This window comes from Pagrus pagrus, assembly GCF_965226575.1.
Source record: "Pagrus pagrus genome assembly, chromosome: 3".
NCBI classification, from domain to species: Eukaryota; Metazoa; Chordata; class Actinopteri; order Spariformes; family Sparidae; genus Pagrus; species Pagrus pagrus.
The window spans coordinates 31,431,516-31,719,873 of NC_140187.1; the positions used below are offsets into that span (position 1 = coordinate 31,431,516).

General features: G+C 41.6%; 1 protein-coding gene and 4 long non-coding RNA genes across 20 annotated transcripts; 1 reads left to right on the forward strand and 4 right to left on the reverse strand.

The window, feature by feature from the left end:
- Positions 1 to 2,819: 2,819 nt before the first annotated feature.
- On the reverse strand, positions 2,820 to 217,605 carry iqsec1b (IQ motif and Sec7 domain ArfGEF 1b; the record flags this gene model as incomplete). 9 transcript variants are annotated; one of them, XM_084348721.1, is made up of 16 exons in its annotated part: positions 2,820 to 5,450; positions 8,785 to 8,834; positions 10,664 to 10,840; positions 10,967 to 11,128; positions 11,590 to 11,689; positions 11,776 to 11,901; positions 12,067 to 12,096; positions 12,764 to 12,903; positions 13,405 to 13,571; positions 15,055 to 15,177; positions 17,587 to 17,748; positions 18,328 to 19,589; positions 23,110 to 23,389; positions 144,578 to 144,685; positions 164,719 to 164,748; positions 216,895 to 217,603. In XM_084348721.1, 16 exons carry the CDS (start codon positions 217,173 to 217,175, stop codon positions 4,917 to 4,919), a joined length of 3,732 nt encoding a protein of 1,243 aa, XP_084204847.1. In that variant the 3' UTR covers positions 2,820 to 4,916. The 9 variants fall into 9 exon arrangements, with proteins under 9 accessions (XP_084204847.1, XP_084204848.1, XP_084204849.1 ...); XM_084348722.1 differs by lacking the exon at positions 164,719 to 164,748; XM_084348729.1 differs by lacking the exon at positions 8,785 to 8,834 and having other exon boundaries at positions 5,304 to 5,450; positions 216,895 to 217,605.
- Positions 217,606 to 253,533: 35,928 nt separating this feature from the next.
- LOC311255116 lies at positions 253,534 to 259,554 on the reverse strand. Of its 3 annotated transcripts, none has more exons than XR_014622323.1 (3): positions 259,175 to 259,554; positions 254,468 to 258,808; positions 253,534 to 253,577 (listed from the first exon to the last, which is right to left on the reverse strand). It is a non-coding gene; the product is annotated as an uncharacterized lncRNA (long non-coding RNA). The 3 variants fall into 3 exon arrangements; XR_014622324.1 differs by having other exon boundaries at positions 254,468 to 258,369; positions 258,725 to 259,554; XR_014622325.1 differs by having other exon boundaries at positions 254,468 to 254,613; positions 256,956 to 259,554.
- Positions 259,555 to 278,930: 19,376 nt separating this feature from the next.
- Positions 278,931 to 280,850, forward strand: LOC311255021. The gene is made up of 3 exons (XR_014622311.1): positions 278,931 to 279,534; positions 280,106 to 280,301; positions 280,703 to 280,850. It is a non-coding gene; the product is annotated as an uncharacterized lncRNA (long non-coding RNA).
- Positions 279,641 to 282,729, reverse strand: LOC311255019. 6 transcript variants are annotated; one of them, XR_014622304.1, is made up of 6 exons: positions 282,673 to 282,729; positions 281,233 to 282,580; positions 281,016 to 281,139; positions 280,803 to 280,851; positions 280,180 to 280,244; positions 279,641 to 279,819 (listed from the first exon to the last, which is right to left on the reverse strand). It is a non-coding gene; the product is annotated as an uncharacterized lncRNA (long non-coding RNA). The 6 variants fall into 6 exon arrangements; XR_014622305.1 differs by having other exon boundaries at positions 281,233 to 282,381; positions 282,485 to 282,722; XR_014622306.1 differs by having other exon boundaries at positions 281,233 to 282,174; positions 282,269 to 282,722.
- An 18-nt stretch (positions 282,730 to 282,747) lies between these two features.
- On the reverse strand, positions 282,748 to 284,860 carry LOC311255020. Its single transcript, XR_014622310.1, has 3 exons — positions 284,714 to 284,860; positions 284,030 to 284,163; positions 282,748 to 282,785 (listed from the first exon to the last, which is right to left on the reverse strand). It is a non-coding gene; the product is annotated as an uncharacterized lncRNA (long non-coding RNA).
- Positions 284,861 to 288,358: the final 3,498 nt, after the last annotated feature.

Here is a 288,358-nt window from a genome sequence, read left to right on the forward strand (position 1 = left end):
TCAAGGACCATGTTTTGGTAAAAACCCCTATGTATGTATGGTCCAAAGATTCTTGGGCCACTTATGTTTTGAAGGTAGACAAGCCTATTAAAGTGTAGCCTTCAAAGGCACACATTGATCAGCCACAACATTAAAACCACCTACTTCATATCGTGCAGGTTCTCCTTGTGTAGCCAAAAGAGCTCTGACCTGTCAAGGCATGGTCATAAGACCTCCGGGGGGTGTCCTGTGGTGTCTGGCACTGGGACGTTTGTAGTGGATCCTTTGGGTCCTGTATGTTGTGGGGTGGGGCCTCCATGAATCAGACGCAGTCATGCAACTCAGAGGCCAAATTTAGTGTAGAAAAGACTAGATACATAAGTGTGGTCCTAAGATTGTATTAAATGTCTGTTTTAGGCAGGAAAGCCAATGTAGAACTAGTCTAGAACTCCAAGGCCCTTTAGCAAAAAGAAAGTAGAAAAGCCCAGATGCATAACTGTGGTCCTCAGATTCTAACACATACTTGTTTTAAGTAGAAAGGCCTCCAGCACGTGCAGTTCGAGGGTTTTAGAAGCCCTTATGTTAACCTTAGTGTGGTCCTAGGACTCTAACAGCACATTTAGACAGAAACGCTTACAGAGATTGTGGTTGCTTGATGTACCCAGTCATCCAGCTGAGACCAACAAATTGCATTGTTTGACAAAGCAGAGTAGAAGCAGTTCTGGTTTAACAGTTTATCGCTTTATTTTGTGTTCTCAACATCGTCACAGTACTAGTTTTACATCAATGGGGTTTTGTCTACTTAGAAACAGAATGCATAATAAAATAAGAGCACTCCTCCCTTCCCTTTGACTTCAAAAGTGGGCTGTGAGTGTGAGAGAACAGGAGCGTCTTAGGAAATAAGTCAGAAGCGGTGTTAACTGTGTAACAGTTGGCTGTTCACCTCTAGATCCTATGATAATTCAGCCTGTCGGAGGCAGACAGAAGCAACTGATGATTATGTAAATATCAGAGGGGAGCAGGAATGCAGCTTCAGTGTAACTGCACACATTGAGTAGTAATAATAATAATAATAATAATAGGAATTATAATAATAATAATAATAATTTACAGACTATTTACATATGTTTTCTCAGTTTTACTATCCACCCTTAAAATGTTTCTTCCCTTTTAAACCCTCTTCATCAAATGACATTAGATTTACCCAGATGGATTTGCTATTTACACTCAGCAGTACACTGCCATGTCTTTAAACTGTACACTTAACGTAGAGGTGAAATGCATGCCGGAGGAGAATGACACAACTTTAAATGAAAAGACACACTAGTAGGCCAGAGACCATCTACATGTAAACAAGCATCAGTCAGACAAATCAAAGCTACATTGAAAGTTTGGGGTCTAGTCAAGCCCACTGCTCAACAGAACACTTAGAAAAAAGAAAAGAGAAAGAAAAGACTAGAAAAAAGAAACGGTAGGCATCAATGGCATGCAACAAAGCACCTCACACGGAATCTGGACAGGTTTTACAACAGATCGGTCATCTGAAGGAACTGGAGGGTTGTGACTGAAAACACTCATGTTTAATATTCAATATTCAATAAGCCTCCGTTTCCTCTTGGCGGGTGTCTGCACCATCGTTTCATCACAACAAATTAGTTATCAGACTCAGATCTGAAGACAAGTTACTGTTGGTCAACTGTGGGGTTGTGGTGGCCCCCAATTTATTTGATTTAAAATGTAACGACCATGCTATATTGGCACTTTTCTGACTCCGTAGAACCTAAACTACACTTGATTAAATGCTGTAAATATTTGACAGATCAGAGACCAATATTTGATTTTAGAGTAGCCTACAGAATACATTTTGAATCATGAGTGATATTTTAAACATGCTACCACTGTCTAAGAAGCACCTTTTATAGCAGGGTAATTAAACTGGTAACTAAAGGGTCATTAATGGTTAATAAATACTTAACGAATGATTTAAAGATCTGTAATAAGCTATTGATAAGAAGAACATTAAGGTTGTCGGGATGTGAAAAATCTCTTTGGCAGGTGTTTATCCTCCTCATGAGAGGTTTCCCCAGAATCTTTCAGCAGAGATAGTAAGCTGCCCGCCTCCTGACGGTGCTCATTTTGATTGCTATATTTTGCTTTACTGCCTTGCTACTCTTCTTTGAGCGTTACCACCACCAACCAGCTGGTCTGCTGATGACTTGCTAATATTTTTTAGAGCAGGGCTGCCCAAAGTGGGACTCGCACGCCATACGGTTCAATTTGGCCCGCCAGATAGTTCTAGCTAAAAAACATTAAAAAATAAATGCATAAATATTATGATAATGTTGATGCTGTTTTCTTTCTGAATTATGTAGTCAGTCAATTAAGAGAACTCGGGATCCTTGTGTCATTTTTGCATCTTAATAACACAATACAATAAGTGTGAGGGTTAGACCATCTCTCACTATTAAGTTTCAGTTTTGCCCCCCCACAAGAGCACCCATGTTCTAGAGAATAAACACCAGCTGAAGGGATTCATCAGAACATGGCAACACAAAAGTTGTTGGTATCAGTGGCTTATTACTAATGTATAAAGCAATAGTAAATAACTTATTAACCATAATGAAGTCAATAGTAAATTAACCATATTCATCAATGTAATTAGTTACAACTTGTAAACCCTTTATAAAAGGTGTCATATTGGAAAGTGGTACCTTAAAAACTTGAACCTTGAGGAAAGAAGTATTTAAAAGTCTGATCTACTTGAGGTCACTTGACAACAGTAATGTGTGAGCCATTGACAGAGACAGATGATAAAGATGAAGAGAAAAGAGCTCCATTAATTTTACTCCTAGCTGTCGGTCCATTATCACTCCGATTTATTGATGACAGAGTACATCTTTCATCTCACTTGCTCTACCTGTCCTCTCACAGCTTTGACTACTGTTGTACACTACAGATCCAGTAAACTATTGTGTGTGGATCAGGAAAAGATACAGGTTTGCTTATCCTCTGGAGTGACACAAATACATAGTCGACTTCACCTAGCTGTAATTGGAGAAGTTAAAACTATTCTACCATTCATTTTAACAACTGTCAACTGTAACACTGATATAGTTTGGGAATACACAATAGTTAGAAAATAGCCTTGAAATACATTGTTACATGCAATTATTTTCTTTGACATTCTTTCTTTCAGTGTGGAAGGTCCAGTCCCTCCAAATCCATGTGGATACCTGCATTCACTAAAACACTCAGGGAGAAATGACACAGGACGTTGGGGGAAAAAGACAAAACTAACAGAACTAACAAAATGGAACAACCACCAGATTGCAATTGCTCTTAGACAAAAAAGTAAATACATATTGCACATACAAGTAAAAAAAAATCCATCTCCTGGTCTTTAAGCAGATACAGACTAACCTCTGCCATTGATATTAACTAGTAGAACAAGTGCGGTGTCTATCACTTTCAACCGAAAAGATGCTCCAGCACACCAGCCCCCTGCCTCCCCTCTGCACACACCACAGATACTGTGCACAGGATGGCTGCGAGGTACAACCAGCCATCCCACAATATGTCAGAAAGATGATTGATATAAAACTTCCATTTGAGCATATAAGAGTACTATCACCATCGAAGAATGATAATTATTGATTTTTGTACTGTGTATTGTGTGTACGTGTGGCTCTGAGGAAAAGTCCGATGGAGGGAGTAAACAGCACTGCACGACATGCTCTCTGCTCAAGAGACGCACAATGAAACCAAAGAGGGACAGGGCACACTCAGCCAGCTGAGAGCTTCCACGTCAGGAGAGACACTTAAACAGTCATGTTGCTGTTTCCCTGCTACACAGTTTGCACAGACTCCTTTTCAATGAAAAAACACCGAAACAAACCTCCTCCTCCTCCTCCTGCAGAATGGACTTAGACGAATCCTACCACACTGCAGTACAACATATAGAGCATTTCATATTGTTTATTGGACTCTAAAAAAATAGTTAAAAAAATAAAATGATGGTGGACAAGCAGCCAGTAAGGGCGGACATGAAGATGAATCTGTTTGCTCAGCGGCTCGCTGTGACTTCCTTTCTCCAGAGCAGAAGAGACGACCCCGAACAAGTGCAGTGGATGAGACTGTCGTCAGGCTGACGTGCAGGTCTGCACCGGCCTTCAACAGCCTCCACACAGTTCTAACTCAAAGGCAACCATATACAGTAGTGTTCCAGCTTACCGAATTGCCTAACTATTAAGAGCATTGATTGTTTTCATAACAGTGAAACTACGCCACCTATGTGCGAATATAATACTGAGTTTAAATTGATGCCATTTGTTCTCTAATATTAATTTTAATAATAACAGTTGATATCGTTATTTTACAAAATACTATGCACAATATACATTAACCATTTTTGTGGCTAAATTAGTAAATGCTTTAATAATTGGCACATTTATCACTGCTAACAGAGATATCACAGTGCACTGTGAGCTACCGCTACATTAAATACTTGTACAGCTACTGCTGAGGATGACCGTCTGTTTGTCTGTCTGTCCAGCCAAACCACCCTCACACTAGATAAACTCACTTTGCAGACATTAAGTCAAGATTACTATTTACTTTGTCTGTAAAATACTAGTAAGCAAGATATTTGATCATGTTAACTGAGGAGAAACAGTAGTCGTGGTCTTTGTGCATGCTCTTGTATTGTTGTCTGTTGCTCTTAAAGCAGGCAGACATGACTTGTGAACTGAAATGAAAGGAGCAACCAGAAATGAAATGTGTTTATATTGAATAAACTGCCCAAGTGACGAGCGTAACAAAAAATGCTGAAGGAGGCACAGGATCTCGTCTGGCTTCACGTCCCCAGACCAACGATGCACAGTACGACCGTCTCGTAAGCCGAGAGCCTCAAAGTTCAGTCAGAGAGCCCCCTGTGCGCCTCACACCACCGTACTGATGCCACTGTGCTTGGGCTTGGTGCTTCCGGTCGCCTGGGAGGGTGCCGGCGGCGGGCCGTGGTGGTGGGAGCCGTGAGCGGGGTGGGAGGAGTGTGCTGAGTGACTCCCGTGGCTGTGCTGTGGGTGAGGCGGGTAGGGAGCCTGCTGGCCGTGAGTTGGGGGCGGGTGGTACTGGTGCGGAGGGTGCTGCAAGTGGGCCGGCGGGTGGTAGTGGTGGTGGTGGTGGTAAGGCGGGGGGTTCTGGGTCACGTGGCAGAACTGGGCGTGGTGCACGGAGCCCGGTGCGTCTGTCTCCACCCGGGCCGTGTGGTGCAGGTTGGTGGGGTGAGGAGAGTGGGAAATGAGGGTGGGGTGAATGGGCTGTGAGGTGGGGCTGGGGGACTTCACCCGTCTGGTACCAAACAAAGATCCAAGTAGTGAAGAGGAGCTGGGCAGGGACTGGCCACTGTGGCGGGATGGGCAGTCTCGGCTCGAGGGGGGTCTCCGCCGCATGTGAGGACTGCTAATGATGGACCCCTGCAAGAGAGAAAACAGTCAGCTCACGGCAGGGAGACAGGACAAAGTGGCGGTATACCTGCTGCGGATTCAAATTTTAAAGGGGTTCTATGGAACATTTTGAACCATTTTTGTAAATTATATTAAGGGTTAAAGATAGACATAATCAAGGGCGTGGCCGCTTTGAGTGACAGGTAGCCATAGGCTGTCTGCTCAGCTTGACCTCAGCTAGTTGCAGTGGATGAACTTGATGCCTCGGCTGTGTTTGTGCTGTTGATGCCTGTGCAGTTAATTGGACTAAAAGACTGGAATGGAGGAACATCGGCTGGTGTTTCGGATTAACGTGTGACTCTGTTAGCGTTAACCAGCAGACAGCAGTTGGAGCTGCGAGCTCTCGAGGAGACAGCCAGAATGTGGAGCTTCTGGAGGAAAACACAGAGACTCGAGGAGAATACGGTTTGTTTTTTAAACTCTTGGGATTAAAAACTGGATCTATCTCCACTCTCGCCTGCCATAATAAGCCATGGAGTTGCCAAAATCCACTGTCATGTACTATAACTCTCTTATTTGACTGCTGAATGGAAGGGAAATGTAATGTTAAGGTTACTTTACTTGAACGTACAGAGAGGTGGTGGGAAAAGAAAAGACACTGCAGAATTAGAAAAGAGAACAAAGTATTTGGTAAGTGTTCACTATGCTCAGATTGAACACAAACACAGCCTCAGTACCAGATGTTGCGCGCTATCTTCAGTTTTGATTAGCCAGGAGTTAGGTGGAATCAGCCACTGCCAAGATGGCGACAGTCAGTCCCACCCACTTTGAGCTTGATTCTGGCTCTTCAGAAACCTATGGGTGACGTCCCGGTGGCGCTGTCCACTATTTTATACAGTCAACCCCAACTCCCTGTTCTTTATACCATTTTTAAAGCCAAAATCTTCACTGTAGCTGTTAAGCTAAAAACGTTTCATGCACCAGGTCTGAAGTACGTGAACGAGCTTGATCAAGCATCAAGGGTGTAAATAACTTCTTCTCAATTTGGGATCTCGGTGCTTCCAGAGATTTGGATTATACCGGAGCCATTTTATGCTTTTTTTGTTGTTGTTTTTTTACATTTATAAACGAGTCTCCATCTACTTCAGTTCTTAGGAGAATGCTGCAACACTGTTTTGCAGCTCCAGAAATGTTTTGTGGACTACAAAACTCCACCGACTTTCCATTGGCCTGTGCATGAGTAGATAAAGACTACATTTTCCCTTAAGGGCCAAAAGACATATTTGTGGAAAGAAAAACTATCACCCCAGTGGTTTCGGCTTCTGCAGGCTGCTTGTCGAATTCCTCACAAAGCAGCACCAACTGCATGAGCAACTACAGCTGATCTCAAATCTCACACGATTGCTTGTGTTGCCCTGTGGAAAAGCTTCTCCATTTCCTTTTACAGTTCACTGCCTTTGTTTGTCTATCCATGCTAACATCTCACGGTCGACTCTCTCTAAATGGTTTGGAGGTTCAGTTTGCTGAGCTTGTCAGAGCCTAAGGTATCTGCACTGACAAACTGCTTCCAAGCCTTCAGACTCTCTCTCTGACTGCTGATGCCGTTGTGAGTTCGTGTCACTATTATATCTGGTTTCAAAGGTTACAGTACCCTCTTCACTGGCCCCCACTCTGGAGCCTTTCCAGAACAATATGAAGCCACAGCTTGTATACAGTACACACAGCCATTTTCACCCATCAAGCTCAGGCTCACTGTAAGTGCACTACTGAGTTAACAGATGTGTTTTGATGTTTCTAAGTTCCAACTCAGCAGATCAAACAAAACAAACTTCATAGGAATATTACATATTATGGAATAACAAGATAAATACAGAACAATCAAAAACAAAGTCCACGTTACAGAAATGAAGCAGATCTTTTAGAGCCATGCAGAACATGCAAACTAAACTACTGGCCAATGACTTGGTAGATCCAGTACGATGTGCTCATGTGTGAAGTCACCACAGTGATCAGAGCAGCCTGGGCCTTGCAAGGAGTTGTTCAGAAACTTCTCAAGGATTTATGATATTGTTGACTGTCAGACTGATTTGCCATCAGGGAGAAACCATGATTAGGGTTTTAATTGTATACTCTGACAGCCATACATTATACCTGGAATATTTTTTATGATAGGTTACTTCTTTAAATGACCGATGAGAAGAAGATGAGAATAAATCCATTACTGTATATTAAAATGATAACCTTCATTTTTAACCATGACATTTCTAGTAGTGCCAGCATCACAAGGATGGAACAGTGGGTGCTAAAAGTTAAATAGGACCACCAGGGGCCCCTATTTAAGAAAAAATATGTCATGTTAGGGTCAATGGCTAGAGACAAACAATTTTGATCCCATTTGAATTGTGCTATGAATTACACATGTGGTGTCTGTCAATGTAAAGGATCATTTTTCAACTCAAGTAAGTCGAAGTCTGTCATAAAAATGACTACACATCCAACAGTTGCATAAGTGATGCTGTCTCGTTAAAACTCACTGAAAAAACAGAATTACATTACATTTGTGACCTGTTTTTCTTTTTTCATGTTTATGGCTGGAACGAATGGATGTGGGGCCAAACTTTTGAGAGATGAAGTTGTTGGTTGGTCTTTTCATGGGATTTGTTGATGAAAAATAAAGCATAAAGAAGCCTTATCCTAAAAGGATCTTATCTCGCAACAGCTCCAGACTCAAACCGGCACCGAGAAAACCCTTCATAAACAATTAAATGAGGCGAACTCAGCTAGCCAAATACAAATGGCCTGGGTCACACAGTATATTTTAATAGTTTTACACAGCCTCCATACTCGGATTCTTTCACTCCAGTACAATGCTGACTGAGTGTGACAATAAAAAAGGAAGGGGGAGGAACTTCTTGTCAAGGTCAGGGGTCAAAGAAAGGAAGCAGTGTGAGTCGGTCACTTTGAACTGTGTGGCATGCAGTAGCTGGAACTGACAAAGCTCAGTCAGGTTCACTTGGAGTAAACAAAAAAGGACAAAATTCAGGAGATGGCTAAAAATCTACCCCACTACAAAAAGGAGGATTACTTAAAGGTGGGAGACTAACATCAACACAGAGCAGCCCTAATGTGAGTCAGGAGAATTATTAGTCGTGTCATGCTGTGTACATCGAGGGTTAAACATGTGTCAGCCACAGCGGATCATTCCTGTTCAGCCCATGCATGCAGTGACCAAGGTGCTCAGAACAAAAACAGCAAAACAGAAAAAAACCTCAGACTACACAGAAACAAAACACAGAGACTAGTGTGTTCAGAGTGAACAACATAAAGTCAGAGGACAGCTCAGCATCAGATGCGTCCTACTTACTTCCATATTGCTGTCTAGTGATCCTGCACTGCTGCGTCTCCCACGCTTGCCTGCCCAGAACATGTAACATGACAGATTAGACATGCCCGGCAAACACGTGAAGGTGCACATATCCCTTCTGTCTAGTACGGTGGGGAGGGGGGGCGCTAGCACCCTAAGGTGAAAACGGCGGCACATGACTAGCTAGCAGCAGACTATCAGTATGGCAGAGGGAGGCGAACAGGACGAAAGGACAGGGACGGAGCAAGTCACTGCTACGACTCCACAGCAAGGTTAGCCTCTGGGACAATATGAGCTTGGAGATTCTGCACAGTAACTTGAGGCACAGCTGGCAGGAACTAAAAGACTTCTGGCTGCAGTAAATTACTCTAGCAGTTTAGCATTTTGCATGTATTCAGGTGCAAGACTCACAAGAGAAGGAGATTAGAAAAAGAGTGAACCAGCAGAGGATATCCAGAATTTATGTTCAGAGTATGAGTCACAATCTGAAGACATTAGATCGTACATTTCCCATAATGTAACGAAAAATATGTTTTTATTATACCTCCCCATTTGGTGAATGTCCATCTCTTTCAAACTCCATGCCTTCAGTTTCTAACGGAGGCTTTCTTTCAAAGTGTGCCAATACTCCGAGCCAATACTGAGATTACTTTTCCAGTCTTGACAAAGCAGTGCTATTTATCCATCTAGACTGCATGCTGTGAGCTGCCAAGTTTTGGAGATATTGTCTGAAGAAATGTCTGCTTTCTCTCAACTATAATGGAACTAGATGGCACTCGGCTTATGGTGCTCAAAGCACCAGACAAATATATTTGAAATATTCAACAGCAACGTTTCATCCCGAGAACATCATGCCCTGGTTATTCAAGATAACCACAAGCCTGGTTGTGAGCCTCTCACCCATCAGTAGATGCACACTTCCTTCTGCGCAGTAATACAGAAAGAATATAGTGCCTACATGAAACTGCTCACAATGAAGTCTGTGGATTATCTTGAGTAACCGGGTCATGCTTTCTGGACAGAGACATTGTTGTTGAGTTTTTTAAGTGCAATATTGTTCCATCCGTCGAGAGCCATCTAGTTCCATTATATTCACCAGTAGGCAAACATCTCTATGGTCGATATCTCCAAAACTCTGCTACTCACACAAAACAATCTAAGTGGATAAATAGCACTACAGGTAAGAGAGAAAATATGTATTATTGATTTTTGGGATGAACTGTCCCTTTATCTGAGTGATGCACAAACAGCTCCTAAAGGAAATACAGGTCTCCAAACTCCATTATTGGTTGCGCTCTATGAAGACTGCCATTAAAATGTGTCGTGCCTCATTCAAAAAGCATCAACAGCTCAGCTCCTTCTCTGATGTTGCTTTACAAGTGTGAACCCTGTGCTGAGGTCACTGTGTGCCTGCCTGTACAGAGCTGCTGTGCACTGTGGAGGCAGCTCTCCACACCCTGCCTGAATCAACTGCACCACATTAATTCCTCTTACCGCTAAGACGCTCAAATTGATCACAGTGACCTACATAGTGCTGCCTCCTCCCCCGCCAGTCACGCAGGATTATTAGTTGATAGCCTCTAGTAAATTACACCTGGGCCCATTAGCAAACACGCCCATCTCTATCTCGTTGCTTCCTTGGCTTCACGGCTCAGGGGGTGTGTTCACTGAGAGAATCATTGCAGGTCATAAGCAGGTCAGTCGCAGCTGCAAGCCGAATCAAATTGTACAGGAGCAGGAACTCAGCTTCTTCAAATCAATTAACACCGAAAAGGAGTGAATAGTAGCATGCCAGTATCCATCTTGGGAATACACTCTTTGTCTAGCAGAGAAATAAGACATGAGATTTTGTGTTACCATGGCAACCCCCTGATTTTACCTGCATCTGAGAGGTCTCGTAGGGAGCTGCTGAGGGCACTCCTCTTCAAACCTTCACCAATGGCATAGCTGTCGTCGAGGCTTGCTCGGCTCAGGTTACCGTTGCCTGTTTCCTTCTTTAACCCTGAGCTCTGGGACATGCTGGGCCTCACCACCCCCTTCTGTTTCTCTAGCTCGGCTGTGCAGGAGACACATATGCAACATTAACAGTAATCCGGACTCCTCCTCTGTGTCATTTTCTTTTATTTGGACGTGACATGACAGTACAGTCTGTTGAAAAAACAGAGCTTAAACCTTTACTCACATTCTATCCGGTACTTCTCCATCTCTTGGACTTCAGCAATAGATTCTCGCAAATCGTCTGTAAACTTTTTGCGGTCCTGAGGATTGGGTGCATTGAAGTTGATGAGGACTTTGATATCAGCTCCAGGAATGGCCGAGGTCAGACGGACTCCATTGGGATAATCTACAGAGTGACGACATCAACACTTTAACTTGTGCTCACACAAAACAGACAGCTCTACAGAAATTGGTTGTGCTACCGTGAAGGTGTCAGTATGCTTCAAGGTTAATGCTTGTTGAACCAAACACTGTGTGAAACCCCCTCATTCCATATCTTTCTGACATCAGAATTGGGTGTCTGCTAGTTCTTGTAACTTTCCGAAAACAATAATCCAACAAACACGCTACCTTCATGCAGGGACTTGCCAGGTGTGCGGATGACAAGACAGGATTAGCTCTTTTTTCATTCCTCACAGAACAACTTCCAACCTTTGAGTAGATACTGTTCAAACAATTCATCTTGTATCTGCCCTCCCCTTGTTGGAGTGGAACCATTCCAGCAGCCATACACACACTTGCCTACAGATGTGTTATCATATGAAATTGTTTGAAGCATACTGACGCCTAAGTCGCCACTTCACTTACACTGATTCTCAAAGAGCAGCACTTGCATGCCATAAAGTGAGAAGGACTGTCGAAAGCTGTACGTCACAGAGTTCTTCTTCTTTTGGAAAATTTTTGTAACCTGTAAAAAAGCAAAGTGTATACTGTGACTTCACTGGATTACCTAGGTGTGTTCTCAATGTGCTGGAAAAATGATGTATTTCATACCACCAGCAGGTCATTAAAGAGGAAGATCTCCCTTTGGTGCAGGCCCAACTTTTGTGGTTTGTTGGGGTCGGGCACTTCAAAAAGTCTGCAGTAACAGACCAGTCTCCTGTGGGGTAGGGACAGTACCTGCACACACAATACAGCACCTTTAATGAGCCGGCCTCTTGTTGTCTCACAAGAGACTTTCAAGGTAAAACTATAACTTCACATTCCACAACATTCACATTTGTTCCATAAAGCCGTTATTTCCGCCCGACCCTAAGATGAAATGACAGAAAAAGTAATACTTACACAGCCCAGACCGTGGTGTAAGGAGCCAATCTGTGAGCAAGAGACACACACAAGAGTTACTTTACAGGGATCAGTGAGCACATACGGGAACGTTTAAATTCTCAATACATCAAAAAGACATTCAACATAATGTTCAAAAAGAAATATGGGCCAAATTCACAATCTGGAAAACTAGTTTATGGATCACAGAACAAACATCTATGTGCTCCTCACTATCCCCTTAAGTTGTTGTGTTTCCATGGGACATCTGCTGATTTGTGTCACTGAAGTAGAGATAGTTTGATGAAAAGTCAGTGAATTGAGGAAAAGGGTAGGGTTTCAAGAAAACACCTTTAAGATCACTGGGTGTGAGGCTGTTTATCTCATTTGTTATTATAAAGCTTGTCAGAAGGTACTTGTCTTTGCCGAGACTCAAGGCAAAATATATATTACAGTCATTCAGCATGAAGGTCTCAGGCCTGAAGAATTGATGTGTCACACGGCAAAGAAAGTAGGTTCATGTAAAGAAGACTCTTTCATTTCTGTTCATTTTTAGAGGACGTTGGTCATGAATAACCTAGAGCTCTCCGTGGCAGCGCAGAGGTACATTGGGTAATTTGGTTCTGCATGCGCCTGCTAGATTCAGCTTGTGAATGGAGGGGAAGATAAAAGTGGTCACACTCTACGTGCAGCAGCTCAAGGGCAAACTCAGACTTACCGGCTTTTTTCCAACAATGAGTTTTTCCACTTTCTGAACCTGGGACACATGGTCTTCATTAGTCTTGAGCTCTCGCTTGCGAATCCGCTCATATATCCCTACTAGCATCTCTCGGGGGATGTCCTCCCCATCATCCACTCCTGTAAGAGGATGAGAGGAAAAGAGAGAGCAAAAGAGAAGGATTAATGATTAATTTACAGATTTACAAGAGCTGATGAACCCCTGATTTTACTTACATACTGCTGTGCTGCACATATTTCTCACATTACAGACAGAAATGTCCTTCAGAACTCTCAGAGGAGTATTTCTCCTCCAGTCAATACTGTATTTTAATTACTTACACTCCAATAGGCAGATAAATGAGTTAGCCATGCCATAAAGCCCCTGTTAATACCCTCAAAATCTGTTGAGGGCAACTAAAAAGTGCTTTGCCTCAAAGCAGAGCTTTCTTGGCCACGACCCACACACACACACACACACACACACACACACACACTTATTTACACAGCTCTTAATCAAGGCAAAATGCATGCATAAAACTCAATTTGTGGTGAATATTTATCCCGGAGCTGTACAGTAGCGTCTTAAGATAATGTGGTTTTGTGACAGTAAGCACGGTGCTGAGAGGGAGAACAAAGTACCTCGAAGGTTCTTAACAAAGTCTTCCAGCTTCATTTTCCTCTCAGGCTTAACGTTGGGGCTGTACATGTCTGTGTTGAGGAGGATGATGGCAAACGCCAGGATGAAGATGGTGTCAGGGTTCCTGAACTGTCGCACCACACCAGGGTTGCAGATGCAGTAGCGTTGGCTGCGAAGAGGATTTTGGACATAATCAATAACAAAGAATTTTTTGCTGAGAAACTGATATACATTTCCTTGGTGTTTGTTTTCACTTATTTTGTAAAAAATAAAAACATTTATTTGCAACGTTTCTGTACTAGACCATCAAGAAAATAACGTCTTGCTAAAGGGCATTGTTTCTGCCCTATTCAACCAGCCACATTGTGTTATTCATTAGCCATTAGCAACTGAAGCCTTTACAACATTCGTGAAGACTAATTGATGTTTGTTTTCAATTAAGCAACTCAGCCTAGCTAGATAACATTAGCACTGGCTTCAGTAGATGTGTCTTTTGTTAATGTTACTTGATGTGTACGTCCCACGATGATGAGTGATTACAAATGTATGTATGTAAGTGAGACAGTGTGGGTAATTTGCTTGCAACTTTTAGTCTATTTGTCCCTCTCTTATGCACCTGGCACATGACATAGATGTGTGAAGTATTTTTCTTTTCTGGGTCAATGTTGTTGCCTGTTACTTAGCATGCTGTGCTAAATGTGCTACCTGTACTAGCAGTGCTAACATTAGGTCAGACTGAACATGTATCATAATGAAGTATCAGTATGAAGACTTTCCTTCAAGGCAAAATAAATGAGTAACATTCGCTGTTAGTGTTCCCGGTTTCACTTATGGGTAGGATTATCAATATCAATATTGATATTAATAATGAGCTCTGTGGTCACACAATCAAATAATGAGGCATAGCCTCAAGTCAAAAGCACATGAATCAGTATCACAGAAGACTGTCAATACCGCCTGCAGCCATCAGACAGGCCGTTTAACAGCTTTCTGAGTCACTATAAAGTGAATTCATGATCATATCTGGACTGGACTCCAGGCAAGTGCCAGATGATTAGTTATCATTATCTCCCAAATATTACAGTGGCACTGGTGGGCACTGAGGCTGAAATGTCCTTGCTAAGTGCTGATCGAAGCTAATTCTCTGCGAGTATGGGAGCACCTTTCTTCCAGAGGTTTGGAGTAAATAAATGAGGGACAAATAACATCCATCAGCAGCCCTGAGGGAGGTTTTCTTCAACTTTTTGAACCAGTTTTCTCTAAATTATTTTCTACAATGACCTGGTCGAACAACGTCTGGATTTAAAATGGCTTTATACTGCTGCACTGATGCTCTTATGCCTGCGAGTGTAAAAGGAAGACAGGGACTTTTTGGGTCTGTTTCAGAGGGTAATGGTGCTTTTGAAATGCTACAAAGCTAGCTTGTGCTATCCATTATTCATACATGCTGTGTTGGTGGTAAATACAAGGCATGGAAATTAACCTGATCATCTTGTCATGTAACCCTCAGTAGGTCCAAGCTGATTTAAGACCCTATTATCAAAAACATTAATTTATTCCTACTTGCTGTGAAAAAACGACATGACTTGGGGTGATTATTTTTAATGATCTAGAATACAGCCTGTCATGTCTCTCTGTCAGGACCTCCTCACCTGTAGGCCTCTATCAGCCGCTCAACCTTCTGAGCTTCTCCCTGCACTCTGATGTGCGCCTGAAATTTCCTGAGCGCTTCGTCCAGCTCCATCGCTGAGAAGTCCATTTCATCCACCACACAGCTGGAGAAAAACACACAATTAACAGTGATTAGTTTGGAAATACACTACAGTAAAATACAAAACAAGATACAATATAGGATAATACAAACAATTCTTTCAAACAGGAATGTATTGATTGTCGAAGAAAGTTGCATGAGATTTATGCGCTAGTTTCATCAGCAACAGCTGCTGTTACAGACAGCTACAGTTCACTTGTTAATTTTCACATTCAGTATGAGAGAGCTACGGCTACTGCTGCCGTTAAAATCTCAATAATCTATATTATTCCAGAAATAGCTTAATGACACAATTCTTTGTAGACAGTATCTAAATTGTTTCAGAAAATGTTCTCAATCTGTAATAAAAAATGTCTTCTTCTACTCCTTCCTTCCTCCTTCCCTCTTTAAAAACTTCAAATTCAGAGAGGTGGAAATTCAAGATTTTTATCCCTTTCGTCACTTTTGAACACAAGTATTTAAAAAACGAAACTATGTTTAAGTCTGTGGGCTCTGTGCAGACATCTCACTTCACTGATATCAGATACTCTGTAGATGGTACCAGTGAAGTTCTGGTTGGTTTTAATCACCCACTGTAGAGCCTTCCTGATCTGGGCCATGATGAACCATGCCAGTTTGTGATGTTTCCAGTCAGGATGCTTTCTATTGCTCCTCTGTAAATGTTGACCAGCATCTACCAAGTTTCCATAGGAAGTAGAGCCTTTTCTGTGCTTTTTTAACCAGGGTGGTGATGTGTGATGACCAAGATTCTCAGTGATTCCAAGGAACTTTAAACCGTTCACCTGTTTCGCCTCAGCTCCACTGATGCAAACAGGTGTGTGTGTCTTTGCTTCCTTTTTTCCAAAATCAACAATCAGCTCCTTGGATTTACTGTCATTGAGCAGTAAATTGCTTAAGGCAACAAACAGCATTCTGATGTAGCTATTCTTATTCTCCAGGTGCGTGAAGACTGAGTGAAGAGCAGTAGATATGGCGTCCTCTGTGGATCTGTTGGTTCTGAAAGCATACTGGTGCCTCTCTTTCCTCTTTTATCACTGTGTTATGGCTAATAAGTTATCCAAGAGTTGTCTGTTTGTAGTTTGATGTTGTAAAAATAATGTTAGTGGCTTTGCTTCTGGTTCATGAGAGCACTGAGACTGAACCAAAAAAGCAACAGTAAGCTTTAGGCTTTAAAACCCAAAAACAATCACCTAGAAGTTGCCAAAAAGGTCAGTAGAGCTGAGAATAGGGTGATATAAACTTTATGGTTTCATCACTATGATCCTTTCAAATTACACACTGTCATTTCTCTGCTGCTCACTGAGAAATATTGATTGGTGCAAGTTTAATCCAGGACTTTTATGTATAATGGAGGATTTTTCCACTGTGATATTGACCCAACATACTGTTTGAGAAACACAGATCAGTGGAGCCCCTGGACATTTTTCATAGGGGTGGCCAGATGGGACCACTGGAAATCTTTGGGTGGCAACCAACAGGAAGGGGGTTGTTTACACAGTCAAACAGGTCAATAGCAGCTGGCTGTCTACGCATTCATTATTTTAATTTATATGAACTATTATGGAAAAAATAAATTATTAATTCATTGTAAATAAACAGTACTTAATGGAAAGTATCAGATAAAAGCACATCATGCAGATGTGATTGGCAAGGAGAAGCCAGTGGAAGGGTCAGAAAGTGTATCAGAGTAGCTGTGACCCCTGTCCACCCTTTGGGGGCACCACTGCCACCGACTTAAATAAAGGGAGAACTTTTTTCTCAGCTGAAGTGAGGACTGTGACTTGACTCTCCGGAGCCCTGATACCTTGATACCTTGCGTGTCAAGATTTATAGACGTTTTCTCATTGAGCCCTTTAGATATGCCTGTCAAACTGACACCTACGGACCTTTCCTGGCCTTATCCTCCACTGAATCTCAATGGGCTCTGACAGAGCTGGTGTGCTTCAAGTGAGTTTCAGATAAGTCAATCCAGTCTAAAGTATAGAGTAGAGGCACGATTTGAATGATGCAAAGAATCACGACTGGAAAATACAAGATCTTTACAATCTTCCCTTCCCTATTAAAATGACTAAGGAATATAAATGGGGTCTGTATGTTTATCTGAGCATCACAGCAATTTCCTGAGTGGATTCTATTTCTGTTTATTTCCTGGATGTAACTTGAGTCATTATGTGGTACTCAGAAACTCCAAAGACTGTTTGAATGAGTGAAGATTGCAAACTGGCAACCCTATTGGCAACTAAATGATGATTTATGTTCCTGGAAGGAAGATAAAATAAAATGGCAAGTTTGAAAGTGAAATCAAAAGCCTGTTTTGGAGAATCTGCATGATTTTAGGGGTTGTGACAAAATGATCCATCTGCACATTAAAATGAAGCAATGATTACACAGACATTACTCGCTGCAAACTCACTCAAGGACATCACGGTTGAACTGCTTCTGTCTGTTACCCAGGAACTCGCCAATCATCTGTCTACTCAAGCCTTTCCTCTGCAGCAGGAAGTGGGCCACACCCACTGGAGTGTCTGGAACAAAGTTCCGCTCAATCAGATACTGGATGCCTTTTTCTGGTTTCCTGGAGACACAGGAGAAGGTAGAGAGAGAGTGAGACAGAGAGAGACAAACGAGGAAGGAGTGAGGACACAATCCAAATCTGTGATTATCCCACTGCACTTCTGTCCCTGGCCAAATGTGTGTCAGATGAGGGACAGGATTTAGAGAGGCAAGGAGGGAGGTGGGAAGGGATGAGGGCCGAGAGTTGGGAGGAGGGAGCTATGTTTCTCTGTGGTGCCAATCACAAATGATTAAAAAGAACTTAATGGCCGGGTCTGAAAGAAACCAAATCCACAATCATCTATGATTAAATGGAATCACACAGAATCAGATGAATCACTGTGCAGCAGGTTGATTCCCAGACTTGTTTGCACCTGAAGTAGAACAGACAGTGGTTTTGTTTTATTCAACATTCCTGCATAGCTATTGCGAGTTTCATGTTGGTTCCTTTACAAAAATATTCTCTAAATCATAAATCAAGTCATGGACTGGATCTAATTTACATGACCTCTCCCTCACTGGGTGTGTAATGTGTATCAGTTTGTGTCTGGTTCTGTGCGAGCAGTTTGTTAATGGATGTCAAGTAGATGTGTTTACATACTTGTTGAAGAGGTTTAGGCCAATGCGGTAGTGCCTCTTGCGGATGATGTCATTGCTGAATGCAGGTGAGTCCCAGCTGTTGCGTGTCTCTTTGTGGTACGTCTGCTTGCTGAGCGTCTGCTCCCTCAGGCTGTCCCTGGATGAGGACTCTGAGCTGCAGTTGATGGTGTCATTGGAGTTGGATGTGCTGTTGATGCTGTCATTGTCACCGTCAGAGAAATCAGACTCTGACTTGCTCTGCCGGTTTGCAGTGCCATTGATGGCCAGATGGGCCTCCAGTTGTCTTGGCCGATGGCGGGTGGCATCCTCTTCTCTGGAAGGCCCTCTGGGTGGAAGGCTGTGGCCAATGTGTTTGGGGCTGCTCTGCTGGTTGCTGAGGGTCCGATCATAGGCGTTCTGTCTCTTCAAAGAGCTGCGGTCAGAACGATCACTCAGCTCCACCGAGCTGTCGCTTGGAGGCTCAATGGTAAGTAAAGGTAGATGGTCTACCCGCAAGCGCTGCTCTTGGCACTCCAGAGATGGTGTACTGCGGCAACTGGTGTCTGTGTCCCCTTTCTCATCCTTATGAGCCAGTGACCAGTAGTCCTGGGAAGAGTTGAGGGAACGCTGACGCAAGTCCGATTCTGTGCTGGAGGGCCGGTCGACAGATTGAGACAGGGGCAGTGGCGGTGACAGTTCTTCTTCATCGATGTAAAGGGTGACGTCACTGTAAGACGCCGTCATCTCGTCCAGTTTGCGGTGTTCTGAAGCACTGTGGGAGGGTTTAACCTGGCAGCTGAGCTCCCTGTCCATATCCTGGTGGCCTCTCCCTGGCTCCGACTGGTTGTCGTCACCATGTAGACTGCGACAGTTTAGAGCGTCATCTATGGACTCAGCTAGAGATTTGACCTGCCTAGAGAAGGCATCTTCAAGTTCTGTTATAGCGTCTGTGAAGTCACTCTGTGTCGTGGGAGTCTTGGCCTGCATGCCCATTTCCCCACTATGCTCTGACTGCACCAGTGCGCCAATCTTGGTGCCATCATCTGTTAGCGAGACCTGCTTTCCCTCGAAATAGGAGCTGTGGACTTTTTCAGGCCCTTCAAAGGAAAACTGCATTCTCATATTGGATAGGACGATCCGTCTGGACATACGGTTCTCAGACATAGAACTTCTAAGACGCTCAAAGTTCTTGTTCATCTGGTATTGGCGGAAGGCTGTCTGGATGGTGCGGGCTGCATGCCGGGTTATGAAACGCCCACCATATTTGCGCTCTAGCATCTCCACCTGCAGGGAGAGAAGGAAAGTTGGTGTCAAAAATGCATTTTTTCCTTAGCCACAGTCTCTTGACAATCTAACCTTGCAAATTTTATCTGTAATTGGACAACTGGTGATAGTGATTCTAAGGTGAGAGCGGGTATGATGAATGCAGTACCCTGAAAGGGACTGTAATTTGTATTTTTTATCAGACCAAAGCTGCGTGAAATGTCATTGCTGACCCTGGAAAAGGCTGTTTGACAAAATATTCAAAATTTTAAGGTCCAAGTCCCAGATTTTCCAGAACTTTTAACCACATCGCTGTCTTTATTAGGGGTGGGACCAAATATCGGTAAAGCAATATATCGCTATTCTTCCTCTTGAGATACTATTATCCATACACTGAAGCAGTCAGGGTTAAGGGTTTTGCTCAAGGGCACCTCAGTGGTGGTAATGAGGATGGAGCAAATGCTGCCTTTCACTTTCCCCACCCAGATTTATTCTGCAGGGTTTGGGGGTTTGAACCAGCAACCCTCCAGTCACAAGCTTGTGTCTCTAACCCTTAAGCCACCACTGAATTGCTGTATCATTATACTGTAGTATCATTATCGTGGGCAGCGTATTGTGAATCGTATCATATTGTGAGGTACTCTGTGATTTCCACTCATCAGTCTTCATCAGCACATGGTGTTTGCTAAGTTGTCATGGAGATGGCTCAGCTAGTTCATCGCGTAACCGTCTTATGGATAATGACTGAGCCAAATAGAAAAAACATTGAGTAAATGGACCTTGATTTGAGATTATTTTGTCAATTGGCTGTTAAAAGTTTGTTGTTTACTTCAAATATCTAGAAAGGCAACATAATGGCAGAAAACATAAATTGAAACTTGAAGTGCAATTAACTTCTCCAACCATTTCTCATTATATTCCAAGCAATCATAGTAGATTTAATTTGGTGTATCACTTGAAAGAACTCCATCTAGAAAATCTACTGTTGAACAAAAATGTTAGTTTATCTGTTACATTGGAAACATGGATTAGACAGACTGAAGAATGATGCTGCTTTCTTATCTGCTTTTGTCATGGCTTGAGAACCTGAAGAATAGTGGTGATGGCATTCAAAAATGGCTGGAATTCAGGCTTTATTAGACTCCAATAAACCCCCGGGAAGATGGATCATGTTGAATTGTGATGGAAGTACAGCTTGACTGATAAACTGGTAATGGCCCAAATAATGATGAAGAATTGCTCTTGGAGGAACTTCCACAAACAAGACTTGGTGGAGAAACATGATTATAGCTGGGGACTGCAGTGATGTTGGATGACGATAAAGAGACCACAAACTAAAATGTAGTAAAAGATGTGCTGAAATTGTGATTGATTACTAGTGGATGCTTCAGCGTTTCAATCTCTTTCATTAAAAGAGGGGTGAAAATGATTGAAAGGAATCAGTCAGGTGTTTAACATAAAGTACACTTACATGAAATGACTGAGAAATAGATCTTTATACTAAAGACATGTACCTCTAGGACGGTGTCCAGAGCAGTTTTAGTTTTACCCCCCTCTCTTAGCCCTGTGCGTTTTGCGCATTGACCCAGTTTTCCTCCTATGGAGGAAGTAGATTGACACTAATCATATTTCCCTGTGTCCTGTGAGGGAAAAGGAGGCCAGTGGTCTTGCCACAAGGAACAAGGACCATGACAGTGAGTGAAACTCCAACAAGCTACAGTGTTTAACAAGAGGACCAGTGTCCTTCCCACCTAGACACAAGACCACACCAGACAACTATGATATCACTTCTATTTGACCGCTATATGAAGCTTCAGAGAGACTTCAGCGTATAGTAACAGGTAATGTAATAACCTTCAGATGATCTAAGATGTTGACTTTTTACTTGAAATTTAGTACATTGGGGGTACATCATCATACATTTCTAATAAATAATTCAGAAGGGCAATTTGTTAAATTTTGACCTGTTATGATATTATCCAGCAGGTACTATGTGCTTTGCAGTAGAGGTCTTCATGCATCCACTTGGTTTGTATAGGGTCCCATTTTTATTGCCGTGGGTCTCAGGTCTGTGTTTCAATATGTGTAATATCCGGATAAATCATAAGAAGACTCATTATTAGCTCTAACTGGCGTGTAATGATTTCAACTTTCATTGATAGGTTTAGCCTCTCTCTCCTCTTTGAGTCTGTTTGGGTTGACCACATTTTAGAATAACTCTAATTACTCTCAGATATATTTGGATTAGGTCCAAATGTCTATGAGTCCTTTTTGGATCTGGTCCAAAATATTGGACCGTGGGGACTTCTACTTTGCAGCTTCTATGTGAAACATTGTAAATGACATGCTTACTGGGATGACAATACATGGTTCCCTCCTACTTCCTCTTCTTCTGCTGCTACTCACGATGTGGTGGTTTTGTACATACAGTACATTAGGTTTGAATCTCTTTGATGGATTTACAGCAATAGCAGAGAAATATTGTTAAAATGTATTGCAAAGTTCATTTCAAAGAAGCACACAACGGGATGTAGCTCAAACTATTTCTATTTGTATTGTGATATCTTGGTTTCAAGTTGCTCCTTTTGCATTTATTTATTACTAGATTTTGTGGATCCATGTTGGTCTGTCAATGCAGGCCGAGTACGCAGTATGGTAGGAACTAATTAATTTTGTGCGGTTTTGAATGTGACTCCTTGCCATTAGATAGAACCAGTTACCAAACCATATAAAGTATGAAACCTAAGTGAGCGGGAGAAAGTCACTGACTGTTGCCTTACAGCTGATGATCTCAGATATGCTCAATGGAGGTTGTATTAGATTAGGGCAGGTTGATACTTTAATATGATCCTTAATCAACTTTCAGTGATGTGCATTGTGTTTCAGCATTGTGTTGTAGGGAAATTATCGTAGTTTGTCGTTCAAATCAAAGCCAAATAAATTAATTATTTTGCCATTTGGGGGCAGCTATAGACAAAACAATTATAACCTTATAAAGCTGTTACGGCCAACATGCTAAATAGTTGCAAATTTACACATCCAGCAGACACACAGCAACATAAGGATTTAGTCAGAGTTGTTTTTCAGGTGACCTAAAAAATGTCCAATTAATCCTTTTGTAAATGAGATGAGGCCATGAACCAAAACAGTAAAGCTTAAAAACCAAAGCAATAAGCTAAACGAAGCTAAAGCACTCTTGTGTTGAGAAACTGCAAAGTTGGGTGATAATTCTTTGGTGGGTTTGTCACCAAGGGCAATACATGATAAAATGTATCCATCACAATTCAACTAAATGATTTCAAGCAAATAAAAATCAATTCCAAAGGTATTAGGTTTTTTTTCTTCTGTCTGAAATAATGCATAAGATCATTTTCATTATTTTGCATGTGATATTTTCATACATTTTCCATATCATGATAAAATACAATATCTATTGTTCTTGGTTAATTATAGTGTCATATTGTTTCAGAAATATAGCCCATCCCTGTGTTAGATGTTTCCAGATGAAAGTTGTCGATGTCTTTGGCCCCCCCCCCCTCACCTGCTTGTCCTGTAGGTCTGATGAGAGCTCATAGCTCTCAGACAGAGAGCGGGAGCGCTTGATAGCCTCCTCCTCTGCCTGCTTGCGGAGAATAGACTGGGAATGCTGAAGCTTGGGTCGGCGGGGCCGCGGGTGGCTGGGCAGGAAGATGTGTCCGTAGAGCTGACTGTCCAGGTGATCGGGGCCGAGCCCCCCGCTGTGGGTCACTGGGATGCAACTGTAGACGCTGCTGGGGTCCACAGAGGCGCCCACCTCGCTGCCTGGAGCATCACCTTCCACACTGCAACACAACACACAGGGCAGGCTAGGTTAGTTTGCTGAGTCATTTTCATGAGGGCATGCACTGCTTTGTGTTTCAGCTAGAGGCACGTGGTACATAGAAAAAGTGAACTTTGATACTGCTGGCAGGGTACAAATACGAGTGAGAGAATTTATAGCCGCAGTCTGAGTGCTGCCTCTCTCTTTACACTTTACAATGCCGAAACTACCTTAAGTCATTCTCAGAAGCTATAAGTCTATTCCACTGGATCTTGATTAGAAGAAATTCAATGCCTTTGAATAAATCATGCATACCAAAGAACAATCACTGAAATCCATATGACATTATCAGCAGCTCACTCTTTCAATCTTCAAACAAAGCGACACAATGTTAAGAGTGATAGAGGCATGTGAAGCAGTGGCTTTAATATTAAGATCAATAAGGACCAACATCAGCCTGTACAGACTGGATAAACCCCGGTGGTACCGCACCAGGCTCTGGCTAAATGTCAACCTCAGATCTGTTCACTTCCTCCACACCTCTCAGACTGTTGTGATTACCTGAGAGGGCTAAATGCACTGAGCTCTGAAGCTTGAACACAGCTCAATAACTCTTACTTTGAGGAATCAAGGCGGGTTTTACCAGAAGAAAAAGCAGACACATTATATGAATTCCTCTTGATTGAGTGAAATAACATGCTGTGCCACTCCAGAGAAGTTTTGCCTTTTTCTTTATACAGAGGCAGAACTCGTTGCCAATACAAGACTAAAAAGAATGTTACATATTTTAACTGAATGCATTAGAAGCCAGCTCAGCAGAGAGGGGCTGTTGATGTGAGGACAGGGAAGGCAACTGAATACGGCCAAAGTGAATACATGTCCACTTAAGACGCACATTTTGAGAACACAATAAAAGTGATAACATCCTAGTGACAGCTGTGAACACTATAACAAACTGATAAGGTTAATTCTACAAAAAGCACTCACAGCCAAAAGACCCGAGGGGTGTTCAACATGCAACTTCACAGACTTGTATTCATTCAACGTCTAGCTCTAGAAGTGGACAGCAAAGTTTCACTGGCAGGTGGCTTGTAAGGTGAGTGTGAATAAAACATACTACACTTCCTTCTTTGATTACTTGCACAGAATATTATCTTACAATGCCACTATCAGAAAGCAGAAAACAATAAATTCATGTTACAGGGTACAGGCCTGCTGCGTGTGTACCATCTGACCTTGTATGAACGGCACAGTTGTTCAGTCTGAGAGAGAAAAATGTCTCTAATTCATCAACCAAAGCCAGGTGACGCTATTATGTAGTTATTGGACCAGACTTTGAAAAAACGACACCTGATTTCCTGAACTTCACCTTGCCAGTTACAATCTATGGTGGAAATATGAGCTTTTTAATACCTTAAAGCAACCTTTTTCAAAAGACGATCAATAAAGTTTCACTCTGTTCGTCATAAGCTGATGGATGAAGTGGAGAGGCTCAGAACAAGGAAGCCCATCTAGAGGCATCTATCACTTCATAACCTTGTCAAATTCCTCGCTCTCTGTGGGAGAATGTGTCAAGGTTAGATAATAAAGGCTAGAATGAAAGCTTTAACAGGAAAGAGATTTGATGTCCGGAGGGGGCTCAGAGCAGTAAAGATGCGGTACATGCAAGGTGAAATGAGTAGTGAAAAATCACGTCTTTCATTAGCCTGTGCAAACAGAATGCTTGAGGGTGACATTTAAACATGCTCATATACAATCTATATCATTCATGCACAGTTGATTCCAGTGAGCAATAGAAAATACAGATGCCACATGGTATTTTACTTTTTTTGGTGAATGTGAAGGACCTTGCTGGCATAATCTACACCAGTGTTTGGGGTCTTCAATTTAGCATCCTTTTCCCCTAATTTATCTGCAGGTAGTTACATATAAGGACAGAGTATTTTCTATGTTGTAGAGATTAGTTTTCTAAGTCAATTTTGTTATTTTGGGCTATATAAATAAAAGCAGCTCGACTGAATTGAGAAGTAGCTACTGGATAGTTTTACCTTCTCAGGCCTCTATCAGTTATTCAAATGAAACAATCTGAAAACCATGTTGAAGTGATAACTTAGGCTATACACATACAGCTCAGTACAGTATTGCCCGTGACAAGTGATGTATTTTAGATATCACTGGACATTTAAGTGGGAACTGCATTACTCTAGTGGCTGCCGGTACCACAGCCTGCCCTTTCAGCAGACTGTCCTTACAAGAAAATAACAGCTTTTTGATGGTTAAAATGCCTTAAACAATCTAAGTACCTCTTGTAGACATGTGAATGTCTGAGGAGGACAGCTGGAACTAGCACGACATTAAAAAGCTTTTTATGGAATAGCTCAACATTTTGAGAAATCTGCTTATCTGCATTCTTTCCAAGGATACAATGAGAAGGTCAACACTGCGCAAGTGTTAAGTATGGAGCTACAAACAGGAGGCTATTAGCTCAGCTGCTTAGCTGTTTGCTGCTGTTAGCAACAACACAGAACAAGCACATGAAGCCCCCACCAAAACAAGTTTTTACAGCGTAGTTTAAACACTGTGTTTGTGTACAAATTAAACAGAGGAGATATAATGTTTGAATTAGTGAACGTTCAAGGTTTTGGTAGGCAGATGTTTTAACTTTGGAGAGAGCTAGGTTAACTGTTTGCAGTCTTTATATGAACATCCTGATTCCAGCTCAGTGCTCAACATAAAAAAGCAAACATTCTCGTTTTACTCGCCTGTGATCTTTACCAAAAGTATCTTAACTGTAACAGTGGCAGATCAGAAAATGGTCTATAGAGGGAACAAAGGTTCACTCAACATAACATTGTACATTGTACAATATATATACACACTATATATATACATACAGTATATATATATATATATACTGTATGTATATATATACTGTATATACAGTATATAAACATACATACATATATATACATACATTTATATACATTATACACAACTTCAGTTGTATAGGAGAATGCTGCAATGCTGCTTTCCTGTGAAGTCCCTGAAATGTTTTGTGGACTACGAAAAGATAATGACTGAATTTTCATTTTTGGGTGAACTGTTTCTTTAAGCCACGTCACTGTGAGGTAGGCTGAGGGTCTTCAGTCATGGGATAAGATCTCTCATTAGAAAAAAATGTCTTCTCCCTCCGAGCCGGACACTCGATGCTCATTATAAAAACCCTCTCTGCATCTTCATTCTCCTCCCCATGCATCCTCAACACATTTTTAATTCTAAAAAGAACAAATCTAATCAGAGAGAGTCCTTTAATTAGACTGAAGGGTAGGCTGTAATACGTCTGCTCCAGCAGAGGATGTCTAATTGGAAATATCCATTTGTTTAGATGGAAGAGAGGCTTTGCATGCTTGTGCAAAGTGTGGCACTCAGCTCGAAGCAAGAGTAGACAGATCCCTTTCAGAATTTACTGTGGACTGAAAGCGTGACAGCACCCAATGCATGTTTATGTCCTCACATAGCTGGTTTTGTTGCATTAGAGTTACTGAGCAAGATGTTCTTCTGTTACACAATAAACCACCATGCAATGTGTTTAAAAACAACAACAACAGAGACAACCAGTTTCACCAAAACAGGGACAGTTGGTCGAGTTGGTCGTTCTTCAGTTTCAATATGTACAAAGCTACTCTTCTTCCTGCAGCAGTCGGGAGTCACCCCAGCAGTCAAAGCATTACTGATCCAATTCCCTTAGACAGGGGGAGAGGAATGGTCAGACCCATCGGCTAACTGAGAGACTTCTACAGTCTGTGCCAGGCATTTATCCAGCCTCATTAAAATTTATGCTAAATTACTTTAATTCAACCCACGCCAACCCCTGTAATTGACCCACGGTCCACTGTGTCACCGTCACATTTGGCCTTGCCTTTCCATGAAAACAACACAATATCGTGGTCAAGTTAGCAATAACAAACATGTAACATCAGCTTACACTTTCAAAATAAAGGCACAAAAACTACTTGGTAAGGTTAGGGAAAAGATCAAGCTTTCACTTAAAATAACTACTTCCTGGAAACAACCACCACTGAGTACTGACCTCACACAGGACTCAAACCCTAGCTGCTTGGGTGATAACCTCATGAATAAACTGCTTATGAATAATCCTCCTCCAAATATGGACATTTGGGTGTTAATTGTAGGTTTGTCCGTTGCTCCTGACATCATAGCCTTCGCTGGGCTGAATCTCCTTACACATGTGAACTTTTCACGCTCAGGCATGGCAAACCGTCATCCTCTCAAACTGACGTCTAGTCTGATGTCTACAATAAATCATATACTATACTATTATGATTAAAGCAGGACATGGTGGGACAAAATCATAGGATGCATCCATGTGGTGTTGCAGTGAAAACAATGTAGAGGACATGACACAGCTGTCTCCATAAGCTGTGGAGAATTCCATGTGACGGGATAATTAACTTCCAAACAGTCACCTCTCTGTGCCATTTTTAAGGTTACCATTAGACAAAGATGCCAGGTATGGTTTTAAAAAGTCAGCATTTTTTTAATACGGATTACACCCACATCAACATGCACCTCAACTTCCCTCTTGAATCAGGTAGGTGTTAAATTCAAAACCCGTCACAATACAGCAGCAACCCATGACAGTGAATACATTGCCAGCTGATGAATTTTAATGCCGTGTGTATAGAATGGATGGATGGATCCAGCAGGGTGGCAGGTGATGTGAGGACAGCTCTGGTGTAAACACCTCCCCTAGAGATGCCCTCATTGTGCCGCTTAGTGGCTTCTTCAAGTGCAGCCTCTTCTCACTGTGTCACTCCACGGTGATGAGTTAATTACTCAGACCTGTCACTCACACACACTACCTGCCCCATCTGGTTTTCCTCGACTTTCCTGTGTGTTCGCACTGACGTTGCTGCTAGTGAGTAACTCTTAGAATCAGTTTAAGTTGATTTAATATTAGTTAGAGGACATTTGATGAAGAACAGTGAAATATGATTCAGCTGCATTCACTTGCTTGGCACACAGCAGGAAAATCAACAATTGGCTCATTAATGAAGCAGAGACCTTTGCTGCATCACAAATGAAGCACACCTTACTTGCACAAAGTGTGCACCTTGTGAATGTCATCAGATGCTCTAGTCTGGCACAAAATCCACTACGTTAAAGGCAATTCGTCCAATAAGGAGTAACAGCAATTTTGTCGGACTTTAATAAATGCTTTCTAAATTGATCTCAGTGGAGTCTGGCAGCAGTCCCTGAATAAAAGAGAGGCCATTAGTGAAATGTACAACCTGCATCACAAGACAAATTCAGAGCCAAATCAGAGAGTAGGTACATGTCAAGCAACTATTAAACGTATCGACTTCTACACACTGCACGCTCAAGGTTAGGCTTACCAGCTGTCTGATTCCAGCTCCAGCAAGGACTGACTCCTGTCAGAGGCACACTGCAGACACCACATTATGTAGTCTCTAGTCCCTACACCAGACCCATAACCACCCTGCTCTCGATTAGTCCATCTCTGGGTTAAATGTAGCTTTGGAAGCCTAACCGCACAGCTTCAGTCTCGGACACCTCTCTAACTCTGGCCTTCCTCCAGAGCCTTTACGAGGAGGGGCGCTTGCAGGAAGAGGGAGGGAATTCCTCCAGAGGAAACTGGGTCGTGTGGCAGCGGGAGCACTGGTGCCCCACAGATGAGGAGGGTCTTAAACAGGAAGGGGCAACAAGTAAGATGTAAAAATGGAAGGGAGATTGGGCAAGCTCTGATGGTGATAGCATCAGACGGCCTTTATTAATAGCTAGAGAATCCTGATGAAAGCTGAAGAGTGGGGAAACCCCTGGATTTACTGTGCCATTGTAGCTGTTGTCACTGTGGAGGTATGTCTGTAGTAATGTGAGCTTTACATCAGTACAACTTTCAGCTTCATATGGAAGACATATACATTGTCGGATAATCCCTACTTCACAGCTGCTGATTAAAGGCCTAAAAAGAGTGCTTAGAATGACTGTATCACTACCACAGTCGTCTAACAGACAATGCAGAACAAGCAGCAGCTGCTTGGCCAGGCGACCCTGCCGAGCTATCCTTTAAACAAACAAGTTAACAGGGAATGTTTGACTCACAGTCCCTCCCATCTCTGTGCTGATGGTTACAGTGATTTCCCCCAGTCCTATAACCCCGCCTAGGCTCAAGACGTGAGCAGTGAGGGGCCTATCCATTTCCGCATAATGACATCATTACCCAAACAACGGGCATGTATCAAGTGGACCAAAGATGTTATCGAACCAAGGCAACCCTGCAGTGGAAAGTACTGAGATAACAAAGATTTTATGAAATTTGTGTTGTAATTCTTGTAATTCATTCATAGACACCAGCAACCGAAATTCATCTGGATCAAGATCAAGATTCATGCATTATTTCACAAAAATGTCCAAAAAAAACACCCTTTCTCACAATGTTAAGTCCTTTATCTGGATCCACACCAAAAGATAACAGGGTCTATTCCGGGCTGTGAGAGCCATCCTCCGTTCAGTTTTCATGGAAATCCATTCAGAAGTTTTTGTGTTATCCTGCTGACAATCCGACCAACCAACTAACTAACCAACAAAGATATAGATAAGGGTGAAAACATTGCCTTCTCGGCAGAGGTAACCCTTCATGGTGGAGTGTTGAGTATGAGTTCAGGAGTCTCACAGCCTGAGGAACGAAGCTGCTCTGCTGTGTTGTCTTTTAGTAGCTACCCTTTGGACACTGTGCAGACATCTCACTTCACTGATATCACTGACTAAATCAGACACTCCGTTGCTGTGTTGTCACATTAAACTGCGGTTCACTGTGTAACATTTTGTGTTCCTCTGAACAGAAACTCCTGGTTATGCCGTGTGTTTAGCTCCGTTAGCTTTGAGCTCCATTAGCCAAACACACTGCAGGACTCTACTGCCAACCTGCTGCAGCTAACTAGCGCTCCTCCTGCTGACTTCAGGTTTGTGTTCACAATGTAGTGTTATTGAGGAAAAAATACTATGCGTCCACCGTAAACAGAGTTTACTGCGTCCCTTCAGATATTAACACATCATGTTTTTCTTCGGCCTCACGCTGAGCAGCAGGACAGTGATTGTAACAAGCGCTGACACATCGCTGTGGAGAGAGAGCATTAGAAGACTTCGTTGTAGTCAGCCCCTGGTTTAGTTGTCATGACATACTGAACACATTTGAATATTCCTGTCATCCTGGAGGTGTCAGGGAAGATCATCTGATCATACAAAACACATTCTCTGTTGCCTCCGAGTAAACAGGACTCCTGTTAGCCTACATGCTATAATAATAAGTAAGAGTGAAGAGGGAGACAGAGCAGAATGCATCTCCTTTGGGCCATTATAGAATGTAAAAAAAGCTAAATGTTTCCTATATGGTGAAGAGTCATGTAAAGTTCAGCAAAGAGAGATACTGATAATGTCGTGTTCATTACAGTTAATTAAAACAGGAGTTAAGATGATCTCCCAGAGGACAAATATGGGAAAAAAATTCCCTGACCCTCCTTTCTGGATATTCAACTCTGGACAATGCTCAGGACATCTGATCCTTTATGGCCAAAAGCTGAATAAAAAAATAAATAAAGTAGAGATGAGCTGAAGTGATGCACAAACCTGAATAAGACCTGAAACTGATACTAAGTCTTGATTCGTGGCCCAGTCACATGCAAGTTTAGGTTACAGTAGAGGCTAATTTAAACATCGAGTCCAGCCCTGCACTATATAATCCAGTTGGTTCCCTTTAGCATTAATCATGGCCATGAAGCTTAAGATAAAGCTGCAGCAGTTAACACCTACATCTGTTTGATTGCAGACAGGGAGTTTTAAGACAGCTGCCTTTGATCAGACCTTGGGTTATTTTTGTCCCTCTCATCTCTATCCTGACAGTGAGGGGCGAGACTGTAAAGTCGTTAGGAGTGAAGTGGTGTATTTTTACCTCACAGCCTAGTCTGAATCTGTACCATATACTAAAGGGGGAGGAACTTGTCAACATACCTTGGCACTGTGACACATTTTAAATGATTCATGGACTCACCTTTGACTGTCCCTTTACAGTGATCAAATCAAAGTTAATATGGGCAGCTTTAGTAGCTCCAAAAGGGCAAGGAGAGGTTAGCCAGTGGAAAACTGTTTGAACTGCAATGACTGAGATTTTGTGAGAGGATGATAATGAGGTCCAGTATTCATACTAAAAAAGGGAAAAGCTACCTTCTTCTCTCCAGCTCTCCCAGGACCCTTTGTTGGTGTACCACCTCACTTATATTTCACAACTGCTAATGGGTTGGGCACTTGACACATTAAGTGTCAGTCTGCTCAGGGGTCACCTCCATACCTCACCAAGTACATACATGTTGTGAAGGCATCTTTCCAATAATTCTGATGGTATATGCGCCTATTTGTCTAAAATTAAAAGAGTCCTGAAGAGAACTGGTCATTGCATTCCACCACTGAAGAAGCCACAGTCAAGCCAAAGTAAGATGTCAACATGGCTCAAAACAACATCTTACCCAGTAACCTTAAGTTTTTCTATGAGCTTTTGGTAAGCTCATGTAATATCTTAGAAGCAGTATGAAATTCTTTATATTTAGGGACTAGGTCAATATTTTGATCAATATTATGTGCTTATTTTCTGTCTTGCAGAGTGTTACATGAAAAGATTGATATCACTGTGGAGCTGGAGCCTGGAGGCGATGAGTGTGGCTTAGCATTAAGACTGGAAACATAGCTCTCTGGTTGTGTCCAAAAAAACAAAACAAAAACCACACACCTCTGAAGCTCACTAATGAGCAAGTTCTCATGTAACCGGTAACGTCAATAACTGTGATATTTAAAAATGAAATATTGATATCATGTATTGTGCACATAAATAATTCAGCACCTCTTAAATCAGTTCCGTTTCTTTCCGTTTTTCGCTTTGCAACAGTAGGTGGTTGTAATGCACCTTTACATTGGTTGCCACCAGCCAGAAAACAGCAACAAATTACGAAACATTACGAAGCGATGCTGCACAAAATCACATCAGAAGAGATGACAGAGGAGAGCGAGACACTCTACCCTCACCTGTAAAAAGATGAACATTAGCATTCATTCTTTTGGCCTTGATAATCATGTAGTGAGAATTGTAATTTGTTAATGCTTTTAAAATTATTCAAACTGGTTGAGCCACTACATAATCTTTCCACTTCCAACCCCCAATAAACTGCAGAAGTGCCCCCTGGGTACAGGTACACCCAGCTGGGAATCACTTGTATAGATCAAAATGGAGGTTGGTGGGTCCTTGCTGGTATTTATGGTTTTTCAGGGTAAAAGACTTACATACAGACTGTAACATTAACATAATTACTGAGTGTGTTATATGTAACAACTGTGTACCATCATTAGAAAAAAACACAAGTTTTATTATTCCACCACTGCTAACTATCAGGTTGCATCAGTTTCCCTCCTGACCTTTAAGGTGCGTGTGCAGAATGTCACTGAGGAAAGCAGACTGGTCTGTACATGACAGGAATAACTAAACACCGCACTCTCAATATGACCTCAATTTAAGCGAGATTGATAAGATCTTGACGTGTCAGTTTTAGTTGAGTATGGCCTTTCTTTCAATATAGTCAGATTACTTGTATCCATGTCACTGCCATGGCTGTTATGGGCTTCCTCATGTGTTAATATCTATCTATCACACTTAGGAAGCCATTGAGGAATTCATAAAACAGCTGGTCCTTCTAGAGTAGCTGAATAACTCTGACCAAGTGCTTTCACACTGAGTTTACAGACAGACAACTCAACACCGGATGGCTCTTTTAAGGGCTTGCGTTACAGACACACCTGTCACGCTCCGTCTAGACTCCAAAGTGGAAACAGCAGGACCTGTCGTCCTTGTATTAATCCCTACATCAGTTGCAGCTCCTCAGGAGGCTGGGCAGTGTCACAGCTCCGGTCCAACCATAAGAGCCCCCTCTCCTCCTACACAGCCCTGTATCTCCATCTACAATGTCCACATCTCTCCACCTCCTTCTACATTTGGGGTGACAACATGCCACTCCCACAGTGCTGATACATTTCACATATTGCATGAGGCTGGTTCTCATCCAGCAGGGACAAAAATAGAGTCATTGACAGACACTGCATTTTCTGCTCCGCTTGGTAAGTAAATTGACCAGTCAGTGTGAGGGGGGGTAGCTGGAGACAAATGTGTCTGCATGTCCACCTCCCCAGATGCTACCGCTGCGGCTGAAAACAACAGCAGTGATGATTAGAAACCCAAGGATCTGAGATTCAGCACACAAAGGCATTGGGGACAGACATTTTCAACAGGGAGCCCTGACAAATAAGGCACCAGATTGCACAAATCACACTTTGTATCTGCACTGACGATGGGACATGATGAGATGAAATCAATCTTTAGTCTGTGCTGTAGCATTAAAACATCATTCATCATTCAAAACTACTTCAACTTATCAAAAGTGAGGACATGCTGCTTGTGTCTGTCTCATATAGTTGTAAATTAAATATCTTTGGGTTTTAGACTGTTGGTTCTGTCACCTGGGACTGAGTGTACTTCTGAGTGGTATGGATTGCTGAAGGGATAATGCATCTTTGTAGGTTAACCCATAAGTTAGCATTGCCCTGGTTTCCTTAACAAAAAGCTTATGGGAATTTTTAACTAGATTTCGTATTATTGTAGAAAATAAGCGCTGTGGCGAATACAAGTTTAAGATACTTACACATTTTGCTCAGCAAGATAATCTTCACAGATGAAGCATAAATGAAACTGCCAGAAGTATAAAGCTAGTGTATGGCTACAAACTAACTACATCACGGTTGCATGACGTCAACGTTTACATGCTTCACTATGAATTGATCAAGCTACAAGTTGTCAAGATAGAGTTATTGTAATAGTTATAGTAAAAGGGTTAGGGGTTAGGGTTAGTCCACCTTTAAAGACGGACTAATGAGTAGATGAGTCTCTGTGTTTGGTGTAATGACGTTTCATGTCCTCGACAAACTCTGAGGTCTCATTCAGCCACTTGATAGCAACCACCTATTTTAAGACAAAAAGTCCTAAACACTTAAGTCTTCATAATTCAAACATGGGGTATTAACTGATATATTTATGTCATAGAACAAGACATGAAAATCTCTTAAGCTTGTGTTAAGCACAGACCTTATTTCAGGCATTTAACCAAAACCACATTCAAAAAGCTATAGACCTTGAGACAAGGGAACCAGAAGAGCTAAAATGCTAACCGTTTTCTCGGTTATGGACTCATTCCTCCTGCATTTTTCACTATTTTATGACCATCTGTGATGCAAAGACTGCTGCTGCTCTCAAAAGCCCTTCATCCACAATCAACGCTCCCTTAGGAGGAGGGTTAGTATCGTCACTCTCCATTCCCTGCTGTGCTGAGCCTGGTGCTTCGTTGGGGGGTGGGGAGTGACGAGGTCCGAACTCAGACACCAAACATCATATACCCCGCATATTCACGTAATGATCTATTCCACATTATATCAAAAAGTAGGTTGGTTATCATGAAAATCATACAAAGCCTAAACCTTGCTTTGTTTGAGCAACCCTGTCTCTAAGGAAAAGTCATCATATGTACTCGTGGTGACTAAAGCATGACAAAGAGTTTAGAGGTTTGCATTTAGGTTAGGTAAAGATAGCGGTTGTGGTTGAATATTGAAAAAATCTAATTTGTTCTAGACAGTTTGTATCCTTTTATTGTGTAACCGAGATCTAAGTCATCCCCCAATGTTTTAGTAGCCTAAATTTAACCATACATGAGATGCAGGACCGCCAGTGAACAGGATTCAGGCAGCAATTACATTTTCAGGGTTGGTTTTAAAGTGTGTTTGTTGTAGCCTGAAAAATGAGATTATATTTGACCTGATTCTCTTTACAATCCACTTCACCTTAATTATGAGCCAGAACTGAATGAACATAAACAGGCATGCTATTAAAACAACATCAGCACTCATAAATGCTGTTTTCCATTAGCCTACATCAACTTGGAGCAAAGACTGCAGCATGTTCTCACCAACAACATGTCAGCACGTATATAATTATCTTCTGCGTAAGCACCATGTCCTGTTTACAGACACTGGGGAATATGTTCATTTTGACACAAAAACAAAGATCTAGGCAGCGACTGCCCTTATGCTCTGTCCCGCCTCTAGCTGCATCACCCACACCCAAAACTGAGCGTGGCCCAAGTCCGGCCCTGCAGGCGGACTGTGTCTCTGGCTGTCCGCTCTAAAGCTATTTGGCTCCACTTCAACCCCGTAATCCCTGAGCTCAGAACCCACCCACGTGTGGCCTTCAGAGGGAGGTGGTGGCCCTGCCCTCCCAGCCTCAAGCCTCTGCACCAGAGAGAGAGAGGGTAGGAAGAGGGAGGATTAACTTAACTAACCACTGGCTCCCATCATGCACATGCATGTTGCTCCTGGCAAGTGAGGAATACATATATGACAAACAACACATTGCTTACTGAAAGACAAATACCAACCGCATGCAAGCGTCTATACATTTGTGCACCCATTAAGGACAATCTCACACACACACACACACAAACAATATATACTGTAAAGCCAGCAAGCTGCAGAGTCAGGAGCTGGCAGATGAAAACACAGTTGATGTTATGTTGATGACCATATGGCAATGAATCTGTTCAGTGTTTATGCTGTGCTGTGGTAGCCCCTCGGACCACAGCGCAGTTATTCAGCTTATCTCTGTTAATCCTCCTGCTGTAACTCTTCCTCCATCCTGTTCCTGATCTGCCTGGTGCCAAACCAACACCATTAAGCCACAGCAATGTAGTTAGACCTAAACACTGAGCAAGCTGGGGAAGGTTTGACTGATAGTTTCAGACTTTGGTCTTTTATTTATAGTTTTGTCCATCAATGCTATCGGGTATAATATAATTGTAATCACTTAAGTAATAGCTGAAATCTGGGAACTTGGCTCCAATAAAGTCTGACAGAGCACGAAACATGAGCAGTCTGAGAACCAGACAGTAAACAAGTCGACAGCTTAACCAGATAATCTAAACCACGAGGTGAAAGTGAAAGTGAACACACCTGTAGTGTCAGTGATCGGCCAAAATGTGTGAGAAAATATAAGCAAAAATCCAATATTGTCACAACTTCCCAGCTGTATATAAGCATAATTCTCTATAATATAACTAATCAAACTCATATAAAAAGATTATTAAGTTCTACATACGGAATATGAATTTTACCTTAGACCAGAAACAATGTCAGAAAAATGCTCCAACATAAATAAAAGTAAATAATTTGTCTATAATGTTCGGTGGAGGTGTTCTAGGTGATCTGTACCTGCCTTTACCCAACAGTGGGGCTACTAGTAGTTGATTCCCAGCCAGTTTTCACGAAAATCGACACTTTCCCATTATGAAACAACAGATTCTGCTTGGCTAGTAGTCACAAACAGTGCCAGCTACACAGCTGACGGCGCTGACAATCCACCGTTGCACCAATCACACTTGGAGGTTAATAGGTGTATAATGTCACAGCCAGCAGTAACGTATAAAAACTAGACTTTAATATCTTGTATGCCTTTTTGATGAAGCCAAATTCAAGACTTTTTAATGAGTAAGTCAACCCTTCAGAGAATGGAAGAGTGTGGGGTGAAGACAGTGACTGAACAGTGGAGCAGGGATAGTGACGAACATGGCCGTGGCCTGGTAGTCCGAGTTATCCAGCCATGAGAAGTTACTGTCACACTCTCTGTGTCTCTGCTGGAAAGACAGGGAGTGTGGTGGAGCTTGAACATAACAGAAGCACATTTATGGCCCTCTGAAAGAGTCACTACGTGGGCACCTGCCAGGGTACCTCCTACAAGAGCCTCTCCCAGTGTGTTTGGGGGAGTGTCACTACACAATCCTCTTAACAATGGATTAATTACCACTTCATTTGTACTTGTACTAGTTAAACTAGCAAACTTTTACTAGAGCCACTCAACCCATCTGACTTGTTTTAAGTGATGTTGCCGTATTGCCCGATCTCAGCAATTTGCTAGTGTGTTTTTTATAACTGACAGGAATGATTGCCAAACAGACTACAAAAGGCTGTAACAAACCAGATTTATCCTTGAAGTAATCCAGTCAGATTTAATCTCAGCTAGACAAAATAAGGTATAGCTCTGACTCAGACTAAAAAAATCAATCACTGTCATTCCCAGGCATAAATCCTCAAATGGTGAATGGTTTCACTTTCTGTATTTGTGCCACAGCTCAGGGTTGAGCTTTTATCATCAAATCCCATCTTCAGTGTTTGTTATTTTTTTAGGGCTGAACGCTGTGCACACAGTCTGAGCTACCCTGATGCTATCTGATGATTCAAGTCAGGAAGCATTTTTCAGATGTCCTCCACAGATAGAGAGCATGGCACTGAATCATTGGCCAGCTCAGAAGTCAAACTAACTGAGATTTGTTGATAAAACCCCCCCCAGATTTTAGCCCACCAAGTAATACACGATAACATTCAATAAAGTAGAGGCTTACATTCACAAACAACTCATCACCCACATCACGTGCAGTCGAGATGTGCCTTCGCTTCACACAGGACGCACAGCAGATCCTGACATGTTTAGTTTGCACTGAAAACAGATGAGGCTCACAGTGACGTAGACCTGGGGCACTGGTGGACAAGCTGCTGCTTCATTAGTATTCATAAACATTTTGCTATTCCAGGAAGAGCAGCCCGGCTGAGCGTGCTCAGACTGTGTCTGAGAATGGCTGGACACTGACTATGTGTGATGGAGGAGAAGACAAAGCACCAAAACACAGAGGGGAGTGGAAAAGATGAGGCATGTTAAACTCTACAGGGACAGGTTACTGCTCCAGTGAGGAGCACATGGTCTGTGTCATGAAGACCAAAAACACCACTTCGTCACTCTGGGATAGTTTTGACTCCCTCTCTGGTTCTTTGCATGAAGCCAGCTTTTTGACAAATTCAGGATTTTACTAATATTGAACATACAACATGGAACTTTAAACTGGTTATGAAACTCAATTTAATATTGATGATGTATGAGCAAATCAGACCATCTTCAAGAAGATTTGCTGTTTCTTTATAGTTTATATAGAATACTAAAAAACTTATAAACATAGTTATTCTTAATGCCTGTCACAGGGTCAGATTCTGACATATGCAAGTTATAAAATGTAAGCTATTCTTTATGGCAGAGTGCTGAGGATGAATTGAGGAGTCTCATTGCCTGAGGAAAGAAGCTGGTGTTACGGCACCAATACAGAGTTATCCTTGTCCACAGGGCACCAGAATCAACAACACATTAACATATCTTGTAGCAGCTTTATGCAATAACACATATCATTTATCATTTAATCAAACCAAAGTGGACATATTTTGTGGACTGAGTTTTGGTCACTGTCATCCAGGCTACAGATTTTGGGTGCATTGGTCAGTCTAAAACAAATCCACTAAATCCTTTGAGTCCAGTACCTTCATTGTTAGCTGATCTATGATGTGCTTATCATCAGTATACATCTTGTTTCGTTTGGAATTCTTACTCTGAAATGTAGTGTTGTGTGTTAAAACTAGCTATTATTAAATGGTAAAATATCTGACTGTGAGAGTCCACACTGTTAATCCATTCCTGTCCTGTTATTGCACTGAACTTTCCAGGCATAAGAAGCTGCTGTATATCAACTTTCAACATCTGCCTCCGTATACTAATACAATCTTGGAAACCTCTGTGGTCATTTTCAATGTTGCATAGATTTTGTTCTCAATCCTAAAAACAATGAAGCAGTTTTGTAAATTACGTTTTATGGTTGGAATTGTGATTGGATTGTGAATTATTTGATGTCACAAACAGGCTTAGTGTGATTACCCCCTTTCAACTAAAACTTCTGCTTCACTGAACCAACATGGCACACAATTTAAACTACTTCGTAACAAAGTAGTAACTGACAGGCTGAGGTGATGGTTACCTGCTATTTGGACAGCACTGTTGCAACTTGTCATATTTCCAAGAAAAACATTTTGACCTTTTTTTCAATATTTAGGTTTTCAGGGAATATTTTTTCATTGAGAGTCCAAAGTTTCTTATTGGAGCATCTGGAGCAGCAATTAACAGCTACACAAATTCCCCGAACCTGACTCAATACATGGGACGAGTGTCTGTCTTTGGTCTACATATTAAATAGTTTTTTCCTGGCACCAGGTGCATCAAACTATTTGGATGAAATGGGATTTCATTCAAGGTAGAATGGAGGAACTTTCACCTGCCAAGTTTTCTTTTCCCTGAATATTCCACACATTTCTGCAGAAACTGTGTTTCTCTGTTCCACCTTTTTCCTCCTTCTTGTAGCTGTTACCGTCTGTACATTTACACCCTCTAGAGGGGAAATTACATTTCTGTTTGCAAAACTAATTTGGGGAAGCCACAGAATGTTGAAACAAGTCAATACTGAATTAAACATTTTACACAGGTACTGAAGTAGTTGTTTCACTTTTCACTTTCACTTTTTGTGATTACAAAAAGCCTGACATCACCACCAACATATGCCCAATCTGATGGACTGACCAGAGCAAGTAAGGAGCAATGCAGAAAGGCTTGATTTGCTGCATAACCCCACAAGTCCTCTCCACCTCCTCTGTCTACCCTTCTCTTCTCTTCATGTTGCTTCCCTGCTATCTATTTCTCATCACTGGCACCGAGTGGGCAGTGCTGCTGCCAAAGTGACTGATGGGCAGTACCCTCCACTGTCCTGTCTCTGAGCAGGACCATCAGGGCTAAATTATGCAGCCTGAGATCCTAGCTGAGTGGCCATGACAGGCTATGGATCCGTCTGACACCCCTGCTGCTTTCAAGGGCATTTTTTTCTGGCAAGGGAAAGGAGAGGGGAGCTCAGGAGGAGCAGCTGTACATCATCTGCTGTGAGGCACAGGTCTGAAACGCGAAGAAGGGTCATCTATTATCTACCACGAGGGGATGAGATGAACTCATCTAGTTCAGGCCTAACGGGATAGTCCCCAGAATGTCAGAGAATATATGAAAAGAAATGGAAATAAGACAAACAGAAAATTAAATGTCATCCTGTGTTACAGCTTAGAGAAAACAATTGCTCTGTAGAGCACAGCCTTGCAATAACGTGCTGAGATGAAGGACTCCAGAAATGCTGGAGGTTAAAAAACAAATCAACCTACAGGAAGATTACAGTCAGGATGACAGACATGAACATACCTTCAGTGTACAGAGGCTCAAGCTGACTCTGGGCCTGTCTTAACCATGCATTACTTGATTGGAGCTTGAAAGTTTTAATTCCAGAAAGATGTCCGAACAGGCATTGAAAGCAGGACTCCTCTCTTTCACACTGACAGGTTTCCAGAGGAGCATGGATCTAGTTCTTGTTAGTGTGGCTAGTAGGCACCACCCAGCCTTCCTGGCTCTCCTCTGCCAGCTCCTGACCCGTCCCTTTTTCTGTGGTGGAGAACACACACTGAGGCTATTGAAGGACAGGCAGCACCTCTGTCTACTCTCTGGCTCTGGGCGCTGTTGATGTTGGCATCTGCAATAAAGGCTGTCTTTCTCTTTCCTGCATGTCCCCCTGCCCTCCTGCTGTAGTTTTCACCTCTGCCAAGGAGAGCTGTGAGGCTGAAATGGAAGAAAGGTTGTGTGACGGCGTTGTGCCGGCTTGTGTGTGCCTGCCTGTCAGGGGAAGGGAGTGGCAGCCTGGTGTGACACACTTGATTACACTGGCTGATTGGGGATTATTTTTGGCCTCCAATGGCACCCTCCTAAAACTGAAATTCTATGCTGTGTTTCTCCCCTGTAATTATCTCTCACATTCGTCACATCATTCATCCGACATCAAATACCTCTCTATTTTATGTTCCACAAAACATGATATCACATAACAAGTCTAAAAGTGCAGCACACAACACATAGAGCCCCTCTCTCGTCCTGTCAACTGAAACCTTGGGTGAGGTTCAAGAAATAGGGAAGCAGTTCAGTGTGGGACACTCCCACTGAGATAAATAGTGAAGGAGTAAATATAAGTTCATGTGACAATGAGCAATGGCCAAATGAGAGAGTTGAACTGTCTCAGAGGCTGAATGGAGTTTTCCATTTTTAAATATAATTACAAATACTTAAGCATCAATAACCAACACAGTGAGCCACAAAAGTACTTCATGGTCTTCCATCTTGAATGCTCTACAAGTCATGGCGTTCATGCATATTTCGTTAAGAGGCCGGTGTTCAGTTGGTTCCAGCTCTACTGAAGCCAGTAGAATATCGGAGAACCCATCGCTGACACAGAGCTGTAAGTGTGTCTTGTGGTAAGCTTGATAATACACTGCTCAAAAAATTAAGGGAACACTTAATTGTCACAGCATCTGAACTATCGTAACTTCAGGGATATGGGTCAATTTAGGAAGCACAAGTGATTGTGAATCAGTTTCACCTGCTTTTGTGCAAATGAAAGTGACAACAGGTGCAATGGAGAGGTAAAAGCAAGTCAACCCCCAAATAGGGGATGGTTTGCATGTGGTGTCCACAGACAATTGCTCTCCTGATCCTTCCTGACTGATTCTTCTCTAGTGTTGCGTTCTGCTAGTGTCCTTGTCACTACTGGTAACATAAGGCGGTACCTGCAGCCCAATCAGGTTGCACAGGTCGTCCATCTCCTCCAGGATGGCACATCCATATGCGCGGCCGCAAAAGGTTTGCCATGTCTCCCAGCACAGTCTCAAGAGCATGGAGGAGATACCAGGGGACCGGCTGTTACACGAGGAGAGCTGGACAGGGCCATAGAAGGGCTCCATAGTCTGGAGACACTGTGGTGACTGTATGCTGCCTGTAATCCAGCATGACTGGTTTGGCTGTGGGTCAGTGATGGTCTGGGGAGGCATATCCTTGGAGGGTTGCACAGACCTCCATGTCATAGCCAACAGTACCCTGACTGCTGTTAGGTACCTGGATGAAATCCTCAGAGCGATTGACAGACTTTATGCTGGTGCAGTGGGCCCTGGGTTCCTCCTGGTGTAGGACAATGCCCGGCCTCATGTTGCTTTGTTTGTGTTCTAGTTTTTGCAGATATTCTATAACCATCTTTTTGTAGCTACTGGTAGGATCTTGTTTCAGTGTCTCATAGGTGTTAGTATCACTGAGCAGATCAGTGACTTTGGTGTGGTATTCTGCTGTGTTTAGCACTACAGTGCTTCTCCCTTTGTCTGCCAGCAAGATGGTGATGTTCTGGTCACTTTTGAGTGATGCCAGGGCCGTCCTTTCCTCGGTATTGACGTTGGAGTGGGGTGCTTTTGCATTAACGTGAGTGGCTGATACCTTCAACCGTAGCTGTTCTGCCTCTGTGTCTGCCAACTTGTTATTTCTGATGGCTGACTGTGTTACTGTGATGAGGTTTGCTACCGTTATCTGTTCTGGCGCTACTGCAAAGTTTAGTCATCCTTCTCCGGTTGGGCTCTCTGTTGGACAAGTTTTTCACCCACTTCTCTTGCATGTCCAGATGTGCTGTGTTGTTGATGTGCTTATGTCTCCAGGTGAGAGCTTCTGTTCTGTTTCTGTTCCTTAGAGGACCTAATATTTTCTGAGGTCATACAGCGTAAAAAGTTTGAGAAACACTTATAACACTTACTTTAGAGTGGAAGTAATTCTCACTCTTACTGTACAGTATTCTCTCTCTAGCTTCCATCCTGATGGATGATCAGCGAACACTTCAGAAACCATTATAAAGTATATAGACAAATAGAACTAATGCTATAGCCTGCTCATACAACTCCCATCCATTGCCTCTATTGACAATAATCCCTAATGCTCCAATAAGAGTACTCCATCATATGTTAAAGTCGATCTGCATAATTTACTTCATATGAATTTGCAGATGCAGCCTGGAAATGGCTGCATTAAATTGTGCGAGGCAACATTAAACCATTGCTAGGCCAGTAAACACTGCACTTGTATTTCTGATCCATGTTGTAAAGTATATTCTGTCCTGTAGGTCTATGCAGCATTTGTAATTAGACTAATTGTCTAAGGTGAGCTGTCAATATTATGAGCAACACAAGCAGATCAAGGTATGACTAATGCATTCCAACATATACATTGCCAGTTCAGCTAACAGATGAAGACACAACGTTTGTTCTTTTAAAGACATTCAAGATAGCACATGCTGAATAGGCAGATGTAAGAGGAGTCTGTCTTATCTGTTTTAAACCTTGGCCAGGCAGGGGCCGCTAAAAATACCTACTGTGTATCTTTATATATCCTTAGCACTCAGACCTTGTGATGAAGAGGCCTCTGGTTGAGTCTTCTTGACCCTCTAGATCCATTTTGCTCCCCTTGAACACTTCCTCTTCAGATTTGTCCTCTTCTAAGCTTTTTAACCAGTACTTCCTCCACATATCTCCATAGAAAGAGGGACCCTACTGCTCCACAGGGCCCAGTGTGGACTACTTGTGTTAGCTTGTTGCACTCCTTTCTAGGATGTTCTAACATCTAAAAAATGCCTCTGTTAAACCACCAAAACATGGGGCGGTGTTCAAACACGCAAGTCATGCCGGTGTGATACAAACAACAACAAAGGTGTGTCTTTTCCAAGAAAGGGAAGCTAAATACATCTGCCTCACTTGCCTGACAATGACTCCCATGATTATTTAATGGATGACAGAGTATGTACAATTTGTGCCTCATCCTTAAACTCAGCAGGGTTAACTTGATTCATCTGTTTGTCAGTGTGGTAAAAAACCCAGAAGGACCTCTAATACACAGCCTAAGCATGGTTGGAAGGATCAGTTTCATTTATTTCTTGGAAGAACACTAAAATCTCAACAACTTTCCATTCCAGCGAAATGTGATTTGGACCCTCAGCAGAAGTTATTTCCCCCAGCTAAAAAATTGTGAAGAGGAAAGATTGGTAATTGTTTTTTAGGGGGAGAATAAATTGATAAATCAAAAAGAGCAGAAAGGAGGATTTCTGTACTCCATTCAAGGCATTATTTCCCAAGAAACTACTGTTGACGGCTATCATTTAAACCATTTATCAACGTGTTTGAGAGAGGTGAGCTGACATGTTCCTACCAACTACCTGTCAACCTGAGGTGAGCAGTGGGAGGTGGAAAGATTGGACTGGAAAGTACTAGTGACTCCCAAAACTGTCTGTTCTTTAAGACTCCAGTTGGTGTCTCAGGCACGCCCCGACAGCAAGGATGTTTCTAGGACAATAATGTTTTTCCACACAAGAGTTACAGGAGTTCCCGTGTCCTGAGGGGATGAATGTGCCATCTGAATATCTGCCAACTGAACAAGGCTTGCTGTGTTAAAGTAATCCAAAGGTAGGGCCACTCCTTTCTACCGTCTCTCCCTTCCCTTCCCTGAGGTTACCTGTACACCTAATAACACCACGGTGTTTCCATGGAAAGAGATTATTACAGAATGAGCTGTTACAGGACTGGGGGCATTTAAATTTTCCATGCCTATTTTAATGGAATAAAAAAAACTGAGGTACGCAAAAAAGTATTTCTTGAAATCGTAGCACAATTTGGAGTTGAGTTCAATGTTGCCCGTCATCGTGGTGCAGTCCTTGGATGTCGGGTGAATGAAAAGAGACACACTTACTCCATGCCACAAGTTTAACAAAGATCATTTCCTGATGGCCTTGCACCTACGTAAGATGTTGCAGCACAGCAGCTTAATTTCATTGATTATTTAAATCTCCCGACAGGCCGACAGGATAGGTCAGGATCTAATTTTATTAATGTGCTGTGTTCCTCTACACATCCAAATGGTCACACACACAACTAGTTGCAAGTTTTCTTCATAAGGAAACATGTCTGTTTGTCTCTACAGACCCAAATAACACATTCAAAATGTGTAATAGTGTAAAAGGTTGTGTGATAGGTACGTTTTAAGTAATTTCTCTGCTTAGTTGCCCCATAATTACAGCAAAAGCCTGATTTCATCACAAGGGAAACTACTAGTTCAATCTTCTAATGTTCACTACAGAATATTCAATGTCCCTACAAAGCTTGTAGCGATGTGGAATATTCTAGTGCTGCAGACAGACTTGTAGGAGCTATAGTCCTGCATCCATGTTGTAACAGTGAAACTAAAACAATATGACACACCAACGTTCACAATGTACAGCATCTCCAGAACGCTTGTTATGTCTGCTGACAGTAATTGTGTTGATAATCGGAAGAGACAGAGCGAGCACCAGCTGAATAATCCCCTGCAGCTTTTCCCTGCCACATGTTACCAGGCCTTATGGCAACCTGTTGACACCAATCCCAGAGACCCAATGGGCCGATGCTAGGCATGCATAAACAGCCTGTAATCCGCATCGCACACTGGCTGAAAAATGCAACCTATCACTGGGCAGAAAGAGGCAGAGGACTGTGTGTAGAGGACTGGACTGTCCTGCACTTGCTAAATAGTCATGTTCACATCCGCTTTGTTTAGTGAACTTTATTTGGTCAAATACAAAAAAAAAAGGCTACAGTACAGACGATGTCTGAATACATTTCAGGATACCAATGTCTGGTCTGACTCGGCACTAATAACCTCATATCACTGAAGTTCCCATGAAGTCATAATCGATATTTTAATGTTTTTAATACACATCTCTCGCTGAATCTGACTGATACATTAGTATCAGGCCCAACAATAGCAAAAATTTTATTTTTTGGGTAATGTTATTTTCTGGATTTTCTGATGTCCTTTGGCTGCTCTGCCTCAACTCTAGGCAGATAGCTAACTTGTTGCTAAGGTAACTGCTAAGTACTGCTAAACAGCAGCCTCCCAATGAACACCGTGTGAACGCCGTAGACAAGTTACTGCACCCAGGTGGTTTATGGAGTGTCCTGATGCACAGATATTGGTAGCTTTAGCCCCCGTCTTCTCGGAGGCTGTATTGTTCGGTCCTGGTCCGGCCATGTTCATTAGTAGTTTTTCAGTCCAACCAGAGTTGGGGGACCTCCAGCACAGGATAACGCACATGCAGTGCTATTGGTTACTGTAAAAAGCCAATCAATGTCCGTTACAAGTCCCTTCCTTGCTGCCTTTTTTCACAGGAAACATGTCACTATGCCAAAGCTAAATGTAAGGTCTTACAGGTAGACAGCAGTAGATGTTTACACCTGATAGCAGACATTCCTCATGCTTACAAAGTTTAGCATGACAAAATAAAGCCTGTACCGATGCTCATATTCAGTGAGTTCTTTCAAACAAATCACAGAGCTGGATTATCCACCTACGCTGAGCATATGTGGAATAAGACATCATTCTAGCAGCCTGATCGTTCACTTCACTTCTCCAGACACAATGCCGATGACTCAAATCTCAAGATGAAAACAAAAGTCATGCCGCAGCACCTATGACTCAGTGCCTTAGATTTGGATCGCGTTCAACCTCAGCAAACTCCAATCAGAATCATGATTGTGGAGCGGAGTCTCCTTGTTGTGATAATGAATGACAGGCCAGCAGAGCGAGCCTCCGTCCAGCCAGCTGAGCTGTACCTGCTGCCTTTGAAACGGAACGCGAGATGACTCATCAGACGCTTGTCACAGCTTCCTGGCTCCCTCTCGCCTGCTCCGATTGCTGCTCCTGAAAACTCCTCTGATGGGCCCATGATTTATTTAACACATGCTGATGTATTTTGCATTAAAACAGCCTAAATGCTTCGGTGCACTTCACTGGTGGAAAAAAGCTCCTCCAGCAGAGATTTGGATGTGTTATCCTCTCTGAACACTTTTTGCATCATCAGTTTTATTTTGCTGAGGAAAACCGAGTTGTAGATTTCAAAGCGGGCAGGAAATAATTCAGTAAATGTTGGACAAGAAAACACATTTCCTCTTTCCTGACAGCCACGATATACAAAATGCTACATTCATGGATTTTTGGGAGTGTAAAACAACAACAGCAGAACTCAGCCCTTTTTAATTCGTAACCACAGAGGATTTCATCATTGTAGAATTATCTGATACCAAGCAGCTTAATGCTGCATAATCTATCCAACCTGAAAATCCTGCCCCTGAGGAGACAAACCAAGAACTGAAAAAACAGATCCGGCCTCAGAGATGAAATTATATCCACCAAGATCACACTAGTAACACATAATCCTGCGCTGTGGGCCGGAGCCCCAAACTCATTATTGATGAATTAATGTACTGTATGCTTTGCGAAAACCTATTAAACTGTATTAAGATATGCGCGATGAAGAGAAATGTTGTAGGGTGGAGGAGTGACTGCTACTGACCCTCCATCTCATTTGCAGTAATGGGGAGTATGGCAGGGGAGCCCATCCACTTTGTAAGTGGAGTGTTGTCCAGGTCAGCAGAGAGGAGCCTGATGTAATGAACTATTCCTGGGTCTGTTTAAGGGATCAATAGCGATTCATCACATGGCCGTCCTGGGCTCAGCAAAAGAGCAAGGATGCAGCAAAAAAGACACACAAAAAACCAACAACAATCAATCCCCCCCCCCCCCCCCCCGAACAGTCTGCAAAGCCACTTGGAGGATACAATGGGAGAGAGGGAGGGATGGAGAGGGAGGGCGGGGGTAGGCAGAAAGGACAATAACAACAGTCCAGGCACTGTCTGAGAAGTTGAAATGTCCCTTCCAGCCTAGTTTGCAGCGAGCTGTGGGTGTCCTCCAGAGCACAAACATCAGCTGCCATGACATCAGACTACAGGAGAGAGATGCGAATGGATGGGGTGGGGGGGGACATGACATGCCAGTGCAGCTGCTGCAGTCATCTCTGCCAGACACCTGCCTGGGCAGCGGGTGTAAACAGAGTATGTTCAGCCCGTAGCAACTCTCCTCTACTATTCTCACCTTACACACACACACACACACACACACACACACACACACACACACACACACACACAGACAGACAGACAGACAGACAGACAGACAGACAGACAGACACACACACACACACACACACACACACGTGTCAATAGCAGAATGTGTAGGTACATTAAAAAAATAAAAGCTCAGAAACATGAGAAGTGGAAGCAGCAGCCCTACCAGCAGAGCCCAGGACACAGTCGACAGTGGCAGGATGAAAGCGAGGGACCATCCTTACACATTCACCTCCAGCTTCAGAGAGAGACGACTCGGGCCCTCTCCACCCTCTCCCTATCTGCCTCCTGTGCCTCTCTTCCCCCTTCTGTCACTCTCCTCCACACGACTCTCTGCCCCTCCCCTCTTCACTCTCTCTCTCTCTCTCCACCTCCCCTCCCTCTCGGCGGAGTTGAGTGTCCAGCCTCATGCAGCCCGGCGAGTCCTTGCCTCTGCTGCCAGTGCTGCAAGGTCAAGGTCTGCCTCTGCTTTAAAGAGTCCTTTCACAGCACAACACAGCCACTGGAACCCAGGAGTGTGCTGGTTTTTAATTCACTCATTTCACCGACTGGCTGTTTCCTGTCTGGGTGAAGGTGTGGTAATTAATGAGGTGAGCTGCTTTGATTTTGATTGCAGGGAAAATACACAGACTTCTTTGGCAGTGAAGTGGAAAATAAAAAGGAGGGTAAATTATGACTATGACAAACAACCAGCAGTGCAGACAAAAATCAATCGGGCTTCTGAGAAAAGATTACTTTGTGCTTTTCTTCTCCCTTAAAAGGCCCAGTTATCAGATAACAGAAGTGTGACTCTACTGAGTTTCAGAGCGTTAAGGTTCAGGCACAAATAGTGGTGATAGTAATTTTTTGATATGATTGGCAATACGGGAGATGACATCAAAAAACAACATATTTAAAGGTAAAAGAACATTAAACCCAAAAATGGATGGAAATTCGGTTGAAGTTTTTACAGTCCACAAAACATTTCTGGGTTAATCCATTCCTCTCAAATCCATTTGGATTCTCCAGGAGACTTTGAATGTCTTCTAAATACAAGTTAGGCTGTCTAACTTTGTCTAAATCAAATTCTACTCTGATTGAATTTAGGAGTCTCTTCCTGGGCAACTCTATAGTTTGTTCAATACTCTCTCATTAAGGACAAGATACATCTTCTGTTAGTTTTGTCCAAAATTAACCATATTCATATCTACCCCTGTATGATTACGGTGGCAACTAAAACTCTTTGGTATGAGGTCCAGGATTGATCATCATCATCATCATTTCAGAAATGTTGTCTGTTAAGAGGGAAAAGAACTTGTCTCCCATGTTGTGAACCACCCACCCTAACCTCTGCCTCGATAAGATGTTTAATGGTAGAATAAGAGCTCAGTCACACAAAATCAATTCAGTCGCTTTTATCAGTGGACTTCTCTCAGAGTTCAATTTTAGTGAACTTTGATTTGCAATGCAACCATGTGAGGCAGCTGGATTCACAAGATCATGTAATTGTGTGATCTCACAAATCCATCCTGCCAGGCTTCAAGCTATGCAGTTGTAGCCACACACACGGTGGTTTGATCAATTAGTGTCCTTTCAGGAACTTCTGGCAGCCAGAAACTGCAACTAAAGGGTTGTTTCGGTGTGTCGACCAGTGAGAGAAGCGACTGAAAGAACAGCAAAGAACAGCTGTGAAGGCTTCAATGGAAAAATGTTTTGGCCCCTCTTTCAAATGGCTTCAGTGCAAGTTTGATTTACCCACTGGTGGTAGTCTTCTCCCTCTGTTTGATCTGATTGGTTGAAGTTAAGTTGAGCTGGATTCACACTACAGGACTCCTCACACAATGTCTTCTCTCTAATATCAAACCTGCACACACTGCAGGACTTGTAAATAACAGCGCATCACACACTACAGGATGCCTTTAAGATTTCCATGCCAGAGGGAGTGATGCAGCACCTCACATGATCCCTCTCATGTGATCTGAAATGTTAACAAATGGAGACAACTTGCTGTATTAATGTTAATACTTGCATTGTGAAATAAAAAAGTAGGAGAAATGAGTCTGGATAATAAAATATTTGGGGAGACGTGTTCATCATGGGCTGTCTATTCTCCACTGAGAACAGGAGGTGAGGTTTGAACTGTCGGTTTTATTAAGAGTCAGCAGTAGTATGCTAGCTAACGTTAGCCTGAAGGGCTAGGGTTGTTTACATGATATTGTGAAAGTACTGACGTAATGACAATCGCAGTGGTCCACATTTTGAATCCTAGATATCAAACATGTTTGATATTTATCGGGGTGGCCCCGATGAGTCTGGAGCAGACCGGATCTGTACACCCCTAACATTACCAGATAACAGTTCATCCAATCATCTGCCAAGTATGTTTTGAAAGGTCTAGGGGTTTTCCAGATGGTTACATCTGACACATCCGGTTGACTCAAATTTGAGCTGTTGACCAAATGCAAACTTTCATTACAGTGCTAACCTTTGAAGGAACAGAGAGGCCCAGAGAGTCCGTGATGGAAGAAGTTATCATAGCAGCTGTGGATCTAAACAATGGAACAAACATCAATATTACTTTGGACAAAAGGTTTACTTTCTGCTCTTCTTTCCTCCAAAGGCCCCTTTGTTGAAATATCTTCATCAAGATTTATTCTACTATATCTTAATATAATGTTCACCACTTTGCTCCAGACTTAAATATCAATTAGTTGGAATGATACAAACTCTTTCTGCACATTCATGATCCCCAAAGGACAAAGCCCTTTGCCTTTGGTGATTCCCTGACTTTTTCTCTAGTGTAATATCTTAAAAACTATTTGATGGATAGCCATGAAATTTGGTTCACATATTCATGTTTCCCTTAGGACCAGTTAAAGCAACTTCAATGCTTTTAATGGAACACCATCATCATATAAATGTTCATTTGTCCAAAACTTTGGATTATGACCAAATTCCTGAAAAAACAAATGTCATTCCCATCAGCTTCAACTGTACTTCAGTGTTAAATAGCATGCTAACACAGAAAACGAAGATGGTGAACATGGTAAACATTATACTGCACCTGTTAAACATTAGCATAATAGCATCGTCATTGTAAACATGTTACCATGCCGCTGTAAGCAGGGTTCCATGTTGATTTCAAATCACAGCTATGCTTAAATGACTGCCTCACAGAGCCACAAGCATGGCTGCAGACTCTTACTCATGTTCCAACACTTACAGCTAAAGTTTACAAATATTAGATGTTGTGAAACCAAGTGGCCGATAAGAACTTATAAGGTATAAGCAAACAAAATACAAATCAGACACTCATTGGCAACTTCTGGTAGACCTACTTGACAGTTTTTGACACTCACAGGCTAAAGACACACGTTGGTGACTTCGGCTGGCACCAAACACTCATTAGGTCTACATGGCTCTTACAGCCAACTGAGACCCACTGTGGAAACACAGCTGCGCAGCATTGCCATGAAGATCTAAGCTTCTATTTTATGCTAAAAATGGTCACGTTGTGATCTTACACATTGTTGAAACTGTCAAAACTGCCTGAAAAACATCAGACGATTACCCGCACACTCCAGAATGTGACAATACAGGGAAGTCAAACCAACAGAGCGGGAAGAGAATAGCATTCCTTTGTGAAGTACCTCAGAGGATAAGACTTACTGTTCCGACTGTAAACTGCAGCTGGCATGGAGCGGCATTAATATCCTGAGCGAGCCTCTCTATCCACCTGGGAGGAAGTTTGCCAGGGGTCGTGCCCCCTTCTAACCCTGGCACTCACGGGCCTGTCGCCACAGCGACTGATATGGTAGCACGACTGGCGGCGGTGCCAGGAGGAACAAACAGGCAGCAGGAGAGAGTGGAGACTTGTTGCTGTGCTCTCAACACTGGGCCTATAGGATTACTGGTAATGGGATTTCCCACTAATGGCTCCCTCTGACAGGTGGCATCCCCGTTTAGCTCAAGTTTAGCTTCACTGAGGTTTAAAGCTTTTCTCGCCGCCCCCTCTTCTGTGAAAAAATCCATCTTAGGAAGCTGTTTATATCAGTGTCGAAAGTCTTTTTGTCTCTACAGCACAAAAATAACTACCTGCACTGAGTAGGCTCAGGTGACTTTACCCTCTGCACACAAGTCATACTACTGTACTACTGTACTATATATATGTATATACAGTAGGTTTGAGTTCCACTGACTTAAACTCGTGGCACCTCATCAGTGGATGACAGTCGCTCTGAGCAAACTTCAACCACTGACAAATTCATTTTTAACAGCATTTACATAAAAAGCTTTGGTTTATTTGTTTATTTGAGTCCCTGTTCTGAAAGACTCGTCAATCAAGTTGAGAGTGATGACAGGTTTCAATATTGTGTTCTAAAGGTAATTTCACTGATTTAATATTGCTCGTCCAACTGTTTTCCTGGCACTTGCAAGAGACAGTTTTTTACAAAGAACGGCCAAATTTGAAGCAGCAGAAGTTGCTGAACTTTGAAAATGAACTTGAATAGCATGTTTTTAGATTTTCCTGCCTGGTTAACAGTACAGCCAGGAGGAGGGAGAGATAAGGTTTAGGTTTATGAAAAGGTTTATGAAAAACAGTTGGTACAGGTGTTTGCCACATCATACATTTTGTATTCTACAGGCCAATGACTTTAGTAATGTCACTTGAATATTTTTTCGACGCTCTTCCTTAGTCACACTACTAATATGACTTTAACATGTAAAATCGGTAGACTTCTCCTTTAAATTGAAATGCGGTGGCAACCCTATTGTTTGCATTTGATCATAATTGTGCCTTTGACACTAAACAAGAACGAATGAATCCTATTACCTTCCAAAAAACTTCCCCCAACCAGTTTACTATCTCAAACAGCTGTCTATATTTTAAAGAGGGACTAATAATCAGATGCAAAGTGACACATCACTGGTGGTGACTAATATAAAGGCTGCAGTATGACTGAGCAGAACAGCTTCCTGATGATAAGTCTTTATTTTATCTGTTTAAGCATGTATTTATCTGGGGAAGGCTTTCAGTAACAGTCGGTTTGAACCTTGCAGTTTGAACCTCAATGATTGAGGTTAAGGACCTTGCTCAATTGTGCTTTTTGTGGTTTTGCAGCACTTCCAGCTGGACATTTATACAGTGAGGGAAACTCAAGAATGGCTCTGACATTTTTCGACCACTTCTGAATCACCTTGTCTCTCCTCAACTGCATCTTCCTCTCGCAAATGTAATAAAATACAGCTTTCCTTCCACTGGTGAGCGAAGGAGGAGGGCCAAGACAGAGAAAGACAACAATAGGTGGAGGCACGTCATAATGTAATGATACTAATGAGGATAAAGCAGCTTGCTACCTTTTCTCCATAAGCCTCTGAAAGTAGGACAGCTTATGACATCGCAGGGATCAGCAGCACTGTTTCACACATGAAACAGTGTGTGAGGTGTTAATGGCGTGCAGACGCACACAAACAATACGGGTCAAGTGCCAGAGAAAGTTGATTCATAATTAATCAAAGCTTTAAAGGGTGGATAGGAGTAAAGGCAGGAACAAAAAATGCCATTAAGTTCCTTCTGGTTTTAAACTGGTGGTAATAACTTTTCACCAGTCATTTCCAAAATGTTTGCACTTCTCTGTTTTATTGAAGTTACTGTACAAAGGACTCCTTTCAGTAAAACCTTTCACTAAGACCTTTCCTCATTACAGGACATTCACTTTATGAGAGGCTGCATTCCTCATTGAACGGCCATCAATAATGCTACAGTTTGGCAAAGCATTACGGCTGAAATGTCCTCCCAGAGGTGGACTCATGTCATCCTCAGATAAAGTACACACTCACATGACACTCCACAACATCTAATCAATATAAAAGTTGTAAAAAGCAACTTTGATTTTAGAGGGACAGAGATGAGAGCTGTGTGCACTCTTGGGGAAAGATTTTGCTTACAGAGATTATTGGTGTTGGTCTGAGACAAATGATGACTGACTTAGACGTGGAGCTTATTTTAGAGGGAAGTGAGAAGAAGACGAAGTTAGGTTCAAGAAAGAAGCAATTTAACGAAGCTCGGTGTGTCAAGAGTACTACATTACTGCGCGTTCATGATTTACACTGTGGGTGGGCGTCTTATTTCCCCCCAACCATCTAGTTCCAGTTTAATTTGGGGACTTTTTCGCCCTGGGTTTTGCCTCGCAGGCTACAAACAGGCTGCCCTGGTGGAGTTTGTTGGAGATGTACGCAGCCACAGAGGCACCCCTGCAAATATTACTCACAATCTACCCACTCTCAAAGCAAAGGCAGCAAAAGGTAGCGAGTCTTACAATCTTTATTCCGCTTCATTTAGATTTTAATTTTCCGATTAGTAGTTAGAGCTGTAAATGCAGCGATATCTCTCGGTTCTTATCTAAAAATAATTTTCAGGATTTTCAGGAGGATTCATGGTTTAATAATGCAGAGATTAAGGGTTCATAAGTATATTTGTTACTTTTGTTAGACGTGTGGGAACAAAATCCTTTTCATTATAATGTTATTTGCTAAATGTATCTACATAACAAAGCACCAACACGGTTTTAGAGATTTTCGTTGGCTGTTTTAAGACACCTACAGCATTGACTGACACGGTCAAATTGTGTGGAACAACATTACACATAAAATGAAATACGACATGCTTACAGAAATTATGAATATGAGGTGATGTAATAACTGGTTTGGATGTAAGGAACACAACTACATACACAAGCAGTTATAATTAGACTTGGACAGATGTAAGAATTACATAACAGAGGCACAACCCTGACAAGTGGTTGATGTAATAAGGTCCTTAAGGTGGAAGATGCTTTCATCTGATGTTGAGGCCCTGTGTCTGTGTCTTATTTCAGAATGCAGAGCTTTCTTGGTGCATATTCCTCAATTCGTTTGTGTTTAATCACATTACCACACATGCAAAACACATGTCTATCAAACAACTACGTAGAGACACAAAAGAGTTACAAAGAGACAAAGAGATGCAAAACAACCACCAACAGACAAAAAAAACAAATAGACAAATGACACAAAACAACATGATGCAAAACAACTAATAAAAGACACAAAGACAGCAAATAACATTATAATGAATGATTAAAAAAAAAGACACAATAAGGACTACCAAAACTCAAATGAAAACTAGGAGATACAAACAACTACAAAGACTCAAAACAATATTTTATTGATATGTTACAAAGGTGATAAGGACCATTCCTCATTTCCAAAACTTGATAACTGACTCATCCATGACATCACAAACAGCTGTGTGAAGTGTGTAGTGGAAAGTTAAAACTTCAAGGTCCCACACACTGAGAATGGTCATTTAATTGTAGGAAGCATCTTGTGTCAAGCAGTTAAACTTTTAAAATAAAATAAAATATAAAATATATTTTTCAATGGGGAGAAGAAGAGGAAGATGTTATTTTAAGAATTTTTAAACTAATTCACACTTTTGTAAATCATATCAGACAGATTGTTATTCAAAGCTGAGTATTTTTATACGTCTTAAAACACGCCTGTCACATGTTTAGTATGTAAATAGCCAACTCAGTGTTTGTGTCATCCATGTAAATAAACACACATCTAACAATCAAATTCACAGAGTGGGAAGGAAATGGTCTCTTTTTCTTTTCTTTTCTTCTAAACACATGCAAATATATACTGTATAATATATGTATAATATTGAAAGAATGGGAAACTATAGAAAGTAACATTCTTGAAAAAAAGTATACTTTTTTTTTTTTTTAAAAAGCAGCTAAAGTCATGACAGTTGTTAACTTAATGCCTCTAGTTGTTCACTTTTAAGTGTTTTTCTGGCTACGATGATATGTGACCAGCAGAGGGGGTCATTATTCCAGTCTTCAGGCTCTTTGTCCCTGACCAGCATGAAGAGCACTGTGATATTCAGAGCCAACAATGTGATCAAAATTAGGTGAAACACCGGCAGATATTTGGCACATCTGACTCTTACAAAAAGAACACCTGACACCTCTCACTCCACACATGTCCTCCTCCTCGGGCACAGGACATATTGGCTGATGTAATCCTCAGCTCTTTGCTAGAAATTATAATTGGGGTGAAGAGGCTTGCATTCAGATGAGGCGGAAATAGATATTTTTTTCTATCTAAAGCATTGTCTCCTGTAATTCTAAAGTCTCTCTTTCTTCTCCCACCAATTAGAGCCGGGCACGCTGAGCGAGGGGGAGGAGAGAGGACGGGCCATCTCCATCAGCCTGCTAACCACTCAGGGGAGCTCATTAGAGCAGCCTGCAGCCCAGAGGCTTGGTGTTGTGTTGGCACTACTTCTGACACCACGTCAGTACCATCGCCTTCAACGCCACTAAGAGAAAGAGCCGGAGTGAGAGAGCAAGAGCAGCTTTCAACTGCATCTCCTGACAGCCTGTCACAACACAAAGGTGTCCAGATGTAAGGTGGAACTACTGTCCTATAAAACGGTGTTGATGCAAAACTTCTCATGAAATCGCTTCCTTTGAGCGGCCTCCTGGATCTGCTAATTGAATCCAGGTTTTTCATACAAACAATAAAGCAACTCAGGCTGATAATGGCTAGCCACATCTCAGAAGATGTGTGTGTCAGCATCAGGAGAGATTCACACAAAGCAGGTTGATATAGTCACTCAGAAATAAAACAATATATGCTTCCTCAGAAGAACACTTCTGCATGCCCTGTTCAGATTGAGGCAGCCACTGCACAGCAGCCAGAATCTGAGGTGGATCGCTCACAGGGAAATCCTGCCTTCCTGAAGCCTGTGATGTCAGCCTCCGCAGGTAGAAGACGAGAGCCCCGTCCCTGCTACACCAGGGCTTTTGTCAAGACATTTAAGCATATGCTCTCTCATATGTGTGCTAGCAGCAGGCTCTGTGCTGGATCCAGAGCTCAGCCACTATCTCTTTTACTTCAACAAGAGGTGTGCGCGAGTTCTGGCACCCGCCGCACCAGGAATGGCTGGCATGGGGACCAGTGAAGCATGTTGCACATCGAGCTGGCATGCCACGGTGCCTCCTCTGAGCAATGACAGCAGTGGATGACTACAGTAGGTGCTAGATCGGGTCTCACTGACTCACCGTGGAAACAGACGGCAGATGTTTGTGTGCACAGGCAGAGCAGCATTTAATGAGTGTTTACCGTCTTGTGCAGAGTGATGTTGGCCACATCCTGCTGTCGGGTTGCTGTGTGCCACCTCACGGGCCAGGCATGATGCCTTACTTGAAGGATTAATCTGGTTTATTACAACCTGGGTCTTGTTGCAGAGGTCTGCCTTCTTTTCTATTGGTAATAATAACAATGTACTCACAAGTTAAATGCTGAGATCTGGATATACAACCACATCTGCATTTACTCTGGAGCTGATGATAGAAGTATCGATCAGGAAACCATCATAAAAGAAAAAAACAATTCAAATTATATTTGATAACCTATTCATAGCTTCAATTTTTAAAGCAAAATGGCCAAACATGTTTTCTTTGTTATTTTGGTCAGACAAAATATGTAACTTGAAGATGTCACCTTGGTGATTTGGCAAATTAATCTGCAAATCTGCGGGTGTTTTCCAAAGTCCTCAAATTCCTCAAAGCAAGCTGGAAAAACCCCCTAGAAAAAACAGAAAAACGGCTGTTTCGGTTGTCTGTGTCTGTGTTGTATTGTTTGGCAGCGACCTCTAGCTGCCATGGTAATTATGACGCCTGCAAAGGAGGAAGTCCTGTTAAGTATTATAAAGCTTGACAGAGTCTGCATAAAGACAACCTTATGTACTTGACTTACTTTCCGTTGTGGAAACAGTAATTTACAGTCATGATCATACGTTTTTATACACTCATAAAGAACATGTATATCATGGCAGTCTTGAGTTCCAGTGATTTCTATAACACTGATTGTTCTGTGATGGAATGAGTGGAACACAAACTACTTAATTCTTGACAGAATCAATGAGTTGTAGAAATAATTGGAACTTAAGACTGTCACGATACACTTGTTCTTTACGACAGTATGTAAACTCTTGACCATGACTGAATGCCATGTTATAAATAACACTTATTAAAACCCCAACCATAAGCTTTCCCAAGTATTTTGGTGCCTAAACCTAACCAAACTGCATGATGATGAAGGTCTGGTAGATCTGTTGCTGGTACACTCGGAGTCATTGGCAACCGACCTATTCAGTCTTTTAATCGTGTACAACAGAAAAGTAAAAGATTAACAGGTTATGTTGTGTGAAAATATATATAAAAATAAGTAAAACCAAGTTACACCCGATGATTGACCATTTTCATTTTGGTTCATGTCAAAACAAATTGAGGAAGGAGTGTGTCACTTTCAGCTACCATCTTTGTTTGAATTACAAAATAGATGTTTCACTTAGAAATTTGGTTTTATCTTTTTCTAATCATGTACAGTAGTAGAGTAACTCAAGTCCATAATTTTAACCAAACTACAAAAATAAAACCCAAATTGAATTTCCCTTTTAGCTTTGGCACTCACCTGCCAGATCTCTGTTCAGCCTATCTGCCCTCTCTGAAGATACTGCCACTGCAGCTCCTCAAACATACAGAACCATAAAAGCACGTTTCACATAGCACATGTCAGAAAGTACTGATCAAGCTGAGCATCACTAAACAGACTAACAGATACTCAAAAATGGCTAGCCACATCTCAAAAATTCAACATGGCTTCTTATAGGTCTTGACAAAATGACAAGCCTGTCCAGTCAGATATTAGACAATCTTATCGCATACCAAGCCACACAAAAACACAATAAGAGATCTTTTGACCACTTCACAAAGAATACTTCAAAACATTAGTTGTTGTGAAACATCTTTCATATGTGTTGTCTGGGGTGAAAACTCCCCTGAAAGGCTCGCTGACATTTACAATAGCTTTCTTGTCAAACTGTGTAAAACTGTGAGAAACTGCAAAGAAATCACTGAAGAATTGTGTTGATGGAGAAAGTCTTTCTTAAAAGGGAACTCATATTGATACAGTATGAGAGCTCATTTCTACCAAGCAACCCTTATCGCTGTGACTTGATAGAGGGGAACAGATGAAAGCTGCTGTTCTAAAGGAGAAACACAGCAATATGATTGTTAGCAGCTCTTTGAGGAATTTTGTTTTCAAGACTGAAGAGATAGGGAGAACGAGCAGGGTACAGTCGTGTTAAAATAAAGCAAAAGATATCACAGTAACCGGTGGAGGATGCCAGTGACAGGCATTATGTCCCTGATGTCCATTATCATTTCTGTTGTGTGGATAATCTGCTATGAATTTCTAATAGGCTTTGCCTTTCCTGTGTCATCAAATACTTTATCTGCACAATCCATCAAACAGACACGTCTGGGGGGTGAAATGGAGAGCGAAACGCACCCATAAAATGGCCCATATTAACATGCAAACACACACTTATGAAAACATTACAGACCTCAAGCGCAATTATCTACACCTAGATCACATGGCTCTTCAATCAAAAAGAAATATATATGTGCATACAGGCCTGCCTCTTATATCCAAACCACACCCATGCCAACAGAGCGACATTAAAAGCTAATCAGAAGTTAAAAGGCTTTTCATTAGGGCCAGAAGAAGACAGATTGGTGTGTGGGGACCACTAACTGTGCAGCGGCACTGTCCAGTAATTACCAGAGGCCTACCATCTGCCCCCCAATCACACTGCCATCTCATCCTACTGCTCATAAAACATGCTTCCACACAGCTGTGTACTCACATCTACTGTGTCAATTCACTGTTATTTGGTCTGGGGCAATCATTAGTAACCTCTTTTTTACATAGACTGTGGCTGCTACCTGTGTTTTAAAATAGGGATACAAAGTAACAGTTGGCGTACTCAGTGAAAGGAGTTACTCGTTTCCACAAGTCAAATGAACAATACGCTGAACCAGTCGCTCTAAGAAAGAGGATTACCACCCTACCATGGAAAATGCCAGTTCCAGATAAGTGACAGGACACGCCGGAAGTCGTGCCCATAATTTGCGCAAGGTATCATGGATAAGGTGGATAGAGTGCATGCAAAGCATTAGTGGTTCATACTGTATGTATCTTAACAAAATATTTCACAAAACTGGCTAAACACCTGGCACGCCAACTTATTTATTTGTCACCATGCATTATTAGGCCAGTTTTCATCTTGATTATGCTCCATTCACATTTAAAAACAGAGAAAATTAGCTCCTGTCGCGCCACACCATTAGCGGTGGTGTTTCTATCCATCTGTAGAGAAATGCAATTCCTTGTGGTAACACTTGGGGCGTATGTCCGTGGCCTAAACAAGGTGTTATCTGACTCTGGAGCTCTGCTCAGCTCTAATAGCATCTTTTAGTTCATTCTTCTGGTTTCACTGCCAGCAGCTTTACTTTTCTGGTTCACACTCACAACACAGCGAGTGCCATATCTGACATAGCTGACTCTATGACTGCACTGTAGAGGTTAATGTACTATGTATGTAAGTGTCGCTCACTGAATATGTGATTAGTGGTGATGTTGTTGAGCTACTGGTTGAGCAAAAGACAATACAGGCAGGGAGCAAATACTTGATTGACACAAAGGCCTACATCTACACACACACAGAAACACACACACACACACAGAAACACACACACACAGAAACACACACAGAAACACACACACACACACACACACACACACACACACACACACACACACACACACACACACACACACACACACACAGAAATGCCTCCCCTGCCATCTCCAGCCTCCCTCTTCTGATTCCTCCTCCTCCCTCCTCCCGTGTTCTCAATCTCCTCTGCATTAATTATGACATTGGTAATAAAGGAAAGTGTTTAACGGGGAGGAATTGCAAATGAGTGGGAATTGATTGGGCCTTCTCTCGTACTAATTGATTGCAGACTTCAGCTGCGAATAATGAAAGAGGAAGAAGAGGAGGAGGCGAGGGAGAGAGAAAGAGAATTGAAGCTGGGTAGAGGGGTGAAAGGCTGCTCCACCTGAGGAAGGTGGGACTGTAGGACGAGGAGAGGACAATAAGAGGTCAAAGATGTAATAACTTGTTGGCACATAAAGAACTATAATGACTGTGCTGATAACTTACTGAAGTGCTTTTTCACAAACCTACACAATGTTTAACATACACCAGCAACCTTGTCGCTACAGTATGTTTGAAAGTCTACAATCACCACCAACAACATGGCTTTCATCCAGCGGCAACACCATTAATGTTTATGTATGTACTGAGGCTCCAGGCTGCTACAATTAAACAGTGAAAACACAAACCCAGAGTAAATTCTGCCAATAATGGATATTTTCCCAGAATGCTTGGCCAAAGGGCGTAAGCGAGTAGCAGGAGGCGTTCCAGAAACCATTACCCCCCATTGATAAGCTATGGGGCTGCACATTCTGAACAACACTGCTGTGATATTAACTGAGCTGGTCTCTAAATAAGTGGCAAACCTTCCTCATGTTACTCATTCTTAAGTGTTTTCAGTTTATTTCCGTTATATAAACAAAACTACGGTAATGAAAAACAATATTTACCAGCAATTAATTTAATTTGGTTGTGTTTAGTAAACTTGTAATGACCTTTATGTGTTTACTTTGGAAGAAATTACTGAAAGCTGTTGAAAACAGAATAAATATCATTATAAAAAAGTAACATACACGGTTTGGATTAAAGACCGAGCCCTTCTACATGTAAATCATTTTGGAAAAGACCATTTTGTGATTCCTTCACCAAACCCCCCCACTTGACTTGCTTATGGTTCGGAGCAATGATTAGTGTCAAACAGTGATGTTTTAAGGAAATGACGAGCCAGATGTCTGCAGTGGTGCCTCCTCTGTTCTGTGCTGACATAATGATGAAACCTTCATTCACGCTGCATTTCAGTGGAAATCCACACATGTTGTGTTTTGGGGTAGTTATGCATGCGAGCCACAATCTGGTGAGTGCTACTTCCAGCTGTGGAATTTAGCAATCCTTTCTGAATTTACAAAGGTGGAGGCGAACACTTCCTGAGGAGAAAATAATGGACTTTCTGATGTCATACTGGGAATAGGCACTTTGGAAGACAAAGGTCGTAGTGAATATGGCCGATAGCTTAAGTGGCAGCAGGATCCTGTGAGAGCACTGCTGTGTCTCTAATCTGTCAGAGCGCCATAAGCAGGTGGCATATTGCTGTTATCAGACTCAGGGTGAAGTCAGGGTGAAGTCAGGCTTCAGTGCGGCTCAGAAGGCAGCCAGGGCCGGGCTGGAGGTACCCCCTGGACCACTGACAGCCTGGGGTCAGAGCCTAGCCAGATGAGATAGAGTGATCAGCAGCTCAAGGCTGCTGCGGCCATTAATGTTTGATGAGCATGGCCTCATTGAAATGCATAAAAGATGGCGGAGGACCCCAGGTGGCAGCTGTGTCCCTGACTAGCCCATCTACTGTTTAGTCATTATTGACCAGCCACGGGTCACCACTGATGCTCGGACTGGGCCGATTATAGAACCTGACGGTGATTATAAAGGACTGAGAGTGAAGGAGTCGCCTGAGCTACAGTGTCATGTAAGTTATTACGGTGACATTTATTCATCGTTATGGCCATTCAAATCCATTTCAATTCCATCCAAGCATGTACTGAGAGCAATAAATAGAGACGATATTACTGTCTAACTGAAACATTATTGCCAAGGCTTCTCATACTGCTGGAATAAAAGCTGACTCCAGATTCCATATTGGTGATAAGTGTTGTACATGTGTACAAAAAAGGGAAATTACAGCATGTGAGACTGAGATCCGTATTTATTCCAATTTACTGTAAACTAAACACAAATAAACACACTACAAAGCTACTGGGAGCCCGGGAACAAGAAAACAAATCAAATTACAGGTGGAAATAAGACACTGCAGCGCTGAAATATTTATAACAGCTAATTACAATCCTGGCAGACATTCAAACAAGTAACATGAAAGCACTAGCTTCTGCAGAGCCTACGCTATCCCTCTTGGTGCTCAAATTCTCCAAAAGTACGAGAAATTCCTACAAGCAAGAAGAGATAGTGACGGATAGAAGAACTAGTTTGTATTGTCGTATTGACAGACCTGCTGTGTCTGTCACTGCAGAGAGACAAAGTCATGTGAAATTACTTTTACATAGCAAGAGCAGATCTGACAAGTCTGATCAGGATGAAAAGAATTTCTCACATACTTAAGACCACAAGTGTGAAATTGCTGAGGAATGGCAGCTGAAATAAAGTGACCTTGTAATCGATTGAACACAGATGCCAGGCTCCCTGATAGATGTCCCAATATAAAGCATGAGAGAACACAGCATGCAGTTTTCTCAGCCAGTATAAAAAGTCAGTCACGTAATGTCAGAGCATGAGCCAGTTAATGTCTAATACCCATCTTTCCTTGCCTGTCAAGCTGACCGCCAGTGAATCAGACTCACCACACGTCTTCGACTCGCTTCTGTTTGCCTCCATGTTAAAAAAACCCTCCCCGCCTCCTGTCTGTGTGCCTCAGTTGTGCAACAGCAGAGCAGGAGAGCTCCTAAGATACTGCTTGGCTCTTTACCAGCTACAGTACAGAAGGAGGTGGTGTCACAGAGCGGCTGGCCAACAGCTGACTGACCACTCTATTCTGTTGCACAAGGCACGCAGGCCCTCTTATTCCACTCCCTGATGGAGCGTTGAGCAGAAATGACTTTACCTTTCTAGTGTAGTCCTGTTGGAAGGCCAGGTCTGCCCTACTTCATCTGCTCGTAGACAAACCACCAGCTCTGATCTGCTGCGTTCGCTCACTTGCCAAGAACCTGAAACAGTCGTCCGGACACCAGCCGATTTGTTGTCGAGTTCAGCAGAGATACTGTACTTCCTCTCCTCGGGGAGGCCGGGAGCACAGGATGTAGGCAAACAGTCACTTAGGTCACCTCGAAACTGGCAGCTCCCACTCCAGTCTGAGTCCTCGAGTTAAATAAATAATACCTTGTGCTCCTTTGGCTTGCAGCAGAAATAGCCAGATCAGGTTTCCTGGCCTCTACTCTTTCACTGGAAAACCTTTTTAAAGGGCCTGCATGCACAGAGCCTTTGAAAAAGTACAGTTTACGAACAGTTCAAACAGAGAAAGCTCTGCTGTAAAGCCAGGCTCTTAAAAGAGAATTTATATGAGGTTAAAAATTCCCTACAGATAGTGAATAGTAGGGGGGAACTGCTTGCACACACACACACACACACACACACACACACACACACACACACACACACACACTATGAAGGTATATCAATGTCAAAACAACCAGAGAGATGCGCAGCAACGGGTGTGTGCACGCATGAGAATTTTGTTATGCGTGCGTGCGTGCGTGCGTTGTTACGTGCAGACTGTATTTCACGCGTAACAAGAAGCTGCGTGCGTACGAAGCAGCGTGCGCACGTCTGTCTGTCACTGTTTGACAAATGTTGTCACGCGTTCACACACGCGTGCGGTCGCAGTTTCTGATGTGCGACCGGAAGTTGATCTGCACCGTGCGCAACACACCGCGTACTTGGACGCCTCGCGTAGTTGTTCTGTGTTCCATGTTCATCCAGTAGATGGAGCCATCGATCCAATACGAGATACAGACATACAGACTTTTACATGACATGATTCATTTGTTCAGTGAAGACAGAGAAAGAGTTCTGTTGCTGTTTCTTTTACTTTGTTTCTCACATAAGACACAAAATCAATGACAAACATTTGTAAGTTAACCACGCCCCCCGCAGGTAATCACTTCATTGAGAACTGCTGGGACCGCTGGAGAGGTGCGTTAGGTTTGTGCACCTGAACAGCTGCAACACACTCCCAGGACTTTTGTTGGGAGGGGCGGGGGAAGCACGCACTTTTATCAATGATCCACCGTCCTGGTCCCACTGAGGACTCGAGCAGCAGCGTTTTTTATACATACATATATATATATATATATATATATATATATATATATATATATATATATATGACAAAAAAAACACTTCTCCTCCTTCTCATTCTTCTTTTATAATTCTGGCAGCAGTGTCTGGCTCACTGCTGCCTCCCCTGGTTGACGACACTTCAATAAAATGAAAAGGCCAACTACGCGAGGCGTTCACGTACGCGGTGTGTTGCGCACGGTGCAGATCAACTTCCGGTCGCACATCAGAAACTGCGACCGCACGCGTGTGTGAACGCGTGACAACATTTGTCAAACAGTGACAGACAGACGTGCGCACGCTGCTTCATACGCACGCAGCATCTTGTTACGCGTGACATAGTTTGCGCACGTCATTTCCGCCTACATGTGAGCGTGTGACAAAAATGTTCAATTATCTTCATGCGTGCGTGCGTGCGTGCGTTCGCATAAAAACGCATGAATGTTACGCGTAGTCACTACGCGTAGTGTGATTACCGGCGTGCAGCAGTCATACGCGTGAACGTGCGTGTGAACGGGGGACCATTATAAGTCAATGAGGAAACTACATTACACGTCAGGCGCTGCTTGCTGCGCAGGCGTCAAAGCACGCGCGTGTGACACGTTCAGTTGATAGGTGCGCACGCATTATGACACGATTCTACCGCCATACACACACACACACACACACACACACACACACACACACACACACACACACACACACGCATATGGGGTTGGTATGTTGTCAGGCATTAGCTGGGAGAAAAAATAGAGTAGCAGGGTCAGAGGAGAGCCTGCATGTGAGAAGTGTAGAGTTATTGAGGTATGACTCCTGTCTTCAGGAATGTGCTGGCAGACGACACTGCCGTCTCCTCTCAGTGGAACTCTATCAAAGGGTCAATCTATCCGTCTCAACAATAACAGTGTGAAGGGCCTTAGGTGTGTAAATCAGACAGAGAACAGTAGCCCTGCTTCCCGGAGCTGCCTATGTGTGATGGAGTTCAGCAAGAGCAAGGCATTTTCAACCAAAGTTAAAAAATGTTTTTATCAATACAAAAGATTTTTTTTGGGGGGGGGGTTTTGTCCGTGCTTATCTCCCTGGTTTGAAGAATCAGAACCTAGTAGCAGTTGTGGGGTTGTTGCCAAAAAGTTGTCACTATTAGTCACATCTGATGAAACCACACCAACACAACCCTCTGAATCACTGCCCTCATCTCCAATTAGTTCAGCTTTTCACATAAATCTGGAATTATGCCCATTGTTGGAGAAAGTTTACCAATCAGAGCTTTGTACGTGGGACAAAGGATGGGTATGTCATCTTCCTACATGGCTAGCAAGCTGTTTAGCTTGATTCATGAAAAACAGTCACTTCCTTTTTTCTTCATTTTTCGTCAATTGCAGAGAAAAGCATTAATCCCTACATGAGTCCCTACAGTTACCGGCTATAGCCACCTCAGTGTTGACTAAACATTTCACTGGTGGGACTCATACATCCATCACTATTGTTTGGTTGGGACAATATAAATACATGGATGAATTCTAAAAATAATTCCTGCTACCAAACAGAAATCAGCTCACATAAACATAATGTCAGGCAAAATCAAAGCAAAATACTGTGTGATTGAAGCCATTTTTAGGGGGTTTAAATGAGAAAGTACACTTTACAGCTGCAATAATCAATGGCTTGAAAGACTGTGAAATATGAAAGCTGTTGCTTGCAGTGACACACATACGGAATTATCTGACTCTGCAGTTCCCCCAAGCATGTTTTAGCCTCTTTGAGCACACTGTTTTGGTTTTTCAGCTAGTGAACACAGTGGAGAATTTAACATCTATATAGTCAGATTTTTTTCTTTTTTAGGATTTGGTGTCGCCCAAAACAGAACTGAAAGAAGAGTAAATACTGACATCTGTCAGGAGGATAAAAATGTGTTGCTAACTGCTTGCTAACACGTAAGCCAAAGAAACTCTATGAGGTGCTAATATCTCGCTGTTGTTTTTACAGCTAGTTTGGCAATCAATGAAAATCAGTTAAGGCAGCTTTAGCTACTTCTGTTGCCATCGTTGCTGCTATACTGTGGCAAAAAGTGTGGATAGTGACATTAACATGACACTAATATCAGGATAATTTCAGCTCTCTATTTAAAAATACTACACATTTGACTCCAGCCTCCAGGTCCTGAGCACATGTGTGAGTGACTGTGTGGTAATTTTTAGCAGAGCAGACAGAAGGGACTCCAAGCCAAGAGGAAAAACCATGTAACTGTGGCATTCATGAGAAATCAGCAGAGACGGAAAATGTCTGATGGCCAAGTTACACAAGTGGGTGTGCGTGCGCTTAACCAGACAGGGATCAGTAACTCAGTAAAATGACTGAACTCACTGAGAGGAGGGAACATTTCTGTATTAAAGCATGAACTCCAAGCTGTGGCTGGCCGTCCCACGGAGACTGGAATTAGAGACCATAGGAGTTTATGAATGGTGATTGGCTACTGCTGACTCAGGATGCTCTCGCCACAATGGCCACTAATTTTAGCCTTACTTTTGTGAAATCACTGTGTGGAACCATTAATGCTTTAACCGTCCCAACAGCATCTCTCATGGCCCGTTTCAAATGGTACTGTATACTGTTCTCAATAACACAAAACAGTTTGACACTGAACACCACATGGAAACAAGAAGAGCACAAGTACGAGAAATCTTCCTGTCATCTACTGCAGCATGGATTTATTACATGGACAAGAATTCACATTTACATCTAAACTAGTTCTTTAAAGGTTAGTCCAATAATCAAATAGGTGATCGACAGCAAATTAACTGGAACGAAAAACTGCTCTAATGAACTTAATCGTTTAAGTCATAAAAAGTTATGTTATTTTAGATTTTAAGACTTTTCTTGCAAATTAATGAATAACTTCTTCTTCTGGAGACTAAAATGTACTCAACTGTACCAAGGAAAAAAATAGGTATTTGGTTGAATCAGTCACAGACCAACACCAACTTAAATACGAGTTGGGAGTGGTCTTAAGTTTCAAACTATGGTGCCCTACCTACCCCTATAACATGAGTTTTGGACGTGAATGGCTCCACGGTCATGTCAGCAGTAATATACAACATGCAACATCCAGACTTTCAAAATAAAGTTTGGATAGGTTTAGGCACCAAGGTTTAGATATGGTTTAGGAAAGGATAATGCTTGGGTTAAAAAAATACAGTCTCGTAACTCACGTATTACAAGTGCAAAACTGACGTCACAAGCCAAAATGATTGAGAACTGGTTGGTTATCAAGCAATGATGCCAAACATTTGCTGGATCCTCCTAAATGTGATTATATGAAAACTAATTTTCAGTTTTGATCTCGACCCCATAAAATGATATATCACAGCTATCAATATCTATCTCATAGCTATCTATATCACAGCTGTCAAACAAATTAGTAAAAACTCTTCAAAACTTTCATGAAGTCAAAGCTGAACAGTTTTTAACATTTTAAAATAAACCCCTAAGAGTGAACCATAAAGCCTAATGTCTTTGCAAGTATTTCATGTTCCAGCTCCAGATCTAGTCCAAGTGTCCAAAACTATAAAAAAAAATAGAGTGAGTATCCCCCCAGCGTAAGCCTGATGGCTTCCCCAGCAGTGCTCCATCATGCTTTGGAGCTCTGTAACAGGATCCCCTACCTTATCGTCCGCACTGAAATGCAGTACTTCCACATTAGACTCCACATGCCCCTGACATTGTCAGGCTGGGAACTTGAGATATGGATTGGTTACGTTCTCTGATGAAATGCTGAGAGGTGAAAAAAAGTTTTGAGGCAAGTCAGGGCTGAAAACTGTCTGCATGAGAAGAGAGCAGCAGTCCTCCTACCAGCATCCACTCATGCCACTCCTTCCCTCTCTCTTTACCCAACCACAACACATGGAGCCCACTCGTCCTTCCGTACTCCTCAGGAAAAATGACTAATTCTCCCTTCTGGAGTTTTGGTTACTTCTGTCACTGCTCCTTTCCACTTCCCCTTTTGCTTTCTTTTACTCAGCCCTTGTAAGAGTAGACACACCAATCTGTTCTTGTCTGAGGAGAGCAACGCAGAGACTTATCCAGCATTACCAAGTAAGGCCGGCTGCTAAGTGGACCAGACAGAGAGTAAAATCCCTCCTTGCTTCAGTGTGTAACACTAGCGCATGTTCACATTCCACCAGTCGGTTGCTGCCCCTTCCTCAGCAGCCTATCACTTACTGCTGCCATGCAATCCACCGTAAATCATCTCTGTAGCTCTGCATTGGAGGCAGACTATTGTTTGGTTTCATTGTACCACAGCTGTAGTGTCAGGTCTCACCCTTTTTTCATGAACTCTCAATAGATGAGATTCTGACCTAAGGGGGGTGAAACACACTGCTGCTGAATACTGTCTTTGATGTGTCACCTATCAACCATTTCAAAACAGACTGGAGGAGAATAAAACATCATGGGCAGGGGATTAAAGTCATTTCGGCCAGTCAGCAGGGTGGAATGTAAAACAAAAGTACAGTTAACTGGGGGAACATGAAATATGTGATGTGTGTGGAAAAGAAAAGCAAGTGAAGCCGGCTGTGCTGAGTGTTGGATATGAGCAGCTGTGCAGCCTGAAGATCCTCTGCTGTAAGCTGAGTGAGAGGAGCTGAGGAGATCTGTGATGAAGCAAAAGAGCTTTGATGGTGCAGACAGTCAATGCAAGACTGTGAAGAGTAGTCTTCTCCGTTCTCTGTGTGATGGCTGCAGATCATGAGTGGTAACCACAGATGACGTCTTAGTCAACATTCCTGTCATGGTTCACCATCACTGCACACACCACATAACCACCCTCAACATTGAGCTCATTAGGCATCACGCTACATGTATGCAGAGTAATCGAGGAACAGGTACTTCAACCCAGTCAGCAGGATATAATGTTAGCAAGTTAACGCTGCAAACCACAGATACATCCAAGTTTGTAGGTGGCATAGGCTATCATATTGATGTTTGTACCACAGTTCTGAGTCTGTGTTGTGGCATTTTGAAGCGTGACACCACTGGATATTTTTAAGGAGACCAGGGGACCTTTTCCATCCATGTTAAAGGCAACCAAAACCGGATATATTTAAAGGGAAGTCGTGCTATCTCCGGACGCATTTGTGGCTAAAGAACTGGGTGATTTGAAGCAGCCATGTTTGTGGCAACCAAAACGGGTATCTAAGCCATACCATGATGTTTTCCTCACAATAACCAAGTGTTTTTTGTGCCTAATCCTAACCAGAGCATAAGCAGAGTTCTGACAAGAGAGAAATGGAAAATTTTACCAAAACAAACAACGTTGCAACAAAGAAATGTACAGCTTGAACTTATCTTTGGTTTAGCAAAAACTTACTTAGCTAACATTTATTCTGTTGATTGTGTTGCAAAACTTGGATTTCCATTATTTCTTTTATCTATTTACAAGGGTACTTTTAGGGGTACTGGCTGAATTACGTTGGTACAACCAAGTACCAATTTGCAGTTACTCTATCAATGCCAAATGGCACCTTTGGTACCTGAGAGCACATCTTTACATTAATGTTATAGAGAGACAGCAAGAGACATAACCACAAACCGTAGCCCCTGGCTGCCCAGAATTCCTTACTAACATGTTGTTTAGTTTACTAAAATAGTATGTTTTTTAGTAAGTGTGAAACCTTGATGTGAAACCAATAGTATGTGAACTGCATACTGTGTACGAGGAAATATTACAGTATGCATTCTTTGATTCCTGAACCAATATATATCAAGATGAAAGTATTTACAAATAATCCGTTTTAATTCACATACTTTACATAAGACGACATGTGTGCTCATATTTGCAGGCATATACAGTATTTAATGTGCTCTGAAAAAACATAAAACCGCTGACTGACAGCTTCAACACTGAACAGCTACAGCAAGCTAAAGGGTCACAAGTCAAACTCTAAATTCCCAGTCGGCTTAAAAATACAGGTGGCACTAGTGGAGATGTTGCGAGCCAGGAGAGGGCAGCACACATATATATCCTGATGTTTTCTATTATATTTATTCTTATAGAACTGGCTGGATAAGCAGGAACGTTTGTCTCAAAAAGTATACATTTCATTCATTCTACTGTACATTTTATTTACACTTTTATGAAGTCAGGTCAAGGGGTTCAGTTTTCAAGTTCAATTGTATACTTAAAAGATAAAGACTCACATTTGCTGTGTGCAGTTTTCAGGGGCTCTATTTATTAAGGGCCTAACATCTTATTTTCCTTATTTTTATATTTCTTATGCTCCAACAGTGGGACTTTTCGTGTATGTGTCTGATCAGAACTCATGTGCATACAGACTCGGACTCTCAGAAACACACTCCAAACAGTCCAAAAAACTTTTTTTTCCCCTCCAAAACCATCTTGCGACCCCTGAAAATGAACTCACACCTCCACCTTGAGGTTCCCGATGCCCAGGTTGAGAAACAACACCCTAAAGTTATGGAGGAAATACTCTGATCCATCACATGAAAAGGATAATTACCATACTATAATGTTGTTTGTTACTTTATATACTCCTTATGTAAAAGTATTAGAATAATCTATATTGGTCACATACAATCATACTGAGTAGTTCAACTCTGCATTTAATCCATCCCTGATGTGTAGTGGGCAGCCACTGTATGGCGCCAGGGACCAACTACAGCTCCATGACAAGGCCTTGGTCAGGGGCACTGACAGGAGAATTGTCCTAATGTACATTTTTGATGGTGGTGGAAACTGGAGCACCCAGAGGAAACCGACGCAAGCATGAGCAGAACATGCAAACTCCACACAGAAAAACCCTCTGGCCAGGAGGGGTACAGAAGTGTCAGCAGCAAATTACAGTTCTTTACTAAAATGAGGAAAAGTAAAAGTCATTTTATAGAAGGAACCCTTTCACACCAATTTTAAATATGTATCATAGTGTTGAAATATTACCATAGGTGCATTAATATAAGGTTTTAACATTTTAGTTTGTCAAAGTGAGGCTACTTTTCACTACTTTTTACATCATTGCTTTGAATTTAAAGTCTGAATCTCCATAATTACCAATAAATTAAGCTGTCAAATAACTACAGTGCAGGGAAAGTATGATGTTTTTATTAAATGTGAGTAGAAGCAGAATTACAAAGGAGCATAAATGGAAATTTTCAAGTAAAGTACGCAATTAAACAATGACTGCATAGTGAGTAAACCTTTAACCACTGGCCTAACTAAGGTAACAAATTATTGTTAGTTAGTTGCAGAGATTTAGTTTTCAACTGGTTCTCATTGGTCAATTGGTGAATGAGTTTAGTGTACTGCATAACATTCCTAGTATATCTGTGTTCTTTTGTGGCTTTGTGGTATGTTGTTTCCTCCTGTCATATCAACTGTGCTTCCTCAGTTGAGTCATTGGTAATAGTTGGTCATAGCGAATGCTCCAAACAAACCTTAGCTGCATGTAAAGGATATGCTGACATGCAGTAATTCGAATCCCTACAGTGACCATGTGAGAAGCCTGCCTTTGTTATTTTAGTCTTTTAAGAATAGTCAAGTATTTTCACTCCCTGTTGGCCTCCGTGGCCTTTCTCTGAGCAGCTGCTAAACATTTCTCTCTCCGTCAGTCTCTCTGTTCGTCTGCCTGTCTGTCTCTCTTTGACCCCCACTCTCATGGCAGCCTCCGCTACTAGCAATTAGGATGAAGACAGTAATGTGGTGAAATATCAGAGAACTGAATTCTCTGCTGCCTAAAGTTAGCCCCTTCTCTGAATATACCACATACAGTAAGGAAACAAGATCAAAAGCAGATGAAACAGGGCAGATATAATTAATGCTAAATACAAACTAATCAACAAAGGGAGCATCAGTATCGCCCTGCGCCGACACATGCTCTGATTTACAGTGACTGCAGCTTGCACCGTGGCAGTGTACACATTCACACAGCAGATTGATTTGACAGGGGTTTTAGACTTTGATGTTTCCATTTCACGGCATGAAGAAAATCACGTAGAGAGTGGCTGATACTAAACTGACCGCTACAAGGCATATCTGCTGCTGGGTAGTGGAGAATGAGCTGACAGACCGAGCACCCCGAAGCATTCGGTGTGAACAAGCTGCTGGCAAAATGTGACAGCGCTCAGTGTCAGTGCATGCTCTGAGGACCAACACTTTTACTGGCTCGTGCTTGGTTTGGCCCGTAAATGAATGCAATTAGCACTCCATTAAAGGCGCCAGAGTCTCTTTAACACAACATTTCACATGAACCAATTCATTACAGCAAGCTCAGCCCAGTCCTCAGGATAAAATGCTAGCAGTTCTTTTTTTTCCAAACCACAGATATGTTCAAATGTGTATGTCTCACAGGCTATGAATCACATTAACATGTCTACAAAATGTCTCATATCATGGTCACATTACATGTTTATTAACTGACTTCCATGTCGGAAGGTGGAGGGGATGGTGGCAAAGTTAGAGGCGACAAGGCTGCCAAGTCAGTGAGCGCAATTCGAGTCTGCGTTTCAACATTTCTTAGTGTAAAACCCCAGGGTATATTGAAGCAGACTACGGAACATTTTCCAGCCGTGTTTGTGGCAACAGAAAATTTATGTTAAGTCATGGAATCTGCAACTGTGTTTGTGTCGACAAAAGCAAGTGTTTTTAACGAGACCATGGGACATCTCCAGCCATACTTTTTGGTGACCAAAACAGGTATTTTAAGTCATAACATAGTCTTAGTCCGAATCCTAACCAAGTGTTTTTTGTGCTTAAATCTAAAAAAAAAAAACGAGCCTAAAGAAACGTTTAGTTGCAACAGACAGAAACATGAAGTTTTTACTTTTGTGGTTTAAGGGAAATGTACTTTGCTAATATCTATTCTGGAGATTGACAAGCTATTACTGTACTTTAGCTTGTTTTACAGTGGCTGTCTCTGAGCCACAAAAAACAAAGTAAGGTGGTTCTCATTATTTGGCTGAGCTGGTGTGAATCCTGAAAGCCTCTGGAGATGTATCAGTGATTCATCTCCATTTGTAAAGACCACTGGGATCAGTCTAAGAAAGACCAGGGACCTGCTTCCTGCCTTAAGAGAGCCTTTTGATGTCCTGAATTTGGTTCTCTGCGGAGTGTGCTCCCTTCAGTCCACAATGAGTGTGGAATATTAAAGGCCATGGCTCTGTCTGTTAACTTCAGATAAAAACACTGCAATCAGATGAATCCTTGAGGAAAAAGGGCAAAGCCCTGATATCTGTGCGGGGAATTGAAATGCATAAAAGAGCCACTTTTATGTGCAATTATTCTGTCAAGTGTTAGTGGTGGTACATGGAGGGGCTCAGGTCACGTCTGCCTGGGGAAAACAGGATGAGAAGGAAATGTGAGGTAGAAAGGAGTCAGTGGGTGTGAATGATGAAGGGGTGGGGAGATGGCGGTGGTGGGGAATGTCTTCAGCACTGATGAAGTACCGTGTTTGGACAGTTTGATGTGGGCCATTGACCCACAACAGCAGAGAGGGTAGAGCTCTATCGAAGAGTTGTTAACTTGCTGCCTTAACTCCAGCTCGATGTACGGCAATCTCACAGGTTCTTCTCACGCCTCGTCAACACGATAGACGTTATTGCCAACCCCAGCTATTATCACACTGGTAAATCCATTAGCAGACAAACAGTGGGGGTTGACAGATTACCAATGGGGTCATTGATCTACTGGAGTCAAGACGAAAATGGAGACATGTTACTATAAAAAAAAGAATCACAAAGACTTTACTGGGTCTGTTAAACACTAAATTACAAATAGAACAAAACATTGTCTCTTAAAGGGGCACTATGCAGTTTTGGAGAGGAAAAATAGGAAATTCCCCCAAATCCGTAACCATGCATCCGTAAATGTAATATTTACAACATTAATAAGGTGATAACACAAGCACAGAAATATATGTTTTTTTCCAAAACTGAATAAACAAGCTGTTCTCAGAGGAAAATAAGGTCCCCAGAAGAATGTTTTTAGCTAGAGAGGTGGCAGGGTAAGTAAAACGGTATGAAATTGTTTTGTCCTATAAGTCCTATACTATGGGTGTTAAGCAATGCTACTATCTGCATCTGATTTCACTCAAATTTCACACAAAACTATCTGTATTCAGACTTAGAACAGATGTTGGAGGACAGGTACTGAAAATTGTCATATGATAATATGGGTGTCATCTCATGCTAACATTTGCTAAAAGGCACTAAACACAAGGCACAGTTGAGACTAAGGGGAGAAGTCTGGGGATCATCAAAGTCAGTGGGATATATCGCCTGGGCACCATCGGACGTGTACAATGTTTGGTCGCAATTCTTCCTATAGTTGTTGGAATATATCAGTTAAAGCCATAGATGTTAAACTGCTGGTGGTACAGAAAAAGTCGGAGGATCACCAAAGTAAGTAGGATTCATCTGCTGGGGAACATGAATGTACTATATTATATGCCAACCCATCAATTATTTGTTGAGATATTTCAGTATGAACTGAGTATTTCTAGACCTCTGCCAATTGCAACAAACACTATAATGAGCAGGTTTGTCCTTCAACCTAATACTGACCCAAGAACAGAACTGAAGCAGTTCACTGTCTGCCTCCCTAAACAACTCTGAGCCTTGTAGCAAATGCACACTTTCCAGTTCCACCAGTCCAAAGCAACACAAAGGTCTGGCTCATCTTCAAACTTGATGAAATAGCACTCCATCATCCATCCAATCACTGACTGCTATTTAAATGGGAAACACACAAGCATTAAGCCGTGTCATGGGGGGATATTTTTGTTTTCACCCCCTGAGAGACACGTCTGTGTGGATGAAAGGGTAGGGGGATGGGTGGACTCATGAATAAATATGGCCTGGGGGTGTGTGATAATTCACGCTCAGAGATGCTCCTCTCCACATCCACTCTTTTTGATTACCAGTCTCTGAACCAGACCAAGAGTTTGCTCACTTCAAATGACCCCACGGGGTGTCTTTCTCATTACACAGAGAAAATGAGACAGAACAGAGGCCAGGAAAACTTGCTAAAATTAGCTATCAAGCTGAGTGTGTCACTTATTTGGGCTGTATAGTCCTACACTGCAAAACTAATTTAAATGGTTTTTATGAAAGACTCTTGTGATAAATCACTTTCAGTTGATGTAATGGACCATTTCACAGATGATTGAAGGTCCACTGAGTAAACAGCCTTCAGTTGAAATAGTTAAAGTTTAAGTTGTTAAAGGACACTGCTGATATCCCAATCCACAGTTTTGTATGTCATTTGCTTAAATATAGCAGTGAAATAGCAAATCAAATTTCCATGTTGTAAAAATAACGGCATGTGTTAATTGTTAAGTTATCTTCATTTATCTCCCTTTTCATTTCCTGTTAAACATAAATGTATTGACTCAAACTCATTATTGGGTGATGAGCTAACCCCTTGACATATACTGTAGTTGACTGTTAGCATGTGGGTTGTAGAAACTTGCACAGCAATTTCATGAGCCAGAGGTGTTTCTTTGGTTGTCAGTTGGCAAAAACGTACATTTCGAAAGAATGTGCTTGTGCACTAATTTATTAATTTGCCTCTCATCCAGACAGCTGATTAACTAGCGTTAGCTACCCAGTGACATGGCAGGAACAGATAGAAAAAAGAAAAATCCACACACTGTTCAGTCTACTCCCATGGCTTCATCTGTTGTAAGCAGGGTTGAAGGAGCTCTGTGTAAAAATTCGTAGCGTCCACTAACTGAACTACCGAGCGGCTTCCAGCACAACACAGAAGTTCCACAGAGCCCCTTTGACATCTTGTCAACAAACATACCCCAAGGATACAGATTCATGCTCAAATTTATATTTGTCTGTCCTTGGACCACTAACTGCTGTTAAAACCCTTACAGTGCTACCTGTATGTCACAGTTTAAAAAGTGTTGTGAGTTGAGACAGCTCATATGGCCAGCTCATCTGTGTTACTTTGTGTAACCTTTTACTATTATACAGATATATCATACAGATTTTACACATTGTGTAAACACAAAACATTTAATAAATCATAATTAAGGATATTAAGAGATATCCTGACTCTTTGCCTGACTCTTTGCCTGCATCCTTTGCCTTGTATCCTACACTACTAATAATGCAGCTCAATTGCATCTTTTGTTTAACCAGGTCGCCTGGTAAATGCCAATATTTTTTAAAATTGATGTCCCAAACTTTGTAACCAAGACATTGGAGGTTGCAGGAAATTATTGTAATGTTATAACCAAAATGTACAGTACATACATATCACATGATCACATATGTGGACGCTTCAGTGCTGGATGGAACAACAGTGGACAGAGCACGTGTCGCCTCATGCTGCCCGAGCCAATAACTTTGAGTGGGACCACACACACAATAGACTGAATACTGCACTGGAGCTCGTCAGGGGCAAACCACAACAATAGAGCTCCCATTCAGGCCAGTTGACCTCGCTGACACGTGGGCCTCGTGCCCCATTTCAGCCTCTCTCAACACAGGAGGAAAACAAGGACGGGGGCTGGAACGTGGTGACTGTTCATTCATGACCGATTCAAACATGACACTTTACGACACAAGAGAGCTGAAGAAGCCTGTTCACATTTAGGACCGAAAGCCTGATTATATGGTTAATACAAAACACTGACTGTGACATGCTGAAATGCTAGAAATTTAACAAGGTCTTATCTATGTGTCTTTCCTCAAGGCCTGGAAAATATTACATTTTAAGCTTTAGAACCAACATACACTGAATATATAGCATGTGTACAGCATCTTACCTTTTATAGAAACCATGCAGAGGCTGGAGACAGAGGAACTGCCAGTAATCCATACAAAAAGCTTTGAACTTCAACATTTTATCAGCCAGGTACAAAGGCTCGGATCAAAAATGATATTGTGCACGGGGTCCATAGAAGAAAAGCTCGTTGTAAAAAGAATGGCTTACATTTAGAAGAACAAAGCAAATCCTGCACAGTTTAGGCTGTGCTGCAAACAACACTGATACCCCACATGGTGCTGTCCCATCTCAGCATCTGTCTGCCTGTGTGTATCTGGGCCACATGGAGGGGGCTGAACCTGCATCCCTCTGCTCCTCTTGTTTATGCTGAGCAGTCCTGTCCTGTCCTGTCCACCCTGTAGGTACAGGAATAAGCTCCTTGTGTCTCGTCTCTAGAGGTGTCAGTCACTGGACACTGCTGGGCAAAATATTTGTCCCAACATAACCCTTGTACAAAGCCTCCTCCTTGTCCTACTCCTTCTCTCCACGCTACCAGTCAGTCAATAGCAGAGGAGGTTCCTGTCTCCATCATCGCTGCTCCTCAGAGTTGAGTTACAGCTGCTCCTATTGTCTAAGCGGCCACACTGACAAGGTCTGACTCTGCTGCGCCTCGTCGGGCCAACAAAGCACACAAAGACCTCCCTCGGTGGCTGTATCAATTAGGCTTTATCAGATGCTGCACAGCCCCTGCCAGCCCGGGTTGCTCACAGACGAGCTAATCAGCAGCAGCACATGGTGCAAAGAGGGGCGAAGCCAGCACCCATGAGGGCCAGGCCGACACACACAGACACAAACATGTGCACATAAAGCTTAAGCTGGTTGCCATGACAACCTTAAACACAGCAATAAAAGACACTGATGGATCCTTGATGTGACTCTTTCTGATTGGTTGAACAAGGGAGCTCAGGGTCAGGACAATCAACCAGAACTGTGATCTGAATATTGGTGCCGAGCAATCACTTACAAAACATTTCTATTCAGAAGTCCTCTTCAGATTTACATCATTTCATACACTCACATTTGAGTCAGGTGCCTCCGTTCAAAGAAAAAATGTGCTCCATCAGTAGAAACACATTGTGAAACTTGTACAAATAATCCTGCTTGAAGAGGAACAGATGAGTACAGATGCATGAATGAATTAATGATGAATATAGAAGCACAGGTCATCAATAGTTTATGACTGCATATGTTCCCCAAAGTACAAATCTGTGCAAAAAATCAGCGTTGAAAAATCAAACAACACACATTTTACATGAAAAAATGAAAAGAAACTATACCTCAGGGCCAGATAGTTGTCAGTACAGCAAAGGGATGAAATGCTCCAGCAAAGTGGGTAATATTAAAGAAGAAGTCAACAAAAGCTGAAATACTCTAGATTTATTTTAACTTTACTGATGCTCAAGTGCTAAACAAACTGCAACACAACAGCGTGCCACGGTCACAGCCCTGTTTGATACAGGCAACAATGCTGAATGAATCTCTACCATAATGACTCAGCTCTGTCAGTAACATCCTGGCAGAGATGTTGAAACGAAGGCTGGATGAGATACCAGCTTTCAGCTCACCGTGCCACGGAGCAGGCCGGTTGGGGAGCTGCATGAAGCGATACAGCAATTATTCAGCTTGGCATGCCACTTTGAAGTGAGAACAGACAGCATTTTGTAAAAGGCTGTGAGTCATGAAAACAGCAAAGGAAAGTTTACAGTATAGAACAGTACACTGTGCAGTGATGCTGCACAGCAACACACAAAAATACCATCTTGTTCTATGTTACATGTCTGGAGCCGCTGATTAACGTTTTAGACTAATGATCCTAAAGCTATATAGCCCTCCAGTAATTAAAATCAACAGAACATCATGAATATGGGCTGCATAGCTCGACGGGAATGTAACAGGGGCTCTCCAGCAATTTAGTGCTTCACAAGTTAAGGGATTTACAAGAGATAGATTAAAAAAGAAGTATGAAAATCACAGCAGAAGAGGCAGATATATCCTGCCTCTTATATAACTTTTAGTCTAATATGAAATCAAGGAAGGCAGAAGACAAGCTGTAATTACTGAGGTGGCAAGTCAATTGTAAACCTGCACATTGCACTGTAATGTAGCAGCCTGCATGCCAAAAAAGCAAAAGTACCCTAACCCTAACCTGCTTGCTAAAGTATGAACGTACAAAAGTTAACTCTTGTGGGGGTTTACCCCTTTTAATTCCAGGGTTCACCTCCCTATGTGCAGAACAAACCACTCCATTGCTATTTTGTGGGGGCACCATAGTTGCATCATGGGTTTTCGCCCATACCAGAATAATAATGGGTGGCACCTCAGATCTCCACAGCACTGTGCCAGCGCTGGAGAGAGGTGCAGGTGCAAGACTATAGTCTCTAGAACTTCAACTTATTAACAATATTTAGTCTGGTTTGGACAGGTTGACATCTTCTCTGGGCTGTGCCGTTATCAGCTACGCCACAGATTGCTGTAATGTCATGTTGTAAATGTGTTTGAATTTATGCAGCAGTTAAGAATGATGCAGTTAAAGTTATTTCCTTTTCATTTTCTTCATTTAGTGTCTCAAGAGGACATTTATTGGGACATTAGTTATTATGGACTGGGCAACACATGCTCCTCTCGCCTTATTAAGGACCGGTGCAAACACTTTCCTTTGTATCAGTGACAGTCAGGGGGGCATCCTACTCTTGGGGGGTGGCAGCACATTATTGATCAGAAGGTGGAGCCAAATGGTAGACCATCTATCATGTGGTCCTCTACAGCCTGAAGTCTACACGCAGCTAGAGTGAGACATCGTCCATGCCTGATCACCTCTTCACCCCATGTAGACAAAAGACATCCCATGGCAGAAATGACCATTGATTACTATTGCATAATTCCTGTTGTTAAAGCCTCATCAAAAGGGACGCTCATCAAGGATTCAGTCAGAAAAGATGATGATTAAACAGCAGATTATGTATCAGAAACTCCACGACACGTTATGCAGACACTAAGTACACACATCTTCTAACAGCTATTACGCCACAGTAGTCAAAGATGTAAAGTAGGAGCTGTTTTGTTGGCTGTAGCAGGTGCAGCTCTTCCTGCACCCAGCTGTGGGCAGGAGCTAAATGAACTGGAGGAAAATGTTATGGTAATAACTGCAGCATCCATTTGGAACCTGGGGAGGGCTGAGCCCTTCACTCCAGCTGAGCTGTGCTTTAATTCACAAGCTTGAACTAGCTTAGGCCTGAGAATCAACACACCCGGCGGTAGAAACAGTGACAGCAAACTGACAACCAGCACAGTGACTTTACTATTCATTTTGTAATGAAGACTCCCAAGATACACTATAAACTCAGGGAAATCACACTGTTAATGTGTAGTTCAGCTGGTAGTGCTGGGTGTCAGATCTTTGTATAGTCAAAGGGAAATTCTTGTAGTTGAGTCTTGTTCTCAAAATTCGTTCACTATGACTATTGCTTATGCAAGTATTGTTCAAATCCTGGTCCTCAAGCCCGTTGCCCTGCATGTCTGATGTTTCCCTGTCCAAACACACCTGATTCAAATGATCGGCTCATCATAAAGCTCTGCTGAAGCCTGATAACAACCAATTCATTTGAATCAGGTGTGTTGGGGCGGGGAAACACCTAAGACATGCAGTGCAAGGGGCTCGAGGACCAGGACTGAAAACACTGGCTTCTGTTAACATTTTACTCACCTCCTCTGTTGTAGAGATTTAGGAAAGTTAACAGTATTCATGAGCTTTGCCTCTGTCTATGTGCATCTGCCCTGTTCCCATTTGTAGTAAAGTTAGGGCATTCACAGTTTTAGAAGCTATTTTATGTCTAATTACCTACTCAACACTACAAAGATGTTAAAGGATGTTTAAGCATTTAGATTTTAATACAAGCTGCACACTTGAGACACAGGCACTGTTGTATATTATTTGTGTTCTTGCTCCCAACTCGTCAACTATGGCAGCTTTGGTCAGTGGGCCTAAATCAAACTTTGATGCTGAAGGTATTCCTCTAGCGTGGGATTTGCATGTGAATGGCTCCATGGTCAAGTTAGCAATAACACATGTGCAACATCTGATTAGACTTTCAAAAGTAAAGCTTACTGACCAGCACTTCAGATATTATGACTTTAGACTGTTAACGTTTTGAATGGTCACAAATTGGTTAGGCGTAGGCACCAAAAGTAGTTGGTTAGGTTAAGGTAAAAAAGTCATGATTTGGGTTAAAAGTACTCAGTTAAATAACTCACAAGTTAAAAACAAGTGAACTTTGACTTTTGGTTACACAGGCATCACAGTCTCTTGCCTCTTTGCTCTTTATACTATTTAGGCTTAAGGGAAACCTCTAGAAATGATGCCAGAGGAGTAGCTACAGCATCGTAGTTGGGCCACTGACCGAGCTCCTGTATTTGAAGCGTTTGCAGTCAGAACAGACTGGAAACTGAAAAGCCAACGTTCAAGCAGTAGTTTGAAACTGGCAACGGAACACAACCACTTCAGGGTCTGACACTAGTCACACTCCTGCTGGTTAAATAAAATGGTTGTTAGGATGTTGCTCATGAGCAGTTTGAGTGATTTCCCTCCAGTAAACACATTTGAAGAGATGTCAGTGTTAGAGAGAGGGTTGCTTCAAGAGAAGGTCTTAAAGTTTTAAATACAATTATTTTTCACAATTACTTTGATCATAAACATTTCTACATTTGAGCCTTTCCCAATCTCAGCCAGGGAAAGAAAAGAAAATGTCGCAGATGTTTTGTTATTCTTCCCATACATCATTACTTACATGCTGGGTCTGTTTGTAGAACATGTTTCCTTCCCACTCCGGCAGGGAGTGATTATTGGAAAAATACAGTGGTTTGTGTTTCCTCGAGAAAACCAGCTGAGGCAACAAACCTCCTCCAGCAGCCTCACTGTTCTGCTGATTCAGTTGGCAGAACAGATCCCATTATCTTGTTTATCCTCATGGAAATTTAACAGTTTACCATGTGACCTACATTTTCTCAACAGATTCAGGTCTCAGGCAGGCGCTGAGGAAAGGACTTGCTGGTGGAGTTGGGAGAAAGCCTGAAATCTGCATGATGCGATCGAGATAAGAGTTTATCACTCGCTCCCTGTGGATCTGAGGCAAAGCTTTACAGACATGACCGACAGAGTGTGAGTGTCGGAGATACATTGGTGCCATTATGTAAGGGCGACACCTCACCCTGATCTGCTCTCCTCAGAGTTCATTAAAGGCCTCGCTCTCCTGCATCATATAGTGTTTCCTGTCAGGTACAGGGTGTGTTCCCTCCTCACCTGCTGTGCCTGGATGCTGTGTTAATTCCCCACTAAGAATAAGGCCCTCTCCCCGCAGAGATGGCAGCCGATGATAAACGGCCAGCGCTGGTCTTATCATCACCTCTACACTTGGAGCTCAGAAAACCAATAAAGATGGCCTGCGGCGTCCCTCCTCGGCCCTAAAAGCCCCCATGAGCCTGCTGCCACCCGGGGGACGGCAGCCTGTGTAATTGGAGCTATTGTGAGGCCATGAGGAGCCAGCTGAGGTCTGTGCGAGAACGATGAGTGGAAAGGAGGAGGTCCTGTACATTTTGTCCTCATATGGCTAACATTAGACACTGATTGATAGCTATCTTCCTGAGCTTTGTCCTTGGCTCGAGCTCTGCCCAGAGGACTGATCTTTTCCTGAAGACTGAAGCTTACTACACAGCTTTAGGTGATACTCCCAGCAGCTCTTTTTAGCTCGTCGGTCAAGGAGGAATTGTCAAATACTGGAAGATGAAAATACTGTCACACAGGAGCATTCTTGAACATTCTTGATACAGGAAGTGTATAAGGCAAAATTCTGCATTATTATTACCTTTTTTAATCCTAATTTGGTCTACAACCAATGATTATTTTCACTGTTTAATCTACTGATTATATTCTTAATCCACACATTAATAGCATGATTTGAAATGTGATAGTTTAAAAATCCATTTAAAGTCAACATATTGACTCAGATGGAATTAAAATAAAAACAGAGAAATATTTTCTGTGAAGGTGGTAAACTCAGAGAATATCTATAAAAGTTTATACAGTTTGGATTGCTCTAATAAAATACTGATCAGCCATATTATTGCATTCTTTAACTTTAAACTTGTGTGTGTGTCAGTTTTCACCACCACCTGTAGGGATGATGCAAGACAGATTTCCAGAAATAAACACATTTCCTTATGAAGGAACAAAACTCATTTTCTGAAACGGTTTCAATTAACAACTGGACCAGAGTCCATACTTTAATTTTGGCCCATGATAACACTGTTAATGTGTTCAGTGAGCCAGACAGTGTTAGGGAGGGTTAGCAGCTCTCTCCCAGACGCTGCTTATCTCCATCAACCACTGTAGCCTCGCAGTCATCTGGGCTGAGGATTATTGTGCTCTCAGGAGCACTTTAATAAAGCCTTACAGCTGTGCTCCCTCTAGTGGACTCCTGCCCTCAAGATTTACCCCAGTGAGTAAACACTTCAGCAGAGGTGCGGTCACACGTGTCAGTGTGCTTCACTTCATGGTAGCCTCTCTGACACGTTGGTGCTAAGTATCAGTGAAAGACAGTGTTAAGAATGATTAATGGTGGCATTATTTGCAATTAATACTGTTATTTAGTGAAACTGATAGCAGCAGGGCGATACTATAAGCCAATATTAAGTTGTTATAGTTAAGCCTATGCAGTCAGTTGCAGCAACGTAGCACAAATGACCTTTGGTGATATTTGTGTTTTTGTAGGAATTTGTAAATAATGCTTATAATTTTTGTAAAGTTAACTGTTTGATACTTTCATCCTATATTTATTGTTAGTTACCTTTAACAATAACGTTTATTGTTCAACTGTAAAATATCCCCAGAAATGTTATGACATATCTGATTTGAGGGATTTGCAAAACTAGCTTATCTGTTCATGTAACGTATTTCTGTGAAAACAAGCAAAAAAAGCACTTTCATCTTTGCTTTTTACAAAGTAATTGAAAATATCCAACCTTAAAGAGAATTCAAATCTTTAAATGATTTTAACTTAACACTTACCAAGCTAATAGACCATCAGTGGTGAAGTACTCAGACCCTTTACTTTATAAAAAGTACAAAAGTATTATCTGTCAAATATATCAGTAAAAAGTATTCATCATTCACCAGAATGGCCCCTGTCTTGTGATACAGGATAGTATTACATATGTTATGGGGCTGCGCAATATATTGATTTCCTGGTTTTAAAGACTGAATGACAGTAAAGTGATGTGATTTTCTAAACTTACCAGACTGTTGTACTTGCCTTTACCCACTTAGTCATTATATTGACATTACTGATGATTATTTATCAAAAATCCCATTGTGTTAATATTTTGTGAAAGTACCAATAGTCATCCCTACAATATAGTTGCAATATATTGTGATATTTAATTTTGTTGTCTAGTCTGGAGATTTCAAAATATCGTGAATATACATAACATTGGATATTGTGATCTAAGGCCTGTTCTGTTAGTTCTGACTAAAGGATTAAAGTTGAATTAAAATTTGAATCGCCTGACATTTGTGTATGTCATTTTCAGAGAGACGTGGAAACTAAGCCCAAAGGTTTGTCTTCAGCAGAGATACAGTAGGCTTTGGCATATTTCACTGTCTTCGTTGCCTCGGGCAGGTAGAGCAGAAGCCTCACTGGTCTGATCCTGTCTTTGAACTACTTTGAGTGGCATGTGTGTTAGGCGACGCCACAAACAAGATGAAAGGTGAAGCAAAATGTCAGTGGAGCCACACTGTTCCTCTCATCTGCTCAGTGCTGTACTGTACCCAGTACCGCCTTTTACTGTGTATCAAAAGTGTGCTTTAAAACAAATATAGGATATCATATTGTGGCTAATGATGAAGAAATGAACACTGTTAACTGGACATTAATTAGGGCTTGACTTATCACAGTAAGATCCATGCTGAAAAGGGGCATATTTTTGAATGCCTCTGAAAGAGTGTAAATCAAAGGAACAAAAAGGTGCAATTTATCACACTGCTGTTTTATCAATCATGTCTCGGAGTGCAAGTGAGGCCAGAGAAAACTGCAGAGCTGGGAGGTTGCATAGTGTATTTATTATGTCCTGACATAGCCCAGCCATGTCCTGCAGGCACTAAACGCTCTGTAACAGTCAAGTCTCTTTCAGACCATACGGAACAAACTAAATCACAAGCCAGTACCCAGCGGGATCCAAATACTCTAATTAGCCAAATCGTATCAGGGATCACTTCACTGTTATATCACGGGTTTGGCCTCCGCATTTTTAATGCAGCTATAAATTGATATTCGATATGTATTAAATGAAAATGTGCAAACAGTTTGACAGGACGGCTTCGTTCAGACTGCAGCAAAATCACATTTGTTTCTCCAATCAGATCTTTTAGACAGACTCTCTGCACTGTTATTTGCAAGTGATAAGATCAGATTTGTGGGTCATTGTATTGTTGTTGTTGACTGTTGTGTGTCGCATTGAGAGTGATACAAAAGATACTTTGAAATCCAATTTGAGATGCCAGAGCACCCAGACTGAGAAGCATCTGTAGAAATCCGACTAGAATTGCATTCAAAACCACCTCCAAATGTGGCTTGGACCCTTTTTGCATAAACTGCATTTAATGTGATTTTCTGCTCTCCTGACTTTCTAAAAACAAACTGGATACAATCTGGATAGATTGAGCAGGCAGTCTGAACAAAGCTTATGTGCTGCTCGTTGCTTGCAGTGATGAACCTACATAGAATTATCACCTGAATCTGCAGCTCTGTTTGCCTTTTTGGAACTTTATAGTGAGTTTCAGCTCATTTTTTAGCTGTCTGCCGCACAATATTAAGGTTTTAGTTAAATCTCACTGCACATGTAGTGTGTAGTTTGGCCACAAAAGACAAAAGAGAAAATGCTCTTAAAACCCACAGTACACCACCTCTTTAGCACCAAAGACACAGACACAGTTAGAGACTAGCTGGTGAACTGAGTGGAGTGTTTAGCAGCTACAGAGCCTGATATCTTCCTAAGCAGCTGACCAAAAACAGAGCTAAAAGAGTGAATATTCGACATCCATCCATCAGATAGCCAGAAACTCAACTCCAAATCAATAATCATTTCACTGTGTAACAACTGGATGTGTAAATAAACAACTGTTTGCTAATAAGTTCATTATATCAACTATAAAGGGATGATATGCCAATATTGCGTTTTATTGTTCACTACTTGCTTCACCTCCCCCCTCGTGGCCAAAATAATCAGATAAGATCATTATATTTATTTATAAAATGATAAAACATTTTCACTCTATATCCATTTCATTCAATATCTCCACTGTTCAATTTGATTTATTCACTAAAATCTTACTCTACTATGACAGTCCAGCTGATATAATCCACACAAGTGAAGCTTTGAGTTGATAAGAATGTTGATCTGCTCATCTAGGTTGCCTTAAGGCACAGATATAGTCCAAAATCAGACATGGACAGACAGACAGTGGACACACACGAGTTTGTGTTAATGCTTATGTGTTTCCGCACAGACGGAGGTGTTCACACATGCCTGTTGGTGCATATGGACTTACGGTGGTGCAGATATGGAAACTATATATATATATATATATATATATATATATATGCAGCTAACACAAAGAGAGGGAAAGATTAGTGGTGTGTTATGAGGGAAGGCTGCCGTGTTCAGTGACAGAGCCCACTGTCATAATATATATATACATATATATATAGTTTCCATATATACATATATATATATTTAAAAATTGGATTAGGCCCACAGCTACTCCCTACAGCTACAGTAACACACCACTTTTCTAGATTCCTTCACATACGAGAGGATTTTATAGGACCCAAGTTCCTGTGCCAAAATATGTGAGTACACAAGTGTGTTTCTATGTGATTGCATGCTGACAAAATCAATTTATTTCTGCAAGATTTCTGAGTGTGATAAGGAGTTGAATCAGTTTTAATCTCCAAGAAATCCTGGCTGCTCAGAGGGCCAAGCCATAAATCACACGCTGTATAAACTGGCTTCATATCATGTCTTTTTTTGTTTTGTTTTTGCTTTCTCCATTGGACATGCTAGTTTAGAAGTCAGGATCTGTAATGTATACATCCACCCACTTTATCTTGCCTTGAGGGAAAAAGTTAATATACCCCAAATGTGAGGTTAGCATCTGCCAGCAATGTAGACAGACAGCAACCTTTTTCACATTAATATATTATTTGGCCTTTCTGAGACCATACTTGCAAAGCCCCAGTGAGCAGCCAACTTGGAAGTCCCAAATGTCAGGCTTTCCCCACCAGCACCTGAGAGCAGCATCACAGCCAATGCTAATCATCAGATAGCAGAAAACCCACATCTAGATCAGCTGCAAAATCTATTCAAGCAGAGGTCTATCCATCAGCCGAATTTCACCCAAATCAGTTTGTAACTTTTAGAGATAAAAGACGAACACGCAGTCAAATCTGAGAGCTGTTTCCAATAATAACAGCAGAGACTTTTTCTTCATACCTGCCACTGAGGATTGGTTACATAATAGTGGAAATCCATCTAGAAAGGGTCAAACTCCACCTATGCACCACCTGAATACGTTCACAAACATTTCAACATTCATTTTTTATTCAAGCTTTTTCCCCATAAAGCATTTTACTTGGTTATCTAGGTTAGCTCAGTGCTAGCAGATACAGTTAGGTTTGTCAACCTGAGGTGTTGCTACATTATGTCGATATCATTTGTTGCTTTATTAAAAAGAACAACAAGGTGGAACACTGGAATACGGGAGACTCACACTGTAACTTAAAGGATAACTACCGTTTTTTACAACCTGGACCTTATTTCTAGCAAAATATATGATCATTTACTCACCCAGATAACTTTGGAAATTAGATCCAGTGTAGCGCCGCGTATATCCATATAATGCGAGTGATCTGGGCACCGAAGCGCAGCCTCTATGAGCATTATCTGCCACGAAGCTAGTTCATTTCACCAATATTTTGTTACGATACACTAGTGCTATTCCCCTCTGAGTCCGGGCTCGTCTGTTGTCAACATCCGGGGTCTGTAGGTTGACCTACTACCTCTGACCTGGAAGATGTCGTCTCTGAGCTGCGCGCGCACCCACGACAGCCGGCTTGTTTACCTGTAACTGCTACTGCTAGTTTGACCCCGGATGTTGATAACGGACGAGCCCGGACTCAGAGGGGAATAGCACTAGCGTATCATGACAAAATATTGGTGAAATGAACTAGTTTCGTGGCAGATAATGCGTTATATAGAGGCTGTGTGTCGGTGCCCCGTCACTCGCATTATATGGATGTACCGGCGCTACGCTGGATCTAATTTCGTCCGAACGACTTCAAATGACGCCAAAGTTATCTGGGTGAGTAAATGACCATATATTTTGCTAGAAATAAGGTCCAGGTTGTAAAAAACGGTAGTTATCCTTTAATAAAGTCCTGATCACTCCAGGGATGTCAAAAATATTCATTTATCAATACATATTGATTTTTAAACTGTTTCAATACTCATTTTCTAAAGTATCAACAGAACAGTGCTTTCTCACTCTCTTTTCCCTCCGATAGCGCACAAATAGCTCAGACTAATCACTCACTCAAACAGTGGTCTGTTTTGTTATGGTGTTATAGCTCATTAAAGATGCACTGCATTGGAGGCAAATGAACAAGTAAAGGCAAAGGATGCAAACATGCCCACATGCAAGCAATGCTATAGAGTAGTGCTTATGAAACGTCCTAACACAACAAATTTAGCAAAGGAGCAAGAATTTCCTAGCTTATTGACAGCTCCCGTTTCAACATCACTGAAGCATTAAACAAGATAACCCAGTAAACTCTTGTTGGTAAATGTTCTGTCCTGCGGTTGGCCCAAGAGCCATTTGTAATTCTCAAAAACGCCTTGGAAACGCTTGTCAAACAAAACAGCATGGTGAGTGGGAGTTCAAAAGTTATGAATAAAAAAACCTTTGACTCCACACCTTGTGCTGAAAAGATATTTTAACTACTAAAAAACACTTTGAAACACAATGCACCTTGCATGAGCGGAGAGCACGTCAGGCACCGAACCAGTGAGTTGTTTAGTGTCTGTTCCTGTGGTGTACTGGTGTACCTGAGAGCATAATGGTAGTAATCTTGCTCGCCCAATGTATCACACTGAGTCCATGCATGGCTGCACTGTATCTAACTGCACTCACTGTTGTGCAGCTGTATGAACAGTAAGGCACAACAAGCACATAAATTACTTCAGTGTTAATCAATTAACAAAGTTGTTGTTGATTGATTCATTGATTAGTGATCTTTGTGTTCCAGGACTACTATAAATAAGCATAGTGTAATCATAGACTCCAGCATTAGTGATCAGTGTTTCTCTACCAAAAAGCAGAGTGATGATACCTCATGATGCTAACTGCCTTTACAGCAGACAGCCTGCTCTGTGGCAGTGAACTGTGGTAAACAGCAAAGCCCATCACATTATCCCCTGCATGCAAGTACAGCCAATAACTGACAGCTCCAGCCTGAGTGCAGAGCCAACAGAGGCTGGTTCACTCTAATCATGAGATGTGTGTTGTACAGGTACAGCTAGTGTATTTAGTTCAGCACTGCCAGCTGCCTGAATCTGCTTCCATGCAGATTTATGGGAAAGCGAGGCCGCTTTGATCTCTGATACTCTCAGCTGCAGCTGCCATGAAAGAGACTTTACAATTAGATCAATTCAACACAAACAGTGGTGGCAGAAGAGCGAATAAAAAGCCTGATCTATTTATGGCTTATTCACACATGATGACAATGACTCTTAATTAGTCTCTACTTTTATGTACCATCTGACAACTTCCAGCTGTAATTACTACTGCCTACTAAAAACAGCCATGCCCCTGTGCTGCAGAGCTCTTATATCACAGTGACCAACAACAGCAGCAACACTGCTGCATACTAAATACACAACACACTGGAGCTAAACCACCAGGGCTCATGAGTTTTAGGCTCTTTGGCTTTGTTTATATAACATTAAAACATTAGTAAAGATGGGGCCTGCAGAACAACAGCATTTGAATGACATTAACACTGTTCTTCACAGTTTAAAGCAAAACACAAAGGTGGTTTGACACTGCTACAGTCATCTTTCAAGATGTAAAGGTGCAAAGGGAGTAAGGCATTAAAAATTAACCAGGACTGCTTCCTAAATATTTCAGTGGCCTATTAATTATAGACAAGTGAGCAGACATCTCTAGATAGATTTACCTTTGTGATAACAGAAGATTGGGAACAATGTTGATGGCCAGAGGTCCTGTAATATCCTCTATGGAAACATGCTGACAAAGAATTTTCCAATAAAGTCCTATCAATCAATCTGGAGCACAGTGTGCAGCTCCCACTGCTTTATTTGATATTGCTGTCATGAAGAGTGATATATGTGGCCTTATTAAGCTACTGTATATACACACACAGTTGAGACAGACAGTAAGATGAATGAGAGGGTCTATATCAACCACATCCCCACCATTCACTGTCTGACAGCACAGTTTCTCAATAATTAACAACCATTTGAATTTAATTGTTAAGCACTTGTCAGAAGAGTCCTTACACAGTCATTATTTCATCACTTTGTTTGGAAATGAGTTTCCATATTATCACTGGCTCTGATGGTGTCCAAAGACACATGCAAACTCAGATACACCATACTACACCATAACTGCACACATATACCCTGCAGATACTGTGTACCACAAAGGAAAAACATCAAGATCAGAAGATCTATTTATTGAAAAAGCCTATTAACAAAAGATCAATGACTGTGTGTAATTCTAAAGGGGTCGATCATAGTTACAAGCTACCGGACAATGATCACCTGACTTTACAGCTCAAAGAAGCCCCCTAGTTAACATCTTAGCTTATTTTAGCTCATTGTTTAGTTTTTTCAGCGGATAAACTCTGCTCTCATCAGCCTTTCTGCCAGCCACAGCATGCGGCTGTTTGTTGACAGAAATAAACCCACTGGCACATTCTGCCCAGCACCAAACAGCAGACAGACAGAAGTCAGCCACTAGTTGGGGAAAACCATCGAAAATCTAGACTCTAAAGAAACTTTTCCCAAGGCATTGAAGTAGGATGAAACAGAGAGAACAGTGAAAAGTGAATATTGGACATGCCTACAAATGAATGCTAATGTTGCTCCGTGTCTGGCCACAAGGAGTCTGGCTATTCTATCTAGTAGATATAGAATGCATACGATACAATAAGGTATCATTAATACATGGTGGGATCCAAACTTCTCAGATCACTAGTCATATACTTCTTCCATTTGTTTTGAATATCATGCCATGTCCATGATTTTCGGAATATCCTAGTTTTTGGTGTCCTCATTTTGCTTTCATGATGCCCAAACTGGCATGGACTCCACAAGTTTGTGTTCAACCTGATTATCTGAGCAGCCCAGCATGATCAGACAGTGTTCCAAAAAGCTGTGTAATGACTTTGTGGAACACTGTGAAGACATGCTGGGATACCATTAGTCATCAGGTTTTGAACAAACAAACAAGTAGAAGAGGAAGCAGAAGCAGACGCAGAAGAAGAAGCAGCAGAAGAAGAAGAAGAATTTTTGCAGACCAATTAACTGTTAGACCAACAGCACAAATGTGCCTCCCAGCCAGGCCCTACAGCAGAGGTCACCAATTGGTGGACGGCGGTTCTGGTCCGGACCCAGACACTGTCCTATCTGGACCCGGACCTATAACCAATAAATTATTGAGAATTATTACATGTTAATGGAGCATTTCTGTATGCACTGGCGCCACTTTTCTAGCCTATACAGTACTGTTTTAGTGGCCCACAGAAACCCACAGACCAATTGCATGCAATGTAAATCATCTCACGTGACGCAACGTAGACAATCAAATCAGCGCATTTGGAGAAGCAGGTTGACTCGAGTGAGTGAAAGAATATACAAATACACATCTGTCAGAGGAAATGTGAGTCAGAGAAGAGGTATGTCACATGTGGTGCTCTAAAAAGAGAGAAGTAGACAACGAAAACAGAGCTGTTAACCCAGAATGGACTCGTTGAACATGTTGATTCTTCCCACAGGCAGTCTAAAACCAGTGCGTCTCATACGTTCTGATACCGTGGCGATTATTAAAAGCAGCAATGTGAAGCGTCACTGTGAGACGAAGCACAAGTCTTTTAAGCAAACATAAATCTGAATCTGAATCTGAATTAAAGGCACCATACATGAAGGCAGCTTTCTCCACTGTGAACATTATTGAAACAAGATATGGTTCCAGGCTCACAAAGAGCACCTCCACAGGTGTATGAGGACGGGCCTGACACCATTACAGCACAGATTTAAAATCCTGGCAGGAAAAGCTGAAGTGCACTTCTCTCACTGAACAAGAGTAAGTGGGGGAGTGAGGTCTAAGAGGGGAAGACTGTTCAGTTGTTAAGAGGAGTTGAGATTGTTTTTATACACTTGGTTGAGAATGTTAAGATGTGAAATGGATCTGAAAAGAAAAAAAAGGGGAATCACCACTTTAGAGGCATGCTTTTCAAAGGCTCTCTTGTGTAGCCTATTTTATTTTAAAATGCAACTCTTATTTTACTTGCAATGAGTTATTTAAGTACTTATTTACACTACCTCCAGTTCAAGGTAAAAACTGACAATACTGCTGAAATATATATAAAATCTAGAAAAAGCTAGAGGGTGCTTCTCAGCCTTACTTCCAATCTGACCCAGTGGTATTGCGCAAAAAAATCCCCAGCGGCCCAAAAAGCATTTTCCCCAAAGAGCACATTATAAAAGAGACGTCTGTAAAACTGAGGGCACAACAGAGCTTCCTGGTGGCTGTGGTGGTGGTGTGGGCTGGGGGACACGTGGAGCTATTTGTGTGTGGATCGCAGAAGAGCGGTCAACAAGACTTTCATCTGTAATGGATTTTTACACTGTGGCACTGTTATGAAGGATCTAAAACACAGCCAGTTATTTCCTACTGAGCCCGATGACCACAGAAACTCAGTCAGTGTATGGATGCTTGTCACGAGAGAATAGGATCCCCCAATCTGATTTCCACACTTCCTTGTGTCACCACAGATTGGATTAGTTCTAGATCGCTCTGCCCAGCAAGTGCAAAATGGATGAGAAGCTGATTACAGCTTTTCAAAGCTTTCCTAATTCTCTCAAATCTTTTATTTGAAAGACTGGGGGGGACAAATGTCTCAAATACAAGGCTGGAACCACTGCTGGCATCTATAGACAATTATGGAGTCGGTCAAGAGGACTGCATTAGCAGTTATTAGCTACTTATGTTAGCTCTTTAGAACAACATATACATGTGCCTTCATGAGAGACACAGCAACAAAGTGGTAATGATCTACCTAAAAGCTAATGTGGAGCATCAGCATTACACTGATGCACTTGACCCTGCCCACCATTAGTTAGAAAAGAGCAACTGCTGTGTGAATGAAAGGTCAACAATGGAAGCCCTCTTTATTCTCTAGCCCGCTTAAAACCAGACAGGAAAATGTTTCAAACAAGTCAAACCAACACTCAGTACAACACACTCCTGCTCCATGGTGCCTGTGTTTCTTGGCTCACCATGTGATTGCTCAGGGCTCCTCAGGAAACTCGGCACAGACCCACCAGCGACCTTGAGTGGATCACATGATCAGCCATCGCAGTAGATCCCCGGCTCTGCAAATGCTGCGGCTTTACGGCTGTGCCCTGAACGGGGGAGGGGAGTGGAGGGGAGGGGCTGCTTGGTAATATTATGAAAACCCTGCCTAGTGCAGGCGAGCCCTGGGTGGAACAGATGGAGGCTCCTTCTTTGTTATGCAATCCAGCACTAGTGAAGCAGAAAATATGACTTTTATGTGATTCCCTGGATGTCAGATAAAATGACATCCTAATGAATGTCCTGGGACTAATAGACAGACAGTGGGATTAACAAGAGGTTGACGTAGCCCCCCCCCAAAAAGCCCATTGTCTGGTACAGCTGAGACTGATGTGGCACAGTGTCAGTTTAAAGGCTTACTCCACCAATTGTACATATTAAAAGTGTTTACAGGTCTTGAAGAGTACTACTGATTATGTGTAAAAGTAGTATAAAATAATTTGCGCCCATGAGGAAGCTAATTGCCTCCAATGATGTCACTCATTGGCTAAATTGCATTGTGGGCAATATAGGTGCCAGGTTTTGAGGAGGAGTACACTGGCCTAGCGTTGCACTGCTCTAACACTGTTGGACTCATTGTGGTTTAAAAACAAATGATCAACATCGATACAGCAGAACCAGAGACTTCACTTTTTTTTTTTTAAATTCCAAAATTCTTCTTCCTTCTCAAAACCTGGAGCCTGCAACGTAGCCACTGCATGATATCACTGGAGGAAATTCAGCAGATTACATAGAGATTCTTCCAGAGCCACAAAAGGTTTTATATTACTCACTTACACATTTGCAGTAGTACTCCTCAAGACTTGTAAACACACTTTAATGTGTTAAATTAGTGGAGTTACCCTTTAAAGGGGAACTACTGTTTTTTACAACCTGGACCTTATTTCTAGCATAAAATATGATCATTTACTCACCCAGATAACTTTGGTGTCATTTGGGAAATGTTCGGACGAAATTAGATCCAGTGTAGCGCCGGTATATTCATATAATGCGAGTAACGGGGCAGCGACACACAGCCTCTATATAACGCATTATCTGCCACGAAACTAGTTCATTTCACCAATATTTTGTTATGATACACTAGTGCTATTCCCCTCTGAGTCCGGGCTCGTCTGTTATCAACATCCGGGGTCAAACTAGCAGTAGCAGCTACAGGTAAACAAGCCGGCTGTCGCGGGTGCGCGTGCAGCTCAGAGACGACATCTTCCAGGTCAGAGGTAGTAGGGCAACCTACAGACCCCGGATGTTGATAACAGACGAGCCCGGACTCAGAGGGGAATAGCACTAGCATATCGTAACAAAATATTGGTGAAATGAACTAGTTTCGTGGCAGATAATGCTCATAGAGGCTGCGCTTTGGTGCCCGGATCACTCGCATTATATGGATATATTGGCGCTACACTGGATCTAATTTCGTCCGAACGACGCCAAATGACACCAAAGTTATCTGGGTGAGTAAATCATCGTATTTTATGCTAGAAATAAGGTCCCGGTTGTAAAAAACGCTAGTTATCCTTTAACAAGTCATTTCAAAAAATGTTCAGCATACAGCATATCATATAAGCCTGACACATGAAACCACATTATAAATTTCCTGTATGGTAAGCATAGAGAGTGTCTTAAATGCATGAATAATTCCAGTGTTTTTGCAGATTCATTATTAATATGGATCACCTTCATAAATATTAGCATATCTTGTGATGCAGTAGTCGTTATCCCTTATTTCTATTTTAGCAAAATGTACAGGAAATTCTGCCTTTTCTCTAAAACAGATAATAAAACATTCCATAAATGCACAGACTTGGTTTATTTCACTGTCTTGTACTACTTTCTCTCTGGATCCTGTAAAATTTGATCGTGTTTATGTTCAAAAAGCCTTAAAGTGGCAATGTTGTACGCAGCTAGCAGTCCAACCCGGAGAGACTACAACTTGAGGCTCAAAATTGACCAAAACAGCAAGATTAAACAGGCAGTGAGAAGAGGACGCACTGGTGAAAGGCTTTGAATAATAATAACTCTAGGAGGGGGAAAAAAAGCCTGCCTTCTTCAGACCCCTTTCTAAAAATAGCTCCACTGGCGTGACATCATCAGTGCTACGCAAATACTGTCCACCTTTACTTCTGTCGGTGCAGCGGAAAAGTCTATGTGGAGTCTGTTTCAGCCCACAGCAGCATTTCTGATTGTCTGAGTTGACAACATGCACACGCACCGAAATACATGCATATGCACGCAGCAGCACAAGCTACAACAACAACAAAAAACCATACATTTTCTATTATATCTGTTTTAAAATCACTCCACAAATAATCAGGAAATAAGAAAAAAATTCTAATATTTGACTCTCTGCATTTCAAGAAAAAAACATGTTTTCTGTACCAAGGACATTTTTGCAGGCAAATAGTAACTCCAAGATTTCCCCGACTAGCACCTCTTTCCTCAAAATCCCCCAGCATGTAACATTTACAGTAGTAGTACTTACAAATGATGGTGGCATCTGTGAGTCATGGCTGAGCTGGGAACTTCTGTGTCTGGTCTAGGGGAGGAGGAGAGCAGATAGCTGAGACACACTGCCTAGCATGCAGTTAAAGCTTCCTCGGTCACCCACCTACTCAGACTCACATATAGACACACACCCTGACTTGGCGTGCTGCTCATTCAGGCTTGGTCACAGTGGGGATGATGGCTCACGTACAGTAGTCTTATGATGTAACCGGCGCCACACACATCTCATTAGCAGCAGCCAAAGCACACACTCTGCTGCATTTAACCTACTTAATCTATATTCATGTCCATAGACTTGCACTGTGTATCCATTAAGTCTACTTAATCCTATCTATATGGTCAATATCTGTTAGTGCTCTGAGGCACGGCTGTATGGCACAACATAACTGAACGGAAAGACATGAGGTGCTCTGAATATAAACCTGAACATGTTTTAAACAGCTTTTATGTGGAGCTTAAGCATGTGTTTTTTCACCAAATGAAATCCTAAAACAAACATAAATAACATTTCAAAAGAATCTCTTATGTATATCTGTCACGCCTGCACCATCAACTGCATGTCTCTCACATGCCTGTCTATTTGCACAGTGAGGGTGTTGACCAAGCATGGATTAACTCACTGTAAAAGGGACCAACGTAACATACTATGCAATGGCGCTCTGTACTACTGTACTGAGAAGGGGAGAGGGGAGAGTGGAAAGGGGATTGGTCCGACGGTCTCTATGGAAACCACTGGCTGTGTTGAGGACAGGTCCACAGAGGGATGCCATCATAAGGGAATCAAATCCTTTCTGCGCTTCTCATCCAGAGCTGATGAGACTTCTGCTTCTAATGGACCACTGTGCAAATGACTGGGCAGGTAAAGGCTTTAATTACATTTAATACTGCTGCAAGTGAGCTATTCCGGCAAACACAGTAATAGAGTTTCAGTGAGCAGAGACTGTATTAAGAAAATCCTGCAAAAGCTGGAACTTATATAAAGTCTGCAAATATACTGTTGGGCAAGAAAGGGTGACAGCCATGAGCTACCTCCCAGCCAGGAAGAAGCTTCACCAGAATGGCATTACATGTAGGACGTGCAAACTTTTTGCAACCATTATTTAGTCAGACTGTCCTTGTCGTGTAGGTCGTCTGTGGACCCATATATTACAGTAGGTCTATTGTTAGGCGACGACCTCTAGTGGCTGTAGTAATTATGATGGGAGCAAAGTCTGTTGACATAGTATAAAGAGCGAAAAAAGTCTGCATATGGAGGAGGTTGGGTGGATGGATGGGACTGGACTTTCACCCTGGAGATCCCTGTTTATGTCCCATGTGAAGCCATAAGTCTACAAAATTATTTTAACTTATCCAGTTAAGTTAACTCACATAAATTACTGTATGTCTCATATGTAATGTATGTTAACTCATGTACATAACCCCTCGCCCTAATCCGAACTAACATACATGTTTTAACCCAAACCATGATCTTTCCTAAACCTAAGAAGTTTTGTTGCATTAACCTAACCAAAATCTGACTGTTTAACAACGTTAACCACGTGTTTGTCTGATGCGCCTGTCACTGGTACTCTCCAACAGTCATATACGTTGTTTTAGAGAATGGCCAAACGTAGCATTTTGGGAGATTGGCAAAATACCTTCTCTGGCATTGAGATATGAGGACGTGTTGCTTGATGGACCGCGATGATATTTGTACAGGCATTCATGGTCCTCAGAGAATACATCTTGCTGACTTCGGTGATCCACCAGAATCCTCATGAGTTTGGCGTTTTTGTGATTATTTGGGATATGAAATGCAACAATGGTTGCCGGCTGGAATCAAACCGGTGGCAGTTGTGGCCATGCAGTCATGCGCTGTAATCATTCAGCTACAAAGGAGCTCAAGAGGTGGCCATTTTGTGGCTTGTAGTAAAACATCTTTGCAAGAATTTGGATTGATTGCCATGAAGTGTTTCATGGACATGTTCCCCTCAGGAAAATTGCAACAACTTTGATGATGCTTTAACTTTTCATCTAAAACCATGATCAGGTCATAATTTGTTTGCCAAATACTTTGGTTTATGACCAAATACCTGTGGAACTTCCCATCAGCTTCAATTGTACTTTGTGTTCAGTGCTAATGCTAGCCAACCATCAGGGTCACCAGTGCAGTCACATGGGTATGATCCCTAGCCGGGACCCACCCAGGAACACTGCCAATGTTAGTAGGAAATGCAAACAAGTGTAGCACTACCCAATTGTGGTTGCAGTGTTTGGGTGAAAACGTCTACCTCTGTGTAATCCATACATGTATACTTGTATATCTCATCACTGATTTGTCCTGAAGTAAAACAGCCCAGTTACACACAGAGGCACTAATTTGCCAAATAGATGCTGAATGAAATAAAAAATACATGGAAGATTTTCTGCTTCATTCAGCTTGGTAGCTTTACAGTGACAGATAATTGTACATTTAACAAGAGTTGTAAAAGGACCAAATCCATCAGCTGCCTGGAAAGTGCAGTAAGGTCAGCTTAAAAAGCAACACACTGGCCAACAGCCCCATATTAAGTAGTGAATGTGCCTCACATCTGTTAATGGACCTGTTAAAGAAACTGGTGGCACATTGTCACTGTAAGGACTATCAAGGAGAAGTAATTCAACTGAATGACACCACAGAGCATGTCTGGAAAAGAGGGCCTTGCCTTTTCTCAGTTTGCAGTGAGATGACCTTTTCTCTCTTAAGTTAAAACGTGTCAAGACAGCAGATGAGCAAATGCTGGTTTTAGCAAGCATTTCAGCCAGATCTCCTAACTAACTGCAGCACAAATGTAAAGTTATATAGCCTGGAAGATATATGCCCTAATCAGTGAGAGGGAAGGGAGGGTGGAGTCAATCATGGTATTGTGTGATACAAAATGAGGCTTGAAAATAGACAGGGGGCAAATTGCTTAACAACAAAATAAAAAGCTGCAGCATCACTCAGCAGATAACATGACTGCAGAGTATGCCTTGCATGTATCACAGTCGGCTGCACATTCCTCACACGAGTACACACGTGCCGAAATGGCTGAACCTTTTTGTCATGACAAGACGTGAGGTGGATGGAAGCGTTGAAACATCAATCACAGACCAGGGGTTTACAGCAGTTGTCATGACAATAACGATGGACGAAAGACCCTCTCTGTCCCCTCTCCAGAGACTTACTGACATTTAATCCCACTCTGCTCATACACAAACTGGAGATATCACCGCCATGGCTGTAGGTCCACGAGTCCCTCCTGCTCAGTGCCCTGTCTAGTCTTAGCGAATGTGACCAACCCTGATGGGAGATATTTTCAGTCGGATCACAGCCATGGAGAAAACGTACAGGGGGTTAGTTTGTCAGTTTGATGAATAATGCTAGATTGGTCGCTGCATTTACTCACTGTGTGTTGCACATCTGATTCACTAAACCCCTCCCTCGATAGCAGGGGACGAGTAATACCATCAGGGGCTATCTTCTTGCTTCGACAGTACAAACATCATGCATCTTTGCGGACTGGAGCGACACTGATCTCACACATCTCCTGTCTAACCCATCATTAAGAATTGGTCACTGGGGAATTGGACTAGACTTAGAGACTTTGTCTTGATGTCTGCATTACATGCCTACGGATGTCTGCCACCATCAAAAATGAGCCTCGGGTCGACAGTGCTGACGAGGAGATCATCAATTTGGCCTGACGAGAAGCTGCCAGTCATTATAGACACAAGGCTTCAGCAACAACTGCTAAGATTGCATAGGAAGAAACACTGTGAAGATGGAAACAAGCTTGATCCACAGACATTGCTGTGATCTTAAGCACATGTTCTAGCTGTGAAATACCCAGAACTCACAGCGTCATCAGAAAGCACACATTTGGATGTCTCTGTCCCTCTGCCTCTTGCTTAGTGATTTCCTCACACCTCTAATCCTTGGGCCAAAGAGCCGAATGGTCCACTACGTAACAGGCTTATAGGGAGGAGATGAGTTTATGATGAGTACTGCTGGGCATGTCTGCCGGGATAATGTCAATCAGGTTTGCTTCCGGTCACATTGTAAACAATGGATACATCTATTGGGTGAAACAGAATTGACTGTACTATGAATTCCAAATTAAAAACAATAAAGCAGAGCTACCGCAAAACAGCTGAAAGAGTATGATCTCTTATTTTCTTGCACTCATCTTAGCAGGAGAATCTATAGGCAACGTTTCCCTCACAGCACATGGTGCTTCGGAGCTATAGGACATTAAAGCATGTCTTCAATCTTCTCAGCCAGAGAGGAAGTCGGTGAAGGGTGTAGGGTTGGGAGGAGGTGTATTAGTTTGCAGGTAGCTGGAGGTTCTGTGGATTCATAGTGCTGCGGTGTTGACTTAAAGGCAAGCATTAGGGCCCAGAAGTGAAGACTCTTCTTGATCAGAGAAAAGAGCCCGGGGCTCACAACAACACACAAACACACCACTCTAGTAACTGCACTACCTGCTTGCAGTCGAAAAAAACATTACAAGCAGGATTGGAAAAATGCCATGAAGTGGCAATTCAATCACAGGATTGTTCCGTGCCGTATATGATATGGCAGCTTATTGAACGTGGGTTCTGTATGACGAAAAGACATTTTGTATATTGTCTCATTGGTTTGCTAATCATTTCTATGCAGCAGCAGCAGCAGTAAGGACAGGAGTGAGTGAGCAGCAGTAATGGACCGTGAGTTAGTGCCTGTGTGTGTGTAAGTGAGTGATTGGAAGGAAAGTTGTTTAAGAGCCACTCCCATCTCTATGGTCACTGTCTCCCTCCTCCGGCTGTCCTGCCTCACATCTGCAACAGAACCTCAACAAACCTCCTCTGGCCACATTCACGTGACAGTCTGACAGTTTGTTTTGATGTTTGAAGTCCACCTCATAGAGTCCTACTACCCAACAAAAACCCAATGGATCCTGACAAAGTATGGGGTTTTTAGACCAATTTGAGATGTATTTTCATTTGGAATTTAATTAAAAAATAATACAAATTTATCAATATGAACTATTTTTACTCTTACTCTCACCAGGGCAATCATATGCATCCAGCGTGTTTGTAAAACACCCAATAAGTAGAGGCAAAGAACCAGCATGTATTAAATGTGTTTCATTAGTCCGAAAGATAGCCATCAATAAAAGTCAAAATATAGCCTCAGGACTTAAATAGAGGTCTGGCCTTGAATTTCGGTAACATATCCATTCTGCGGAATCCCAACCTCTATGAGAAACAACAACGACAACCTCCCAACTAATAAAAAATGGCAAACCTAATGGGAGCGTGCCTATGTTCCCACAGCCCTATGTTCCCACATTTCTAAGATTGCAGCTGTAATCCTAACCCTAACCCCTCATTCATTCATTCATTCATTCATTCATTCATTTACCATAAAGTGCTTCCAAAAAATCTTGTGGGAGGATTGAAGGGAAATGTAGGAACACAAGACCTAATTTTGAAAAAGTCTTAGGAATGTGGGAACATAGGGCTGTGGGACCATTGGGCTGTGGGAACATAGGGATGACCCCAACCTAACCATAGGCTGGTTTCTAATAGTACAAATGTAAACAAGATAGCAGCCCAAGTCTCAATTTAATTTGTGCATCCCAATGGATCAAATGACTGTGTAATGTGAAGGGTGTCAACCCCAGATTCCATCTGGACCGTCACAGCCGCATTACACTGTTGCCGGAGCTGATCGCGGCCGTTCTAGACAATGCTTATGTGCTCCGCTCTGCAGAGAATACACTATTTTTGACAGAAGTGGACCACAGAGCAGATCGAGCCAGACCGGAAGTCAGGCAGTGAAACGGCATGCAAAATTCAAAATTAAGTTATTTGTCAAAGATTTTAAAACATTGTCAGGAAAGAGCATAGAAATACCAACACACACTTGAGTGGTACTTCAAATAAAACGTCCAGATGGAACTGTTGGTAGGAGCACCATTTTGTGCAATTCATGCAGCAATGATCAGAGTACTTAAAGCTTAAAATATCAACTCTTTGAAAGTTAAGAATATCCATTTATTCACTGATCTACCAAAATACATTTGCATTGAAATATTTCAAGCAGATTCATTTTTTTTAATAACTTGACAGCCCTGAGTTCAATCAATAAAGTCATTACATACAGTAATGTCAACAATCCTGAATTCAAACATGTCCATCTGACGGACATTTAGTTCTGGCTTCAACTTGCAAGATTTCTGGCTCATAAAATCCATGAAATTTTGCTACTGCTTCCTCTTGCTGACATTTGGGGTTGTGCCAGATCACACAGCTGCACATGTTTTATTAATTTCACCAGATAGAACAAGATTTCAACCAGTCAGACAGTGTGTGTGTGTTGTTCACAAATCAAGTGACAGGGAAAGCAACTGTCTTGCTTTGAGTTTGAGGATGATTAATTTCAGCAGGGTGACCCTGCATTGTCACCAATATGATGTGAGTCAATGGCAACATGATTTTAATAATGGTATGAATGAGATTGGATTGTAAGCTTGGGAGATGTGTGTCCTGGTGAATGTGGTCACATTGTGGGGCTAGTAAATATTTCTGGACCAACAGAGGGCAGTGTTTTTTCACCCACTGAGGCTTGTCCCACATGTCCCTCTGGACTTGTGGTTCAGAGCAAAAAGACAGTGTCGACACATTGTTAATCTAAAATCTACTTTCATCATGGTTCACATTAGGCCAAAGGCACACCTGAATAATGCATTTTCAATCTCTGTGCATGGAGACAGCCCGGCTTCAAAAACTGCTTGACTCACCTCCAATCTTAACCTAAGGATCCAAAACTTGGTTGATATTTTATTGAATTTCTGTGTTTCATCCACAACTCGTGTTCTCACAGACTACAGTCTGACCTACAGGCCACTTGTTTGATTGGAAGCCACTGACTGTGTGATGTGTGAGACTGAGCATGGGACTGGTGTTTTTGGTCAACAGCAGACCCATTTTAGAGCTCAGACATACCTCACCTCTCCCTTTAGAGGCACAATGACTGACAGGCCGTGACCCTGGTAGAAAAACTGGATATTAAACCATGCTGTTTCAATTACAGGCTACTGACCTGTGCCATGTTGTTCGAAATATGCATGAAATTCTGACATAACAGAAACCGTTTATTTGTGGAAATATCAGTTAAGGTGTGATGTAATTTGTTTTGTTCGGGTGTTACCATCAAATAACAGCGTATATGCAATTTTTGTAATTCTATGATATTATATAACATATAACACCCTATCTGAGTGACAATGAGTCAGTCTGGGAAAAATGGTGCAACAGTTTAATTGGGGAACAAAACAGCAGGGAAGTTGCTTGTTTCCACATTAAATGACTTCTCTAATTGAAAAGGTGTTGTGTTTGCCTTGTCACATAAAGACGATGAAGTCAAAATTGTTGGCTGTTAACTACCAAGCTGCTTATTACATGCCAAATGTAAATTACTGCTTCAGATGCACTTTGAAATGTGCAGTGAGAACGCCTCAGTTTATTAAATCGTCACTGTCAGTTAAGACATAATCTTTCAGTGAAGCATGAAAGACAGTAATGCATGCCAGGGTAAGACAGCACAAGGCGTGCACTAGATAATAGCATGAAAAAACAATCTAGGATACCTGGAATCAAAACCTAAAGGACTAACATGTCAGTATAATCTGTAAAACGAGAAGAACAGGGACATTTTGTTGTTGCACTGCAGAGAAACAATGAGAGTGAGTTCTCTGGCATAACATCCCACCAGTAAAAGCACTGATTGTGTTATTGAATGTTTCCCTTCTTATGCTGCTGTTTTGTAAAAGCTTGTGAGTACACCTGGTTGTTGTGATGTCATTTCATACCATGTTGGTTTCGATAGTTTTGACTCTACTGCATCATTAACAATGATGCAACGTTATCAAGCCTCTTACACTCACATGGCTCACCTGCTGTTGTGAATCTGAAATCGCAGGCTAAGAAAAATCTCATGAGTCGTGTTTTTGTGTGACTTTAAAAAAAACATACTGCTGACAAAGAAAGTCAACAGCAGACACACACAGGGCGAGAGAAACAAAAAGGCTGAGGATTTGTGATGATTTCGGAGGTTCGTTCCCAGATAAAAGCTTCGGGTTGGTGGCTCAGCAGGGATATTCCTGGCACCAAACACTGCGCTGGTGGTAGGTGCCATGGCGAAGATTTTTTGATTGGTTATTGCCAAAACATTTTTAATTCATGCCAATAAACCACAATTTCAGATACTTTAGGCTAAGCAGTTAGGTTTAACTGAGGGAGCATGATAGCATAATATAGGCAGACTACAGAGGTATTCAGGCACTGTGACAGCGCCGTGATGGACAACTGCAGTCACTGCATGTTAAAAAAAACTGTGATGAAGATGTGGAATAATTATATTGCGTTAGTTTTTGCTGACATTGATCATTTTAAGTGGTGGCGGCTTGGAAATTGGCGCTGGCGGCTGCCTCCAAAATTAATCACATGTTTAATTAAGGTCTGATGTTACCAACTAACCAAACCACATTTGGAATGTATCTTGGTTTTGGGTCATGGTTCAGTACATTTTCAGTACAGTGGAGAAAGGCAGATGACAACATTTATTTTGAAGAATGAAAGCATTAAATAGGGGCTCACTGGTCATTATTCTTACTGTTATATGGCAGTATTACTCTTTCATTATTGCAAAAGACTTTAACCTTTACATGCTTGGATATGACGTGAGTATCCACGGAGACAGATGCAGCATATTTATAAGTACACCATTAGAGCCATGCTTTTCACATTCAATTCAACAATTTATGCTCATACTCCGTGAAGACTCACTGTTTTTACACAGTTATGTAGCGCTCTGCTGCCTGAAACTTCTGACCATTGGTGGACAAGGACAATTCCGGGAAAACTGCAGCTAAAGCACATTTCTAAGGGACAGGCAGGACATGCTGATGCAATGCTATGCACATGAGGAACCATTATAACATCATAACATGAGGTATAACATGGCTGTAATACACACATTTGGGTGATGCTGTGACAAAGGATTTAGCATGTTGGATCGTTTCCAGAGATATTCCCAATATCATCAGAACAGTGTTTGGCTTTGGGAAAAGGTGTGTGTGGATCTAATTATAGTGTATTAAGAAGTCAACATGAATACTTTAATTGACATGGCATATCCAATCAAAGAAAGTCACAGCTAAACAAGAGGTCCCCTCAAACAGCTTGCAGCGTTCTTCCAGTAGGGGGGGAGAGTGAAACACTGTCACTGACTAAGAGACCAATACCTGCAATGAAGTCACAACTGGATTGACTTTCCACATTACAAACAAAGTACGTACTGTATGGACAGTAGATCTATCATGTAGCTTAAACATTATTCTCTCTGATAGATCCAACTCATCTTATCTGTAAATATTTGAATGTGAGATTATAAACTCCAACATTTATACAGGCAGAACGTACACTTGCTTTTCTTTATTTCACAAGAAATGATTATTAGAAGACATCTGTTCTTTAATTCACTGAATATGTCAGCTTGACTGCGTGGCATGTGCTTGACTCTGCTTAGTTTTGTGATGGAATGATTTTGTTCTCAACTTCCTTCATGACCAAAATATTTGAGAGTCTCTTGTACATTTGATCAAAAAATGCTCTTTGATAGTAATGAGCAGCTCTGCCGGTGTTCTACAACATCCCCTCTCCCCATCTCCAGCAGAGTAGGAAGCTGCTGCTCTCTGGCCTGTCGCCCCTCGCTATGTACACACTATCACCACATCCTATTAATGTCATGTCACAGCCAGACAACAATGTAATGATGATTAAAATGATACTAATCGAAATACCAAATGGCGGCCATTATCATTACAGTTAATTATCTCTCATTCTACTGCACGCAAAAGTGTGACAGGGAGCTGTTGCAGCCAAGTGAACAAAGAGCTGAGCAATAACCTCGGTCAAAAGAATAGAGGCTGTGACGCTGCAGGAGGTATATCTGAATATTTCCTTCTGATTGTCACAGCTGGGGGTGTATAGTGATACACTGATCTGGCTCAACATCAGCATCTCAGGGTTCCTTTTTGAAGTGGAAATGCTTACAGGCCCAATGAGATTTGGTTACTTAAGATTTTGGAATATAAAAAACAACTTTATCAGATATTCAAATTAGAGGAGGGTAATGTCCACAATGGAAACCAGTGTTACAAGAAGAAGTAGCAGCCATTACTGGTGTGACAAGAGAAGACAGGGAATGTGTTTGTAGCCATGTTTACAGTGATCAGTCAACAGATTGTAAAGGCTTTCAACTGAATGGCAATTGAAAAATTCCCAAGGTCAGCATACAGAACAACTTCATCATGAGATGATCTAATCTTATTTGTCCCTGACTCCAGCCCTCTGGATCGCTGGTGAGAGATGGGAGGCATTGTGGCTCACCCAGTAACCCACTCTAACTATCAATCTGGCCTTGGACCCTGGACGGCCTCCTGTCCATGGACAGTGCTGGGATTGTTTCTCTGCCCGTGCTAAGGTGGGGCTTGACCAAAATGGGGGGCTAAGAAACTAATCGATTTTCATGACTTTTTTTTCAATAAAAGCAATTTTGTTTGTAATTGAATTTGGCAAAAGCATATTCATCAGAAAGTAAGCTTTCAAACCATCCAAGGGTCATGTTAAAAATGAAAAACACTTTAATTATAATCTTGTGTTAAATACTCTTTTATAATAACACTAGGGCTCACAACTACACATGAACAATGTTGCTCTTTTATTTTCACGGTCTGCTAAATGGTGCTTTAGCCTCTGCATTTTATGATGTATGTGATTGTGTGCATATTTAAAATACTTTTAAAAGAGGAATCTGCTGGAAACATTAACAATTCAGTTGAAGAGTCACAGAGTTTTAGCTTTTGTATGAGCTTCCACGAGCTAGCTGCTGTGGATAAAATGCTAGATAAAATGCTAAAATGCTAGATTTTGTTCTAGCATTGCTAGAACAAAAAGCTTTATAGGCAACAGAGAGGAAGGGGAGCCAGGCTTAGTAAAGGGTCATATGTGATCTGCTCCAACTGAGTCATGCACAAATACATGAGATGCATGTACACATTGTATTTCTGTGTCCTTAAAACAATCCTATAGTCCTAAGAAAGATATCAGTTTCGTAAGAAAGAAAATAGAAGATATTTCTTTACATCTGTCCTCCATAAAACGATTTTATACACAACGTGAGCTTCCTTCCACGTGGGATGAGTCTTTACTCAAACAAAAAGAGGTCATACTGTGTGCATAACATTTCAGCTGCTGCCGCCGGATCAAAACAAGTGATTTCGAAGTAGGCTAATGAAGGCAGAACATTAGAAGCTGTTTCCTCTCCGAGCATTACTATAGATGTCAGAGCTGTGCTTGGAGAGAACCAAACACAAAATCATTTTGGTTTCTTTCTCTCTGCTCAAAAAGAAACACACCCATTGATTTATCTGCTCTGACTCATTATTAATTTGATACACTGCTAAACAAGACAATAAACAATGTTATAAATCTTTGGATAAATTAATTCTTCTTCCGAAGACCTCTGCAGCTTTAAGTGATAATGCAAAGTAGCTCCTGTTAAATGCGTAGTTAAGAGATAATGCAATAATAACTTACTGAGAAGATGTAAAGACAGACAATAAAGATTACAACCAGATTGCTCCTCTTGTCTGACTGACCATAAACAGCTAGCACATCCCTATCATGTGAGTTAACAACCAATATCTCATGCAATACTTCTCCAAAATCTGAAAAAGTGAAACGTAATTTCTTATTTGTACGGAACAAATTAAGTCCTTTGTCAGCGGATTCAAAACACAATTGCACGTATACACAATTTATTCATATCATATCAGCTGTCTGTGAACACCAGACCAAAACTGCTCATAGCACCTCCTTGAATGAGGTCAAAGATCATAAACCACAAGTGAGTGGATGGGTGGAGAGGAGAAAAGATATTCATAAGACATTCATATCTGACACCAGAGACCATCTTTGAACAAAGACAGATGACCATCTCCCTCCATTATACAGCTAATATTGTAATAACATGTAAAGCATCTCCATGAGAACTGAGCAACCCCATGCCATGTGGTTGATAGCTACAAAAACAAGTTGGACAGTATTTAAATGTTTAAAAGAATTTAAAAACATACATCAATATTAGCATTTACTAATCAGCCACTTCTATGGTTCATGGTTTGGTTACATTTAGGCAGCTAAAACTACTTGGATAAGCTTATGGAAAAGATTGTGTTCATGGTTATAAGAAACAAACATGTTGGTGGGATGATGTGTTTGTGTTGTGACAGTTGTCTGGGTGGCCATCTTTCATGTATTTAACTATTTTTCTGCCAACACCCAGTCCAATCAATGCGATCGGTCAAATCCACTGACCACCACCAAAGACTCCATTACACCCTCCCCTTTAGTCTAATAGACTTCTGCGCTGCACTCAACTTGTGTGCCCTTGCAGAACCCAACCTACAGATCAAACTGCTTTTACGCACTAACAATGGCCATGTTCGTTGTTTATGTTCATTAGGATGATTGCTGTTTTCCTATATGTGCATGAGACATGAGGTAGTTGGATACAGTTAGCAATAAAAAATTTGCACTGCACTCACTGTGCGCAGCCTCTGAGATGAAGAACATATTGCTGCAGCAGAGACCATAGGTCAGTAGCTAACCCAGTAGCACAAAGCACACCGCCCCTGAGACAAACACCATGTGAGCCACTGCAGCAGTGACAGACTCCATCAGCAGCTAACCACAGCAGTGAGCAGGTGTTGAGAAGTACTACTGCATATGTGAGAAAAAAAAGTATTATGAACCCTTTTGTGGTTCCAGACAGAGCTGCACAAAGTCTGATAAATTGTTCCAACCTATGTCACTTGAGTCAGCATCGGTCGGGCCTGAAGACAAAAAAAAAATGAAAAATGAAAATGAGAAGAATCTGGGTGTGGAGTTAGCAGGAAGTAGCCTAAGCTTACCAGTCCTCTGTTGCTCCACATCTCTACTTGAGGCTAGCTGCTTGAGGTTACATTAGCCACTACTACATTAACCACTGTGGAACAGCAGCGCGCAGTGCCGGCAGGATGCAGGGCACTGTACTGCTGAAACCGTGCCAGCAGCAAAGACATATTTATAAGTCCCACCCAAAATATATATATCGGTTTAAGTGTGTGCTTTGTTTTTTTTTTTTTACATTTTGCCGCTTTACGTTGCCATTAAACAGCCTTTTCCTCTGGCACTACTTTCCTTAAACCGTACAATGTCCGTATCCCTACACACAAACGGAATGTAGTGCCAAAGGAGGCGGCTGTTTAACAGCTGATTAAAGCGCCAAAAACATTCAAAACATAGCTACATTTCACATTAAAAGACCCGAACTATCCTTATCCATTTGCATCAATGTTGATCTTTTTGTTTAGAACTGCCCATCATGATATTGACAATATTATAGGAGTGCAATGCTAAATAGGCTGACTCATTTGATCCAGCCAAAACATTAAGATTTTTTTCCTCTAACTCACTGAGGCATGCAGTGATTCAGAGGTCTGGAAACCGGGCTACATATTCACTACTATTCAATACTGATAAAGAAATGACCTAAGTGGTGACGGTGGATTTTGGTCATTTTTCTTCCCATTTGACTTTTGCACTAGAACATGCTCACACTTGAATGACTGACATCACAGTCTGTCCGGATCCCTCTTGATGTATGAGCGTCTTCTAACCATTCACACTTGATGTGGTTGAACACTGAACATAAAGTGCTGCGCACTAGCTCATATCTTGTCAGGAGACGGTTAAAGTGCATTTTTCTTTCTGGGAAGATGATCGAAGCCTGGTGTGTTTCAGGCCTGCCTTGCTATTTACTCTTGCCGTGTCTGACAACATCTTTAAGCTGACATATTCTCGCTTTCATTTCAGAATCCAGGACAGGATTACACATGTGGTTATAGAATTATAGTGACATGGCAATCCAATTTTTGGTTGTCACGATGAATGGAACTGCTTTATGCCCCTGCTGTGTAAATGACTCACTGCACTATGGAAAACTATTACGACATCCACTGTATTCAGTATGTAAAAGTTGGGCAAATGAAAGCTCTTATGTTGGGAGAAGAAGCCGGCAGATAAAGGGAGCATGTGGCAGTCTCGGCAGCTGCAGCAGTGGTACAGCAGCAGAGCAGAACTGATCATTTTCCTCCTCCGTTTTAATTTGCACTGAACATGGAAACAGCTGTCAAACTGCCAGCAAGACTTTTTGGTCTGAATTCAACACTAAGCGGAGAAACATCTAATTTATACATCAGGTCTTGTTAAAATTTGGGACTTAACTTGTTTACGACAAATATATCTATACTTACAAAACAAGGATGTAAAATCTATATTTAGCAGACAGAACCACTTAGTCAAATGGTAGAATATATATGACAGGATTCAAGCAAGTGGGTTTAGTTTGTATTTTTTTTATGTATTTTTTGGCCTTTTTGAAAGGACAGCATTGAGAAGTGACAGGAATTTTTGGGATGCTTTATAGTGAGTTACAGCTCACTATAAAGTCTCTCTCACCGCTCTCATAGCACTTTTGACAGTGAGGGCAACTGTTTTCTGAGAAAAAGTTCACATAAAGCCCAACGTCACAATCACATTGCCTCAGTGGGCTTTACAAACTGAACAACACCCTCTGTCCATAGATACCGGTTCGAGTAGAGAGACATATGTCTCTCAGGAGTCAGTAGAGACCAAAAACATAAATATACGATAATGAACATTGCACTTCTATTATTACACACATCTCTAAAAGAGTGACAATGTTGCTCCATAACAGGTGGATGTGTAAATAAATGACTATTTGCTGACAAGTTCCCCATAACAACTTAAAAGTTGTTTATCCTGTATGTCAATTTTGTGTTCCCAGCTTGTATATGCTGCCCCCCCAGTTACTGCAGGCATACCAAGGCTGTCTTCATCAGAAAAAACAACAATATGGGTCGACTGTGAAAGCAGTTTATAACGACGCATGTTAATGTTTCTTGTGAAGCGGCGACCTCTAGTGGCCATAGTTATTATTAGAGCTGAGCAGGAGGAAGTCAGGTGAAGTCGTATAAAGAGAGAGAACATCCACGTTGGGAGGATGTTGGGGAAGGATGGTTGCGTCAAACAAGCACAGGACTTTCACCCAGAGCGCTGTTCTTGTCGGGTTTGAAAGGGAAAGTCAACAGTGAGTTATTTTAACTTACTAATGCAGTGAAGTGTCTAATGTAGTGACATCACTGCAGTAATGTACATGATGTGGTTATGTTTGTCATCATTAACTATTACTGGTATTAAAATTGCACAATTTTTACACTCAGACACAAAGTCATCAACTTTGCACAGACATCTGTTAACATTTGTTAGAAATTGGTTGATACAGACTTTTGAGCCATTTCCGATACAGATGTTAGTAAGTACAAAGAAAATCAACACTGGCAAATATTCTACATAAACATACATTGTTTGCAATGATCCCTCAAATGGAGTTTATCAAACACTTACATTAGATACATTGGTAAAAGAGGCAATGTATTTTACAGTTTCACAACTGTCCAGAATGATATCAGTGCAACGAAATGGTAAACTTCACTTGGTATTTAACAATCATACTTATGGGCGCCTCAGTAGCTCAGTTGGTAGAGCAGGGGTCCTATGTACAGAGGCCCTGTCCCCGGCCCAGGGCTCCAGTCTGACCTGTGGCCCCTTGCTGCATGTCATCCCCCCTCTCTCTCATCCCATTTTTCTGTCAACTCTCAATGCTGTCCTATCAACAAAGCCAAAGGCATTATTTTATATTTCTAAAAAGTTTTTATATTGTGTCGATATATCTGTGATCGGCCAGTATTGGCCGTTAATATTGGCTGACATATATATTGGTCAGGCTCTAATTAGGGTAACCATTATTTAAAAAATTATCAGTGGAGATCGTTAAAAAATATTGGTAGGGACAATTCAGTAGACCTATTATTCAAAGGGACATGTCCCTTCTATTCATACCTACATTTGTTCATGGTTGAGGGAACATACATTTTCTGGATGATAGCAGAGATTAAAGCAAAAGAGAAATTAAACAAGCGTACAGAAAGAGAATCAAGCCTAAAAGAATTACAGCTGCATGCGTGACATAAGACTTAATGTGACTATTATCTGGGCCTAGAGAAAGCCCTTTCTTCAGAGTGGATTGTAGACTGAAAATTGAAACAGAGGCTCCTCTTCCAGCCTGCACGCTCTGAGCTGAGCCCTGGCTGAATGTGGGAACGATTCACAGCACTGTACTCTTAACTTCATAAATAACAAATTTACTTGAACAGTACAGTCTCACTTGTACTTTTCACTTTCACTCAACCATATTTTTTCCCCTTTCATTCCCTGCTGCGTTATTGAAGGACTTTCATCATTATCTCACTGTTTATACTTGACTTTATTTTCAGTCTTCATCCTTGAGCTCTCAAACTGCCTTAAACACTTCTCTTCTGTAACCATGGCTACAACCGATCAAATATCCCAAAAGGGCAGTGATGGGGGTTTTAAATCACAAGTGCTTGAGGCGTTCATACAGTCTTTGCATGAAATAAGAAGACACAGAACATATTCCCTTTTCATGTGATAGCCCAAGCTCTGGCACATTTACATTTAAATTATTTTTACGGATTCTTTCTGTAAAAGTCAGATCGGCTTGTGTTTGTGTTCAAAAGTAAGGCTTGAATATGACAACTGTTCACAAAACACTGAAATATGGTTTATTTTCACACCAATAAAATATATGTTGATAGCAAAACAAGGAAAAAAAGAGGGAAAATAAATATTTTTTTAGCTTATAATAGCTTTCACTACAATTCACTGCAGCTATACAGTACTTCAGTCCATGGAGTCCATAGGGTCGCTCCATGAATGATTTAGACATTGGTAAATATAGGAACACTCTGTAACAGTATGGGAACTATTCAGAAAGATACAGATGGACTATCAGGATGAAGAGGATGGATTCTGGCAAACCAAATAATTAATGCTCAGAATCTTTTATGAATCTAATGTGAAGCACAACATCTGATATTATCGTCAAACCAAGTTCAAGTCGGAATCGAAGAACATTTTTATAAATTACACCACTGATTTCTGAGTTCTGCACTTGAAGAAAGTATCAAAGGTATCAGAATCAATGCAAGAGATTCCGAGATATCGTAATTTTTCTTCCATGTTTTCTTCTTGCTTGTCAAATCCTAGTACCTACATTACCCAGTGCAGCTTAACCACCAGCGATTCAGTCAGAAATTCAGATGTGGTTCTAGTAGTGGCTAATGTAGTCTCGTTGTGCTAGCCTCAAGCAGAGATGAGCAGCGGGCTACAGAGGTCTGATAAGCTCACACCTTCAGATTTTTTTTGTCTTCAGCTCCAACTGACACCGACTCAAATGCCATTAGTTGAGGCTATTTAGAAAATTTTGTGCAGCCCCATCTGGAGACACAAAAAGGCTTGATGTGTAAAATTGGTGGAGTTCTGCTCAAGGTAACATTAACTGAATTTTTGGCCACTTGGGGGCAGTGGAAGAAACAACACTGTCATTTTATTACAGCCCGTTCTCACACCCGGGGCTCTTTCTCACGCCTGGCACGAAGCAGCGCACAACCCAGCACAAGTATGAAATTGCTAGTTTCAGACTGACACGGTTGTCATTTTCACGCCCAGCACCCACGCTGTGTAAGTAGCAAATGTAATTGCACCTACCTGTGCAGCCCTGGGTGTGCTGGTCTTAAAGTGACATGTGGTCAGCCGCACTGTTAACGCATTGCTATCTAGCAGCAGCAGAAAGAGACAGCGCAATAGACCAAGAAAGGTGCAGTAATTGTCCTGCTATTTAAAGGGCACATTATTCACAGAGTAAGATGCACCTACACAGGCAGGTGCACAACACGCATACACTCTTATTTTATGATAAGAGAGGCTGCTTTCAGTTATTTTAAACATTTCCATGCGTAGTATGGTCACTGTAACAAATACTGTGGCACATTTAAGTAGAAATATTAAAAGCTGAAGAGGAAACTGTCCAGAGAAAACAGAATTAAACTTTTAGCTTCTGAAATAAATATTTTTAGACAGAACCTGGGGATTTATCAGGAGGGCTGCTGCTTCACGTCAAATTATTTTTCTGTATGAATCTGTATGTGTGACATTTTGATGTGTAGAACATTAAATAACATGAATACTAACCGATCCTGTCAGCGAGTTAATCAAAGAAGTTTATCAGCTATTCCTTGCACGCATTTGCTCATGTTACAGTGGAGATACACGTATCAATTCTGCTGCTGGGGGATCGCTGCAGGTAATATCATTATATTTTCCTCATTAAATATGTATTTCAGCAACCTGCATCACTCCACGGACTGAGATAAGTGCAGACACAAAGGGAAGCGTGGCAGCGCTCCTCCTCCTCCTCAGTTAAATATAAGTGTTTCTTCTCATATGCAATCAAATGGAGTTGTTGTTGATTGTGAGATAGCAGAGGCAGAGGGTCAAGCATCGGATGACCACAGACCTGTCCCTCAGTGGAGACGAGTGCCACTGTAAACGCTCCAGGTCCTAGCGCACCTGGCTCTTAAGGTGAATTAGAGATGGCAGCCTGATTGGTTTAGTCTATGTTCTGCCCAAAACACACCCATGTGACCAATGAAGAGTCTAAATACAACCCCTTTGCACAGTGTGCCGTACTTTGCACCTTGTTTATCAGCTATTTAACAAGCAAAATTGACTTGGACACGCCATAAAACGATTTGCACCATGCGCTTTAGAACAAGTGCTATAGATCGTTTACGTAGAACTCCCAGTGCGTCAAAAACAGCAGCCAAGTCAGTGGCCTTAGGTTTCAAACTTTGACGCTGTCGGTAACCCTCTAGCATCACTGCTTGAATTGGCCCCCTAGTGCAGTAGTATAAAGAGCAAGAAAAGTCAAAGTCAGGGGGTGGTTGGGGTGATTAGATGGGTCATACACTGGACTTTACCTCACGATCTGAGTGAGACCAAGAGTCAAGATTGATTTGTTTTTAAGTTAAGTTACACAAGTAAGTTCACATATTTAAATGACACAACTTACATTACCTAAGTGGTATACTTACGTCACATATGTATCATGCTGGACCTGTCACATACCTAACTTACCTTAGGTAAGTGACATGACTGAACATAGTTATTTTAACCCGGGGTAAGTTTTCCTAAACCTTACCAAGCTGTAATGGTTTTCACAAGGTTAATAATAGTCCAAAAGTCATAATATGTAATTTTATGTGAACTGTTTATCAGCAAGCTTTAATAAAAAGTCTAACCTGACGTTGTATATGTATTATTGCTAACTTGACCACGAAGCCCCTCATGTGCAAAGCTAACATGAGAGAGGTAGGTATAGCGTCATAGTTTGAAGCTTAAGGCCACTGATCAAGCTGCAATATTTGATGAGTTGGGAGTGAGAATGTGTTGCCCATTAACAAGAGCCATCTTCAGATATGACACAAATTAAAAATCAGCTTTCTAAATTTTGCCTCAGCACTTCTAGGAGAGAACATATTATGTCTTATTGTGTGGAACAATGTATTTTTTTACAAGTTGTCATAGAACATGTATCATCCCAGCTGAGGAAGAGTGAAAAGAGGAGGATGAGCTTATAAATTGAGGTCAGGCATCTGTGGATTTTGCTTACAGCAGGAAAAAAACAAAAAAAAACCTACACCAGCTTGTGGGAAATACTTTGAGTTATGGGACATCCCCAAACAGAGGCAATTATCAAATAATAACATTAATTTTACAACCATGCATCTCCAAAATCTAGTTAGTTGCTTTGCTGGGCCATATCAGTGCGATATGAATTGGCACCATTTTTTTTTTATCAAAAGGACAAGATTACTTTATTAGCAAACAGAAGGAATATCAGTTGAATAGAGCTGGTGATAAATGAATATGTTTAGACAGGCAGAGGAAACAGGGGAAAAGTTTGAGACACGGAATAGAAGCCACTGAAGGCCAGAAAGAAAAAGAAACATCCATTACCCACAACACTCACTCTGGCCTTGCTGTTGTCTGCAGCCTCATTATCATGCTGGCCTCCTCAAATAAGCAAACACTATGTATTGAGAAACAGGAGAATAAAAGCTGTTGATTGCATATTGTATACTGCATTTATATGTGTTCTGCTCCAGCTGAACAATTGCTGAAGTCTGCTTCCGGCTGGAAGGAAAGAGAAAGCGTCTGACTTCCAGAGAAAGACAGAAAGTTTGATTAAGAAGTTCATGCTGTTATCTTGACCCTGGACCTGGCTGTTGAGCAGCATGTTCACAGGATGGACGAGTATTACTGCTATCGAACAGTAGCCCCGGATCTTCACATTATCTGCTTCCCACCAACACATTTGTGTTGCACATGCATTCTTAAAAGATATCACAGCTTGCAGGAGTTGCTGGAATAATATGCAGGTACAAGGCGACAGAAAGTCATTTCAGTTCAGTCCACCTTTTTCTCTCCAGATAACCAAAACCATTTGAAAATAAAGAAACATTTGATGTGAATAGTTAAAGGCAAGATTTAATAAATAAAGAGAAATAATAAACCTTCACTCAGAGTAACTCTGTCTAGACCACATGCATGTCAGACACGCTTTCTAATCACACATCTCACGCTCTCATTTTAACCTATGCAGCTGTCTGTACTGTACAAGCTTTGTGCAGGCTCACATCTCAGCTGCGTCTCACCAGCGTGAGCATGACCTGAGGTGTTTAACCTACGCTTCAAGTCTCTTATTTGTTAAATGCAAGATGGTGACCAATAAAACGGCACTGAATAATATATATTTACATTTTACAACCTAGGCAGAGAGTGTGCTGCTGTTTGTAATCCCTCAGACTCTTCCTCCACTTCTAGGACACAAGACACGGGGACTTCTTGGGAAGGAGCTGCAGTGTTTATTCATGCTTCAACTGTAACCTACACACTACTACTAGACAACTGCACTGCTAACCTTTTCATTTGTTTCAATCAGCAACATCTTTCTGCCCCAATGGCAGTCACTGTCTCTTCGTAACACTATCATAAACATCAGTGTTGATGGAAAAACACATAAGGAAAATGCACACATATCAAAGGAAGAACACACACTCCTTAGAAATGTTGGCTGCTCTTCAAAATTTTGAAATTTGCAGAAAGGACAAAACTGGTATAGACATAGTCTGATTTAGTGTCCCGTGAACGCTGTCATCAGGTGAGGGCCACACTGCCATGATAGCTATGGTCTAGACACAGGGTAACTTTCACTCAGCTTTTACTCCGGTCAGTGCCTCTCGTTTACCAAACACCATGTTTGAGCACACGGTAGTTCATAAGTATACTTGGTACCAGGCCACCTTAGGCCAGATGTCGATGATCGACTTTATAGTTGTATCAGCAGACCTGCGGCCATATGTCTAAGGCACTTGGGTGAAGAGAGGAGCAGAGCTGTCAGCTGATCACCACCTGGTGGTGAGTTGGATCAGAAGGCAGGGGAGGCTGTCGGACAGACCTGGAACACCTGAACGAGGAGTGAGGGTAAAACTGGGAATGTCTGGCAGAGGCCCTGGTCCATTGGAAGCCCTGGTCAGTCGAGACTCCCACCTCCAGAAGAAGTTCTGGCTCATCCCAGGGGAGGTTGGGGACATGGAGTCCGAATGGGCCTTCAAATCTTCCATTGTAGCGGTGGCTTCTAGGAGCTGTGGTCAGAAGGTCATTGGTGCCTGTCATGGCCACAACCTACAAAGCCACTGGTGGACATCAGTATTGAGGAGGCTTTCAGACTGAAGAAGGCCTTTTGGGCTTGGTTAGCCCAGGGGTCTCTTGAAGCAGCAGACCGGTACACCAGCAGACCAGAAGGACAGCAGCTTCGGCAGTCTCTGAAGCAATAACTTGTTTTGGATTTTTATGTTTTTCAATGACAATCTTCCAATTTTCTGTCTTTTACCAGTGACATGTTTTTTTTACCATGTCAGTAATCTTTTAATGTCACTGACATACAGTTTCAACTTTCTGTCACTGGTTTGGTGTGGAGAGGAGGGGTTGGGGGGCAGGGGCAAGGAGAGTGTGATTTGCATTTCTGCATACTAATGGGGCTAATTCCCCCAACTGAGTTTTGCAGTTATGGAGCAGACAGTTTTGACATGAGCACACACCTAGCACACAGCTCCCACGATTTCATTGAAACTTGTTGCTGTCACATAAAACCGGGCTGGATTAAAGCTAATTTTTAATTTACGTTATTCTGGTCCGGTGGTCCTGCTGGAACAAGTTCTGACATTAGCTAATGACACACCTTCCTGCAAGTAGCCCAGTAGTGGAAATGCAGAATCCTGGCTGCACCAGGCCGCCGCGATATGTCAAGCGTATGTCTTCATCTCCGGTTACTGTCAATCAAACCAGACCATCTTCTTTGCTGTGTGTTTAAGCAGGTATAAGCCACACCCTTGGTAGGGACACGAGAGAAGAGCATTCACGGCTCAGGATTGAAAAACATAAGACGCATATTTTGCCCTTTTTTTGGGGGGTGCGGGGGGTTGTGCCCCCCCCCCCCCCCAAACTGAATGGTAGGGGAAATAGTGCACTTATCAACGACAGTGTTCCAGGCTGTCTTGTTTAATATCCTTCGGGTGCTTTGCTAAACTTGCTGTGTTAGCACCTTTTGTTGGCACTGCTCTGTAGCATCACTTGCAATTGGCCATGCTTGTATCCTCGCCCTTCCTAGTTTGTTTGCCTGAAGTATTTCCAAACAGCACTCCCGTTGTTTTGTTTGTCAACCAAAACCAGTCTCGGAGACTCTGAACTTGCCGTCTTTAATGAGCTAACATCAAAACAAAACTGAAGTGAAACCGGAGTGCTTGAGATGAGTGATGTGAAGTCAGGATGCATTAGGTGAGTGAGTGAGTGAGTGAGTGACGGGAGGTGGGGCCGGCACTGCAGTGCTGTGTGTCTACTCGCCATCGGAGAGAGAGGAGTGAGACAGCACAGCTGGTACTTGTGTTTGGATACTGAACACTACTGGTAACTAATTTCAGTGCCATTCATTGTAACATCTTCCCCACTTTAGGAGAGAGGAACATGAATGGAGGGGTTTCAACTCGACATGATAAAGGCCCCATCACACCAGAAGTAAAATTAGCTTAATTCTGCTGTGAATATACTACAATCAGTAGTAAACACTGGTAGCAAACAGTCTTGACAGTGCTAACATTTGCGTTGACACAAGAAGAGAGTCCAAAATGGTGGACGCAGTTGTAGCTTATTAGTTGTGTTGTATCAATCTCTTTTTTTTCTTTAACGATCCTACTGGAGTGTAGATTGCTTCACAAATAGGAATGATTTGGAGAGTGAGGAGACAGCAGTCAATGGTATAAATATAAATAACAATAATAATAATATCTTAGTTTTATATAGCGCCTTTCAAGAGAACTGAGGATGCTTTACATGGGGGGGAGAAAAAAAAACAGGAGATGAGGTTAGAAAAGAGGGATGATTGGGCAGATGACTGAGCAGGATGGATTGATGGAAGGTTGACGGAGTTAGCTGTGGTTGTAGGCCTTGGTGAACAGGTGGTGCTTCACAACCAGGAGTTTTTTGAGTGTCCAGAGATGGAGCATTGCAGATTGGAGAATAATAGAAGGGAGAGAGTTCCATTGGGTGGGGGCTACGACACTGAAAGCTCTGTCTCCTAAATTTTCACTCGAAGGGCAGACTGTTTTCCAGGCCGACAGAGCCCAGGGCTACAGCATCTGAGGGGGGGTTGACTTTGTGTTTATACCATTGATGCTTGGTGCTCACACACAGTCATAGTGGATGGATGTTTACCTGATGTCAAACTTTTTGAGATGATGCTGACCACATTATCATCACCATCGCCATGCACTATACACTATGTGTATGTGTAAGTGTTTTAAAGTGCTTTGAGCGGTCGGTAGACCGGAAATAACAGTATAGAAAATGTCTGTTAACCACTTTATTTGTGTTTATGTATATTTGTATATAATTAACTGTATATATGTATGTATGTATATGAACATCTATTTTGTTATGCAACCGTGTGTCGTATGATGATGATTAAATTACCTTGTACCCTGTACACCTAACGCAGCCTCTAGGCTTGACTCAAGCTGTTTAATCATAGTCATACCTAAACCTACCAACGCAACCAACAAAGGCAGTCAATCAGAGAGGTTTTAGGGCGGGTCTTGCAAGAAAAGCAGTTGGATCCATAATAACACACTGACTATTCCCTTGATTAATTAATGTACGTCATCGAGCCTCTCACACAAACTGTTTGACATTGCTGTGCCATTTTTGCTGTTGTGGACATAAATTTAACTTATTTTTCTTATGAGGAAGACAATTGCTTTGTAAAATTACAGGAAGATACATCAATAGATTCACATGTACTGTAAACATTTGGCAGTATGTTGTTCTCTGGTGGAACTGTCAGATCTACATAGTTACGATAGTGAGATTCAACACAGCCTCTTACAGTTATCAATGCAATGGAATGTAGTTACGTGTTTTTCACTCTAGATTTCTAAACATTTTGTACATGTTTCTAAGTAATCCATCAAACCAACTGTGCGCCTCTGCTGTATGAACAATGACATGTACATTTATGGAACTAAAGCATGACTAGTGGAGGCCTGGTGACACTGAGTGCAGCAAACATGTGATGCTGCACGGTGGAGAGATTAACTGATTACAACTGCACCAGATAATCTGACTGATGCCATGCTAGGCCACTACCCCCTTTGGCATGAAATAACCTCCAGAGTGGTGGCACAGGCATAGATCAATTAGCTCTCGCACATACAATCACACTGATTACAAGAAAACGCTAAACAGAATGTGAATACTGTGAATCTGCTTTAAGACCCATCACTGGATATAATCCAGATCCAGCAATCTAAGCATCTTGCCGTGTGTGTGTGTGAATGGCGGTGTACAGTATGCTAAATGTGTGTGTACCGTAGGAGGGGGTGTATGCTGTTTTCCCTCAGGCACAAGAGGGGTGAACCATCAATCTATCAATTACAGCTTGGCGCAGCCCCTTCTCTCCTCCCCGAAGGCATGGCGAGGCACACTTTACTGAGATCAACACCCCTCTCCCATAGATCTGAGGTGGAGGCACCATGCAGGGCTGCTGCCTTAAAAAGCCTGCGAATGAGAGGCGGGTGGAGTGCCTATTGCTGCAGCTACAGCACATCAATATGTAAAGCCCAAGCAGCTGCTTGCTTAACACCAATTACGAAGATATTAGCCCTGTAGCCAAAACATAGCGCACACTTGTTCGTTCTCCCCTCCCTCTGAAATACCTGCATGTCTTTTGTTGGGGAACAATGTGTTGTTTGAATAAGCTGATAAAACGCAGGCTTCAGTGGCTCCATAAAGAGTCTCGCAATTCAGATAGAATCTCCCTGTACATTTTTTCCCTTCCCAACAGTGTGACGAGGCCATCATAAGCACGCACCAGAATGCTAATTGTCAGCTAAGGTTCCTCAGGTTACTTCAGTTTGTAGGAACATTTCTCCTGGCTGCCAGGCGGTGGCGTCCTCTCTCCTCAGGGCCAGTCAGGCATGGGGCTTCATGTGACTGATACTAAGGGATGTGCTGGCTGCCTCCCAGTCACTCGCCAGCTGTCTCTCATCCCCCATCATCCTCTAACACACATGGTGAAAGGAAGACACACTGTTCCCTCACTCAATGGCGCTCCTGAGGGTGAAGGGGCAGAGGTCTGTCCTGTGAAAGTGTTCGCCTTGTGAGGGAGCGTGGGTAATATCCAGCCATCAAGTTGAGTGGCTGCACGCGCACGTGGTGAGTAAGCAAGAGAGAGAGGACAAGTGGCATTCTTCCAGGTCCAGAAAGTTACATAACATGCAGAGAAATAGATTTGCTATTGTACAACATGAGGGTAAATCCCTGCCCATGGTAATCGCTTTCATTTTAATGAAGCAGAGAGGACTTGGGCTTTACATTTGCAAGGAAATTACTTCTTTCATCTTCTGGTGTGAGGTTGTACCTCATACAAGAGAGCCACAAAGGTTGCCACAAAATGGTTATTAGAACTGCTGACCAAATTAAAAATATTTCAGTTTCTTTATGCACAGTGTAAAATAAGAGACTGTATAAGATCCAGCTGGCTGACATGGAAGAAACTGTCTCTCTGACAGCCAGAGAGACAGGCAGAAAGGACAGAAAGTTTTTGTAAACTAGAACTGCTCCCACACCCAGAAGACAAAAATGATGTCCAAAGTCAGAGGTGGATAAAGTTGGACAGCCTTGTTGAAAACGTCCTTTTGGCAGCGGTTTGGGTCTAATGTCAGATTTCATATTCAGAATCTTGTTCTCAGAGGGAGAAAAAGAATTGGTTGCTCTACTTTAATTCACAATGTGCCGCGATGTGTTAAATTGCTCCGATGTCAGAAAAAAACAGCCCTTCACACTGCAACACACGCCCTTGTCATTAGGGGAGGCTCGTACTGAACCCAGGCGCTTTCCATCAGCAGGACGGACGTGTGTGTGTGTGTGTGTGTGTGTGTGTGTGTGTGTGTGTGTGAGAGGGGGGGTGGGGTTGCGAGTCAAGCTGTTTTAGGAACTATCGCATGCTTCCCTCCCTCTGATAAACAATCCATCACTAATTACTTTTGACACAAAGCAGACGACAGCAGCAACACGGATGTGATCAAGCTCTGCGACGCTAAAATGCAACTATAGCTGAGGGTAGATTTCAGCTCATGGCTGCAGTACAGTGCCTGCAAACTGCTGCTCCCTGCCACCTGCAAGCGTGTTAATAGGTGGAGGCTGACCTTTTGTCACAAAGGCCACACAGCAGAGCAGCATCAGTAATGCCATTAACCCTGGATTAACTGATGAACTTATCACCATTGATTTACCTTCATGCCCGCTGTTTCCTTTGGCTGCTCCGAGGGCACCAATCAAGCTTTGATTTGCACATATACGGTCCTCCACAACACCTGCTGCTGCCTCAGGCTTCTGCTATCAGATGAGCAAAAAGTCTGCTGTGTCTGAACGGTAAGAATGAAGCAGGATGTGCAGGTTATTTTGCCGTGACATTTACACAGCTTATTTCCAGGAGCTTGTAGTTCTCCATCCATATTTACATTATTATGCAACATAGTATCAAATCTATATTTACATTAACATTTTAAAGGATCTAAATCAATTGAATTATACACATTATATTTCACTTTTAACGCCTAAAGGTTACATAATAATGCATATGAAGTCTTCATATGTACCTCTTACTACTTACTTAGGCAATATGTACTGTGTGTTTGATTCCATCCACCACTGAACTGATAAAGTAACCATGGCAACTATATTGTTGGTGTAACCCAGTTTTCAGAGAGCAGTGATATTAATACCTATAATTTGGGTAATCATTTAAAACGATTGCTGTTGAAATAATTAATCAATTGCCAACACATTCAATGGTAGATCGAGGAAGGAACTCAAGGAAAAAACCTCAATATGTAAAAAATATGATGATTTGCTGATTTTATATTATTTTAAAAATAATTTGGATTCAATCATGGTTCAGTGCATGTAGTCATACCAAGAATACGTCTGCAGTTTTCCAACCACCACCAAACACTGGAGCTAGAGGACCTGCCTGCTTTTTTCAAATCAGCTGTGAGGGAAAGTTGGGAAGCGCGAGCGATGGATTGGACAAGGACGGTGTGTCGGCATTGTTTGATGTATGTGTAGGTGTATGTGAATAAAAACACAACACAACATAACGCATATTAGACAGCATCATCCAGATGGAGTCCAACAACGTGTCCCTGAAGTAATTAGCATTTACATCTAATATACATTTGGCTTCTGTGTATGTTCATGATTTACTGCTCAATGCACTTCAGGCTGTACCAACCACTAGCTGAAATAAACTGTAACTTACACTACTGTTTGTTGAAAACAAATGAAAAGAAACCTCGCCTTATACATCTGGGATCTTTGTTGCTTTGTTCACACTGAACTAAGTTCTGTGTATCAGTACAACCATAATAATCATTAATGATTTATTTAAAAAATGTTTTTTTTTAAAAACAGCAAAATATGCAGAAAAAATATTAATAAATGTTTCAGTTTTTCAGACAGGCACACACACGCTTACTTTTAACTTGACTTCCACAATATTTATAATATTACAGCAAACACATAATTAAGAGACTATAATTTCAAACTAAACTTCAAACTCACTACTGGTCTTGTTGCAAAATTTTGATTTATGTCACGTCACAGGTCACATGTCCTAACACAATCAGCCAATACATTTGAGATAACAGAATATTGCCTTCTGATAACCCAAATAATTTTAATTTATTATTTTTATTAATAATCATCTATTGACATTTTTCTTTTCTTTTTTTTCTTTTTACATGTTTGATATTCAAAAGTAGGTAGGGCCCCAGCCCGACCGGCCCTACCGGTTTCATGGTCCTTGCTTCTCTGTGAGTTAACAGTTTGAGTCAACTACTTAACAGCGAACAGCTGTACAGTTGGTACATTGTTGCTTGTTAGCTTACAACTCAAGTCTGTAGCCAGTCGTTGGTATATTGTTGACAGCTGTCAAGTTGTTGTGAATAACAAACTTTTACATCCAGTCAATAACACACCTGTACTACAGGGTTATATCTTGATAAGGAAAAATGTGTCATATATTATAGATAACTACTGTGGAAACCCACAGTACATATATATATATATATATATATATATATATATATACATATATAGGCTAAATAAAATAATAAGTGCTTTCTTCTGTGAGCATCGGGTGAAAATAGAAAGGTGTAAAGGCCAGCTGTAGTTCCTTCACAGCTCAGTGCTTTCATGAGGCCCAGACCCTGCAACTTTCTCAAATCAAATAATGTGTATGTTTGGTACAGACTGAAATACTCTGTGGTCTTTGTGATCAGATTAGGTATCTTGAAACAAATATTATTCTCTTGCGCGCACACACACACACACACACACACACACACACACACACACACACACACACACACACACAAATCACTTGAAAGCAGCATTAAGGCAATCAACAGGTAGCTGCAGTTATTTTAGGCTATCTTCTGTTGAGTCCTCAAAGCCTTGCAGAAAACAAATAGACGAGTATATTTTTCAAGGAGCACTTTTTTATTTTTTTCATATAGTATTAAGTATTAGAGCCCCTCCTTTATTCATTACTGACAATAAGTTATACAACTTAAAGGCCTAAATATACTCACAAACAGATGCATACACAGACAACTGTTTTCCCAGTTTGTTGCACTACCTAACAATGCTAAGACTAGCTAGCTAACGTTAACAATACTATTGCTAACGTTGCTAACACAAGCATGAACAAAACAATCCTTTTAGAATCGACAAACATTTTTGAAATAATTCATCTAAAATCAAAATGTTTTTAATAAAAACAGATACTTTTATTCTGCACCTTTCTACAAGCTCTGTTGATGTTTTTTTAAAATTATTTTTTAATTATTTGTCTACTTAAAAACGTTATCAGAATGACTTTGAATACACTGTGAGAAAAAAATAATAATGAGATTCTGCAAACTGTTTTCCCCCGTTTTGATTATGAAAAAGGCTACAGTAGACTACCTGATCATGCCCAGAGGAAAGGTCATTAACCAGGTAGCCTACTGTAGTCTTTTTTTTAAAGTACATTTAATACATGACAGCCCCCTTTCTGGTGATGCATTTTGACCATGATGAACATTATACCTGCAAAACATTATCATGTTAGCATTTTCATTGTGGAATGTTAGCATGCTGGTGTTAGCATTTAGCCTACTGTACCTCACTAAGGCCTCACAGAGCTGCTATCTATCTATCTTATTTTTTATTTTATTTTTTATTACTTGATGTATTATGTGGTGGCTCCTGAGCTACACTAAAATCTTGTTGGATGATTTGTTCATGTCTGTATTGCTGTTAATACTGTGACTGTGTATTTTTCACATGTTGTCTGCTATGATCAGTCACTTTTGTCATTTGTAACTGCGACCAAATTAGTTTCCCTTCCAGCTATTAAAATAATGATCTAATTTAATCCAATCAAAACTAATACTAGATTAGATTAAGTAATGTCAAGATGAAATGATGCAGTTAAAAAGTAGTTTCAAGAAGTTGTTGTTTTCCTGCAAAGTAAAAAAGGCATCAGACAAATAGAACTCTACCTCAGTGGCAAAGCTGTTTTCTTGGCAATAGTCTTGTTTGTTTACAATAATTAAACTAATGAGTCCAAATTAACATGGTAATGATTTGTTGATGCTCAAATGCGACATGACGTACCTTAATGAGTGTCTTAAATTGAAGCCGCCACAGCTGATGTTGTGAGTGATAAGCAGGTGCCACAGTTAATGACTCCTTGCTTTATTGTTTGTGTTTTTAGTGTAGGTATAGTTTTGTGCATGACATGTTTTGTTCCAAATACATTTACTGATTGCATTACCCACACTCATTCACATCCATTAATTTCAAAAATTCCCAGAGTTTAGGATCACTTAATCTCCAGCCAACAGCTCTCATGGGAAGAGCTGGCAGGGATGTAGCTAATGGCTGCTACAAAACAAAACAAAGCTTCTAATCAGTGCAACAATGTTGTTCTGAGGTTTAATCAGCCAGAGTGAAAAAAGGAGACATTAGAGAAGACCATCAAGCTGACCATCGGCTCATTGAGTGCTGTTGGACGTTATAAATTATACATGCTATACGTTTAGAGAAGGACAGGGGCTCCGTTGTTGATACTAACCACATTCAACAACAGCAAATGCCACCATGCATTCTGGCAATCTCTGGCCGTCTCCCAGCATCACAGAAAATAACACACCACGCCTGCAGATAAATCCAATATGTTGTTCTGTTCCAAAAGCTGTGCTGAAACTGAGTAAGTGAATACACTGGGATTACATTTCACCCTCTACCCTCCCAGATGGCACCTAATCTCAAATTACAAACTGCTTCCAGACAGCCAGAGAAATGAAAAGTCCCAACTCTGAATTCATTCTGAGGGTAGTTCTCCCTTCAAGAGTAACCAGTGCCAAGAAAAACTCATTAATGTGTTTATGAAAATAGGTCAATTATAACGAGCACACAAGCCAATTTGTGTGGTGAAAATAAATCACCTCGTAATAACTATCATTAATGAATGGTAAATGTACAGTTAATTCAACTTCAGTTATTTCACTGTTGACAATCAATGATGAACTTTATAAATCATGTATAAAGCACGGCTTTATTATGACTAGGGGCATCTGACACTAGATTGTATAATTAATTAAAAAAATAAAACAATAAAATAAGAAAACATTCTAAGACATTTCAATGTCCCCTCCACACATGTACTACGGCATACATAAAAACTCTCTAATGTGTGTCTGACGTGGTTTTTGCAAAAAAAACAACCTATAACTAAACCAATAAAATCCTTAAAATGGCTCGTACTCTGCCTCCCTCAATAAAAATTCCAGAAAATATGAACATTCAAATATTTTTCATTTCATAAGTTTAACAGCTGGACACAAGATGTGTCCTACTTCACTGTCCAGTCCATTCTATGTGCAGTTCTATGTGAAGTTTCCACACACATTGTGTATGCTGAATACTGGACAGGATTGGCTTCCAAACTACTTATGGTCGTAGCCTCCCTCGTAAAATCAGATTTTCACCAAGCACAGAGAAAATTTTCACTTTGAGCAATGAATGTGAAAACAGCCTTCTAGTCTCAAACACTGCATACATCATACTACACAGTAAGGTTCAAACACTCAACTTTAAGAAAGAGAAGAAAAGTACATTTTTGACTGGAGGGGAACTTTAAACCGTAAAATTATAGTGTGAGGCTGCGGCATAGTGTACACTTTCTTTATCAAAGATTCAAAGGTCTTTAACTATGACAACATTGTATGTTTAAGTGTAGGCCTATAAATGTGTTTGTGGCATACACGGAAAACGCAGCCATCGTTTTATCATCAATTATACTGCTAATTTGTGTTAAACACTGCAGAGGACTCTATTATCTACATGGCAGGTCACAACCTCTCCACTTTATTTGAATTTTTTTTAAAAGTACTCCGTTGGATTTATATAAACCTGTGAGACTGACAGCTAGCGCTTGTGGACAGCAATTGCTTACTGTTTATAATACTTTGTAAATTGTAAATAAATACTGTGTAGTTCATCTACAACTGCTTAATACATGGTATAAAGCATTTCATTGTTTGTTAGCAGTGAAATAACCATGAGCTAAGCATAAATAATTTTAAATTTACAATTTATTAATGATGGTCACATAAACGTTCCCTTTCACAACTTTCCTTTACATCCATTCGACTACGAGTCCACGTAGTCTTAATAAAGAGAACCTATAAGGATGTTACCGGACATACCTGTAAAAGATTGCATTCATAACAGTGGTGGCTGTTATGAATGGCCATTCGCCAGAAGGAGAGTGAATTTGTGTTTTGGACAGCAAAGAGACCATTGCTTTTTCTGTTGTAATGTAACATGTAAAAAACTGAGAGCAGAAAACAGAACAAAAGTTCACAAGAAAGTGAATAACTCCATCAAATCATCTCTTCAGTTAGTAATTGCCTTCACTGTCATCCTTGAAGGTCATGACTATATAAAAGTCATGCAAACTGCAGTACTGGCTACTCATGTCATGAGTACTCATTATAATGTGGTCAAATGTGACTTCTGGGCAGCAACTAATTCAGCATGGGGGGTGAACATATTGTGCCAGTGACACCAGCTGGGCATTTGTTAAAAGTCTAGTAAGCAACGCAGTGTGGCATTTGGTTTCATAGTGTTCTTTTGATGTAGAGCCGTTTCTATGTCATCTGGTTGGGGCTAATGAAGAGAAAGCAGGGGGATCAATGTCGCTGCTACTGCTGCTGTTGGCCAGCAGTGCAGCTCGCTCTGCAGACACCCTCACATTTCTCAGTGGTGCCAAGCCCGATCCCAAAGAGTCTATTTCAATGCTGAGAACTCCCAAAAGGAGTGTAGAAAAACTATCCGGCAGAGCCAAATGGTCAATCGATTGGTTTCTGCACATCACAGAGAGAGAGGCGGGCGAGGAGGAGGACGGAGAACTCAGGGGCTGCTTGTTGGGCTTAATGGAAAAAAATATGATCACAATGGTGAAGTGAAAATGACTGATTACATACAGTAATATCTGTACAGACAGAAGGGTCATTTCAGGAAAAAAAAACACACTTGTACGTCAAATCTCTCCACTCACTTCCATCTCCTCTGTATTAGCTTGTGAAGTTAAAGTGATGGCTATCAACAAATGAGCTACTCATTGGAGCGTGTCAATCTCTGAACTGGGGGACCATACTTCAATTGAGATTTGTAGTGATAGTGCACTGTACAGGAAATTGGACGGTGAATACAAAAAATGACAAAAGAGCAGGACTTCAAATTATGATAAGACCCTGTTCACATGGGCATTCATTAAACAGACAGTATCACATGCTGAGATTGCAAAATACTGCTTCCGTTGTTAAATAGAGGTTCTACAATGTTGTTGCAAGGTTGCAAGACCCACCCACAACAATACATCATGAATGACCTCAACTCAGCCTTGCTGGCCAGATTGAATAAGAACAGTGTATCACCTCTTATCCTACCTTTCTGAAGAAATGGGTGTGAATTTAAGGGGTATGATGTTTATTAAAAGGCCTCTCTCCGCTCCGCTAACAGAGAGCACCAGTAGCTAATTTTAGTAGAAGTAGAGTCCGCTAACAAACTAACAACAACAGTTTCACAGAGCCCCGTTTAAAGTAATGGCGATCAACAGTGCTCTGCACAAACAAATAGGAAATGGCTGAAATTTGGACTGTATGGTAAATTTAGCAAAATGTACATTTTGCAGTACTAATTCTATCAGTCCAACAACAGAGTGATGTCATCGATTTCACCAGTCTTCCGAGTTAGTCTTTCAGATAAAGACAGTTAAATAAAACAATAATAATTTCAACTGTTTCTGAAATTTTAGCAAACAGTGTTAAGATACCTACTGTAAACTCAACATTGCCTGCAGATGTGTCACAATAAAAAAACTATGATGAAAAGAAAGGTCTATGCCCTTAAGTCTGCTTGAATATCTTGTCAATGTTATGAAATAAACTTAAGAAAATCAAAAATCAAAAATATGATGTAAGTTCTCTCTCCATTTAAGGGCCCTGGCTGCTATTTGAGAATTTTTGGTATAAATGATTCCTGTCTGACTAAAAAAAAATTGACTTGAAAAGAAAAATCAAATAATCAACTGTGAACAATCAGGAGTGACATGGCCTCAAGCCTCACATTCTTCTATACAAGGATAAACACTGCAGAGACGGTCTGTTTGTGTTCACAGCTGAACACACTGAAGTTCTGTGGAGTTTGGTTGCGAAACAAAGGGGAACGCAGCCCTTTCATTCTCTGCTAAATGAAATATTTTAGAGTCTCAAGAGAAGACACAGAGTGAAGCTAAATGAACTATTATGTAAATAATCTGGGCATTTATCTATGTGGATCCAGCTCTAGACAGCACAGCAAAATTTCCTCCAGAAACTGCCAGTGTGGTACCTGACGGCGAGCTCAGCCTCCCAGCAGGCCTGACAATTGGACCTCACATATCCATGCTCGGCAGGCTGCATCGTGGGGCTGTTGGCCGAGCTCACACATACTCATGCGTCCTCTCACAGCCGATGGAAAGTTAATTAACTGCCTTTTGGAGGCAGCAGGCCTGTGATAGCTCGGCCACTGGCGCAGCCCTATTACCCAGCCTTTAACAGTGATGAATTAGCGCTCATTCCCGGCTGCCTGCCTCCCATCATTGGCGGCCTTAGCCCAGGGGAAGGAGCGCTGCAGTGTGCTTGATCCCTGTAAGTCCTACATCAGCTAGCTCCTATACAGGCAGGAGACCACAGTTTTAGTACATGGAGAGAAAATTAACAAGAGCCAATAATTAAGATAATACAAACAAACCCATTAGTGAAAATCAAGGATGCTCATTATTTCTCCTACTTTAATAGCACAAACAAAGCAGCTTTTTTTCTATTCCAGTGAGGATGATGGAAGATGGTGATCATGAAGCTGCAACAGAGCAATTATTTATTATCCAACTACATGCTAATGCTTTCTTATGATGGAAAAGAACAAACAAGAATTCTAGCAATTTTAAAAAAAGATCTTGTTGTGCCAGTACATTAACCCTCCATATGTGTTGGGTGAAACCTACAGTAAAGACACAACTTCAGTCAAGTGGGCGTTCTTGATCAGAACTCAGCCAAGCAAGCAGCGAAGCCTTGACAGCTAGCTCGCCTTACTGTCGCTTCAAAGACTTTGGCAAGAACAGGCCTGAATGCAACGATCTATCACACACTCATTATCTCTGTTGGCTGAGAGAGACAAATCCTTTCATTAGTGGAAAAAGTATTTAGATTGTAAAAACATGAAACTTTTCATGCCTCTGGAAGAAGCAGGGTTAGAAGATGAGGTGTGAGTGGCAACGCTGTGCCACTGGACTATTAGAGTCTCAGTAAACTGCAATATTTGAGACTGACCCTGTGGTTCCCAATAACCAGACAACACTGAACATTTAGGGGAACTCTTAGGGGAAGACACAGATTTAAAAAGATTGGTAAAAACTGAAGAAGCAGATGCTGAGATATTCTGGCTTTAAGTCCTTAAAATAGTTTGTTTAAAAAAAAACTGGGTTATATTATATTTGAATAATCAAACTCAATAGTGTCATTTGTTAGCAGTGTTGGGCAAGCTGCTTGAGAGATGTAATCATTGACTTTCTATATATTACTGATATAATATATGTGTGTGTGTATATATATATATATATATGTATATATATATATATACACACACACACACACACACACACACACACACACACACACAGGTACACATATACATATACATATACACACACACACATACCTACATACATATACATACATATATACAGTACATACATACATACATACAAGAGAAACTAGATGGCAGGTCATTTTGTTTAAGTTTCCAATTGACTGAAGATATAAGTTATTGTTGCATTATGTTGTTAATAAATGTTTTAAATTTGACAATGTAGTGTGGTACATTGCTAACAAAACTCAGATATTATATTGCATAAAAGTCTAATCTAAAAATGGCAGCAACCTGTGCTTTAAAAAAAATAAATGTAAAAATCGAGAATCGAATCGAATTGTGACCTTAGAATCGAAAATTTAATCAAATCGAGGATTTGGAGAATTGTGACACCCCTAATATATATATATATATATATATATATAACGTTACTAATTACTCAACAGCAAAGATAATTAGTTGCATTACTCATCACGAATATTACTCAGCCTAGCTCTAACAAACCTGTCTTTAAAAAAACTCAAAATCCTCCATACCCCTGCTCACATCTATATGATAAAGCAATAATTGGTAAGACTGAACAAACCAGCAAGAGCAAGCTCAATTTTGAAAGTATCCAACTGAAAAAATCCCATCCCCTCCCTTCAGACCTCCCTGCAGAGCTACTCCTCCGAAACACATAACTACAAGCCTAACTACAGACTGCCCCATAGCTCTTACTGGCCTGCTGGGAGATGTTCTGTTCAACAAGCTCTCTTAGCTTTTTTAGTCTAAAAACACATAAATAAACAGTTCTGTTAAACGCCACAATCATATTAACACAAGCCAAACAGCCTTCATGAATGTACATAGTCCAAAAAGGTTCAGGCTCAACTGTTACTGCCCACTGCTATGATTGTGTACTTAGTGCTGCCTGAGTTAGCTGCTGAATGACTCAGTGGCTCAGTGGCTGTGTACTGTGAGCACAGAGAATCGTTGTCATCGTCAGAGATGGGTACTCAAGTTTGCGACTTGGACTAGAGTCGTACTTGAGTCGCACACACAGTGACTTGAGATTCGCCCTCAAAAGACTTGAAACTCGACTCGGACTCAAGATTTGAGACTATTTTTTATGTTTTGGCGCATCAACATTAAGAGAACGACTGACGAACTGAATGTCATTCCCTCATGCATGACCTTACGAATCTGGTGCGAGCTGCGCGTGGCCACAGATGACAACAACACTATGTCAATAAGCACAACAACTGCTGCTGCTCTCCAGTTTGTCATAAGCATGGACTACAGGATCTCCCAAAAGGCTCAAACAAAAGAATCAAATGCAGCATTTGCAGAATGAATAAGGATGCTGGATCGACCACATCAAACTTTATCAGGCACCTGAAAACACACCCAGATAGGTCAGTCACTTGGTAATGTGAAAGTTAACCTCAGTGCCAATGGACTGTTAGCAAACGTGTTTAGCTCAGCATCGGCTATCTAATGTTACCATTAGCTTGCTACTAGCTTTGTAGCTAAGGGAGGTTCACTTGATTAGATTGACGTTTGCTGAGTGATTGTTTGCTGCCGCACATGCTGCTTTGCCATGACTATAAAAATGGTCGGTAACTTAATCATCCACTTTCTGCTGCAACAATAGCAGGATAACGTTAATCTGAGAGAAAGAGCACGTTAATTATTAGCATCAGCTACATGCTACAATGTTGACCATATACGTTACGTAGCGTTATAGGCCTATTAGGTTACCATTACACTGGGTTTGTGTTGTGGTGGGGATGTGTTAATGTACAGTAGATTATAAATTGTCATTAGTTGGAGACCCAGTGCAATTAATACAGGTGTACTCTGTTATTGAAAAATAGGTTACAGGTATTATTTCAATTATTAAATAGTAATAATTATATAATAATATTATATAATAATTAAATCATTATCATTATTTATTCTAAGTCGGATGGCATGCAGCAGATGATAGAAAGCTCATTACAAGCATAAGAGACTTGAGACTTAAGTTAGACTTGTGACCAAAGACTTGAGACTTGACTTGGACTTGCAAAAAATGACTTGTGAGCATCTATGGTCATCACTAACCATAACCATATCCAACCACCTCATGTCGTAACATTATTGTTGTTTTGGATGTTTAGAGATTCTCTACAAATACACCAACAATAACAATAATCTAAAATAATTTACTGGCCAACACTGTTAGACTCTCCTTGCCCAGTAAACAGATGTATCCTGCAAGCTCCACATCTCAGATCACCTGAGTCCTTTTATCTTCGGAAAATAACTCCAGATCCACAGAAAATACTGCGTATAATGCTCAGTGACTTGTGAACTTACTTTGACATGTACCATCAATAGAGTTGTTCACTTGTCAATTTGACATTGCTCAGATTAGAAAACAGTGTTATAACTCAAAACCCATAAGCATGATAGGGAGTAATGAGAACATGACAGTGGGAAACAAAGTGCACATTCGGTAATTTAACAGTGCTTAAGATTTGTTCAATAAAGGCATCCATTCAGGTGAAAGAAAATGTATTTCTGCTTATGCCTGCTTGTGTTCAAATGAATGCAACTGGGGCAGAGTATTCACGGAAATCTATAAATATTCCCCCAGCTCAAATGACAGGCATTGTGGTTATTTATAAATCCCATCCTGCTGAATGAGCTGAATGCTGCGTCACAATCCCAAACAATCTCACAGATGCAAGGAACGATCCAAACCCTCTTTCCAGCTCCAGCACCATGGAGAAAATTGAGCGTGATTTTAATTACAAACAAAACAATAGCTGCCTCCAAGACAGAGAGGAGACCGTGGCTTCATAATCAATGGCTGTGGGTGTGAAGACAACTAAATCCCAAGTCACACTCTGTTATTGAATCTCAGAGCAGGCCGCTAATGACAAGTTTTTTTTTAAATGCAACTGTTTGTGCAATGGAGATAGAGAATGTACAGAATGGAAACATAAGCCACTGACAAGTTTAATGATGTATGGCTACGATTTGGGAGGAGACGAATACATCAGTGAGCCAGTCAACATCAAAGTGAGCCTAGATGAAATGAAGGCACAGTCGACTGAGTGGCGTGAGGCTAACTTTGCCCCTACACAGCCTGCATGTTGATGTCACACACACATGCGCGCACACATGCACGCATGCACGCATGCACGCACCACCCCACTTCAGAGGCAAAAACAGCGCAGCCATTTGTCAAGGGTATCGTGGGTTGAGTAAACCAGCCACTCACTATGCATCTCAGCACAAAATAATACCAATGTGAGCCAGGGGCAAATTAATATTTTGATGCATCAGGCAGTCCGTGGACTGAATTAAGCAACGTTGGACAGACAGGAGGATTTTTGTCTTGAAAACAGACACATAGAAAAGCCCTGAAAGGCAAGGTGAAAAACTGCTGATTATCTCATAGTGTATCCAGAAACTGACAGCGCAAGTCTTTTTTTTTTCACCTTGTCTTTTTAAAAGTTTAGCCTGTGAGTAATTCAAATCACTTGCACCCCATGGAACATATTCTGAAACAGATACAAAGTCATACAAAACTAAATTTAAGGAAGAATAATCACAAGGGTACCGTGTCCAATGTTGTGCATGTTTTACAGTCTTATAGAAGATGACTAAGACCTGGTTAGAAATGCTAATGCAAGCGCATCACTGACCATGGAGACCGGAAAACAATAAGCACTCTTTCACTTCTCAACACTTTTTGCAGCGAGCTGAAGAACAACAGTAGAATGAACAGATTTCACCACAGTGGTACTCATTATAAAAGGCCGACATCGGCATTAGAGGTTGGTGATATGACAACCTGGGGCAACACCACAGCGGTGGTCGGACTTCATTAACATGTACAGCTTACTTCACGAGTTAGCAAAAAGAGACAAAGGAACAAATTAGCATCTTTGCTCTCCCAAGCCAACAACACTACTGAGACCCAGAAACACAGATGTTGGTGGGAGAGGGCCATGAGGTTAACAAGAACACATGGCTGAAGAGCATGTCCAACAAAGAGCTTTGCAAGTTGAGGGACAAAGATCAAGCTCAGGTCCTTAACTTAACAGGAGCATTAGAGTACAGGTTTTCACAGCTCTCCTTGGTTCTGGGAAATATTTTATTAGGTTGCATTCGGGGAACCTGCATTGGGTTTGGCTGGATTGAGTCTAATTAACCTCATGTCTATTTGGATTGAGTCTGACTGTGCTTGGGTGCCCTTATGATATGGTCTGTACTTTTTGAATTCCAATGTCCTGGTTCAACATTTGGGACCAGTGAAGATCTCTAATAATAATAATAATAATAATAATAATACATTTTATTTATGGCGCCTTTCAGGGCACTCAAGGTCGCCTTATACAACATATAGACAGCGATTTAAAAGAGCAAAGGACACATATAAGAGCAATAAAAACAAAATAAAAATCAGAAAACTGCAGGGTGGAAGACAACTTAAAGTGAGTATGAGAGTTTGAAGAGGTAGGTTTTCAGACGGGATTTGAAGATGGATAGAGAGTTAATGTTCCTGATGTCGGGGGGGAGGGAGTTCCAGAGGCGGGGGGCAGAGCGGCTGAAGGCTCTGGACCCCATGGTGGACAAACGGGCAGAGGGCACAGTGAGGCTGATGGAGGAGGCTGATCTGAGTGCCCGGGAGGGAATGTTGATGTGGAGGAGGTCAGAGAGGTATGGGGGTGCGAGGTTGTGGATGGCCTTGAAAGTGTGAAGCAGGATTTTAAAGTCTATGCGAAATTTGATAGGAAGCCAGTGGAGTTGTTGAAGAACGGGCGTGATATGATTGATGGAAGGAGTTCTGGAGACAATACGAGCAGCTGAATTCTGGACCAGTTGGAGCTTACGGATGGACTTGTGGGGGAGACCAAAGAGGAGGGAGTTACAGTAGTCTAGGCGGGATGTGACTAGGGTGTGGACCAGGATGGCAGCGCTGTTGGAAGTGAGGGAAGGACGGAGGCGGTTGATATTTTGCGAAGATGGAAGTAGGCTGACCGGGTAACATTATTAATGTGAGTCTGGTATGACAAAGAGCTGTCAAGGACGACACCCAGGCTCTTAACCTGAATGGAGGGGGAAACAGAGGAGTTGTCAATGGGGATGGTGAAACTGGGAGTGTTATTGAGGGAGGATTTTGAACCAACGAGGAGGACCTCAGTTTTATCGCTGTTGAGTTTGAGAAAGTTGGAGGATAACCAGGATTTGATTTCCTGTAAACAGACACAGAGGGAGGGGGGCTGGAAGGTGGAGGTGGGTTTAGAGGCGAGGTAGAGCTGGGTGTCGTCCGCGTAACAATGGAAATGGATGTTGTATTTTCGGAAAATATGACCAAGAGGAAGGAGATAGATGATAAATAGGATGGGACCGAGGACAGAGCCTTGAGGAACACCAGAGGAGAGGGGAGACGGTTGGGATGTGAATGACTTTAGCTGAATGAACTGAGTGCGACCAGAGAGGTAGGAAATGAACCAGTCCAGGGGTGTGTCAGATACTCCAATAGATGCTAGCCTGTCGAGGAGAATGGGGTGGGAGATGGTGTCAAAGGCCGCACTCAGATCAAGGAGGATGAGAATGGATGATAGTCCTAATCTGAATGCATCCCAATTGTTGGTCAGCTGCCACATAATCAGACATCCAGCAAAACAACCGAGGACTGGGGAAGCGCTGTCTAACACCTACACCAATGTAAGCTAAGCCCAACACCTATGTGACCACACAGGAGAAGATGATGCAAATATCATCATCATGCCAGCAGACAATTAGAAGTGTGGAAGTGTAAGAAGTGTAGAAGTATAACTCCAAGACAAGTGCCCTTTTAAGTGATGCAAACGCATCAGAAAACCTTCAAGTGCTTGTTGGATCATGTAACTGCATCTGAAACCCATTTCATCCACACCTGACATCTAAATTGGGCATCCAACCAACAATATTTCTAACTTTCCAAAGAAAAAAGTGTGTTTGGTGGCATTTGTTTCAAGACCTACAGCATGAAAGCTCAAAGCTAACATAGCTAAGAGCTAAGTTTTAAACAGTGAACTTAATGTGACAACACAAGTTTACACTAAATAAAAGTACTGAACTTTAGCTGAGTACAGTCTGGAGGAAGTACTGACGTACTTTAAGTTTGGAGTTACAGACACTTTGCACCTGTGTATATTTTATCAATCTTAAAGGTACAAGCTGTGACCTGGTGGAGTAGTGGCTTGAGGGTTAGGGTTTTTCCTAATTCTCTTTCAACAGTTTACAGATAACTTTCTGTTTTAAACCTATTTCTTAAATCAATATACAATAAATATAGTTTTTTTTCCCTCAACATTTTAATGGTGCTTTTGAAAAATTAAGGCATTCGTCTATGAAGGACTGTCACTCACACACACGCCGGCACAGACAGAGACACAGACACCCTGCTCCGAGTGGCAATGTATAAATATATATGTATATATATATATATACATACATACATACATACACACACACACACACACACACACACACACACACATATATATATATATATACACATATATGTGTATGCCCTATATTAGTCATTTGTTCAAAATAGTGCTGGCTCAGTATTCAAGAATGTTTATATACAAGAGTACAAGAAAGTAAAGCAATTGTTCATTCAGTTCTTAAATTGTAAAACTTGTTCTCTTAAAAAGGTAACAAAAAGAACCGATAGCAGTACCGTTAAAGTACCGGATCGATAAGCAGTATCGGTAAGAGTAGTAGTACAGCGGCTGTGGCTCAGGGGTAGAGCCAGTGTCTTGTTATCGGAAGGTCATTGGTTAGATTCCCCTGGTCTGCATGTCGAACTGTCCTTTGATACTGAACCCCAAACTGCTACTGATGTGCTGGTTGGCACCTTGCCTGGCAGCCACCAGCATCAGTGTATGAATGTATGTATGAATTACTGTAAGTCTCTTTGGACCCTAAATGTAAATGTAAATGTAAATGTAAACGTAAATGTAAATGTAGTACCGTTAAAATCTTAACGATACCCATCCCTAATCCTTGACCACTGCGTGGCCGAGTGTCTGTGGGCAAGAAACTGAACCCCGAATTTCTCCCGAAGGCATAGCCATCTGTGTATGAATGGTAGGTGCTCCCAATAAGAAGTTGGCACCTTGCATGGTAGCCTCTGCCACCAGTGTATGAATGTGAAATGCTGACCTGTGTTGTGAAGTACTTTGAATGGTCCGTAAGTCTATCAAGGCGCAATATAAATTAAGTCCATTTACTATTTGTTAAGCCTTCTTTTTGTCACACGTAAATACCAGTGCAACCACATCAATGCCTTTATAGAAGCTGTCGAAAAGTTTGCTTCTTTATCACCATTTGGGTGATTCATCGCATTCTCTTTGAAGCCCACATTTATCTTTTATTCTACAACACAGGGTAAAACGGACTGAGATATTTTCTTCACCACAGAGTTTGTTTAATGTGTTGAATACTGCCAAGTGGTTTGTAAACTAGTTAGCGGTGGTCTAGTTTGTTACTGCTGACTGCTGCTCCGTTCTGTTAATGTTATGTCGTAATGTCTTGTGACAGCCTAAATAGTAATTACAAACATGTGGCCTGCTTAATGTTCATCTTGCAACCCACCCCTGCATCCACACCATCCAATGAGCCCAAATTGGAAGTGATCTGGACAACACTAAATAGAGACCATAACTACAAATACAAAGGCCAAAGACAACCGCACTTACTTCAGACATTGGACGGCTTTGAAAGCCTGCAGTTACCCTTACTGAGCCTTGATTAAAAAAGCAAAAGCAGCCAAAAACGAACACCAGATCAAAAGGAAAAGCAGATCACATCGAAAAACGATCACATTGTCTTCCCACATGAGGCTGGAATATCTGTGGAGTTACAAAGGGCTTTTTCCAGAATCAAACTGACTGTGTTTTTCAAGGCTGGCAATATGTTGAGCCTGAGCCTGGTTTATCTGAGGGACCACGTTGGCAAACATTACTGAGGAGGAGTACACCGTACATTAATGAGTCAAAACATCACATCCACAAAGACAGGAAAACAGGACAGAGCCAACTGTTCCAATGCTTTACACTCATTTACAAAACATCAAACCTGTACATCTTCAGAAACCCTAATTAAAGTTATTGTAAACTACAGCATTACCTTGGAAGCAACACTTGACAAAACAGTCTCACCACAAGGTAGCTGTTCAGGAGATTGTGACCATATCACTAATGTTAAAGTGCTCTTTAGTGTTCTGTCCCTCCTGCAATGAGGGATAGACAGAATAGTGCAGAATATGAATGGGACATACACAAGCCCAGCTGTCAGCCCATTGACCAGCTCTAGAGTGCTTGTGACCTCTTTCAGACAGGTTGGCTGCTGTCAAGCCCACCATCAGACCAGCCTGCTGCTACATTATTTAATTCTGATAATATCTAGGGTACCTGGCCACTACTTGGAAAATATAGTTAAACTAGTGTGCCGTTACTCTACTTTGTATATCATATGACCTTCATGGGATCGGTGGCGTTTGCTCAGTTGTCATAACAGTGTGTACATTTTCAATTGAGAATGCTAAGGACTTCTTCATGTAAGCTTAAAAGCTAAGTTTATTCTTGACTTTGGAAACAGCAGTCGTCCTTCTATAGTAAAATAAGTATCTAAGTAGCTAAGTAGCTAAGTAAAGTAGCTGGCCATGACCTACGCATGTGCATGAAGTAGCCATGAATTTTCTTTGGCAAATGAGACTACAGAAGTTGTTGGGGACATTAAACATCATCATGGCAAACACGGAGACTCATCTAATCTCTGTCTGTACAGGCCGACTTTAGTTACAAACTATTCTAACTCTAACTTTACAACTTTTACATTGATTCATTTTATATTATAGAAATGTATTGAAAAGCATATGTAATTGTGTAAAAAGACACTTAGTGTTGGTGACATTTCACATTTAGTCATGTGACCAAATTGTAGTCTGTTTAGAGCCTAGCATTAGCTTTTTACTAATAGCAATTTAATTTACACTTCGAAAATCCCAAAAGTTGTGCTCATCTGTGAGATTATTTTGCTATTATTATTAAGAACCATAAACTTGTGATTGCAACAGAGCTTATTTTCGGTGATAGTCCAAAATCCAATTCAAAAATCCTATCAGCTTTTTGGAGAGGGAACCAGGGCAATGCTAACTTCCAGGTCCACCAATCTCTCTCCCTCTTGTTGTCCAGCAGATGACCAGGCCCATGAAAATCTCTGTCAGTGTAATTGGCACATTATTATTTCCCATCTGTATTTTCAGTGGCTGCCTGGTGTTAATGGGTTGACACTGTGTTTTTCTAGTGGTTGGTTTTTAAAAAAACAAGCCCATACAGCAGATTGTGAGGCATACTTTCCCCACCGGTAAATACGCTGTCACTTTAGCTGTCGCAGCTGCAGTGTTTCTGGGTTTATCAGGTGAAGCAGGCAGGGCAGTCCGGCAGCAGCCTGCCATGCAGCTGGCCTGCCATGCAGCTGGCCTGCTTGCTCCACCAAATTGGCCTAGAGAACCTCTCACAGTAAAGCAGCTCCAGAGGATGAGAAGACAGTAATCGGTGATCGGTGTAAAGAGGTCGGAGTGTTTCCTTGCAAAACTACAGCTCAAACACAGCTTAAAACAGATATTACCAGAATAACACAATATACTGTGTGAGTTAACAGTTTAAGTCAAGTATAGAGAACACAACCAAAGGAGCCAAGCAATCAAAGGCAGAGTCGGGTGGGTCTTATAAGAACCCAGGTGGGAGCCATAAAAATGGGAGGCTTGGAGTGATAGGAGAATGCATTTTATACTGATTTCCCTTGTTATCTCCATTAACTTTAAGAGTAACATAACCATGTGATACGTTGGTAGATATTGTCACAGTCCCACAACGCTATTGCAACATTTTAGAACTAAGTGAACTAAGCAATGTAATAATGTTTAGTGAAGAGCAGGATCACCATGAATCTACATATTCAAGAGCATAAGTCCAAAAGAAAGGAGTATTCTATTCCCTCGCTGCTACCTTTTCCTGCCGCTGACGCCTTTTTAATCTAATTTAAAACAAATATAAGAGCCAGATGATCTGTCTCTAAAGCTGCATCAGTGAACAGCAGCAGACTGCTTCACAGTGTGATTTTACCTGCAGCAGTGTGTCACTTCCTCCATTCCTCTCAGGGGTTTAACATAATTGCATTTGTTATCCAATCTACACACCTACCTCGTATTGTAAGTTCCAGCTTGACCCAAACGTCATTCAACACAACTCTCTGGGCAATTGTAATTGATGTGCACTTGTTCTTCATGTTCTTTAGCAAATACTTCCTAATAGAGCGGGACAGCTCAAGACCTCACTGTAATCACAAGTGTTTAGCACTCATTCTTTATACTCTCTTCATCTCCACAGCTAATTAGAATCAATAAACATGGTGAACAAACAAGACTCATTAGGGCTTTCACTATCTTCTTCCTCCCTGGGCAGAAGCCTATAGGGTGAGACAAACCTGCTTTTAGAATTGCTCTCAAGCTCTGTGCTGGATACTCGATAGATATAGTGAGCGTAGCATCAAGAATAAAAATCCTTTGAAATTGCCATGAAGCTTTTGAAGCCTATGTCCCACTGCTCAACGCTCTCAGGGTTTTCATCTCTCCCATCTCTCCTCATTTGCAGACGAGCTCTCAGGGCCTCGCTGAGCAGCTGTAATGAACTCCAAGGAAAAGCATCCACAGAGAGGAGGACTGCATGGACAGGCAGGCAGGGCATTACTGTACTGTATGTGCCGCAAGATGCTTTATGCAAACACGTTGCTCGCAGTAATCTACAAAGTTGTAGCAGTGCAGCACGGCTTGTCACTCAGTTTCGAAGATATCTTTTAACTCTTTCGCTCATGAAGCATTCAGAAAGACAGAAGGAATTTGGAGGTTGAGATGTGTCATCACAGGGGTCTGTTCTGCCAGCTCTACCCCATAAAGTAGTCCGTTCCCCTACTGTGCTTCTACTTCATGTCTGTGGTTGAGATGGGTGTTGTTCATTTTCTATCTGAGTGGATTTGGAGACTGAGGAGGCCACCCACCAGCTTGTGCACAGCAGGTGGTGGAAGTCTTTGTGAGGAAAAGGAAACGACTGACAAACATAGAAACACTCAACAGCAGCATGAGGCATGGCAGGGTCAGAAATTAGATGTTGTGTCAGGCTGTTAAGCAGAGTGATATATCTGTAAAGTAGCACCAGGACAGAAAGGTAATGAGATAGACTTTCAGGACATGGGCTTAGAGAGTTGTGATCTGATGAAGAACGGTGACTTCATTAAAAACCCTTCGATTTACCCAAAAGATGCAGACTTCCATTTGCGACAGGGGTAACCTCTTCTACACGGAGGGGCAATAAGGCTTAGAGGAATCTCTGAGACTTCGACGGGCAATGAGGCGTGTCGCCTGCAACATAAAAAGAGAGAGGCACATTGAAGCAGTTCATAATGCACATTTCAACAGGTTCAAGAAGATGAAGTAGTATATTTTTATTCAAAATCAGACAGCAGGTAACGCATGGACAATGGCATGTTTCCTTGTAGCATGAATGGTGCTGTACTGGGTTGGTTAGCACACTAACACCCACTGAGCTGAACGTTGCATTCGGTGGAAAGAGAGATTACTTCTGTTACCGCCCGCAGCATTTTAATGCCTTCAAATCAGGGCCGGGAACTCTCATATATGCATTATCACAACGGGCTGATTCAGCACACGGTGCACTCATTGCCAGGTAGCAGAGAGAGAAGGTGGAGGAGGAGGAGGAGGGAGAGGGGGGCTGGAGATTAGACATGATCAGAATATGCCAGGCTGAGTGTAATGTGAGATGACAACAAAGGCTGTGAGGAACAGATATGAACAGGAAGGAAGGAAGCACAAGACAAGAGGAAGCAGATGAGAATAACTTTCTGTTATCTCATGTGTTAGCATAATGACCTTCCTGGTTCAAATCTCTTGAGTTCCAGTACAGGAATTGCTAACAATACACGTAGTCATATAACAGATAAGTTAAAGTATTGCACATAACACAGAAACAAACAGTGCATATATACATTTTGCTAAATGCTCTTTGTAAAGCCTGTGTCACACAATGAACAGTTTATTTTCAGTAACTGAAAGCATACCTCAACACCGATCTGCCCTAACCCTTACCGAGGGGCGTGACAAAGAGCTCAAAGTCTTGACCTGCCCTCCAAATTCCCCAGATCCCACAAGAACAAGCATCTGTGGGATGTGCCGGAACAAGTTGGAGCCATGGAGGACCCACCCCCCAACAGGACCCACAACAAAACTCCCAGTGCCAGATACCACAGGACACCCCCAGAGGTCTTATGATCATGCCTTGATGGGTTAGAGCTATTTTGCAAGGGGAACCCACACAATATTTAGCAGGTGGTGTTAATGCTGTGGCTGATGGGTGTATTGCTCCTCTCCAAATAGTTAGATGAAGAGATTGATATCAATCTCATATCTGTATGTTAAGTACAGAGCTGGAACCAGGAGACACTTAGTCTAGCTTAGAATAAAAACTGGAAGCAGGGGGAGACAGCTGGCTCTGTCCCAAGGTAACTTTACACCTCTAAAGCTAAGTTCTTAATTTTTACAGTCAAATCAAAGATAAATGCGTAAAATCAACAATTTGTGTTTACATGCAGACACAATTTTATCTACAACAACCTACAAATTAAACAAAGGCCAAATTCAATGCAGATGTAGCAATATCCAAAAATATGGCTGCAGACTCCAGAGCTAGACAGATAGCATCCGAATACACAACATTTAATGTTTTATGTTTTGATCATAGTTGTCATTCAAGTTGTTACATCTGTCGCCCCATCTAGACTGCCAAAAATAGTTAAATATTTAGCCAAACTCCTTTCTCCAACTCTTCTGGTTACAAAAAGGATTTTATTATTCAACAAAAAGGACCGTCTCTGTAGGAATAATTCTGTAATGAATGTAAGGCAGAATAATTTCCTTAGCATGTCAGTGGCAAAAAACAGCACTTTTAGTGGATGTAACTTTGAAGATTGCAGTTGCCCTAAAGGATTACACTGCAGATATTACAGCCATGCTACAATTAATCATTTACACACCAAAACATGCAAATATATGGCCCAGGTTTAAAAATAATTCTCCTTAAATAATGTAAAGTTTCTAAGGTCTTAAAAGTGAAAGTATCTGATTAATTAGATTTTGGTCATGGTTCAAAGAAAAAAACAATTACTTTTGGTACTAGACAACAACTGTAGTCAGACACTTTGTACATTTGAACACCACCCCAGCCTCCTTCACACTATTTTGCCTTCGCTTCTGAGAATATATAGTCACTACCACGCACAAGATGGTGGTGAGAGAGTCAACTTATTGTCCACATGATTTGCGTCGGACGTTACACAGTACAAACAAGTTCAACTATCCCATGAGCAGCGAGCCAATCCAGGCAAACCTTATCTGTACAAATAGAACGCAAGTCACCAAGAGCAGTAGGGAGGGAGGGGCAGGACATGGGCGTAAGGGTGAATGGAAAAATGGCCATAAATAAGCCACCTATACATCACCTCATGGTTCCCTAATTGCTGGTGCTGGCTGAGTAATGGAAGAAGCAGCCGCTTGTCATTGAAGCATCCCCTGGTGAGAGGTGAAACGCGACTGGTACACTAGATAATGTGCTGCCTCTGGATGACTTTGACCTGTTGTCTGCTGCTGACTGGCACAGTCAGCTGACACTACTGAGGCCAGTCCCACTGCACGCTCATGACACATCACAACCTTCAGCAAACACACTGCCTGGGAGTTACCTGACAGTGATTTTAAACTTTCCTATTTTCACTGTGTTCTTTCCTAGGAAAAATAAGTCTTTGCAAAGTCATTCTCCTCAAATGTTGTGTATTTTCTTCTTTTTAAAAAAAAAAGTGTTCTTTTCTATTAGCGCCAACAATAGCGCCTGTGTGTGATGGACACACAAGCATCAGAACAACCACACAGAGAGACAGAACATTTTCTGCTACCATCAAAGGAGCTCTCCAAGCAGCGGTGCTACTGGAGAACTGAAACCCAGATACTCACATCCGTCCTGGACTTTACTGCTTGACATCTGGGAATTAAGGAGCATTTAAGTTGGCCTTGATGAACTCATAAACCTTCAAGGTGGACAGGTGAGGGAACATTAACCTCAAGTGGGTTGGTAAAAGGTAATATAAAAATGAGCATTAAAAAGATCACTGTGATTAGCCTGGGAAAAGAACAAGACAGGATTGTATGTGAGGAATAACAACAATGGTTGAGCCCTGAGGGGATGATGACTTTAGAGAGGAAGAATACTTTGGGTTTAGTGTGATCACTCAGTCTTGACAGCAAGCACTGACACTTTGGCATACCCCTACCAACAGGCACCAGTTATTTTAACTTCTTCTGAGGAAAGCACAAGCCAGCAGCAGAATTAAGTTTTGGGAACTACCATGCCATATTTTTTGGGATTAAAAGCAGAATATATGGTGGAAAATTTCCCAGTTTGGCGGACTGTTTACCATGTGTGTACTACTTTGAGATAATAATTTTAATTTTTTTAAATGAATTAATTGCATTTTGCCTTGACTATATTGATAGGATCTACTGCATCTTAAGTTCAACCAAGACTACCTGAGAATTTCTGTTTTCAAAAGTCACCCTGTTTCATAAGCAAACACTGTGAACTTACCAACAGGATTTAACACTCCAATAAACAGTAACAACCATATTTAGCTGCTATATGAATGTAGTTAAAGTATCTTGAAAGAAAAAGTGGCTCTTGCAGATTAACTGTATAACTTATCTCACTTTATCTTCACTTGTTACCTTACAGCTATGCTGCAATTAATCATTTACACACCAAAACATGCAAATATATGGCCCAGGTTTAAAATTCCCCCTAAATAATGTAAAGTTTCTAAAGTTTTAAAAGTGAAAGTATCTGGTTAAGATTAGATTTATATATAGTCACTACCATGCACAAGATTGAGAAAACGAAAACGTATAACTTATCTCACTTTATCATTACTTGTGACCAACTGGACGTGTGTAACACTGTCAGTAACTACAAAGACCCTGCCCTCTGCCTGTATTTAACAACAGTGCGGTGTGAGGTTGTAGAGATCAGGTTACATCGCTTTCCCCATCTTTCTTCTTGATGCTCGGTCTGTCATGGATGTATAAAGAGCTGCAGGTCCATGTGTCTGTTTGACTGAGGGCAGGGCTGAGCTACACACACAGGCAGAGCAGGGAGGCAAACAGCAGATAGGAGGAAGTGTGCACTTCAGCTGCATTCAAACAAAATCCGCAGGCTTGTGTGGAGATGTGGAAGTCTTTAATTTGTGCTTTAGAATGTAAACACTGCGAAACAAAACAACATTTTATTTCTCCAATTCACAGCTCTCTCTTGCTCTCTCCCTATGTAAAGTTATGAATAGGCACTATTTTGTACATTAATTAACATCACCAACACACCAAACAAACAAACCAACAATGTGTGAGTCTGCTTCTCAGTACTTTCCTACTTTCATGCCATGTCTGCAGCACTCAAGCCCATTAGTTCCCACTAAAAATATACATTAAATCTTTAAATCATTAATAAACAGCTCAGTTATTTGCTAAGACAGCAGGGCACTGAAGTACTGGGCACAACAATGAAGATCTATGGGACAGAGGAATAAGATGTATCAGGCTTTGGAAACATATAAAGACGGTGAACAAATATCAAGTGAACAGTGCTGTGGCTGCAGTGGGTTAAAACGCTAATAATAAAAGGCATATCAAGTGCATTTCAGGGTTTCCAGGAACAATATAGTTGAAAAATAAACTAGTGTTTAGCCTTCTTACATCTCAGGGGGTTGAAGAGAAGGGCAAAGCTGTTTTCCACCAAATAAAACACTAACATCAATTTCCTTTCTGTATTCCTGGTTTATTATGGATTCTCAGAATGAGTTAGAAATGAATTCATATCTTAACTTGTACATTTGACCTACATTATTTTTTTAAATTATTTATTTATCATTTATTCATAGTAGTTTTAAGGCTGCTTTAGAGTGGCATGAAATGAAACATCATGAACCTCCTGAACTGAACTCACAGTGTCGTTAACCACAACAGCTAAACTTTAATTAACTGCTCATCCTAATTGCAACACATTCAAATTACAGCCACTTTTACATCACTGCAGTAATCAGAGGCCATCAGGAGACACAGCAAGTGAAAAATGCTGGAAGAGATCCAGACAGCAAGAGGACTGAATTTGCTGTTAGCGGGATCATTTTTAATACTCAGGAATATAGAAAGCCTTTTCAACTTTGATCGTTAACATCTTAGTCAAATTTACTTCATCGATATTCAAGCTATATACAGCATCTATACATTAAAATTGTTTTAAAATGATTTGATGCATCATCTCGACCTATAAATAAAACAAATCTAACAACCAAGTTGCCCCCAAAAACATAAATTGTAAACCTTTGAACATATTGCAATGTGATGCAGCTTGTGAGAAGACCCTGTATAAAATGTAAATCCAACAGCAGCGAGCCATATGGATAAACGTGCCCCAAGGACAAATGGGTTGTGCTTTTTAGTGACCCAGAGCTGCCAGTAATAATCTCTCATCCATGGAGGTTAAGTGCTGGATGGAGATTTCCCACTGCCTGCCATATGAGCTTCCTGTTATCACTCCAGTGCAGGTTCTCTGCTTACATAATGCCTATCTCTAAACACTCTGGCTCCCAAAACTTAAAATGTCACAGGGCTGGCAAATTGGTTTCAAGGACTAATTGAGCTTAATAATGGTGCTTTGGCTGGAAAACACACACAGAGTTATAGTCATCACAGACACTGTGGTTTTAGGGAATGCCCACTGTTACAGTTAATACTATATGTTCTCAAAATAACAATGAGCTTATGTTTAGTAAAGCAAAAGAACTGGTTCTATTAAGTAGGCCTGTATTCCAACTTTATGCTGTGAATAAAAAAGTTGTTTGTTCATCTATATTTCATTATTTGTTTCATATTGAACACTTTGGGTTTCGATAAAATCCTGTCAGGATCCTTGTGGAATTAAATACTTTTTTCCTTGCATTCTGTGCTAAGCACACATTAGCCTGATGTTCCTGCACAACTCTTCAGAACCAGGACATTGACAATGGATAGTTTGGATCCTGTAGGTTGGAGGGTCGGGCCTCCATGGATCGACTTGTTCCTGCACACCCCACAGATGTTTGTGAGATTGGGATTTCGGGAAATTGGGGATCGGATCAAAGAATTGGGCTCTTTGACATGTGCCTTGGGTCATTCCTGAGCAGTTTTTGTGGTGTGACAGGGCACAATGTTCTATTGGGGGTGGGGAATGCCATTGCCACACATGAATGCTAGGACCCAAGGTTTCCCAGGAGAACATTGCAGTGTAACAAGATGATCAATGTTAATCACTTCACCTATCAGGGGTTTTAATGTTGTGGCTGATCGGTGTATCATAAAGTTCTTGGATCAATACTTTGCATTGTTATACAATGTGATAACTCTGGAATATACGAAGAGTTAGTGTAGTATATATAGCCTTATATATCACAGCTACACTGGACTCATTTTGAAAATCACATGTGCTGTCTGACACTGTCCTGTCACGTATCAGTATCATGTATCAGTTCAGCTATACTGACTGTGGACTAAACAGTCATCTGTATTTGGTTTCCTGAGAGGGGGGGTCAGGTTTCAGGGGTGATAGTGTTGGTGAGGAGTCAATACCATTCACTCCCTCTCTTAATCAGTATAGTATTCTAAGGTAAGTTCATCTGGAAACAAAGTCCTGCGCTGCTGCACTGCAGTCAATCCAGCACCATCCATCAGGGCTCGATGCAAACCAGAAGCAGCTTCCAGACGAGGAAGAGATAAACACAAACACAGGGAGTGTCTGAGCCTCATTATAACACACAGCACTAAGCTATTGAGTGTGAGAACTTTTTTTCTGTTGACACAAATCCCAGGGACAAACACCCCCAGCTCTTTACTTCCTCCTGATGAATGAGTAGTGTGTACTTCCGCCAGTTATGTAACACAGAGTCTGCCGTGTACTGTGCTTCTGAAAAAGCAAGTTTAAGCGGTTTTGCTTTATATAATGTGGAAATCCAAATCTTCCTTTTTTGCTGGATCAGGCTGTATCATGTCCCAGAGTCAGAAAGCATGCTTGCTCATGGTATTATTCCACAAAGCGAGGTACATAATTGTCTAATGTTGGTAATCCTGAGCTAACCTTTTCCACAAGTCTATGAATTTGTTATTTTCTTCTATAGCAGAAAATAAGAAGGAGCAACAACAGTCCTTGCTTCTGAACAAATAGTCTTAGAGGCCACTTTCAGAACCAGGGTTGGTAAGATTGGAACAAACAGCAAGAGCCAGCATTATCCGAAAAAAGAAGAGAAAATAACACCACCTCCCTTCAGGGTTCCCTCCAGGAAACCCCTCCAAAACACATAGATGCCCACTGCCTGACTACACTGACTGACCCGTAGCTCTAGCTGGACAGCTTGGAGTGTTGGCGGCTAGTTTGCTAAGTTCAACAAGCTTTCTTAGCTTTTCAGTCTAGGAAAATAATAAATAAACAATTCTGTTAAATGCCACAATCATTTAATACAAGCAAAACAGCTGCCTCGAATATACCTTAGTCTGAAAAGGCTACCAAGCACGACAATTACTGCTTACTGCTGTGGGTGTGTGCTTTGTGCAAACTGGGTTAGCTTGGCTCAGGGGCTGTGTGCTTTGTGCCAAGCTGCTGAATGAGGTTGTTGCTGCTGTTACAGCTCTGCTCTTTTGCTCAGATGCTGTGTGTGCTAACTATATCCAACAACCTTATGTCTCACTTTCATGTAAGAAAACACCTGACATTATCATAATGAATGTAAACAATGAACATGGTTATTGTTAGTACTCACCACTGTCAAGCTAGCATGTTTAGTACTGGGAAATTTTGGCTGGACTTTCTCTGCCAATAATGTGCCACTAGCTCACCAATAGCTTTGGCAATACATCTTTAGCCTTGTGGAAGACTCCACACAGTCCAAATGAAACAGTAAGATGGGTTTATTAGAGGCCACAGCCACAGATACAGATACTGTATCTTGTTTTATTTTATTTGTCAGATTTATTAACTACTGTCAGGATGTTAAGAGACTTTCTACCAATATAACAAAAAATGTTTCTAATATAATTTAAGTGCTGCTAGGTTCATAGAGTTGTTGTTCACTGATTATGACAAGATCAAACAATTATTTTCTCCAAAGAACAAAAATTAACAATGCTTTCCAAGTGGTGATCTGAGAGAATTAAACATTGACCGACAATATCATGTTGACAGAATCCAATTAACCTTTGCCGTTTCAGTATGAAGCCTTTGGAAATCGGCTTTGCTGTGGCACTCCTCCGTCTATCATTCTCTCCATTTTCATTTCTCTCATCAGCATCACATCAGTAAAGTCTACAGAGGTATTGATAAGCCTCTGGTGCCAACTGCCCATCTCATTCCATGTAATGAGGCCTAAAAACAGGAGGCTACCTCACGATTAATTATTACAGTTTATCACGCCTCTGAGCGCAGAATGACTGGGATCTGTATTACAGGGGGAGGCTTTGTGTTCAACTGGGCCACTTCATTGCGCTGTTCACTGCCGCCATTACCACTGCAGGCTTTGTGCTGATAGGCTGAACGAACCACTTCAGAGTGCGTTCATGGCCTATATCTTCTTATCCCCCAGGAACAGATCAAGGAATAGAAAAACAAACAGGCCTTGTAACACATAAGCATAATCAGGAACGTGGGCCTGTCTGGCTCTACAATTCCTGAAGGATAGGCTAACATGCTGGAGGGGAATGCTGAACAAAACAGTATGTGGCAAAGCCTCAAATTCTACTTTCTTTGACAAGCATGTCTGCAGAGCTGCACCTTTTTGTTTCATGGACTGTTGAAGTACATGATTGCTAGGGGCAATTGCTAATTTGCTTCTGGAGGAAGCGTAAATACTGTATTGATTAAATTTAACAATTGGCAATCTTTTTTTTTTAACCTAGGAAGTGTGACATCCTTTAGGCTTAGTAAATAGAACCAATCAAGTAGGCTATACAATCTCCCAAAAATAATTTCCTTGACCATAACTACAGTATGTGCTTTCAGTTGTCTTCATAATCATAACATGAGCATAGCACTGAGTGGATAATACAGAAAGTCTAGTGTAATATACATGCTTCAATGTGTGCAGCTGGAACAGTTTGCATTAGTAGTGAGCAGTTTGCAGATATGTTAAATATAAAGATTTCCTTGTTCCGTTAATTATGTTAATTAAATTTGTTAATTTTGTTAAACAGGGTTAAACAAAGTGATTTAAATAATAACTACGATTAAAACAGACAGCAGTACTGACAACATCCTTCATCATGCTAATTACTAAACTAGAAAACAGTTAACATACTGTATTTGTCTTCATGCATCACATGAATGTTAAAACCAACTCTATCTGAAAGCTTTCACAAAAAAATCAATGTTTCCTTATTACTATGCAAATGTATGCAGCTCAGGAATCTAATAAGATCTTTGTCTTTATAGTGAGACTCTTTAAGTTTCAATTATGTATTGACTTTGTCACCCTGATTAGCACTGAAACAGAGCAGAGTTAAATGCATCTTATTCTTTATTAGCCTTGAGACGTTTTCTCAGTTGGGTGTGCTGGTGCATACCATGTGAAGGCACACAGCCACTCACCACCACAGCCCAGTTAACCTTGGCATTCTCCCTCTCCAAGAACGCCATGTCAGCATACAAAACACTGCATTTCTCCCAGCGCTGAAACATTACTGGAACAGTTTCAAACTAGATGATCAGTCTGGTTCAGATCTAACCCATGGGACAAGGAGACAGCAGGAGGTCAGCAGAGGAAGGACGGGTTAAGGGTGAACCTGCTAAATGACACACCTGGAACAACGGAGGGTCCTGTGGGACTCAACACTGGAGCCAAGGGTGGAGAAACTGACATTCACTACTGAGAATGTTCTGTAGGCCTTTGTGTACACAACTTCTACACATGCATACTGTATATGCAAAAGCACACATTGATAAGTAAACACTAATAAACACACACACACACATACACACATGATGTCTGCCCTTGTCTAAGGTTAAACCAATATACATAAAATAAATACATACAATCTGTTAATATCTTAAACTTGACTGTCTAAATCTTCTATGGAGACAACTGCAATATACTTTTGACAAGAAAATGGCACAAATAGATCCCAAATCGATTTGAAAAGATGTTATTTACAGCCTCAATGCAGTTTGAGCTCATGCACCCACTTCAGACAGGGTGCATGCTAACATTTTTAGGTTAGCAGCTAAAGTGCTACATTTTATTCAGTTGGGTTTTTTTTGACATTTTAAAACATGTCCCCCCCAGTGTTGCAGGAGAATGCTGCAACACTGTCTTGCTGTCACAATCTTCACTGTAGCTGCTAAGCTAATAGCAATAGCGCGTACCCTGTCTACAGTGGGTGCATCAATTTCGTGTCGAGGGTGTAAACCAAGATCCAGAAAACTTTTGTTAACTACAAAACTTCAGCCTAATTTCCACTGGCATGAGGGTGAGTAGATAATGACAGATTTTTTTATTTTCAGGTGGTCTGTTCCTTTAAATCACCTGACACATTATCACTGTATCAAGTTGACAGAAAGCAACATTAGCATACACCTGGAGTCATGTTTCTATACAATCAATGAATGCAACTCCAACACCGACTCTCCTTTCAAAAGGAAATATCTGGCTCTTTAACTGCTCAATGTTTGATCCAGTTCTGCTACCTTCTAACTCTGGTTTGGTGCTGGGCAGCATACAACATTTTTATCAGACCTTGTTAGCTGAAGAAAACATCTTGCTATTGCTACAAAAAAATGATGAGAACAGAATTCGTGGACTGTAAAACCAAAACAATGAGCTAAAAGAGGCTATAAGGCTCTATAGAGCTGAGTGACCCTACTACAAGATATGAGCTCCATCACCCTGTCTGGATAGGTTGATGTTTCTGTCTGTTGCAAACAAAAGACAAAAATTTCTTTCAAAAAACTTCTCCAACAGTGTGGTAAAGCAATTAAAGAGCAGTAAGTTGAGACTAAAAGTCTGACGTATAGTATATACGGAAAAACTCAAAGATAACTTTGAATGTAAACCCATTCCTAAACCTGAGTATGTAAAAACATTGACGTTTTTAGAATAGCGTGCCATTTAACTGCAGGTCATATTCACATGCATTATTAGGGAGTGTTGCCATTTTACCTTCCTAACAAAGGCAACAAACAAAATTAGAGTTTGTGTCTCGGGGCTCTCATTAAATTGTCATGAAGAGGCAGCAGGAGTTTTGGAGTCCCTCATGTGAAAGCAATGAGGAACGGCGGCAACAGCAAAATGTCAAGAGCAAAATGAAGGAATAAGGACCAGCCTCATTTCCATACAGTGCATTACAGAAAAGTTGTAAAGCTATTTGTCTTTTTGAGTAATGTCACAACAAAAAACCTGCTGTACAGACCCGGGGTCTCATTTATAAACATTGCGTATGCACCAAATGGGGCCTGAAAGAGGCGTACGCCACTTCCCACGTAAAAGTTGTGATCTATACGAACAAACTTGACTGGAGAATGTGCGCAGACGTAAGCAAACTCTCACCCATGCATATGAACATTTTGGACACAAATGGAATCGGTGACACAAATGATGAGGTGGTGAATTGAGGCAGATTGTAGAAATTAAACGTGAGAGGCATTATTCTGTGCATAATGATACATTTACATTATGATCACATTTCACTTCATATCCAACATTAATTATAGATCCACGTTAGCATAAACATTCAAACCAACAGTGTCATTTGTTCTTGCGCCTGTAGTGAATAACTATTTCATAAACACCTTTAAAATGTAAAAGATATAAGCCAACTCAAATCTGAAATACATTTTTCCTCAGCGCTGTCTCACCATCATATTCCTTCCTGCGGAGAGGGCAGTATACGAGGCAGGTCCACGTGCACACATTTCCAAGTTGATTTGGGATTTATAAAAGGAAACTGTGTATTGTTGGCATAAGCCAGGTTTTATAAATCAGCGTACAGCGTACGTACACAAATGGATGGAAGGGACAATTCAAGCTGTGTAGTGAAATTACAGCTAACAGGTGTTGGAAAGAGGTTAGGTTAAAGGCAGTTAAAGTATTGACAAGATCATATAACTACAGGTACCAAATCCAATTTTCCAGGAATTTCAGTTTGATCCATTCCAATGATCCATTCGTTTAAAATCTCTTGAGGGTGCTGCTGGATAGTTTTGAGGCTTAACATACACAAAATCACTGCACAGTGGTTTATAATACTATGAAAACCACAGACAATCATTCGATCATCTAACTTGACGATTGCAAGGCAAATAGCCAATTTACCTGCCAATGCAGCAGGTCACCCTGTAAAATATGTCAAGGATAATGCCTGAGGATGTGTCCATTATATGGAATTTATCCATTCATCCAGTCCATTAACTTATGATAATGGACACCTCAAAGAGCGTTATCCTGCTTATACCATGGTCACTTGCTAAAGGAAAAAATGAAGACCATTAATTCAAAACATTTAGTTTTCACAGCAATGACTCTGTTTCCCAGGCAACACCTGAGGATTTGAGCTGAAACAAACATTGCCATCCCATAAGGTTCGTATGTAATGGAAACATTCACCACTAGCAAAAAGGATGGAACTTTGATACGACTTAACATGGCGTAAACTAGTCCTCTCAGCGCATAGAACCCTTTGTCTCAGTGTGACGGCCAACTGCTTATTTATCCTGCTTGTTATTCACCCTGTTTGTTTTGTTATGCAGCAGGTAGCCTGTCTGGGAGGCAGAGCTACCCGTAGCTGAGGCACCTGGGCCTGGTGGGCTCACCATAGAAGCCCTACCTCTCATGGCCGTGTCGCTCTCTGCTCTCCTATTCATTTCTTCCTCCAGCAGCGCATGTTTGTTTTCCAGCATCCAACATCCTCCGCACCTTAAACTTGAAAATGATGCTGTTTTATTTATAAATTGTTTATTTGTTCACCTTCAGCTGTATCTCCCTAGTTTTAGTCACAGCTTTAGAGCCGGCTCATGACACTTGGCTATTAGCCAAAAGACTAACGATATACTGTATGCTAGCAAGATTCAAAGTCAAAACATCACGTACGGTTGACAAAAGGTAAATATAACTTAACAATATATTTAACAAGAAGACTGGCTGGCTAGCCAGCCATGTCACTGTCCCCAAATTAACAAAGATTAAAAAAAAAAAATGATAGTCCATGTGTGCGGTCAGCCACAGACTGTGGTAGTGAGTGGACTGTGACAGTGTTCTTCCCACAGCTTGTGTGTTACATGCACCATCCTGTGGTGCTCAGAGGTTGATGCACTAAAGGACTACAGTCTGTGTTGAAATCGCATTAATTTGGAGCAATCAACAGACAGTTTCATTTGTCCATTTATCAGGAGTTAATTGAAACCCTGTTGCCAATCAGGACTCCGTTATCACCCAAACCACAGTAGACTTTCTGTTATGGAAACTATCTAACTAAACCTTAACCAAAATTAACAAATTAATAGTTGAGCCAGGTTAAACATTTTGGCCTGCATTTGTTTTGCTGGAGCCTTCTGTGCCATTGCAGCAGTCACTGAAATGAATGAGAATGAGAAAATCTAATAACATTAGACAATCTCTGACTTCCATCAATCTGTAAATGTCTCGGTAGTTGGACTGTCAATAGTAATTGATCAACAATAGTTAATTAACTTATGTACTTTAATGGTGCAAAGCATTAACTCAGGCAGAACACTAATAACAAGGACAGTTGGATGAGAGGATAAGATGGCGGTAGCGTGGAGACATACATATAGACCCCCTTCTGCAAATATCACATTTTATGATCAGCTCACAGAAATCCTGAAAGAGTGCGATCACAACAAGAAGTATATCATCATCGGTGGCTTCAGTCTAAATTGGGGAGACCAGCTGAAGAGGAAAAAGATAAAAGTATAACAGACAAATATAAATAGATCAGCTGATAAAGGCTTTCAAAAACCTTGAGTACACAATTGGACCTGATATTTACTAACAAGCCAGAAAGGATAACTTGAAGTTACAACCTGATTACTGGCTTGTCTGATTGTGATCTAACCTTGGTTGCAAGGAAGTTAACTAAAAATAGATAATATAATATTATGTAATTCCAAAGAAACAAGTAAAAATGCTTTCTTCTGAATACCTAAAGGTCGGCAAGCTACATTTGATAGTGAAATTAATGATCTGAAATGCAATGATATAATCTCCTCTGAAGACCTTCAGGGTTGCAGAAACATATTTACTGATAAAATTAACTCTGTAAGGTTAAACTTTATGGTAAGGGCCCCAAAAAAATGAAAAGAAAATGTATCTACTGTAGTTAAATGAAAACCCTGGAAACTCATGAGGAGTAGAGATTCAGCACTAAAAAACCCAATTAAATCTAAAGAGGACACAGACATGTTGATTTTTAAAGGCCTTAGGAACAAGGTTGTTCAGGAATTGAGATGAACCAAATCCCGTTTTTATCTTCATATAATGGATGATGCTAAAGGCAACAGTAAATTAATCTTGCAAAATATTAACGTTTGTAGGAGACCTTCAGCTCAAAGCTGAGGGAAAACTAATTGTTGACAAGCCTTCTGTTGCTGATACTTTTAACAGATATTTTCTTGAGTCTGTAAATGAACTAGGTAGAAATGTTACAGAAAGAGAATTGGATATTGTTCCTATGACTACTACGGATCAGGTCTTCAATCTGGTTTAAACAAATGCCACAGAAGTAAATCAAATCATCAGCTCTTTAAAAAGCTCAAAATGTAGAGATGCTTTCCAGTTTGACACCATGTATATCAAACAACACAATGATACTTTTGTTCCAACCATTGTTCATCTAATTAATCTGTCACTTCAACATAATGCTTTCCCTAGTGCCTGGAAACAAGCCATTGTGACTTCATTGTGACTATCTATGCGTCTGGAGACCATCATGAAGCCAACAATTATAGACCTATAAGCATACTGCTAGTATTATGCAAAGTTGGCTTACGACCCAATCATTCCACCGTAACGGCTACATTACATCTAATAGAGCAAATAAAAAATCCCAGCTAGACAAAGAAGGGGTGGTTGCTGCTGCATTCTTAGATTTGCGCAAAGCTTTTGATACAGTAGATCACAATGTTCTTATTTCAAAACTTTCCAGATTTAATTTTTATCTAGAACGCTGGCATGGATGTCTTCATACTGTACCTATCTGAAAGGTTGCAGTATGTTAAAGTTTATTGTCAAGCAATCTGAAGAGTACAATGGGTGTGCCTCAAGGTTCTGTGTTAGGCCCTCTATTATTTAGTCGTTATATTAATGCTCTCCCACAAGTGTGCCATGGGATAGATATACAAATGCATGCCGGTGACACTTTTATAAACACATGCAAAAACAGCTGAGCTAGCTGCTGGGAAGTTGACGATTGCTATGGAAAGAATCACAGAGTGGATCAACCAGTCATGTCTTAGCCTCAACATATGTATACGATTCTCCAAAACGAAACAGCCCATTGATGCTGACATTTTCATTAAAACTGAGAAGATTGAAATAGTAAATGAGTTTAAATATCTTGGCGTAATGCTCGACTCGAATCTCAAATTTCAGTCACATGTCAAAAAAATTATATAAATCATCACTTGGCAAATTTTAGACACATTAGAGACTGTCTTTCAAAGGATGCTGCCAAGACCTTCATGCACACTATGATTCTTTCCCATATGTCATATTGCATCACATGTTGGGGGCAAGCTGGGGAAACCACCATTAAACCACTGGAGTCTCTGTACAAACAAACCTTAAAAGGTTTTGGACAAAATATCTATGCAATAACACCACTGTAGGATTTTGAAGAAGCACCATTTTCTGAGCTTTGAGAAATTTAAACTATCTTCAAATTTCTGTCTTATGTATGAATCTTAAATGGTTCGGCACCACCTCCATTCCGTCATTTTATTAGCCTTCGCTCGGAGGAGTCCATAAAATCCACAAGAATATCGTCGACAAGAGAGATTGTTCTGTACCCTTCCATCACACTGCCTTTGGGCAGTCAGCTTTCTCTGTGAAAGCCGAGACTCATTGGAACACTCTGCCAGACAACATGAAGAACTGTAATTCTATCAGCAGCTTTAAAAATCTGCAGAAAGACACTCAATTTTGTAACCACTGATCTTATATCACTGCGTTTAACTTGAATAACATTTTGTGTGTGTGTGTATTGTGATGTACTGATCTGTGTTACTGTGCTATGCTTGCTGTAGTTTATTTTTTTAAGTTTCATTATGACCAGCCAAGGGACTGCAGATGTAAATTAGCTTGGAGATAACTCTGGTACAATGCATGAAATGGCAGCATTTATGTTGAATACTGTACACGGTCCCTCTACATATAAAGATGAATTACATTAAATTATAAATATCACGCTTCCATTACCTGACTGGTATCAGTTAGCCTGATTCAAGCCTCATCACACCTCCCAAATGTATTCAGACATTCAAATAGATCTGGACTTCTGTGCTCATTGATGGTGGTTTACTCAGTTTGGAGAAACAGTTGACCAATCAGAGCTTTGCTGACAGTCTAATTATCAGACTAGCTATCAGTTGCTTCATTCATGACTCAGAATCACTTACTCATTCATCGGCTGTCTGGCCTTCTCCTAACGTGTTGAAGCTTTTGTTGCCTTTTGTTGTTCACCTTACTAAGATTTACTGCGGATCTATGTTTTTATTAAAATGGATCATTTCTGCCAGCAGAATCCATGTTGCTACTCAGATTCTCAATAAAAGAACAGAGCCTTTCCTGTACAAATATTTGCTTTACAATGTCCATTCCTTGTAATGGTTTAAATAGCTCTGACTGAAATGTCAACTCACTCCCTTGCTGCTGGATCAGGAAAACATGATTGAATACGTTTATTGCTAATTTGCTGGCAAAGTCCAGAAACCTGGTGGAAAATTACCACCACCCACCTGCTGATAAATATTTGAATGCAGCTTGTACATTTGTGCACCCCGCAGGGCCTCCATTGTGTCAGTCTGGTAAAACTGTCAGAGTGGCCGGTAAATTTTGTAATTGCTAACTTCTGTGGTCATTGGACAGAAGGTAATTTTGCTGTCAGCAGAGTGTCTTACACAGAATTTCAACTTCCACCCTGGAGTCATCAGTATGCCATCCTACAGTTTCATCAAAACACCACTACAATAAAAATGGTCTTATCCAGGAGCTCTCAGTAAGACATTGCTGACACTATTGAGTCAGGGTGTCTCACTCGGGGGTCAGCGGAGGAGACGTGAAGTGGAACAGTACAGCTAACAGTCATCTTCCTGGAGCTGAGGGTGATTACCATAAGCTACCCCACACTGTGCCCCCGCCCTCCTCAATATCCCACACACTACTGTCCTCCGCTAAAGTGGGGCTACTGTTTAGAGCTAAGGTAATTCCATTTCTGTGCGCACTGTGAAGCTGTGTCTGTTATTGCACTGAAGGCTGTAACACAGTTTCAATATCCTTGAACTTTATCCTTGACCCGATAAAAAGAGAGTTTATTCTGTCAACAATTCAATCCTGTAATTCCTTCACATTTTATAGGCAGATGAAATCTCCTTTCACTGTGGCTTTATGCTGTCTGCATCTTCACTGGATAATACTTTATGCACAAGGCCTCAAGTCTCTGCTGGGAGAACATTTTGAGCAATTATACAGTTACACAATTACACTAATCAGTTATTCTTCCAAGTTATTTATGAAGCTGCACATTCGCTGGTGTTAACTTTTTATATTCTATTGTGTTTTATATCACTTTAAAAATAACATCTTTGGGTTGGGTTTTGGACTAATTGAAGACTGCGATCAGCTCTAAGAACTTGATCTACATGTTTCACTATTTCCTGTTTAGGCTGAATTGGTAATCATCATTAATAGCATGGGCTTCACAGCTACTTTTCTAAATTATTAGTGCCACTTGTATTTAGATACTTCACTAGATTCTTTGGTTCTATGAGTTGGATTTAAAGTGATTTTCTTTTTGAAATGTTAGCAAATATATTTAGCCAAAAGGCAGTATATATCAGGGGCCTGTGCCACAAAACTATTATAAATTAGTCATCAAATGAGTTTCTATAATTCTAGCTATTTAATATCTTCAAATTTGTGATTTGGATTTGGATTAAATTACAAATACACGCATAATTTTTCTCATGCTAGTTTATCCAGATATAAGTGTCAAGCCACCTACATTATTAAAAGGAACTGGAATACAGGAAATTACATCTACACTGATAAAAATGTTCTAGGGGACATGCAGATAGACAGTCGTGTGAGGTTTCTTAGTCTACAAAACATTTCTAAAGCTTGATTTACACCCTCAACGTGAGGTCAAGCTCATGCACCCACTCGAGTGCTAACGCTTTTAGTTTAGCAGCTGCAGTGAATATTTCAGCTTTTAAAAGGGTGTATATAATGTCTTCTTAAATCAATTTCTTTTTACTTGTTTTACTTTTTAAAAGGTCCTTGTCTACTGCAGTTGTTAGTAGGAGATGCTGCAACCCTGTTTTGCTGTGAAGATTCAGAAATGTTTTGTGGACTACCAAACTTCACCCGACTTTTGGCATGGGGGTGAGTAGATAATGACTGAATTTTCCTTTTTTGACAAAGTGTTCCTTTAATAATGACATAATTACACACTAGATTATAAACAAAATCCTCCTGTGAGTACAGAATAAAAACCTTTAACAAAGTGATAAAAAATAATTAAAAAGCAATACAGTATGCAACCAAACTCAATAATGGTCATATTAAAGGTAGCCTAATACTACTATCTGGCTGGTATGTTGGCAAACTGGTGTTTCTCCAGCTTTTAGTTCATCACAGTAAGTCCATTTCTATGCTCTATCTGACCACAGCCCTGTCCAAATAAAGCATCTATCACTGTGATGAAAGTGTGGTGTAGCCTGGTGATTGACTTTTAAAGAACAAGGTGTCCACAGTGTGAATCCTGTGTGTCCCAGGAACAGGCCCTCAATTCATCTCTTCTCTGACATCTCACTTTGTCTCAGGACACTGTGCAGTGTCCCTGCTACATGAGGTGGACAAGAGCACTCACCATACCACTATGTCAGTTATTTCAGGGTTTGTCAGACTCCTGTATACATCTAAAATAGAGACTGAAATGGCTTTGGAGATTGAAATCTCTGTTCATATTCCTTATCAAGACTTCCTTTGCACCTGGCATTAACACCTGGATGATTGGATTGTAATTACAGAAAGCAAAAACACTTTAAATCCAGGTGAAAATGTACCAAAGATGCATTTCAAAGTCCATTATGCACACTTCCTCTGGAAATGGTAACAGATGCATCTACCCACATTCTCAACTAATGCAGTACATTTTTCATCTAGATATAAAAGCACAATAACCATAAATCCAAAACTTGCTACAGATCTAACCCGAGGGCACACGAACAGGAGCAGGTTCCTGTAGCCTTCCCTGCGTATTCCAACAGAATGCTATTATCCATGGTCTTGAAATGAGACGTTCAATCACATATCACATACTGTATATACAAATATATGACATATGGATGTCGACATGTTGATGTGTGTGCATAGTTTTTGAAATCTTGTGTTTCAATCTATTCTAATTCATCTATTCAAGACATAACATTACTATGGCCTGCCGAGTTTTATTTGTAGTTAGCACGTAACACTGAATTATATCTGACATATTTTTACAGAAACCAGGGACTTGGATTTATGACAGCTGTGTTGCACTCAGAAACAAATGTGAATTACAACATAATGTTGCTTTACAGACAAGATCTTACAAAAAATTAAATGGCAGCTAATGGCATGAAAGAGACAACTTTAAGCTTTAATGACTCTTCATACAGTCCTGCCGTGGCTTATCATTCCTTCCTCTTGTGGGTTGCATTTAGCGTAAGAAGAGGAGATATGTAGCCAAGACTGCTCAAAGTCAGTATATTGTGACTGGTTGACAGTCCTGGAAGGAAAAACTATCGAGCAAAGATGAGAATCAGACAGAAGACACTGCAGGAAGTACTGTTAGATCTCGCTGCTCATGATGGAGAAGAATTTTCTTCTCTGGATAAGGTGAAGCTGACAGGTAAGGATGCAAAGCAGCAAAAGTCCAGATGGTTCAAAAAAACCAACGAGGATTTTTAAGATGGCATGTGACTGAGAGTCTACTAAGCTTTACAGGCAGAATAATGGGGATGCGTATAGAGAAATTTGGGCAGCACATACCTGACACCTCTGGGACTTTCACTTTCAGATCTGTAAATGACAAAGACATCAATCAGGAGAGGTAGGGAACCAAAACTGAAATACTGACCAACTTAAAACAAGCTTTGCAGTTTTGTAGCTGCCATATTTTGCCTAGATGGTAGGAACATAAATCCAGTGACAGGAAAGTGAAAATCATGATGCTGCACTTCTGAGCAGGTCAAAATGAGACATGAAACTACATTGACTGGACAAAATTACATTGGGCTAAATAACTGTCTCATACATAACTGATGGCAGTTCAGTCGAAAGCTAAGCTCCCAATTAAACTATTGAAACTGCCTCCTTTGCTTTTCCAGACCAGCAGGTCTAGGACAGTTAAATCCCAGCGGTCGGCAGCCAGAAAAGCCGACCATCAGAGGCGGACCATCTAAAATACAACACACACACTTATTTTAGAACTGTTCACTTCACTTCTTTACAAGCAGCCCAAGTTACTCACAAGACACACCTTAAACTGTTCCTTGCCACTGTCAAAATATGCTTGTGATACCTCACAGCAGTTTTAACCTACATCGAACCAAACCTGTTTCCCCCAGCTGCATTATTTCCTCTAATCCTAATCTAGCTGAGAGGATTGATACAAAAATAAAAAAACGTTGGCAGATGCCCTTTTCTGCATTTTTGTCTCAGTGCTATGGGAAACTGGCATATAAGCCTCTACTTAACACATAGGAAATTGCAAGCTGAACGAAGCAAAATTAACCATTTGGTTCTTCAACCTTGGGCAGATGTGTAGCCAGGCGTGTTCTATAATGACAGATGTATGGCTGAGGGTCACCGCAGTTTCTAAAGAATGTCATAGCCAAACAGCACATAACGGGACAGATCCTTTCCATCCACGGGAAAGATGAAGGAAAATTCCATTCTTGAAAGGGTACAGCTGAAACACAGGCAAACTGTCTGTGATGTCCATCAACTTAGGCCTGGGCGATAAAATGACAGCAATATGTATGGGAAATAGACACATCATCGATAGAGAAAATAGTTTGATAAAATATTCGATAGTTTCATGTATATGCATTACATGCGAACCAATGCATACCAAAGCCTATAAGGATACGCCCCCACTCATAAACAGCCTGTCATATCCCTTGATAATGGAACAAGCTGAGTGACACGTGAACAGACAATCATTTAACAGACAAATCCTACGTGTGCTCTCTCCCTGGATCATTTAAACAGCCTATCAAATCCCTAGGTGCTACGAGTGACATGCAAACAGCCAATCATTTAACAGTTGTGTAGTTCATCACCATGTGACTAACAACAACAGTTGAGTATGGAGTCAGGCATTATAACGGGTCCCACTGCAGTGCAGACCAGCTCTACTCCGTCTGTAAGACTGTGAAGTCACACAGTGGTTGTGGTAATGTCTGTTTTTCTTGTGGTCTGATGCAGCGGCCTACAAAAGCCCCCACACAATGACCCCTCTGGCCTCTGTCCCGGTCCTCTGCTGCGTCTCTTGGTGTCACTCACGCTCCGGAGCTGCTCTTCTGCATGAGTGTCTCCGGGCTCGTTAGGTAGAGCAATTGGACTATGTGCTCTGCCTGTGAGCCCAGAGAAACTGCAGCTGTGACAACCAAAGTGGTCAGCGCGACCACCGGGGCAACTATGGCTCACAATCCACTGCACCAGCTCCACTGCTGGCCAAGTGTTTTACAAACCAGCTGTGAGAAATACAGAAGCACAAGTCATTACCACCAGAGTGAGAAAAAGGGGGGTTACAGAGAGGATTGTGAAGACCGGACAGCTTGCTAGTATGACAGTATTTTTTACTTATTAATGTCATTTTTATTTGTAATTCCTTGTTGTGTTAACATAAATTATAACTCGTGTGCCCTGATAAAGTGGTAAAATTCAAAATTGGTTTAATACATTTTTTGGCTGGTCTTTAAAAATCATTAAAAAAAAAAATAGTACAGGTAATTAAAAATGCTCAATAATTATCTACTGATATGAAACTTATCGTGATAGACTTGTTTAACCATATCGCTCAGGCCTACATCAACTTAATTTGAGAAAATGAAAGGTTCTCTCTTCAATTAACCAGATGTTGGACCATCTGAGGGAGTGCAGCCAGCCAGCCTTGATTGGCTTGACAGACTCCTTCGTTATGCCCAGGTTGGCTTTCATAACCCACCACATCCAGCTAATAGGACTCTTCTCTCCTCACTTTCCCTTCAGCAGGAAAGTGTCAGCTTCTTGGCTCCCAGTACTCAATACTCAATAAATGAGAGTGATCTATCAGCTGTATTGGATACCGCTCCATAGAGGTGGGTGAAACAGACTCTTGCAGAGGTAGTGCTTTGACACCTGCATTCATGCTGTGTTTTTCCAGACAAAGCTACCCCAGTGTAACAGATCCTTTACTAATGGCATTATGGTACCCGGCCTGTACAAAGCTGCTTTGATGAGACACGTCTGAACTTCAAATGTTCTACGCGGTCACTAATGTTTTCGGGTGACACGCAGAGCGAGCACAGAGAGGGAACTGCTTTGAGGGAATGAGGGGGGGCATCAGAAGCAGCAAGGTAACCAAGAACTGACTGACAACAAGACGGCGTGCCCAAAGGAAATCATAAGCTGTCAGTGTGAGACCTTTGTCAAAAAAAATCAATGGCAGATCATAAACAATAGGACAGCCAAGGGAAGGGCTCTGACTGGAAGTCTTGGGCTATATCAGCAGCAATAGGAGGAAAGAAAAACATGACACTGCCGTTTAAACCAACTGACAACTGGCAAAGATGAAATAGTCACAAGCACCTGTTGCAGAGATTAAGATCAGTTGCCTGATAAAACCCAGTTAATGATATCATGTGAGGATGCAGATAGCCGAGCTTTCCCCAGAAATTGCATTCAGTAACAGGCCACATTAGGACTGATATGCTGAGCCAGGGTTATCAGTGCTGGGCAGTGATGGCAGCAGCTCCAGATGCATTAGGCCGTCAGTGAGTGGAGCCCACAGCGCTCAACTTAGTTACTGTACATTCTGTCTTCTCAAGAGAACTGCTGTATGATTATGAATTGATCCATATAAGTAGGGACTAGACTGCATTTTACCGTCCAGTGGTGTTTGTGTCAGGGGTATTACAAGTATTGTCTTGGGATATTGGTTATAATAATAATGGCCTTATGTATAACAAGTTAAGGGATTATGCATCTTGCAAAAGGGAACAGGATCATTCATGGTTAACTTGTTAAACTTAACAGTGTTTACAACTTTTCGGACCCCCTTCGCAACTTTATTTCTAATTAGCGACCAGCAACAAATTCTGAGCCTTATTCTGACCACCAAAGCGGAGAACCACTTGCAGAAGGATTGCGAGTTCAGTCGCAGTGACTTTCTATGGTTATGTGACTCTGGCGCCAATACTATCTCTGTAATGTACTGCAGCTGTGAAAATGTTAATAGTTTGTTTGAGCTTCTCTATCATTCCATCTCTCTGACTTAGGGTGAGCAGCCGCATTTCACTCAACCTACACACCCAGAACAAGTATCTAATTTACAGCACCAGCAACTACGTTAAGACAAACCGAGACAAACTATTAACCTGTATTCATTTAAAACCTGACATGTCCAGGCTTTCACAGAGTCAATTACGAGTTTCTGCTCTGACGTTTTGTTGTCATCATGACAAAGGTTACAGTGCACTGCAGCGGCTTGAATAAACATTCAGCCTACCTGCTGCTGTCATGCTGTCTGTTGCCACCTACAAAAGTGTCCCGTGCCAGGCTTTGCACGAGGTTCACAGTGATAAATATGGAAGCCCATTATCGCCTGTTAAAGAAAAAGATAGGAATAAATATTCCCATTCTCATTCCTCCCATTCATGTGCGCCGAGTGTGTACGCATGCATGAGCTCCTCTTAAGTGCGCAGTGTACCACCAAGTGTCTGATCAGATCAGAAAGTAGCACAAGGAAATTAATCTTGTAAAAGACTTGCTGCTGTAAGCTTTTGGACACAGTGTCTGCGCGCAGGGCTTGTTGACATACAACTGTAGTTGGTGAACTAACCCATGATACAACAGTTGGCTTGCTAGCCTGGACCATGCCAGCAAACCAAGAGTATGCTAGTGCTTCTCAGCCACAATAGTTCACCAAGTAAGCGAGCTAGCTCAGTTGCTAACCAGACAAAAAGTTAACACTATTTATTCAAAAGCTGAATTTGTGCCTACAACAGCTATCCTACAACTGACTCCGAACCAAGTCTCTTGTTAAGCAGTTTATATTCTAGCAGAGGATGGTTGGTCCATATAAATGTGGGTACAACAGAGCAAATATGAAATCTTTCCTCGATTTTTGCATGGTGCCTGTTCCCTCAAAAGTCATTGGTCAACACTGAAATTGGTCAAAAAAATCACGAGAGTTGATCTATGCAAAAAATGTGCGTAGACTGACCTCACCTATGCAAATGAATCCAGATTCCAGAACAGAATTTCCAGAAAATGCAAAAAACTAAAAGCAAATCAAGGTTCACAGGGATTTATTTGTCATTATACAATACCAGGGATAAATATCGAAACGTTTGTAAACTCTACACAAACACAGAACATATATACAGTGATTTATATATATATATGTACATCACTATATCATGCATTTTTTCTTAAGATTTGGTCTGGGTGAATGTAAACAGCAGAGGCTCTGGGTTTTAAGCCGTTTGCTGCGTGTCGTCCCAACACTCTCTAATCCCATTTCCTGTCACTCTTACAACTGTCCTGTCAAATAAAGTTCAACTCTCCATCAACTTTGACTGTGTTTGAGCACCAAGTATCAATGATGTTAAAACGGGCACCATTCATGCATGTTGTACATCTAATAACAAGATGATGAAGTTAAAAGAGCTCCAGTCAAACCTTAGATGATTGATGACCATGTGGGAAATATAATAGAAATATGACATTTATGTTGTTTCATGTATTTATTTGAGGAACGTTAGTTTTCATCCATTCATTGGAGAAGAAGCTTGAGTGACATTTAAGTCACATGCTTCATGAACGTTGTGATTTATTCACTCAGTGTGTTTCCATTGCGCTTTGTTGTCTCTTCACTTATCTGGTATATCTGGCATTTGCACTCTGATTTTGTAATTGGCAAATTGAAAATCTGCATAATCAAACACACGTACAGAAGCTGCTCTTTGTTTGACAGAAAACAGTACCACAGTATTCTGTTGGCAGCAATGTCTGTGGAGTATTCAGAGACCAAGAACAGCTTCGAAACAGAGGTTGTTGCTTTTTTTCCTGTACTTTTACAATGTTTTAGTCACCAGAAATGAAATGTATTCATTGGCTCAGTTACAGGGTGGAGGCAAAAATCTCAGAGACAAAATATAGAAAAAATAAAACCAAAAACTGGCACTGATACTACAGAAGGTGAGTGAGAATATTAGTTTTTTTGTAATTTGGGTGAACCAGCTCGTTAAAGTGCAAGGGTCACAGCCATCAAGGAAAATTATTGCTGAGATAATTCTGACCAAAACTCTTTTGACTGTAACTGCCCTTCTGGTTACATGACTTAACAGGAAATACACTTAGTGGGCCCACCTCTCCTGAGCAAAGATCATCAGTGTAGTCAACAGGAACATTCCTGCAGTATCCTCCTCCCTAATGGATGGATCTTCATCATATTACCCTTTTTGTTCAAACTGAGAGAAAGAGCAGGATAAAGGGCAACTGTGAGAGAGCATGAAAGCACAGGATGTGACAGACAACGCCCACAACGCCTGACTAATTGAAGGGAAAATGAGGGATCAGGCCATGTTGCCACAGCAGATGTTTTTTAATGGGAGCAAATTAAACAGTTGTAGAGTTGTTTGATATGGTATAGTAACACAGTAAGTATATGTTAGCTGTTAATAAATAAGCTGTCAACTTGGGTCTGTGTTTTAAATTGTATAAAGTGGCTGAACAGCAACAGAGTACTAATGCGAGAGATAAGTACACAACAAGGTATATGTAAATACAGATACATGGCTTAAAGCTGCATTAGTTTTTTTTGATGTATTGATTTGATCAGATGCTGCGTCAGAAGCTTTAAACACAAGGCTGACATTTATTTATTACTATAAAATAGCAAGCATGAAACAACATCATATAATCCATTATGAGTCAACTTTCTGGTAACCAGACAAATGTATGTCAACCATCACTCTCCTTTTAGCTCTCTTTTGGTCACCACCAACTCCTAGGGGACATACTTGGCTCTTAAAGGCGTAAATTGTAAAATATGACCAGAATTCAAAGGTGCCTCCAATTTAGTGGGTAACATATCACCGGAGTAACTGTCAACTTCTGCTCTTTGCTAGCTATCCTTGGCTATAGCTGGTTACCCTTAGCTAGTTAGCTCATGGCTCAGTTTGCCATGGAGCTAGTGGCCCTAGAGTTTGGCTGACAGGGGACCTCAGAACACAGGGGGAGTCACACTGCGACGGGGCACAGCTCAACTGGATTTGGTAGCCTGAGTGAACACGGCTGGATACTGAACTGGCCATGAACACAACTTCTGAGATGGACGGAGGTCAGTTTGAAGACAGCGGCTCTGACCACTACTATGACTATGGGGATGAGAAGACATGACAGGCGAGGACAGGAGAGGAGACAGCAGAACAGGAGAGAGAGAGTCTGACATCAGCAGACAACATGTGAAAACATGTAGAGCCTGAATATTTTTACATCTTACTCTGTGAATTTAGGATTTATTATGATCAAACCAGAACTGATTATGGAAACAAACCATGACTGTTTTTGGTGAGTTTTATTAATATGGAGTATGAATGTAGTGTGTTGTATTAATGCAGAGTATGAGTGTAGTGTGTTGTATTCATGCAGAGTATGAGTGTAGTGTGTTGTATTCATGTGCATTTAATTTCATGAAATTGTGTGAGATTATTTTGGTCATTTATTACACTAAAAGCTGGCACATACAGCATCTCCCAAATGAAACTGGGACCCAGCTGGTTATCAGAGCATTTTCTTGAGAATAGGTCCTTGCTGCTGTATTCCAACTTGGTTCTGAATTTGATAGTTTTGTCCATGATTTCATTAGACAAATTGCTCTCACCAAATTAATTAAGTAAGGGAAACATGGCTATAGCCCTAGGTATTATCTAAAAAGAAACACAATTGTCAATGTTAATTGACATGGACATATTCACAGGTTTTAAACACCCTTAGAGTTAAGCAAAGACAATCAAAACCACAATATATATATATATATATATATATATATATATACCAAGTCATTTACCAAGACTTTGCGGGGTTGAGACCAAGGCAGGACCAGACCAAGACAAGATCAAGACCCGTGCGAGTCCCACAATGCATTATACACTATAAAATGTGGAACCTGCAAACCATAGGCACTCCTAAAATTGAAAAACCCACAGATGACAAATGAAAATTCATCTTCATTCACCTCTTTCATTGCCACATACTTTATGTGTACTTCTTTCCTACGAGCAAACAAATACAAACATGAAAGAGCTAATATTAACTTAACCATCTTTATTCAACACTAATTAAGTACAGCGTGTATCAAACAATACAGTGATTTCCATGTAGTTGCAGTCTTGACTGATCTTTAAATACATACCAGAGCCCTCTTTGTCTGAGACCAAACAAGACTGAGTAAAAATGCAGTCAATTCTGAGACAAGAGCATACTGTAATTGTATGTATGAGTATGACTGTCTAATTACTTGTGTTTGCTGCCCCACCAGGCATATTTTAGCAATGTAAGTGTATTCCTAGATCTTACTGATTAGCTTGGTGAGAAAAGTAGCATTATTACAAATAGGAATTATAGTCATAATATACAACATAAGACCAAAGCTGTACTAAAATCCACATCAGATCTTCCAAGTAATCTCCTGTGATCATTTAATATTTTTTTCTTGACCCAGGAATGCAAACTAAGAATTTGAATGAACATTAATCACAAGAAAATATTTCTTCCACTTCCATATGAGAAATACTCAGCAGATACAGGCTAAATCACTGAAGAGATTCTTCCACAATGACCAAAAACTCACTGCCCTCTACTTCAACTCACAAATCAATACATCCAGTCCTAACGAACCCCCCCCCCCCCAAAAAAAAAACCTGATGAGGAAATCAAATGTCTGCTTGTAGAAAAGCTGAAGTACCAGTATATTACGGCAAATATGCCTCACTGACAATCAACTGGGTTCCAGCAGCTGTCAGTCCAATCATAGCAAGGATTAGTATAATTAACATTTTCTAGACCCACAGAGTTTTTCAATCAAGTATAAAGTTTTAATAATCACAGATGAATGGGGCTGCAGGGAATTATGCATCCCACTTGTTCAAGCACTTTTCCACAGCACCGTAACCTTCCTTCTGGAAACGCACTTCATCTGGGTGAAAATTACCTACGGTCTATTTTCTGTCGATTTCAGGCTACAGTAAGATAGAACTCAAACCAAAAAACAAAATACAGTATTGCCTGACTTGGTCCTGGGCCCAGCAGGCAGTATAACACACTTGGAGCAAATGTGCAGCATTCCCAGTAGCTGCAAAGAAAATGGCAGGAATCCTGGAAATCTGTGTGGCCAAACGCAATCCAGGCATTCTGTCAGGAACCCGCAGGAGGCTGGAGCCAAACCAATTAAATGATATGAGCCTGACAATAAGTGGATTTTATTACATGACCTCAAGAAACCCACTGCAACCAAATTTAATCATCTCACAATACAGAGGTTATAGGAAACCTTCATGCCTTGACACTTTTTAAAAACAGATTACAATTCCCATTACAAATTTCAAATTGCAATTTCAAAGCTTTTTAAAAGGTTGAAGGTGTAAGCACTGAAGTGCCTCTCTAAGTTTCAATAGCCATCTCCGTTTCTTGTGTGCTTAAAACTGGGACTTGGAGAATGTAGCTCAGCTTCAAAAAGTGTGAAAAGCCAATAAATGTGATTTCTCTCATATTCAATTTCTGTTAAAGTGCTGTTGCTCTTTTCTATGCGAGTCCCATGGGGTAGAAAGAGGAAGCTTCCACTGGCCACTGTACAGTATATAGCAGGTTGTCTTGAGCCAAGTTTTCATTCACTTCCTTGTTCCTGTGTCAATTATAGCTGTAGTTGTTTAACCAAATTGGGTAATGGAATTAACCTTTTCATCTACAAGGAAATGCATCACAGCCAAAGGAGAAAAGCACGATTGGGAGAGTCAGCTCTCTGCAGCAGCCCTGGAATCTACCCAAAAGACCGGTTCATGTTGATGTGATTCCTGCTGGTCTCCAATAGCAGTCAATGACAGTGTCAGGCAGCAACACATCACTTACAAACGTATTACAGTAATGTGATAACTAATTCAGTAATTGAGAAATTACAATTTGAAGCTCCTAATCCCAGTAATGCTCTGTTAATTTTACATTTTGGAGGGCTGCTTGTTTGCTGTCCTAGGATTTGGCTGGAGGGTTGATATATTCCCTTTGTGTGCTCACTGGAGAGACTGGTCCTGCTGGCTTCCACCAAATAGAAGGAGTAGGCCTTCCAGTAACTCCAAAGTTGTCATGTTTGCATCTGAATTTATTTGCTCCTGTAAGCCACTGGTTAGCCTAGATTCAAGATTCAATAATTATTTAATTGTTATTATACAATACAAGACTGCATAACACAGTCTCAGCTGAATTCTATAGGCTTAACATTCAGAAAGGTCAGAAAAGTAAACTATTCATAGTGGGGTGTTGATGTCTGTTGGTACAGCAGTGGCTACTTCTGTATAGTTTATTTACTCATTCACCGCTCTATAACTGTTTATTAGGTATCTGTTTATTGGGTATTTATCTATTCTGTCTATTAGGTATTTATTTATTTATTCATTCAGTCACTGCACTTCAGCTGTTTACTTATTTATCCATTCACTACATAACAACTGTTTATTTAGGTCTGTCTACTGGCTAGAAGCTATTTCTCTATGGATATATTTTTATTTTAATAATGGATATCTTTTTTTTTTTTACTTTTATAGATTTTATAATGCTGCTGAACGGGATTGCTGCAAACACAGTTTTCGTTGTGTTTTTTTTATACAATGACAATAAAGTGTCCATTCTACAGTATATTCTATCTTTTGCCAGACAGCGGCTGGGTGAACAGGCTATGGATGGGGTGAGCAACAGTAGAATCAGGTCACACCTGGTTTTGTTCAGAGTTGGAGGGTGTGTCAACCCTGTGGTTTTACTTGCAAAGGGGGCTTCTGGCCCCTCATTTATCAACATGTGTAGAAAAGATTCTAAATTCTGTCTCACAAATACAATATGGAATGTGCATGAGTCCAAAAAAAAATTGTATTTATCAAACATGCACACGCCGATCGAACATACATTTGAATCCAGTGTTGATAAATCCCACATGTTCTACACCACCATGTGTAGCTTGTGCACCTTCTGGGTCATTAGCATTTGCAGACTGGAACAAGCAGGTGGCCAAAAACCCCAGGGTGGACAGAAGTTGAATGTACACAGGAAAGGCTTTTAAATTCTTACTGCAACGTAAGTCCAATATCCTGGCATAAATCTATCAATACCTGTTTTGGGACAGATACCTACTCAGATGCCACCCTGTGCTCTCAACCAAACAGATGAGTGCACTGTTACATTCGTTACAGTTTCCAAATACCTGGCACAGATGCCTTACCATAGATTTCGACACCAATTAGGCTATGTCCATTTCTAATGAGACACAGTTAATCATTGAGTAATTAAAAATCAAAGAAAAAACAGAACATATGTGCATGTTGAGAATGTTTAAAGCAGCATGCTGTGACACTTGCAATGCTTTCTAATTGCAGGTTACCTATTCTACCACTGGATGCTGTGCATAAGCATGGTCAGAGCTGTGCTCATATTCACACACATTCCTTAGTACAAGTACAAGTTGATAAATTACACACTTTGTGAGGGAATGATGGTATGCATCCATTGCACACACATCTGTGCGTACACACCGTTTACAAATGAAGGCCCCAGAGCATTGTATGCAGTCACTGGTGCTGGGCTAAGCATTCCCTTTTTCCAGTCAAAGGCAAAATGAATGAATAGTGTCTCAGCCAAATAAGACTACTGTGATTATATCATCATATTGTAATCAGAGTCATCTTATATTTGCTCTAATACTACTAATGATTACATTGTTCAATACTACTGGTTCTAGATTACTTACAGTAATAATCATTACATAATTCCCCCACAATCTTTTAGTTTAGCCTTTGGTAGATAAGGCAGGTTAAATATTTTACAAGTCTGGCATTTTGAAGGTGCCATATGGAAAAATTGACACCTGTTGAATTCATACACCAAACAAATAGTGTCAGCAACCTCAAAACTGTAGTTTCTTTACTTTCTGTTGGTAATTTTAGTTGAATTTGAATGTTTTAAACAAAAATGTGTACATATTGCATAGGGGAGGGACAAAATATAGATATGCCAATATATCGTCGTCCTTCCTCATGCGCATTGATAAGCTGGCTCCAAATATCTATATTTTAATTTAAAAAATAAGGTGCTCTAAACAGATTTCCTGGCCAATTTGACTGCCCAACGTCCAGTCTGCAGAGAGAACTGTGCTCACCTACAATGGATGGACTTCACGGGCCACGAAGTCCTACGAGACAATCACTGCCCATTTTATTGATAAAGAGTTGGAAATGCACTCCTGCGTGCTACAAACAAGGGGGATGCAAGAGACTCATACTTGTGCTAATCACTGCTTAGAGAAGTGCACTCACCTCTGAGCATGGTGATCAGTTGCTGTAAATAGATTTACATAATAGAGGTTACTTCAAAGCACTGCAATGTTCTCAGGTTTATGTAAAGCAAGCTGGTAAACTGAAATGTTCCAGGTTTATGTAAACAAGTTGATAAGCAGTTAAATGTGTCCAGATAAAGACAAAACAAACTGTCGTGCTTTGAAAAGTCTAAGCGCTGAAATGTTTCAAGGTTTACATAAAAACAAGTTTATTTAGCTTCTAAAAAGTGTAAGCATTAAATGTGTAGGTTTACATACACAAGTTCTCCTTTTATAAAGAAATGTGTATATTTTTACACAAGTTGTTTTCATAGTTGTTTCATAGTTCTGCAAATGTAATTTACAGACTGTAAAACTTGTTTTGCTGCAGAACTGTGCTGTTTTCTAACAGTCTGGACTTTTGCCAGTTTATGTGATGGCACATGTGGACAATGACTAGTTACAGTCAGTGTGTTTGTAAAAGAGGCACTATGCCAAGACTTTATGCACTTTTTGTTCCATGTTTCATCTCAGTTTATGTCAGATTATGTGAAACTGACACAAAATAGCAGTGATTAAATAGAGAAATCCTGCACTTTACCTTTTTATGGGCATTTTGTACTAATCAGTCCGACAGATATCGTGATGTATTGTTATAAGATTGCAATATATCGATTATCACAGAATCGCTGTATCATGATATTAACAGTATCATAGACCATGTATCCCGTATCATATTGTATCATGAGGTATCGTGATACCGACCCCTAATATTGCACCTTCAACTAATTATCCTGACCTTTGAAAAACAAAGTTGCTTGTGACTTGTTTTGATACACATGTTTTCTCTAGCTTTTTCAACTGCCATTTTAGGGGAAAGTACTTTGTCGTAAAACCCTCCTATCAACCATTAGTTGGTACAAGGACATGTACCATCACTGGTTTCCCACTTACAAACAACTGCTAATTGTTCTGGATGGAGCACTTCATCAAGGTGGAGGAGCCTGCAAATAGGATTTCAGTGGTGCCATCAGTCCCTATATTATGCTTATATTCTATAGAGAATGCATTTAAGCTTCTCATATAGTCTATGGATGACACTTCAGAAAATATGGGTGATCTCAAATGGCAATTATACATACAGCACTGTGCATACACAAACAGACACATACCCTGGCTACACACATGCACACGCACACACGCACACGCACACACACAGGCAACATAATTGAATTTCAGTGCTTTTTCTTTCAGAAGATATAAATACAGACCACAGGCTTTCTACAAACAATACTGGGAATCCTTCAGTGTCTAACATTCAACAAATCTATTCTAATGTGAGGAGACATGCCAGATTCTTGACCGTAAAAAAAATGATTAGTTCTTTTGTGCGTTTCCAAAATGACTCATGAAATGAACGTAAAATAAATTACTTGTGAAAGACAACGAATGCTGGTGGAGGAAGACTGATACACAGCAGAAGTAAATAGCATATTTGTTGGCAGGTAATGCACAATATTAGTCCCACACCGGCCTCAATAAGCTATCTGCATGATGGAATAAATGAGCCCTTAGTCTTGTTTGAAGATACTATCATTCCTCCTGTGAGTAGACAGCCAAACAGCAGTATGGGCAGTCTGCCAGAGTGTAGTGTAGGTGTGTGTATGTGTGTACACATAAGAGGAGGTGAGGGAGCACAAACCAGAGCTGTAGAGTAAGTTGTATTTAGTGGTTGTACTCGAGCTGAACTTTGTGGGTCTGGGCCAGACAAATATGTATACACAGTGAATGACTTATGCACTCTGATTCTCTTGTGTCAAGTAGAGACCACTTCACGTGCACTCCTGCAGGCCTGATTGGCCCCATTAGTGCCAGCTCTCTGTGTTCGTAAAGTGAGAGCCCAGATATTTCTGATAGTAGCTAAATTGCTGAGTGAGGTGCAAGCAAAGGCAGTCCAGCAATTGAAATAAGAGACAAATCAGGAACCATTAGCATCAAATTGGCAGAATGTCATTATTCCATTCTGGCATGGTTGACAACCAATGAGACAACAATGAACCGGAGTGTTTCCATGATATGCTTCTGTCACAAAGGGAGACACCGGCACGCAGCAGCCTTCTCTAATGTCAAGTGGATTTCTGTTGATTTGCTGGCATATGACCTCAGCATGTGAAAACGGCTGAGAGAATCAGATCTGGATTTAAGGACAACACAGTAAAAGTCACAGATGGGTACATTTTACAAAATGTTCCTTTTGTTAATTTTCAACAATTTTTTTTATATTTCACTTTTTTTACTGTTTACTATTTTTCTTTGCCTTAGTTTTGCATTCACCTTTAACCTTTTCTACATTTTTTTCCACTTACCTCTAGAACAGGGGTGCCAAAACATTTTTCCTGGGAGGGCCAAAACTGAGACTTAATAGTGGACCTGTTTTATTGTGTTAAGCAAAATGGTACACTATGGTGCCTCTCGCCCTGTGAGGCAAGTGAGAAAAGAAAATTCTAGTGATTAATTTTTAAAATCTAACCTAAATTATGTTTCTCTCCTAGGTTTATGACTTAAGAAACAGGTGAGAGGAAGATGAGACTCGGACTTTCATTTATTTTGGTACTGTAAAGAAGTAGCACTATTCTGGTTAAAAAGTGGATCCTTGTTTGCCATTCAAGCATTTACACTGTATACCCGTCCTTTAACCATAATGTTTGGTGATTTAAGGAATGAAGAAGAAAAAAATATTTGAACAACAACATCATCCTAACGATGGGCGAAAAGATTTCTTTAATAAAATACTTGATATGAGAAGAGGGTTAAGACCACAACAGGAATCCTTTCCTTGTTTTGTTTGTTTTTCATCTCTCTGTAAGTTCTTCCTCTATTCTGTAGATGCACTGGGTGTATCCCTGTGACATCATGTAATAATAATAGTCACAATAAGGGTAGATTATTTAATATTTGTAATATTTTAACGTAATAACCAGGGATACAAGTTTTTTACTTTACGGTAACTGTCATTTAGATGCATTCTGTTGTACACTTGGACACATACAGGGGATTAAAAATCTTATAGTGTAAAACTGTGGAAATCCTCCGCCAAGTCTTGGGCTGCTGTTTCAATTAGGATTTAGTGACTTTGAGCTTATAATTAGGGTGCTCCGATTGATCGGAGACCGATCGTTATCAGCCGATTTACGTTGTAATGTTGGTTTCCTGTCCAAATGTGCAACAGAATGTGACAGGTACCATGAATTTGAAAACTTGTATCACTAAAGTGCATTAAAGTGCTGAAAAAGCATTCACCTAAATTAAGCATTTCACAGTGTTTTTTATGAACCTTGCAAATTGGAAGCAATCCCACTTGTATTAAACATTTCATGATTCGTTCCCAATTGAAAAAGATGAAGACGTTATGCTACATGTTAAAAATAATTGCAATTAATTTGATTATAACATTTAACAATATTATTTCATATGAAAAAACAAAAAATTGATTTACCAATTTCTCATTTCAAAGTATTACTTAAAGCACACGTTTTCACAAAGGACATTAATGAATTAATTATGGTAAGGTAATGCTTAATTAGTATCCTTGTGCATTTATGATATGTTACTTAGAGGACACATGTTTTCAACTTTACAAGGTTATAAGGAGCATTGATAAACAGTTAATTGCAACTAAGGGATGCTTATTCAGCATGTTTATGTGTTTAAGAAGTCATATTTAAGGGATGAATGTTCTCAATTTTAAAATAAGGGTCACAGGGGGCATTAATAAATGATTAATAACAGTTAAGGGATGCTTATTCAGCAATCTAATGCTTTTAAGAAGTCTTACTTATTGGATGAATGTTTTCACCTTTACAATAAGGGTCACAAAGAGCATTAATTCATGATTAATTACAGTTAATTGTCAACTGTCAACTGCATCTCATGATCTTGCTCATAGTGAGCAACAGAGTCTAGTCCACACAGAAAGGCTTCTCGCAGTGACGTGACGGTTGTATCCATTGAGCCAATATGCTGCCCATCTTTTCAATGAACTTTCATATATATAAGACTCATTCTCAAAATACTGATCAGGAAGGACATTCCTATCTGAAAGAGTCTTGCCAGGAGCAGGTTTTTAAGCTTTTAATGCATTCTTTTATTGTCTTTTAATCGTACAGCAAGAGTTAGTTATGTTGTACAATGAGTGTGTGGAGCTCCCTATTTAGCCCGTAGTCCAATGGAAAACATATCATCATCACAGACTAATATTTGGATGATAACTGAATTATTGCTGCACACTGTGAATACCATTTTCTCTGCAGGAATATGAGTTTATCATCTAGGCTTTGCATGAGGGGACGCCTGGACTAGTCCAAAGCTATACAGCAGTTCATTGGGGTAAAACAGCACAGTGGCTGTCATCAGTTATTCTCCTTTATGGTTGAGTGCAGGGAGGATTACTGCTCGACCTGGTGCTGAAGATACCCCTGCAACCCAACAGCGAAACACTGAACAGATAGCAGTTGTCATGAAATAATAAAAATGTGCTTGTGTGTGACCAGGCAGTTATTGACTTGGACTGTCACTGCCCGCCAAGATAACCATACAGTAACACAGCCACTTACATTTTTGTATTTATATTTTGTACAGGATCATGCTCTGAACTTTGCAGCACTTTAAACCTAGTATGGACTGTCAAAAAAGGTTGTCACTGAGAGGAATCAGATAAAGAAAAGCAGCATTTAAATTGAAAAAAATACCACACAGTACATTCAACAAATCCAATGGAACTGCAGATTTGTTTGCAGGGTGCAGTAAATCCACAAAAATGTACAACTTCTGTGCACTTTTGACTTGTGAATTTTCACCGATGACCAACCACAAGCCATGTTGAAAACTTTTATTTTTGAGGGGATGGAAAGACAGAAAGTACAAAATGGAAAAGGCTTTCATAGCTCATTTGCTGTGGTTGACCGCGCAGAGTGTCAAACTCCAGCACAGACAGACAGCAGAGGAGAGAAGCATAGATACATCTACAGAGATAAACACGTTTTTTTTGTTACACGACTTTAAATACAAACGGGAATTATTTATCTGATGTAACATGCATGAACTCAGCAGTAACAACACACAACACTCTCTTCTCTACTCTCTCTGGCAGTTAACGCTGATTCAATATCAACAGCAGTGAAATAAGCCACATTGAAACCACATTCATCTGTGGACAGGATCGCTGTAAATAATCTTGAGCTATACTGTGTATTTAACAACAATTTATTGATCAATAGAAATGACTCGCTGTTCGGTCCAAATGAGGACCCACATCCGATAATGCAGTACCGTCAATACTATATTTCATTGCAAGAATGTTAAATGTGTACAACTGTGGGCAAAATGACAGGGACTATACAAAAATGCAGGGGCAAATAGAGTAATTGTAATTAAGAAGGGCTAGCCTCCAAGCAAGTTAGCAGTTAACAGCAAAAGCAGTTCACCACTCAGCTTCTAGAACCAGACATTTCACAGAGACAGCTGATTAGGTTCAATGAGCCACTTTCTGGTGTGGTCATTCCTTAATGCTGTAAAAAAAAAAATGACTATGTTCAGAAACAGAGCAAGCATGTCATGAAAAAAAAATCATGCAAACCATATAGTCACAAATGCCTGCAGCATGTTCAACTTTTGCCCTTATTTTGTGTCATTGAAAAACTGAAAGAAAGCCTATAATGTCACACATAGTGATATTGATTATCTTGTAGTGAGTCCAGGTTACCCTGGGATACCCGGACGTAAAGCAAGAGCCTTGACAAACAAAGCTGACTGTTGGTCACCATAAGAATTGCTTTGAGGGTCTGTGACTATCATCTGTAGTTTTTGTGGGGTACACGGTTAGCAGTCTTGTGCTTGCACACTATAGTTTACAGTCTTACCAAATCAGCATGCTGACTGTGAATAGGCATTCGAAGCAGTCTGTGGGACAGAGCTGCTTTCTAAATGTTCAGCCAGTTGAACCTTCTAGATCCACATTTTCTTCTCTTCTTCTATAATAAAAGGACAGCATGCTGACAAAGTCTGTGCAAACCCAAACTTTACAACAGCGTCAGCTTCAACTGGCGTTCTGATTTTGTTTGCTGTTCCTGTCAGATGTACTGACAATTATTTTCTTTCATTCAGTAATTATTAAAATGTAAAATGCTGATCATGTTGGAGGGTCAGCTGACCATGGGCTGGAATCTGCGTCACTGGTATTCGAACTCTCAGATAATCATCACCAGACTCTGAGTTCATTTTAGCTCAATGGAGCCTAGACACTCATTGTTTCAGTTTTCTGCCGACAATCTATTGCAGAACACTTTGATAAACCGCATCAGGCATTATTGTAATTACACAGTTTTGCCACTATGTCAAATTGGCTACAAAGCCTGGCGCTTCTCCTGGGGGCTTGACCTCAATCTCTAAAATGTCTTGTTGAGCTGGAAATGTTGACCTTTTTGTATAATGTCCCTAGGACAGTGCAACAGGAAATGCAATAATCCTAAACATACAGTATATGGACATCAAAGAGTTTTCCTATAGGCCAAAATACTGTTCCTCAGTGTCCACGTGCACCTGATTATACACTGCTTAAAAAAATTAAGGGAACACTGAATCGTGACCCTGACTGCTGTTAGGTACCAGGATTAAATCCTCAGAGCGACTGTCAGACCTTACACTGGTGCAGTTGGCCCTGGGTTCCTCCTGGTGCAGGACAATCCCAGCCTCATGTTGCCAGAGTGTGTAGGCAGTTGCTGGATGACGAAGGCATTGATGCAATTGACTGGCCCTCTTGTTCCCCTGACCTAAATCCAACTGAGCACCTATGGGACATAATGTATCGGTGCATCCCACGCTGCCAAGCAGCATCACAGACTGTCCAGGTGCTCACTGATGCCCTGATCCGAGTGTGGGAGGACATCCCCCAGGTCATCAGGAGCATGCCCAGACGTTTTCGGGAGTGTGTACAGACACGGGGGGCATGCACACTACTGAATCACATTATAAGTTTGATCAGCCTGTGATTTGAATTTTTTACCTTTTAATTTTCCCTGTGATTCTGAATCCAGCCCTCAGTGGGTTGATGATTTTGGTTTCCATTGACCCTCGTTATGTCATTTTGTTCACAACAAATTATACAATGTACATCAGTAAAGATTTTCAACTTGTATAATTCGTTCATCAAGATCTGATTAAAACATTCCCTTAATTTTGTCTGAGCTGTGTATATTCTGAATTTACTGTAGCTGCACTACAACATTACTCAGGAAAAAGCTATAATGTTGTACTGTGAGCACATTGAGCAGAGATAAGCCATTTACTAGCATGATATTAATGGTTACAGCATTTTAAGTGCCTGTGTCATAATAAAAGCCTGTGGCAGAATTTCTACAGCATATTGTGAGCATGATTTGAGGTGTGAACACTAATGCCTTCAAGCCCTTAGGGGAGTATTTAATATGTGCCAGCATACTGCACAGATATTATTCCTCATTACATCTGTGACTATGGGGAAGTCATAACCACATGAAAAAAAAAGATGTGCGCCGCTAACGGCTGCTACATTAAAGAACATGGATTATAAAAGAGGACGGCTGATCTAAATCTATCATCGCTGTAGCCCACAGATGACAGCATCAAACATATCAACATCAGTCTGCCAGTGGAACGGCAGCAGCTTCACAGAGAGGAATGCGCACGAGACATCAATTATCTTCTAGGTCTATTTTAAGGCGCTTTGTACAAAGAGGCCGGTGATGTTGCCAGAGAGCAGCGATGTTTGCAGCTACTGAATTCTGTTGTTGACATTTTTTACACCGTGCGTCACGATGCACGTTTCCTTTTTCCAACCGCATGTGTCAGCAGCAATTATGCACAACAGAAATGCTCATCGGAGAGGATATGCATCTGAGCGAATATTCGGTGGCTGTTACACATAGCAGGCTACATTCCTGGGATCGCTTTACTGAAGACTGAGCCCTAAATCACTGCAGTCAAATCAGATGAGAATTTTATATTTGAGCAATCAGCATTCTTTCCAACAGAAATAGAAGTAAAGAGTAAAAATCAATACACACTTCATATACAACTGGGAATATTCCATTAACTAATTGGTCCACCCATTTGCTGGATGTTAGGTTTGTTTAATGCCAGGACTGTGCCACATACAAAAATCTAATACATCAGCGAAATGTTCAATGACAGCACGTAATCAATCAAATCTTTCAAAAGAAAGAAATATAACAACAGTTGAGACAAACTATTTAACAGGGATTATCTGGAGCATTTTTCACATCAATAAATAATTTGAAGACATTAGTATGATTAGCAGAAACAAATGCGACCACCACAGAGAAAGGGCCTGGCAGACTCAGCCGCACGCTGCATTTTACTTTTATGTTTCACCACGTCAAATTTGGCTAGAAATCTGTTGGATTGCTTTACAGCACAGAATGAGGATGAGGGTCTGCTGTGGTGCCAGTGCAGATGGAGCTAAAGCTGTCAGAGATTCTGCCAGTGGCAGATGGTGGAAGGACTGAAAGGCAAATGGAGAATGACTTCCAACATGTTTATCCTCTTCAACCGAGCCAGAGAGAAAAACCTTTGACTTAAGAGGTAACATCCCCTGTGCGACAGGGAGCGACAGGGTTTTATTGAGAGACACGTTGTCGCTAACAAGGCCACTAGGGTGACAGAAGCTAACGTCAGGCTCATATGCTACACGTAGTAGCTAATGAAGGCTGCTTATAGATTATTGGGTGAGAAAGAAAATGAAGCTGTGTTTTGCATACTTGGCCTTTTCTAAACAAATGATTGTGTGCCAGGAGAAAGAGCATGTGCTGCAGAACCATATGCTCAAGGCCCTGATGTCATCATACAGTGTCAAAATTAATTGAATAACAAACTAATTTTGGTTCTATACAATAAGGCATTAAAATGGGCACATAAATGTGTTATAGAACACAAGATGGCACCTATTCAGTCCAATGACAAACTGCTTGCAAACCACATGAACAACATCTGCGGTCCTCACAACTTCATAGAGGTGTGAATCTTCACTGGCCTCAGGATTCAATTCGATAAAGATTCAGCTGTCAGCAATTCCAAAAGCAAAGCGATTCTCATAAACATTACAAAAACAAAACATTTATCCATCTGCAGTGCCTTACACATGTTTTGTAATAATGTTGTTTTCACGTGGCAGCTTTAAGATGAGGCATTTTGTTGACTCTGCTTCACACACTTTTCTCAGAGTTGGACGGCAAAGTTGACAGCGCCTCCTCAGATTTTGGCTAATTAGCTGGGCTTGCTGAATCAGTTATTATTTATGGCTGCAGACGTTAGCTTCAGGTGAAAATGGCTAACGTAATTAGTAATTGTTGTGAGGCAGAAGTCACGCTCAGCGTGGGTCTCGTCCAGTTCGTGCTTCCCAGCAAGTTCAAAAATACTCGTTTATATTAGTTTTCTTAATCACTCGCAGATGATCTCTCTGTGGGGTGCATGTTAGCCCCCTCCCTTCAGAACCGTTGGACCACCCTGTTTATAAATACACACAGCGGGCAGGGTTGTGTGTGTTCTGACTTGCCATGCAAATACGGTCTTGGCTCTGGTGTTTGTCTCCAAAAGTGGCATAAGTCAGAACGAACACACACACACACACACACTCAATGTGCCTTTACTCTCTGCCTGCCGGCGCCCACTTCTCTTCCCAAATCTGCTAGTAACTGAAGCAAAATAGCCGAGGTGTACATCCTCTCGCTTGCCTAATGTACTTACATCATCACTTGATATGGTCCACAAAAGGGTAACTTTATTCTATTATCTCCTATGTTGAGGGGATCTGCTCCACAACACCTGCTGCTGTGGAGATCGGCAGAGGTAGAGGGAGCGGGGCGAAGGGAGAGGGGAAGTGTGGCTGACACGCCAGTTAGTTTTGGTCTAACATGCTGGTGCTAAACTGCGACCACTGGTGGTGCTCAATTTGGCATTTAGGATTTTTAAGCTTGTGTTAACCACAGACCTTGTTTCAAGAATCTCACTCACCAAAAATCTATTTTAAGAAACCCACTGACTTCAAGGCAAGGGACCTGGAACTAACAAAAATGCTCACTTACAGTATTTCTGAGTTTGAGGACTCACACAGCATTCTATTGAGTCATGTTTGAATCTGGTCATGGTATGTTATTTTATAGGTTTGTATTGTGATATTTAAGACAATAAACTAACTGACCAGGACCAGGTGCAGGTGTATCCTGTTTATATACGTCGGTGTAACTCCTACACGTTCATGAACAAAGATGTGGAGAGTTTACACTTCTTAATTACTTCAGTTGTCAGTCACTGGCTTACAAACAGCAGTTGGCAAAAGCAGAGCATTGACAACTCTCGTGAGATGTTTTGGCAGTCACCACCATCATGGAGGTCCCACTTCCATTTCCTTTGCCACTGCTCATCAAAAGCAATACTCAACTGATCCAACCGCGCTGAGCTCATTTCTTTGGACATTTGGGAGATAATATATCAACACAGAAACTTTGATATCAGACAGCAATGGATGAAACAGAAATGATCAGCAGTGTCCTGCTTATTGGTGTTCAGAGGGATGTAATTATTGACCCAAGAGAGGAAAAGTAGGACTGTGAAACATAAGCTCATCCAAGCAGGAGTGATGCCTCCACCCCTACAAGTTCACTTGTCAGTTCTGGGTTTATCTGTATTTAAATCCAGCTCTGTAGTTCTCAGTCCAAACAAAACTATTTATTAAAAGTCAGAGGATTAATGTGCTGATTATGATGCAAGAAATGTAATAACATGAATAAGAGAGCTGTGTTTCCGTGTACTTTGGTATTGATGTACTTCCAAAATAATGGTGTTTAGATCAGCTCATACAAAGCATTAACCTGAGGGAATTTCAGGTAATCTCGCTGTTACGCACTGCTAGGATATCGAATAAAATGGAAGTCCCAAAGAGTAAGGAAAGTCAAACAGAAAAATGGGACATGAGGGCATTTTGAATACTGAGAAGTTGCATAACAAATAAGCCCATTTCCAAAAATCCAAAACATTTCCAAACCGGATTTGTGTTTCCAGCTACATGTCCGTGTGTTTGGTTATGTGCCCTGCAGCCTGGTGCTGTGAGAGGCCACCGGTAAGTATAGTCTTGTTATTAGAAACCAGAGGCCTCTTCAATAATGTATGAAAGGTATGATTCCCTTGGAGAATGTCATTCAGAGACCCTCGTCTTTCTCGCTCTCCTGCCTCCCAGAGTGGGAGACATAAGTCAGAGTTGAGGCAGGATTTTCAAAGCAGTCTCTTCCTGTTGCCTTATCTCCATCTCCTCTCTCTTCCTGTCTTTCAGACCCCCTTCCAATGTCACGTTGCAGCTCTGACCGCACTTCCTCAGCCATTTGCTGCCTTCTGCTTGAACCCTGCTGACTCTGTGTCTACACAGGTGACACACTTCATCATTGTGTAAAAACTGGACATAAGAAAGTCTGAAGTAAATGTGTCCACTGGCATGCGTCCATTTTATAGCCTGATGTTATATTGAAGTTCTCAAAGGTTTTTGTGTGACAGCCACAGGATTTAGACTTAATGTGTAAAGCTATGGTTGGAGTAAGCCAGCAAATATTGTGATGCTGAATAGGTGCTGATGACTGACTGCACACAGTCTCAGTGTCTTGCTGCCAGCAAGTGCTAATTGTGTGATGGTAAAAGCTTCTACACTCAGCTAATCTGTTTCCATGATTGTTTACAATTCAGTCCATTTTAGTAAATTAACATAAACAGTTACATTAATTAGGCTTGGCAAACAGGCAAACTCGAGAAAAACACACACCTCTGACATATTTTGATATTGTAAAATTGCTAGCAGGCCATCCAGCAGACACAGAGCAAATATTGTCTTAACTTGGAGTCGCTTTTCTGGCAAACAGGAAAATTCAAGTCCCAGCTCCTAAATATCTGTTTCTTTAGCTGCTCCACTATGTTCACCAGCAAGTCCCTCACTGTGTCCGTCTGCTGTTTGGTGTTGAGCAAGTAGTAGCCTTCTCACAGGAAACAGCTGTCTTGCTGAGGCTCAAAGCAAAACTGTTTGGTAGTTAGCAGGATGCCATGGCCATTTAGCAAGCAACCCTTTGTCCAACCCAGTGACCAGAACAATGTTAACTATAGAAGTGCTCATCACATAATACTTGTTTTACAACAGTGATTTTTAAACATTGTTTGACAAATTATGGCATGCAGACGTAGATGTCAGATAAAAAAAAAAATGCTTCAATGTGTCAATCTAGAGGGAATTACAAACAATGTATTTGTCATTTAATATGGAGGACTGTTTAGTGGACACATTGATTAAAATTGAAGCTATTCTTGTCCGTCAGATGTATGTGAGACGGACTACCGATAAATTAAATGAGTAGATAGACGATCAATTGTTTAGTCAACAGTTAGTGGTAAATTGAGATTTCATAAACCTATCATCATCAGTTAAAAGCACAATATGTAATTTCTGCTGCTAGTGGCCTCTATCAAAACAAAAACCATGTGCCGAGTGTTGTGTTGGGAGGGCCGGGCAGAATGGGGAGGCAGGGCCGCTACTCAGGACAGCTCTGGAGGAGAGAGTCAAGTGCAGAGCCAGACCTCCTGGAGGAGTAAACACCTGGAGTCACATCAGATTCTGCTCTGATCCAGAGAAGCTCTGAGATTACTTTTAAGTTTTGGAATTAAAAGGCGGATTTATCATCACTCCTGCTGCAGTGATATGCAGAGGTGACCTCCAGTCTCAGGTGTTATGTTCTGGAAAAAGGGATGGTTCCAATGTGGGAATCATGTAGCTAACTTCTTAACTGAGAATATGGACACGCTCACAAAAAAGTAATTGCAGTGACCCGAGGTAGCACATAGGGAGTGATTTCAGACAGTACAAAAGTTACTTGAGCAATTGTTAATATAAAACATATTGACTGGTAGCACTTGAAATTCTTACTGGGTAGCAGCAGGAGTAAAACTCATGATGGAAATATTGATGCTTATATTTCTCTGATTGGAATAATTCAGAGAAAGTTGCAGTGCTCTGGAAGAAACCACAGTGCTCGCTTTGTGTTGGGTGTGACTTGTGTTTGTTCAAATGAATGTGCATGTTTGTGCCAAGGTTGAGCTCAATGGCTCTCTGACAGCTGTGTGGCTGCCCACAGGGGAGGGGGACTGTGCACCGTCATTAGCAGGTATCCCAAGCAGACAGACAGTCCCAGCGTGAAGCTTTCCCTCGAAGACTCAGATGAAATGGCACAAATAATGAGGCACATTATCAATCACAGGCAGGGGGCAGCTAGTTCAGTGTATATGTGCTATACACATACTATCACCCTTTCTATCTGTGACTGAGACTAACAGACGCACACACACACACACACACACACACACACACACACACACACGTAGAGCCTGTGGGAAGGAACAGTAGCCTCAGAGCTGTGGCCAAAGATCAATCTCCAAGCATTACTTTTATTCAGCTCATGGCTGCACCGGCAGATTGAAGTATTGCAACCGTGCTGTGTTCACCGAGGATAACACATAAGTAGGAAAAGGTCAGTGCCACAGGAATAAATACAGGTGTCCCACCATCACATTTAAAAAACAAAACTGGGTCAAAATGTCATGAGGTTAATAAAAACTTCTAAATGACAAGGTTTGTACGTTTACACTTTTTCAAGATGCAATTACTAATAGACATTTATTTAAAATTGACGTAAATTGCGATATCCAGTTATCAAATGTTACAAGTAAGTACTGTACCGAAGTACAATTGTAAGGTACTTTTATACTTCCATCAAGGCCCAACAGTCCCCTCTCTTTTTTCCCCTTTTCGTCCAGATCCATGAATTATTACCTGAGAAAATAACGAAATGTTGATATATGTCCTCTCTCGCAATGTTAAAGACAGCAAGGAAACATTTCTGGATCCATCCCTTTATCTTGATCATTACTAAAAGTTAATAGGGTCTTTTCTGAGGGACCCATCCTCCATCCACGTTTCATGGAATTCAGTTTAGTACTTTTTTGTGTAATCCTGCTGACAAACCAACCAATCACACAAATGGAAATGGTTGAAAACATAACCTTGGCAGAGGCAAGCAATCTATTTTATCTGCAATCGGATTACTAAAAGGCAAACACTGACTCCAATCACAAAAAAGCAGAAGATCAAGCATCCATACTTACTGAAAGTTTTGGAATTGGCCCAGTAGAACACCTCAGCTGGCAGCCACAACATGACTGCAATGGCTAATCCTTTGGGGCAACTCAGGCTATCAAAGTCATGTCCACGTAAAGTGCTTGTTTTTGCCACTAACAGGCTCAGGCTGTTATTCTAGTGTCTGACAACATTACAGAAAAGTCTTGCTCAAGGAGAAGTCTCATTCTGAGATGAGTTGTTACAGTTGTTGCCTCATCTAGATTGTCAAAATCAGTTAAATAGTCAGCCATGACTTTGGAGATAAATTCTTGCTGGCAGTTCCTCTTGGTAAATTCCAAAATTTCTCTCTCCAACTCTTTCCACTGATGTCTTGCTGTAACAAATCACCTCTTGTGAGATTTCAGTTAGAAAAAGGATCTTATCATTTATCAAAAACTCTCTCTCCCTGTAGGAATAATTTCCATAATGTTGTCAGACACTTAAAATAAAAGCCTCTGTCTGTCAGTGGCAAAACAGGCACTTTAAGTGGACCTAACTTTGACAGTTGCCCCAAAGGAGTATGTTGCAGCCACTTCAGCTATGTCATGGCTGCCAGCTGAGGTGATCTACTGGAGTGATTCCAAAACAAAAATCTAAATACAGGGACCAGGTTTAAAAGTACCAGAATTTCCCCTTTAATACATTCAATATCAGCTACTTTAAGACTTTTACTCAAGTTCTATTTGTAAGGATGACTTTCACTTTTACCAAAGTAATGTTTTAGCATAACTTAGCATTTAGCATATCTTTACTTTTTCTCAAGTATGGCTTCTAGGTACTATTAGTTATGCCCATAGTCAAAGACGAGCCAGACAATGTTTTAAAATGTGTCTATTCCTGTACATTCTTTTTTTTCAAAGTTACTAGTGACAAAATCCACCAGACCACAGAATCTGAGTCATCTGTCAGTGGTTCCGAGCCAGTTACGAGGAGTGAAGCAGACATAGGAGCAGGAGGGTGAAGTTCCTTATGATGAACTGAATATTTAATGACTTGATCTCCGTCCTCCATACAGCAGCTGTGTGTGCGAGCTGTGTGTACAGGTCCAAAACCAGGCTCAAGACAGAAGTCATGGTCCTGCTGTTATCTTTGTGCCTACAGAAGACAGCCTGACGGTCCCTGTTGTTTCAATATTTGAACAGTTGACTGAAGATTTTCTTCCACCAAAGTTATCTATATTTTCCTGCCACACACGCATCAATCAACGCCAGGATGCCAGAAACCTGTCATACTGAGTTACATCAGCTGATGAAGTTCTTTGTCTTGCCTTGTCATTACTGGAAAGGACGTGAATAAATACTGGTGTGCTATTTGACAATTTCCATTCAGTTCAAAGTAAAACATTACTGCCAGCAAGTATCAAAATGTAAAAGTAAAAGAAAGGAAACTGTCATTTCTGAGCTGTTTTTGGCACTATAACAACAATGATACAGTATTATGTAACTGTAGCTGTAGGTGCCGCCATAATCCCTTCCCTCTGACAGCAAGTGCCTAAATCTAGAGCAGCGGCCTGGACTTAAAAGTTCATCACAGTTTAGAATGGCCAAAGCAGCCCGTCTGTTGTGTAGCGTGGGAACCTGTGGGATTAAACCCCACATAGATCACACCACCTACAGTGGCTGGGCTGCACATCTGTGACCCAAGGTCAATAGAAGGCTGGGGATTGAATAATACACTTCTTTATCATGACGTCAGCACAGGACAAGAGATCATAGGAAGTGCCTTTGTGTTCTTTCATTTCCTCTGCAGTGTCGAGCACATGGATATCCTTCCGCAGTCTGGCTGTGGCTGTAATCTGAAAGATATGCAGGCTCTGCACAGTGACATAAGCAGTGATTTAGAAGAGTTATAAAATGAAATAAAAATACTAATGTCTTTACACTTTGATTTATTTTTTTAACACAAACCTCAGTCCCATAACTCGACAAGGTCATTTACCATTCCAAACACTGCCGGGATATACAAATTTGACCACATCACAGAGTTAATGACAGTTACATGACGTATGACATGTACATGGAGCACATATGTAGGAAATCTGCATGTTTCATATGGACTGAAAGTTTGAGATTACATGATAGTTGCATGTTTAATAATTTCTTAATGTTCATAACTGTATGAATTTTATTCAAATTGTCATTATCCATAATTTGTCTGCGGATTACACATTTTCAAGTAAAACTAGTGAGGATGTGTGTATCCTTCTTTTGCCACAGCTTGCTCCTAAAATCCACCTCACCCCCATCTGTGCCTCTGTCTGCCATAAGGACGGTGTTTTGGAGATTTGCCTATGACCCATCAAAAATTATTTCATCTTATTTTTTATTTCTTTGGATTTTGATGTGTTCTTCATGTCAGTATTTTTTCAGTGTCAACTTTCTGTCACTGTTTCAGCATAGAGAGAGGAGGGTTTTGTAGTTAAGAAACCGACACAGTACTGACGTGAGCACACACCTAACACACAGCTCCACAAACTTCCACACAGCAGGTATGTTTAGTCTGTTTCTCTCTGCTGTTGTTCTTTCACATAGAACCAGGCTGGATTAAAGTACATTTTTAACTCGCGTTATTCTGGTCTGGCTGTCTGCTGGAACAAGTTCTGACATTAGTTAATGTCAGCTTACATAGCTAACGACAGGGTCTATGTGATGAACAACGGTAGAAAGAAACAGACTTAATATACACATACAGATCGGCTTGCCTCAGCACTACATTATATGGCTGTTCCTTGTCACATGACCTAACATCCACTCCGGATTTAGACTGCGCTCTTCCCCGCCTGACTAGCTGCAGTCCACCTGCCATGAGTTACCATGAGAGCTAACTTATTTGAGATAAGAGATGTCATGCAGTCAGAAAAACAGCGTCTGATTGGCAGATGCATCAGGAATACAGCCTGTGATTGGTCAACACAGATACATGGATAAACGTATGTAGACTATAATCTATCTGTCCATGCATAAAATGAACTTAGGCGGCTGTGCCAAGTGAAAGACATGCCACATGGTCAGTGATTTCACCATACTACTGCCTTCCAGTCAAGCCCTCTGACAAGGAGCTTTCACTACTGTCATACTATCTGAACAACATCAACACCGTCAGTGTGGTAATACAACACACTTATATAGTCTGTGGATCAGTGTAATGTGGTCACAGTATTATCCACAGAAAAGATAAAGGCAGCTGATTGGTTCAGACAACTGACCTGACTCACCTTCAAATAACTGATTAAACAAATAAAAATATCATTCCCACAAGATTGAACACAATCTGTGCTCTTTTTTCAACAAACAAATAATTTACTATTTGTAAACAAGCAATATATATATATATATATAGCTATAGCTGACAATCACATCTCCCTAGGTACGAGTGTACAAAGCTCATAGGAGATCTACATCAGTCTGACCAGTTAAATCCAAATTATACTAATTAATCAAAGGCTAATTACACCATGGCACAACAGCAGTAGTATGGGGAATCACCAGAATGTTGGGAGGACAGCTTTTAACTATTTTCCACTAGTCCTGGCTCAGACCCATAATTGGATGGCCTCCAGAGACGAGCTGTGATATCAAGGCTCCTTGACCTTTAGCTTAAAGAGGTTGTCACTAGCGCAGCTCATCCATGTAAACAGAACCAGCTGAGGCGTGAACCTGAGACAAGGAAATTCACTGTTGTACCTGTTGGTAAGTATCACTCTTTGTATTTACACTGGTATCTATATCGGGAAAAAACAGACACAAAAATAGAAAAATATAATCAGCACTCCAGACTAAGTTTAGTTTCAGGGTCTTTCAGTTTTCTTTGTCCTATGTGCTTTTGTTTTCTGTGGTTGATTTATATTCGGGTTAGGTCTTGGTTAGGGCGGACCAGGAATGCTTTGAAGCTTCTACTGATGCTACTGTTGCCACATCAGAATCCAGTCGGAAGAGCAGTAAATGGAGCGCCTCTAATTAGTCTCAAATCCATACACATAAAAACTGGGCACATGTATGTGATGTGCGCACACAGAATAATATCGGCGAGCAAAAAGCTATCCTCATGAGACAGCATTTGTACTCAGTGTGCTCAAAAGCTGTTCAGCTGTAAAAAAAAAAAATCAAAACCAAAACTGCTCACAGCATCGACTGGTAGGGGATTAAAGGTCAACCACCAAGAGTCTGCAGACAGGCAGAAAGAGATCAAGGAGGACATTGATATAATGTCAGAGACCATCTTGTAAGCTAGACAGGGGCTGCAATATCCCACCCATATACAACCACAACCTGGAACCCACAACTAGAGCAACAAGATACAGCCACAATGGAGCTCCGCAGGAACATGCGCACCTTGTGTTCTTCCTCCCTTATCAGGGAACACGAGATCACCATGGCTACAGCGAGACAGTTTCAACCCTCCTATTATCCTATTATGCCAATAAAGTAGTCGCTAATGGTCTTTAGCGTAATTCGGGTTTAACGCTCTAACTACAGTTGGTTGGTTTGTTTGAATTGCAGGAGTCAATCTAACATAATAAACTTGATTAATTTGCTTTTTGACAGATTTTGAGAGGATGCAATTAAAGAGGGTCACTGTCACTCACCTATAACTGAAATGGTCTTCCACTTAGGCATAGCTTTTTAACTTCTCAATAAATTGTTTATAAAAAACAGTATAATACATTTTATCAGGGTATTTAAAAGAATCAGCATCTTGTTAAAGATTTATTTGATTCAACTTTATATTTGCCAACTTTTAAACTCTGTAACATTACATAAATAACTGGTGACTTTTGAAAGACCATTTTTAAAATATGTAATAAATTACAAATGCCTCAAATTAAAATATCTTATTCTTATAAATCCCATTAGAGTGTCAATTAATGTTTAAAATATATTTCTATGTCAAAACATTGTATGTTTGTCTTAAATACTTTCCTAGAAAAATAAAATACTTGAAGAAGAGGAACTTCCGGTGCTAAATTCCTGCACATGCTCTTGCGGAGGTTACTCCTGTGTATGCGCTTACAGAGCCCTTTATGTCTGCATCTAGGTGCTCTTGAAAACATCCTCAGACCTAAACAACTGAATAGGTTGATTGCAAGACATTCATACATCTGATTTCCAAAACAACATGACTGTTGCAGTGCAGCAGTGACAGGCATTCCGACCGGTGTTGAATGCTCACAGTTTGGTTAGGTTTAAGAAAACGTATTGGTTTGGCTTGAAATCACTATGTTAATTATGTAACTTCAGTAACAAATGTACATATGTTACAAACGCACCTATTTTATGAACATAACTGCAGTTATGTTAAATAAATGACGTAATTCCCTATGTTAGTAAGTTATAACAAGTAATATCTCACTGTTTACTCCTGGTTTCACACCAGACACAAAAAGCGACCTCCTGGGTGAAAATCCTGTGCTTGTTTGATTCTTCAATCCAGTCCCTGACCACCTCCCTATGAGGACTTTCTTGCTCTTCATACTTCACTTGCTGCCATAATATTTATTACAACCATTGGAGTTGCCGCCTAACAACAAACATCAATACAGGTCGTAATAAACTGCATTCAGACAACCAATAAAGTCGTTTTTCTGATGAAGATGGGCTGCCCAGGTCACATGATGATACTTGAGCTAGCCACGAGTAAGTGGATCTTTGAACTTTATGTGAAAATTAGGCTATTCAACCACTTAAATAATTATGCTTACAAGACAAAGAAATTAAGGCTGCTGTTGACGCCCTTGCTGAAAGGATGCAAAGCTCCGTCTTGGGAAATACATCCATGTCTGTATGGATCATTAGAAAGTAAAGAGCGGCCATTACATATACAGGTAATAACCACTGCTTTATATCACTGAGATTTAACTAGGAATGAGGTGGCCGAACAGCAAAGACAAGATAAATCACAGTGATCTGGAATCCACTGAAAAAACCAATAGGGTTCATCTGTGTCAGAAAACTCTGAGGAGCGAGCTTGCCTTTAATACATGGCATTCATTATCCTAAGAACACATTCAAGAACTCTTCACCTACAAAGAAGATGGAATAGCAATCTGGGCTCTTGATACTCGGGGAGGTAGGGGTGCAGCTGGCAAAGACATGACAGCAGAAGCACAAAAATAGGTGAAGTTTAAACTGCAGATGTTTCCTATAATAAAGTCTTCATCATTGACTGCTTTAGAGGAAGGCAATTATAACTCTTAAGAGGATGAAAACAAGTAATATACAGACAGTTGCTATTCAGGGCCTGACTGAAGAATTTTGGGAGTGAGCTATAAATGCCTCCTGATGTGGCTTGACTTTGTGAAAAAGAATAGATACTACTTGATCTATTTCAGATAGTTCTAAGGTGAAACTCGTTGTGAAGAGGCAGCTTGGACAGTCTTGAGAGAGAAAAAGACAATCCAGGAATCTTTAATCAATAAGAGAGTCCTTGGACTTGCAAAGAGTGTGTTTGAAATGGTCGGCTGGCTGCCTGCATGTTTCACTGGTATGGATGGCTATTACCTTCATGCAGGGCAAGAGGAGGTCAGTTTTCTACCTAATTAGTCTGCAGAGAAGCTTTTCCTATTAGCCCAACTAGCACACGCTGCATCTTGAGGCCTACCAATGACTCATAATGGATGTGACCACACATCCAGGAAGACTAATATAATGCCTGGATACACACACATTTGGAGGACATGGTCATACAAATACATACTAATTGGGTTTGGACAATAACAGGGCAGTAATGGAACAGACAAATGCATCAGTTACCTTTATTATGTGGATTGGAGGTTTGAGGTTCACCTTAATTTGAGTAATAAGTACCTGCAAATTGTTGCCTAACCAGTTTACATCTCTAATTAGCTGATTAGAAAGGGAAAAAACATCCAGGCATGGATTTAGACCAACTTCTACCTCACTACCTCACTTTTAACCTAACTAATCTATTTTGAGGTTCTACTATTGACTGTATGACTTCAAACTTCCAAAAGCTGCTTCACAGTTACAGCTGGGATCACTGCCATTCGAAGGAGTTTACCATCAGCTGCAGAAGTGTTGAGATCAAAGTGAGACTATGTAAAAAGGGTGCGAGCACCGACTTGTGCAAAATTTGCACAGGTATCAAAATTGGTACGAAAGTTGATTTCTTATTGGTTTTTTGCCTGGGTGGTGCAAAATGGCTTCATAGCACCCTGTAGAAATTGTCTACGTCGCAGTCCTAAAGGTGCATTTCACCTACATGTACGGAATTCTGTATGGAGGTTTATCATATCAAGATCTATTAAAAAAGCCTCTTGGCACCATATCCTAAACTCAACAGTATGTCAGCCATTTTGAATATAGTTTAGATTTTTCTTACATTTGCAGCCACTGTAGTTTAATGAAAATCAAAATTAATCAACTACACATTGGCCTGTGCATTGTAAACACCCTAACGCAGGGGTCTCAAACTGCCAGCTCCGGTCACTCCCGGAACCCCCTCTCCCCATCCAGCCCCGACCTGATCCCATAAATATAGTGTAATCCGGCCCACAAAATTATTTTATTTAATTAGCATTTTCTTAATTGTTTTACACCAATTTATACTACACCTTCATACGCAATTGAAATAGAAACACAGTTCTATGTAAATAAAAAAAGTGTCTACAGTACAAAACAGCAGTCATTTTCCATATTTGTAGACAGCGGATATGTCAGGGAGTAGTTTTATACATTCGGTGGGAGTAATGACCAAGAAGGAGCTGTGAGATGAAGAGCTCCAGGCAACATCTCCAACTTCTCAGTCAGGTAATCCTTTTCCCCCCGTTGATATTATCAGGTTACCTGTTATCACGGAGTGTAAATCCGACATATTGCCAAATAGGCTTTTCGATTTGACAACAAATCCTCCGCCATCACCTTGTCAGTCATTTCTCTGAACTCTCTCCATGTTAAAAGTTCAATGTGACTCCTGTTACTCTGTGTTGTGACTTTTATGCTGGCCCCGCTGCTGCACGGAGTAGAGGCTCTGGCAGTTTGTAATTGCAGCGTCTGTCATCAGACTATTGATTTTCTTTTTTAAGTAAAATGATGGTGGAGACGGTGGGCAAGTAATGTAATTGGCGTAACTAACTAGAAAAGCGCCTACACGGCAAGCCTAGTGCAAGGTTTGAATACAGTAAGTAATTTATGAGGAAATAAAGATTTTCACTGTTAAAAACCTAATATCCATACAGATGTATACTTCTCTTTGAATTTGGAAAGGTCTGCACTAACTGAACTTGAAAGCTAATCATATAAAATGTATACAAACTGCTGTTTGCATTTTTGTATTATTATGTAAATAACGGAAATAAAAATGAAAATGTCAGAAATGTTATTCTTGTAGTACTTGTACACTGTAGTGGCCCTCCTATAAGATGACAATACCAGCAGTGGCCCCAAGCTAAATTGAGTCTGAGACTCTGCCCTAACGCTTAAAGGTGCTATTTGTAAGACAAATAGATTTTTGTGTCTCACTCCTAGCTTGTCAAATACTGATGCTTTGGAATGATGGCCGACCCGTCCTACAAGCAAAGCGTCATTATTTGACAAGTCGGGAGTAAGACTAAGAATTTTTTCTGTCTACGTACGTAGCACGGTCGGCCTGTGCAGGCATCACAAAAATCGAGGTCACGAGTCTCAGAAGCAGCAAACCATGCAATGCAGTATGGGTCAAAGGACTTAATGTGGCAAATGGCTCCACAGCGCCCCCTACAAAATTTAAACCAGGTAGCCCTTATGGTACATTTCACCTGCACATATGAAATGTGGTAGCTGCTTGTATCAAATCAATATGTACAAAAACCCTCTTTGTGTCAAAACCGAAACCCAACAGGAAGCCAGGCATTATGAATTGAGGTTTTACAGTAATGCCATTTACAGGCGATGTACTTCAACAAACTCCTATTTATATTTATATTCCAATATAGAGTGTCATAGTGCCAGTGGCAGCCAGAAATGAGTCTTTAACCAGTGATGTACTCCTCGTCTGTACTCTTCCTAGAAGGTTGACCAAATCTACCTGAAATTTGCTCAAACAATCCTTACGCTCATAATAACATTGTATGGTGAACACTGTGACTTGTTATTAGATCACGTTGATGTGGCAACGCCTGAGTTGCAATGAAACAGGACATTGCTGTAGCTTGACTGTGCATGTCCAATCTTTCCCAAATTTGATGTGTTTGATCAGAGTCCCAGCCATAGAATCAGTTAAACTGATTACACCACCTACTGGCAAATGGAAGTCTTTTGTGATAATCATCATTTGATTTACATGACATTTACAGAGTGTGGTGTACCCTTACTTTACTTGATCCTAACATGTAATTTGTGAGTGTTCTCTAACGCCAGATTGGGGACAGAGAAATCACATTTAACTCCTTTGCGCAATGTCCAAAACACATGAAGATTCAGAGGCATGTCAAACTGTCCGTGTTTGTCCACTGGTCTGCGGTTGTAGCACGCCCTGACTCATGCAGGGGTGAGAGAGCCTGTTCATCACTGCTTGCAATTGTAATTACTTTTCTTCTTCACTTTTCTTCTTCCAAATGAATATCTTTTTTGAGGACCTGAACATGCTCAAAAACTCATGAAACTTTGCACAAAATTCAAAAGTGCTGGAAATTTACTGCTCTTTAGCGCCCCCTAAAATACAGGACCTGGGACTACTTTCACCCACATGTATGAAATTCAGTACACGTGTCTATCGCACCTAGAACCTGCCAATTTGAATTTAGTGCTCATTTTTTGGTGATTTGTACGTTCATCCATCCATCCATTATTGTCCACTTATCCTGCATCTGGTTGCCTTGGCAGCAGGCTCAGTAGGGTGTTCCAGACCCTGTTCCCCACCAATGCTGTCCAGCTCCTCCTAGGGGATCCCGAGGTGCTCCCAGGCCAGATGAGATATGTAATCTCTCCAGCTGGTTCTGGGTCTGCCCCAGGGTCTCCTCCCAATTGGACGTGCCCAGAAAACCTCTCAAGGGAGGTAGCCGGGAGTCATCCTGATCAGTCCCTTTTAAAGCATATGAATGGGACCAAGTACAAGAAAAAATGGCATTGGTTGATTAATTTCAAACAAAGGAGATAGTGTAACTGTTCAATTACCTTTTAAAAAGTTTTAGGAAATCTACATTGCAACATTTATTGGAAATTTAGGTTAAATTTGGCTACCAATTATAATTAATGATTATCAGAGATAACTATGAATTACATTATGTAATTAAATGTAATTGACATTTTATCACCTTAAGAGCACCACCATGAAGAAGGAAAATGATGCTGGCAGTTCTTTAGCTGCTGAACCAAGCATGGGGACTTTTTTATCCCAATGTTGACAGTGGCGTCCACGCTTGACAGTGTTCGATAAAAACTTGGGGGAAAACTGGTCGCTCCTTTCCTTTGCAGAGGTAGTCGCTCAGGGCAACATTTTATTTGTTAACCATAACCAAGAAGCTCAATTCCTGCTGCACCAATGGCACAGAATGACCATAATACATCTGTGGGGAGTTGATAGGTTTGCTGATCAATACTGCTGACTCAACAACAAATCGTTGTCAATGATAGACGTTGTCAATGACAGTTGGGCTGCAAAGGTTCCAAGACATTTCAGCTAAAGAAGCTAAGAAGCCAAAAACAAGTAAACAAGTTGACTCCTTTAAAGGCTGTTGACATTTCTAATGGTGTTACAGGGTCATGTACGCATTTAAAATCCTTTGAAATATACCAAACCCTGTCAGCCACATCAGACAGTGTGTTTATAACAGAAAATGGAGCATACTAGCAGGCAGCAGGTCATTCAGGCACCTCTGAGAGGCTTGTCAGAGTGGAAGGGAGTGGAGTTGGAATCGCTGCCCTTTTCACCCTGCAGATATGTCTGTGTTTTGTTTACTGGCCCATTGGTCGGCAGCTTGCTGAGCCATTCTGGAGCGTCACAGAGCCGAGACCAACTCCACCCGAGGACATCTCTAACACATTTGCAACAAGGTTACAATCAAAACTGCCTTGTGGCAAAGATACAAATAGTACCAAACCCCACATGCGCACACGCACACACACACACAAACACACACACACCCTAAATGCATCCATTTGCAAACTGTATGTAAGTGCAAAGTGAGATGTATATATTCCTAAACTTTCCTGTAATGTAATTGCAATAACCAGCTTAAAAACAGATTATTAGTAACTGATTCAAATATGATGCACTGAAGTCGAGAGTTGAGTGTTCTTGCCAGATCAGAGTGAATGCAAGCAGATTAAAGCCTCGTTTATGGCAGGGCACTTAACACTTTGGATGAGTGTCATAAAAGACCATTACAAGACTATTTAAAATGGAAAAGGAACACCTGGAGAATGTTGTTATGTCTTGGACATTGTCATATTCTGTTGTACAATGTAATTGGGTAACAAACAAGCTGTCAGAGGGATATATGTGCCAATCCAGATGATATAACTAAACAAACAGGCTAGAGGGTAGCATCTGGTTACCATGGAGACAACTGAACCTTTGGCCGAAGCATAAATTGAAAACGTCATGCTGCTCTTAAATTTCTGTCAAGCAAATCTCATCAGTGTCGAGTGCCATACCATAAATCTGACTTAAGTGTGAATACAGCTTTGTGACGGACTGGACAGCGTTCATGTCAGCACGGAAACGGGCACATTTTAATGCTCCATTCCAGCCAGTGTTACTTCTCAAATAGAGAATGGGAGCATGGTTAATAATTGGACGTAAACCAGAATGCAACCAGACTGATCAATAACATTAGCATTGATAGCAATAGCATGGATATTAGCATGGTTAGCGATAGCATAGATATTAGCATGCTAGTGATAGCTGTCACTGTAACATAAGGTCCTGTCGGGTATTGAGGAGCTGCAGAGTTTATTCATTGTCTAACTGTAACCTGCACTGTACATTCACCACTACTGGACAACTTCAATGCTTTACTATCCTTCTGCTCAGATTAACAACACTTGTTGCTTTCTCGCTCAACCATGCACACACACACACATACACACACACCAGTTATGTTTTGCAGTGTCACCTATGATGTTCCCCCCATGTGGTGCGAGCATGTGCAAAAAATTATATATTTTATTCCAACCAGAAAGAAATGATCGGAATAAGTGTTTTCATGTCTAATATTTCCCCATTGATCAGAATATCAATGGTTTACACCACCTTTCTCGATCTGATTGAAAATTCATTCAGATCAGGCCGGATCAGATCAGTCTTTTATGAGGTGTTGACATGAGGCATTTTTATCCTAGTTGGGTGTTTATTCTGATTATTAGTGGAAAATTAGGGTCCATCTAAACACAGCAAATGTCTCTCATTTTTGAGACACTACCAGTCCCTCTACAGCTTCCCAAAAGCTTGGGAATTAACAGAAGGAACAGCTGATAAACTACTCCCAACTCGTTTCCTTTGGAGAGTTTATAACTACAGCTACATTTAGTTTTGATGATTAAATGTGCCACAATATTTTTTACAGTGACATTACTGCTTTCATGGAAATGTTTAAAATAACTGAAAGCAGCCTCTCTAATCATAAAATCAGAGTGTATGAACGGTGTGAACCCGCCTGTGTAAGCACATCTAATGTGCCCTTTAAATAGCAGGAAACAGACTGCAGCTTTGACTTGACAGCTTTTTGTTGGTCTATGTCAAAGTATATTTGCTATTTACACAACGTGGACGCTAGGTGTGATAATTACAACTGTGTCACTCTGAAATTTGCAATGACACTGCGCCAAGCGTAAGATATAGCCCTGTGGCTTAACATTGTCAGGAAAGGATTCAGAAAAATATGAAATATCAAAAATAACGGCAACATACTGTACACTGGAGGGGGGCTTTATGTATTAGTACAACAGGGCATCAAGGTGGATTTATTAGTGTCAAAAATCTACAGTTTCCATTTTGTATCTCAGTTTCTTTTCAATATTGGGGATTTCTATAATAATATTAGAACTATGGTGCTTCAGGCCTTTGCAGGTGTGTGAAACCTCTATCATTCTTGTCCCAAACATTTAGCTGTGGAAATTCACTTTAATCATAACGTCATTTTTATATGAGCAATACAGACTACATCAACACCTGTCCTAAAGTCTATTTCTATTGTACTAATTTCATTAAAAACACATAAATCCAAAATGTCTGTGAGGTGACATTTTCAGCATTTTCCCATACTCTGTTATGATCTTTTTATACTAATAAAATCAAGTTGAATGACATGATGTCTCACAAACACAAACAGGATAACCAAAAACATGGTTTATAAGTTCGACTAAGCAAAGGCATTAAGATAGCAGTTCTAGATTTCAAACAGTAAAGCCATTAAATGTTCTCTGTAATTCAGCTGTGAATTGTGTTTAGCCGCTTTTCTTTCCAAGATTAAAATATTATAGTTGTTTATAGTCTGTGGCTGCAACTCAGGATTATCTTCATTATAGATTAATCTGTTGATGATTTTTGATTTATCATGTAGTCTTCAAAACGTCAGAAAATAGTAACATGTGGGTGTTTGCAATTTGCCTGTTTTGTCAGAAATGAGAAAGAAATCCAAAGCAATAAAACTTAAAACTGACATTTAAGATAAGCCTTCATTGATTCCCAGAGGGGAAATTTGGTTGATGGCGCAGCACAAGGAGAGAAATGACTACAGATAGAAGAGAAAATAAGCACTAATTAAGAGGTAGGCCTTAATAAAACTCAAATAGGAATAGAAGTAAAAATAGAAACTTTACGAGAGCAATTAAAGACAAAATTACAAGGTAAAATAACAACGGTGTGATTAATAGCAGCAGAGTCAGCAGGTCTAGTATATGTAATATAAAGTGTTCTTAATTCATAATAAAAAGTCCAGACAAAAGTCTAAAAAACAAGACAACAGTTCAAATCCTTTAAGCATTGCTTTTCTGTTTGACATATGACCAAAATGACTTTTAGTTTCAGCTCTACAATAATCAGACTTTGAGCAGGTTTTGGTCAATGATGTGTTTCCACAATTACTCGGACCTTATTTGACAAACTGACATGACTACATGTCACACAGAATATTCCTAACACCAACAGTTTCATGTAACTTGAGGTAATGAACCACCTTGTTACTACTGTCTGGTATTTCATGGGCTGGACTGAAAAATTGGGTGCAAAACCACACAAATAGGCGAGGTCTTAACAGCAGTGCACCCAAGGTCATTGGTATGCAATTATACGACTGCAGAATTGAAGTGTCGCTGTGAAGAGAGGCAACCCAACACAGCTCTTGATTTAGCAGTCAATCTTGTCTCCAGCCCTCACCTATGGATCTACGGGTGGGTATCAAGAGAATTAAATAAAATTAGACAGCAGCAGTGGAAATAAGGTTATGATGGGTAGATGGTCTCAGTCTAGATGACTGGGTGGGTTGTTCTGATGCGGATACCAGTATCAAAAATGCCTCAGATACTGCCTAAAATGCTGGAACCAGTATTGGGGAGTATACAAGTGTATGTCCTGTCACTCCCCACCCCCTGCTGTGCTCAACTTTGGTGCTTCCTTGTGGGGAGTCTGTATAACAAATGTCAACGCTGTACATAGTCTAAATTCATGTAATAAATTATTCCATGAGCGTTGAACTGAACTCACAATTATTACAAAAAGTTTGTAAATAGTAGGGTTGGCACATTGATCACTAAAGTCAGTACAAACGATACTTTTTGTTGTTTCTGTTACAATGCCTGCAATGATTATTATGTTATTATTATTATTATTATCCAATCCTATATCTAAAAACGTTTATTTTCCATGTAACGATACTTGAAGGAGCTGGTGTCATTTCAGCCACGCTTTCCCACATACTCGACCTCTGATAGAGAAAACCCACTATAAGCTGAGTGGAAAATCTTTGCCTCGAGAGCAGGACTAGTTTTCAGCGTACTGGATGATGTGAAATGGAATGGAACACATCCCTCTGTGCCGTCAATACATCAATATCGGCTCCATGGCTTCCATGATGGTTTTAGCCCGAAACACAAACCGTGTCGATGTCAAAAATGTTTAAAACATTTCAGCTATGAAAAACATTCACAGAGGTTTTTTTTATAAGCAGGTAATGGGTTACTTAGACATCAACATATGCCAAGGCCACAGAGTCGAGATTTCACTTTGAAAAGAAAAAGGCATGAAAATATTTGTAGGTTTTTTTTTCATTTCCCTTCAAATCCCACCATGTGGCTTCACAAGATAACAGCTCCCCTGGGTTGTTGGGTTGTTGGGTTTCATGAGGATTACTGAAGTTATGCTTGATCATAACAGTGAACCAACAAACCTAAAAAATGCTCTTCTATGTGCAACGGAGTTACAAATTAATCATAATCAGTATAAACTGAGTAACAAAACAAAGCGTTTTAAATGTCTGCAAGGACAGCTTTCTGTGCCATTACCCATCTGGGCCTATGCTTTATCAGAAAAATGAAATGTTAGGACACGAAGACTTTGATATATGGTAACAAAAGACAAATTATTTTCAAAACACCATTAGACCAAACCTCAAAAACACAGAAAATGTCGACATGAAAGCCTCATGACATCCCAGAGAGAAATTTGCCTGCAGGTATTCTTCTGTCTACACGGAGCTCTTTTTCACTCACATCTGACCTTTAGATATTCTGAGCTATGGGACAGATAACATATATCTGATCGCCAACTCTAAAATGCACATTTGTCGGACAGGAAGACTAGATTACTCCACTATGGTTTGTATTATGGGGCAATAGCACACATTATCATTAACACTACAGATCATGGTCCTAGTATCCTAGAATCTAGCCACACTTTTGTGATTAGTTGGTGGATACTTTAGATCTTAGCTTTCTCCTGATCTTCGTCCTTCGATAATTGCTATCTGCTGCTACCAAGTCCGATCAAATACTTACATTGATTATATAGAGGCATCCAAGACGCACACTGATACTTGGTTACTTACTTAGATAATTGCTGTAATGGGCATGAGGCCACAGACAGAAGAGAACAGTGATGAACCAAGCAAGTTCATCCTTTATTGATGCAACTTTGGGCAAAATTAGGAGTGCTTGATTTGTTGCAGCAGTTCTCCCTATGCAAAAGTGTGAGAATTATTGTCAAAGTGTGTGTGTCATGCGATTCATCTTGAAGCCCTACAATCACCACAGGCCTCTGGCAGAATGACAGCTGAGCTGTGGCAGTGTTGTGAGACAGAGAGTCAACAAACAAGTGCCAAGTGATGATCACAAAACAGCTTGTTCATAAGAAAAGTTGCTACTATGCAAAGATAACAGCTGCTCTGACTCCATTTAGTCAAAGATCAAAACGCTGGAAAACAAAAGAGCTCGTTTCTCTCACAGGAGAAGTGACAGGAAGAAAAATCGGTGTGTTAAACTCAACATGCAGTCATCACCCTGCACAACAGACACATTTGTTGTGTTTATCGTGTGTGTATATCATGTCCTCCACAAAATATCCCCTGCAGCAGTTGTTTTGTTAATGACAACACATCATCCCGAGGAAAGTAAATCCCTACTGACACATTCAAGTCATTGCTCCCACTGGCATAACTGTAAACCTTAGGCGCTAGATGAAACTGCAATTCCAGATCGTTCCACAATGAGCCTTTAGGTCCTCTGTGACATAATGGATGAGCGGCGGTCAAGGCAGTCTCAAAGATAGGTCCTGCACCTGGCAGAGAAATGGCTTCAGCTGAGTGGTAGATTGGCCTCCATTTACACACCTGATAAAATCCTACAGCCAAGGGCGTTTGGCGTAATCCATTCAGCTGAATACCAGTACTGTTCTACACAAGTTGCGCTCACAGCAAGCAGTAAAGAAGTTCACAGGGGTGCTTAATAAGTTACACATGCAAAAAAATGAAGCATAGCGCAAATTCATGCAGGACACGGAAGTCATAAGCCCAAGCTGTAGTCAGCTGACAGTCGGCTGATCAGGTCAGCATCAGTCACTGACCAATCATATCCATTCTTTCGAATAAGGCGGTCTATTTAAATCTAAGCTGTCAAACATTGACCTCTCCTTCAACACTGCTGCACCCACAACTCTGCTGCCGGCAAGCTTGCCACCACCACCCCAGCCTACACCTGCTTAGTCTGAGTCTAAAATGGCTTCTAATTTATCTAGTGCTTGGATCTACTCCTGCGGGGGGCATTCATTGTGCTCCCTGGAGTGACTTAGCATGCTGCTCGTCAAATTCAGGGAGCTTTTGGAGCGGAGCCTTCAGCGCCAAGCCTAACTGTATGCTATTTGTCGCAATAAATGGTTTTAATCAATGACGAGAGTGTTCCTGAATGAAAAACTTTTAAAGTGCAACTTCTTGGACATTGAAATTAATCAAAAGCAGTATGCTAGTACATGACCCATACATCATCATCTAAGTCTCTGACGCATATATCTTTAGAGAACCAATAGCTACTGTACTTAACCCATTACCAGTTATTTCCCATTCTCCTCCAGCTTTGGCTTTCCTTCATTACAGACATTGGGCCTCAAGCAAGAACATTTTTGATTCTTGTCGTAATTTGCTCTTTAGGGATGCATTCATCAAGCTTTTCTGGTCCCAATCCTGATTTGAGTCCTTTCATTCTGGCTACATGCAGATACCAAGTCCAATCAAATATGTATATTTTAATAAATGTGAATTAAATATACATCTAACACATTGAAATAACAGCTGAATCATCCTTAATCTGACACACCTCATATCATGAGCTACTTGATCCAAAACTGAACTTCCTGATTCAAAACTACTATGCTGATATAATTTAATTATTGATAAGATATGGATGAAAGTTTAATGAGAAAATGTGTCTCCTGAAATTAACTTGATACAGTCAGAAAGAAGACGTCTCACTCTGTTGAAGTTGTTGAGACCTCAAAAAAACCCAGTCCACTCGCGGTTTTAAAGTGATGTAACAGAATGAAGCTTGTTTTACCATTCAAACCATCTTTACAGTCCAGACACTGACTGCAGAGAGCACTTTCACCTGACAACAGCCAAGTATTATTATTCACATATGTAGCATTACCTCAGATTTGATGTTTTGATCCCCCCTTCTACACGTCAAATCTCAGTGTTCACACTTTCCATTTCCACCGACTTCGTCACAACACGGGTGCTCACACTGAATGCCATGAGCACAAAAATGACGACAAAAAAGAGAAAAGTAGAAATACTTGCGGATGAAGCTGAATCGCTCTGTGAGTTCATTGATTAGTCCGAAAAGGAATCATCAACTTTCATGATAATCAACAAAGCAGAAAAATGCCAAGTTTTCTATGGTTTCAGCTTCTCTAAAGGTGCCTCTTTTCTATCATGTAGTGTCAGATGTACACAGAACATCGTGTTTGACAATTTTTTGACAGGTTGTCAACAAACTAAATATTTTAGTGAATAATTAGTTGAAAAACTAATTCACAGAATTATTGCTAATGATAAGATCCATTTGCAGGAGCCTATTTTGTGCAATTCCACTTTAAACAGACAACAAGAAGAGCCTGGATCTGCAGAAGGCTAAGAATGTGTAGACAATATGGTCTGTGTGTTCAGCTATCATAGCAGGGTGTCAGTCAGCTACATCATGTAAAAATACTACTCAGTGTTAGAACAAGCTATAACAGCCAACGCTAAATCAAACTATACTGCTTTTAAAGGCTTTGCATGTTGTTTTTTGAGTTAAAGCTGGGGTCGGTCAGTCTGTAGGAACCAGCAAGAGCAAGCAACATTTTTAAAGCTTTGACCAAAAAAATACCACCACCACCTCCCTTCAGGCCTCCCACCAGAGCCACTCGTCCAAAACAAATGAACATGTACTGTCTGAGTTCTGTCCGATACCGCCTGCGCCGTAGCTCTTGCTGACCAGCTGAGAGATGTGTGTCTAGTTCACTACGTTCCACAAGCTCTCTTAGCTTTTTAGTCTAATAAATACATGAATAAACAAATCTGTTAAAGACATGACGATAAGACATTTTCTACGAATGAAACAAAACTTACCAACCCAAGCTTTAGTAAAGTATGTTTCTTGGGCTTTAAAGATCCACACAATACGTATGGTGTGAAATGTTGACTGTAAATAAAACTGGATCTGTTCATGATGAAAACTCAGGGTGCCTTGCCTCATAGATCAACCATTTCTTGGCGCGAGTTCAAGAAACAAAAATCTAATTTGTACTGTTCTGCTCCAGTAAACAATATTCCATGCTCACACTGCCACAAGATTATCAATAAGCACAACTCAGCACAGAGCCAGTGACCAACTCTCAGAAGGATCTGATGTGGTAATATTTCAAGGAAAAGTCAAACTTATTTAAATATTAATATGGGTTACTCTATGGAAGAATGTGACAAGGAAAGCCCATGGCAGTATAACATCAATGTTTCCAATGTGACAAATATCTTACTTCCTCAAAACATGAATCCGTTCAAACTATCACTTTTGTGCTATCACCAAAAAGGTTTTTGAAAAGCTGGTGCAATCTCAGGACATTTACTATCAAAGAAATCATAACACAACATAGTTTGCTTATTGTCACTACAGAAGAAAACACATTTTTAATTGGAAATCATATCAGATTGACATTCAACCCAACAGTGAAGTCATTATGAGTGGCAAACTTTTTTCCTGTTAATTTGGATTAATTAACTTTTCAATCTCATATCATGATTTCACACCAGGGGGCAAATTCAAAGCAATATCATAAAAAAAATGTTGGATACGTTTGAGGGAAATATTTCTAAAATGAAAGGAGCTGCGACACAGGATCTTTTATATTCAGCTTTCATTTAATGCAGTCATGCAGTTTGTGTTGTTTGTGTTCACCTCGTAAGAATTTATTTCTTCACTTTGCATTTGGCAATACATCAAGCTCTCATTAGCATTAGCCTGTCCAGCCTGTATGATAAATTACCAGATTCTTCCCCTTCTGATGTTTTTATTAACTCTCTAGCAGCTACACATAATCACATAGGATATTTAAAAAAACAGGAACAAGAAGCAACATACAGCATACAGGGTGTTATATAATGAGAATAAATACTGACAGATCATAAAATCTAGCATATCTCTTTTACCTCCAACACCCTTCATGAATATTTGACTCCAAAACATATTCTCCTTTTGAAAGTGTATTTATTCTTCTCATCTTCTGTATTCAAATGGCAGCCTGTCAAGAACCCCCTCAGGCTTTAGAATCTACAGTGTTCTTTGTGTGAAATGCATTTTTGCTGTGGCTTAAAAGCATCACAAACAGCATATAGTTCACAGCTTGCCCTCAGCAACTGTGGCATATGTGCTCATAGAGTCAACACTTTGGTATATTCCAGAACAATTCTCATGGCAGTGTTCACTTCTTTGACTCCTGATCCACTGCGGACTGTGAGCTGCTGACCAACAAGTCCTCACTGAAAAAAAAATAATTCTCAGAGGAAGAGCTTCGATATGGGTATAGGGTTTGTTCATTCTATGTGTCTATAGGTTAATGTGTTGTGATGGAGTTCCTCCTACCGACTATGGCTCTAATGCTCGACAACAGCTGCTGTATATGCTCCAGAGAGCGTCTCTGTGCTTTTTTTATGTATTATATGGTATCACAGGAAATCTGTGTTCTGAAATATGGATATCATGTGGATAAATAAAGGTTGATTAAAAAATTTTTAAAAAAAGAATAGTTATTTACATTATCAATTCATCTGCTGATTTTATTTTCAATTAATCAATTCGCCAATAAAAATGTCAAATGGTAAAGAAAATTTTTTTTGGTGTTTTTCCAAGCAAAATATAATAATGTACCAAGGAGTAAATGTTGATTGCACGATGTAATGGTTACAGAATGATAAAAATTGGATTGGTAGCCTTTAAACCTTGCTTTCACCATGTTATTTTGTCAGCCACCAGGCACAAAATCTCTGTAAAGTGAAGGCTGACTGGTGATCGAGTCAGGCTGGCAGCCTACCATATTTCTATCTGCCTTCACATCTCCATTACAGACTAAATAAATTAATTAACTAAATCAATGAATAACCTCATGTTTTGTCCTGTGTTGTTGGCAGTTGATACTCTGAGTATAGCGGTAAGTGACCTAGTTGTCTTTGCAACAGCATCACAACACTAATACCACTTCAAAACTCTGGGGGGCCGAAGTCATCTGTTTGCACATTAAAACATTTGTTTAATTGATTGATAGACTAATTATTTCAGCTCTAGTCCAGCAGAGCAGACATAAATAGGCCAACAGTTTATGCTAGATTAACTAAAACACTTTGGAGACAATTCAAGATGGTACAATAAGAAAAGTGTAAGATATCACATCATGTGCTTTGCTCAGTGGCATCTGGATGGTTATGACTGACTTGTTTGTCTTAGTCACTTCTAAGTAAAATTTAAGTTAAGTTGATGTCAACCAACAAATTGTCCTCACTATCTACAAGGCTGCTGCCTATTTACAAGAGTGGATCACCCAGACCACCATGGGCCTCAAAAACCTCAGGTTCACTGTGTGACCACTGTTTTTAGAACATTTGATTAAATGCGGATTGTGAGGAAATTTCTCCCACCAAAGTAAGGTGAGCCATCTTCCACTATCACTGACCTGAGTCTTCTTCAAGCAGGTTGGTTGTTACATGTTAAAGCATACAAACTCAGTAATCCTGAACACTAATGACACAAATGTTTTCAAACCAAACTGCCAAAGTATTCTTGATACTCCACTGTTACAGGTCATATATCTACACACACACATACCTACAGTCTGACCTTGATAAGAGCTGTGCGAGTTTGTGTGAGTTGTGAAATTTAACAGCCAAATAAAGCACAGAGTAACAGAGAATAGCAGCCCTACCACAGTGGATTAGTTCATAAAGCAGACTGCGGTGTAACAACATGCTCCCACTCTATCAAAACGGAAACACTCCTCTGATGTCTCCGAGCAGCCTTCACTCACTCACTTCACTGATTACCTTGAGTAACAGAGTGACCTGTCTTGCTGCATGGGGATAGAATAACATTATACTGTGTGTAAGTAAGTGTGTTTGTGTGTGTGTGAGAGGGCCTGAAAGGAACAGAGCTCCCCCACTGGCCCTCCAGCCAAGGCCAGGACTGTATGACCCCGGTCAACACAAAAAGAACAGCTGACGTGGCCCAACTGTTGACAGAGCACAAGGGACAGGACTCCTTCTCAGCTGTGTGTGTGTGTGTGTGTGTGTGTGTGTGTGTGTGTGTGTGTGTGTGTGTGTGTGTGTGTGCGTGCGGAGAAAGTGCTTTTAACTTAAAATATTTGCTACATTTTTTAACAACAGGGATGTACCATGTCAGGAGAATTCAAACACAGATCTGTGTACTTTGCCACTCAGGTGTTAAAAGGCCACGTTAGGATGTGAAATCCAGAGATGTGCTCCCATCCTCTGCTGTGCACTGGTTACTATTTATAGCCACGTACAAACGATGAGTGAGCAAATATAATAATGATGTCATAGGTTAAAAAGGCCTTACAGTACTGCGCTCGGCACAAACAAACAGAACAGGGTTACTGCTGGAGATGCAGCTGTGCATTTTATGAAGGCAGTATTTCTGAACTTGTGCTGGGACCATCAAACTATCTGTAAAACTGTAGAGCTAATCATTAACCGCCGGACATGCTGCAATTTCATACTCACAGAGGCAGGAGGAGGATGGAGGGAGTGAAGGAAGCTATCATGGCACCACTCGCACACAGTTAGACGATAGAAACTTATCAAACGTCAGAGATCTTGACAAACCGTTTCCCACTCTGCTATCTCTGGTTGTATTGGAGCACTGCAGGCAATGTTGCAAATCAATGAGCAGGATGGTTTTATGGCAACAGTGGATTTACAGGGTTTTACAGGATTTACAGCTTTTGGAGACTTTTTTTTTTCCCAAAGAAAGTCTGTATTACAAACTCAAGGTGTGGGGTTTGGAAGAACTGCCCATTCAAGAGGCTAGGGGGTCTGATTAAGATGTATCCAGTTGCTTTACGAGAGATGCAGCCTCATCCATAGGGTTTTAGTTGTATATGTTATTTTACATATTGTATTTTTGGAAATGGTTATCGTATTGTGAAAATCTCATACAGTTGCAACCCTAATCCATAGGAGAGATTAAAGGGATACCATGATATCTCTGCTGCGCTGCTTTGATTTGGACCATTTTTTCTTAAATCTCCCAGTATGTGAAAGTGCAATACTGAACCACTTGAGAAGTGCTGTAACATGTTTCATTCACTGCATAAGCTACTTTATTTATGAAGTTTCCCAATTGACTTTCCAAAAAATCTACCATCTCAAATTTAGTGCTCAAATAGATGAATAAATACAGTCATTTATAGAATATTATGAATTCTGAATCTTTCCGTATGTTTTTTTTAACAAAATATGCAATTCAAAGAAGTCAGCTTGTCCTGTAGAAAAACACTTTTATTTGATTTTTAATTAGAAGATTAACAAAAAGAATCCTTAGATTAATATTCATTTCCAGATGGAATCCAGGACCATATACTGTGTATTTTGGTCCTGTGAGGATTTTGTAGCGCATCCTCTTTAGAAATAGGACAGTATTGGTTAACTGTGCAAGCAGCTTATTATGAACCATATTTATGTTTCCTGTTAGGCAGTGACCTCCAATGGCAATAGTCATTATTACGTCAGCAAATGAGGAAGTCAGGTTCACTAATCATTATCCGTATATACATAACCACTTATCCTTTGCAGGGTCGCAAGGGGCTGGAGCCAATCCCAGCTGACATTGGGCACCAGTTCATCACAGGGCTGACATAGAGAAAAACAACCATTCACACTCACATTCACACCTACAGGCAATTTAGAGTGTCTGATTAACTTAACCTGCATGTCTCTGGACTGTGGGCGGAAAGGGGATGGGGTGGGGGAGAGAACATGCAAACTCTGCACAGAAAGGCCCTCCCCCAGCCGGGTATCAAACCTTCTTGCTGTGTTTCCCAAGTGAAGTAGTATAAAGAGCTGAGAAGTCAGCATAGGGAGGTGGTGGGTGTGGATGGTTCGGTAAAAACAGACATGACTTTCACCAAGGACACCACTGTTCGTGGCCAGTGTGAAAAAAAGTCAACGGTGAGTTATTTTAACTTACTAATGTTATGTATGTAATGTTTGTAACTTAAGTTACGTAAGTTACATACATAAGGTGTATTTTCAATCTAAAAACCTTACCAAGTAGTTTTGTTGCCTAACCAAACTGCAACCATACAATGAAGGGCTGGTACGCCTGTCACTCAAACACTCATGTTATTGTGAAAATGGTCACATCTGTCATTTGTGACTGGCAGTCAACCTACGCAGTTATTTAGGTATGGGCAATTCAGACGTGCCATTCAAACATCCACTTATAAAATTTGTTATGGGCAGAAGGTTGAAAATACAAACTAATTCCAATCTTCTCAGTGAGCTATAAACTGTGGAGAAAACAACATCGAGCGACTGAAAAATGACAAAAACCACAATTCATTGTAATAAAAAAAGGTGTTTTCCAAAAACTCCACCAACCGGAGGGCTGTTCAACAGCAGAGTGCTCAGTGTTGCCACTGGTGGCAGTCAGCTTTGATTTTTGTTTGTATTGACTTCAATGAAAATGACCCTTTTGTGTCAGAATAAGTCATGTGTTATTTTACAGGCACCTGACATTTTCACAGCTTGCAGATTTCCCTTCCATCCAGAGGGCTTGTATTTTTATTTTTTATAAGTCTTCTCATAACAAATTTTACATATGGATCTGCAGCTGAATGTGTCGGAGTTCTGGGCAAAAATCATGCAGGACCCAGATAATCAGTAAACAGTCCTGGGTCAGGGCTAGATATTGATATTCATTGGGATTAGAGCTGCATGTGTTCAGTCTATAAAATGTCAGAAAACACTGAATAAATTCCTACCAAAACTCACCAGAGCCCAGGGTGGCATCTTTGAGTTGTTAATGACATGTGACCAAGAGCATTAAACTGAAGAGAATCGATTGACATCAACATAAAACAGAGAAAAGCAGCAAATCATCTCATCAAAGAGGCAGGGCCCAGAGAATATTTAACACATGTCATATGAGCCTCCATCAATCAACTGTGATATAAAACTGACAGACTGTGATTGTTTCCATATATCACACAGCTCCTCATGACATGTATGGGCAAAAAATACAAATCACATCAATTTAAATGTTGAAAACATGCAATGTGTTTATCAGAAATCAATAAGCACTGTATGGACAGTGGCATGTGGGGAATGTGCAAAGCTGCTACTAAGCAGGCTGCCTGCTGTTGTGGATAAAACATTACACAACAGCAGGCTGAGGAGTCTGTGATTCAATGTTCTGTTAGTAGTGTGTAGGAAAAAACAAATAAATGCACTGAATTCTCCTGCTAAAATGACAAAGCCTACATGCACGCTTCCATTTATCAAAGTTAATGTTGTGGCAGCCTTGATGGAACATGTCTCTTATCAGCTCTTATAGTACCATAGGCAGCTCTCCACAGCACCTACGTCGTTTCAAAGCAGCAGCCTGCTCTGGCCGTGGGGAAACTAAGTATTATTATTATTGATAATATTGAGGGTGGGATTCAACCAGGCAGCAGGACCAAAACTTGCCTTCTGTCAACGACACACACACACACACACACACACACACTTCCTCTCTTGTCACAACAAAAAAACAGTCACACCCACTGTCCCAGACTTTTACCACACTGATACAGTATGTGCTCTCCGGACTATAATACTCGTGCTGTTAAACACACTTGCACTCGGGAGTGCGCCTAACGGGATCCATATTACGCAATACGCGTTGGAAGCGTGTGCAGCCCGTGTTAGAGCCTGAAATAATCCCTGACGATGGAGAAATTACAAGCATCCTTAAAAACATGATCCATGACAAAGTGGCGGAGAAGTGTGCGTGTGATTCGGTTGCGTGGGTCCACCTGAGCGGCATGGCAAAGATAAACACCGCCGTCCACACCTCCCTAGCCGCGGAGCAAACAGTGACACAGAGGGGAAATATAAACTTTGACAGCGTCCTGTTCCGCCAAACCATGTGGCACAAATAAACAGCCAACTTACTTTTCCTGCATGACGTTCTCCTTGATGGCTCCCAGGGTGGAGTGGTTGCCCTGCTGGAGTCTGCAGGTGGCCAGGTGACGCTGGTGCTGATCTTTCAGGCAGGCGTTTTCCTTGCAAAGATCCGTCACCTGGAGCTCCAGCTCGTCAATCCGGACCCTCTGCTTCTCCAGCAGCCCCTGCTGGGTCTCGATGATCTTATTCAGCTCCGTTAGATACTCCGCAGCCTTGCTGGGGTTCTCGGTCGGGTTCTCCATCTCGTAAAAGCCCCTTTGCCCGTCCATGAAGGCGATATCCACACAAGCAGCAAAGCGAAGCCCTCTCCCTCTCACGCACGCACACGCTCAGTAGTAGTAGCGATGTCAACCCCAGAGACCCTCCTTCGCTCCGACATGGCTGCTTTGACGTGCAGTAGTGGCAGCTTTGCTCTGAAGTTGGCCGGGTTTGGAGCTTTGCTGTCCGCTGCCAACGCGTCCACAGGCTCTGCACCGCAACAGCCGAACTAACCTCCAACCAGCCGCTCCGTTCATGGGAAAAGCGTTTAACTCTTTCGGGGCTGGAGACTGAGCGCTGCGCGTTGTTCCGCCCTCCTCCCTCCAAAGGTTCTGACTGTGTGGAGCGAGAAAAAACAAAAAACAAACACCGAGTTTGTTGAACGCATGTGCGTCCACTCAACAGGTAGGTTAAGTTTCTGCTGCGCCAAATCACAGGCGCACACTCACCTCGACACCAGCGTTCATCCGCGCATGGTGTCCGCGGTGTGTTTGTGCATGCAAGAGGTAGTACTACTGCCTCCCTCCACAGCATGTAAACAGCTGGTCCATCTGACCTGGCAGCCCAGAAAAACACCATTATGTTGGATTGATCATTTTAATCATCATGAAATACTTGTAAATGATAGACTTTTAAAGCTTAGAAAACTAAGCGCTTAGTTTTAAATCCTTTTATCAACACTCTTTATGTTAAAATGATTCTGTTGTATTTGATGGTGCTGTAAAGGGCCATTCAAGGATGGCTGGACTAAACCCCCCTCAGGGTGGGCCCAATTCACCCAACAAATTAATTTAGTAAAGCACCGTTTCTTGATGAGTCCATTTTAATTATACTGGTGCAGTGCTCATTCACAGATTATTGGTAATGTGAGGGGGTTACAGATACAGTCTTAAGACGATGCTCACAGAATCATCAGGGCTGCCTGATATTCACAATTTAAGATCTGTATGATTCAATTGGTACATTATGATCAGCACCACAACAACCACTGAGAGAGACATCCTGGAGCAGCTGATGGTGCTGCCAAGCAACATTAAACATTCTATCCCTTGAGGCTAACGCTAGCTAGCATAGCACTGTTTTTTCACACTGCAACACATTGCTACAGCAAGTTGTTGCGCCACGCTAATCTCCACTTTGTTTACATCTGCTTCCCCATGAAATCACATGAGGGGGCTCACATGTGAACACAAGTTCCCCTCAGCTCTATGGAGCTGCAGAGTTGGTACAGTAAGTGGTGACAATTATCTGGGGGATCATCATTATGAGTGAGTCCATACACTTTATAGTCTTTCGACACATTGTTAATATAAAAATATTGATGAGTGCAGTTGATATAATGAAGTCTAACAGTTACCTTCTTTTCAACACAAGGACTCAAGGTCAGCCAGTGAAGCAACGTCCAACATACAGCCTTCATCATGTCAGTTGATATTGTTCTTCAGTAAGTCAAATTCCCATATTCCCAGACAAAATTACAGTTAATGAGATAACCACAAACAATTGCAAAACAGGGAATTTGGGGGACCTTGGGTGTTCCAAATTGGGACTCTTCATACTAGAGTAAAGTACACAGTTCTTTTTTACTTATTTCCACTGTTGAATGCTACATTAGACCTTATTAGAGGTAGGCTACAACTTGCACATTTAGAATATTCCTTTTTAAAAGATCTTCCAGAGGGAGTATGGGTATTAGAGCGAGAGAACTCATTAGAAGAAAAGTGGAATTTATGAAATTAAGATGTTTCCAAGTAACTGAACCATTATCATCTTTTTCTGTTCTTTAAGGCAAGTGTGGTTGACAGCGCTAAAGTGCATACAACTTGTTTATACTGTAGCGGCTGTGCCACAGAAAACAAAGCCACAACCTTTGTTACATATGAAGCCTTGTCTCCTCAGGCTCAGTGATTCAGCCCACAATTGATCGTGTGCATATGCAGCAGCAGTCTTTGCATTTTTTTTTTTTAAACTGACCCTCTGTGCTTATACCTTTCACACCTGACCTCTGGTTGGTACATTGCTGGATATATTGCTCTATACTGTTGCATTCTCTACATCAGTATGGACCTCTCAATGCGCTCCCCATCAGAGCATGACCATTTAAGAACACTGAAGAACAGTCATTAAATAGTGAACCTGCTCAGCTTCACATAAAACTACTTCAGCTCACTTAAACAGGTCTTTACCATTTGTAAAAAATGTGTGTTTATTTTGCTCATCTAAGTGCATTATTTCCAAAACAGTAATACAATACACATAGCAGACCTGCTATACTTAAACAAATTCATATTATACACATAAGACGTATGTAACATTTCTGCATTTAGGGCTGCCCAAAGTGGGGCACACAGGCCAAAGTCGGCCTGCCATGAGGTTCAATTTGCTGATGCTTTTAGTGAAAAAAAAATAAAAATACATTTGTAAATCTTTATAATAAAGTTTATGCTAGTTTATTTTCTGTGAGGTATGAATGCTATTAAAATATGTAGGATCCCTTATTATTATTTTTCATAATGCAGAGTGACACTCCTAATACTGCTCTGCATCTTAACAAGGTAAAAAGCTTGGGCACCCTTGGACTAGAGCTTTGTTATATATTAAGTTGAGTTGTGTACTTTATCCCAAATGTTTCCAGCAATGTTCAAACGCAGAGAAATCCACATGTTTACTCAAAGTTACGGTGCGTTTCATCAGGTCGCCTGTCGCTATGACTCTTTGGAGAGAGTCAGAGAGTGAGGAAGGAAGTTGGCAAATATGACTAAATGTAATGTGATAAAACCTTTTACCATCATGTGGATACATTTTCATTGGCAATGGTAGTTGTTTAACAACCCCCCAGCTTAGACATTGGTTTGCTTTGTATCAATGTTAATAAGACCGGACAATCCTGGATTGACTGCGTGATGAAGCTCACTTTTTGCACACTGGGATGTATTCACATAGTGACAAAAACATGTGCAGAGGCAGACCACATATGAAGCCTGTCATTATCCCTCCTGATCACATGCTGGAGCTGCTGCATGCTTCTTTCACACAGTGGTTGCCCTCTAGTGGTTTGTTCAGTGCACATACAGTCTGCAGTAATGGGGCTGGTGATGTTTGACAACTTTGAATCATTTTTCTAGCTCACTATCTGACTTGTAAGGGGTTTCAAGAGATGATATGAGGTGAAAGCACAGAGTTAATCTAGTCCCATCTGGTAAATTCAGAATACCAACAGCTTCAGGGCGGAGGAAGCTTGCTCATGTACACAGCCCACTGACAGGCACAGCACAGCAGGATAAATCCTCACTGCCATCACCTGCCAGCCACTTGGATGCATTGCACCACATCTCCGATGAGAGAAAGGGAAGAGATAATGTGCATAATTCACAGAAAGGATTCTACAATCCTTCCTTTTAAAGCACTGAAGAGAGCAGAGGCAAAGTGAATTGTAGAGAGGGGGGATTTTCCCCCTTTTTTTAGAAGTAATATTTGGACACAAAGGGTTGTTTTTGTGTCTTCTGATGCAACAGCTCCATCTTGCAGTGATGATGTGGCCAGAGCATAACGCACATGTAGCTTTTAGACCCAGAGAGTATTTTTTTTAGATCTTGGTTGTTCTGCTTTATGTGAGAATTGGAGTTTCATCTCACAGAAGGCCGGTGTATCAAAGGTTGCTACAGTAACACTGACAGCAGCAGCTGTAATGCTAAATCCCATATGTCTACTATGAAATAAAGACAGACTATGGCGTTCAGACTCCACAGACTCCACCGCAGACGTCGATAAAGCAAAAACCTGGGCCGAGTGGCGAATTGGAAAACACGCATGGGAGTGACTCTTATTCCTGCAAGCTCACAGCTTGTGATTCAATTTGACTAGTCTGAGATGTTATCTTTCTTCATGGCTTAAGACGCAGGGATGGCCTTTTTACAAAAACCTCAGTGGACTGTTTCCTTCTCTCACCATAACAACAAAGTTGCTGCCAGAGAGGAGGCTGGTTTATGTCCATCATAGCTGCGTTCAGAAGTTTTAATGGCCTCAGATTAATGTTTCTGACCTCAAGTGGCTAGTAAGGATTTTATATCCACCCCATCAGTTGTTTTATCCATGGTACCTGAAAAACAATGTGGTGTTATGGACCTGAAACCCCTCAAGAAAGATTTGGGGGAATTTAGAAAGTTTAGAGGTTATTTATTTTGTTGTCAGTGATGCCACAGACACATTTGGGTCAAGTCTTAGATGGGTGGATAAAAATATATTCCTATATTATCATTATCACCATTATCACCACTTGCCTGTCTGTAGTGAGTGTAAACCCTTACAAAAAGGTACCATGGTGATAGCATAAAACAGTTTGGCAGTTCAATCACTACCATAACGGTATACATGGCACTGTACCACTGTCAATGTTGTTCCAGGACCATCATTGCAATTGACCAATCATGTTGTTGTGATGTCATAAATTTGCGACACATGTCGATGTTGTTCCTACAACATCATAACTAAACTAATTCTGAAGTAAATACTGATTGCACAGTGTAATGGCTGTAGAAAAATGACACCATCCGTGTAAAATGGAATATATGAGATTCTTATGGTTGTTTTTTGCTTTTGACAGTAGCTGTCTTTGCAAGGGACCCCCTAAAAACTTGGTATTTCATCCAAACGGGCATGGTTTTGCAGGACATAACATGCTTCATCAAGCGCGGTAACCATCTCAGCCCACAGTCTGAGTGCACAATGCTTTCCAATAATTTGTATTTAACCTCATCTATGTGCATGGGAAGTGATTATGCCTTGAAAGACCATTTCGGTGGTTTTAAGGAACGTTTTCTGATGGAAAAGCTTTTTGAAAGGTAGGTCTTCAGGTGGTATACTGTAGTATAAAACTTCTCAATTACCTTAACACTTGCATGTTTAGCTGGCTGGGTGGTTAGTGAATATCTATTTTGTATGGGTCACCAGAGTTTTGTTGAATGTTTTTTTAATTTTAGACTTGGCAAATTTATTGTTTTCAGGTATTAAAATAATATTTCCACTTTACTAGTCGCATTTTGGTTCGGTTGAGGCAATAAAACTGCTTGGTTAGGGTTAGACAATAACACTACTTGGTCAGGTTTAGAAAATAAAACTAGTTGGTTAGGGTTAGCAATAAAACTGCTAGGTTAGATTTAGGTAATAAAAATACTCAGGTTTTGGATGAGATCATGGTCTGGATTAGATTAATAAATCAGCATTTACTTTTGGTTTCACACAGGACAGGAGCAGCAATGATCACCAAAAAAAATTAAAAATGACTTTGACAAGACACCCAAAGCTCGGGGCAGACAAGCTAACATTACCTCTGACAAGCCACTGCTGGACAGCTCTCACAAACAAAAGCTCATCTCAAAACCTGTTACTTTATCAGTGCTGACTAGGGGATGCAGTCCACCATGCTCTTTTCTCCAACGCTGACACAATGACAAAACCAAGTGTGGAGAATCTAGTATTGCAAAATATGCTCCTCACTCAGATCCTCTTCATCTGGCACATGTCAGACAACCTTGCCAAGAGGCCGACACTTGTATTTCACGTCATTTTGGATTTTTTATTTCGTAATAAGCTTAAATACCGGTTAATTGTTGTCAGGATATTGAAAGCAAAATTACCCAAAACTGACATCCCTAGAAGGAAGGATATGTTGCCATTCAAATACAAAGAGTTAACTCAGTGCTTCAATAACAATTCAAATGAACAGAAAATAAACAGAATAAAAATTATGGAATGACAGAAAAAAACAAATATGACTTATTCAAAATAACCAAACTGAGTGGTCAATAGCATTTAATTAGTTCAGAAAATTACCTCTAATCATAATATTAGTAAATGTGGTTATGTGGACTGCAGAAGGAGGAGATATCATACACAGTGAATTTAGCTAACAACTAAAAGAGCATGACTTTCAATTTCCACTCAGTTTTCTTTGAAACTCATGGGTATACCTGGTCTGAATCACTGCATGGTCACTGCATGTTCTCTTTTCTTCATTTGTATTCCTGATACAATGAAGTGTAATCAGCAGAATGTTAATGTAGTGCAGGAAATTATTATGTTTTGTTGCACTTTTCCCCAGTGCTTCAATACTGCAGTGTGAGACAGGCTTTCTGAACATACTGTATTCACCAAAGCAGTGCCCCAGTAGTTTCCCCTCGTGTTCATGTGTCTTCAGTCTGTCTCTCTGTGTGTCTGTGCTGTGGGTGTTGCGTTTGTGTGGCTCCTGGATCCCTGTTCAACCTGTACACCTACCATCAATTAGCTAATCACCTCGCTATGTCTACACACCTGTCTTCCATCGGTTCATCACCTTCTAAAGTATATTTACCCTTGCTCTGCTTCCACTTGAGAACTTTTTTGTTACTTTGTTGTCTTTTCTCCATGTGCCTCAGGACGGCCCTACATCTTCCTGCCTGCCCACAATCCCTGCACCTCTCCAGCCAGCACACTCAAACCTTTTCCTCCCATTCCTGCCCAACCACACTCCACCATCTCCCATTGCCTGTCTGTCCTCAGCCACCATCTCCTCTCCACTTCACCTCCATTCCCCTCAGTATCTTAAAATAAAACTTCTTACCTCTGCGTCCGCGTCCTGCACTTGGGTCCACCAAACAAGATGATCTGGCCAAAAATGGAACCAGCAGGTAAATGATTTTCTGTGGAGGAACCTGATGAGGTAACTCAAACGTGAAGTGCCTTCTGGAATAGCCTACTTTAAAATGCCTCAAGTATGGAGCAAAGACAGTCAGCCTTGTCGATGGTTCGCAGGACAGTTTCTTCAAAGCCTTAGTTGGTAAAATGGCAACCCAGATGAGTAGAGGGATTTATGAATACTCCAGCCTCCCTTCCTGCCAACCACCAATCTTTGCCTCAGCATGCTAGCAACCAGCCTTCACTCAGGCCTGCAAACAAGCAGCCCAAGCTTGACTTTTCCAGGTCCAGGAATTCAGTCTGCTAGCATCTGGCTCCAGCCTCCAGTATGATTTCTGGCTTGCTAACATCCAACTTGCAAGACCCCAGCATGCAATCAGGCCTGTCCTGATCCAAGTAACCTCCTATCTGCATTTCCTGATCCTGTCTGGCCCAGGGTATTGTCAGCCAAATTTATATAAAGAAGTCAAAGTAAAGGTGCTCATGTTATGGTAAACTGTTCCCGTCAGTGTTACATTTTACATTAACTTACATTGTTTGTACCTTTTCTGATTGCATGTGATAAATAAACTTACTTAATTGATTTTTGAGCGCTGCTAGCTGCCTCTGGTGGTGATATTACGTAATCCCCGCCAGAACGCATCCTCTCAAACTATTCACAACGTTCTGTGTGCTTGTGGTATTGCAAGAACATTCTTCCAAGAACGGCTAGAAAGAACATTCTCCCCAAGAACACAAGTCCGTTCTTTGCATTCTTGGTTTTGAGAAAGGCCCCTGCTCTGCCTGTTGGTCTTGCCCTCTGGTTGTCCACCTGAGGTCTCCTGTGCTGCCTTTTGACCTGCCCCAGGGCATTTGCCTGAGGTTCCCTCTGCTTTATTATACTTTAGTCTTCCTTCTATTTCATTAATTCATTGGATTGTCTTGAAGCACATCCCAGAGTGATGTATATATGATTCAAATTAGGATAAAAATAGGATAACACATAAGAGACACTAGTGTTCATGCGAAAGCAGAATTTGATGGACTAAATCCTTTTGATGGCATGACACACAAAAAAGTGGAAATAAGTCATTTTTAAAGACCCTCATTTCACATTCCCCTATGTTGACTGTTAAAAGTGTGAAAAATGCAAAAAAGAAACCTCCCAGTGTTGTTTTGTCCCTTCTGGGCTACAGTAGAAACATGGTGGTGCAACATGGCGTACCCTGTGGAAGAGGACCTGTTCCCTCTGTAGATATAGGTGGCTCGTTCTAAGATAAACAACACTGATTCTTAGTTTCAGGTGACTATACACTAATGAAAACATCATTATGATAGTACATTCAATTTTGCCCTAAATGCCCAGAATCCTACACTGTGGACCTTTGTAAATAAAATATTCTAAAAGTTATGTAAAACTGTTATGTAATGAAAAGATCAATCCCCTCTGGAAGGGCAGGGAATGGTTTAGGGCACCAAAATGTCCCCAAAACAGAGCTACTTTAAGTTACAAAAAAAAAAAAGAAATTCAGATCGACTATATTCTTAGTTTGCATGTGATGCAAATATTTGAACGGATCCACAAAGGTGTGAAATGGTTTCTTTTGTTTTCATTTCTATGACGTTCTTAGGAGTGTTAAAACAGACTAGTTAATTAATATGCTGGCTAGAACATATCTCCATGGCAGATGGCTGTTGGCTGTATTCTTTGTGCTGCATTTACATGCAACTTTTAACAGAGAATGATGTGAGCTGATGTAAAGCGTTTGATCGGTCAGCCTTTGTCAGCACTGAGTTCTTTAATGTCAGCTTGATGCTGGGCTGTTGTGTGTATTATGTGTTTTGAATAGTTTGTTGATGACAATGGAGCTAACTTGGTTTTACACACAGCCAAGCAGACACACTCACACTCCCAAGCTACTATGCCTACCACGCCATGTGAGGACTGCACAGTCCTTAATAAAGCAAATAAAAACATTGCTGACCTGAAAGAGGACATCCGTCGGCTCTCTGATGAACTGAAAAAGAAGGACTCACTTCTGTCCAGTTTCATGGAAGTGGCATCTGAGCAGTCCAAACAAATCATTTCCCTCAACGCAACCATCCGGGACACCGTTCAATGGAACCCTGCCACCAACCTTCGACTTTCCTCCTTCTCAACTCCTAACCATCAGGAGTCGTGGGCCGAGGTGGTGGTCCGTGGTAGGAACAGTCGGACGGCCCAGTCCGCCTCGCCACCTCACCTGGACCTCTCCAAATGCTACACGGTACTGTCCGATGATGCCACAGCCCCCCCAGGTGACCAAGCTGTCGCTCTGGCTGCTCCAACTCGCCCTGTTCTGGACCCATCGCCGAGGACGACACCGGCCAACACTGCCACTTCACCTCTACGGTTATACAGTGTTCAGGTGGCCTGCCACTCTACCGTGAGGCTGGATCGACAGCCGTTGACCGAAGCAACAGCGTCTTCTCGCCGTAAGATGTTAAAGGACGCCGTACTCAGACGGTCTGGATGGTTTCCTTGCCCTGAGCCGAGAGGGGATCCTTCTTCCGGGTTCAAGGCCCCCGGTCCCACTTCACATCACCCACCTGCCCAGACTGCCAACCTCCAGCCGGTGACCATCGACGTGCAAGCAGGTCGCGCACTCCCAGTCCACAGCCGTCACCTCCCCGTCTTCGTCCCCTCTTCTCCCCGACCACACTGATAACCGGGGACTCCATCATCAGGAATATTCGCTTCTTCAACGCTGTCACTTGCTGTTTCCCTGGAGCCACCGTACCCAAGCTCCCGCGGCTGTTGCTTTCACTCCCCTCCTCTATCAGCCGGGTGATAGTTCACGTAGGGACCAACGACTTAGCTTGTCAGCAGTCAGAGCTGACCAAAAAGGATTTTAAGGATCTTTTATGCTTTTTAAGTTCCTATGGAAAGTCTGTTGTTGTTTTTTTTCCACAGTGGCCTGTGGAGCAGGGCGTTTTAGCAGATTACTCAGTCTCCACAGCTGGCTCCAGTCTGCCTGCAGACAATTTTAACCTGTTTTGGGGGCGTTCAACCTTCCTCAGGAGTGATGGACTCCATCCCAACATGCTGGGTAGCCGCATGCTTGCGGCTACTTTACAGTTTGCTGTACAATCCACTGCACGTGACCGACTATTTACTTTTTCTTCATCCTCTTCCTCCCCTCCTTCACCTGCCATTCCTCTGTCAACAGCACCAAACCATGTCCCACCTGATGCCACTAGCTCCCCCTTGTGGAAGGATCAAAATGCAGCCTTTCCTGTTCCTGTCCACATCACTAACAGAGTTAGCATGAAACACCACCACAGTAAACAAACTCATGGGGTGAATTTTATTAATCTTACACCCATATACACACACACACAGTCGTCTGCTTATCCACCCCTGACCCTGAATATGGCACTTTTAAATGTAAGATCTCTTTTAAATAAGACATTTCTAATTAATGACCTGATTTTAGATAATAATATTGACTGCATGTTTTTAACAGAAACATGGCTTAACACTGATGGACAAATAACCCTCATTGAAGCCTCACCATCAAAGTACAATTTTTCATTCTCCAGCAGAATAGACAGAAAAGGTGGCGGCATGGCAACCATCCACTCAGCATCACTTGATTTTAAGGACATTACATTTGGACACTACACATCTTTTGAATATCACTCTTTTGTTTTCAGCAACCCTCCCATACTCTGCGTGACAGTTTACAGACCACCCAAACAATGCACTTCTTTTCTTCTAGTCACAATCATTCACACTAACTACGAGAGGGTCATTATCTCAGGTGATTTTAATGTGCGCGTTGACAATCAATGGACACTTTTACATTGGAATTTTTAAACTTACTTAATTTTACAAATTTTACTCAACATGTTACCCAGCCTACCCATAACAGAGGACATCTATTAATTACCCACGGCCTGTCTCTTAACATCTCCTCAGTGATCGATGTAGGTCTGTCTGATCATTTGTGTCTTTTTTAATGTCTGTGATTTTATACAACAGGATATCTCAGAGCGAACTGTCAGGAAACGCTATCTTACTAATGAAGTCACTGCAATTTTATTAATCTTTTACGTGACACTCCTGCAGACATTTTACCCACCTCATGTGATTTTATAGTAGATAGTTTAAACAGCAAAATGAGGTCAATCCTTGACACAGTTGCTCCACTCACTTTGAAAAAGACCACTACCAATCCAACTCCTCCCTGGCGAAATGAAAAAACTAGACAACTAAAGAGAAACTGTAGAAGAGCCAAAAGAAGGTGGAGAAAAGACAAATTAACAGTGAACTACTTACTTTTCTGTGAACATCTTAACACTTATAATAAAGCAATTAAAGATGCAAGACAATCACATTTTTCAAAACTGATAGCTGACAACTGGAACAACCTCAAAATCCTATTCACAATTGACCATCGTATTAACAATGTTTTTATGAAGTCTAGCAGTGAGTCATCCATTTCTAAATGTGAAGATTTTGCAGATCACTTCACAGAAGTAAAATAGATATTAGATCACTTTTATCCAAAGATCAGAATCTAATTTTTTTCACTACAGAACCTTTGTTTTAACATGAGGAAACACTAGAGAGGTTTGTCCAGGTTGATGCTGAGATGCTTGGCAAAGTATCCTCCCAACTAAAACCAGCAATCTGCATTTAAGATCCCATTCCCACTTCCTTTATTAAAGGGGAACTACTTTTTTTACAACCTGGACCTTATTTCTAGCATAAAATACGATCATTTAATCACCCAGATAACTTTGGTGTCATTTGGAGTCGTTCGGACGAAATTAGATCCAGTGGAGCGCCGCGTATATACATATAATGCGAGTGATCCGGGCACCGAAGCGCAGCCTCTATATAACGCATTATCTGCCGCGAAACTAGTTAATTTCACCAATATTACAAATTACCTGTTGTGTCCCCCAAGGCTCAATTTTAGGTCCCACACTTTTTAATCTATACATGCTGCCACTTGGGAACGTCATCAGAAAGCACGGCATCAACTTCCACAGTTATGCTGATGACACACAGCTGTATATCGCCGTGTCTCCTGATGACCCAGGGCCAATCGATGCCCTTTTTAACTGTATTTTAGATATCAAGTCATGGATGGCAAAACATTTTCTGCAGCTCAACCAGGACAAAACTGAGGTCTTATTTATTGGTTCTGAAGTTCAAAGACAGGGGATTAATATAAAATTGAACGCCCTGGCATTAAAACCCCACTAACCAAGTAAAAAACCTCAGTCATTTTTGATTCAGACCTCAGTTTTAACCCACACATCAGAAACATAACTAAGACAGCTTTTTATCATCTAAAAAACATTGCCAGAGTGTGACCCAGTACAGAGATGCATGCTTTTATCACCTGCCGCATTGATTATTGCAACGCTCTGCTTTCTGGTCTCCCAAAAAAGAACATAGCTCAATTACAACTACTTTTTAATATTTTAAGTCTCTGCACTGGCTACCTGTCTGCTTCAGGATTGATTTTAAGATCCTTTTATTAGTTTTTAAAGCTCTTAATGGCCTTGGCCCAACTTATTTATCAGATTTGCTTTTATCGTATGAACCCTCCAGAACCCTCAGGTCCTCTGGTCACGGCCTTTTAACAATTCCAAAAGTGAGAACAAAAACTCACGGTGAGGCCACCGTTCAGTACCATGTTCCACATTTGTGGAACAGCCTCCCAGAGGACCTGAGGGCACTGGAGAATGTTGATACTTTTAAGAGCACCCTTAAGACCTTCCTTTTGAGGCTGGCTTTTAGCTAAATTCTATTTATTTATTGGTTTTTATCCTGCTAAAATCTGGCTTTATTCTAATTATCTATTCATTTACTATTCATTTATTTATTTTAATTATTTTGTTTTATCTTGTTTCACTTTATTTGTGATTTATTTACTTATATATGTTATCGATTAAAAAGCCGTTTTAGACTTTTAACCTCCTTTAGCATTTTATCATTCTTAGTTTTAGAGTTTTATTATTTGATCTTATTTTACTGCCTCTAGTGTACATCAACGATAGCGTTTCCTCAGTTCCGCAATACCTGTTGTTTGTGCCTTGTTTTATTTTTAGTATTTATTTATTTTTTATTACTCACTCTTTTATTTCACTCATTGTGTTTTAAGTAGCTGGATACGTGTGTGTATGTGTCTGTATATGCGTGTGTGTGTGAGTGTGTGTGTGTGTGTGTGGGGGGGGGGGGGGGGGGGGGGGGGGGATTGCTGTTTTTTGTTGCTGTTTTAATTCTGTAAAGCACTTTGCACTACATTACCATGTGTGAAAAGCACTCTACAAATAAAGTCTGATTGAGTGATTGATTGATTGATGTGAAAATGAAACGTCCTGTCATTTTTTTGTTTTAATTTTGATGATTATAGCTTACAGCTGATGAAAATCAAAAATCCAGTATCTGAACATAAAACCAATCAAAGAAAAGGATATATAATACATAAGTGTTGCCCTCGTCATGATTCTGTTTGTGTTTCTGTGATTTCCTGTTTTATTTTGAAGTTTTACCCTCATGTGTCGTGTTTTGCTTTTCATTCCCTCCTATTGTGTGATTTATTTTTCTGTGTCCACCTGTGTCTTGTTAGTCAATCAGCCCTTGTGTATATATAGCCTGTGTTCTCCCTGATGTCTTTGTCAGTTCATCCTGTTTGTTCACCTGAGCCTGTTTCTTCCAGTGTCTCCCCATGTTATGTTTCTGTTGTTTGTTTCATTGTTTCATACTTTTTCCCTTGTGTTTTTCCCTTGTTTGTACTTTGCTTTTGGTCGTACTTTGTTTTAGCCTTTGCGTTGATACTTTGTGTTTTTGTATTTGCACTTCTTGGTTTTTTGGACTTTATTATTTTCGTTTTTCAGCTTATTAAAGCTTGCTTTTTGCTCCTTATCCTGTCTGCCTCCTGTGTGTTTCTGCATTTAGGTCTTCACTATTTTTGTCAAAATGTAACAAAATTAACTGACCAATATGGACCTAGCAGACACCAGCACTCAACTTAAGGATATCTGGGACAATTTGTTTTCACTTTTTTAAGAATAATACAGACTCTGTTAAGATGCTAAAGGCCATTGCTGTTTTTAAGGTGAAGCTGATCTTTAAGCCCTTGTTGCGGGGTCTCCTGGTCGCCCCCTGGACTGGCTCTGTCCCTTGTCCCGACCTCCTGGTCGATCCCCGGACTTACAGACCTTCTGAAAAAAGTATACTCATTTATGCATTCAATACTTGGTCAGGGTTCCTTTTGTACAAATTACTGCATCAACGCAGCATGGCATGGAGGCAATCAGCCCGTGGCACTGCTGAGGGGTTATGGAAGCCCAGGTTGCTTTGATAGCAGCCTTCAGCTTGTCTGTATTGTTTGGTCTGGTGTCTCTCATCTTCCTCTTGATGGTTCAGGTCAGGCGAGTTAGCTGGCCAAATAATACCATGGTCAGAAAACCAGTTACTAGTAGATTTGGGCAGGTGCCAAGTCCTGCTTGAAAAGGAAATTGGCATCTCCATAACGTTTGATTTTCATGAGCTGTAAGCCGTAATCATCAAAATTAAAACAAAAAAAGGCTTAATATATTACACTTTATGTGTAATATATGTGCATATATCAAATTTATCGCTTGCCTGCACGCTGGAGATGGCCTTGCAGTGGGAAAGAGTTGAGGAACAGATGGCAGCCATGTCATTATTAAATAGAGAAAAGAGGGCGACAGAGACTGTTCAATGAGTACATGAAGACTAGGGAAAAAAGACATTGATAACAGGACTTAACAGGTAGAATTTATTGTCATCAAAGGCAATGGTGAACCACTCTTTAGAAAAATATATAGCAACCAGCTGGACAGAAACACAACTATGTATGTAAATAAATAGCCTATCCTAACATGTTTATCGTTTCAACTTTATAAATAAATGATAAATAAATAAATAATAAAAATGTTTTCAGTTTGTCAGAAAATATCAGTTACTGCTGCGTTAAAGATATCTGTTCAGTCCACCAAAAGGGGACTTGAAAAAATTAAAATATTACACAGTGAGTGTAATTTCCTATTAAGCATCACACAAATTGTGGCAGCCAAGAGTTTTGAGCTGGATGCAAATTTTTTGTCTTTCATCCACTAGAAAACCTACTGTGAGCCTCAGTGCTCACTGGGGAGGGCAGGAAGGAGGAGACAGAGGCCGACGGTGCAGGTGTAGCGGCTTTTATTGCCCAGGTGCGCAACCCAAAACAATGAATAAACAAACAAAGGAACAGCCGTCTCTCTCGGCAGAGGGCTTCCGCGTCTCGTCGTCGCTGTTCGTCTCTGCTTCGGTCCTCTCACAGGACCCAGCCTACTGCAAGAGACCAGAACCAGGTTACAAGCATGCTTATATAGCTGACTGATTACCTGATTCTGTCCAGCTGTCTGAGCACCGGCTGAGCCACTCCTCCCTCTCCTCCAGCAGCCGGCGCCTCAACCACACCCCACTGCCACATACCCCCACCGCCCGACTTAGGCCGGGATCCCGCCGGCCGCAAGCCCACTCCCCCCCCCCTCCGCCGAGCGGGAGAGGAAGTCAGCCACAACCATGCGGTTACCCGGCCTATGGATCACCTTGAACCTGAAAGGCTGCAAAGCCAGATACCAGCGAGTGATCCGTGCGTTGGCATCTTTCATGCGGTGGAGCCACTGGAGCGGGGCATGGTCCGACCAGAGGGTGAATGGGCGCCCCAGGAGGTAGTAGCGGAGGGCACCGACCGCCCACCGTATGGCGAGGCACTCCTTTTCCACCGTACTGTAGTTCACCTCCCGCTGAGCCAGCTTCCGGCTAATGTACAGTACGGGGCGGTCGATCCCCTCCACCTCCTGGGACAAAACGGCCCCCAGCCCACTGTTCGAGGCGTCGGTCTGCAGGATGAAAGGGAGAGAAAAGTTAGGAGTGTACAAGAGTGGCTCCCCACAGAGGGCTTGTTTTACCCTCTCAAATGCCAGCTGGCACGGCTCCGTCCACTGGACCGGATCTGAGGCACTCTTTCGGGTCAGGTCGGTTAGGGGGCTGGTCAGCTCTGAGAAGGCCGGAATAAACCTCCTATAGTAACCAGCCAGCCCCAGAAACCTCCTGACCTCTTTTTTCGTCCTGGGCAGTGGGCAGGCCGCAACCGCTGCGGTCTTTTGTACCTGTGGCCGCACCTGCCCGCCGCCCAGGTGGTACCCCAAATACCGTACCTCCCTCCGTCCCACCGCACACTTCTTCGGATTGGCCATGAGCCCCGCCTGCCTCAGAGACTCGAGCACTGCCCCCACCTGCTGCACATGCTGCCCCCAGGTCTCACTATGAATGATCACATCATCCAAGTAGGTAGCAGCATATGCAGAGTGAGGCCGCAGCACCCGGTCCATGAGGCGCTGGAAAGTGGCTGGGGCCCCGAACAATCCGAACGGAAGTGTGACGAACTGGTACAAACCGTACGGAGTGGAGAAGGCCGTTTTTTCCTTGGACTCTAGCGACAGGGGAATCTGCCAGTAGCCCTTGGTCAAATCCAATGTCGTATAAAAGCGAGCCGTGCCCAGCCGATCCAGGAGTTCGTCGACCCGGGGCATTGGATAGGCATCGAATTTGGACACCTCGTTGACCCTGCGATAGTCCACACAGAACCGTACTGACCCATCGGACTTGCGAACCAGCACGATGGGGCAACACCAGTCACTGTTGGACTCTTCTATTACTCCCATCTCCAACATGGCCTGAAGCTCCGCCTGAACAATTTTCCTCTTGTGTTCGGGCAGCCGATAGGGTCGTGACCGGACTGTCACACCCAGGGGTGTTTCTATGTGGTGGTGTATGAGGCAGGTGCGTCCTGGCAGGGGAGAGAACACGTCAGCGAAACGCTGCTGCAACGAGGCCACATCTGCTCTCTGGCTCGGTGAGAGATGGTCACCAAAGGGGACCGGCACTGGCTGGTTTGAATTAGCCACCTCCGGTCCCAACTCATCTCTCTCGATCACCGTGGTTGCCAGAGAAACAGGCGTCACCTCCCTCCAGGCTTTAAGGAGGTTGAGGTGGTAAATTTGTGTGGCCCCACCCCTGTCAGAACGCACCACCTCATAGTCAACATCCCCCACTCGCCGTGTGACCACAAAGGGCCCTTGCCACTTGGCGAGTAATTTGGAGCTAGAGGAGGGGAGTAATACAAGCACTTTATCTCCCGGTGCAAACTGTCTGAGTTTAGCCCCTCTGTTGTACAGCCGTTGTTGACGCTCCTGGGCCTGGAGCAAATGCTCACGTGACAACTTACCCAGTGCATGGAGCTTTGCTCGCAGGTCCAGGACGTGCTGTACCTCGTTTTTGCTGGTGCTTGGACCCGTCTCCCAGCTTACCTTAACCAGGTCCAAGACACCCCGGGGTCTTCTGCCGAACAGGAGTTCAAAGGGGGAAAATCCCGTGGAGGCCTGGGGAACCTCCCGCACTGCAAACAACAGAGGGTCCAACCATTTATCCCAATTACGGCTATCCTCGTGCACGAACTTACGAATCATGTTCTTTAGTGTCTTGTTGAACCGCTCAACCAGGCCGTCGGTCTGGGGGTGGTATACACTAGTCCGGATTGAATGGATGCCCAATAACTCGTACAGTTCGCGTAGTGTCCGTGACATAAACGACGTGCCCTGATTAGAGGGTGCAGGAGGCGAGTGCTAACTCCAGCCCTGACCTTATGCTTTTTCCCTCTAAAACAAATTTCCAGAGTCACCACCCGATAATCGTGAATATCCCCATGCACACACCTCACCTTCACCCACGATGCCTCTAGCAACGCCCCTGGTCGAACCAAGCGCTGGTGGATCATGGTCTGTTCACAACCAGAGTCCAGCAGAGCTTGGTGTGTACCCCCCTGCATACATACCGGTATACGATACGTCCCTTCCGGACCGAGGGAGGGGGCCGGCGGCTCCGGATCATCTTCAGCGGTCATCCGTTGGAGAGCAAACGGCGGAGGCCGGCCCCGGCCGGGCTCCGTAGCCGCGTCCGGAGGGCCCAGGGTGACCGGGCGCTGCAGCAGCTCCCGCAGGAGAGCACGATCGTCCCGCTGGGCCGCCGCAATATCCACGAGGGCCTGAGATTGCTGCTGCTGAAGCGCGGTGGTGCTCTCCTGCATCGTGGCGAGGTGCTGGAGAGCCAGCGACAGCGGCGTCTGTGCGTCCATGTTCGGTCCCTGATCAGGCGCCAGATGTGAGCCTCAGTGCTCACTGGGGAGGGCAGGAAGGAGGAGACAGAGGCCGACGGTGCAGGTGTAGCGGCTTTTATTGCCCAGGTGGGCAACCCAAAACAATGAATAAACAAACAAAGGAACAGCCGTCTCTCTCGGCAGAGGGCTTCCGCGTCTCGTCGTCGCTGTTCGTCTCTGCTTCGGTCCTCTCACAGGACCCAGCCTACTGCAAGAGACCAGAACCAGGTTACAAGCATGCTTATATAGCTGACTGATTACCTGATTCTGTCCAGCTGTCTGAGCACCGGCTGAGCCACTCCTCCCTCTCCTCCAGCAGCCGGCGCCTCAACCACACCCCACTGCCACACCTACACTTTTGTACTTTGATATTATTGCATTCACTGTCTGTCTCTGTGTGAAGTTTGGAGTCTATAAATAACAGCTGCTGTACTGAAACAAATGTATGCTTAGGGCATTTCCTCAAGTCAACACAACACAATATGAGAAATTGAAGAAATGGAATGTTAATCTACTATTAGGGTTGTAATTTCTCTGTAGTTTACTCTATAACTGTTGTATTCTCTCTTCCAGTGATCTGCTGCTTTTATTATTGAACTGCATTTCTGACAAATGAACGTAAGTCAAAATAGTCCACTAGTCCAAGTCAAATATTTGCAGAGTGCTGTGTGGGGAGGGCCGGATACAGATGTGAGGAGAGTTGAGTGCAGATCCAGACCTCCTGGAGGAATAAACACCTAGAGTCACATCAGATTCTGCTCTGATCTGGAGCCATTTACCGATGGGAGGAGAGCTCCAAGATGACTTCTAAACTTTTGGAATTAAAAAGTGGATTTATCTTCACTGCTGTTTATCACTGCAGCAGCGAGCCACAGAGGTGACCTCCATTGTCAGGTGTCTATGTTCTGTAATGTTGACTGGCAACTTGAGTTAGTGGGAAAATGTGGTTTACTTCATGAACGTAGCGTTAAAGAGAGGAGAGGGGGAAAAGAAGAGAGGGAACTGGAGCTCAACCTCAGAGGTTGCCGTTGCTTGCTAGTTTACAACTGATGTACAGTAAAGTAAGCTTCGCTAGGGGTGGACACTTCATTAAACAACCACCACCGCTGATGGAAATCTGTCTGACATCACTCAGGCACAGATGTTCACAGATGAGGTAATGTTTTAGTTCCCAAACTTTCTTCCTCATTCTATGACTATCTCCTGGAACTTCTGAGGCTCACACAATAAGAGAGAGAGGAGAAATAAATGTAACACCTAAAAGCCAACACATTTCAGCAAAATGGCACTTTGTAGATATGTAAACATCTCTCTGTGGCAGAATGTTAAAAATGAATCAAATAAATGGCTTGTTCATGAAAATGACACTGAAATTGTTGATAGAATGTTATGATTGGTGCTGTCAGATGTTTATTGCATACTCACAAACACTTATAATGCAAAAGGTAACGGTTGCCTGCTCCATGTGGATTCATCATCAGTATTTGGGTGTGGTTTCAGTCCAAGAGCAGATTCATTGTGTGATGCTGAGCCACCAGCTTCAGTTATCTGACTCACAGACAGTGATTGAGCACCTTTCATCCAGTACTCATGCATTCTCATTATTAGGAGGAATATAAAAGCTCAAAAAGCACCGCCACCCTCAAACTGCTGCTGCCTTTCTCCATCCTTTCTGTCAGTACAGGTTTGTTAGCTATCTCTCACAGCAGAGGAAACATGCACACTGCCCATGTGTGCTATAAATCTGCTCTGTCCCTGAGCTGACAATCAGCAGAAGACTGATCGGACCAACAGCGGTGGTTCAGAGTGTGTGTGCAGGCAGGGGCAAGCCCAGTCTGCAGTCAATAACACAGCCTGGGTGAACACTCCATGTCCATTTTTACATTTACTCCCCACATCACACAACAGACCATTTCTGATTCCCCCAGGGGATAATATCTTCCTCAATCATATTTCTCTGCCTTGAGAGCTGGTTTAGGTTTATTCCAGGCTTTGTATTGGGCCACTCTCTACTGTTAAGGAAAGGTTACTGTCAAGACTAGAAGCAAAAAATTACATTTACTCCTGTTACTGTAGTTGTATTGGCCAAAGGTTATTAAATTCCTGACATTTCTGCAATATCAGACACACTCTTTGATGTTGTTTCCAGTCAAGAGCAGCCCTGGAAGGAAAGAATTATGAAATCGAAGAAGCCAATAATGAGGTTTCAATACAAAGCAAATATTTTGGACAATCAACGCTGCAGCTGCACAATGTTATTTACATCAGATTACACAAGTGGGGGCAATGGCTACAGCTCCATACCATTATTTATTTTTTTCCATTTTTTGGTAATTAAGGGGTAGCTCAACAAACTGTCAACACAAAATTGACATAATATCACCCTATAAAGTTAGTAAGTGTGTTAGCAAACAAAGCAGTGGCCCATTCACATATCCAATCCATTAACACACTGAGCAGCACAAGCAATTTTTTTTGAAGATATGATTCAGGGGACATGGTAAATAAGTTTTCCATTTCATTCTTGACAGAAATATGTGTCTAAACTCAGCTGCTGAATGCCCCACTATGTCTACCACTCTAGTGACACACTTTATCTGTCAGCTGTTTGGTGCTTGACACGCCATGTACAATGGATTTGCTGCAAAACTAAATCCATTAGTGAATATATGACGAGGTGTTCCTTAAAGAGGCTTTTTGTAAGATCTGGCCAGGATTTTAGTTTAAAAAAATATACTCACATTATCAACAGAATGTGAAGAAAGAACCCAGTTGACATTATGTCAACTATGCCTATGTAGGCAACTGTGTTGCAGAGACGTCTGAAGTTAGCATGCTAACCAGCTAGCCACGGCCAATCCTGTCTCTAATATCACTTTGTACCAAAAGAGGCGATAGTCTGACAGTATAGCCCCTGCTGCTTCAGCTAGGAGATGTAAAAGGGGCAAGTTTGCTACTTAGTCTAATTGGTCAATGAAATAGACTCGCAAAATGTCAAGAAAGGAGATGTTTTTTTGCCTCTTTTCCCTATTGTACAGAAAAATACAACATGCCTCTCCTGTCCCCATCTGCTGTGTCCCCAGAGTCATAATCCTGATCAGAGCCGCTGTAAATCACCCCTGCACTGTATATAATCTTCAAACTGGCACACCTCCATCTCAGAGGTTGTATTCAGTCCCAGTCTGGTGTCCAGCTGTGCTCACTGGGAGGCGCCTGAGCCTGGATGAGCTGCATTGCGCCGACTCACGCAAGTAAAGCGATTAAAATTAACCGCGGATGTCAACCAGCTCAGTGATTTTCACTGTCTGGAGCTGCCTCTGGATGACTGCAGCTTGCAACACTACCCGAGGCTGACCAGTGCCCAGTTCTCAGCTGCGGACCGCCTGTCTATCTGTCTCCAGTGACCGACTGTTTCTTAATTGGTGTTTTAACATCAATAAATAGTAACTGTGACCAGCAAGTAGACGTAGACTGAATTTATCTGTCTTACCACATCGGTATGAACCTAAAACTAAGAGATTTCTCTGTGATGTCACTGCAATAAATGGATCAAAAGGACAGCGAAACCACAACATCATCGGCCAGATGACAAGCAAATAACTTTTTAAATGCTTGTTCCCTGAATGGAGTCCTGATCGATCCGAGCTATGCTGTGCTGAGACATATTTCCAGTCTTATTTTCTCACTCACGTCCCTCCACGGCAGCTCAATATTTTTCCCGTCTCTGTATGAGTAGATATGTTCTCCCACAGCCTGGGTGTCTGCAAACAGCCACGACTAGTGATTATTATCCTCTCCGCCATTGTTGTTCATGTTTAATGTCTGGATATCAGCGACGTGAATGTCATGACGTCACAGTGACCGTCATCCATGATAGGCTTTCGGAACACAGTTTCACACAAAAAAAATTAGCAGTGATGCAATTTCATCTACGTGTACACAGTCCATGGATGTCCAGTATCTTCTTGACAGACAACACACAACTTTTCACTGTTCTCTCCCCCCAATGCTTCCCTGTGGAATTACTGTTGGCGACACTGTTGCAAAGACAGCATTAGCAACATGGCTACCACTAGCAGCGAGACTGCTGTCCAAAACAAAGAACAACTGTAAGAATTCCAATTTGACCAAGAAACCCTGATCTCAATGCTATGAAAAGGCAGAGCAAAATGTCTGGTTGTATTGATAATTAGACAGGATCTGTTACTTACAGATCTAATAGAAACAATGTCTCTTGCTTTAACTCGGCTTCTATCACTCTCCCTCTTAACCTTCTTTGCCTCCTGCATCAGCAGGGTTCTTTTTCTTGCAGTGCAGAGTTATTCCAGATGTTCTATCATTACATGGGGCATAGTAACCAGTGAAAACAATGTCTTCCCTTTTTGGTTGCTCAATGGCAGACATGACCTTTAGAGCCTGGTGGCAGACCAAATAGCATAGTGACAATGTGGTTTATAGGGAACCAATCTATACATAGATGGTGTTTTTTTTCTAAATATGTTACACTGTGCAATCAGTATTTACTTCAGAATGATAAGTTAAAGCAAAAACTCTCTCTTCCCAGTTTAAGTTTTGTTCTACCAATCATTTCCAATTGCTTGGTTTATACACTGTAGGTTACAGTTGGAAAACAGCTAAATCACCTTCTCCTAATGTTAATGCTTCCTCTGCTGTAATTTCCTGCTTTGTTTGCTCCCCAGTGATCATCATTTGATGAAAGTCTTCTCTGTAATGGGACTGATTCAGGTGAATTAACCAGAGCCTGTAATTTACTGCAATCTGTATCTGTGCCTGTGCTAAGAGATGGTGGGGTTCATTTCTTCAGCCACATTGGTCACATACATTCGTGCTGATCTTACAAACAAATTCTACTCCAGTATACAAAAATGAGAGAGATGTCAGCTGACACCAGTCTTGATATGTTTGTGAGCTGTTACTTGCTTTTATATACTCTGATGAAGACTGTGAGTCTAACAGGCTGGACACACTGGATGCGTGTGCAGTGCTGCTGCGATGTAGCAATGCAGGCTATGCAAACATAAACATGCAAGTGAGCAGCAGCAGCTCAGCAATGCAGCCGCAATGCACTAAACAAGCATCCTGTGTGGCCAGCCTGTAAGCACATATGGGCTTAGGACATTTATTAGAGGCTTTTTAGTTTTTGTAAAGCATTGTGCTTTGATATTTTTTGATTACTTTAGTTACTTGTAGCTTTGTAGATGATGTACATTGTAGATTTTATCTCAAATCAGATTAAGAAAAAGACTGTTTCAGATAATCAGAAAAATGCTCACAATTGGGTCCGTGTATCATCTGATCATTCAATTATTCCATTTAATGTGGCAAACGAAGAACGAAAAAACAAGTCAATATTTCGTTTTTCTGTTTTTCTGTATGCACCAAGAATTGAAAACTGGTGTTTGTTTTCCTATTTTCAGCCCAAAACAGAAAATATAATAAACAAGGAAACCAAAACGAAACAATAAATCTAATTGACATTTTCCGTTATTGTTATACCATTTCCCACAGTACATTTCTGCTGTGTGGCCACGCTTTGCGCATGCACAATGTATAGTCGCTACAGTCTATGGTCCAGTCCCAGTAGACCACTGGAGTCCCACGTTCTAATGGCCTCACTCGACCCATATATGTCTCTAATTAATGACATGTTTATGAATGGAGTGACATATCATGAGATCACAGAAAAGTTGCGAGAAATGGGTGTCCAGTGGTGAAGCTCTGAAATCACACATTATCCCCATTCACACTGCTGTTTGCATGCAGGGATCCTGCACCAATTCTCCGCATCCGCCTCTGTGTGAAAGTCTCAGATGTGGCGAGGGGTGAAATTTTGCTGCGCCTCTGATGCGCCTCCAGAGGTATAGACGCAGTATTGGCGAACCAAACCAGTAGATAAGCATCACGCACGTGCGCAGATTGAGACGCGCATGCGCAGATTGAGACATAATACCAACAAAGTCATGTGACCTGGGTGACGCGGGCAAGCACCCAGCGATCGTCTCCTACAGAATCTTCTCGTCAAGATTCCGAGTGACAATGAACTCTGGCGGTCATCCAGAATTCATAGAACCTTAGTTACATCTGTAACTCTCATTCTATTTCATTCTTCCTGACCGCCAGAGACGGTATGAAATAATTGGATGACCTATACCAACAAAGTCATGAGGAATCCGCACTCACCGAGATTCAGTTGCAGACCGAAGGAACAGACAGGACAGCTGTCGCCACATTAACTCTGTAGAAGCAGGCAAAGGTACAGGAAGAAGCCCACGCAGCTGCAGCACAGATGTCATTCAGTGGAACGCCCTTCAAAGCAGCCCACGACGTGGAGACGCTCCTGGTCGAATGACATTTCACTGGAGGGATCTGAAGGCCCCTGAGCCTGTATGCATGAGATATGGTATCAACAACCCAATGCGAGAGCCTCTGTTTAGACAAGGCAAAGCCCTTCCTATGCCCTCCATGACAAACAAACAGAGCATCAGACTTATGAAAACTAGCAGAAACCTCTATGTACTGTTTCAGAGCGTGAACAGGACAAAGAAAGGTGGCATTAGGAGGTAGTCCCTCCACCCCCGACTCTGGGGCAAAAGCCGCCAAACTGATGGGCTGGTTAACATGAAAAGCAGAAAGCCTCTTAGGGAGGAAAGAGGGGTTGGCCCACATACTAACCCCCGATCCATCAGAATTCCACCGCAAACAGTCACTGGCAACGGACAGGGCATGAAGCTCACCAACCCGCTTTGCAGATTTAACAGCTAGAAGAAAGGCAGTCTTGCAAGACAGCATCTGAGGTCAGAGTGTTCCAGGGGCTCAAATGGAGGAGAACACAAGGCTTCCAGGATGGCAGGCAAATCCCATGAAGGCACCCGAACAGCATGTGGAGGGCGCAAACGGAGAGCACCTTTAAGAAACCTGCCCACCAGAGCATGCGACCTCACAGATCCACCATCTACAAAGGCATGTCGAGCAGAGATAGCAGCAACATACACCTTTATAGTAGAGGGAGACAGCCCTTTATCCAGCATCGTCTGCAGGTATGTGAGCAGTACAGGTACAGAGCAATGCTCTGGGTCCACATTCTGACTGTCGCACCAACCAGAGAAGAGTTTCCACCTGTTGGCATACAGCAGCCTAGTCGAGGATGCATGAGCGCTGATTATGGTCTGGACAACAGCCTGATCACAAAAATTTAGTAACGAGTCCAGCCCTTCAGGGGCCAGACATGCAACTGGAGGTGCTCCTGGTGAGGATGCCAAATGCTCCCCCCCAACTGTGACAGGAGATCCTAACTCAGTGGGAGAGGCCAAGGCATTCCGTTGAGAAGCCACCGGATAAGAGGAAACCATACCATCCCGGGCCAGTAGGGAGCCACCAGCAACACTGTGTGATTGCACCTGTCTATCCTGTGAAGTGTCAGCAGGAGTAGTGGGATCGGAGGAAAGGCTTACAGGAGGTGGGCCGGCCAGGAGTGTGCCAGGGCATCCTGCCCCAATGGGCAGGTCGATTCTGATGATCACTGACCTGGAAGTCCTCCACATGCACGTTCCTGACGTTTAGGCCTAATGAAAAAACAAGGTCCAGAGTGTGACCCTTGATGTGCGTGGGTCCAAAGACATGTTGGATGAAATTAAAACAGTCAGTGATAGATAAGAAGTCAGCAGCTGTGTTGCATGTGACATCATCAATATGGATGTTAAAATCACCAATGATTAAAATTCTCTCTAGTTTAATAATGGAGGATAGGAAGTTTGTAAAATCAGCAAAGAAGGCGCCTATAGGGCCGGGGGGCGGTAAATTAAAATACAGTAAAATGGGTTTAAAAACCCAGCTTTTATTATCTGACACTCAAAGGAGGAAAAAGGCTTAGAGTTGACCAGTCTGCACGGGTGGCTGTCGCGGTGCACAACAGCGAGACCTCCACCACGGCGCTCCAAGCGGGGGGTCCCGATAACAGAGCAGCTAGGGGGACAGAGCTCTTTTAGGTGAGAAAACTCCTTATCCCTCTGCCACGTCTCAACTAGAAATAAGAAATCCATATTCTCACTCATAAAAAGTTCATTCAGAGTGAGGGATTTGTTGCAGATGGAACAAGCATTCAGAAGTGCCATCTGGATCGGTGGAGACAGATCAGCTGATTTCACAGCTGTTTGGCCTTGGACTGACAGCAAACACCTGCTATTTAGTCTATATTTGTCGCCATTTGGAGTGTTGTGTGATGGCCTATTGCTTATTATGACTGGAATGGATGATTGCGGGTGGCAGGGTATGGGCGGCTGGTGCCGGTAGGGGGCGTTGTTACATGAGGGAATGGAGTGGGAAGGGACCGTAGAAGAAGAATGATGACGACACCAGGAAGGTAGTGAGGGGGGTGTGTGGCAGGTAAACAGTCATGCACGTGGAGATGTTTGGATAGCATAGTGAATGTTAGCTGCAAGCAGCTGGTTGCCAGAGGGGTTTAGGTGGACTCCGTCATTCCTGAAAAGAGTCGGGTGGCTCCAGAACAAGTTAAAATTGTCAATAAAACCGAGGTTGTGGACACGACATGCAGACTGGAGCCAGATATTGAGGGCAAGGATTCTGCTTAAACGCGCAGTTCCATGGGACCGTGCCAGGAGGGGGCCACTGATAAAAACAGACTTCTCGCTGGTTTTTAAAAGGCGCTAAAAAAACTTTTTTGTGAGTTCGGACTGTTGGCGGGCCATGTCATTTGACCCTACATGGATCAGCACTCGGGTAACGGAGGATGGGAGCGAGCGCAGCAGACCGGGGAGTTTGTCCAGGATGAGCGGGACAGTAGCACCAGGGAGGCAGTGAGTGGTGGCGTTTGCGAAGCGGATGCCTTGGGTGAAGGAGTCTCCGATGATTGCCGTAGAGGGTGGGAGAAGGGGCCGTAAGTCCCCATGTCTCATGGGAGAGCCAGGAGCAGCCCTTGCTCCGGGATGGTGATCCCGATTCCGGCCGCTGTGGAGACTCCCGGAGCGCCTCAGCACTGCCTCCTTCAGAAGCCTCCGATGTGAGGCAGAAGTCGTGGTCTGAGATGGCAGCTGCCGGTCCAGGACCCCAGTGGAGCAACTCTGGGCACCACCGGGGGGCAGAGGAGGAGACACCTGAGCACCACTGGGAGGCAGAGGGGGAGACATCTGGGCACCACTGGGAGGCAGAGGAGGAGACACCCGGGCACCACCGGGAGGCAGAGGAGGAGACATCGTTCCAGCGAGGTGGAGAGACACAGTTGTACCTTTCTGAACACGGTTGGGAACAAGGTTGAGGATGTCGTCCACCTTCTGTGGGGAGGGAGAGGCCCTCATCATTACCGAGTCGAGGACGACCCTGATGAACACGACTCGCTGACTGGGAACTAAACAGGTCTTTGCAAAATTCACAGTACGACCCAACTGGGTCACATGGGTCAAAAGAGACGGTGTGTCGCTGATGGCCTGTTCGTGGGTCGCGGAGCATATGAGCCAGTCGTCCAAGTAAGGGAGAATACGCATGCCCCTGCTTTGCAGAGGCGAAAGTGCTGCTGCAACGCATCTGGTAAAGATCCGAGGGGCGAGTGAGAGCCCGAAGGGGAGCACGTGGAACTGGTATGCCTGTCCTTCGAAGGCAAAATGAAGGAATTGCCTGTGGTGGGGTGCTACTGGCACATGAAAATAAGCATCCTTCAGATCGACGCTTGTAAACCAGTCTCCCTCTGAGACCAACTGAAGAACATCTGCTGTGCGAAGCATATGAAAACGAAGAACCCTCATGAAGTGGTTTAACTGTCTGAGATCGAGGATGGGGCGAAAGCCGCCGTCCTTCTTCGGAACAAGAAAATAAGTTGAATAGAACCCTCTCATTCGGTCCGAACTTTTTACACACTCGATGGCACCTTTCTCCAGAAGCACTGAAATCTCCCACTTTAGAGCCAGAGATGATTGGTCTAGGCAATGGTGCCTGGCATAAGTCAGCAAACTGTTGCTTGGCTTTGTTCACCTGCACACTGCGCTCTAAAGCCTGTTGGGCTGCAGGTCCAAACATCTGGCCTGGAATGACAGGTAGCATGCTTTCTACATGCCTCTGAAAAGGGGGACTGGGCAAGCCACAATTGGCGCCAGGCCAAGGTCAACATCAGTCTCCCGAGCTCTCTAGTCATGAAAGCAAATGCCTGGAGTGAAGCATCACTGAGGCCCTGTGCCTGGGCATCTGCGTCAGTAGTCTGGGGAGACTGTGATAGAGCCAGAACCAGGTGGGAAAGGGAGTTACCAATACTGAGCAGCTATATCAAAGCTCTTGGTAAGGAGGTCATCAGTGATCCTACACTGTGGGCGTAGACAACGGGCATCGGGTCTAAGGGCTTCCTCTGGAGACACTATCAGAGAAGCGATTGAAGCATCAATGGCAGGCATCTGATCTAGACCAACTATATTGGGCAGCGTCTTTCATGGCAGCCAAAGCCCTGCAGTCACTCGGCAGGTGAAGGAAAGCCTTGGGGTCCGGCCAACACCTCTGAGGTTCATTGATGTATGGCTCAGAGGGTGGAATCCTGAAGGAAGACGGTTGAGGTGCATGTTTGAAAAAAGCATTAGAGGGAGCAGCCTCTACAGGGGCAGCATCCAACCTGAGCCGTGAGACGGCCAATTGGATGGTCTGTTTAACTGTGGAAAGACTGGCCTCAGCATCCCTCAAGGAGTCTGCACCCGATCCATGAGAGCCTATCACCGAGGGAAGGGGGAACCCCCCCTCCCATTCTTCCTGTCCCCTTGCTTCATCATCAGTAAAGAGATTCCCAGAGGCTGCAACAGATAGTGTGCAGCCTCGCAGTCCTCTCTGCTAATGGCATGCAGGTGCTATTAATGCAAGCATGTTCAGTCAGCACCTGTCTGAGGTGTTCAATGCCAAGGCACGAAGGGCATCTATCATGGCCATCCTCTGGACTGAGAGGAGCCATGCAGGAGACACAAACAGACAACATTGTCACAGAGGCTGTCAATATGGCAGTTGAGCGGGAACACCCAAGTACAATCCAACAAAAAACCAGCAAGTGACACCGTAAGGCGAGCGGTGTAGCAGAAGGGTGAGAAACATCCTGCTACAGCCAACCCAGCACCGTGTCACAGTAAAAGCACCAGCGACATCGCAGCAGAGCGAGGAAACACTCGGCTATGGATTCCTTCAAACCAGCACCTGTAGTGTCGTAAAGCTGGAGATGTAGCAACAGAGCAAGAGACACTCAGCCACAAATAAGCTAACGAGGGTAGCAACAGAGCGAAAAACACTCAGCTTACAAACCAGGCCGACCGTAGCCGACAAACCTCTTTATTTTCTTTTTTTTTTACACAGTACCGTAGGTAGCATTAGCTAACCCCCGACACAGCCGTCAGAGAAGCGGAAAGCACCTCACGAGGGCAGTCGGTAGCAGGAAAGCTCTGGCTAGCAAATGCAGTAGCTAATCAACCAGGGCTGAGCGGAGGCGCTAAGCGGGGATGAAACACGCCCGCCAGCGTTTCTTTTTTTTCTACTTACGTGTCACAGTCCGAGCTGCGGTTGGATATGCACGGCAGAGATGAGCGCCGGCTATGCAGCCTCTGGAGGACGAATTTGTAGCTCCAACCGGTAAGTTGTGGTTTCGAGGCTACTGGCATAGGCGGCAAGCTAATACAAACAACGACCTGTGCGCTAAGGCGAGAAGATGAAAAGGAGATGATCACTGGGTGCCTGCCCCCTTTATCAGGTTGCTTGCATCACCCAGGTCACATGACTTTGTTGGTATTATGTCTCAATTTGCGCATGCGTGTGATGCTTATCCAGGTATTTCATACTGTCTCTGGCGGTTAGGAAGAATGAAATAGAACATTTATTAAGATGCTCACCAAATAAAGACGTGAGCCTGCGCTTAATTGCTGCACTTTCTCCATGTATATATTACAAGAGTTATTCAAAAGTCCTGGTGAGTTATAAAACTCCTCCTTGTAACCTGGACACTGGTCATTTCTAACATCAGGTCTATAAAATTCTTTTGATATAAAACTTTTTTAATTTTTTTAGGCCTTCATTTATCATCTAATACTTTTGTTTATTGCATTGAAAGACTTCAGCATATGTCGAAGTCCACTCGTGGACAATTTAGCACTTTGGGTGACTTCTACAAATGCACTTTATTTTTCTGTTGAAATGACTCAGTGTGGAGCAGGCTAGGTTTTCCTTAAAGGTATACGTCTCATGCTATTAATGTAATTATTTTATTTGTTTCTTCCTCCTCATTTTTTTTTTTTTTTTTTAATTATTTTTTTTTGTTATTCTCTAATACAGACACCAGCTGTCTGCTGTGCTAATACACTATAGTCATTTCTAGTGCCTCCTATTTAATGTTTAAAGTTCATACTCTGCAGGGTTCTACCCACCTGTTAGTTCTAGCAACATAGTCGTAAGCTTCATTTTGAAGTTGGCTCCTGTCGGAGTCTGCGCTGCTGTTTCCATCGTTTGGGGATGGGAACACTTGATGTTCGGGAGGGGGGTGGGTTGGGGTGGATTGTGGGTGGTTGTTGTGTTATGTCTCTGCATTATTACCCATGTACATTTGTTTTTTTTGTTTTTTTTTGTTTTTCCTTTTTCTCCCTTTCCTTGTAGGGGTGATCTTTTTATCGTCTTATCTCCATTCACCTTTCTCCATTCCTGATAAAACAGGAGCCTAGATGATCAACACTGTATGCGCCCAACCACTGGATCTTCTATAAGATTTTTGAGCTGGAATGTTAAAGGCTTGAACAGCCCCATTAAACGATCAAAGGTTCTCTCCCATTTGAAGCGCTTAAATTTGCCCTGACGCATTTGCCCTGACTCTCCTCCCTCCAGGCATGCTTTGAGTGTACAGACTGGAACTGCTTCTATGATGTGTGTGATGATGTAAATGAACTCTCAGACACTATCTCATCATACATCACATTCTGTGTGGACTCGATAATTCCCACTAAAAAAGTGATCACTTACCCCAATAATAAGCCCTGGGTGACTAAAGAACTTAAAGGTGTGATCAACAAGAAGAAAATTATTTTCTATTCAGGTGACCTCCTGGAGAACAAAGCAGTCTCTTAAGAAGTTAAGGAGGAAATAAGGAAGTCCAAAATAAAGTATAGGAATAAAATTGAAAGTCAGTATTATAGTGGAGATCTTAGAGCTGCCTGGAGAGGAATAAAATCTATGGCATCAATGATTTGCGACACTGTGCTGACCAGTTTAGTGAAGAGTTCACACTATTGTTCCAGATGTGTGTTGAGAGTGGCCAGATACCGACTATGTGAAGACATCCACCATAATTCCTGTTCCTAAAGCTAGTAATCCAAGAGAACTCAATGAATTCAGGCCAGTCGCTCTAACGTCTCTTGTGATGAAGGTTCTTGAGAAAATATTGAAGGATGAAATTGTCTCCCTTATAAATGACAAACTTGATCCACTACAATTTGCGTATCAGTCTGGGAAAGGTGTGATGCTAAGATTTTTATCCTAGACAGGTTATATAAGCACCTTGAAAAACCCAGTGCACATGCAAGGCTTTTATTTGCTGATTTTTCCTCAGCTTTTAATAAGATGCAGCCTCATATTTTAATTGAATGTCTTGCTTCTTACTTTTATCTACCTGATCAGATTTTATTGTTGCTCTTAAATTTTTTAACAGACAGAATTCAACGAGTATTTGTGAATGGTCATATGTCCACCTCCATCACTTCAAACACAGGCTCTCCACAAGGCTGTGTCCTTTCTCCTTTGTTATTTATTATGTATACTGACAGCTGCAGGTCTTCCCAAGTGGCCAGCCATCTTGTTAAATTTTCTGATGACACGGCCCTACTGTCACTCCTCCAGAGGGCCCAATCAGATCGTGGCTGTGCATTACCTTCATTTGTGGAATGGTGCGATGATAACTACCTGGACTTGACAAAAACCAAGGATTAATCATTGATTTTAGGAGGAACCGTCCTGATCCTGCTGCATGCACTATTCATGGAGGAAATGTAGAAATTGTGGAGACAAGTATTTAGGTACAATGTTTGACTCCGGACTCAAGTTTGACAAAAACACAGAGTCTATTGTTAAACGGGGCCAACAATGTATCCATCTACTGCGGAAGCTGAATTCTTTTAATGTGTCTAAGAGCATTTTATGTAACTTTTATCATTCTTTTATTGAAAGTCTGTTGACGTCTTATTTGTTGGTTTTATGGTCTATCTGTGAAGGAGAAGAACTGTCTCAGCAGCATTATCAAAGTCTGTTCCAAGATCATTGGATGTTATCCAGAAAGCCAGACAGGTCATTAGTCATCCTGACCACATCCTTATTCAGGAATTCTGTTTGATGCCCTCAGGGTTACCTTGCCCCCCCGAGGAAGACAAACAGATATGCAAATTCATTTCATCAGGCTTCTAAAAGCTGCTGACAGCTAAATGAACACAGGCCAGGCACTGTAAACCCGAGAGCCTTAATGTGTATATTTATTCATTATTTATTTCTTACTGTTACTTGCTGCTAGCTCCGGTTGCCCATGCCAACCTGCGGTACTGACTTACTATTTATTTTTTTATCTTGTGGTTTTTTGTTGTTGTTGTTGTTTCTATGTGACTTGAGGCTGCAAACTGAATAAATAAAGTTGTTTGTTTGATTGATTGATTGATTGATTGATTGATTAAATGCCAACGTAATATTCCTACAGGAAACCCATTTGCGTGACCCTGGAGGTTTAATACTCTGCTACTGTCTGATGATGCATTCGATGCCTTTATTGAGTCCTCAATTGGTGGGTTTATAACTACTAACAAAAATGATTCTGTGTCTTACTTTTATGGGAATCACTTAAAGCTTATCGGCGTGGTCAGATTATTTCTTATTCTGCTCATCGCAAAACAAAACCCGTAAGGCCAGGGTAGATGAACTCTTCACTAAAATTATGGATATTGACAGATGAAATGCTATTAACCCATCCCAGAGTTTAGTGAAACAGCGTCATGACCTACAGGTTGAATGGGACCTCCTTACAACAACCGACGCAGAGCGACTTCTAGTACGTTCTCGTGCTGCTTATTATGAGCATGGTTATAAACCGAGTAGGCTCCTAGCTCATCAGTTGAAACACCAAACTACCTCTCGATTAATTACACAAATTAAAGATTCCTCTGACAACCTTGTCTCCGACCCCACATCTATCAATGACATTTTTAATAATTTTTATTCCTTTCTTTATGAGTCGGAATCATCATCAGACATGGCAGAAATTACTTCTTTTCTCCATAATCTTGACATCCCCAAAGTTGATCCCCCTACTGCTAATGGGCTTGATGCGCCTTTGACTTTGGAGGGAATTAAGTTATCTATCAAAGCCATGCAAAACAATAAAACACCCAGCCCAGTCGAGTTTTTTAAGAAATGTATTAATAAACTAGCCCCTCTCCTCTACTCTATTTATAATGAGTCCCTAGAACGCGGTTCATTACCTCCCACTTTAACCCAGGCCTCCATATCCCTTCTCTTAAAGAAGGTGAAGTGTATGGGCTGTCGTCCTCCAAAGGTGTCGGCGTGTAGTATGTTGATAAAGAAATTCTGCGGAGGCAGGCTGGGTGGATAGAGCAATCTTTATTGAAACAGATCTCAAGCCAGCGTCCGAACCAGAGTGTGCACTCCCTGGTATTCTCAAATCTCGGCAAAGTGATGCCCAAAAATGCTTTGCCCTCTGCTCTATCAGAACTCCTCTCGGACCCTCAGTCTTAGGAGATCAACCAAATTCACCCCCGTTCTTTGGTGTGCGGGTCCTTTTGAGAGTCTGTCCATTTCCTCTGATTGTTTACTTTTGGGGACCTGAGGGCCCCTCTATCCTGTTGGGAAAGAATGGGTCTGCATAACACCTCTGTAGAATATTTCTCAAGGGAATATGTTTGTGTGACCATATCGATGTTATCTAAAGTTGACCTGCTAGTCTCTCTATACTTAGATGGAAATGTATATATTAAATCAATCCTAACCTCTGAACTGGTCAGTTCTCAGTGTGGGCCTCTTCCTTCAGCTACTCTCTGACGCACACTACAGGCTAAGGACTTGTTGTTCAGTACATAAGACCTTTATGTCGTCACCTTCCCACATATACTTTAAGGGAAGCATCTGGTTCTGTCCCATCCTGTCCTGTCACTCAGAGCTCAGGAGGTATAAGAAACACACAGACACTACAAAGGGTAATCCTACATCTTGTACCCCTTATCGGCCTCTGTCGCTTCTTAATGTTGACGTTAAGATTTTGGCTAAAACATTAGCAACTCATCTTGAAAAGGTTCTTCCTATAATCATATCAGAGGAACAGAATGGCTTCATCAAAGGGTGTCAGCTGTTTTTCAATTTCCAAACCCTTTTGAATGTAATTCTCTCTGGACATTCCTCTTCAACCCCCGAAGTAGTTATTTCGATTGATGCAGAGAAATCGTTCAATCAAGTAGAATGGCAATATCTTTTTGAGGTTTTACAATGGTTTGGTCTGGGGAACAAGTTTATTTCTTGGATCCAACTTTTACATACTTCTCCTCAGGCCAGCGTCCACACGAATAACTCCCGATCTAGTTATTTCATGTTGTCACGTGGCACCAGGCAGGGCTGTCCCCTCTCTCCCCTACTTTTCGCCTTGGCCATAGAGCCCCTCTCAATTGCATTTAGATCTCTCCCTCAATTTCGCAGTATCTCTCAATCTGGCATCGAATTTAATATTTCCCTGTATGCTGATGACCTTCTTTTATATATACATTATATCAGATCCGCTGACTACTATTCCGCCAGTTTTATTTTTGCTAGAGAGATTTGGCTCTTTCTCAGGCTATAAAGTTAATCTCCTTAAAAACAAATGTTTTCCTATAAATTCCCTAGCTCTAACACGTAAGCAGTCTGATATTCCTTTCAAGCACACCCCCTCATTGTTTAAGTATTTGGGGATCAATGTGACTCGCACCTTACCTTCTCTCTATTCTGCCAATTTTTCTCCACTACCTGCCCAGGTTGGGCTAGATTTCAAGAGGTGGAACTCTGTCATTGATAGGTAGAATTAATGTGGTGAAAATGAATGTCTTGCCCAGATTTCTTTTTCTGTTTCAGTGCATTCCTTTATTTTTGCCCAAACATTTTTTTAAATCTTTAGATCAGACTATTACCTCCTTACCAAACTTTCTTCTATATTATTGGTCAGCACACATACATAAATTGACTTACTGGCTTCAATCTCCACAGCTGTTATGGTGCAAGCTTGAGACTCAGTCATGTGTATCCTCTTCACTTGCTGCCTTACTCACATCTTCATTGCCTAGGCAAGGCAAGGCAAGGCAAGGCAAGTTTATTTGTATAGCACAATTCAGACACAGGGCAACTCAAAGTGCTTTACAGGCGCATAGAATTACAGTAAAACATTTAAGATACATTAAAACAAAACATTAAAACAAGTTGAGAAATAGACATTTAAACAAAACATTAAAACAAGTTAAGAAATAGACATTAAAACAAAACATTAAAACAAGTTAAGAAATAGGAAAGTAGGCTAAAATAGAGAAAAAATAAAAGTCACAGTGCAGTTCAAAGACTTAAAATTGCTTCAGTGAAAGGCTGTGGCAAACAGAAAGGTCTTCAGCCTTGATTTAAAAGAGGTGAGAGTCGGAGCAGACCTGCAGTTTTCTGGGAGTTTGTTCCAGATGTGTGGCGCATAGTAACTGAACGCTGCTTCTCCATGTCTAGTTTTGACTCTAGGGACTGAAAGCAGACCTGAGCCTGATGACCTCAGAGGTCTGGATGGTTCATAACGTGGTAGCAGATCAGAAATGTATTTTGGCCCGAAACCATTCAGTGCTTTATAAACCAACAACAGGATTTTGAAATCTATTCTTTGACTGACAGGAAGCCAGTGTAAAGATCTGAGAACTGGAGTGATGTGATCTACTTTTTTGGTTCTTGTTAGGACTCGAGCAGCAGCGTTCTGAATCAGCTGCAGCTGTCTGATGGATTTTTTAGAGAGTCCTGTAAAGACACCGTTACAGTAGTCGAGTCTGCTGAAGATAAATGCATGGATAAGTTTTTCTAAATCCTGCTGAGACATAAGTCCTTTTATCCTGGATATATTTTTAAGATGATAGTAGGCCGACTTTGTAATTGACTTAATGTGGTTGCTGAAGTTCAGGTCTGAGTCCATTATTACACCGAGGTTTCTGGCTTGGTTTGCAGTTTTCAACATTATAGATTGAAGCTGAGCAGAGACTGTGAGTCGTTCTTCCTTGGCTCCAAAAACAATTATTTCAGTCTTATCTTTGTTTAACTGAAGAAAACTCTGACACATCCAATCATTGATTTGTTCAATGCATCTACTTAGCGTTTGTATGGGATTGTAGTCCCCTGGTGAGATGGTTATGTAAATTTGTGTGTCATCTGCATAACTATGGTAACATATTTTGTTGTTTTCCATTATCTGAGCTAGAGCACTGGAGCTGATGACAACAGGTCCTTCAACTGGTTAAATGCCTGTTGACAGATGTGAGACAAAACATATTTAACATCACCTTTTAACAAATCAGTCAGAGGAGCACCCACAGAAGCAAAATTTGGACAAAACTCCCTGTAATAACCAGCCATCCCCAAGAAACGTAACAATTCCCTCTTTGTCGTTGGAACAGGGAAGTCTGATCGCCCTGACCTTTCCCCTCAATGGTACGCACTTCTCCTTGCCCCACCACCTTTCCCAAATAGGTCTTGGCAAATTCACATTTTGCCAGATTGACTGTTAGCCGTGCCCAAATTAGCCTGTCAAACAAAGCCTTCACCTGCTCCAAATGTTTCTCCCACGTATCACTATATATCACATCATCCAAATAGACTGCACAACCCTCCAGCCCCCGGACCACCTTATTCATTAACCTTTGAAAGGTGGCTGGAGCATTGCGCAGCCCAAACAGCATAACGGTATATGAATACAAACCAGATGGAGTCACAAATGAACAGATCTCCCTTGCTCTATCAGAAAGTGGAACCTGCCAGTAACCTTTAAGGTCGAACTTACTAACATACTTGGCAGACCCCACCTGATCAACACAATCATTTACTCTGGGAAGAGGGAAGGAATCAGGTTTTGTCACAGCATTAATCTTCCTAAAGTCAGTACATGGCCTAAATGTGGAATCTGGCTTGCTGACAAGAAGACAGGGAGATGACCAACTAGAAGTAGAAGGCACAGCAAGACCATTTTCAAGCATATAATCTACCTCTGAATCCAATATCTGTCGCTTTTCAGGGCTAACCCGATAGAACCGCTGGGCGATGGGTTTTGCATCCCCCACATCAACATTATGTTCTACCAAGTTAGTACATGTAGGAGTATCAGAGAAAAGACCTGGATATGCTTGAATAAGACCAACCAGTTGATTCTGTTTCTCTTCATCCACCTGCCCAAGCAGTGAATCTAACTTGGCCAAAGTTTCAGAATTTTTAAGTCGAGGTTGCAGCACCACATCACCAGACATCTCTTCCTCCAGTACAGTACCAGCCACCAAAACAGGATTCTCTGTAACCACAACATCAGAAACATTACGTGCAAAATATGGTTTGAGCAAATTAACATGACAGACCTTAACTAATTTTCTTTTATTTGGCATCTCAATCAGGTAGTTTTGCTCTGAAACCCGAGAAATGACATTACAGGGACCAAAAAAAACTTAGCCTGAAAAGGTGATTCAATCAATGGCTGCAAAACCAACACCTGGTCACCTGCACAGAACTCACATCGCTCTACTTTGCGGTCAAACAGCTGCTTCATTTTCTTTTGAGCCATTTGCAAGTTTTGTTTCGCCAATTCCCCAGCCTCATAAAGCCTATGTCTAAACTAGGGATGTAATGATACACTCAACTCACGATTCGATACGGTTCACGATCTTTTGTTCACGATACAATTTTCTCACATTTTTTTATTTTTTTTTTTAATCAAAATGTGCTACAGACAAATTATGACCACATAAAATGATCTTGAGGCGCTTTCTTTACAGAAACTCTGTAAAACAGTTTGTGTCCTCTTATAAAAAGTGCAACTTAAATGGTCATCTTAAACAACAAAATACATGAAAAATATCTCCTCTCTTTAGAAACACTCACAAGTAAACTGGTATTAACTGGTGTAATTCAATATCTTAAATAACAAAATATAAAATCTTGACCAAAAAAGGAGGTCCTTTCTTTACAGAAACACTGTTAAACACTGGCCAGGTAAAGTATCAGCCCTCCGGAGAACCTCAACCACATGAGCTCTTACCTCCTGGTAGAGTTTTGGCACCACCACCTGGCTGAAGTGCTGTCGTGACAGGATGCAGTATCTTGGCTCCAGCGTGTTCATCAACAGCTGAAAACCCTCATTTTCAACAACTGAAAATGGCCTCAAAACTTGTCCAATAAAATAACCAATTGCCCTGATAATTCCTTGCGCTCTTCCGTTGTTATGGGGGAGAGGAGATGCAAAGCCTCCCCGTCAGGGTGGTTTGCCCCTTCGGCAATTTTCGCTCAGGAGGTGGCGTAACGTTACTTTGCTTCTTACTGTGCTCGCGGCTAATATGCAGCTGCATGTTGCTCGTGTTGCCGGTATATGTTAGCAGTCTCTTGCAATATTTACATGCCGTTTTGGTTTTGTCTGTCCATTTCTCACCGGTTGTATTTGCCAAAATGCCGCCACACAGGTGATTTAAAACCGCTCGGTGCATCCGCTATTTCAAAGTTGTTGCCTGGCGCCGTCATGTCTTCCCTCGTTCCGTGCCCCGTACCTACGTAGTGACGTTAGTCACGTGACTTGACGCCTGACGTTGACCAAATGAATCACCAACCAGTGACTTTTTTTTAAGATAACGTAACCCATTTCTAAAAAAAAAAAAGAACGTATCCTACTTCTCTCGCATTCGCGATTCATTTTTTCCGTCAACCGGTGCGAATTGTCACGCATTTGTACCGATTTTTAATCGTGTCACGATGCATCGTTACATCCCTAGTCTAAACCCATTTATATAAGAAATCAGATTCTTTGGGGGATCAGACGCAACCCACTGATCACAAATGACAGACAAGGGACACCGAACAGTGTGAGCAAAGACAAGCTCATTAGGACTGAAGCCTGTACTCTCTTGTACAACTTCTCTGGCTGCCAACATAAGCCATGGCAAGCCGTCCTGCCAGTCTACCTTTAACTCAGTGCAATAAGCACGCAGCAATGATTTCAAATGCTGATGAAAGCGTTCGAGTGCCCCTTGACTCTGTGGGTGATACGCGGAAGACATTATGAGTGACATTAAGTTGTTTAACCTGGGAGAACAGCCGAGAAGTAAAGTTTGACCCTTGGTCTGTTTGTATAATTTGGGGGATTCCAAACAGATATAAACTCAGTAATAGCTTTCACCACAGACCTGGTTGTGATAGACCGCAGTGGATAAGCAGCTGGATATCTGGTGGATTGACACATTATTGTTAACAAATAGGAACAACCAGACCTGGACCGAGGAAGCGGCCCCACACAGTCAACTAACAGATGACTAAAGGCTGACTCAGTGCAGGGATCGGATATAAAGGAGCAGGTTTCAGAGTTTGATTTGGTTTACTAGTAACCTGACAAGTATGACATGTTTTTATATATTTAGAGACATCACGTTTCACACAGGGCCAGAAAAAATGCTGTAGCACCCAATGGTAGGTCTTTTTGACCCCATATGACCCGCAATCTTATCATGTGCTGTCTAAATCACTGATGTTCTAAATTTTTCCAGGTAATACCATTTGCACAATGGGATCCCGGCTAAATCCATCACCATGAGGAGCCCAAATCCGACACAGCAAGTCATCTTTGAGTCCAAAACCCCGTTTAATGTTCCCCACCTGACAGGAAGGCACCACCAAATCATATAGGTCTTTCAAGGATGGATCCTTTCCCTGCTCCTGCGTCAGGCCTACACGAGAAACACAAAGATCATCTGGCACAGCAAGGGAACACTCTTTGACTTTGTCCATAGTTACCCCATCGTCAGGCAAAGATGCAGCCATGGCCCGAGTCACAGCACACACTGTAGATGGTTCCAACTCTAATTGCTTGCTGTGACAGCCCCACTAGTACCACCGCTGGACCATGTGCAGCGCCCCCTAAAGAGTTTAAAGAGGAACTACATGAGAGATCTGTTGACTCAGGTTTTGTCACTGGAGATTTGACTCCCCCAGGAGGAGCTGGATAGGGAAGACATGTCAAATGTGGCTGCTGAACAGTATCTTGGGTTGTTTGTGCTAGTACAGGTCTTTCATCATCTGGCCACATACAACCATCAGGTACCAGATCATTACCCAAGATAATGTCAACTCCCCTCACTGGGAGCTCTGGACGCACAGCCACCTCCACGTTCCCCTGGAAGAAACCACAGGACAAGAACATTTTATGCACAGGAACAAAAAGGGTTTGTAGCGCCAAACCTCTACAGGGCACACAACCTCCTGTGTCTGACTGTGAAGAGAAAGGCAAGATGGCTTCCCTCACAATAGTGTGCATAGAACCTGAATCTCTCAACACTTTCACTGGGACTTCCATGTCACTCCTGTTTAGCCTTACAAAACCATCCGAGATGAATATATGATAACCTGATTCAACCTCTGACGCATCCATGGCTTGAACCTGCATTTCAGAAGGTGCCACTAACTCCATATCTGAACTAACAGGCCCACGCACTGGTGCTACCAACCCAGCTGACTTCACCTGAACAGGGTTAACTCTGCCATTACGTATAGGGCATACATTTTTCCAGTGCCCCTTTTGTCGACAATAATGACACTTCAGGCCCACCTTTACTGTTAAGGGGTTCTATCCTTGGAGACCTAGTCGTTGTCTGAGATTGTCCCCCATTAAAGTGTGCCCTCTCTCCCCGTAAAGTCGCTCTCCAAAGATACGTTTGTGTGTTAGCACATATTTATCAGCTATGGCTGCTGCTTCACTTGGAGTAAAAACTTTACGTTCAGTAATGTAAGTGGCAATGTGGTCTGGTACAGCCTGTTTAAACTGTTCCAATATTATTAGATCACACAAATCTGGAAAGGTCTCAACATTAGCTGCCTTACACCAACGGGTAAAGTGTAGAATCAAATCCCTTACAAATTCTACATGCGTTTGTTTTCCAGTTTTCCTCCAGCCTCTGAACTTTTGGCGGTACGCTTCAGCCACAAGTTCATAAGCTTTCAATACAGCCGCTTTTACCTTTGTGTAGACCTTGCAGTCCGCCACCGACATAGGAATACACCTCCTGTGCTTTTCCTGTAAAGACACACTGCAACATTAGTATACGCTCCTCATCAGGCCAACCTCTAGCATCAGCCACACGTTCAAACATTGCAAAAAATGTCTACATCCTTTTTATCAAACTTTGGCATTAATATTACATTTTTAGTGACATCAAAATAAGCAGCACCAGCTTCCCCGCTGACCACCCCAGCAGGAAGTTTCCCCGCTGTAATCAGCCCCAGTTTATTCTGCTCCACTTCCAGTTTCATTTGTTCCACCTTATACTTCATTCTTTCCAACTCTTTTTCATGTTCAGATTTCAACATAAATAATTCCCTTTGCTGTTCAAAGGTCAACCCCGGCACAGAAGTAGTAACACCACTCTTACCATCATCGGCCATCAGGACTCCTTCCTCTTGCAGATTTGCCTGTAAAATACTCTTGATGGTCTCCTTTGTACATCTGGCATCCACTGCAACAGTATAATGATGTGCCACCTTGAGAAGCTGCTCCTTCATACATTGCTCCAGTAACTCATGGGAGGGACATTTAATGAAATCTTCAACACTGGCAGCCATACCTGAACTAAACCTAACAGTCTAGATAAGCAATACACAATGTGGCCCCAACACTGGGTCCCCCCTTACTAACTGCCTTACCAGAAACTAACTACACTCAACCCTAGTCTTCAGTGGCATTGCTGAGTTCGCCAAGGGCCCTCCCGGGATACCACCCAAAACAGTAAAGGCAAACATTTTTTTTAGCAGAGCCTCTATTAGGGACTGCTGCTACGCCTAACAGAGGGGAACACCAGTGGAAGAAAAATTGCCACACTTACCCGTTTATCTCCAAGCTCTGCACTTATCAACTCAGTATAAGTTTCCACCAAACTGCATCAGTAGACCAACAATTCCTACCCAAAACACTGGCTTTAGACGAGCCCCCATTTTGTCATGTTCCGTGTTCCAGGAACTGGACAAAAGGTGGAGACTACACATGAACTTTATTGATGAATTCAAGAAAACCCAAACCAACACAAACCACTAAACAAAGAAACAAAGGCCCCAAAAAACCCCACAGGTTGTGCTGGAGGTCCAACCCGGCCGGAGTGCAGAGAGCGAGTGGCTTCCCAGAGCTGAGCCTTTCTGCTCTGGCCTGGTGGCCACACCCCACCAGGTGCCAGTCATCAAGCCTGATGAGCTGGCTGCAGACCCTGGAGACTCCTGCAGCCATCGCACTCCTAAACCCCCATCTACATCTCTCTGGCTTAAGGATGTTATGTTCTTTCTTAAATTGGAGAAGATATGTTTAGCAGTGAAAGGCTGTTCCAATAAATTTTGTCAGAAATGGAATTCTTTCATCAACTATTTCAATTCCTTACCAACTTTGCCCCCAGACTAGATTTAGAGTCACATTTAACCTTCATGTCTGGAGAGCAGGAAGAGGAGAACATGTTAACTCTGCACAGAAAAGCCTGAGTCCATACAAAGAAACTGTGAGATGATTGCTGTGAGATGACCGTAGCCCTTTTCACACAGAGACGATGCATTATCGCCGCAGTGGCGGTTCACCAATTCTCCGCCGTTGGTTGTTCACACAGAGTCAAGCAGCTCCGGCTTAAAGATGAACCAGTGTGTAATTCACACAGAGTGACGGTACACGTCATGATGATGACGTGTGTGTTTTTTTCAACGTGTTTCCCCCAGTGTCCTCCTGTTAATCTAAACATGTACCTGCTGACTGTTTATAATCATATGGATGTTGTTGTAATGTGTTGTGATTGAGATCCTGACCCACCATGCATCCTGGAAATTGACAGTTACGTTTTTCTCTAAATTACATAATTACATAATCACCATCAGTAAACAGGACGCTGTCTGACTCTTTCACTCGCAGGGAAGGAAGACTGTTTTCTGGGGGAAAGTTCACTGAAGTCTCACCAAGGGCCGGATCTACTAAGATCCCAAATTGCTTGTACTAATCTGCGTGCGCAATCTAGAAATTTGCGTGTGGGGTTGAACCGCGGTTTGTGGACGAGTTACTAAGAGTGATTGCGTAAATGACAACAGGTGCAAATGTGTTGGAGACATGCCTATTTAAATGAGGGTTTAGCGTGTATCATGGTTTTCAGCATGGCGAGTTTGAGAGAGCGAAAGCGCAAAGCGACCCTTTGGAATTAGAAGTGCTGGTAGAGGAAGCGAATAAACATTTCAATGAGCTGCAGCAAAGGAATCTGACGGTCGCGCAAAGGAACGCCGTGTGGGAGAAAATTGTTGAAAAAGTTAATGCTGTTGGAAAAAACAGGCGAACAGTGGATGAAGTGAAAAGGAGATACCAAGACATCAGAAGAACAAAAGAAAAATTGGCGTATGATAAAAGGTCTGCAAATAAAACAGGCTTCCATTGTTTCGGCGTCTCCTTCTTGCAACAATAACCGCAGCCATGTGTGCGCAATTACGCATACAAACCGTTTGCACCTCCCTTTGAGACGTGTTAAATATAGACACAGTTTCTATTGGCAAAATTGCTTTCAGGTTTGATAAATCACTTTGCGTGTGCTAAATTAATATATTTACATTTTCTCCACCCACAACATGCACAATTGCCTGTAAACGCCCCATGTTGCATATTCATTGCTGCAAACGTACTAACTGGATGCAGACGCACCTTTTTGCGCACTGTTAGTAAATCAGTTTGTACAATTTTTTGCATGTGCAAGGAGTTTGCACACGTTTTAATACACGCAAACCTTTAGTAAATCCGGCCCCAAGTGTTGCGGTGAAAAAAATCACTGCCACAAACGGTGAGTTAAAGTTTTTTGCCAGGGACAGACGCTGTTTTTCGGGCAGAAATGTGACACTTTTTCCTGGGAGCTGAACTGCCAGCTCCTGTAACATCACAACATAACAGAAAGGCACTTATCATTCTCTGTGATTATCACAGCCAATATCTAGATCCCTAGTTTGTTTTGGATCAGAGGTAATATAATATCTGAATCCCAACCTAATAAAACAAATACACGCATGTTTCAGCAACGTAAAGATTTGAAAGTAAACAGAAAAAGGCTGATACTTTAATATTTATCTGTACATCTGCAGATCACCAATTGGCTTTTATTCTCTTTGACTGAGAATGTGCTTTTATAAGGGATGCAACAATACCAAAAACTCACAGTACGATATCATCACAGTATATACAATAGTCCACAGTACGATATTTATCAAGATATTGACAAAAAAAGATGACCTGAACAATGTCCTTTAAGAAAAAATGTGATGTGTACAGCATTAATTATTTGTATACAATATGTTTTTAATTTTTACATGAGGTACTTCTGCTTTCCTATTATAGTCAGATAAAAGTATGCCATGCCATGTAGTAGCCATGACCTGCGCATGTGTAAAAAGTAGCCATGACTTGGTTTTGCCAATGAGTGATTGGACTATGTACAATATCAAAACAATACAGCAGCCAGTAGCAATCCATCCCTCTCCTCTGTCAGCGTCACTGACAAGTTATTATTTCGAACTGTATGTTCAGTGGTTGTCTGTATGTATGAATGAGTTGACATAGTGTTTCTGTCGCAGATGGTTCATAAAAACAAAAACCACCAGCGGCAGAGCTGATGTAGAGGATTGTGAGCTGTACTCTACCTGCTGGTAAAAACACCACCAGGCTGTCAGACGCAGTTTCTTTGGGCTCTCTTCCAGTGAAAAGCAGCTGTGGAGAATGAGTGCAGAGGTTGGAGTGTTACTCCAGCTCAACCACCGTCGAAAAGAAACATTATTATTATTCTTCCTCTCTAGTTTAATGGCAGATTACATGAAAATGTGTATACCGCCACCTACTGCACCCGAGTGTGTAGCCTCAGGGTTTCAAGTAATTCAGGTTACATGTAAATGATTAATATTAGTATGAATTAATAAATGAATAAATAGCAAAAAACAAACCAAAAAATATATCTTACAATCTGAACCTTTATCTTTCAGAAAAATAAAGAGCCTTCTTACATTCATTCATTTTGTCACTCATCCCTAAAATCACTCACTCCATCTCCGTCGTGGTTCATATATCCTACGATGTAATTAATTCCTCTCTACGTCATATTTACTACACTTCATAACAACATGTTCAACATTTTCACTAACTCTAACATACTGTAACAAACATCACATTTATCCATCCGATACACATATTGTCATTAAATTAAATAATCACTTCTTGTCTTCTGCACTTTCCTTTAAAAGCCTTCATATTCATTGATTTCTGAATGCTGTAATAGTGTCTTCCTTTTACATCTGTATCCCACTTTGTCTGCCACGAATCCCTCACTGCCTTCCTTAACAGTTCTTTGGCCTCACCTTTTCCAAAGGGAACTTTCATTACATCATCATTTAATTTCAATGCTCTTTTAGAAACCTTGTCTGCTTTCTCATTACCCTCTACACCAACATGAGCAGGAAGCCAACAAAATTGCACATTAATTCCAAGTCTTTGTAGTCTCAGCATTATCATATCATATGTATTTCCATCAATAGATCGTCTCTTATGGTTTCTTTTGAATTCAAGCTTTTAAGAGCTGCAGTTGAATCTGAGCAAATGACAACTCTCTTGGGCCTTACCGCCTCTATCCATTGCAGTCCTAAAATTATAGCAGTTAGTTCTGCTGTAAACACAGATAATCTGTTATTAATTATTTTGCATATCACTACAACAAACTCTGGTATATGTACTGCTGTCCCTACATGTCCATTCTCTGGCTCTTTGGATACATCGGTAAATATTGGTATGAAGATATAATAACTATTTTCCAAATAATCTTCAACCAAGTACCCAATATTATCAGCATTTCTTTTAATCCATTCTCTTTTCTGCTCCATACTTATAATTCCACACTGGGTACTGGAGGTATCCATAGAGGAACATTACCTCAAATAACATTAGGTCCATACTCTAACCTATTTACACCATACTCTTCTGCCACTGAATTAATATGCCAGCCAAATCCTTTACCTTTTCCCTGCTGTGAATACTCCCAGCAATCACAAATCACCTTAATTGCTGGTTGTTCATCTCTGGATCCCTTTAAGTTAACCCAATAAGCCAGTGACAACTTTGAACGTCTTAGATGTAATGGTAATTCATTAGCTTCCACTAGTAGTGTATTAGTAGGAGTTGTTTTAATTGCACCAATACTGAGGCTCAGAGCTCTGAACTGTATTCTGTCTAGTTTTTCCAATACACCGTTTGCTGCTGCTTCATATACCATACATCCGTAATCCATACATGACGGTATTACAGCACTATAAATATCCGGTAGTGATTGCTTATCTGCTCCCCACTCATCAGAAACTGATCTCATGAGATTCAGTGCCTTTTTGCACTTTGTCTAAACCTGTATAACATGATGTCTCCACATACATTTCTCATCAAACCACAATCCTAAATATATGAACTCACTTACCCTTTCCATCTTGCCCATACAATTTAAGCTGCACATTATCTAACCTTCTCTTCCTGGTAAAGAACATATAGCATGACTTTGTAACTGACATCTTAAATCCCCAGTTGTATGACCATTTTTCAACATTTAGTATACCACCCTGAATGCATTTAATCACATGTCTGATGTTTTACCTCTTTTCCATATAGCCCCATCATCTGCATAAAGTGATGGCCCAATATCTCCACCAACTTTCATAAAAATATCATATATCATAATGTTAAACAGAATAGGGCTAATTGCACTACCTTGAGGAATACCATGTACTATATTGAAATCATCTGAAACAGCGTCTCCAACTTTTACACAGAATGTCTGGTTAGATAGGGAAAACCCACAGCCTACCACCAATACTCATTTTATGCATTTTAATCAGGAGTCCTTCTTTCCAGTGAGTCATAAGCTTTCTCAATATACACTATAGCCGTGATCTCTTTCCTAGTAACGTTTTCTGCCTAGTTTCTAACTTTCACTAAAGCATCTACCCTATGTTTCTTTACGAAAACCACTTTGACATGTGCTTAGCAGAGCTCCTGTTCTGAATAGTATGTCAATCCATGAACAATGACCTTTTTCCATCCATTTACAGATGTGAGATGTTTACTCTGTAGGTCTGTAGTTTCCTGCATTAGCTGGGTCTTTACCAGGCTTAGCAAAATGCAGTACCAGAGCATTTTTCCAGTTGTTAGGTATTACACCTTCCCTCCATATCTAATTGAATAGGTTTAATATAATTTTCAGCACTTCATCTGGCAGTTGTCTGAACATAGCATAGCATAGTTGATCTTGTCCTGGGGCTGTATATCCACTACTGTCTAATGCCATTTTCAACTCATGCAATGTAATATTCATGTCAACAGATGATCCATTACTATCCCTCTTCTTTGTTAAATCATCATTTGCTCAAATGTCATCTTTTCGTTGTTTATGGATTTCATCTAAATGGCTTCCACTATGCACACTTGTAAACTTCTTACCAAATAAATCTGCTTTTTGCTTATTTGTAATTGCCAGATATTCTCCATCTACTACCACTGGGATTTTAACAGATTTCCATTTCCCACTCATCTTTTTAACCATTGACCAAATGACATTAAGTTTAATTCCAATGCCTATGGCGGAGCAGAATTGTCTACAAGCATTCTTCTTGGATGACTTAATTATTTTCCGTGCCATAGCTCTGAGATTATCTTGATTTAAATGATGTCTTAAAACAATAAATGCAAGATTTCTTTCCATTATAGCGTTTTTGCATTTATCGTTCCACCATGGAACCATTTTCTTTTCCCAGTAAATGTGCTCTTAGGAATGCACGTTGTTACAGCACTAATAAACAAGGAAGTCACAGCTGCTGCACAGCTATCTATGTCACCCTCCATTGAAAATCCTTCAGTAGACTCACAGCAACATGCTCTAAATTCTCCCCAGTCAGCTTTAGGAAATCACCATCTTTCTATTGTGTATCCTTCCTATACATGCATATCAAAGTTCAGTCATTCTTGAGAATTGGGACAAATCATGTCCTACCAAAAAAACTTAAATTTATTAATCATCAACACTCTAATTCCATTTATTTTTTGGTGAAAATTTCCTTTTAAAAGATTTATATATATGAAATAAATATGATTTATAAAATGTATTGGTGTGTTTTTTTTTTTTTTTAACTTCTAAACTTGCCGTGCCAGAAAACACTGTTGTCCCAGACAAGAATTCACAACTTCAAACGATTAAAAAATGTGTTAAAAGTCTTCAAAATCTAAAAATAACAACACCTACTGATAACATAGATGTCAAATGTACTATTATAATCATCTTTGTTTAAAAATATATTTTTTGTTAAAAATGTTGGCCCTTTAAAGTTGTGTCCCAGATCTTTGTCAACTCCGTCAGATTTCTACAAAAGCATAATTTAATCAGGCATAAAAACGGTCAGCTATATCCTAAGGACCCCTGTTACACTTCCTGGTTTCAAACAAAGGCGGGAATGCTGTTTAGGCACTGGTAAGCTTTCTATTTTCTGATAAATTCATGAAATAATATTGCTATCAGGTGTGTCTCAACCATAATAGGTCAACTCCGTTGCCCTTCTAAATCAAAATTGACTATGAATTGTGGTTTAAAAAGGTGTATTTTGATTAGCATTAAGAGAACTCTCAGCATCTTCCAAAAATAAAATGGCTACTCACTACAACTATGCTGTGAAGTGAAAAAAAGTGACATTTCGTCAACTCCGTAAGACGTCAACTCCGTCAGATATTGCATCTTATGGAGTTGACATCTATGCTGACGGAGGTGACATAACTCTCATTTCTCTTTAATAATTGAATAATGTGTTTGAAATCAGTACTTTATTTTCAATTAAATTATTTAAATACCATTACTACACTAATCAAGTGTTTTAATGGATGCATATCAATTACTAAGAAGGCTATTTACTTCAAAATGTTTCAGGTACAAATGGCTAAACACAACCTCTCATTAGAGGCGAAGAGGGCCAGAAACAGAGAGTATCAGAGAAAGAGAAGGGAGAGGATAAATAATCAGCCAGACAGAAAGGCAGAAGAACAACAAAGGGAGAGAGAAAGATGGAGAAAAAGGGTTGTGGAGGGGAAAATAAAACAAGTAGGAGACATGACTGAGCAAGCAAGGAGATTAAAGAGGAGGAGATGGAAAAGTTCTCAGAGGAGGTCAAGAAAGCATAGAGAAGACTTTCACACACTGCAGATAGCAGACACACCACCAGGTAGTCCACTAGATGAGGGCCTTGATGAGCCAGGTGTTAGCAGACAGTCCCTTGCAGGAGAGAGGGCCAGGAAAAGACACAAGAGAAGGCGCTTAAGAGAAATCAAGTCTTTAAAAAAGAAGCTGCTGAAATTGAAGAGAGAGAGGGATCGTCTTAAAAAAAAAGTGAAACGAGCGAAGCATGCATCCGAATGTGTCATAAACTCTCCACAAACCATGACTGAGAAGATGATTCGCGGAAGTTACGTGAGAAATCCCTTAATTAAGAGGACCCTTCTTTTCCACCATGCTTTGGTAAATGAGCTCTCCGCAAGCAAACACAAAACTCCACCCAGGAAACAAGCATTGACCTTATCAGGAAAAATTCTGAAAAAATACCGCATTCTCCACATGATCCAACAGTTTGGAATATCTTATAAATCTCTGAACAAAAAACAAACCAAGGCAAAAAAAGCAAGATACCTCCAGGTCATCACCAAAGACGTTCAAGACTTCTTCAACAACTCTGCCCAGATTACAACAGACAAACAAGACACCATAACAAGGAACAAAGTAAAGCGTCAGAGGATGATCTTGATGGACACCATGATAAACCTACACAAGGAATTCACCACAAGCAACCCTACAGTAAAACTCAGCTACTCATCCTTTTGTGCATTAAGGCCCTTTCATATTACTGCACCAAAACCCTCTGACCGCAAAACATGCCTATGCAAACTTCATGAGAATGCAGCTTTAATGTTGGAGGTGCTGAAATCATCGGGGGTTGTGGATTCAGCAAAACTAGAGGATAGTTTTAAATTGGTGTGTTGCACACCAGCAACTGAGTCCTGCCTCCTTCGAAAATGTACACGCTGTGTAAACAAGCAGACATTGCTGCTCCCAGAACATGAAGCAACTAATGTCCACTGGAGACAATGGGAAAGAGTGGGACAATCAACAGCAGATGAAACATACACCTCAACAATAATGATAACTCATGAAGGCAAGCTCTCAGAGCTCATACAGTTATATGAGGAAAAACTCAAAAGCGAAACCACAACACATGTGTGTCTTGTCCGGAACCAGTCACAAGAATACCGCAACCTGATTCAAATGTGCAAAGAGAACGAGGTCATCGTACACATTGATTTTTCAGAGGCATGGAAGTGCAAGTACCATGCTGAAGTCCAGGCATGCCATTTCGGACAGAACTTACCTCTGTTAAATTTACATACTGGTATGTATTACACAAAGGAAGCAAAGTCAGGATTCTGCACAATCTCTGCATCTAAACGCCAAGATGCTGCATCCATTTGGGCCTACATGGATCCTGTACTGAGAGAGATACAGAGGGCACATCCATCAGTTGATACAGTACATTTCTGGTCAGACGGTCCAAGCAAGCAATACAAGAATAAGAAAAATTTCTTCCTCCTCAGTGACATTCCTCTGAAATTGGGGTTTAAAAGGGCAACGTGGAACTTTTTTACAACTTCACACGGAAAGGGCGCTCCTGATGGAATTGGAGGGGCAGTGAAGAGGGCAGCTGACAGTCTGGTTTTAAGAGGACATGACATCGTCAATGCCAAGCAGTTCCATGACAAGGTTTCCAACAGCCTTAACAATGTACTACTCTACCTCACTGATGGACAAGAAATGGAGAGGTTCGACAAAGTCCTTCCTCCTACCCTGAAACCTTTGCCTGCAACAAGAAGGATTCACCAGGTCATCCCAGATCAAAAGAGTCTCTGGTACAGAGAGTTGACATGTTTCTGCAGTGAACCAAGAATGTGTCACTGTTTCAGTCCAGTTTGTTTTGCTTTAGGCACTGAGAAAGGCAGCATGAATAACCAGAGATATTCTGCACCCCCCAAAGAAAATGTGTTAAGTCCTTTAGCACAACTTCTGGTGGAAATGGAAGAAGAGCCACCATCAGGCCCTGAGGGCACATCCACAGGAATAACTACTGAGAGTATTAAACCTGGGGACTGGATGGCAGTAGTTTATGATGAGCACTGGTGGTTGGCCAGAGCCGTTTCTGTGGATGGTGAAAACCAGGATGTGAGAGTGGAATTCCTGCATCCCCATGGCCCCAATGAGAAATTCACACCTCAACATGGCAGGGGAGATGAATGCCTTTGCCCAGTTAAAGATGTTCTGGTTAAACTGGTGGGAAATGCAGCTCCTATGCGTCTCAGTCGAACAAGGGAAATATATAGCATTTCTCCAGATGTAATGGACTTCATAGAAGGTGAACACATTAGCCATCTGCTTCCCAGTGACTAAACAGCAAGAGTTTTGTTACACAGGCCAATGTCCAATGTCAATGTCTGATATGGCAGATATGTTTCTTTATTTCTGAGCCACAAGTCTTTCAAGCAATGGCATTGTCTTGCTAAAATGTACACAATTTCAAAATGGCATTACAAAGTCTAAATCATATAATTTGGATGGAGGGCTTCTTAAATTATGATAGTCAAATGTCCCATTTATGGTTACTACTGCAGAAAAACACAGATACTATCCCCATTCAATTTTCTGACCTATACATGTCCTCACATTTTTGTATTGCAATATTAAATTTAGATATATTGTCCCATCCCTAGTTGTAATAAATGGTGGCTGTTTAATTCAGGGGAAAATAGGTCTTTCACAGTTATTGTTATTTAGTTTGAAAGTTGATCAGTTCTGTTACAAAGTTTCTGTATCTTCTCAGATTTTTGTTAAGGTATTGATGAATAAGCTGATTTCAAGTCAAAATCTGAAACAATCAAAAAGAGAAGATTCATGTTTGGAATGGCTTTCTGTGTGCTTCCAGGTTTTTAAGTTTTGTGTACTTTTGTGTTTCATGTGACGTCAACTCCGTCAGTTGGCTGTCAACTCTGTCATAGAGAAGTCACCTCCGTCAGACGGACTTTTTCTGTGATATTCATGAAATATATGTTCATAATGGTTTATAAAATGTGTTCATGTCAATAAAAAGTGTCTTTGGTACACCTAATGTGTGTTCTTTGTGTTATAAATTATATTATATGTTGTTTATCACAAAGACAAATGACATTATCAACAAAAATTGCAAGTGGGCAACATTATAATGGTATTTTTTTCTTGAATAAAAAGATATTAAACTTTTTGATTATACAGCTAATTAAATCATCTTGTATACAATACAACAAAAATCATTAAACATTTCCTTAATGGTTTATATTATAATACTATGAGTTTTTATGTGTCTGACGGAGTTGACAAAGTTCAAGTCCTCAGCTGCAAAAAATGCTATTTAAGAAAAAATTTAATCACTGGGAGGTTGGCCCGTTACAAGGTTTAATAGCCAAGACTTTGATCTTTTAAAATATATCTTCCAAGCATGATTGAAGGTTAAAAAAATAAAATTAAAAAAAATAAGGTTTTGTCCCAATTCTCAAGAATGACTGAGTTAATAGAGCACAAAATCAGAAAGTGATCACTCCCTATGTTAGTATCAGTCTTTACATTCACACAAGTTACTCATATTCCCAGACATTAGAGTAAGGACTAAACATGAGACTGTATTTCTTATAACATCCACCCTGGTGCCTTTTCTATCATTAAGACAGACACATGCTCTGTCTTCCACCACTTCTCCATTTGTGTTTGTATGATCACTCCACCAAAGAGTATTGTGAGCATTATGACTCCACACCATAATTCTATTCTGTCCACAATTCCTGAGATCTCCTGAAATAAGACAAGTACTTGCAAGGGTTGTATAAATTTACTAATTTGACATCTCCTCTGGGACTACACATTTATGTCACTATGCATTCATACTCATTTTGCACATTGATTCTTCTATATGTTATAGTGTCCTTAATATATGTTACACATCCTCCACCTTGTCTTCCAATTCTATCATATCTAACAGAACTATAACCTGGCATGACCAAGTCCAAGTGTGGTCTTAACCAAGTTTCTTGTATACAAATAACATCTGGTACCACTTTCAGATCAGCCACAGCCTTCTTGAACTCTTGCCCATTGGCAATTAAACTTGATTTTATCCACAATCAGTGTGTCCTCATTAATCTCCTCTATGTATTTTTTATTTTTTTTGTAGGAGACGAAGGCTCTTTTCATTGGTTCTCAGACTCTCTCACACTATTCATCACATGTACAGCACTGGGTCTGGCTAGCTCAATTTCCTACTTACTTACTTACTTTTTTAACTGCATCAGCAAAAGACACCTGGTTTGTTACTTTATCTTTTTGCACCTCTCTGGCTTGTTGTGGAACAGGGTACCCTCCATAAGCAGCTCTATGTTCCCAACCACAGTTGCAGCATCTAATTTTTGGGGATAAACTTTCTTACTTTCTTAGGCATAACATTTTCAACATAACTCAAGGATTACTGACAGGCTTTCTGTTTTCACACCCTTTCTTTGCATTTGCAGTCTTGTAGCTTTCACCACCTTTCCACCTTTTATTCATTAGCTATCTCATCCGTCGTCATTGCCAAAGGTACATCATAAATAACACCTCAAAGCTTTGCTGCTTTTCCTGGGATATGAGCACTGATCTTTTATCCATTCAGTGAATCTACTCTTAGGAGCTTATTTCTTTGCAGCTGGTCTTTTGCAAAGCTCAAGAGCCTCCTGTTACTCAAGTATTTAGCAAACTTGATCTTCCCAAATTTCTTTTTCAATTGCTTTCTTCAGTTTCAGTGGGTGAAAATGTCCCCCTTCTCTTTTGAAAATTATCATTACTTTCCATTCGGTTTGCTCACCCTCCCTTCTCATGTTTTCCACCTTAGTTTTTTTAACCATGTCGCCAACCTTCAAGCCAGAAGTTGCACTGTCAGAGCTGTTACTGCTGTGTTTCTACTGTCATCCTCCCATGGCATAAAATCTCTATCTCCATCCGTTTTGTCACCTATGATAGTTACATTCACGCTTGGCCTTTCTTGTTATTTATACTACAGCACTAGAGGGGTAGCTACACCGTCAAAGCAAAGGGCCACTGCCCAGGCTACTGTTTTTGATGTGTTCAGAGTAAGAATGCGCTGAAATATGGACATTACAAATTAGTTTAGAAAGAAACCCATACTGAAACAAATTGCTTAAAGATCATGATGCAACATCTACACCCAACATAACAATTAACTTATCAAATTACTTATTAATCTTTTATGCATAGCTTTGACTCGCATCAAACACTGTGAAAGCCAAAGACTGTTTTCTTAAATTTTACTAAAGCTATGTTGCCTTTAAGGCATTTCTTTCATTTTTTACGAATTGCACCTTTAAATATTTCTTTGTAACTTATTCTTTTTCAAAATTATATGTTAATAACTGTCATAAACTTTAACTTTGTAAAAATGCCTTATTTTGATATTTGCGTAATCTGACGACAGCACGTCCTGCAGGCAGACAAGATGGCGATGCCGGTTCAGGTTAGGTCGTTTACATTTTGGGAAGATGTTGACATTTAATTTAACGTTTAAGACATCTTTTGCTAGGCAGAAAGAGCATTAATGACTGTTTTTCAAAGACACCGGACTTTATTTGTAAAAACACATTTCTTCAAACTCAATACACTGAAAATGTCCGTAAGCAAACCCTATTTGTGTCGTCTTTATGTGTTATGAAAATCAGAGTAATGACTGAGCAAGGGATGATAACAGAAGCAGTGGGGGAACACGGCACGTAGACGCAGAATATTTTCATTTAACTCAACATTTCAAACTAAATATTTTTAGCAAAAATATATTCAAAGAATAGTTTCAGTGATATGTGTGTTGGTGAAGCTTGATTGAAGTGTGGTTTACAGTTACAAAATACGTTTCATGACACAGGCAACAGTCCACACATTTATGGCATCTGATGTAGTAGGCCAAGCTCTGTGACAGTGTGGCTCTTAGAAAAACGGCCAGTGGAAACAACCTATTTTAATTGAAATAACTACTACTAATTATTGTTATGGGCCATCAGGTAAAATGTGCCAGATAAGGTTGGAGCACCATAGCTCTTTAAAATCTAACAGCCAATCACAATAACTGATCTCGAACTGTTGCTACAATGATGATGATTGACAATGATTGTATTGTATTGCAGAGATCAGAGCGGAGCAGAGCGTCAGAGCGAAAACTCAAACTTTTCTATAGTTTCAGTCCAATATCAAGGCTAATACCCATGCTTGCTCCCTCTCCATCTCATCGTTGATGTATGACTTTCTTTTTGTAATCGGCGGCCACACCATCTATCATCTCCACTCTGTTTGTACCAGTACCGGGACACTTGTAGCGGCGCCGGCTACGCTAATTAGCTCACGCCGCTAGGCTAAGCACCATAATCATGCCTACCTTCGCCGTGGAGCCCTGTGATGGGGGGTCTCTAAACTCCTCGCAGGGGTGTGATAGCTGTCTCCAGAAAACCCAGAAGATCGCCGAACTCGAGCGCCGGGTCTCCGATCTCTACTGGATACGGAATGAGGAGATGCTTCTGGACTCCTTGGTCACTGTAGGTGCTGGTCCTCCCGCTGGCCCGGCCGAGTTGGACTCCACCATCCCCGCCGCGGGCGCCAACCACCCGGGTTGGAAGAGTGCGGCTCCTGCTGCCGCACTTACTGTTACACCGGCAGGGCCGATCACCGGCACCCGGCCCCCCTCACCTCTCTCGGGGGCTAATCCAGCGGTAGCAGCGCCAGCTCCAGCGGTAGCAGCTCCTACTGCTACACCGGCAGCGCCAATCACCGGCATCCGGCCTTCTTCATCTCCCCCCGGGGCTACTCCAGCGGCAGCAGCGCTAGCTTCAGCGGTAGCAGCTCCGGCTGCTACACCGGCAGCGCCAATCACCGGCAGCCGGCCCTCTTCACCTCTCCCCGGGGCTACTCCGGCTACTCCAGCGGCTCCTTCAGCCCGTCATCTACGACTCCAAGCTGGGGAACCTTGGGAATCGTTGGGAGCGAAGCCAAAAAGGTTTCCCGCTACTTCGCTGGCCTTCACCCCAGACCACAGACTCAGCAGCTCTACTCCGAGGCACGGGTCCTGGTTTGCGGTGGGCGGAAGGAGGCCTACGACCCGCCCGCGACCTCCCTGTGAACTCCAGCTGTCAAACAGGTACAACATCCTGAGTATGGAGGATTTTCCTCAGCTGTCTGCGATCACCGACCAAGCGCCTCAGGCCGGCTTCCCCGGATCGGCAATTTCGACTCTTTCGAGCCATTCAGGTCTCGCCCTGGGTGAAGTGCCTCCTGACACCACGGCTTCTGGCGCATGTCGCTCCGGTCCGGCCCAAAGTATTCCAGCTGTCGGTGATCGGGCGACTGTCCAGTCCTCCGCGGGGAAGCGACATCATAAGGGGGGGGAATCCTCCCTTTCCCACCGACAAACAAGGCAGACGGAGACCGTAAACAGGTGCTCAGGAGGTTTCCGCCACTGGCAGCTGACAGGAGAACAGCCTCCAACGTCCAAGCACGCGCCTCAGCACCGCACCATCCCCGGCCGACTGGGAACCTCGCCCCGCCCCCTGGCTGCCGGCAGCGGTCAGTCCCAAGCCCCTCGTCCACGTCCCCCTCCCGCAACACTGATTGTGGGCGACTCAATAATCAGAAATGTTCATTTTTCCAACGCCATCACTCACTGTTTCCCTGGAGCCACAGTCCCGGTCATTCTGACACAACTTCCGGAGCTGTTGCGCTCTCTCCCGCCCTCCATCAAACGAGTCATTGTTCATGTGGGAACAAATGACACAACCCGTATGCAGTCTGAGCTGACCAAATCATTTTTCAATGACCTGTTTGGTCTCCTGAAAAACTGTGGAAAAATGGTATTTGTTTCTGGCCCAGTCCCCACGCTGTCCCGTGGAACCGAGCGTTTCAGCAGGATCCTCGGGCTCCACACGTGGCTTCAGTCTGCGTGTAGAGCGCACAATTTTAACTTAATCGAAAATTTTAATCTTTTCTGGAACCGTCCCTCCTTCTTTAGAGACGACGGTCTCCACCCAAGTGGCCTGGGTAGCCGCACTCTAGCTGCTAATCTGCAGCACGCAGTAGAGACCACTTCATCAGACTGACTGTCCTCCCCTGACAAAGTAGCAAACACCACGCCCCTTGCTCTTTCTCCTGATAGCACACACCTGTCAATAACTCCCTCACCAGCTGCGTTTCCGATCCAGACAGTTATCTCCACCAGGTTTCCCCATCATCACCACACATCACTGAGGGGATCACGGGACCGCAACAGGTGTCTGCGGGCAGTTCCGGCAACACCAGCTCAAGGAGAAACTGCACTGCCATCTCCCAGCCCACATACAACCCTCCACATGGCACTTTTAAACGTTCGCTCCCTGTCAAATAAGTCTTTTATTATCAATGACCTTATTTTAGAAAACAAACTTGACTGTTTACTTTTAACTGAAACATGGCTCAGCACTGATGCACCAGCCGTTCTCACTGAGGCTTCCCCATCAAATTTTAGTTTTTTATTTTCTAACAGGAGTGGTAGAAGAGGTGGCGGGACTGCAACAATAATTTCTAACTCTATAATAACAAAGGACATCACTTTTAACAACTACACATCATTTGAACATCATGCCTTTGTTTTTAGCAGTCCTCCGATTTTATGTATGACTATTTACAGACCACCGAAGCACCATCCCTCTTTTTTTAGTGAGTTCTCCGAACTTTTATCGATTTTACACTCAACATACAATAGGGTCTTAATAGCTGGTGATTTTAACATACACACAGATGATAATTCAGATCCCACTGCGACTGAATTTTTAAATCTTTTAAACTACCTGGATTTTAAGCAACATGTCACACAGCCCACCCACAACAGAGGACATACCCTGGACCTGGTCATAACATATGGCCTGTCCACTGGTGTGTCCTCTGTTGTCGACCTGGCTGTGTCCGACCATCACTGTGTGTTTTTTGATATCTCCAGTTTTATCCAACGGGAGGCCCCGGTGAGAACAGTGAGGAAGCGCTACCTTACCCCCGAAGTGGCTGCAAATTTTATTGAAATTTTACACAACAGCACTGCCGACATTTTACCTGCACCCTGCGATTTTATTGTTGATAATTTTAACAGTAAACTGAGGTCAGCCCTAGACACAGTGGCTCCCATTTCCACAAAAACAATATCAATCAAACCTACATCACCCTGGATAAACACTGAAATAAAACAACTGAAAAGAAATTGCAGGAGCGCAGAGAGAAAATGGAGGCAGACAAAGCTATCAGTTCATTTTGAAATATTCCGGGACATACTCAAAACCTACAATAAATCAGTAAAACAGGCAAGAACTTCCCACTTCTCACGACTCATCTCAGACAAAAAGAACAACCATAAATTTCTCTTTTCCACTATTTCTCGTTTAATTAATACTGATTTTAAGAAATCGTCCACAGTTCCAACAGACGATCTATGTGAAGACTTTGCAGACCACTTCAGAGGTAAAATCATTGACATTAGATCCACTCTTTTAGAACAGAAGAATGCTGCTTTTAACAGACCTGAACCATCGCTTTTATCTGTGGAGACAATGGAGCATTTTGTCCTGGTTGATGCAGAAACGCTCGGTAGAGTTTTCTCCCGAGCTAACCCAACAACCTGCCTTTTAGACCCAATTCCCACATCACTTTTAAAACAATTTTATGCGTTCTTTGAGTTTGAACTTTTAAATATTGTGAATTGCTCTCTCCAGACGGGTGTCTTCCCCACTGCCTTTAAAACAGCAGTGGTGAAGCCCCTTCTGAAGAAGAGCAATTTGGATCCTGACATTTTTGCCAACTACCGACCTGTGTCCAACCTACCCTTTTTAAGTAAAATTGTAGAAAAACTAGTTTTTATCCAATTAAATGATTTTTTAAAGACCAACAATATTTTAGAACAGTGTCAATCTGGTTTTAGGACGAACCACAGTACCGAGACAGCCCTCGTGAAGATTGTGAATGATCTCAGGTGTAACATGGACTCTCAGAAACTCTCTGTCCTGGTTCTACTGGATCTAAGTGCTGCTTTTGATACAGTAGATCACCACATCTTATTAAACAGACTTAGCCACCTAGTGGGCCTCTCTGGTACTGTTCTTAACTGGTTTTATTCCTACCTCACAGATCGTCACTTTCTTGTAAATATGGATACATGTTCCTCAGGAACGCATAAACTTGAATGTGGGGTGCCCCAAGGATCAATTTTAGGTCCAATACTTTTTAATTTATATATGCTACCCCTTGGGGACGTCATCAGGAGGCACGGCATCAATTTTCACAGCTACGCTGATGATACACAGCTTCACATTGCCGTCTCTCCTGATGACTCGGGACCTATTGATTCCCTTTTAAACTGTATTCTTGATATAAAGTCATGGATGGCAGAAAACTTCTTACAGCTCAACCAGGACAAAACAGAGGTTTTAATTATTGGTCCTGAAGGCAAAAGAGAGAAACTTTTACCAAAATTAAATGCTTTTAAACATTCACAATGCGTAAAAAACTTGGGCGTTCTTTTCGACTCTGAGCTTAATTTTATTCCACACATTAGAAACTCTACAAAGATTGGTTTTTACCATCTCAAAAATATAGTCAGAGTCCGCCCGTTTCTCTCTCTGGCCAGCACAGAGGTGCTAATGCATGCTTTTATCTCCAGCCGATTAGATTACTGTAATGCCCTGCTCTCTGGTCTTCCAAAAAAGAGCCTTTCACACCTTCAACTGCTCCAGAACTCAGCTGCACGTGTGCTGACGAAGACCAGAAAGCGGGCCCACATTACACCCGTTTTAGAATCGCTGCATTGGCTCCCTGTGCGCTTCAGGATCGACTTTAAGGTTCTTTTATTAGTTTTCAAGTGTCTTAACGGCCTTGGCCCTTCTTATCTGTCTGACCTGCTTTTACCGTATCTGCCCTCCCGGACCCTGAGGTCCTCCGGTACTGGTCTTTTATCTGTTCCCAAGGTTAGAACCAAAACCTTTGGTGAAGCCTCATTTTATCATTACGGCCCTCGCTTGTGGAACAGCCTGCCGGAGGGCCTCAGGGCCGCGGAGTCTGTTGATGCTTTTAAACGTAGGCTCAAGACTCATCTTTTTAATCTAGCTTTTAACTGAGCTCCCTTTTATCATTGTTATTTTAGTTTAATTTAACTCATTTTACTCCATTTTATTTATTTTATTTATTTTATTTATTTACTTTTAGTATTACTCATTTATTGTCTTTTATTTTCCTCTCAAAAGTTTTATTATTTATTTTTTATTTATGTATTTATTTATATTTTCATGTATCTATTTTAACACTGCATTTATGGGTTTAACATTCATTTATGTTGTTTTAGGACGCTCTTCCATCTCTTTTAATAGTTTATAGGTTCTTAGTTTCCAGCTCCATTGTTCTCCTCATGGGGGCCCTCCACTCCGGGAGCTCTGTCTGGCCTGCCTGCGGGGGTGCCATCCTGGGGATAGTCCGGGCCTGGATAGTCAGGGAGTCCTGCCCCAGGGCTTTATGGCCGTGGTAGGGGCCCCTGGCTGTCTGGGTCGGGATGGTCTCTGTGGCGGCGCCCCCCCTGTGGTCGTGGCCTTGGGGGGCTCTCGGTGGGGATGGCTCCAACAGGTTGGCGTTTCCTCACCTGGTCTATCGGTGCTCAGCCATACTACATTTTATTTTGTATATATGTGTGTGTGTGTGTGTGTGTGTGTGTGTGTGTACGTGTGCGTGAGTGTGTGCGCATGTGTGTGTGTGCGCATATGCGTGTGTATCTGTGTCACATGAATGGGGATGTTATGCGGGGTTTGTTTCATTTTTCTTTTCTTTTAATGTACAGCACTTTGGGCTGCATTTTAACATGTATGAAAGGTGCTATATAAATAAAGTTGATTTGATTTGATTTGATACAACAGTAGTTGACATGTAAAAATTGTTTTGATAGGATTGAGGTTGTTAGGGTGGGCGGGGCAGAGTGTTACAGGAAGTGCATCTGGCCGAATGAGCCGTAAGTTAATGCGGGTTAAAAATCATTTTGGCGGGTGTTAATAAAAACTAGCCAGTTTGGCCGGTGATGCATGAGGCAATCATGTCAGTCAGAGCCGCTCTACTGTTCTCGCTCCCTGGGCAGTACTGACTACATTTCCCATGAACACTGTCGTGATGCTACGTGATGACGTATAAGACGCCCATTGGCTGGGCGCAGGCAGTGCAACTAGAGTCCTAAAGAGAGAGAGTGGCGACAACGGAAGTTCAAAACGCTGGCCGATCACGTGGTCCATGTAGCCTCCAAAAGTTCCCGGAAGTGCTTGGCGGGCAATTGAAAATAATACGAAAACCACAACGATCGGTAAATAATGGTCAATAAAAGCTTTTCATTGCAACATTTATATGCTAGTGTTAATTGCTTTGAACTCCATTAAGTTTACCAACTTAACTTTAATGTAAAGTCGTTGAAAAATCGTAATATTTTCTGTTTGTTTTCACTTTCAGACTAACTTTTTGAGTGAGGAGAAGGTGACTAACACAGATTTGCCCATTGACTGCACAGTAATTCTGGACTCGCAACAGCATTATGATGATAACTGTCTTCTAATAGGAAATCCACAGCAAATAAGTTACACTTTGATTTGAATTCACTGCAAATAAAACTGAGTTCTATCACCATTTGTTAACTATTCTTCCTTATGCCAAACTTACTCTACTCAGTGATGCACAATAAATCAGTCTTGTTTTTCCCAAAGCACTTTGTACCACAATCAATTCCTAAGAAACGGTATCTAAAGAAGTCAAACAGATCAGCATTTCAAGCCGTTTGTGTCCTTTTCACCATGTAGTCCTTGACAGTCTTCACCATGGTGTACTGTGCTGCATGGGGATGCTCCAATCGCTCTGAGAAAGGTGTGAGCATGTATGGCTTCCCCAAAGACCGAGACAGGAGAAAGGCATGGATGGTTAAAGTTGGAAGGAGCCATTTAACCACCTACAAAGATGCTACCAACAAAAAAATATGTGAGGTAATCATATTCAAACAATGCATTTGCACTTTTAGCATGCTTTCAAAAACCACACCACTGAGTAGTTTAACATGTTTTTAATTAAAAACAGAACACGGAGCAGGAATACAATGCAAAAACCAAGGGAAGTTAAGTTGCAAATTGAAGGGGTGAGAAAAAGGGGAAAAGAAAAAGAAAATGACAGGAAAAAAACAACACTTAAAAGGCCATCTTGGAAACAAGAACCAAACCATGAAGGTGAACATCGGGCAACCCAAGAACAGCTGAAGGTGCTTCGGGACAGTGCTGGACAAGGGCAGAAAGTGATACACAGATTCACATTTTCTAATCATCAACAGCTTTTGCTGCTCATGGTTAAGTATAATCAGCCACTGATGTGTGACACATTTTGTCAAGGTGCCTCAGGAACTGGATGTTTTATGTGTGCAAAGCTTTTAAACGTATCTACTAAATGTAATGTGCCATGTGATAGTGTGTATTCAACCACTATGGGATATATGCTAGACATTTTCATAGTGCTAGATACAAGTGAGTTGTTGAGTGTGAGAACTAAAGTCAAGTCACTCTGCAGGCACATTTTGAGGAAGACCAGTTTGTCAAGACCAGCAAGGGCAAGACTAGGCTGAGAGAAGATGCCATACCCACCATCTTTGTGCATCGGGCAGTAGTCAGAAAGCGGAGGGCCCCTACTCCACGATGCCCCCCTTCACCTGCAAAAACAGGGTCCTTAGCTGCAGATCACAGCTACTGTATTACAAGTGACACAGGTATAATGTATATCAAATCTTGATAAATATACCAATATTTCTTATTTAAAGCAAAGCTCTCGCTTAAATGCAACCTAGGCTTTTTTGTGAATATATACGAGTCAAGCCTTCATGTAATAAAAGCACAACTACGACAAAAGAGGCACTTTTAAGATTTACTGTATTTTCGTTTTCAGCTCAAAGTCATTTTCAGTGGGAGTGCTACAGGAACGCTAGCATTGCTATTTTTAAAACAAAACACACCACACTTTTGTCGTAAATATGCTTTTGCACGAAGGTTTGACTCATATACATTCACAAAAAAAGCCTAGGTTGCATTTTAGCGAGAGTTTCCCTTTAAGCAACACAATATTATTTTAATATTTAAAAATAAACAGTGACATGTCTTCTACTTAAACCAGTTTCCAATGCTGAGGAAAGACAGGATGAGCAGAGTGAGAGAAGGGAAAGTGAGACAGAAGAAAGGGAGGGCATGGCAGATGAGAGACAGGGAGAGCTCACATCAGTCAGTCAGCAGAGCAGGAAGCCACCGCCGACAGAATCACAGCTCCTAAAACAATTGAAACGACAAGAAAATCAAATTAAAAAAAACAGGGCAGCACTGAGAAAATTAAAGAAGGAAAACGCAGTTCTGAAGAGGACAATGAAAATTAGGGACAAAAACATCAAGAAAATTTTGACTAAAGATCAAATTGGAGCATTAGGCAGACTCACTACAAGAGGGATGAAATGGAGCAATGATACCGTCAAGAAGGCGTTAAAGCTCCGGTTTGCTGCTGGTTCCTCTGGCTACAAGGCCTTGCAGGACTTGAAGATTCCCCTGCCAGGAATTAGGACCCTGCAGAGAAGAATGCAGTCAGTAAGGTTTGAGCCTGGTATTTTGACAGAGGTGTTTGACTTCCTCAAACTTAAGGCAGATGGGTTTACAGACCTGGAGAGGGAGTGTGTGTTGACCCTGGATGAAATGGCGATAACACCAAGTGTGGAGTTGCACACACTGTCAGGAAAGCTGTACGGCGATGTGACTTTGCCGGGTCACACAGGGGTAGCAACACATGCGTGTGTGTTTATGTTGGCTGGAAACACAACACGCTGGAAGCAAGTGGTTGCATACCATTTCAGTGGCAATTCTACCAAGGGAGCAGAGTACAGGCCAATCATTACAGAAATAATACAGAGGGCAGCATCCATTGGGTTACATGTAATGAATGTCACCACTGACATGGGTAGCCCTAACCAGGCCATGTGGAAATCCTTTGGGGTCGACCACAATAAAACATCGGTGACACATCCAGCAACACCAGACAGGCAGCTCTTTTTCATGCCCGACGTCCCACATTTGGTCAAAAATCTAAAAAGTGCCCTTATCCGAGGACAGGTGTTTTTCCTTCCTTCAGATGTTGTCCAAAAACAGAACCTCCCCTCTAACGAGGTTTCTGTGGTCCCAATTAAGGACTTAATTCAATTTCAAGAGGGAATGGCATTAAAACTAGCTCCTCAGCTGACAGCTGCAGTCATTGGACCAAGTCACTTTGACAAGATGAAGGTTGGGCCAGCTCTGAATGTTTTCAGTAGGGCAACGAGTGCTGGGCTGAAATACTTGGTGCAGCAGGAAAACCGCCCTCTATCCTACATGACCACAGCATGGTTCCTGGAGCAAATTGACAAGTGGTTTGATCTCATGTCATCTCGGCATCCGATTACAGCCTTGAGCAGGCTCAAGATGGAGGAGTACCAGAGGGCCATTACCTTCCTCCAAGACATTGTCCATTTGTTCCGTGGCATAAAGATTGGTCCAAAGGGATGGTGGAAGCCTGTTCAGTCAGGAGTGATAATGGCAACATCATCAATTCTGGCCATACAGGAAGAGATGCTGTCAAGAGGACACAGGTTTGTGTTAACGTCAAGGTTCACTCAAGACTGCCTTGAAAATACATTCAGCTGTGTGAGGTCTAAGAATCCTGTACCAACTCCAGTGGAATTCCACCATGCTCTCAGGATCATATCCGTGGGGCAGTTCCTCACCACGATCAAGTCGGGCAGCTACCAGGAGGACGACAGTAGCTTCTTGGCAGATTTCCTGGACAGAGTGGAGCAAAATGTCACTCCGTCAGTTAGAGTGGAACAACTGACAGTGGTGGACAGAGCAGCACCTGACCTAACAAAGAGTGAAAAATGTATACTCTTCCATCTTGCAGGCTACATTGTTCACAAGATCATCAAGTTTGCCAGCATCTGTGAAAACTGCAGAACTGCAACACAGCACAGTGATGACAATCCTGTGGAAGAAAACAGCATGTTGTTGAAGTTTAAAGAGTTCAAGTCAGGTGCCCTCTGCCACCCCTCCCAAGAAGCCTATGATGTCATTCACCACATCGAGGAACTGTTCAGGACGAAGACTGGTTCCTCACTCATGGAGCTTCCAAACACAGTGGGTGTGCTGGAGAAGGAAGCTCTGGCACTCACCAGCAGGCTTCCATCATGCTGTGGAGTAAAAGAAAAGATAATCCGGAGATTTATTAGGTTGAGGTTGCGGATTGAAGCAAAAAAAATACAAAATGACAGGAAAACACAACACTTAAAAGATGGCCATCTTGGAAGCAAGAGCCAAACCAAGAAAGTGAAAAAGAACTGTGGCCGAGGTTCAACATCAACCAACCCCAGAAAAGCCGACAGTGTTTCAGGACAAAGCCAGCATCACTGCCCCTCCACCAGCATAAACCCAGCCACCCTCAGTAATCCCCCACCTAACATCACCCAACCAACAACACTAATCCTCTACCTGCCAGCACCCAATCCACATCACTCCTCCCTTACCATCCAGAACCGAGACAGCACTATCAATGCTCCACCTACAAGCACCCAACAATCACTGCTCCTCCACCTACCAGAACAAAGCCAAGACAAGTAACACTTCATTTGACTACATCCACCTAGGCTTACAAATCCTCCACCTACCTGTATCCAGAGAATATAACTGCCCCTCCGCCAACTACCAGCCCCAGCTACATCACTGCTCCTCCCCAGTCAACATCACTAACCCACCACCTACCTGTATCCGGTAAACATCACTGTTCCACCAAGTACAAATCATTAACAAGAGACATGTAACATCCTTGTCATCATCACTCCTGAGCTATAAGATATTTGGTCCTTACTCTTCAGTTCTCCTGATGTGCAGCATGCAGCAGCAATGTAGTATGATTACTTAAGTCATTAATCAACTACGTATTCATTACAGTTACTAATATACATACTTGTCAACCATGACATCAGGAGCACTTTTGCAATCTAAGACAATCCATTTCAGTTGCTCTGCCATACATTATTCATTTATCAAACTTATATATTTGAATGACTGCTTGAAAAACATCACATTATGTCTTTTCAGTCTCACCACTGTCTGCTCAGCACTCCTGGCCTGCAGCGTGCAGAATTAAGTTATGAAGAGGCATCACTGCTTCTTGACCACACAGCACCAAGTGCAGGTAACTGATATACACGGAAAATATTATGTATTTTTGTGTGCGAGATAGATATATAGATAAATCGACATACATATATGAAGAAGAGACTGCTATGGTGATCATTTGCTGTGCATGCAGGCCCCCCCACACCCCTGGCAAATATAAAGTGGGGGCTACTTTTCCAAAATGTGCACGCACTGGTCAAAATCAACCAGAACTGTATAAACTGGTAAACAGTGGCTACTTGTAGTTTATTCTTACCTTTAACTCCAAATGCTTCATTTCTCCGCTTCTCCTTTGCCTTTCCCTCTGCTTGACTGCTCTGAACTAATTAATCAATTAGGGACAGCTGCAGCCAATCCGGACGCACGATTAAGTGGCGAGGGGGAGGAATGCTGCGTGCACATTGAATGATCAAGTCAGGAGTCTCTTTCACAATATAATACAGTCTCTCCACAATATTCACTAGGAGAATTAGTAACATGATACATATGCATGGAAAATATAACCATGCTGGTATAAACCCAGTTTGTGTCTGTCCAGAATCCCAATAGTAGTATTTACGTGATTTGGTCGATTGCCCAGCTTTATAGTAAATACTGTACTCCAATACACACACGGTAATTATATTAAACTAACAGAATTGTGTGTGTGTGTGTGTGTGTGTGTGTGTGTGTGTACACACAACACACAGTGACAATGCTGTTTAGTCAGTGCAATGCGGTGGTCAAGACATTAAGAGCTCGCTGTCCTAGCTAATGTCCTCATATCTTAAGCTTCATCGTTATCCAGAGTGCTAGCTTAAACTTTTACGTGTTAATATTCTCTAAATCTTCTTATCTAGACGGGGACAATCCGCCAACATAGTTAACATAATTAACTACTCGTGTCGATTTAATTCTAATGCAATACTAATGTAAAAATGTCATTCTTTAAACATTTTACCTTGATCAAGTGTTGCTCCGACCGTGTGCTCCATAAGAATTACATTGGGCGGAAGTTAGCGAAAGCTAACTTCCGGGAACTTTTGCGGGGCTCCATGCTCCGCCATTGCTGTGAAAAAACTGAACCATTGCAGTAAACGGAGGTGGCGCCACTCTCTCTCTTTAGGACTCTAAGTGCAACCAACCAGCGCGAGAAACCATGGAAACAGAAAACACAAAGAAGAAGAAGAAGAAAAAGAATGAATGAACGGAGCAGAAACTATCAAAAGAAGGGAGGGAGCTAGCTAAAGTAAATTAAAAAGTAGCCTAAACTTAAACTAAATGCGGCGGTGGTTGGTTGGACAGACGTCTGGGGGCGAGAAGAGGAAGGAGGCAGAAGATGAGATTGAGAATATCAACAACAATGCGTGCGAAACGAAAAAAAGAAAGTTCAATGCCAAATGGCTGACGGGTTGTGAATGGTTTGTGTTTGATCACTAAAAATGTCGTCATGTTTTGTTGAAAACTGGCGTGATGTACATCTGTACATCCCGCCAAATCTGTGATGTACTGTTCGGTGTGATACGTTTTTCTTGGTACAGTGGGATAGATTTGGGATTTTTGGTGTAGTAATCTCTGCAAGTGCAACATCAGACTTTTGTAACTATATTGTTTTTTGCCTCATAGTGGAGCCAATCAAGGCCCCAAGAGTCCACAGTGTGGGGAGTTGATGTCCTAGGTTTAGTCATTGGTAGAGCCTCTCCCCTCAGGGACAAAGTGTAGCACTAACGTCAACGAGACGTTTTTAGATAACAAATTGGTAAATAGTCCTACCAAATAGTGCTTCTTAAACGTAGATGTTTAGTTCAACCTAACACCACATAAGTCCATCATGTATGTAGGCTATAATATAAAAAACGCTTAAGGTGCGTTCACACTGGACCATTTATTTTTGTTGCTGGCAACAAGTTTACATATTAAGTCAATGCAAACGAGCGACTGAGCGGTTAATCGCTCAGGCGAAAAATCGCTGGGGCAGAGCGAAAAATCTCTCAATCGCTCTGTCGCTCGAGATGAGAAACCCCAAGTCTCTGGCCGTCAGTCGCTTGTCACTCAGCACTGATTGGCTGCCGTAATCTATGTGTAACTATGACAACTACTGAAACCATGGAAACTAGGGGTGTGCAGAGCAGCCGATATTTGTATCTGTATTTGTATTTGTTGAGGGGGGAAAAGTATTTGTATTTGTATTTGTATTCGAGTAAAATTCAAAATAGGCGTAAAAATATATATATTTTTTTAGTTACACTTCTAATTTTCGTTATAGTGTAAGTATTCTTTAATTATCCATTATAATAATTATGGATATGCAATATTGGTTGATGTTTTTCCATAAATCCAGCAATGAACATGTAACAAGGAATGTCATTGAAAAGAAAATAACATAACAGCCATTACATCATCCATGGTTAAACCAACAACTAATAAAATATCATTGTGAACATTATGAACCCCACCACCACCCGTCCTTGTTGGAGGACGTTGAACAGACAGAATAAAAACAAATAATACTTAGAAGAACTGTTCTTTCTAATGCACAGAGCTCCAAGAACTAAACTTGATCTGTAAATAATATTACATAGTAGCCTATAGCTAACGGTCATTATGCCTCTGGCCTCGACCTGCTCTTTTTACTAAACTTAACCAACTCCTCTCTTCATTGCCTAAAACCCAACCAAAGCACCGAGCAAAGAATTTTTTTTTCTCCCCCGGTCTGCTGTCAGCAGGGTCGCCGGCTGCAGCAGCCTCGCGCCCGTGAAGTGGGCTCAAGCCGCGTTCAGCCGCGCTCGAGCGGAGCGGGGGAGAGAAACAATGTGTATTTATTTTACTCTGTGGAAGATCTCCCAACGGAGTGAGGGACAAAGCAAGTGGGACAGATCTGCCCAGTCCCTGAGCAGCGCGCGTTTCACAGACAAGGCACAACGCAGAGTGTAAACAACGTCACCTGGTTCAGCAGCACCATGGACAGCTGCTGGGGCGGGGGGGAACAGCGGTGTTTTGACCCCCTCCGCCCCCGACTCCTGAATGCCACTCACTCACTCATCCGGGCATGTACTGCAGTCTCATGAGGAAACGTAGCTTTTTGATATGATGTTTTTGTTGTTCCCGAATACAAATATTTTTTAAAGTATTTGTTTGAAATAAGTATTTGTAAAAAACACGTTATCTGTGCCTTTCCGAATACCGTATTTGGGTTCGGCTCCACCCCTAATGGAAACGTAATACAACTCCACCGGTCCGGAAGAGCAAAGCCAGCTTTACGTAGACGATTTCTGGAGACATGACAGTGGACGTGGACAGGCTTATTGTCCTTGTGTCCATAGATATAAAGGCTAGATGTCTCGTCCACGTTGCTGGCCAATGGAGTCGAACGTCCGCACAGGTCGGCCATCTTGGTACAGGTAGCTCGCTCACCCATAACATTGTGTTGGTAATGAAACATGTACTTTTTAAATAACCATAAACTTGCTCAATTTTCAACCGATTTTCAAACGGTTTGGTTTGTTATAAACGTCAAAGATGTAGTTATGACACTGCATACTTATGAATAATTATGTTATGTTCTGAATAATGTTCTAAAATAGGTAGACTACAATATTTCCCTTTACAAATAGGCTATACATCAAGAAATGCTGCATGTTGAAATCCCCACCCTGTACAGAGATATATTTATGACACTACATACTTATGAATAATTGAGGCCTTGAGACGAATAACCATACAAGTCCATATTTCCAATTTTGAATGAAAATATTTTAACACAAGAAGAGGTTGAAAGTGGATGAGTTCTGAAGAGGAGTTGAGGATTTTCACATTTGCTTCCATATTACTATTATTTTTGAAAAAGCTTAATATCTGAAAAAATTGAAAAGCTAAAAAGCTGAACTGTACAAGGCTGAAAGAGCTTAAAGAGCTGAACATGTTGATAGTTGAACGGTTTCTATAGCTGAACGTATGCTGAAGTAGTAGTAAAATGAAATTTGAAAAATTCCCCATAAGGATGAATAAGAAAACACCTCCCAAACACCTGCAGGTATAGACAAAAGTCTAATGGTTATGGCCAAAATATGTATACAGTGAGTAACAGGAGACATTGCTGAACTCTGTGATGTGTTTTTTATTTCTGTAGAGTGAAAAATGAGGGAGCCAGAGCGAGAGACAAAACAGGTACCGTCTGCTCCACTCCAGAGATTTAGGCTCAAAGTTAACACTGCGGCTTATGGGGGAGTTGCTGGAGTTCTTGTCGCTCGAGGGCTTCTACAGCCAAAAGTTTAAGTCCTACATCTGAGATAAGACCATCATCTGAAAGCCAACAAGATTTCCTACATTTCTATGTATATATTGTCTATGTGAAGTAAAAGATGTGGGACCCAAATCAAGCTGAAGAGAATTTTTTCTAAAGTTTTTCCAGCTGCTCTCCACTCTAGCGATGATGTCACACACTCTAGCTCACGCAATACACACCCATTATAAACCCAGAAGACGATTTCAACATGTTCAAGCATCCAGAATTATAACCACGTTAATGACGTTTGTCAGAAACCAAACTGTTTGTAAATCTGTCAAGGTTTCAGCGAGATATAGTGGGGCAGATAACTGCAAATTA